Genomic DNA, 244,242 nt, shown 5'->3' with positions numbered 1-244,242 from the left:
TAGAGTAATGACTCAAATAAAAGTCAACAACGTAAAATATTCATGTTTGATTATGGATGAATAAAAATGCATTTTTTTTTTTTTTTTTAAATATCCAGTGTTTTGAGTTACCAGCATGACTAAAGAACAAATCAAACTCGCATCTGAAGGCATCTTTGTAACTGAAGGAAACTGTGACCACTTTAAGATGCTAACATGAAACGTTTCAAGCCTCACGGAATGACGTTAGCCACAACAAGCGCCTCTCTACTGCCATCTGGTGGTCGCTGATAGGTACTGTCACGTTTCACAGAGCATGAAGCCTTACTACCATCATATACTGGGGTATATGTATATGCATATATAATATGGAGGACCAAAACTGCCAAAATTAAAAAATTAATAAATGACTAAATAAATAAATAAAAGTGAAAATAAAAATGGATAAAAAATATAATTCGAAAATTATATCCAAAAATAAACATAAATGGAAATAAAGGGCATATATATATATATATATATATATATATATATATATATATATATATATATATATATAGAGAGAGAGAGAGAGAGAGAGAGAGAGAGAGAGAGAGAGAGAGAGAGAGAAAGAGAGAAAGAGAGAAAGAGAGAAAGAGAGAGAGAGAGAGAGAGAGAAAGAGAGAGAGAGAGAGAGAGAGAGAGGACCAAAACTGCCAAAATTCAAAATAAATAAATAATTAAATAAACTAATTAAATAAAATGATTCAATGTGAAAATAAAAATGGATATGAAAAAATATAATTAAAAAAGCTATATAAAATATAAATGGAATGAAAAAGAGCAATATATATATATATTTTCTTTTTCTTGTTTCTTGGATTTTCTGTGAAAAATATCTTCTGTTTCCTGTTTCATATATTCAATAACCAATTATTATTTTCATTTTTTACAGTATTATCTAAGAGCAGTGGCCAGCAACTTTGATTTAGGCAGAAAAAGAACTTCACCAGTGAATAGAAAAGCAATTCCTTCGTTTTTTTGTTTTGCCGAAAATGCGCAAAGTTAAACTTATGAAAACATTTAAACGTGACGTTTTAACATCAAACTTATCAAGTTTATCAAGGCGATCGACAGGACAAGGTCACGAGGTCAACGCCGAACGTCGTTCCAGGCATTCTGCGTTAACTCAATGAAAGACGAAAGCCGCTGCACTTTGGCCCATTTCCCTTTTTATTTGGCATTGTGGAAAAAATACATCTCATATGATATCAACTAACATTTGCATGTAAAAAGCAGTCAGAAAAAAGGGCACAAGCGAGTCCTGAATAAAAACAGCAACGTGACTCCCTCTAGTGGTACGCAAAAATAATGCTTCTTCATCTTCATCAACAGTTTTCAGCAGTGAAAAGTTCATATTTTGCCCAGAATGTTTTTGATAATCATTATTTTTCATGTACAATTAATACCTTAATAAAGTAATTTTTCTACTTGCTGTCAACTGATGATGACATCACCTGTGCTGAGGAAGTAGCTAACGGCCAATCAGGGTTCACCTGTTTTCTGGGTTTGGTCAGTAGAGCCGTGATTGGTCGTTACCTACTTCCTCAGCACAGATGATGTCATCAGTCAACAGCAAGTAGAAACATTTATGTTAAAAAGGTATTAATTGAATTAATAATACAATAAAATTTACAGTTGTTGTCTACTGATGATGACATCACCTGTGCTGAGGAGTAAATAACAGCCAATCATGGCTCAGTTTACTGACCAAACCCAGAAAACAGGTGAGCCATGATTGGCTGTTACCTACTTCCTCAGCACAGGTGATGTCATCATCATGGCTCACCTGTTTTCTGGGTTTGGTCAGAAAACTGAGCCATGATTGGTCTTAGCTACTTCCTCAGCACAGGTGATGTCATCATGAGTCGACAGAAAGTAGAAAAATGACTTTTTAAAGGTACTAATCGTACATGAAACCAATGAAGTTATGACATTAATTATAGACAAAACATGAACTTTTTACTCCTGAAAAAAGCTCAATGAGTTATGTGTAATACATTTAAATCAAATAGTTATTTGTGCAAATTAAAAAGAGAACGTTTGTATATCTAAGTGCAGTGTTAATGTTGAAAGTGTGAGTATTGTTAGAGTGGAATTCTAAAATGAAATCTACTTTTTGGCTGTACTTGAATTGTTTTATTTTTTGGTGGTGGTAAAAGTTAAAGACCCATTTTGTTCTCCAAAAATAAAAAAAACATGTCTTTGATTTTCAAAATTCTGCAGTCAAGTTGCAAGCAAGCAGACCGATTGCAGAAGTCGTGTCACGTTGCTAATAAGATATTACTTGCGTATGGAAAGTCAGCCATTACAAAAGCGTCCGACAGGACGTTCCAAAATGTTGAAACGCTCAAAATGGCCGCCAATTCACCTAGCCTGGTCAAATCAGGCACATGACGACAAACATGGCCGACAGCAACCACGGCCATGTCATCTTCGGTCTGGTGGCGTCCGCTCTAGTATCCGGGTCCCGGCACCCTCGGGCGTTGTTGCCCGGCTTGACGCTTTTGGGGTTTCCCTCGAAATGGACCGGCAGGCAGCGGTTTTCCAGAACCTCGCAGGCCAGGATCAGGTGTTTGCTTTCCCGGACCACGTTGCGGACTCCGCAGGTGCCCGGCTCGCTCCTCACCGTGACGAACGAGAAGGGCTCGCTGCTGATGCACAGGTTGTCCTCGAAGACTTTCCCGCCGTTGCTGGTGCACACCGCCCGGACCCGCTCAAGGTCCCGGGGGTCCAGGAAGGACTGGGTGGGCCTGTCGCAGCCGCCGTTGTTCTTGATGTAGCGCCCCCACTCGCCGGCATCCCGAGAGGCGGGAAACCCGGAGCGGATGTGCCGCTTGACGAACGTGTTGTAGCCGTTGTTCCATTTGGACGGCTGGCACGGGGCGTCGTTGCGCGCGCGCGTCTGACGGGCCGACGAGAGGACGCAGGCGGCCACGAGCAGCGTCAAGCCCGCGGCGGACATGACTCCCCTGGAGCAAAACAAACACTTTCACGTGGAGCCGCAAAAAAAAACGGATGCTTTTCACAGGCCTCCTGCAAACGCACCGACGGCAATCGCGCTCAGCTTGCTGCTCGTCTTCCCCCACAACATAAAAGCAAAAAAAAAAAAAAAAAAAAAAAAAAAGAGGATGTTAGAAACCGCTAAAATCTCCGTACCTTCTTTTTAGCAAGACAGGAAAAGCTTGTGGTTGTCTGCCAACCCAGAGTGAAAGTCACAGATGTGGAACCTTTCTGTCGTCAGGTCGTCGCTCGAGGTTGCACATTTTCCGGCTGGGAGTGTGAGGGCGAAGGGGAGGGGCTTGTCGGCTGTATTGCGTAACTGTCTAGCCGCATGGCAGAGGCAGGACGGGATCCCGTTACGCCCAAAAATAGCAACTAGGGTGGGGGTTCCAACGTGCTGTTTTGGAGGATTTTGTATGCTGCTGGTGAAAAGCGTGTTTGTTGACAGAAAGGTGTCAAACTCAAGGCAACCCCCCCCCCCCCCAAAAAAAAATAAATAAATAAATAAATAAAAATAAAATAAAATAAAATAAAATAAAATAAAATAAAATAAAATAAAATAAAGACAAAAACAAAAAAAGACAAAACAAAAAAACAAAAAAAACCCTGACAAAACAAAAAAAAGACAAAACAAAAATAAACAAAAAAAAGACAACAAAAAAGACAAAACAAAACAAAAAAAGACAAAAACAAAAAAAGACACAAAAAAGACAAAAAAAGACAAAAAAAACCCTGACAAATAAAAAAAGATAACAAACCCTAAAAAAAACAAAAAAAGATAAAACAAACGAAAAAAAAGAAAACAAACCCTAAAAAAACAAAAAAAAAGACAAAAACAAAAAAAACAAAAAGACAAGACAAAAAAAATAAAGAAAACAAAAATACCCCCCCCCCCCCCCCCCAAAAAAAACCCAACAACAACAAAAAACAAAAAAACTCACGGCCCAGATGTGATCAGGCTGCCAGATGGTATCGGGGTCGCCTAACAAACCCGCTACAGGATTGGGTACAAATAATCCAGTTGACGTCAAATATTGGAAAAGAATATATTAAAGATATAATTGAAATTTAAAAAAAAAATGTCCGGATCGAAATTGTAAAAATGTAAATAAACCCAAGAATATAAAATCAAAATATAGTCAATAAATAATAAAATAGATTGAATAAATGATAAATACACAAATTAATGGGGTATATGCCACGGAAGAGGCGGGACGTGATTTTGCACATCAATTTAGTACCAGTCTGGGTTGCGAACGCGCAACCGAGGGGCACAAAGTTGGAAGCACAAGTATTTTTGACGCAGTCTACACGTAGCAAACCAAACCAAACTGTTGTGCAAAAAAACAGTCCCGCCTCTTCCGTGGCATATACCCCATTGCCCGAGATGTGACAAATATTGTCAGTTTAGATTGTTATTGTTGTGTTTTTTTGTTTTTTTTTGAGAGCTCAGAATTTTTCTTTCGGCAGTCTTATGGATTCAACATATCATCATTATTGCTCTCTTTCTTTTTTATATATGAATTTATGCTCATTAATTCATCTGAAACCTAATCAAAAACCCATGTCCCTTCACCTTAACTGGATACTTCAGAGTCTTGCCAGAGTCATGAAATTCAGAAGGTCAGGAGACCAGAGGAAAGATCAAAGGAAAGAAAGATGAAGCAAAGTGAAATCCGGCACCAACCAACACCACCTGTTTGCGTGTACCTGTTTTATGTTTACCTTAGGAAGGTTGCATCACGTATGTGAAGGTTCACGGCCGCAATTCGCTTCTTCCGTTCTGTTCCGTCAAAAGCAAATCAGCTGTCTTGTACTTTACACGTTGCTCCTGATATTGTTGCATCATGTGATGATGAAATTGCACAGTTGTGGCAAAATCCAGCTTGACGGGGCACTATTAAAAAAAAGCAACACAAATAGAGCATCTCATATGCTGCAAATTTTCAGTCTTAAAGTGGCGTCTAATCTCAATTCACTCTCAAAATGGATACACATCATGTAAGTCTGAATTGACTATTTAGATTTCAGTACATTGATCGCATTTATTTACATTTACACAACCGACACTTTGAAAACACCCACAGAGGCCACATTGTCAACAAATTTGTGTCTTTCTGAAACACTACAGTCATGCAAGTCAGTCACATAGTCAATTGTTTCATTTTATAAACTGTGACAATTTTTTTTGTGTAACAGTGTAAAAGTAAATAAATAAAATTACTCAAATATTAAATCCAATTAAATTTATTCCTCAGAATTTGTGTGCTTCAAAAAATATGTTTTAAAATGTTAAAATTTAAGCTATAAGACACATTTTTCATAGAAACGTATGCAAAACTGGACAGAGAAACGTCTTCCACAAGTCAAAGTAAGCTCGCGAATCTTCTTCGCCTGAAGACTTGCGTCCATTTCACCGCCGCTCTTGTGGAGGTGCTCCCCCTAGTGGCCTGCCGAGGAATTCCTCAATAAGTCGTGAACAATGGGGCAGTTATAGTGGCTGTATATTAACTAGAAATATCGCCATACTATCGGGAGACAAAGTATCACAATTTATCGCGATATCGATATATCGTCACACTCCACTGACTGCTGTTGACCCCATTTCAAGATCTATGACCTATCGCCCAAGTTGTATTTCAAAAACATCCTCTGATATGTTGACTGGTTGCATTTTAAATAAATAAATAAATAAAAATCCACATTCACAACCTGAGTAGTAGTTCTTAACGGTTTCTCTTCTCCCACCTGGTGACACCCGATCTCCAAGCCACACGTTGCGGAGGGTCTCCCACCAGCGCTGCGGTCGTAAAATCAAATCACTTCCCTGCACAACAAAGAGACACATTTGTGATTGTTCTTTTGCAGCCAATGAAAGGAGGAGTTCAAGACCCGCCCCCCCATGTGGTTTGTGTGTAAACCTGATCACACACAAAAAAAAAGTTAGTCATTCATCCTTGCTTGCTGGAAATTGGGCCCGCTGGTTTCCTATGAGGCCAAAAGGCCGCCGATAACGACTTCCAGGAGTCGGCAGTATCGGCAGGGTCAAGTTCACATCTGGCTCGTTGGCTCGACTGCTTTGATTTGAGGTCAAAAAGTGAAGAATGTCCACTAAAAGTGCGAATTTAGTAGCGGCGAACGACTCGCATTTCCACGCGCGGGTCTTCTTCTTGACGACGAGGGCGGACGTGAAAGCGGGACCGCGATCGGAAACTTTCCGGTCATCGTTCCCTCATTGTGGGCCCCAGATAAGGACGAACGAGTTCACAGAGTTGTGTGAGGGTGAAATTAGTGTGACATCCCGCAGGAGGACAGGAAAAGGAAAACGGGACATTTCATCCCTGCCAGAGTTTCGATTGGAGCATCCGAAGTGCCCAACCGCCCCCCCCCCGTCTCACTTTGCAAAATGACCTCATGAGAACGTTCAAAAGGTTAAGCAAGCGCTGCAGCAAGCAATTTTCTGTGATCCTGGTGAGAACAGGCTCCTTTGTCATGGATAGCTTGAGACCCGCAATATAGAAAAATAAGGAGAAAACAAGCTTTTTTTTTGTCAAAAGATACATTTTCACCATAACAGTTATTTTGACACAAATATTTTTCATTTAGTGATGCTCTGTGAATTAGGTTTAATGTGACAAAGGCTTTGATCATTCACGTCATCCTTGAAAACGTTCCATTTCATCAGATTCCATCATGTTTCATTGTAAACCCATTGAAAAGAGATACAATGCTGCCATCTGCTGGTCATAGTTAGTGGGTGTTTTTGATTCCACAACCCCATTTGAACAGGAAGCGCTCCAGAAGAAAAACATTAGGACTGTGAATGTGATAGGCCAAGACTTTTGAGGTCGCAAGACCGCCATATTGCTCCTCCCAAGAAACGTTTCCCGGCATACGATCCTATAGATTTACAGTATCCAAACTGGAGAACATTTGAGACGGTACTTAGTAGAAACAGCATGATTTGGTGTTTTAAATGTGTTAAACATAAACAAGAGGACTTCAGACATTTTACAACTTTACAAATTATATGCTTAAAGGGATACTTCACTTATTTATCCCATTATAGCAATAAAAAGTTGACATTTTGTCTATAATCAATTTGATACTTTCATTATTTTTCACGTACAATTATTACCTTTCAAAACACATTTTGCAACTTGCTGTTGACTGAAAATGACATCACAAGGGCTCAAGTAACCAATCACAGCTCAGCTTGTGAATGTCACATGACCAAACCTAGAAAACAGGTGCATAGGCTATCGGCTATCCAGTCATATATACAGGTCAGTGATGTTCGCTCAACCAGGTTGATACGGACCACAATGCATTGCGAGTATGACGAAAAACACAAAGAGAGAATTTGGAGCTCCTTCCATAACTTTGATGACCTCTCTTCAACCTCTTGTCATCATCTGTTTGATCTTGTCCCTTTGCTGACTCACACACAATGGAGATGTTTCCCCCCCCCAAAAAAAGGGCCTAGTTTCCAATGCTCACTTTTTCATTTTCTCTCTTTCCCTTCTCATCATGCTTCAGGAATGCGTCGGAGCAACACAAAGGAACAAAAGCAAGCCGATGGGGGGGAAATGGAAAAGTTTTGAAGGAGGCGGCCGAGAGAAAGTTGCGGGAGGTAAAAGGAAAGGGCCAACGGAGGGATGAGAGAAAGGTTGAAGGGGCGCAGCTCATGGATGAGTGCACCTGAATGCCGAGCGGCCTTTTGTCATCACGTGCTGACATGCAGGAGCGCGCGCGCACACTTTGCAGACTTCTTCATCAAGTGCGCACGCACGAACATCAATCTTCCAACGCATAGAAACTTGGGAAAAAAAGATCAAGCCGCACTTTGGGAGCGGCGCCCGTGCGAGCGACCACCAGAGACGTAGAATGATACCGCATGAGCTGGATGAAAACGGGGCCATCCAAGCGCTAAATAGAAGCAAGCCGTTTCCAGCTGCTTAATTAAGCCCACCCTCAAGTTGAAACAAAACTGAAAAGTAAGAATTTTCCATTTCAAAACCAACTACGTTGTATTAAAAATGGCCCACTAGCTTAATGCTAACATCATGGAAAATCCCATTGACAAGCTAATGGTTAGCATCAATAATTGGGGATTTACAACCACAATATACAGGAAGTCATCAAGGTAAGGCGTTTCGAGTTTACAACTGTTACGCCCAGTCCGCCATTTTGGCCTCGTCTGCCATTTTGGCTCCTCGTCCGCCATTTTGGAGACTTGGCTTGACGCTGGGAGAGACTTGGCATGACGTGAGTAACTCACAGCAACTTGAAGATTGCGAGGGCAATGAGGCAGGAACGACGATAACATGATGAGCGGAGAACTTGACTGAAGACCAACGAACACGGGTCTTCCAAAACTTAACAGAAACACTTAACAGTACGACACAGCACAACACGTCAGTACAAGCCGCAACCAGATAGGACAAGACCAAACAACGCTCCCACACCGACTGAACACAACACAGACTAACTATACCACACTAACAAGACACAACTTTTATTAGCGCACTATTTTAGATTTGTCTTACGTCTGAGCCCCTCTCGTAGCGTTTGCGCGTGAAGGCGAAGCTTGCCTAGCTGACGTCAAAGTTCACAACCAGCAACCGATTACGGCGCAATAAAAGAAAAAGGTTGCGCAATTTTTGACGTATCTGCATGCGCGTAAAAGGCGCATGTCTTCAATTAGCCAATTCTGCATCCGTAACTTTTTTTTTTTTTTATGACTCCTTACGTGCGTGGACTGACACGACGGGGGCCATTATTTGTATTTGTAGCAAGGAACCACGACGCCCCCACACCACTTTTCCCTCCCCGAAGTCGCCCGGGTTACCGCGCGCTAATTCGCCGCGCAGTGTAGCGGATGGGATCATCCATCAAGAGTCAATAGTTAACGTCGGCTTTGTAAGCTTGCCATCCATCATGCATGTATGTGTGTGTGTTCGTGGTGCGACTACCTCCCACACGGCGGGCCCCTGACCCTGCTCCATAGGGCCGTCTCCTCCTCCCCCCTCCATCTCTTCCGTTCACGCAGTGGGAGGGGGGCAAAGCAAAGCCATCGCCGTTGACCCGCGCCAATCCCACTTCTTTTCTTTTTCATTTCCTCCTCCAGCAGAAAAAAAAAGTCCAACCCCACCAGTAGCGTGCGACGCAGCATTAAACGGGTATTCCAGCACGCAGGCCAGCAAGCTATGTATCCCATTACCAGCGCTTTTATTTTTATTTTGGCAGCATCAAGTTTGGGAGGTGTTTGTCTGCCTCCTGCTTACCTCATCATTGCACTGGCTTCAACTAATAACGTCAACTGTCGGTGCAGGTGTGATCTGGCTGCCAGATTGTATCGCGGTCGCCTGCAAATGACGTCGCGCTACAGGATGGTCGGGAGATCTGTCCGTTCACAATTAGTGTTCAAAATGACAAAATTTATGGACAAAAATTGTAAAAACGTAAATAAACCTAAAAATCTAAAAGCATGATACTTTAAGAGTGGGGGGGGGGGGGGGGGGGGGGGGAAATCCAAGTGCCTTCGTGCTTGCTGGTGACGTCAGTACAGCAATGCTAACGAAATTAGCTTCGGTTTAGTTTCTTTTTTTTAGCTGCTCACAAATCAATCACAATAACAAAAAAGTCTTAACGATAATAGGAACACATTAACAATCTAAACTGACAATATTTGTCACATCTGAGACAATTATTTTGTGTATTTATCATTTATTCAATATATTTTGAGTTTATATTTAGGTTTATAATTTCAGTCCGCATACATTTCGTTATTTAAATGACATATTTAATATTTTCTTTCCAATGTGTGACGTCAACTGGATCATTTCCAGCCAATCCTGTAAGCGGGACGTGTTCGTATCATATCTGACACCGACACCGGCACTTTTATTTTGCTTAGCTTATCATTGCACTGGCTTCAACTCATAACGTCCTAACCCTGCTAAGAACACAGAGAGAGGCTCAAAATGTTTCCATTTGGCTGAGTTTCCAAATGTAGACGATTGTTACCTGCTGCCTGGAGGGGGCGCGATTCCATTAACGCACCGTGGCTCCCTGGAGTCTGGTCGTGCACGGGGCGTGGCTGTATTAATAAGGGGGCGTGGTCATGCCTCTCGACCAGTATTGCCCTCGTCCCGCGGCGTAATTGGGTTTCATTTGCAGAGGCAAGCACACTCGTCAGTCGTTTGGGGGGGACATCACCCAAGTCCAGGCAAGAAGACGAGCGAGTCTCATCCGAGGTGCGCACGCAACAAGCGCTCCGGCAGGCAGACGAAGAGGACCAGACGACACAAAACGTTCCCTCATCCGAACCCAAAGAAAAAAAAAAAAAAATGGAGCGCAAAATCCCGGATTTTTCCGGCACTTGGGAGATGAAGAGTTCGGAGAACTTTGAGGAGCTCTTAAAAGTGTTGGGTAAGTGATGAAAGCTTTTTTTTATTTTTATTTTTTTAGGTCACATCTCCTCTTTGTGCAACCAGCCTCTTTTACGCACCGGGCAGGGGGTCTTTGTCATTCTGCAGACGCCCCAAAAAATTCAAGTGCCTTGGCCCCAGGCCAGCGTCACTAACCCCCCCGGTTGGCTGCCACAACACAATAGAGACAAACGGACGGCACATCTGTCTGCTGTGCGCAGCACTCCGATTGTGCGCGTGTGCAACGGGCGGTCTCGGCTCGGCTTGATCCAAAGCGACAGTCGGGAACTGGGAGGTGGGAGGAGAGAGAGAGAGAGGGAGGGGGGTGTCACCTGCTGCTGCTGGAAGCAAGCTTTGGGCAGCGTCGGTGAGCTGCAGTGCACGGACAGGCTTGCTATTTAAAAAAAACAACAACAAAACTAACGTGACGTCATAGGGAACTAACAGAAAGTGGGAAAGCCAGTCAAAAGATAATATTAAAAGGGAAAGCTAATAAGATTGGCTTCATAGTAGTGATATTCCTGTCTGGATTACATTATAAAAGTGGAAAAATGTGTTAAAAATGTAAATCTTTTCACTGTGATCTAAAATAAAAAATAAAAAAAAGTCAACTTGCTTGGGTTAAAAGGGGGTAAAACTGCTAACTTTGGCAAAAGGTACTCTACATTTTGATAAAAGTGGTCATTGTGCTTTAAAGAAAAAAAAAGTGCTAAATATGATTTATTAACTCATTGACTGGCAGCCATTTTGACTTAAGCAACCCCGTTCGCTCCTGGCTGTTTTGCTGGGTTTTGAATGATTTCGCAAGGCCCACATAATATTGTGTTCTATTGCTATAAAAACATGGAACCTAAGAAAGATTACAGTTTCTTCTTTCATCAGGAAACAAAAATAAAAACCTATTTCTGTTTCCGTTTTGCAGCAATTAGCAATGGAAAATTCGCATTACCATTTAAAACTGGGGAAAAGAGCTTGTTGCAACATGGCCCTGGTTAATCTCCTATACTCTGCTGCCACCTGCTGGCCGTTTTTTTTTTGTAATAACCAACATTGCTTTAAGCGACCTCTTCAGGTCATATATATATATATATATATATATATATATATATATATATATATATATATATATATATATATATATATATATATATATATATATATATATATATATATATATATATATATATATATATATATATTATTAATGTTTAACATTTATTTTAACATTTATATGTAACATATATATATATACATATAACACAATTTAACATTTATTTTATATATATATATATATATATATATATATATATATATATATATATATATATACACACACACACACCTTTTGTGTTGATATTGTGGGTAAAAAAATTTAAATGTGGTCAATGTGATTAAAATTATTTACATTTTGTGAAACTGTTTAAATTGGATGAAGTGGTTAAAACATGTAAACTTGGTAAAAATACTAAATTTGGCAAATGTTCTAAATTCCATAAAAGTGGTTAATGTAGTACAAAAAAAAAAAAAAAAGGTAAAATTGCCTAAATGTGATTAAAAACAAATTTCTGCAGTTTTATGTGTGTGGTTAATGTGTGATATATATATTTAAAAAAAGTAAATGTGCTAGTTGTAATTTAAAAAAAGTGAATGGTAGAGTATGTGATTCTAATGTAAACACATCTAAACACCAATTTGCCCATTTTGCCTGAAAATGTCAGCAATAATGAGCACGTACGTTGAGCCGCAGCTGGACGCGAGCTGTCAGCACCCGGCGTCCCAAACGCTCGCCCCTGACCCCGAGGCTTCCTCCGCCGCTTGACCTCTGACCCCGACCGACGCTTGGTCGGCGGGCGAGCTTGGCGTTCAAGCCTTTTTGGCTGCCTGAAACTCAGCTGGGATGCAATCCGGAGCCGTTACTTGAGAAGGCCTTCCCGACACAAAAAGGTCACGTCACGTCACGTCTGCAGCTCAGCTTTGCTGCTGGCAATAAAACGCACATGATTGTCATCTTAAACTACTTGGCAGGATGTCGAGCTGAAAACAACCACTTCATCATTTCATGGTGACATTTTTGCGCAGTTGCCGTAACTCGTCGATTCGTCACGTTGCTTTATTCGCACAATCACGCCACTGCACGCTTTTAGGCTACATGCACGCTGCAGCAAAGTAATTATAGTTTTGCAATTTTCATTTCATTTTGAGATTTCTCTTTTTTTTTTACGGTAGATTGAAGGTCACGGTACGATAATTATCACGATATTGCGGGGAGGTTGGCGATACGAAAAAAGCTCACAATATTGAAAAAAAAATGAGCTCATACTAAAAAAAGAAAAAAAAAAGAAGACAATTTTGAGGCACATATTGAGTTCCTCCACAAATCAATTCATATTATGTGCCCCTTCATCTGACCATTAGCATGGATTTTAAACATAGAAGGGCCAAAACATCCCTAATGAAAATTAAATTGCACTAAAAAAAACTAGCCACCAGAGGGTGCTAGAACTGTACAAATGGAAATCAATCTGACTTTTTTTTTTTTTTTTTTTTTACAGATATGCTGCTTTTAATATTGTGACAAGACGACGACGATATATTGGGGCAGTTCTAATATCTAGGGGTGTGCCAAAAATCGATTCATAAAAGAATCGAATTTCTCATTTATTAATCGAATTGAATCGATATCTAATATCTAAAAATCGATTTTATTTAAATTAGAAATGCAGAAGAAGGGGAAAAGGCAGTTGTAGCCCACATGCTGTTTTTGTGGAAAAAGGCACTTCGAATACAAAATTAATAATAATAAAAAAAAAAAAAAAGACACTTTAATGTCTCTATTTGTCATTTCGTCTTGCACAGCAGACTGGAGTAGATCATGACAATATTGTGCATTTCTGTAAATTGAAGCAGAAATCATTTGTCAATCAAATTTTGAATCGAAAATCGTTTGAATTGAGAATCGAAAATCGATTCTGAATCGAATCGTAGACCCAAAAATCGTAATCGAATCGAATCGTGAGACAGTCTTAGATTCCCAGCCCTATTAATATCACAATATTTCCGTTATCGTTTCATCCCTAACAATTATATGTTCTTTTTCATGTTAATCAGCGTTTTTGTTAAAGATTTGTTTCCGACATGCATTTCAATTTCCGTCACTTATACGCGGGTTTATACAATAAGTGCAGTGCCTAATTTAACACTGCTTGGAAAAGGTCTAAAGATAGGACGATGGCGTGACGGACTTTTTCCCAGCCTTGTTTGCCAAGCTGCCAACTTCTGAAGTGGATTTGTGGCTTGGATTTCCATTCACAAGTATTCAACCCGGAAATGAAAAAGGGAGAGTTTTTAAATCGAGTGTCGTGTTTCATGCTCAGGTGATAGACGCTGTTCAGCTGCTAGCACGTTGTGTGTTAGTATTAAGCTAAGCAGCTAGCAAAGCTTGTTTTAAAAGCACACTCATCTTATTATTATAATCGATGAAATAGATAAAAAAAAAAAATGGTATCACTTAGATTACTTCAAGTGAAAATCGAGGCGAGATAGCTACAAAATGCTAAAAATCTGGGTAAAAAAAACAAAACAAAATCAAGTTCCAAGTGTAAAAGCAACATACGCGAGCGAGCTCAAGAGGAGAAAAGCAGAAGCGAGAAAGGCGGCACTTGTACGTGCAGCGTTGACGTCCGGCTGCCCTGCCAATGACTGCACATTTCTTTGCCGTGTATATATTTACTCTTGTTGACAGGTGGGAATGCGCGAGTAGGTGGGAAACCCAACAGGGAGGCGGGCGCACGCACACACACACACACAATACTAAGATGACTTAAGTAGAAGTCAAAAGTAGACTTGGAAATTAAAAAAAAAAAAAAATCAATTGAAGAAAAAAAAAAAAAACTGACTCGTTTACTGAAATCAAATCATGAATATCAACTAGACCAAAATATAAAATGAGAATGTTCAATTCAGGTATTACCCAACAATATCACTTGAACTGAAAAAGAAAAAAAATTGGTCAAATGGAGTCAAAAGGTCACAAGTAGTTTCCAATTGATTGCTGTCATATTTTGAATCCACATGCAACATTATATATACCTTATTAGGGAATTTTCACATCCAAGTGTAAATTTGAAAAAATATGTACAATTGAAATCGTTTTTAATTGAAGCAGCTTACGTTAGGTGTCTGAAATGGATCATGATGAACAAAATGTGAAGCGTTGATGAATTTTCAGAGATTTTCAAACATGAATTGAATGAAATTGTGTCTTTTGCCTGTATCTTGATATTGTTGATAGCTCATGTTGGGCCAAACGGACTGACTTCATATTTATTGGCCAATTTCAAAGTCCTTGAAATGGAGGTTCTATACATACAAACATTTATAAACATGAGCATAATGCAGTTACAGTAAGTTAACATTAACTAATTTTCTCTAAAAAAACATGTATAAATATGTTCTATTTTAAATGTTTTGTGTCCCAAAGACGTATTTATACGTTTTTGTTTTTTATGCTAGAGCATACAGAAGGCTTTGATGCAGCCTCTCAACTGCAAAGAACGGTTGAAGAAATCGTAGTTATTACACAAACGGCCAGCAGGTTGCAGCGGAGTATAAGAGATCAACCAGGCCCATGTCAAAAAAAAAAAAGCTAAAATATTCACAATTCTAATTGGATTTGTGAATGATGATGAAACTTAGCTATATTGTAATGCTAATTGCTGCAAAACGGAAACAGGTAGAAATACACCTTCTTTTTTTTTTCCCCTAATGAAAGAAGAGACTTTAATCTTTCTTTTAGTAGGTTCCATGTTTTCATAGCAATAGAACACAAGATTCTGTGGGCCTTGCAAAATCAGTCTAAATCCAGTAAAACAGCCGGGAACGAAGGGGATTGCTTCTGTCACAGCACAAAGCGAGAAAATCCTTGCGGGTGGGAAGACGCTTGGATGATGTGCGTGCACAAACTGGATGCTTTTACGTGTGCAAAGACGACGATGCAGATGTGCTGGCAGCGGTTTGTCACATGAGCTCATTGTTTCCTCTGGCATGCCTCACGGACTCGACGTCGGAAAAGGTTCCCGCCCGCACACCGCGCAACATCACGGAGGTCGCTTTCACGCGCCCTCGTCCCCGTCTGACATACAAGTCATCGCTTCTTCTTGACCTCGGTGCACTCGTCGTCTCTCGTTTGGGAAAACGTCCGAATGGGAATATTCATTCAGTGGCTCGCTTCTCACTGCTTTGACAAGTATTTAGCTTTTCTGGTTTTGGACTTTGGACCGGAATTTGGAAATCAAGATGATTAAAGTGGTGGGGGAAAAGAAACACAAAACGTGTGCGGCGTTGCCATGATCCGCCATGTTTGTTTACCTCTGCTTGTGTATTTTGCGGGGTTGTGCAACAGAAGTGCCAATTTATATACACGATATGTACATGTGCATAGATTAGATTAAGTTAATATATATATATATATATATATATATATATATATATATATATATATATATATATATATATATATATATATATATATATATATATATATATATAGAGAGAGAGAGAGAGAGAGAGAGAGAGAGAAAGAGAGAGTTTTTTGTGTGGTAAGGAAAATTGCCTTTTTGTGGAATGTTAACTTGATTATCATTTCTCAACATATCTCCTGGGCTGTTTGTTTCATCTGCGACGAAACAAAGCCCTTCTCTGATTGGCTGACAAGTTTCAGTTGAAAATATCCATCAATAAGCATGTCAGGTTGAAATTGCATTTTTTTTTTCCAGGCTTATACTGTGCTCTCCTTTGTGAGCATGAATCAAGTCTGTTTTTTTCCACCCCTCGTCCTTCATTTTAGTGGTCAAAAGTTTTTAGAAGTTTTGGACACAAAGTCTAACTTTTTTTTTTGGTCGCCACGTGTGTCGCAGGCGTGAACGTGATGCTGCGCAAAATTGCGGTGAAGGCGGCGTCCAAGCCCTCGGTGGAGATCACGCAGGACGGCGAGACCCTGTCCATCCGGACCTCCACCACAGTGCGGACCACCCACATCACCTTCACCGTGGGACACGAGTTCAACGAGAGCACGGTGGACGGACGGCCCTGCACGGTACGCCCGCCGACATTCGCTGACGGACGGACGGACGTGCGTGTGGAGACGACAGCTGCGCAGACGTCAATGTGTTTGATTTGGCCCGATAGCGAACCTCCGCCCGTCCGTCCGTCCCTCCTGTCTCATTATGAAGCCTTTCAACTTGCCGCTGGCCCGCATCCCCCGCACAAAAACTGGTTCCCACCGTCCCCTTTCCAGTTTCTCATCGGTGGCCCGCGTGCGTTTGTCTCCAAGGCAAACACGCAATCGGTGTTTGCGTCGCTGTGGCAACAATGAGTGCATCCAAAGTTATCGGCTAACAGTTCCTCTTTTGTGTTTCACGAGGCAACAGTCATAATCCGCCTCCCTCATCTGACTCACTCGTGTACGCTTGCAGAATTGTCCGCAACGCCGTCGACAAGAAATATTTCCTGTCATTGAGATCAATTTTGTTTTGGGGAGAATTTAAGCCAGACAAGGTGCTGCTCTCATCAACATGTTGACGTTTCTAAAAGTCACAAAGCAGCTGACCAGACACCGGGTGCCCTTTTAGCCAAATAAGGAAAAGGGAAACGCTGAAGAAGCTTTAATGCTAAACTAGACTAAGTGCAATTTCTGGAGAAAAGCGTGGGAATGCTGAAAGCTGAATGGTAAGATTTGATTTGATTTGATTTGATTTATTTGTTCATTTTTCCTTTCGGACAGCATTGATGACAATCAAACATTACATCATACAGTTTAGACATATAATAACCGAAAAGAAAAAGGGCTGGCAGGAAGAAGCATAAAGCTTATAAATTCCCGCCCCCATACAAAACTAGGACGCAAAAGATCAAGCAATAAAAATAAAAATCAACAGAGATGATAAAATTTCACTCAGTTCATCAAGTCCATGAAGTTAGATATCCAGTTGATTACATTCGGAGACATTTGATTCAAGCAGGTGGATTATTGAAAGTTCACTCAGTTCATCAAGTCCATGTAGCAAGTTGTCGAGATGATTACTTTCGGAGACTTTTGATTAGGCAAATGGATTATTGAAAGTCAATCAGATCCTCTTCACCAGTGATTTGTTCGCATATCGATCATGACAAAAGATTATTTCCGGTAGTTCGTTGATCACTTGTTGATTAGTACCATGTGGATTATCACAGTCCAGCAGCTGTAGATAAATTTGGAATGCATGTGGAATGCTTATGAAGTAAATTGAGAGATAAATTATGACCTCCTGGTTACTGGACACTGCGCTTTACCAACTGTGCCACCGAGTAGTTTCAGACACCTGGTGATGATGATAAGTTATATGTATGGAAGCGGCCGTGAAAAGTGATACTTAGCTCATTCACTCTCAGCCATTTTCACAGAAGCAATCCCGTTCGCTCCCGGCTGTTTTACTGAATTTTGACTGATTTTGCAAGGCCCACAGAATATTGTGTTCAATTGCTATAAAAGCATGGAACGTATCAGAAGAAAGATTAAAGTCTCTTCTTTCATCAGGAAAAAAAAGTATGTTTCTATCTGTTTCCCTCTTGCAAGAATTAGCATTAGAAGAGAGCTAAGTTTCATCAGTTTTCACAAATCTATTTAAAATTCTAAGTAATTTAGCTTTTTTTTCTAGATGGCCCTGGTTGATCTCCTTTGCTCTGCTGCCACCTGCTGGCTGTTTGTTTAATAACTACCATTTCTGCAACCGTTCTTTGCAGTTGAAAGGCTGTATCAAAGCCTTCTGTATGCTCTAGCATAAAAAAAACAAACAAAAAAAACAAAAAACAAAAACGTAATTACACGTCTTTGGGACACTTAAAACATTAAAAAAAACGTAATTACACGTTATTGGGAGCAAATAAGTTAGAAAAAGTTCAATGTCTGTACCACTGAAAATTAATGCGGAAAAGTTGATATTAAACGTTAAATTGTGAAAATACCGTAAGCAACGTTAGGAGTTGAAAAATGAATTGACCGCTAACAAATGCTAGCTAACTTACTAGCTCGTATCATGGCGCCATAGTAGACATTTGTTGACAAACTAATTGTGTGTCAAGTTGTTTTCCATAAAAAAGATGAGAGAAAATTCTATGTGAAATAGTTTTCGATCCGAAATCATCTGCAGCTAACCCGACACTAAAACACTTACCAACTCTGGACTCAAGTACTTAGCGGAGGAAATGTGGTCTGGTGACCTATGCTAATCGGCTGGCATCAGATGCAAAAGGTCACATGAGTTTGAGTTTGCTCATCTCCCTGTTTTTGTCTCTTTGGCGGCGGCTCAGAGTTCTCCGCGTTGGGAGACGGACAGCAAGATCAGCTGCGAGCAGACCCTGCAGAAAGGGGAGGGGCCTAAAACCTCCTGGACCCGGGAGATAACCAACGACGGCAAGCTGATCCTGGTAAACAGAGCGAGAGGAGAATAAACACTTTCTGTTGGCAGGAGTTTCAGGACGGTTTTGTTTGCTTCTGAGTCCGACAAAAAAAACAAAAAAACTTTTTCATCTCTTTTTTCAGACCATGCGAGCGGACGAAGTGGTGTGCACCCGAGTCTACGAGCGCCAGTGAACGCGAGCACTTTCAGTCCAGTTTCACGTCTCCTGCGCCAACACACAAAATGCCACCGGCGGGAGACGGCAGCCTGTACATCCGATTGTTTTTTTTTTTCGATTCCACTACAGTGGTGCCTTCAGATGCAACTTTGGTTCCTTCCAAATCTCCTCCAATTATCTTTGCCTGTTGAAATGAATGGAAATGCCATAGAACCTATTTGGTCCCCACCATTTTTTTCCCAGTTTGTTTTTTTAGTTTTTTTTTTGGGTAAGTTTTTGTTTGAATTGATTGAGTCTCTTCCTACAAGCTGTTGAAAGAATCAGGCGAGCAAATACTAGGCACTTTTCATAAAGAACCTAATGAAGAATGTGTCTGATAGCATTAACATATTTTTCGTCTCTATGTGTTGTTTATCGAAGCTAACATTAGCACGTCAATAGCATTTTCTTAGCTTGCAGGCCGTTCTTCGGCTTCTTAAAGGGACACTTGACTAACTGAGCCATTTTCAGCAGTAAAAAAAAAGTGAATATTTTGTCTATAATTAATGTGGTAACTTCATTACTTTTCATTTACAATTAACACCTTTTAAAAAGTAAATTTTCAACTTGCTGTCGACTAATGATGACATCACCTGTGCTGAGGAAAAGTAGATAGCAGCCGATCATGGCTCAGTTTAACTGACCAAAACCCAGAAAACAGGTGAGCCATGATTGGCCGTGACCTACTTCCTCAGCACAGGTGATGTCATCATCAGTCGACAGTAGGGATGTAACGATAATGGCAATATGATGATATTAAAACTGCCACAATATATCGTCGTCGTCATGTCACGATTTTAAAAGCGTCACATCTGTTAAAAAATAAATAATAGAAAAATTTTGTTTGTGCATTTCTAGCACCCTCTGGTGGCTAGTTTTTTTTAGTGCAGTTTAATTTTACAAAGCATGTTTTGGCCCTTCTATGTTTAAAATCCACGCTAATGGTCAGATGAAGAGTTTTTTTTTTGTAGTATGAGTTGATTTTTTTCCAAAATTGTGACCTTTTTTATATCGTCAACCACATGATAATTATCGTATCGTGACCATATCGTGATATCGTATGGTGACGTTTGGCTATTGTTACATCCCTATAGTCGACGGCAAGTAGGAAAAAAACTTTTTAAAGGTATTAATTAATTGTACGTGAAAAATAATTCATTCTGGACAAAATATGAAATTTTCCACTGCTGAAAACGGTCCAATGAGTAAAAGTATCCCTTTAAACATCATTTGTTTGTCATTCTCTGTTTTATATTGGTATGCGAAGGCACCACTGTGTAATTTGTGTCATCCTCTTTCACCAATTTTAGTTCCCAATTTGAAATATGTAAATGGTTGTATGACTGATGTGTTTCCAATTGTATTCACAAACTTATTTTCTTTTAACGTTGTCCCTCGCTAACGTTTTCTATTTGGTTTGATATTTATTACCACGCGACAGAGTTGCCAAGTTTTTTTTGTTGTTGTTTTTTTTTGCTTTCTCTTCTCTGACTTGTGATCTTACGAAGCAATATTTTCTATGGGCAAACAATAAAGCAGCAACTTTTTGACTTAAGACTGAAGTCGTGTCAGAATTTGTGCGAGGACTTCCATCTTATTTTTGAGCTTTCGCTCTCAGCTGTCCGCCACGAGAATAACTTGCCTGCTTTTTACACTCTGTCAATCATCTCTTTGCCACATTCTTCCCTCAAAACTTCTCCCTTTCAAGTAGGCAAATATTTCCATTGCACTAGTCCCCGCCCACCCTGTCTTCCCTCTCATACAGACCTGCTCATCCGGCAGATCTCGCTCCATAGTGCCAGGAAAGAACATGACATTTCTCACTGGGAAGTATGCTTGCCTCAAAAAGGGAAGAAAAAATTATTTGTGCAGATCATGTGGCAATTAACACAGAGAAGCCAACATAAAGCTGAAAATACTGTGAAACTGCCAAAGATGAATCAATCAGCAATCAAAACCTAAAATTGAAAGGACTTTTTAAAAAAAACAATTTTTAAGGGGTGACTCGGCCAAGGCGGCGGAGCTAAAGTCCTGCCATTAAAGTTAGGGCTGGACAATAATATATATAGATCATGATATTAAAACTGCCACAATATATCGTCGTCGTCATGTCACGATATTAAAAGCAGCACATCTGCTAAAAAAAAAGAAAAAGTCGGGTTGATTTAAATTTTTGCAGTTCTAGCACCATCTGGTGGTTAGTTTTTCAGTGCAGTTTAATTTTCACAAGGCATGTTTTGGCTCTTCTATGCTTAAAATTCACGCTAATAGTCAGATTATGAACTAAGTCAATATGTAGAGGAAGTCAGTGTGTGCTTGTATTAGCAAGTGCCTCGATAATAATTCTGAAAGATTGTAGGTTGTTTATATCCATTGCTGTACTGTTCATAACATAAAGAGGAAGATCAACAAAGACTGTGAGGCTAAAGAGGAGCTAATAATACCTTTGCTTTAGTTTTACTGCGGTTCAAAATGATTTGGAATCAAATTAGACAAAAAATTGGAGCCTCGAGAGGGAGCACGAGAATACATTAGCATGCATACAATACCGAGAGAGATTGGATTGATCACAGACGTCATTGACACTTAAAAGAAAAAGTGGCCCTAAAACTGACCCCCTGCGATCCCCTTTTTGAATGTCTTGGGTCTCAACAACATCATCAGGCCTTTCCAGTCTGTGCGTGACCTATCCTGGTAAGTCGCTCCTAAAGCAAGCAGTCCCAATTAGGCAAAGCCCACCCTCAATTGGCTGCCTTACAGCTTGGAAAATTTGCAGTTTGAGCCAAAATGCTCAGTAAAATGATGCAGTATGTGAACGTCTCTTTTACGACATCATAAAAGCGTGACATCGGCATATTACACCAGCTGTCACTCCAATTTTCTTTTTTTTTTATTTCTTAAAGGTAAAAGAAGAACATAAAAGGTGGTGTCCGTGCAGTCCTTTTGTCTCAATGAATGTTTCAGTGTGCCGATAGTTTGAAATGATGGCAACAAGTCATGTGGACGACTGCGCATTTTGGCAGGCTTCTTCTTTCCTGTGTGTTTGTTCACATTCCTGTTGACTCGCGAGAACGCACGTTTTTGTCAACAACGGACTTTTTGAGTCGGATCTCCTGTGACTGAATGTCTTGTATTTGTGCCCAACTGGTTGTCATGTCGACACGGAGGGAAAACTTGAGTGAAGATGACGACCGGGTTCCTACGTTAGCGACAACAAGCTAGTCACTCGTGATCAAACAGTTGAGCGTCCGTTTTACGAGACATCAGTGGTCGGATTCGTGTTACACGGTGACAGTTGAAGCATGATTGAGGGGAGATAGTTCCTTGTAAAGTGAAAACTACCAGCAACAAGTCTTTCATATATAGTCTATATAATGCTTGTATATTTGTTATATAATAACAATTAAAAAAAATCTGAGTGTTTTTCTGGCAGTTCAGTCGACCAATATCTCAGAAAGAATTGTTTTGGACATTGGAAGTTCCACTGTAACAAAACCGAACTGATCATTTTGAATTCACACCAATTTTTTGAAGGAAAAAAAAAAAGCTTTAAAGAAAACTGAGGAATCTCTCGGTTGGGGAACACAAGTTGTGTAAGCTTCTAAGGATTTTGTGACCTCTCGTCCTTTTAAGTCGCCTTGTGAACATATCCAGATGGTCTGGACTGAAGATGGACTTAGGAGCAAGCAAACTCGACAGCCATTTAGCTAACACGATTCTTCTGTCTGTCAGTTTACTACCGAGTCAGACAAAGCAAAATTGTCCAAACAACCTCACAACTACTTGCAAGGAACCGAGGGCCTCTTAACTTGTGTGAATCCGAAACACGGCAACTGCCTCGTTAGAGAGGTGTGACGTTTCCCGACCTTTACTGAGGCCAAAGCACCTCATTCACATGAAATCTCAAGTCACTTCATCAAAGGTATGAAGACTGACATTTACTTGCAGACTGGACCTTTTTTTCATTGAAAACAAAGTGAGATATGTGCCGAAAGCCGCCATGACTTGTGGCAAGTGGTGGTAACCTTCTGCCATCTAAAGGAAGATTAATGACTTGTGTCCCTCACGTAGAAAAGGGTCATGAATAAATCATTTACTGACAAAATAAAAAAATAGTGCACAGGTGTGCCACACGGGTAGAATAGGAAAAAATTGTACTCAAGACTTCCGTTACTTTACAATAAGTCAATATGCAACTGATAAAGATTGAAAGTAGTTCTCCAAATAATGAATTAAAACGAGCCAAGTACCGAGTAACGACAAACTTCTGATTTATTTGAAAGCATGAACGTAAAATAGACCAAAATTATAAAATAGTTCAACTGAAACTTCAACTCGTGATGCACAAATTGTTTACATTCTATTTAATGATGATGTTACGCTACATTTTTATGGAGGACAATAATATAGAGAGATATTAGTCGCCATTAGCTCATTTGCTCCCAAAAACTTGTTAATACGTTCTATTTTAAATGTTTTAAGTGTCCCAAAGATGTATTTATACGTTTTTTGTTTTTTTGTTTATGCAAGAACATACAGAAGGATTTGAATTGAAGAGAACAGGTGAAAAAAATGGTAGCAATTACAAGAGCTCATTTACTCAAAATTAAACAGATTTGTGAATAATGATGATATATTGTAATGCTAATTGCTGCAAAATGTAAAGAGATAGAAATATACTTCTTTTTTTTCCTGATGAAAGAAGAGACTTCAATCAGTCTTTTGGTAGGTTAATATTTTTATCGCAATAGAACACAATATTCTGTGAGCCTTGCAAAAACAGTCAAAACCCAGTAAAACAGCCGGGAGCAAAGAGGGGTTGCTTCACTCAAAATGGCTGCAAGTGAATGAGTTAAAAAAACAAAACAAAAAACAACGAAAATGTTTCTGGCATTTGCCCCTTCATTGCAACGGGGAAAGATGATTGGTGAACCAAATGTTTTGCGTAACGAGTTCAACTCGTATCTCAATTTTGTGTTTGATGTAAAATTTGCACCTCGGAACGAAAAGGCGATTCAACTTGCATATGACATGACGATAAGTGAGATCGCTGACTTGATGGAAGCGGAAATCTTCATTTTTATTTATTTTATTTTTTTTTTGCGCGCGCGACCTTTCGGTCAAGTGGTCAACGGAGTCGAGATGGAGCGGGCGTGTCCCGAGTGGCAGGAAATGCCAAGAGGATTACAAAGTACAGCTGATTGACAGCAGATGTGCTTAACAAGGAGGGGGAACAAAAAAAAAAGAAAAAAAAAGAAGGGGGCCGGGGAAGAATGATGGATCACTCGGAGGTCTTATGACGGGCACTCGGAGGGGAGGGGGTTGTTAGACAGGAATTTAGTGATGCTAAAACCTTTCCCCTTACAAACTGCCTTATTCCTCCGGTTTTTGCCCTACAGCTGTGTGCAGTTGCAGTGCGACCTCAATAAAGCGCCTCCCTTCTACCTCCTGCCCTAATAAAAGGGATAAATAACTGACCCCTCCCCGAGCCGTTTATTACCCCCTGGGGCAGTAAAAGGCAGCTGTCACGTCTCGCTTGAAAACCGGACACGCAAAAGCAAAAAAAAAAAAAAAAAAAAAAAAAAAAAAGACATTCTGAGAACCCTTAACACGTCCAAACATCAAACAGCTTGTAAAACACCCGAGCGACTCAAGCCAGAAGGTGAGCAGAGAATGCACAGTTGCGCCAAAAAAATACTGGTTAAGAAAGTGTGCCAATGCAACAACAAAGTCAGTTGGGCACAAAAATGATGGAGAATCAAAACTGTTGCCCTCACAAAACCTGCACAGGATATTTGAAGGAAATAATAAATATATAAATATTTAAATAAATATACACACATTTAAACAACTCAAAATTGGTATTAATAATAATTAATAATAATGTCTCAGTTTGCTGACCATCCCAGAAAGCAGGTATTATAATTTACAATAATTTATTTACTAGTATTAGTTATTTTATAATTATTCATATTTATTTAAAAAAATTATATATATATATATATATATATATATATATATATATATATATATATATATATATATATAAATAATTAAATATGCATAATGCATATTTATTTATATTAATTATTATTTATATCATAATTACTTATATTTATAAAATAATTTATTATTAATATAATACCTTTTTGTTTATTATAAAAATATTATATAATTAAAAAATCATATTAAATTATGTTTACACGCATCGCATCCATCACTTACACCCGCGGAATTGTGTTCATGTATTTTTTTATGTTTATTTATTTTTAAATACTTTGGGTAGTTTCCATTTTTTCTGGGATTTTCTTTTTAATTTTAGAGTGTTTTTTTTTTAAGAATTGTGTTTGTAAAAAAAAAAAAGTAATTGTGAAATGTTTTTTTAATTTATTTTTATTTTAAATATTTGGGGTAGTTTCCCTTTTCTCTGAGATTTTCTTAATAATTTGTTGTTGTTTTTTTGAAGAATTTTGTGTTTGTAAAAATACTATTTGTTGTTTTCCATTTGTGAACCCGTGACGTGAAAACATTTTGACATCATGACTAATCTGTCATGAAGTCAATAACAGTACGTTTCTCTTGTTGAGGTGATTGAACAAATGTGGGATCATAAAATTGCACTTTGGTACAGACCAAGCAGCTTTTAATGTATTCAGTGTCTGGGAAGAAAAACCTCTTTACGAGAAAAAAAAAATAAAAACATGAACGCCGACGGCTGCGGGGACTTTGAGTCAGACTGAAAGAGGAGCTTTTTAAACTTCTTTACATGTTGACTCATCCGCTTAGACATCATCAAATGAGAGTATATCAAAAGTATATCACCGTCCTGGTATGAAAACAAACCCTGCCCCCTTCTTCTTCTTCTCGTGTGAGACAGTGCTCTTACAGTATGCTCGTCTTGAATGAACCCTTTGTCAGGATGAAGAATGTTAACGATGATCAACGTAATTACAGAGTGAGCAAGTGACAGACGTGATCCTCGAGAGAGCCGTCACGGGCGAATGAGTTTCCATATTCACCTTGATGACCCCCCCAACAATCCACCCCGCCCGCCCGTCGTGCATGACGTCCGATTCCCGCTTAACATGAGCTGCGGCTTGTCGGGCCCCGCCCACTCCTTGTCGTTTCCTCTTGGGACTAATTCCAGATGACGAGCTTGTCGGAGGCCAACGTACGCATCGCTGAGGTGTTACGGGATTGAAAGAAGACGGATGTGGCTGGAGGAAAGCACACCTTGTAAAAAAAATAAAGAAAAAAAAGTAAATGGCCACAGCGACACACACTTTGCTTGTGCCGCACCTCTAGCCAACGCTAGCCACAATAGCACAGTCATTTACGCGCTTCAAAAGTAACCAAACAGTCCTCGCACTCTAGCCGCTAGCAGCATTAGCATTAGCCTTAGCGACGCTGGACGCATTAGCGACGCTAGCCACAATAGCGCAGTCATTTACGCTTTTCAAAAGTAACCAAACAGTCCTCGCGCTCTTGGAGCTAGCTGCATTAGCATTAGCATTAGCCAGGCTGGAGGCATTAGCGGCGCTAGCCACAATAGCGCAGTCATTTACGCTTTTCAAAAGTAACAAAACAGTTCTAGCCACAATAGCACAGTCAGTTACGCTTTCAAAAATAACCAAACAGTCTTTGCACTTTAGGCGCTAGCTGCATTAGCATTAGCCTTAGCGACGCGTTTTTTGTTTTTAATAGTTGCTTTTACTGGATTTCATGTGTATGATGGATCTCAATGTGCAGCACTTTGGAAACACTTGTTTATAAAAATGCACTATAGAAATAAAGTAGATTGGATGATCAGTCAAACGCTCCCAAAAAGTTGCCCATATTTCTTCCTGCCAAGCGTTCTGTAAACGTTTGTAAGTCAACACGAGCAGATGTATTTGATTCCTCTCCCGCCATCACGTGTGCATGCGAGCGACGTGTATTTATTTTGGCAACAGCTCACGTCCGATCCGGCCCAAAGTGCCGACTCGGGAGAACCAGGTGATGCTCCCCGTCTTCTCGTCTGCTCGCACTCGACTGCCACCTAAACTTGACCTGCGCGCAGCCTCCGTTCGACACGGATATTTCACACGAAGGCGTTAGAGCGTCTTCTACAAAAACCCACTGCCAGCTCGCATGTTGATTTACTTAAGTATGAAAAATAAATATCCCACTGACATACCAATCCCCGGTGACCGCTTGGCACTCCGTTTGCAGCTCATCCCAAAAAGTTGTGCATCTTTTTTTTTTTTTTAAACTGACTGTTGACCTATGGTGGAAAGTGCACATTTGGGCAGCAATCTCCCATTTATTATGGAAGCTTCGTGCCAGACCACTGCTGTAACAATAATGGCAATATCGTGATATCGTGATATCAAAACTGCCACAATATGTCGTCATGTCACGATACTAATAAACACAAAAAAAAAACGTTATTGGTAGGGAAGGACAAAGTATGAAAAAAAAAACGTATTTATATGTTTTTGGGTTTGAATGAATTAAAAGCAGCACATCTGTTAAAAAAAAAAAAAGTCGAGTTGATTTGTGCACTTTGATGCAGCCTCTCAACTGCAAAGAACGGTTGCAGAAATGGTAGTCATTACACAAACAACCAGCAGGTGGCAGCAGAGCAAAGGAGATCAACCAGGACCATGTTGAAGAAAAGCTCAATGACTCACAATTCTAAATAGATTTATGAACATTGATTAAACATAGCTATATCCTAATGCTAATTGCTGCAACATGGAAACTGATAGAAATACACTTTTTCTCCTGATGAAAGAAGAGACTTTAATCTTTCTTTTGATAGGTTCCATGTTTTTATAGCAATAGAACACGATATTCTGTGAGCCTAGCAAAATCAGTAAATAGCCAGTAAAACAGCCGGGAGCAAACAGGATTGCTTCTGTGAAAATGGCTGGGAGCGAATGAGTATGTCACGAAGAGGATGTGTTAGTCACTCTTATTTTGTCTTGTCATTCTTGTTTTTTCCATATAGGCCTTTATTCTGTCATATAGAATCGTGCCTTGCCGTTTCACTGATGTTTTGGAGTGACACTTTTGCCCGTATGTCGAGCACGTAGAGGTTTCTTTCAGCGCATGATGAGCCTCCAGTCCTCCACCCGAAGACGTGCGTCGCAACAAATTGCGGGAAGAGAAAATGACGAATCGGACATCAGATGAGGATCATGAGGCAAATGGGGAAGAAACGAGCACTGGCGGATCTTTCCCCGGGGAGCTCAAAAGGGAGAAATAGAGGCTGGCTGACCTGCAGCTCAGGATCCAAGATAGGTTTGGGAAAAGCTGCAGCTCCCCCAAGTGGAGAAATGGTGAACTGATTTCTTTTCTTCTCATCTCTCCAGAAAGCAATGCCTCCATTTACATTCACTTCACAGACATATCAGGTCGACCAGGGGACGATTGTAGGGCCAAGCAAGATTAATGTCACATTTGAATGTAATTTCTATGAACACTTTTTGGGAACGTCTGCGAATAAACAATCAAATCTTATAAATCTTTTTGGAACTATTGAGCCACAGCAAAAGATTGGTTTTGCACTTATCACACATTTGTTTTGCATGTTCACAAATTTGCAGCATTTCTGTCTCGCATTCGTTAAGTCGTTTGTGTGCTTTTGGTATTTTTGCTTTGACTTAATTTTTTTATGATTGCAAGCACTTCTGTCTTAAAATGTTTTTTCTGTTATTGTTGGCACGTTTAATTTTTGCGTGTGGGTTTGCCCACCACAACCGCCGCAGTACAGACAGGTGGCCCAGGCAAAAACTTAAGAGAAAAAGCATCACCAATCGGCGATAACGTTACGGTCAAATTTAAAGCATGCTTTGATTAAAAAGCTCAAGGAGCATCATTGTAAAGTTTACTGGCTTTGCGCGTGTGGATCTTGGGTTTTCGTCACGTAGAACTGCTCGGCAGAATATCGCTGCCAAAAGTCACGTGACTTTTATCTGTAGTTGTAGAATTGCTTTTTATATACGCAGAACAGTTTTATGCACTTGAAAGTTTTTTTTTTTTTTTGTAATTGAAGATATGCTTCTTTGTGTGCCGAGATCACACGTTTTGGCATGATTCTAACTCCATATTTATTGGTATTTTATTCATTTGCTCCCAAAAGCGAATAAATACGTTCTATTTTAAATGTTTTAAATGTACCAAAGACGTATTTATACGTTTTTTTTTTTTTTTTTTTTTTTTTTAAATGCTACAGCACACAGAAGGTTTTGATCCTCAACTGCAAGGAACAGTCGAAAAGAAAAATTATTACACAAACAGCCAGCAGGTGGCAGCAGATCAACCAGGACCATGTTGGGGAAAAAAAAAAAAAAAAAAAGCTGAATTACTCACAATTCTAAATAGATTTGTGAATGATGAAACTTATCTATATTGTAATGCTAATTTCTGGAAAAACTCAAACACATAGAAATATTATTTTTTTTCCTGATGAAAGAAGAGACTTTAATCTTTCTTTTAGGTTCCATGTTTGCAAAATCAGTCCAAATCCAGGGAATTGCTTCTGTGAAAATTGTTGGGAGTGAATTAGTTAAAAAATATATATATATATATATATATATATATATATATATATATATATATATATATATATATATATATATATATATATGTGTGTGTGTATTGTGTCATTTTTGGGGGGACTTAAAACTATGCAAGTGTGTTACTAAATGCAGAAGCTGCATGACAACAACAACAAGAAGAAGCAGACCTCAGGTCAGCTAGTGCGTTCAATAAAAAACAACCTTTGCTCCCTTCCGGTTTATTGCATTCAGCTCGTCATATATTTTGCATTATCTTTATTTCCTGAATGTTAGAAGTTACAAACATGGGTTTACAGTTAAAAACGCAAAATGTAAATGTTAATTTTGGAAAAAAAATTGTCTAAATTTCTATAAGTCCATGGATGTTTGTGATGATGTAACGCAGATTGAACAGGTTTCACTTTCGCCACTTAACCGAGTATGCCGTCGTTCGTGCGGGGTTGACTGAATTCGCCTCTGAAGAGATGTCTTACAAAAAGTTGGCCATCGTCGACTCGCTGGAGAACTTGTCCAAGACGAACTACGACAAGTTCTGCATGGTTCTGGTGGACGGCCACGGCGGGCACAAGGTGTCGCGGGGCAAGGTGGAGGGCAAGAACGTCGTGGAGGTCACCAACGTGCTGGCGTCCACCTTCACCGAGAAGCGAGCCGTGGCCGTCACCTGCCGACTCTTGACGCTCATCGGCTGCGTCCAGGAGGCCAAAGAGCTTGGTAGTCCGTGTGCATGCTCTCACATTTTGTTTTATAATTATATTTTCCTTACATTTTTTTTAAGCCTCATATTTTCTTCTTTTCAAATTATGTTTTGGTATATGTCATTTTTAATGTCTCAGCAATGATGCAAGATGTTGAATGTTTGTTTTTACTATAAAATGACTGTTTTCAAAAATAGCAGTAGGTAAGCAAAAGAAAAAAAAATGCAATAATTGTATTTTTATTACATTTGCTGTAATTTCCTCGTAATATTTTAGTATTTTTGTCACCGTTTTTTTTTATTTTTTATTTATTTTAGTTTATTGAACATTTCTGTATTTTTAAAATAATTGAATATAATTAAGAATAATTAATTGTCCGAACCGCTTATCCTCAATTTTCAAGAAATATTTTTGTGGCGTAATATTTTGGTACTTCTCCCTTGTTTTTATTATTTGGGTTGCATTTTGAATTTTATTCATAAAATAGTTTAAAAATCTTTATTGTAATATTTGTCTATTCTTATACATAGTAAATGTTTATATTTTAGTAGTGTAGCATTTTATAAAATATTTATAATATTAAAATATTTCTGTTATAACGCAAGACTAGCTAGACTGTATTATCACATCGGTGTATTTCTTTCAGTTTTTAGTATACATTATTTCAGTTGCTTAATATTTTATATATATATATATATATATATATATATATATATATAGATATATATAAATATATATATATATATATAGTTATTTTTTTCATATTGTAGTTGGTTAATATTTGTGTCTACTTCATATAATACTTTGAACTGTTTTAAAATATTTGAGTCTAATTTTTATATAATATTTTGTATATATTTTTTGAAAATATCTTAGTCGCGGTGTCAGACGTGTTGCTCTCACTCACACATTTTGCTGGTGTTTTGGCAGATGCCAAGATTGCCAAAATGTCATCCAAGGCACCTAGAAGACAAGGTGGGTCGTTTGTTTTTTCCTTCACAATTTCATTTCTATGCTTTTCAAAAATCCAAGTGGCCCATCTGAGCTCCTGTACGTGACTTGTTATCGTTTCCGGCGGTGGCGACGACGGGCACAATTGGTGCTGCGGTTGTCACTTCACAGGTAAAACATCACAATCACCAATCATTTTCATTTCATTTCATTGATTTCATTGTCGTCAAGGATCCTTCTAATATTTTGGGGAATAAAATTCTTGGCATTTTGTTTTTTGGTTTTTTTAATTTGGTGTCCAGTTTTACAGCCAAAGGCTTACATTGTTCCGCTCTAAACACAATTTCAGAAGAAGATGACGAAGACTCGGATGAAGACGATAGCGATGACGGGAGGGCGCTTAAAGAAGTTGCAATCTGTGAAGAAAAGATGAAGAGAGTGTACGTCGCACGTATGTGTGAATCAGGTGAGGAAAAGTAAAAGTGCTTTTAATTCATTATTTCTTTTTCTATTGACTTGGGGGGTGGCGCACACACAGACTGTTTTACAGTGACAGACTGGATCACAAAAATATTACATGTGATGGTTCAGTTACTTATTCGTCATTGTTTGCATGCTATCCTCATTAAAATATGAAAACCTATAAATGTTTGGGTGGTTTTGGTTAAAGCAGACACGGTTGTTTCATCTGTGTGATTTTGACAAAGATCATATCACATTTGATTTTATGCAGAAATGTGAGAAATTCCAAAAAGGTTCAGATACTTTTTCATACCACTGTACAATTCTCCCCACAATTTCAGAAGATGAGGATGACGACGACGACGGGGAAAAGACAAAGAAAGTGCACGTCGCACGGCGACGCGACAAAAATGAGGAAAAGCCGATGAGGGTGTACATGGCACATATGTGTGAATCAGGTGAGGAAAAGTAGAAGTGTTTTTAATTAATTGTTTCTTTTTGTCACATGTTTTACTGTAACACACTGTATAACAAAAAATACTAAATATTATAGTTCAGTTTTACATTGCAGAAAAGGTGCCCGGTTTTACAGCGAAGGCCTGACAATGTACTTTTCTCACCACAATTTCACAAGATGAGGATGATGAAGAGGAAGACGACGGCAGGGAAAATTCAAAGAAAGTGCACGTCGCACGGCGGCGTAACAAAAGTGAGAAAACGCCGATGAGAGTGCACGTCGCAACTTTGTGTGAATCAGGTGACGTAAAAGTGCTTTTAATTCATTATTTCTTTTTCCTCTCTCCTAACCCCCCCCCACACACACACACACACACACACACACACGCGCACCCCCCCCTCCCACACACTGTTTTACAGAAACAGACTGAAACAAAAATATTAAACATTACAGTTAAAATTTTACAGAAAGGGTGCCTGGTTTTACAGCGAAGGCCTGACAATGTACTTTTCTCCCCACAATTTCAGAGGATGAGGATGATGAAGAGGAAGACGACGGCAGGGAAAATTCAAAGAAAGTGCACGTCGCACGGCGACGTGACAAAAGTGAGAAAACGCCGATGAGAGTGCACGTCGCAACTTTGTGTGAATCAGGTGACGTAAAAGTGCTTTTAATTCATTATTTCTTTTTCTTCTCTCCTTGGGGGGCGACCCCCCCCCCCCCCACACACACACACACACACACGCGCACCCCCACCTCCCACACACTGTTTTACAGAAACAGACTGAAACAAAAATATTAAACATTACAGTTAAAATTTTACAGAAAGGGTGCCTGGTTTTACAGCGAAGTCCTGACAATGTACTTTTCTCCCCACAATTTCAGAGGATGAGGATGATGAAGAGGAAGACGACGGCAGGGAAAATTCAAAGAAAGTGCACGTCGCACGGCGACGTGACAAAAGTGAGAAAACGCCGATGAGAGTGCACGTCGCAACTTTGTGTGAATCAGGTGACGTAAAAGTGCTTTTAATTCATTATTTCTTTTTCTTCTCTCCTTGGGGGGCGACCCCCCCCCCCCCCCCCACACACACACACACATGCACACGCGCACCCCCACCTCCCACACACTGTTTTACAGAAACAGACTGAAACAAAAATATTAAACATTAGTTAAAATTTTACAGAAAGGGTGCCTGGTTTTACAGCGAAGGCCTGACAATGTACTTTTCTCCCCACAATTTCAGAGGATGAGGATGACGACGGCAGGGAAAGGACAAAGCAAGTGCACGCCGCACGGCGACGTGACAAAAGTGAGGAAAAGCGGAAGAGAGTCCACCGTTATTGACTATGCACAAAGTCGGCGACTGGCTAGGACCCCCAAGCCACCAGGGGGCCCCCAAGCTCTGTGTAGTCTTACCTGAGGATGATTAAAATGTCCTGTCTTTATTCTGTCTCTAATATTTGTTTATTACATCCCATTTTTGATAAAAAAAGAAAAGAAAAGAAAACAAACAAACATAGGACAAAAATAAAACAGAGTGTTATGTTAAGCAGTGGCTGGTGTTGTTGTGTCAGTTTGTAACGCTACTTCAGTAACGTCACTGTGTGAGAATGATTGACAGCTACCCATCTACCCTTCCCGTTAGCCAAGGTACTATGAAATAAAACAGACACCGTAATGTCATCAAAAAGAAGCCATCTCAGCGGTGTGGAAAAACGGAAGAAAAGGAAAACTGAAGGTGAAAAACGGTCAAGGAGAAAGGTAAGGGACTTGTTGATGATGGATAGTTGAAGGTGAAACTCCATTTCATTTTATTTTTAGTAAGTTTATTTGTTTTGCTAGCCAGCTCGCTAGCCTCAGGCATTTATTTATAGTTATGGCTAGCTTTTCATTTTAACTATAAAACTATCATCTATAATAACCCTGCTGCAAACATGGTCAGATGAGAGCAAAGTTGAACTTTTTGGGCCTAAATGTAACACACTGCTCATCGCTCGCTGCGAATCATGTGACTGCATGGAGGTGACATCACCACCTGAGCTAGCAAATATGGAATACGTTCAAGGGCTCCAAATACTCGTTCAAGGCACTGTAGGTGTTTATTGGTATTTAATTCATTTGATCCCAAAAACATATAAAAATGTTTTATTTTAAATGTTTTAAGTGTACCAAAGACGTAGTTATACGTTTTATGATTTATTTATTTTTTAATGCTAGAAAGTTTTGATGCACCCTCTCAACTGTAAAGAATGGGTGAAGCAACGCTAGTAATTAAAAAAACGTCCAGCAGGTAGCAGCAGAGTATAAGAGCTCAACCAGGGCCATGTTGGGAAAAAAAAAGCTCCATTACAATTTTAAAAAGATTTGTGAATAATTATGACATTTAGCTAAATTGTAATGCTAATTGCTGGAAAAACGGAAACAGATAGAAGTATACTTTTTTTTCCTGGTGAAAGAAGAGACTAATCTTTCTTTTGGTAGGTTCCATGTTTTTATAGCAATAAAACACAATATTCTGTGGGCCTTTCAAAAGTTATTCAAAATCCAGGGGGTTGCTCCTGTGAAAATAGCTGGGAGTGAATGAGTTTAAAAAAAAACAAAAAAACGACAACCATGATATAATGTGTATTGTGTCATTTTCGGGGGTTAAAACAATGAAACTGTGTTACTAAATGCAGAACCTGAGTGACAACAACAAGCAGACCTCAGGTCAGCTAGTGGCTGCATACGTGCGTTCAATAAAAAACGACCTTTGCTCCCTTTCGGTTTATTGCATTCAGCTCGTCATATATTTTACATTATCTTTATTTCCTGAATGTTAGAAGTTACAACAAACATGGGTTTACAGTTAAAAACGCAAAATGTAAATGTTAATTTTGGAAACAAATTAGTCTAAATTTCTATAAGTCCATGGATGTTTGTGATGATGTAACGCAGATTGAACAGGTTTCACTTTCGCCACTTAACCGAGTATGCCGTCGTTCGTGCGGGGTTGATTGAATTCGCCTCTGAAGAGATGTCTTACAAAAAGTTGGCCATCGTCGACTCGCTGGAGAACTTGTCTAAGATGAACTACGACAAGTTCTGCATGGTTCTGATGGACGGCCACGGCGGGCACAAGGTGTCGCGGGGCAAGGTGGAGGGCAAGAACGTCGTGGAGGTCACCAACGTGCTGGCGTCCACCTTCACCGAGAAGCGAGCCGTGGCCGTCACCTGCCGACTCTTGACGCTCATCGGCTGCGTCCAGGAGGCCAAAGAGCTCGGTAAGTCACCTGCTATTTTGGTACTTCTCCCTTGTTTTTATTATTTTTATTCTGTTGTATTTTGCATTTTATTCATAAAATAGTTTAAAAATATTTGTAATATTAGTAAATTTTTTATATTTTAGTAGTATAGCATTCCTTAAAAATATTTCAAATTTTGAAAATACTTCTGTTTTATAATACGGGGGTGCAAGACTCGGTAGACTTATCACATGGGTGAAATTAGTGACAATACATGATCAAAGTATTTAGTATACAGTATTATATAGTGGCTTAATATTTACAAAATTCATAAATCATTTTAGTAGTCTGTTTATGTACAACGCAATTCATATATCAAGTTATTTTTCACATTGTAGTAGCGTAATATTTGTGTCTACGTCATAATACGGTTTTTAAAATATTTTAGTCTAATTATTTTTTATATAATATTATGTATTTATTTTTTGAAAATATTTTAGTTGTGGTGTGAGACATGTTGCACCCACTCATACATTTTGCTGGTGTTTTGGCAGATGCCAAGATTGCCAAAATGTCATCCAAGGCACATAGAAGACAAGGTGGGTTGTTTGTTTTTTCCTTCACAATTTCATTTCTATGCTTTTCAAAAATTCAAGTGGCCCATTTGAGCTCCTGTACGTGACTTGTTATCGTTTCCGGCAGCGACAGCGGCGACAGGCACAACTGTACTAAATGTCCTAAAATCGATTTTATTTAAATGATTTGATAAAGTCTTGCCCTTGTTTGTGTACTGGGAACGCTGTTGATGTTGTACCCGACTTGGCCACTTGGGGGCAGTGTGGTTCCATGCGTTCTGATACACAGTTAAGTTGTAGCCACAGAGAGTCGAAGGAAAAAAAGTCACCATCAAGTTATGCTTGAGGACAGTTGCAAATTTTACAGGAGTCCAGTTTACAGCCAAAGGCTTGCATTGTTCCACTCTCAACACAATTTCAGAGAAATATGACCAAGACTCGGATGAAGATGATAACGATGACAGGAGGATGCGTAAAGAAGTTGCAATCTGTGAAGAAAAGTTGAGGAGAATGCATGTCGCACGTAGACGTGACCAAAGTCGGGAAAAGCCAAAGAGTGGGCACTTCGCACATCCATTTGACCAAGGTGAGGAAAAGTAAAAGTGCTTTTTAATTCATTATTTGTTTGTGTATGGGACACTGTGTTTTACAGTAACACCCCGTGTTACAAAAAAACACTAAACATCACAGTTCAAATTTTGCAGAAAAGGCTGACAATGTACTGTTCTCACCACAGTTTCAGAGGATGACGAAGAGGATGATTATGACGGCGGAAGGGAAAGGTCAAAGAAAGGGCACGCCGCACGGCGACGTGACAAAAGTGAGAAAAAGCCGAAGAGAGACGACTTCGCACGTGGATTTTACCCAGGTGAGGAAAAGTAAAAGTGCTTTGAATTCAATTTTTATATATTTGCTCTCAGGGGGCACTGTATTTTACAGTAAAACACTGTTTAACTAATATACTGTATATTACAGCTCTAATTGTACACAATGACTTTGACGACGACAGGGCATGTAGAAGAGCTCTCATGGCACGTGGATGTGACCCAGGTGAGGAAAAATAAAAGTGCTTTTAATTTATTTTTTATCTATTTTTATTTTGTATTTTACAGTAAAACACTGTTTAAGATGTATATAAACAATATTTGTATATTACAGTTCAAATTATACAGAATGACAATGACGATGACAACCAGGTATTTAGAAGAGTGCACGTCGCACGTGGATGTGACCGCGGTGAGGAAAGTTAAAAGTGTAAAAGTGCTTTTATTATCATTATTATTATTTTGCTCTCAGGGGGCACTATATTTTACAGTAAAATAAGGTTAAACAAGTATACTGTGTATATTACGGTTCAAATTGTATGGAATGACGACAGGGCATTTAGAAGAGTGCACGTCGCACGTGGATGTGATGGTGAGGAAAAGTGTAAAAGCGCTTTTATTATTATTATTTTGCTCTCAGGGGCACTGTGTTCTACAGTAAAACACTAAGAAATATGTATATTACAAAATTACAATGACAATGATGACAATCGGGTGTTTAGAAGAGTGCACGTCGCACTTTGGATGTGACCGCGGTGAGGAAAAGTTAAAAGTGTAAAGGTGCTTTTATTATTATTATTATTATTATTGTTGTTGTTATTATTATTTTGCTCTCAGGGGGCACTATATTTTACAGCAAAACACGGTTTAACAAATATACTGTGTATATTACAGTTCAAATTGTACGGAATGACTACGACGACAGGGCATTTAGAAGAATGCACGTCCCACGTGAATGTGGCGGAGGTGAGGAAAAGTTAAATTTGTAAAGCTGCTTTTATTCTTATTATTATTTTGCTCTCAGGGGCACTGTATTTTACAGTAAAACACTAACAAAAATATTGCATTATTACAGTTCAAATTGTACGGAATGACTACGACGACAGGGCATTTAGAAGAATGCACGTCCCACGTGAATGTGGCGGAGGTGAGGAAAAGTTAAATGTGTAAAGCTGCTTTTATTCTTATTCTTATTTTGCTCTCACCGGGCACTGTATTTTACAGTAAAATACGGTTCAACAAATATACTGTGTATATTACAGTTCAAATTGTACGGAATGACTACGACGACAGGGCATTTAGAAGAATGCACGTCCCACGTGGATGTAGCGGAGGTGAGGAAAAGTTAAATGTGTAAAAGTGCTTTCATTATTATGATTATTTTGCCCTCAGGGGCACTGTATTTTACAGTAAAACACTAACAAAAATATTGCATTATTACAGTTCAAATTGTACAGTTTGACCAAGAAGACGACGACAGCGATGACGACAGCAATGACGACGGGGATTGCGTTGATGACGACGGCGTCAAAGGCGTACTGGAAGAAGCTGCTAGCGGTGTTTCCAAATGGCTGGACAAAGTGGGCACCAAGGCCGTATCTTGGCTGGAAAGCCATACAAAGTAGCAACTCACTTGGGAGTTACGATCGCCAGAGGAAATGTCGCATTTAAATGGCAGCCTATAGGAAGAATCTCAAGCTTTAGAACGTGTGAGGCGAACGTCGCATCCCACAAGAGGAAGCGTAAAAGAAAAGAAACCTCAAGTCTGCGTTTACCTGTTACGTGTCAATCACGTTCAGGCCCCGCGACTGAAATGCACGTACAACATGTTTTACGGTGCCGTTAAGTTGCCACTGAGGGCGTCAATATCTCGCCACTCATAGGCTCGTTTTCACCGAAAGAACTTCGGGTAAATTTACATTAAAAAAAAAAAAAAAAAAAAAAAAAAAAAAAAAGGCAACCGCCTTATCGTTTTCCTCTTTCCTCGTTCTGATGTTATTGACGCGCCGTGATTGGGTGACGTCACGGTAGAAATCGTCGCATGGCGATTCCGTGTCAATTGAAGACAGTCCTCCAATAAATACGTTTTGAAAAGGTGCCAAATTACGACCAAGTGTGAAGTATTTTAGTTTAGCGACCTCTAGCGCCCATGTTAAATAGCACAAAAATACTAAAGAGAGCTTCGAACCGGGTCCGTCCGGTCCAAAGATGAGCGCTTATATCACTGAGCTATTTGAACAATGATTGTTTTGATGTTGGCTACATGTTTTGTTAGTATTAACTACATGTTTTGTATTACCTCACTGTGCCTTTTCCTAATCTCAACCATGAGTGTCCCATGTAAAGACGTAACGTGTACTGTACAATCTCACTGAAAACCCCATCCTGTTATGTGCTGTAGGTTGGATCCCAAAGAGCAGATACAAATAAGGTTTTAACCATTTACATTGAGAGGCGTAGAACAAACTTGACTAGATGAGAAACAAAGAGTTGCACAGAGGGACAGAAAGCAATAATCCGGCAAACACAAACACTTCTCAGAACGCTAAAAATGAAAACAGACATTGTTACCGGACGTTTAGCTCAGTAAGTTAGATGTTTCTGTTTGGCACAGAAGATCCGGGTTCGAGTCTCACTTTTTTTTAATATGGCCAATAGAGGTCACTAAAGTCAACAAGCTCAAAGTCAACAATTAATTTAACACCTCAGTTATTTAAAATCCATTGCGGAGATGGAAGAAAAAATAAAAATAAATCAGGATCCGAATACGTTTGGACTGCACTGGTGACTATAAATAACTGCAGATGGCGCAATTGTCATACGTTTTTAACAATACTACAAGATTAGTCACACACAGGCAGTCAATAGATAGATTAGGGAGAAAGATGGAGAGACGGAGATACAGAGAATGCAGAGACAGAACAAGAGAGAAAGAGAGATAAGAGAGCGAGAGAGATAGAGATAGAGAGACAGCTAGAGACAGACAGAGATAGATAGATGGGTAGAGAGAGACAGACAGACAGATTGAATGAGAGACAGACAGAATGAGATCGATAGATATAGATCGAGAGATAGAGATAGCAAGAGATAGATAGAGAGAGATAGAGAGAGACAGACAGATAGATAGAAAGATGGAGATATAAGGAGAGAGACAGTCATAGAGACAGACAGATCCCATTTTTGTGCTGCCAAGTTGTTTTCAAATCCCTGATCCCTTCGTCAGTTTCCCAGGGGAAAAAAACTTTTTTTGACTCCTATATTTAAGCAAGCCACAAGTGACGAAAGCAAGGCAGACAAGTCTTCCAGCAGAGAGAGACAGAGACAGAGACAGAGAGAGAGAGAGAGAGAGAGAGAGAGAGAGAGAGAGAGAGAGAGAGAGAGAGAGAGAGAGAGAGAGAGAGAGAGAGAGAGAAAGTGAGAGAGCGCACGAGCGAGAGATTGCGTTTGCCCAACATGAATTGTCGTGCGCACACTGGACGAGCGCGCGCAGTCGATGGAAGGGCACTTCTCAATTTGCTCTTTCATTACCCCCCGAAAGTGAGAATTTGTGACGGGGGCTGCTTGTAAGTTGTAGCGCATGTGCGTTGGGCACTGTGCAAGGAGGAGCATGGCCCGGCGGACCTGTTGAGTTGGACAGACCAGCGCACAAGCCCGCCGTCGACGCGGATTGAGCGAGAGGACGCTCCGACGGAACTTTTTGTGAGCGTCTTTGGGGAGCAGTTTTTTGTGGTTTTAATGGCCATGACTGAACTTTTACCGGCTGACTCTCGCTGGAGACGAGCCTGCTTGGAGTTCAGCACGGGTCATCACTGAGGTGTACACGGGACACCGTCACCGTTTAGATGAAATCTCGCCCGAGATGCCACTGTAGCACATTTTTCACCGGCATTGACGCGTCTCTGCACTGAGAAGAACACTGACAAAGTGTGTTCTTCTGTTTTTTGTTTTTGGACCCCGCGGAACCGAGGGAGACAACTTTTCAAACACATCTTGGTGACATTGTTCTAAATGGAGTCGCGCACATATCTGCTGTGCATCATCATCCTTCTCAGAGGTAACCACATTCAACTTCTTTCATTCATGGTTCTCCTCAAATATTGATTAGGAGTGTGACGATATATTGATATCACGATAAATCGTGATACTTTGTCTCCCGATAGATTATCGATACTACGCACGTATCGTGTAGTGAATATACAGCCACTATCATAACCGCTCCATTGTTCATGATATTGAGCAATTATTTGGCGGGCCGCTAGGGGAGCGCTTCATTAGAGTGGCGGGGAATTGGACGCAAGTCTTCAGGCAAAGAAGAATCATGATGAACTTACTTTTACTTGTGAAAGACTTATCTGTCCAGCAACTGACTCAGTTTTTCATATGTTCCTCTGAAAAATGTGTATTTGTTTTAATAAAAAAATAAAAAATACACTAAAGTACTCACTGTGAAGGAGACAGCAGTGTGAATATTGTGTTTCAGTGAGGGTACACAAAATTTTTTTACTCATTGAAAAAAACAGTTTGTCTTGTGTAGTTTATTGTAGATTATCTTGGTGATCGTCTTCATATCGTGACATAATCGTTATTTTGTGCCTTGTATCGCATATCGTATCATGAGGTACCCAAAGGGTCCCACCCTTATTATTGATGGGCCATTGTCATAATAAATCCTGATCAAGACAACCCCTGAAACGGGACATTCCTGTAAATTTGTCACCAAGAAACGGCAGAACTGTAAATGAGCGCATGTGACGAAATGCGTTTCCTGAACGCGCACTTTGTAGATTTACAACAATTCAGCAGCAGCTGATGAACGAAGGACGATATGCTCAATTTTGCCATTTTGGCTTCAGCTCGCCTTTCAGCGCAATTTGAGTTGACACACGAACATGACGCTTTTGGCTTTCAAGCAGCCACACGCGCCTCGTTGGACCGCCCGCCCGCGTCGCCACCTCAAGCGGGACGGCAATGAAACAAACCATTGTTGTCTCCAAAAAGCCATGCAAGCTGATAAGCGCCAGGTAGTAAAGCTTGCATTTAATGAAGAAAAATAAATTAAATTAAAAAAAAAAGAAAAAAAAAAGAGGAAATTCTGTTGCACAAGGCGTGCATGCGCACTAAGGATGTAACTATTAGGGATAGACCGATTATCGGCTGGGCCAATTGTCGGCGCCGATATTCAGCATTTTGACAAATTTCGGCATCGGCCATTTTGAAAAAATCATATGGCCGATGAAAGATCCATTAAAAAAAACAAAAACAAAACAAAGACAGCTGGGATAGGCTCCAGCATTCCTGCGACCCGTGTGAGGACATTCTTACCCAAAAATGAGAATAGTTCAATTTAATCAAAACTTATTAGCACAAATCACTCATAAAATCATACAAAGTTACGCCAACTTCAAAAAGTTAGGTTAGTAGTAGTTTTTGTAAAATTTTCAGTATAGTATACTTCATGTATATGATTTTTTTAATGTTCGGGTTTGGAATGAATGAAGCGGGTGGGGGGGGTTGTTCGGGTGCACTCACGGGCAACGTTGAACCGTATTCGTCAAGGACAATCAGGCTAATTTCAATGTGTCAACCAAAAATCGCCCCCAGGATTCCGTTTCTGACGAGAGCAACTCCTACACTTGACGCTCAGTGACAACTCTTTTGACAGATTGTGTTTTCCCAACCTTTTAAGCGTTCTTGCATGCGTGTGTGTCATCCAGCAGCATGTAGGTGAGCAAGTATGCGTGTCACGTTATTAATGTGTTCAACAGCAGGCACGAGAGACGTCCTCCGTCCATTCACAAATTCCGCTTGTTTGAATGCAGCCGACGACTTTCATTCCCATGCATGACCCCGCCCCCTTTTCATCCTCCTCCTCCTCCTTTTTCCACCCCCATTCGCCCCCCGAGAGGGTGACAGATGAGAATGAAATGATCAAGATAATGAAGAGACAAGGTGCGTTCAGACGGGAAATGCACGTTTGTGTGTGAATAAAAAGGAAATCGGAAACCTCACCGGGGCTTCGATTAAAAAGACATCAAGAGACGGACGGGAAAGAGGCCAGCGTGAGAACTTGTAAAGACCCTCGGAGAAGGGCTGTGCAATTCATCAAAATTCAATTACAATTTTAATTATCACACTCCGCAATTACGAAATCAGCATAATCATAAAAAAAATTGATACAAAATTTTTCATTTGTTTAAATTTATACATTTGCACCTTTTTTTTTTTTTTAGATTTTAAAATAACTAATTTAATACATTTTGTTTCATCCAAAAGGAACTTGTATAATTTGCGTCTCAAAGAATTATGTCTTAAATTAATATATATATATATATATATATATATATATATATATATATAATTCCATTTAAACATTTTCTTGTTTTGTACAAAAAAAAAAAAAGGATCATCTAGTGCTGCACTCCAACTTAAAGTTTTTGCCAACATACAGGGTGTTCCAAAATGGGTGACCACATTCTAAATAGCCATATCTCAAACTACTTGATGGATCTTAATGAAACTAAATACACATTATGTTGAAGGTGTTAAGTTTTATTGGTTAAATTTACAAAGAAAAGTATAAATATTTGTTGGTTCTATGACAGATTTTCATAAATGTTCAATATGAGCGCCGCCTGTGACTTTTCACACGTCGAGTCGGTATTCGAGCTCGTGCCAAAAACGGCCCTTTTCTTGAAATTTTTGGTGCCAAGTCCTAATTTGTTTTGTAGTTGGTGCCTTCTTTGCAAAATTTGTGAAGAAGGCACGCCGCACTGTCTTTGGTGACTGAGTCTGAGCATACTCTAACACGCAAAATGCCTTTTCTCTTGAAGTGAACGTCATTTCTTCACCCGAAAAGATAGAAATGCCAAACGTTACGTGCAAAAACTTGAAATGTTTCTACGCAAGCTGTGAAAATTTGAGGTCATTCCAACGAAAATTGTCAAAATTATTGGCCTGTGAAATGGGGTCAAACATTTTGGAACACCCTGTAAATAAATAGTATGATATAAATATCCGACTTCCGACCATCCTCGAATGCAGCATATGACTTGATCCTGTTACACATACAACGTGTATGCCACCCTCAGCCAAAATTGCCAGCCCCCCCGATTTTTTTATTTATTTATTTTTGCTCCGGTGACATAGATTACGGTTTGAGACGGTTACGTTTTTTTGTCCACTTTTTTTTCCACTAAATATTGGACGCACTCCAAAGCGTTGGATTTTTGATTGGCCGCGCTCGGATGCTTCCAAACGCATTCATGTCAAGCTTCATGTACTCACGCACACGCACGCAGATTCAATTACACGCATACACACGAGCGCCATGCGGTTGCAAAGAATCTGGATCGCGCTTTGACTTGATAAATGTTTGCAGCCAGTCGTCATGGCGATGGGTGGTCAGACCGGGCTTGTGGTGCAGTGTCATATATAAACTCAAATTAAACCATGTTGGGGGTGGGGGGGGCGGGGGGTCTTGTGGTCTTGAGTGGGGAGACGGACAAAAAAAAAAAAAAGAAGAAGAGGCCATTTATAGTTTGGAAGAGGAGGATCAAGGACACAAGAAGGAATCCCATTGTGGATCGTTGGGTGTGGACGCAACCACAAGAAGAGTGCAGAGAGAATAACCTGCTCAAAATATAAACCAAAAGACCCATAAAGGGAAGATTGCGTGCTGGTGTTCCGACTGCTGGAACATCTGTGTGGAATCAGAAGGATGGCGGCGACATCGTCCAAGTCACTTGAGGTTTGGCCCCGGTGCGAGCCAGCGCAACTTGGAAGCGGTGCCGGGCTTTCGTCAAAACGCTGGATTGTACTCCACGCCGTCGTCAAAAAAAAAAAAAAAAAAAAAACGGGGCCCAAGAACACGGAAGGAAAACGGCCCGGCGGGTGATTAAAGTCCAATGAGCGGCTACGAGAAAGACGCACGCGGACAGACGGAGCGGGAGCGACGTATCCCGTTTCGAGGAGGGGGCGGGACAATTCCCGGTGGGCCGTCCTATATTTCGGGCGCTAATCGGCAGGCAGGAGCCCACACATAATCAGCCCACTGAGTATCCACAGTATCTTATGTTGTCTCATTGTCAATCAACTGTAACTCCAAATCACCCTTACAGGCCATTATATATCAGGGATGTGACGGAAAAAAAACTCCACACGCCTGTTTCTTGGAATGAAGAATTCAGGCACATGTTTTCGTGGCGTTTTCATGACTGACAAGCATGTTGCCGCACTCGGCGTGAATGAATGAAGGGCAGACTTGTGCTCTCTTCCCAACAGGGCGCTCACTGTATACTCCTCGGCGGCTTTTGCAAGCAACACACACCCTTGCTCTTTCCTTCCTCACCAGTCACCAGACTCAACGCCCCCCCCCCCCTTCATAGGCTGCGACTATTTACCCATCCTTTTCACTCTCTTCCTCGTTGCCAGCCCGCACCCCAGAGACAAAAAAAATAATAATAATAAATAAATAAATAAAAAAAAGTAATAATATACTGTACTACACTCTAGTTGTGCATTCAGAGCATCTAAGTGCACAATTTCGCACCAAAACTTAAAGGCAGCAAAGCATTTCGGAAGCTGTAGGGGAGGACACATATTCCCTTTTCTACAAACATGACATGTTTTTTGTTTCGTTTGGACACATATAAAGCCTCCAGTCACTTGTGGTGTATGTATTTAAAAAAAAGAAAAAAAAAGAAAAGTGCAGGTAAAGAAAACAGTTCTCTCTCTCTCTCTCATGTGTTATTTCTCTTACAATTTATTTTCCAATGGAAATTGCCAAGAAATGTTTTGACTTGATGTGTTAATTTTATCAGCCATTTTTAAATGCAGTCTCAGTTTTAGTTCAGTTTCAATCACGCTTGTTAGTTTTTTTTACATAGTTCGTCAACCTCGTCCCATTTTCATTTAGTCCATTTTTAGTCGACTATAAATCTGACATTTTAGTCTTTATTTTCGTCCAAGAAACCAATTGTAAAAAAACGTCGGACGTTTTAGTCTAGTTGTAGTTAGGACAATCATTTCACACCTGTATATATATTTTGTCAGCAGATAGTTTTAGATCGGAAATGTTTAAAATTATTTCACAAAAAAAATTCTCTCATCTTTTTGTTAAAAACAACTTGACACACATAGACAGTATTGTGGCTACTATGGTTACAAGCTAGCAAGTTAGCCACCATTAGTTCTACTTTTTTTTTTTTTTTTTTTTTTTTTTTTTAGCGGTTGGATTAATATTGTTGGAACGTTATAGCTGTTGGATTAATGTTACGTTACAAGTATAATTTACTTCTTTTTTATTTATTTATTTATTTATATTTTTTTATTAACCTTTCACCGTGAATCCACTTCCTGTTTGTCCCATGTGCTTGGGTCATGACCGTATGTCTGTTTTGACCTGATGTAACAGCATCTAGTTTCAACTAGTAATGCGCTATGTGACGTCAGAACCTATGTGATGTCAGGAATCCATGTTAGTCCTGTTACCCACGTCTAGCCACAATCAATCGGATCGATTCGCTGTCTATATAAGATGTCTGAGAAGTGTGTTTTTTTTTTGTCGGATTATTACCTCTGTTCCTCTGTGTAAGTCTCGTTCCTCGTATAGTCAAGTTTGTTTCACGCCTCTCGATATGAATAAATAGTTAAAATCTTACTTGTGTCTGCGCTTTTTGGGATCCAACCTCAGCACATAACAGTTTGTGCATGTTGCACTCGCTGCAGATTTGAAAGGGGTGCGTCACAGTGACAGATTAGCAGAGACAAGATTTGACAAAATCATATCATTTTCGTCTCATTTTTGTTCATGAACTAATATATCCAGATTTTAGTTCAGTTTTTATGAAGTGAAGTACATTTTCAGTCTCGTCTTCATTAGTCGACGAAAATGCATACGGATTTAGTCCCAGTTATTTAATAATGAGGGTTTTAGTTTAGTCTAGTTTTAGTCCGGTGAAAAAACTGTGTTGACGAAATTATCACTATTGACTTGCAATTTATCGTATCAGGTGAAATAACGCATTTCTACCTACCTACCCCTGGTCAACGCTGTGCTTGATTGTCGGCTTATGGCTTTGCGTTTGCTTCCCCAGGCTTGTGTCAGTGCTTCAACATCGACGTGACGCACCCGCGGATATTCAGTGGACCGGACGACGCCCTCTTCGGCTTCTCCGTGCTGCAGCATGAAACGGCGGGAGAGAAATCGTGAGCATGTTGTCGAGCGGGGCGTGGTGCTTTTTTTTTTTTTTTGAATTGCCGTCAACTGACATTCCCGATTGTCACCGTGTGTTCCACGCAGAATGCTGGTGGGCGCGCCTTGGGACGGGCGGCCCAACAACCGGAAAGGGGACGTGTACAAATGCAGCGTGGCAGAGGAGAGCAACGCCAACTGCAGCAAGTTGAATTTAGGTGAGCGCCGACATCTTTCACGTGAAGGAGAACGTTTTCGGTCTGAACTGTTTGTTGCTTGCGTTCATCGCAGGCGAGGCGGCCTTCCACAACATATCCAAAAACCTGAAAAACTCTCACCTGGGAATGACTCTCACGCCGGACTCACCCGATGGCCTTTTGGTATGTCTTTCCTCCTATTTTGGAAATAATGCAAATATGCGATATAGACAAAAATACATTTGTCTTCTAATCTAATAAACCCAACAAACATTATTATTCATCATTGCTCTCATTATTATTATTATTATTATTATTATTATTATTATTAGCGCGTGTGCATGAATTTGTACTCATTAGTTCACCTAAAACCAAATAAAAATAAATTACCCTTTAACTTAACCAGATACTTCAGAATCTCGCCAGAGTCGTAAAGTTCAGAAGTTCAGGTGACCAGAGGAAAGGTCAAAGGAAAGAGAGATGAATCAAAGTGAAATCTAAAACACCAAGCCACCCATATGTTTACAAAACCAGAATCTTACACCAACCCCAGAAACCTCTAAATTCCAACAAATTAGGGAGATGTCAGGAGACCAGAGGAAAAACTAAAGAGTCTCTCAGTCTGAAGAATGTCTTGGTCTCGGTTGGTGTGGTCATGACGACAACACTATTATCTGGTGTTGGATGTCGTCTTGACTACTACGGCCTGGTGATCCAAAAGTAACGGTTTGCGAAGTGGAAAAGTGTCTATTGAACATATGATGGTCGTAAAATTTTGTGTTTGAAATCTAGATTGAAAATCTGATGGCACGTATTGCAGATTTCAACCAAAATCAACCGATTGAGGATCTTGATTTTAAAACCCGCTTCCCAGACGTCCGACTCTGAACGCACGCGGGCGTGTAATTTTGCGTGTCAACGACTCTCGCTGGGTTTGAATCAGCGTGTGGTGTTTTTGTGTCTTCATGCGTCCGCCAACTTCTCACTGCGCCGCTGTCGGAGCGCGCTCATTTATAGCCCATGAAAAAAAAAAAACTGGCCTGGCGCAGTCCCACTCCAACGGCCGTGTGTGTGTTTTTCTTTGGGGCCGGCGGTCAGGTCTAAAAACGGGCTCGGAATGTGTCTCCGGCCTTTTTGTTAATGAAAGACCTGCGAAAAGCCAACGCACCTCTCTCTGTTGATTTTCTCCGTCTTTTACACTCGCCTTTCCATCGTCAACTGATCCACTTTCTGTAATAACAGGGCCAAACGCAAGACAGGATGTTTCTTTCTCTTCACCCCCAGTTTGGACTTTTGTCTGTGTGACTCGTCCTTCCTCCTCTCAGCTCAATTAGATCCAAATTGCCCGACTTGCTCTGGTTGTTCCGGCGCTGCCAAGATGACAACAACAATAGTCCTCCCCTCTATCTCCGCCTCCACGTTCTGTCCCCCCACAACCGCACTATTGTGATTTTTCCATGACTGACTCCCTCTCTTTACTGTTTTTGCTCACTTGCCTGCCCTTATTTAGTCACTTTTTTAGCGAAACGCCATATGTGCGCAACACTCGATCCTTCTGATTGCAAGCGAACAATCACCCGGGTAGCTTTGTGCAGAGATTCTCCAGGCCGAAGCCGCGCTATACCAACTTGCTACATCGGGGAGAGGCGGGTGGCGCCCTGCAACCACTTAGTGGTCCCTTGATTCATCTTCAAAGAGAAAATCAATGACAAAAAAAATAATTGTTTTCAACTCTTTGACTGCCAAAAACGTTTAATGACGTATGCTAAAATCCTAATGAATGCCGCCATAAGGTTAATTGACATTTACTATGTTGTTGTTTTTTTCCCCTCAATGGGCAGTGCAAGTGTCAAAGTCACTGTTGTGAACAAAATATATCTTTTCACAAAAAGCTCGTTTCTTCTTATTTTCTCAATTTTCGTTCAATGTCACTCAAATGACCTATTTTCAAATGGTGATTACTAAAAAAACAGAATAAGGTAAAAACATACTTTATTTTGCAATGAAAGAGTGGAATGCGATCTTTCATTTGGCACCCATATTATATATGTAGTAAAAACACACAATATTTTTGCCTTGAACGTTGAGTTAAAATGCTCAAAATCGACTGGCGCTGTCAGGGTTTTTTGGGGGGGGGATAACGTGTGGCAGTGAAAGAGTTAAAATAAGTAATTCTTTGAAAAATGCTGATAGACATTCAGTCTATAGTAGGAGTGTGACGATATATCGATAACGCAATAAATCTTGATTATCGATACACCTACACAAGTTGGCGATATTTGTAGCTAATATACAGCCACTATAATGGCTCCATTCTTTATGACTTATTGAGTAATTACTTGGCGGGCCACTAGGGGGAGTGCCTCATAAGAGGCTGTCCAGCAACTGACTCAGTCTTGCATACGTTTCTATGAAAATTGTGGGTTATATCTTCAACTTTTTGAAGCACACGTTTTCTGAGGAACATTAATATTGATTAAATTGGATTAAATATTTATGTAATTTTATTTATTTCCTTTTGCAATGCCACACAAAAAAATGTCAACATTTTTATTTGTTTAAAAAAAATTCATAAAATTTATGTTTTGAACATTTAAACAAGAGAGAAATGTGAGCAAATGTAAATGACTCAATGAGAAAAGTGTATAAACTGTGTAGCGATGGGTTCTAAAGCCTTAAAACATTTATAATAAATTTAAAACCTAAAGTTAACTACTTCGTGGATTTCATTTATTGCAGGTATTTATTTATTTATTTATTTTATCCTAACCGCGGTGGAAAATGAGGGAGCGCTATACATTAATTCCCCAAAAAAAAAAAAAATTAGGGAAATTATTCTGGAAAAGAATTACTGCAAAAATCCAAAATATAAAAAACAGATTGGGGGGAAAAAAAAAAAAAAAAAAAAAAAAAAGACTGTAGTTTATTGTTGCCATGGAAGGACTGTTTTGTTTTTTTTGTTTTTTATGTGGATTTGGAAGGATATGAAGGACAAAGATTCCTCAATAAATAAAATCTTGATTACGGTGACTTTGCTATTTCTGAAAAAATGTTGGTTTCTTGTTCAGCAGGTTTTTGCCGTCCTTGAATGGTAATTTTTTACGTGAGAGAGAAAATACATTGTTTATGTGGTTATTTTGTTTGCTTCAAATCCCTTATCATTCATATAAAGTTGAGAGATGAGAGCTTTTTTGTTCTTTTGTCAGGCGTGCGCACCTCTGTGGTCTCAGGAATGCGGCACGTCCATGTTCAGCACCGGCATCTGCGCCTCGGTCAGCGACGACCTCCGGCCCAGAGAGATCATCGCTCCGACGGCGCAACGTAATCACGCACACATTCAAAAAGGACGCAGCTGAGACCAAACGCATCCAAATGCGTTCGCTTTTTTGCAGGGTGCACAACGTACATGGACATTGTGATCGTGCTGGACGGCTCCAACAGCATCTACCCTTGGTTCGAGGTGCAGAGCTTCCTCAGCAACATCCTCAGCAAGTTCCACATCAGCCCAGACCAAATGCAGGTAAAAAGACGCAAAACGCAACTCTCTTCACAACACGCAAAGCGCGAAAATGTCATCAAAAAATTGGCTAGGGCTGCACAATATATCGAAAAAAATATTGCGATCTATTGCATATCGTAAAAACATGCAATAAGTTTCATGTGGAATTTGATGCTTTTATCTGAATTTGACCAGGAAGACACTAACTAAAATAACTAACCAATCGTTGAACATTCTCGAGAGGTCATTACAATTAATTAACTGAGAATGCACTGTGTTTGCTTATTTTGTCACATGAAAAAAAATATATAATTCTAATTTCAAATCCAATTTCTTAAGGTACATGTTAACTCATTCACTTGCAGCCGTTTTTGACTGATTTTGAACACTGGGGAAAAGAGCTTTTTGTTTTTTTGGCCCTGGTTGATCTCTTATACTCTGCTGCCACCTGCTGGCAGTTTTTGTAATAACTACCATTGCTTCAAGCATTCTCTTCAGTTCAGAGGCTGCATCAAAACCTTCTGTATGATACTGCATAAAAAAAAAATAAAAAAAAAAGAAAAAAAAAAAAAGACTCGAGCTAGCCTCAAGATACTTAAACGATACTCTGGTGGGGATGGATTAATGGTATTTTCATTGATTTTCTTGGGGAAAGGTAAATTGAGGTCCATATTGTATGATGTACGGCAAGCTGGACAGTTCTGCGTGTAGCGCTTGAGGTTGGTTGGACTTTGAAGGTTCTGCTGAACTATTATTTGAAACCTGGGCAATAAAGAGGAAACTGTGAGACAAGCCAATTGAGGCAAATTATGCGCGCGTACAGAGAAGTAATTTGGTCAATGTGGATTGCTGCTGTGACATGGAGGGGGCATTTGGAGGCCAACGTGACGCACGGGGGGGAGGAATGGAGGGAGTTTGGGGAGAGGTGGAGGGGGTGTAAGAGAAACAGGCAATGTGGGGTGAAAAGGAAATTCCTCTGGTTTCCTATTGAAGTCCAAAATTCCAACAACTTACTGTTTGCTTTAGATGGGTGGGCGGTTGTGGTTTTCTTTCGTTTTTTTTTTTTTTTTTTTTAAACTACTAGCGTACATTTTGTTATTACAATTACGGTGGTGCTTTGAGATACAACTTTCGACCATCTCAAATCATCTTTCATACTGTATGAATGGACTGCTTGTTTGTTAAAGCACCACAAGATAGATGCTATTTAGCTTTAGCATTGAGCGAGCAGATTGAAAGCTATGAAGTTGTTTTAAAATGGACACGTTTCTCTTTGTGTAACATTTTTTTGTGAGTGGCAAACAGTTCAGAGCTTCTTTTTTGATTACGTCTACACAAGTGGAGTCCCTCGTATCTCAGGGGCACCATTAGTCGTGATTTTTTTTAAGGTCAGTTGATATACATTTAAAGGCACGGTCTTCCGTTTTCACTCAGGAAAATGCACTTTTTAAATACAGGATGCACACACTTTGCCTTTAAAAATTCTAACAACGTAGTTTTCTCGTTTATAACATTTTCCAAAATTTCAAAATAACAGAAATGTTAAAGTTTTACTTACTATATCAGTTTTAGTTTCAAACAAAAACAAACGGTGCATAGGTCAGCAGAATCACTTGTGAAGTCAGCTCAAATGAGAAAAAATGCTTCTCTGAAGTGAACAGTTTGAAATCTTTGATCTCATATTGGCCTTCAGATTTTTAAATAAAGGCAGATGCCAATATTCGTCAAACTGCTGAATATCGGCGCCGATAATCGATCTATTCGCACTTTCAAGGTTTGGAATTACAAGAGCCAGTGCAAAGATACTAAGTTTGCACATGCATATGTGTGTGCGCACGTAGGTGGGAATCCTGCAGTACGGCGAGGTGGCGGTCCACGAATGGTCGCTGAAAGACTACCAGACCACACAGGACGTGGTGGAGGCCGCCAAGAACATCAGCCGCCAGGAAGGACGAGAGACGCGCACGGCTTACGCCATCAACATGGCCTGGTAGGCCTCTCGTTTACCACAACGACACTTTTGGATCTTTGCTAACAGTCCTCAAATGTTTTTGGTCTTCGTTTAACGTGTATGTTGGTAAACTGGGTCTTTGAAGGATGTTTCATCCTTCACATAATTTCCTCCAATTAAGAACCACGCAGTCGTCCCCGTAATGGCAAAACAAGCATGTTGAGTAATCGATGTTATTAGCAGACGTGTAACAGCAAGTCCGAGGCCAGCCGCGCACTTTCGGAGTTTTTCCTGGAAGATGACGACGACTACGGTCAAGGGGAATATTTCTGCCATGAAGGCAAACCCAGACTTGTTTTTCATATTGGGCGAGGAACCATATTTGGTCACTCAAGTGCATGTTCAAAGCGGACCCTTTACACCTCACGAGTAGAAAGAAGAACAAATGGCATATTTTATTTATTTTTGCCAACCAATAAATGAAGACAAATCACTCTAAACCCGAATTAGTCGTTTACTAGAAATTCACGAGGAGCCTTAAAATGCTTTAGTTTTTACGCATGGTAAAACTTAATAGATTAAGTAGTAAAAAAAAATTACATTCTAAACTCATAGACTGGCAGCCATTTTGACTGTAGCAACCCCCTTCACTCCCAGCTGATTTACTGGATTTTGACTGATTTTGCAAGGCCCACAGAATATTCTTTTCTATTGCTATAAAAATGTGGAACCTACCAAAAGAAAGATTAGAATCTCTTCTTTCATCAGGGAAAAAAAGGATATTTCTATCTTTTTCAAATTTGTAGATATTAGCATTAGAATATAGCCAAGTTTCATCACATTCCTGGTGAAAACGGTGTGGAAAAGAGCTCGTTGCAACATGGCCCTGGTTGATCTCATATACTCTGTTGACACCTGTTGGCCATTTTTGTAATAACTACAATTGCTCCAACTGTTCTCTGCAGTAGAGGCTGCATCAAAGCCTTCTGTATGCTCTAGGATTAAGAAAAACAAACAAACACGTATAAATACATCTTTGGGACACAAAACATTTAAAATAGAACGTATTTATACGTTTTTGGGAGCAAATTTTTGAATTACAGTATGAAATGCAAAAGAAATACAAATGTAACTTGGAAATGTTACAAATTAACAGAAATGATTTAAAGAAATGACAAAACATTATTTTGCTGTACTGTAAGCAATTAAGAATGTAATTTTTTTTACTTCTTAGCGTGTCAAGTTGCACCATATGTAATAGTAAATCAGTTTAAGGTTTCCTTGTGAATTTCTACGAAACTTAGTGTACAAGATTAAAATAATATCCACTGTTGAATATATAGGTAAGATGTGTCTAATTTTTTAGGGTGAGGATTATAAAATTTAGTATTTATAATATACATTAACATTATTTGAAAACTATAATAAAAATGACAATACAATGATTATAAAAACTATACAAAATGCGCACAAATGTGGTTATGAATGAATCCCGGGAAACAAAACCTCGACGACAGAATAATGACACGATAGTAAAAATGCTTTATGTTACGTATTATCATAATTTCATTTTCTTCGACTTGAAACGAAATCCACGAGTTGCCAACATAGGGTTAAAGTGTAAGTTGAGCCGTAGGGAAAGCCTCAGTGTCATGAAATATGTCACAGACAATATATGTGCAACACGCTGGCCTCTTTAATTTGCTCCAGATCCGTCAACGTGCTCGGTAAGAAAGATGCCAAAAAGGGGGCGGGGCCAGATGGGCTGCTAAGTAACAGCTCGCTACTCACTATAGGCTCAACAAACCACAAAGTCTTTAAAGTAAGCCTTTTTTTTCCCCACCCTCCATTCAAAATCAAAATTCCTGCGTTACTAAAGACCGGCTGCAGTCACCCGCACACACACACTAATTTGAGACTTCCTGTTTTGTGCTCCATCGCAATTACATTTGCAGGTCAGAGGTCGCGAGTGGCAAATGAAGGCAACAATAGACGCCAAATGCTGACACGTGTTCAAAATTGTCTCTCTGCACTTTTTTTTGGAGGGGGGGGGGGGGTCACTCGTGGGTGAGCAAAGGGACCCTCCCATGGCTGAGAGAAGAATTGCGCAGCTGCTGAGAGGCGGGCGGGCGGGTTGGCACGGGAGCAAGCAAACACCAGCGGCTGGCTGCTGGCTCAGCGTGGCCGCAGGTGAGGCGGCGCCCCCGGTCAGACCCGCTGCACGCCCGCGGCTGTCAAAACAGACACGCCCGCGTCTTCTCATCGAGTGCATTGACCTCTTTTCACCTCAAATCTCAAAACTGCAGGGCATCAGACTTCTTGTTCACGGAACTTACGTGCAACAAATTCAACGTATTTCAAGGCAGCGCCGCATACAACATATATCAGCTTGGTGGCATGCCTTGGGATTTTTTTTTCTCATATAAAAATATGTACCTTGGCTCAATAACGGCTGGAAAACACTGCCGTAATTGATGTGACAGACATTTGCTGCCTTTCAAACAGCTTCTGTCATTTCTTTCCCACACGGATTTGCAATGTCATCTGTGTGACAAGTCGCTCTGTCAGGAGATGGTGTGGAATAACTCTTTCAAGGAGGATGTAGTATTCAACTTAAGAACACTTCCCACGTACGGCAAAAACAAAACAAAAAACAAAACTATAAATACGGTCTATTTTAAATGCATTGTGTCCCAAAGACGTATTTATACGTTTATATATATATATTTTTTTATACTAGAGCATACAGAAGGCTTTGATGCAGCCTCTCAACTACAAAGAACAGTTGAAGAAATGGTAGTTATTACACAAACGGCCAGCAGGTAGCAGCAGTGTAAAGGAAATCAACCATGTTGGAAAAAAAAAGCTCAATTATTCACAATTCTAGATTTGTGAATAATGATGAAACCTAGCTATATTCTAATGTTAATTGCTACAAAACGGGACCCGATAGAAATTTACTTTTTTCCTGATGAAAGAAGAGACTTTAAACTTTCTTTTGGTAGGTTCCATGTTTTTTATAGCAATAGAACACAATATTCTGTGGGCCTTGCAAAAATCAGTCAAAATCCAGTAAAACAAAGTGAAGGGGATTGGTTCTGTGTAAAAGGCTGGGGGTGAATGAGTTAAAAAAAAATAATAGTAAAATAAAAACTATATATTTTGAGATTTATTGACAGGCAAAGAGAAAGATAATTTATATCTGGTCTGACCACCCCCACAGCGGCGAAGCCTCCCCTCTCCCAAACAACCAGCCTGCACTCGTCTGCGGAAATTACCAACATTGGGTCTAACCTGCCTCCATGCGGAGAGACGTCGTGCGCCATGCCTAAGGATGTACATAACCTGAACACATAGTACTTGCTGTAGCGAAATTTTGTTTTTGTTTGACTGGATTTATGCCAGTCAGGAAAACAGGGAACACTTTACAAGTTGTCATGAACCTTTAGTTTTGTTTTTTTTTGCTTCATTTTCTTTTGTTATTGTTGCTAATATAGCCGCACTATAGTAGTATAATTTTCCAGTAGTAGACAAAGTAGGGAAGAAAAGTTTGTGTGGAGATGGAAGATGACAAAGCCAAGCACAAACGTCAGACAGAAGCCTCCGATTGGATCAGTCACTCAATTTTTTTTTTTTTTTTGTCAGACTTTGATGCGCTGGTTTGGCCACGCAGACCGCACGGCCATGTGTCACCAGCACACAAGTGCGACTCCATAAAAACGACTTGTAAATGCTTGGCGGCCTGCAAATGAGCTCATCTCGTATCATTTTGGTTTTCATCACATTTTCCCCTTTTGCTTATTGTTTACCGTTTAGTTCACACGAGGACGACTTTTGCACTTTTCACTCAGGAAACCAGTCCATCATGTTTCTATACAAGGCAGAATGGTGGGCGTAGTGCTTTGCATGGCTGCCTCGCAGTTCTGAGATTGTGGGTGTTTGGCTGGCGAAACCAGTCCAAGGCAGGGGGTCAGTTCCAGCTGACCTTACTATTTTTGACCTACAAAAAAACCCCCAAAAACTAATTAACATGTTTTTATTTGACATCCTCAGTTTGGTGTTAATTTTTTCTCCCAGTTGCGCTGTAAGTGGCTCATCGGTCTGTCTGTTGGTCTTCCGCCGCCTCCTCGCATCCACACCCTATGTAATTTGCTCGCCGGGGGGAAGAAAATGCGTGTTTTTTAACTTTTGCACTTCGCCACTGGCGACCACAATGTTAAATTTAGCCCAGGGGTTGCTGGAGTGAGGCCTGAAAATGACTTGAGTGACGATGCTTCCCGCTCCACACTGCAGTGTGTGTGTGTGTGTGTGTGCATGTGTGGCTTACCAAGCATGAAGCAGGTCCCACCGAGTGCAGGTTTCATGCAGACAAACAGGGTGCGGCTTCTGGTCCCTTCCGCTTCATCATGCCACCATTGCGTCGGAATGCACAGATGCCCCGACACATGCACACACATTGACCACTTTGGAGTCAAACGGCGGCTCCGTTATTTGTGTCAAGTATGACTAATGTGCGGTCCACTCGGGATCCACGCCATTCCTTTCAATGGGGTCCGCTCGATTTCCATGTTCCATGATCCTTTTGAGAGGATGGGGAACTTGTGAAATAAAATCTGATGAAAACTGTCACACTAATGTTACATCTGTGGTTTGATATGAACGGGGGAACACTTATGAGTTTTTCGAGATATGAGGCATCACTTGGCTGATTTTTTGCCTTGACTTCCGAGGCCTCTTGTCAAGCTAAACAAAAAACAAACAAAAACACATTTTGTGTATGTAAATCAATCACATTTAGGCCTTTAGTAGACACAATATAACAATACACACCATTAGGGCCGCACAATATATCGAAAAAACATTGATATCGCGATATTGGCCTATGCAATCAGCATATCGTAAAGACGTGCAATAAGTATGATATGGAATTTTATGCTTTTATCTGAATCTGAGCAGACTGTCAGGTTTACCTGTCTGACATTTATTAAACATGACAAAAAAGGAGAAAAGACACGCAGTTCAAAGCTCGTGAGGAGAGAGAAGAGGAACTGGCTGATAGAATTCACTCGCTGAAAAAAAATAGTTGAACATTATCGAGTAGTAATTACAATGAATTAAGCATACATTGAGTTTGATTATTTTGCCGCATGAAAAAAAAATTAACTCTTTCATTAGATAATAAAAATGTCATTGCTTTAGGTATATGTTAAATATCGCAATATATCGCCTATCGCATGATTTTCCAATATCATGCAGACCTACTCACCGTCATATATTCTTTATCCTCTGTGCGGAGCTCAGAAGAGCCGAGCCTTCATATTTGCGTCAGTCTGGCTTGTAGTGCCCCCAAGTGGCCAACGTGCACGAGACGGAGCATCAAAAATTGGCCAGTGACTTGACGCAAACGGGTGACGTTTGATCGCATCCTCCAAAAACCTTGGGTTCTTGTGCGTACGCAGCACCGAGGCGTTCAGTGCCGAGCGCGGTGCGAGGGAAGGCGCCACCAAGGTGATGATCGTGGTGACGGACGGCGAGTCGCACGATGGCGAGGAGCTGCCCGACGCGCTGCTGGAGTGCGAGACCAGGAACATCACCAGATACGCCATCGCCGTGAGTACCTCAGCCACTTTTTGTGCCGCACTCTCCCCACTTGGCTGCACTCGCTAGTCAAAGTTTTCCATTGGCAAAAGCAGGAATGACAGTCGTGTTTCACTGCATTGTGGACCTTCACCTAATCGCAAAAGACAAAAAATGGTGAAGTGATGACTTGTATATGGGAAAACTTGTAAGTCAAAGCATTTGTATCTCAGGGTATTACTGTATAATAAAAAAGTGAAGCCATGAAAAGTGAACCACTATCTAGTGAGGGATGACACATACTTAACATTCCTCACAGGTTTGGCGCCACGCACCCTCAAGTAATCACACGACCCCCAAATTGCGCCTTCAAACTGCTAAATGAACACTTTGGTCGCACCAAAATAACCCAGCAGGGGTCAAATAAGCTTGTTTTCCGTAGCTCCGCCCGACAAGGAATTTTTTACATTGAGCTTTGGAACACAAATATTTGCACGAAGTCTGCCTAGCAACAAAATGAGCGTACAAATGTAACATGACAAGGGGAAAAAAAGAATACATTTAATTCCATGTTGGCATAAAAAAAATAAAATAAAAAAAAAGATTTAAAAATCACTTGTTAAAATGTTAAAAACAAGAATTAATGCGAGAATTGCCAGTCCTATTTAAGGTTTACATGAAACATAAACATAAAATAAATAGAATTGCTTAATCCTAACTAACTATGCAAAATACATAACTAGGTGTGCACCGATCACAATTTTCCGGCCGATCACCGATCTTTCAAAAAGTCTGACTTGCCGATCCCGATTTTTGCCGATACCGATTTTTTTCCATTACAAGCAGCATGTACTTTCAGCGTTCCAATCTTGTTTTATAGGAAAACATTGAACAATATCAGCGAAATAATACAGATGGGTTGTTTTAACTGCACATGAAGTTGTTCTCTAAAATAAAAATTAAAATCCTATTCGTCATCTCAGCAGATGAGGACAGTGGCTGACTTTTTCAGACCTCTGAGGGAGATGAGATTGGTGGAAAAGATCGGTTTATTTTTAAGGAGTCGGCCGATTACCGATCTTCCAAAATTAAGGAAATCGGGGTCGATAAATCGATCGGTGCGCCCCAATGATAACAGTTAGCATCGATTGTCGCGGTTCTCGAAGCAACAAATATTTGTACACAACTACACAAGAAATAAAACAATACTCACCGCCATATATTCTTTATCCTCTATGAAAAAAAAAAAAAGACTTGTATTACAACAACTTGCTGAGTTGTAAGTGCAGTAGGAGAAATGTACCGACTTGGCACCAAACACTCTTGCAGGTCTTGGGCCACTACCACCGAAGGCAGCAGGACCCCGACACCTTCATCAACGAAATCAAGTACATCGCCAGCGACCCAGACGACAAGTACTTCTTTAACGTGACCGATGAGGCGGCGCTAAACGACATCGTGGACGCGCTGGGAGACCGCATCTTTTCACTCGAAGGTGCGTGCGTGTGATTGGATGAGTCGAGCCAACAATGTTGTTAGGCCACTATTGGGAGGTTTGTGAAGAATGATGGAACGCAGCTATATTCTGTTCCTAATTGCTGCAAAACGGAAACATATAGAAATATACTTTTTTTTTCCTGATGAAAGAAGAGACTTTAATCTTTCTTTTGGTAGGTTCCATCTTTTTATAGCAATAGAAAAGAATTATTCTGTGGGCCTTGCCAAATCAGTCAAAAACCAGTAGGGGAAAAACAAAAACAAAAAAAAACCTGGAGCGAAGGGGATTGTTTTTGTGAAAATGGCCAGGAGTGAATGAGTTAAGGTTTCTTACCCCTGAACTACACTGAATATGATATTGACTGACACCAACATCAGATCATAAGAAAGGAGGATACAGGAGTATAGAATGACTTCAGAAGACTGGAAATCCGAAATGAGAAGCACAGCGGTGAGTCTACAAACGTGTATCCTGTGAATAAATGACTGGCCGGAGCAAAGTTTTAATGTCAGGAGAGGAAACCAGATTAAAAGGGACGCCAACAAAAATGTGGTAAGAAAACAACGAGCTTTGGAAACGTATGAAGCTTTTGTGGCACACGTGCAGTTTGAGGCAGAGTGCTTAAGGGGAGGGAAGAAGGAAGGAAGGAAGGGAGGACATGTCAAGTAACAAGAGGGCGACGAGCGCTGACCATACTCTTCCTCTGTGCTCTTCATCAACACTCAGGCACACTGGGCAACCAGAGCTCCTTCCACATGGAGATGTCGCAGATCGGCTTCTCCACACACATGCTGGATGTGAGTCCACGTTATTTCCTCACGCACACACACCCCTCGGGCGCGTCTTCATCACTTCCTCTTGCTGCCTGCTTCCAGGACGGGATTCTGTTTGGGATGGTGGGCGCTTACGACTGGGACGGTGGCGTGCTGAAGGAGGGCACCAACGGGAGGATCGTGCCAACCAGGGAGGCCTTCGAGAGCGAGTTTCCTCTGGAGCTGAAAAATCACGCTGCTTATCTCGGTACATTTCAGTTCTATAATGATGATGACATATGACACGAGGAGGAATTGCTTAAGGGCATGGGTGGGCAAACCCGGTCCTTGAGGGTCTAGAGTCCTGCAGGTTTTTGACATTTCCCTTCTGAAACATGCCCGATTCAAATGAACAGCTCATCGGCAAGATCTGCAGAAGCCTGATAACGATCGTGAATCCTGATCATTAGAATCAGGTGAGTTGGAGAAGGGAAATATCTAAAACCGGCAGGACTCCGTACCCTCAAGGACCAGCATTGCCCCAACTCTGCTTTAGTATGTTTTATTGGCTTGTCGGTCCCCATATAGTGCTATGCCCTAATCATGCATTTTGTTTAGGACCTAAACAATATGCATTGTTGGATGCTACCCTTATGGGGTAGGGGGGGTTGTCATCAAAAGCAAGAAATGAGTCCCATTTCAGAACGCGGTCATCAATACCAGCATGAAATCAGCTAAAACTGCAGGTCTTACATGGTGTCGCGGATCAAGATCAGGATCTCTCACATCCACGCTGAGATCATTATTCTCATCTTTCCAGTCAAGAGTTGACAGAAGAAATGGAAAGTGAGTTGAAATGCACGAGTTTTAAACAGATGTGTTTTGGTGCAGGCTACACAGTGTCATCTGTGCTCGTCGGTGACTGGAGGCGACTGTATGTGGCCGGTGCGCCGCGCTTCAGACACAAAGGCAAAGTTATCCTGTTTGAGCTCAGCGACGAGGGCCAAGTCAACATTGCGCAGGCCCTCAATGGAGAACAGGTGCACCATCCGGCTTCAAAGTGACAACAGCACTCACACACCCAGATGTCAGCAAACTGAAAGAGCGTGTCCGTCTCCCTAGATTGGATCTTACTACGGCAGCGAGCTGTGCGGTATGGATGTCGACCAGGACGGAATCACGGATGTTCTCCTGGTTGCGGCACCCATGTACCTTGGCTCCGGGAACAAGGAAGCTGGGAGAGTCTACATCTACACTCTCAGTGGGGTAAGAATCCACATGCATGATCATCCACCCATCCCTCAGTTTTCTATAGCGATGATCCTTATTAGAGTTGCAGATGAGCTGGAGCCTTTCCCAGCAGACATTGGGTGAGTCTTTAAGCCAAATTACAAATAATAAATATACCTGTGGCCTAAAAATATAAATGGGAGGTACAGAGACTTCTGATATGAAATCACAGCCAGCAAGCAATTAAGGCAAAAGACACTGAGTCTTCAAGGAAGCTAGCAATTACCCTGGGTGAGTATTCCACGATCTTTGCCCCTCTCTCTCTCCCTCTCTCAGGAGGAGGTGTTCGTCTCAAACGGTACGTTGAAATCAGACGAAAAGTCCCAAGACGCCAGGTTTGGCTACGCGATGGCTGTCACACCGGATCTCAACCAAGATGGATTCACTGACCTGCTGGTGGGCGCCCCGTTGGAAGATGACCACCGCGGAGCTGTATACGTGTACCATGGCCAAAATATTTACATCATCCACAATTACAAGCAGGTACTCTCCAGTCTTCATCACCTATGACCTCACAAAGCTACGCCAGAATCCAATGGTAGTGATTCTTTTTTGCAGCGTATTCCTGGAATGTCAGTGTCCCCGTCCTTGCAGTATTTTGGCCGCAGTGTTAGCGCCAGGTTGGACCTGGATGGAGATGGACTGATCGACTTGGCGGTGGGATCCCACGGCAGTGCTGTGCTGCTCAGGTGAGCCTAACGAACCGGGGACAACCCAAGCAAAACAATAATTGTTGTTTATTCGATCCTACTGGAGTCCTTCTGTTTTGCAGATCTCGAAGCATCGTGCAGATCAACGTCAGTCTGTCCTTCCAGCCGCACTCCATCAACGTCATCCAAAAGACGTGCCAGCGCGGCGGCCGAGAATCCGCCTGCCTCGACGCCACCGCCTGTTTCACAGCTGTGTCGCGCTCCCCTGGGCAGCGCAGCAATGACTTTGGTATGTCAACTTTGATTGACTGATTCATTTTTTTTAAATCTCTTCGCCATCCCTGTATTCCATTGGCCCTTTTACGCCGAGCTGGTGCCAGAGCTTGTTCAGTACTCCAGAGGGTCCTCGATTTTATTCCAACAGTGGCAACATAACTTTTATTTTCATGCCATGCTCTGTTGGTAACCTTGAAACGTCAAATGCCACCTCTGGTCATACCAGGTGTGTCAGAAAAGTTCCAGGACTGGCACTGATTGATGAATCTCTTCCGCAGACTTGTGGGTAGCAGCAATGCTGGACGACCGAAAATTGTCAGCCCGTGCACTGTTTGACGACAGCTCCCACAGGTTGACCCAGCTGGCAGTGCGAGCTCAGACAGGACAGACTCTGTGCTACAAACTGCCCTTCCACGTCTATGTAAGCATTTCAGGCCAGCGTGCACAAGCTGCGAACAACACGCCTTCTCCTTTTCATCCCGATCCTAATCCGTTTGCCTTTGATAGGACACGGCAGACTACATCCGCCCGATCAGCTTCTCGCTGCGCTTCAAGATCAACGACACCGAGAGTGGTCCTGTGTTGGACGAGGGCTGGCCCACATCCATCAAAAAATATGTGAGTGAAGAACGGTGGACTCGCAGTTCCTGTTTTCCCTCAGGCAAAACATAATGTTCTTTCCATGTGTCTCTGAGCAGATCCCCTTCTTTAAAGACTGCGGGGAGGACGATGTGTGCACCACCGATTTAGTGCTACAGGCCCAAATGGACATCTCTGGGACTAGGTAAGTTTGCTCAAAACATGACGATTCTTTCGGTCTAGTTCCAAAGATTGAAATTTCTCCCGTTTCCCCCACAGAAATAAACCGTATGTGATTCGCAGTCCTCGTAGGCGTATGTCAGTGGAAGTCCAACTGGAGAACAGACTGGAAAACGCCTACAACACAAGCCTGACGCTGCACTATTCACGCAACCTGCACTTTTCCAGCCTCAGCATTCGGGTACGACCCAGCATCACAGCTTGTAACAATTCAAGAATTTTACACAAAAATACTTATGTAGCAGTCATAGTCGAGGTTATTCTGCATCTATTCGAGCAAAATTAGGTTGCTTTCCTGCACTGTTGAACATGACTGTTTGCAGGAGGACGGCAACTTCAAGATGGAGTGTACAGGCCTGGGCTCCAACAGCCACTCATGTAACGTCAGCTATCCGGTCTTTCGCTCCCAGTCGAAGGTACTGGCGGAAATTACCACATCACCCGCCACCCTCAGCCCACGTGTAACTCCTCTCTTGTCTTCGTTATGACCATAAGGTGAACTTCATGCTGGAGTTTGAGTTCAGCTGTGCCACCCTGCACAGTCGGGTCCAAATGAAGTTGAATGTAGCCAGCGATAGTGTGGAGCGAGCGGACACTTTAGGGGACAACAGTGTTCAGCTGCAGAGTTTTGTCCAGTATGAGCCCGACCTGTTCGTCAGCAGGTAAAAGGATGCACCGTTACTCGGTTTCTGGCCTCTTCTTGAAGTCCTGTCATTGGGTCTTCACATGTATTTTTCTCCCCATGCAGCGACTCTAATTTAAACCGATATGAAGTGCACCCCACGCGGACGATGTCAGAAGCCATTGGACCAGAGTTCTACACGCACTTTAAGGTACACTCGCGGAACCTCAGAGGTGAAGGGGTAGGACCTGGAAAGCCTTCTCTGGTAGAAATCCTCAACACGTCCAGTTTCATGGCGTTCCGTGTGGGGGTGGGGAGGCCGCTCCTAATGTGGGCTACAGCGTGCTTAGCACACGACATGTAGCTTAGCCTAGCAGCATACAAGTCACCCGGATGTTAACCGTCCAGTTCGACTCGCCAGCAGCTGGATGTGCCAGTTTTATCCGTCGTTCGGTTGGAAACAAATTTTTAGCGTGTTCTCCATGGCTGTACTGCTTTTTAAGAAGTGCTTCTTTTTTGTAAGGCACAATTCAACTTTTGATGTCCGCCATGGGATGTGATAATTCTTCGTCTCTTTTTGTCATTCATTCCATGTCATTCAATGTGTATTTTACGCACGCGATACGTCACGATGATCACGTGACTGTCCAAAATGCCCAATACAGTACTTAACGCATAAATATTCATAAAAAGTGCTATAAAATCACAATTGCTCAACATAAATTGGCAATTTTTTCAGGGAAGAGTTTAAATTAACCATTTCACAGAATAGCTGGTTAGTTTTTCAGTCATGCGTTCCTTTTTAAGGAGGCGGTATCAGGAGATTCCAAGTAGGGCTGTCAGTATTGAGTCTTTTAAATCAATTATCCAAACAAATAATCGAGTAGTCCATGAATTTGCATTCAAGACCCTTTATACTAGATCAAAATTACAAGCCCCACACGCATCCCAAACCACAGAAAAGCTGACTGACTTATTTCACTCTGTAACTGAGGTATCAACATTCCACCAATAGCAAGTGCTAATAGACTGTGAAACATTCATGTGGCTGCACTTCACTGGGAGCAATTACACATCTGCTGTAATTGTCTGTGAAGATGCGTAACATGGTGCCGGTGCAGCTTCGGGACAAGCATTTATTCTCCTGTCTGCCTATTTTTTGATCGACTTATCCGAATGAATGGATTTGTTTCCTTGCCCTAGTTGCAAGTACTACCAATAAAAAAAAGAGTCCTGACTTTGTTAAGTAGAGGCAACCTGTTTGTTTTTGTCTTTGTAGCTCCAGAACCTGGGTTGCTACCCTGTAAGTAATCTGGAGTTGAGGCTGCTTCTGCCCTCAGCGGCTGCCGAGGACCGAGTCTTCATGACAGTCACAGACATCTCCTCGCAAAACGTAAGTTGTCCCCAAATTCGGCCGCCCTCCTTGTCCCCTTTCTGTTTGACACACTCAAGTCGTCTCCCAGGCGACGGCCGTCAATTGCAGCATCATGAGTGACCTGGACCAGCTGAAGGCCCGGCAGAGAGACGTGCGCCCCCTCCACCCCGAAGACATGCTGGAGAACGACATCCTGGTGAGGCCCTTGCGGCATAGCGGCCACCGAGCTCGTCGGTTGGGCAAGCCATCCTCAAAACTGCTTTTTGTGTTGGGATCTTACTAAAGAACTGCAGCAGGTCATGGTGCATAGAGATTACATGTCAAGTCCAGCAGCTCCTGAAGGGACAAGCTGAAGTCATTCGCCTTAGCCGCAGAGTCCATGATGACTTTTTCCGAAAGGTGAGCAGCTGTTTAACTAAAAAAATTCATTCAATTATACTTCTAGACACAGCAGCTTAGGAACCCAGGGCAGCGTGATCCGATTGCACATAAGTGGTCCTGACTGTTGACAGTGACTACATCTTTTGTGAATAAATTGAGACAAGATCATCACTGTTTCAGTATGCACTGTATACATTTTGCAACATTTTTTAATAGGTGCTGTGCAGTGATGATTCTCTAATGTAAAATATGTGCCTTGGCTCAATAAATGTTGGTTTAGAAGACTGATGAAGCAAATTTTTGAAAACATTTCTCCACGTGCAAAACAATTACACTAATAAACACAAGAAAAACGCATAAAAAAAAGCAAAATGTAGCTTGTCCACATGCATGAGTAAACACAACATTAATAGCAGAACACGTGGGTTGTTGGTGACCAACAAAGACAGGAAAAACCCGTAACTGAATTTGACAACCCAAATAAACGCTGTGGTAACAACAAAAACTCCACCAAGCAGTTTGCCTTTTTTTTTTTTTTTTTTTTTTTTACAGAATGACATCACCAACGGCTGGCTTGGTTTTTTTTCAAGGTTGTATGTTTACTGTGTGAAACGAAAACACGTTTTTAAGGATCCTTCGCATGCAAAGATGGCCAAGCAAGCCCAGGTTTAATATAAATAAAGTCAGTCAGTGGTTGTGCCAGGAAAGGTACCTGGTATGAAAAGTGTGCCAAACAAATTAAGTGACTCACAGTGGCAATTCATGACGGGACAAGTTGAAAATCAAATATAGGTAAATAATGGATGTCAGATTTAAGATCTTTTAGACAGTTTTGTTCAGTCGAACAATTGCTTCTTGACCAAGTGCTTATTAGAAAATCATATGCCTTTGCACTTATGTATTATTTCTAATCTTTTGCTATAGTGCAAGGATAAAGTAGACCTTGTTTTTCACTCTCTCTATTATTGCATTATCACTTTTCTCGACACTAACGCAAGATGATGATTGACTGATAATTCTCGGACCTGACCATTGTAAAAAAAAAAAATGAAAAAAAAAATGACAGTTGGCTACTCACCCTAGCACACTGGGGGATGGAGCAAAAGGACTCCTTGCAATGTGGACTGTGCGAGCTTGTATCGCATTCTGAGGCTCCTCGTCCAATATGTTGCACAGTATTTAGCTGATGGTTCACAACTTTCAATTAACTGTCCTTGTGTAAACACACCGTAAGAGCTACAATACAAAAAAAAACAGAAAATGTCATTAGTAACTTAAACTGTATGTTTTGTCCATCCTTTTACCTTATTTAAGCCATATACCATAAATGAATTACCTTAAATTAAGTTTCCGAGACATGACAATCTCTTGAGTAAAATTGACATTGCATTTTTAACCTTGCATCTTTCAAATTAACATAAAAAAAACATGGAGGAAATTCGCATTCACAGTAAACAATAAAAAATATTGAGCTATAGCGTTGCTAAATATTTACCAAGGTGCGAGCACACGTGAATGAAAACGGCAGTTTTACTAAGCAACATGAACAAATCACACAAACACCGTGAAATATAGCAACGTTCGTTGAACACTGAAGCATTTCTCTAATACGAACCTCGTTCCCTTCTCAAACAGGTGCTCAAGAACTGTTCACTGAAATACTTCTAAACTCAGTTTTCTCAGTTTTTACTGTGGCGCTCGCACACGTCTTGTCGTCTTCCGTACACTTCGAAAATGGCGCTACTTCTGGCGGTAAATTGCTTGCGACAGTTCCTGTCGATTGACGACACTTTGCCTGAATCCTTCAAAATAAAAGCATCGTGAACGTTTACAAACATTGCATGTTGCTTATAACCCGGAAATTGATGTTTTGTTTTTGTTTTTGGCTGTGAAAGCTTCCATGCAAATTTGCCGAATTTGAGTCGCCACAAAACCAGTGGTCGAGACTCAGCCACTTGATTTTATTTTATTTGCTTAATTCGCACATAGACAAAAAGACAATATAAAAACAATTGTGACATTAAAGTGTGCAGGAGAGATCAAGTAAACCCATATCGGGTTTATAAAAGGATCTCACCTCATACATAGTCTTCGTATTCAGTATACATATTCAACAACAGAAGCACATAAAAAACAGCACGTATAAAATACACTTAATACGCTAAGAACATTGAAAAAAAACAACTAAAAATTCAAAGAAAATAAGCTACAATATATTACAACAACTTTATTAGGGCAATGCACATAATGGTTTAGTGACTTTTGCTTAGTAAACATATTTTGAGTTTGATTTTGGAGTTATTTAATGAAGTTGAGTGGATATTAGGATATACTTATTCCATATCTGGTCACCCCTATATCTTATTGAAAACTGACAGAGCCATGTACGGCACAATGGATGATGTAACTGATTTGCATTGTATTGAGATTATGAATGTCTTTATTAAACTGAAAAAAAAAAAAAATCTAAAAAAGAAAGGTATCTGTTTAGGATGAATAAGAATTGTGTATATAAGAGTACAGAGTCTATATTCATTTATGTTAAAAACTGGTTAGAAATTTTTTTTAAAGAGAGGCGTGGAACGAGCTACAGAATTACTATAAGTAGCAATCCTACAGAATCTCTTTTGTATGGTAAAAAGTTTTTTGAAGGTGAGATGTACTTGCATTTTTTCTTGAAGTGACATTGCCATCTACTGGCCTGGCATGCATATTGCATCATTTTTCAGCTGGGTTTTTCTTTTTCACTATTATGTATTCTAAAATTGTACACTTGCACAATCATTTGCAGTCATGCTTTTTTGCGTCCTTTTCGTCTGCAGGCCAAATATAAGTCAGCGAGGATAGTCGGCATGTATCGGATCGCACCTCACGAGACCAACCTCATCACTCTGGCGACAGGAACCGCGTGGCGAGAGGTAACATTTGGCTCGTCGCACACCATCATCAGAATGCTGACAAACTGATTTTCTCAAAATGTCCTCTTGCCTCAAAGACTGTACTGGAGGTGCTGAAGGGACGAGCCATCCCCATCTCACTGTGGATTCTCATTGGCAGCATCATCGGTGGCTTGCTGCTACTGGCGCTCATCATCTTCATTTTATGGAAGGTACGCGTGTGCAGTCGTGACGTTTCCTTGAGTAAATTCGTGTCAGCGTAGTGATCAGAACGTTTATTTGCTGTCATTTTTTCCACAACACAGCTCGGCTTCTTCGCCCGCAAGCACAGAGAAGATGAGAACCAAGAGGACTGAAAGCAACACTTTGCAGGGAAAGCTCTCGGCTAATCAGGGTTGGGAGCGCTTGTGTAAATAGTCCTTTGTTTTTGTTTTGTTTTTTACAGTTGGAAGTGTATCATATCACATTTCTTCTATTTAATAAAACAGACACGGTCTCGGTTTCACATTTCAAACAATCACTGCTTTCCAAAAGTGTTGTTTTTTTGTTTTGTTTTCAATAAATTAAAACTGATGTAAAATAAATACTTTTTGTGTCCATTTTACATCCACCAAGCACAAAAGTGCCAGGATGGGAGATATTCTCAGGAAACTTTATGAAAGGGTACAAATCTGGTTTGAAATTCAGAGAGAGGGATTTATTTTTACTTTTTCCCAATATTATTATAAATAGAATTCCCCCTGCCTGGTCCCATCATCATGTTTGCAGCAAGTTCTAATTTGTTACGCTTGTGCTACCTTTTACAACAAGTCATTACTGGCATCTTCTGACTTACTAAATATAAATACTTTGATAACTGTACCCTAAAATGAACAGGAAGTGAGGTATGAGTATTTGAATGTCCAATTTTGCAAATTAAAAAAAAACAAAAACAACAAAAACTAAAACTAATAGTGAAACTAAATAAAACTAAACTAAAAGTAAGTATTTATTAAACAACTAAAACTAATAAAAACTAACAGAACCATCTTGAAAACTAAAACTGACTAAATTAAAAACAAAAACAAAAACTTACTAAAATGAAAAAAATCCAAAACTATAATAATAACCGTGCACATAAGACAAAGATAATAAGACACTGAAACAAACTGGCCCACTTTTGTTGATTTTTCTCTCTGTTTTGAAGTGAACAACAGTCAAATGTTCTGCCTGTAATTCATATCTTTATTGTTGTAAGTGTTAAAGGACAAAAAAAAAGAAACAGTTATTTCATTAAATTTTTTTAAAAAATTAATCACTTATTAGAATTTTATTCTGCCAAATATTAAATAAAATCAGCATGTATTCTTAACGGGGGGGCAATGTCATTCAAATTTTATTGGACAATCATGATTGCCAAGTGAGACCAAAATAAAACCATGATTGACATTTGGACACAGTCTGTAAATACTCTAAAGGTGTTTACTCAACTCGAGGAAGAGGCGGTGGTGTGGATGTAACATTCGAGCAGGAAGATGGTTTCATCCACTTGGTTCTCCGCCGAATCCAACCTGGTAAAGGAAACACGAAAAGGTAATCAAGGAGAATCCGACAAGCCGACGTGCTCCGGCGATCCTACTTGTTAATATGAAGGCGCAGAGAATCCAGCTGCTGCTTTTCGGGAGCCGTGATCATCTCCTCCACCTCCGTCAGCTGCTCCGGTTCGGCCCCGCTGGCCTGCAGGGACGCCAGGATGGCCTCGATGCGCTGAGACTTCTCCAGGAGACGCCTGTCGATCAAAGGACGACGACACCTTCAGGACCGTCGCCCGCACACCGTGCGACGGAATCGACAACCGCGACGCGCTCACTTGCTGTTGGATGTCTCAAAAAGACGTCTGTGGATGAGGTTTGCCACCGTCTGCACGCAAACAGTTCGAAAGTTTTCATTTCGACACGGAGACAAGTGCAGGTTTTGTACAGCTCTGGGGGGGGAAAAAAGAAAGGAAGAGACCACTGCAAAATCATCAGGTTCTCTGATTTTGCTACTTATTTATTAGTGATGTAACGATAACAGCAACATTGTGATATCACGATATTAAAACTGCCACGACATATCATTGTCATCATAACACAATATTAAAAGCAGCACATCTTCTAAAAAAAAAAAAGTTGGGTTGATTACCATTTGTGCAGTTCTAGCACCCACTGGTGGCTAGTTTTTTTAGTGCAGTTTAATTTTCGCAAGGCATGTTTTGGCCCTTCTATTTTTAAAATCCACTGTGATGGTCAGATGAAGGCACACATAATATGCTTTGTGAACCGAGTCAGTATGTGGAGGAACTCAATTATTACTCCTACTTGTGTAAGTGCCTCCCTCAATATTAATTGATATTAGAGATTTCAGGTTGTTTATATGCATTGTATGAACAAAATCACAATATTATGTTTTGTTTTTTGTTTTGTTTTTACAATAATGTGACCTTTTTTTGTATTGCCAACCTCCCCACAATATCGTGATAATTATCATATCGTGACCTTTATATCGTGATATCGTATCATGACGTTTGGAATGGATATCATTAAATCCCTATTATTTATGAGTAAAGTGAACATTTTTATTTTGGATTTACTAGACTGGATGGATGGATAATGTATAATAATGCTGGAATCAGAAGTTGGACCAATCTTTATAAACAGCTTGTTTACTTACTGAACTCCAAAGTTTGCGTATAATAGTCACACATTGAAATGCACTAGAGAAAAAAAAATATTACAATTAAACCCTAAAAAATATTATTTACATAAACATCCCTAAAAATTATTACTATTATTTCCCATATATTCATTTGCATAAAAGGTAAAATGTTTCAGTCTCTTGATTCCCCCCCGAGCTGTAAATCTATCAGGGCTGAGCAGTTTTACCTTGTAGCAGTTCTGAAGCAGCATCCTCGCAGTGGAGAGCTGGTTGACGGTGTAAAGATAAAAAGTGCGAGATGGCGCAAAGTCTGGAGTCTTTGGGATTTCCTGTGCGAGAACATGAAAGTTTGAAACATCTGGACAGATTTGGCACCACACGAGGGATGCACCTTCATTGCATTAGGAAACAAACCTCCCAATGAGAATAGTTTTGGGGGGTTTTCCTACAATAATATGCAGTTTTAAGTTATTTCACAAAACGGAGTTTCAAGACATTCTTATAGGTTAAAAAAAACACACAAAAAACACCTGCAAATATTTTTTGAATTGCAGCATTATAAGGTCCTATTTACTGAAATCAAAAGCTATTTGATGTACTGTATATAATATTTGATGCCACTTTTGCACAAAACATGTCATCATGTCCAGTTACACCCACATTGTCTTCTTTATGGTCTTTTTCATAAAAATATTTACAACAATTCTCTGTGTCAGTGATAGCGTGTGCGGGACGGGAAACTGCGTTGTTTACCTGCAGCTGGACCAGGTTCTGCGAGAGAAGCATGTAGAGCATGTCTTTCGCCTCCTTGGCGGGAATCATGGCAAAATCCTCCACCTGCTTCTGTTCCAGGTGTCTCTTCTTGAGCAACAGGCGGAAGATGCGCGCCGATCGGGATCCGAATCTGCCAAAAAAAAAAAATGGGATTCGAAGCACATTTTTGGATGGAAAGGATCTTTCAATCGCAAGTGGAGAATTCAAACAAGAGCTCACCTCTCCTGCACGACAGACTCCAGCGTGGCCCGTGCCAGATTAGAAAGTACTCGGTGCAAATCTGACACAGCAGTCAAGGAAATCATTCGCATCTTGTGTCAGTGGGGTGTATGCTACGGAAGAGGCGGGACTGTTTTTGCGAACGAGTGTTGATTCTGTTCGGAACCGGAATCAAACCTCATGTGCAAAAACACGGAAGTCCCGCCTCTTTCGTGGAATATACCCCATTAGACTAATCTATCTAGTTTCCATCCAGCTTCTCCCGCTCAGGGTTGTGGGTAAGCTTGAGCCTTTACCAGTTAATTTTGGGTGAAAGGCAGACTAAATAAATATATATCAATATCTATTCCGAATTGTCCCTAGGTGTGCTGGTGAGTGTGGATGGTTGTTTGTCTCTGTCTGCCCTGCGATTGGCTGGCAACCAGTTCAGGGTTTACCCCGACTACTGCCTCAAAGCCAGCTGAGATAGGCTCCAGCACCCCCTGCGACCCTTGTGAGGAGCAAGAGGTTAATGAAAATGGATGGATGGATAAATATATATTTTTTTTTCCCATGAAAAAGATACTGACAACGTACATCCCGCCTCCGCTCTCGCCAGCTTTGCCCACAAACTCCATCTAAAAAAAAACAAAAAAAACAAGGATTCTAACATTTCTCGTGAGTAAAAATCAGGACCGTAAAAACCGACAGGAAGAAGTCATACCGGGTCATCCACCAGCAGAGAGAGATACTGATCCAGCACTTGTCTGTGGATGTTGTAAGCAGCCGGCAGGGATCTGAAGATCTCGTTGGCCGAGAGGGGCTTGGTGGCGGCGGCGTCGGGCGAGGTGGTCACCTCGCTCATCCTCAGCATGGTCCTTACGATCTCACTGCTGGTCTGATACGAAAGCGCCAATATAAAACATTCCGATTGGCACACACGCAACTCGAGCGTCGGCGCGCCAAACGCCTGACCTGGTCCATCTTGTTCGCTACGGCGCCGATGATGGCTTGGTCTCGGAAGTGCAGATGGAATCGCTCGAGGTTGACTTGCCAGTAAATTCCCTCGTCGCCGTGAGTCTGAACACAAACGCAGCAGGCTTAACAATTAATGGCCAACGGCGAATATGCGGATCCACTAGAACAGAGATGAAGAATAAAAAGATGATGAAGAAGAAGATGATGAAGATAATGAAGAAGATGATGATGATGATGATGATGATGAAGATGAAGAAGACAATGATGATGATGAAGAAGACAATGATGATGATGATGACGATGAAGAAGAAAATTATGAAGAAGATGTAGAAGATGAAGAAGAAGAAGTAGTCGTAGCAGTAGTAGCAATCATGGCAACTAATGTGTGACATTGAGGCAAGTAAGCTTGATCTTTTTTACCTTACCAGGTAATAAATACATAAATAAATAAATGCCCATGTGAGGAAAAACCTTAGCGGCATGCTACATGAGTTGCACATTTTGTGATGTTTTTGGCTGCTGTTGTATGTTGGAGCATGTGATTATTTTTCGCCACTCTCCCAACATACTTCTTTACCCAACATATTTTTAAATTAATATTAGACAGATTTGTTTTTGTCATATTTTATGACTATTTTCTTATTTAGTCAAGCTTAATTCCCAGTAGAGTCGCAATAATTCTCATAGCCAAGAATCCACTCGAAGCACCCGGACAACATTTTGTCAATGAACAATCTAACTTGTGTATGCATACGAGTAATCATATTGAAGAGACAAAAAGTAGCGAGTGTCAGACCCACCGCCGAATCCATCCTGGCCTTCTTTGCGACACTCTGCTCCTCTGCATCCTCCAGCTGCCTCTTGCCTCGTCCCACCAGCGTCACGTGCGGCACCGTGTAGCAGTCGGGGAAACTCTCCGGGGCCGGCGGCTCGGCGCTCGCGGGACCTTCCGGCGAATCGGCGGCGGCTTTGCTCGCCGTCCGAGGGCAGCGCTGAAGAAAATGCGTCTCCACCAGTTTGGAAAAGGCCGACGACACTTCCGTGTAGTCCATGCTGTGGCCCTCTGTCACATGTGGGACAATGACACGCGCAGATTAGCAAACAAAAATAGGGCACGATGTAACGGCAATATCGTGACATCGCGATATTAATACTGCCACAATATATCGTCTATATTAAAAGCAGCACATCTGTTCTAAAAAAGTTGTTTTCTATTCATGCAGTTCTAGCACCATCTAGTGGCTAGTTTTTTAGTGCACTTTACTTTTCTCAGATGTCAAACCGTCAACTTTGACACAGTTACATTTGAAATTTATGTTTCAACTGATATGAGAGCTGATATGTTGGTCATCTTTGCTTTGAAAATTTTCCTCATAAACACGGAATCACCTCAAGAAAAGTGTGTCCATGTGTAAACGTTGAAACTTGGCTAAAACTTTCTGCGGGTTGCCCTTCTCATACGCGGGCGATTTAAGAATGTGACAATCCGTCAATATTTCAAGAAATATCCCATTGTAATCGTTAATCCGTCATTCATCATTCCTCAGAGAAATTGGCGTCATTGACAGTGTGACGGACCTTCCATCAATATTAATATATCGTCTGGAAATTAACATATGTATTTTAAAACGCCATCCAATGACCATTATTTTTGAAAAGGGCTAATATGAATGATGAATCAGTCGAGCCCTGAAAAAAAAAATGGCATTACTGACCCTCCATGGTCTGCGTGAGGCGATCCGCGACCGCTTTCACGATGTCGCTCATGGTGACGCGGCCCCTCTGCAGCATTTCCTCGACGATGAGCTCCCCGGTGTCGCCGTAGAGCGTCTTGGCGGTGTAGATGTAGCGCGGGTAGCGGAGGATCCGCAGGATGAGGCGGCAGCTGCCGCAATACTCGCTGGGGCTGCCGGGTCCTTTGCGACCCGGGCCGAACGTGCAAAATCCATGTTGCACCAGCACACACAGCGACTTTTTCACCTGCGTGACAAGCATTATTTCAAGAAATTAGGTTTAAAACCGTCATTTGAAGGTGTTTTTGGACTGGATTTTACACTACACAGGAACAGGAAAATAAAATGAAAATACAAGTCATGTTTTTACTGTCCTCATGGGGGCCCGTGTGCACTTCAGGCTTGAAGTATTTTGACTGAAGCGGCTCAAGATATTTTAATGACACCCGGGAAATTGCGAAAACAATTAATACATAATACATCACTGTTAACATGAAATAACAGTTCTTATGGCTTCATGGTCAACATGTCTGCATCACATTTTTGTAGTTCTGACTTTGAATATCTGTGCCTTCCTATGTGGAGGGGTTTAGGTCAAGAGATGTAATTAATATTTGTACAGTGAGGCCTGTGAAGCCATTTGAGACTCTTGTGATTAAGGTTATATGAATAGATTTGACATGAGGAGAAGAGCTGTAGATATGGGATACATTTTGCGTCATCGTCAACAAATCCAGTACCAAGTCCAGAGAGACCCCAGTTTCTTGAAGGATGCTCCTCAGATTTTGCGCTCCAGCTCTGAGCAGATTTGTGCCCACTTTCTCCACCACTTCTCCAAAGTGCTCCCGAAGCAGAAGCCCGCACAGGCGTACCTCCTGGGAAGTCATCTTGACGAGAAAAAGAAAAAAACGAAATTATGAACCTGCACACTAGTCGCACTTTCGTAATGTGATGTACAGTAAAGTTTTTTTTTTTTTAATTTATCAATATTAATATTCACAAACCTTGAGAGTAGGCAAGTGATTAAAGTTTAAAACGTGTCTCACGCGTGAAGAATGAACTCCGAGATGGCGCTAACACATTTTGCAACTGCGGCATGTCACCCTGGCAAGATACAGGAAGTAGTGCCACAGCTGCTCTCTTCCATTTCCGGGTACTTCCGCGTAGTGCATTGTGGGTATTGTAGTCATCAAACTGGGCGGCAAGTCGACTTTTTAAATCACAACAAAAAAAATAAATATATACTCATATTGCTGCTTTCAGTTCATTTTTCTATATTAAAAAGTTGCATATTGTGAGAACGCGTTGTTGTAGCCATGTTGTTATAAAAGTTGGGTCCGCAAAGGGTTAATAAACATTTTATTGCCCATTCATGAGGTTAAATTCGACACTCGACAGTTGGTCTGTCCAAAGCTCCACCATATTGTTGGTTGCGCACGTCTGTCTCCGACCAAAACAAGGTAAGTTCGTTAACATTTGGACAAGAAATTTGCAAACAAAACTGACATGTCGCCATTTGCTTCATATGGAACTTGTTCATGATGATGATGATGTGTGTTTTATGCGGCTGATTTAACACTAATAAAACACCGATTATTGTGATGTATTTAAGTTAATGGGAGCGTCGAAACACATCGGAAAGTTTTAATGATATGCGCAAAGGCCTTTTTATTATTTTTTAATGACGTGTTTTCTGTGTACAAACATGCAACCAGAGCGCAACTCCCGACTTCCGCCCAGTAAAAAAAAAATCTCTGATTTTGATTAGGAAATGGTGACTTTGCTCTACTTTGTGCTTTCAACAATCTACCATAAACAAGCTCTCTTTTGAGTCAGGGATTTTTTATTTTTTTTGTCGTCCCCATTTAGTAACGCGGAAGTGAAGTGGCAAATATTACGCAATTTTTACAATCAAAAATGAAGTCCGTCCTGGAAAAATAGTTACCCTTGATCCCCATTAGTCTTGAACACACCATATGGTCTCCATGTAACTAATGAAATCCTATTAGTTTTTTTGCTTTCCTTACGTATGAAATATCCACTCAATTGAATTATTAAAACGTGTATCATCCTCACCTAAAAAAATGAAAATAAAGTATTCACTTGTGAATAAATACAATTGTTTCATATCTACAGTATACATGTACTATGTTAGGGCTAAATTTAATGTTTTTGGTATTAAGTCTGTTTATATTGGTTGAAATACTTTTCGTACTTCTCATTTTTCATTTATGGGGAACTTGTAAATGGGGAAAAAAACAAAAAACAAAACCAAAATACTGGGCACCACCCGATAGTGATGATGTCTGCAAGGCCATGAAGACCAAGGCGATAAATATGGAACACAGAGAAAATTTACATACAAGTAAAATCTTTTTTTGTTGAAAGAATTGAACTAGTCAACTAGTCATCACTTTGCACAAGATTTTCCATGACATGACATGTGACCACAGTGCAAAATTTTTCTTTTACTTTCAAGAACACTTCCAGAAAAAAAAAAAAGCTCTGACAGACAAAATGTTAATTAACTATGTTGGGCTTTCAGGTGCAATTTTCAAAATGCGACTGATGTAATTGCCAATGGATGCCTCAAGGTGGCAGCAAAGCACTTTTTTTGTTATTAGACACGGTTACGAAATGAAATCTCCTTCCCTCACCTTAACGTAGTTCCTTGGCAGCAAGATGGTACAAAAGCAACATTTTTATATTAGACATTGCTTTGCCATGAGCACAAAAACAGTGAAAATGTGCAGCTAATAAGATTTGGATAGGTTTGCCACAAAAAACAAAACAAAAACAGAGATTGACTGTATTGTTGCTTGTCCTTCCAGACTTGAGGCAGGATGCCAATGACCATCACCCGAGCTCCCGGGGTCACCGTGCTGACGCTGACGTCGAACCCCAAAAGTCATTGGCCTCCCTTGTGCCAACTCATCAAGGACCTGTGCTACAGCCCCTCGTGCTGCGGAGCTTCGCGACAAATGGGGGCTGTCATGGGCTCTTCTCAAGCCCTACTGGGGGTGAGAGCTCACACTAATTGCACTAGTTAGTAGGGGTGGGAATGTTTTTGACTGTCTCATATTTTAGTTGTGGGAATGCTGAAAGCATCCTACACGTCATTCGTATTTTTATTCTCCTCACTTTTTTCACATAATTTATATTTCAATTTATTTCATAAGCATTCAGCTTAGCATTCAGTTCTTAGCATTCAACTTTCAGCATTCCCACGCAATTTCTCCAGAAATTGCACTTAGTCTAGTTAGCTTATATTTTAGTGCCAGTATCGATCCGGTATCGATAATGTCGATATTTGGATCGACCCGCCCACCACTAGTTGATGAGCCCAATCTCAATCACAAATTGTGATTTTAATGATTCACAATCATTTTTTGGAGGTAAAAACTGCAAATTTAATCAGCATAAAAATAGAGTCAATAGAAGGTTTGGTTTTTTTTGCTAATTGTTCTTCAGTGTCCTCGGGATGGGGTGTTTTATCAACATCATCCTGAAATGACAAATTGGTGTGATTTTTTTATTATTTTTTTCCCATGGTAGGCCCTGCAGATCGCGACGGGCTTGATCACCATCGCCCTCGGCGTCATTCCCATGTTCGGCATTTACGCAGACCCCTGGTGGAACATGAGTGTCAATTTGTTCTCCTTGTGGATGGGACCAGTGGTAAGTAAGCGCAACAAACGCCGACAAGCTGTCATGTCAAAAAAATCAAAAAGTTTACTTGACGTATTCAAATAATTTGGTGTTATTTCTTTCCAAGAGTGAGTGGTTTAAATACGTGCTCAGTATTGCTCATGTAGCAGCAGTGTTGCTCTTTGGTTATTGTGGGAATGCTTTTCAGCATTCCCACATATGTTATTGTGATTTTTATTCTCCACACTTTTTTGCCATGTAACAACTCCTACATAATTCTTCCGATTTACACTGTTCAAATTTCAACTTGCTTCAAAAGTTCACACCTTTCGGGGTATATATCATCTCTTTCCACATTACTTACAGTACTCACACAATTTAATGTTAAATATCAACTTTTCCCCATTCATTTTCAATGGGATAGAACATGAACTATTTCTAAGTGTCACTTTCCACACCCACTTCCATACATGTAACTTATCATCGTTACCAGGTGTTTGATACTGCTCGTTGGCATGATAAAGTCCATTGTCCAGTAACTAGGAGGTCATCATTTCATAATTTATCTCTCAATGTACTTCATAAGCATTCCACATGCATTCAAATCTTAGCATTCAGCTTTCAGCATTCCCACGCAATTTCTCCAGAAATTGCACTTAGTCTAGTTTACTGTAATTATACAGCAGATCAAATCGATCCGTGAATGTTTTTGGCGTACCAAAGTAAAAACAAGTTCAGGGAAGTGCTTGAAATTGTGATGAAAATGACTAATGCGTCTTCTTTTCTGCTTCTCCTGTAGTTTGTGCTTTTCGGCATCATCTGCATTTTGTCTCAGAAGTTCCCAAGTCGATGCCTGGTGAGGAGAATGTTTTTGTTTTTTTTAAGACAAATATTGTATGCAACGTACAGTGCTGTTGTATGCTCTGTTTTTATGCGTGGCTAATCGCCCCAAACTCTGTGCTCATTTACGTTTGTGCGCAACGTTGACATTATATAACAATCTCAAGGGCAAATTTCATCGATTCGACATCACAACGTCTGCTTGTGGATTTTGGCTTTCTTTGTGCCGCAGCCTTAAGTAGGGACTGCAAGCAAGTATTTGCTCCAAGTCGTAACCACGAATGACATCATTCCTTGGGAATGTAAACAGTCGTTAAGATCATGGCTTGCTTGTTAAAAAAAAAAAAAAAGGGGGGGGGGGGGGTGAAAGAGGATATTGGAAAAAATAATCTTATATTAAATCACAATTGCTACATAGCCTGGTAGGGGACATGGCAAAAATATTTCAGATTGCAATCCTATTGCAATACTATTGCATTATATTGCAATAACTATTGCGATATAACGTGAAATAACTATTGCGATATAACGCAAAACGACTGCGATTTCACGCAAAACTATTGCGATTTAATGCAAAACAACTGCACGCAAAACAATTGAGATTTAACGCAAAACTATTGACTTAACGCAAAACGATTGCGATTTAACGCAAAACGAATGTGAGTTAACGCAAAACGACTGCGATTTAACGCAAAACGATTTCAATTTAACGCAATAACTGTTGCAAAATATATTCAAAATTTACACAAATTGTGTGTGAGAGAACGAGAGATTCCACTTCCGGGTCATTAGCAACTATTAGCAAAACCAAGTTGGCTGTCACCAACCCCATATTTTGTTTCCTTGAAAAATGACATTTTTCAAAAAGTCTGAATTATGTTTTTAGGTGATAATCAGCACGATTCTGAACCTGTGCGGCGTGTTATTCGCCACGGCCAACCTGATCCTGTGCGCCATCAACATCGGCGTGATCGACATCTGGGACGTGTGCGAGCCCAGATACGACGACCGCTTCGACTGGACCACCGACAAGCCCACGCAGAGTCCCAACGAGAAGTACTTTGAAAAGCGATGCTGGGAGGGAATCAAACTGACGCTTGTAAGTATTCAAACGTATTCGTCACGTAAATTCAATTTCAGAGATTTGTTTGAGATCATTGCTGAAATCATGCAAAGATGGAAAACTATGCAGTAGGGCTTGACCGAAAGATTTTTTTTTTTTAAATTACAAGTAAATTCATAAAAAGTCCAGTTTTCAATTTGGCATCCGTTTTGTTTTCAGTAAAAAATGTTAGCATGTTAACTGAAAAATGTTTGATAGTTTACACAATTGAGCATACTCCTAATGTTCATCATTACTGGATGAGAGGTCATCGTGTGGCATTACATTTTGTTTTCTATTCATTCCGATAGGATTATTATTGTTATGATGATGATGATGACTATTATTATGATTATGATGATTATTATTAGGATTATGATGACTATTGTTATTATGATTATTATTATTAGGATTATGATGATGATTATTATTATGATTATGATGATGATTATTATTAGGATTATGATGATGATTAATATTAGGATTATGCTGATTATTAGGATTATGACGATTATGAGGATTATGAGGATAATAATCATCATCATCATCATCATCATCATCATCCACCCATTTTCTGGACCGCTTCTTCCTCACAAGGGTCGCGGGGGTGCTGGCGCCTATCTCAGCTGGCCCTGGACTGGTTGCCAGCCAATCGCAGGGCACACAGAGACGAACAACCATCCAAACTATCATCATCATCATCATTATCATTATCATTATCATCATTATCATTATTATTATTTATTACTTACTGTTCCTCCACCTTCTCCAAACACGCTTGCAGCCGTTTCCCCAAAATGTCCTCTTGATCCGAGCCCCTTTGATAAACGGTCCCTGTCCTGTTCGCATCTCCAGATGTTCCTGAGGGCCCTCAACGGCGTCCTGCTGCTGCTGGCCGTCATGCAGATGTGCCTGGCGCTCAGCTCCTCAATCTTGTACATCAAAGCTCTGAGGCGCAGCGACAAGGAATACCAGGTAATGGCGTCGTATCACGGTACCTGGGTCAGTCACACTGACCCCCTTGGAACAAAAACAACATAAACTGAATTGAAGCGTGTTCTGCAATTTACATGGTCTACGACCTCTCCTGTTACGTCAATTTTCAGGAACGCCAGTCATGAGCTCGAGTCAAACTGACTCGCTTTAAAGTTGAAAACTGACCGTTTTTTACAGCCAATTATTCACACGTACCTGAAGGTGGATCGAAATAGAGGAAGTTACAGAAAGATGGATGTTTAAAAAAAAAAAAAAAAAAAAAAAAAAAAAAAAAGTCAAAAATCAAAATGCTAACTTGAAAATTCCTAAAAAGCAAGACAGAAAAACAAAAAGTGTAGCGAAGACCTCACGTGACCTGAGACAAGCAATTAAGCAATGCAGGAAAGTACAAGCAAACTGACGAGACAACGAGGCACACCTGGACAAGTCACCAGTGGTTGGAGGGAGCCGATTGGTTCATGTAGGAAATGGGGCTGACAAGTATGGAGGACCAAAATTGCCAAAATTCTAAATAAATACATTTGACTAAATAAAAAAATGGTTTAAAGTGAAAATAAAAAGGGATATAAAAAAAAAATACAATCCGGAAATTATAGCCAGAAAAAAATAAATATAAATGGAAATAAAAAGAGCAAAATATATATATATATATATATATATATATATTTGCATTTAATTTTTGAAAATATATTTTTGTATGTCCGTTTTTATTTTTACTTTTAGTCATTTATTTATTTAATCATTTTATTTATTAAGTCATTATTTAGTCGTTTATTTATTTAGTCATTTATTTAGTTTAAATTTGGGCAGTTTTGGTCCTACATAGTCAAGAGCAGCTGGAAACAAAAAAAACAACAAAAAAACTGAAACTGAAGAGTAGTCAAGATATGAACATGAGGCATGGAAAAAACGACTCAAAACAAAATGAAATATATATTTTGAGAGAGAAAAAAAATACAGGGATCGCGACAGACTTTTTAAAAACATACATGTTAAGAATCAAAGAGTTTTGTATGTTTCAATTGAATGGACCTTATGCTGCTCCTGCTGGTTTGCGCACATCGGCCACCTGGTGGCAGCACACGACAGCCCTAACGGCAACACACGAAGAAGAGTTGCTCAATGAACTCAGTAAAATGTGTCATTTTTCGTAGAGGATGAAAAAAATATGTCTGTGAATATGGTTACACGTTTGTGTGTGTGTGCGGCTCTAAAACTTTTGTGCATGTTTTTTTTATTATCTATTTTAGAGTGTTAATGATCCAGAAGCGTACAAAGCAGTTATGGAAGAGGAGGAGGAAGTCATCACCAAACCTTCAGCATAAAACAGGAAACGACTTTCTTCTTTATATGCAAGAAAACACATTCATCATGTTGCAACTTTTTACTGCATCCCAAAGAGCACGTTTTATAATCATCATTTATAATCATCAACTCATGTCTGGAATTCATATAAAATGCTTACAAATTGAGCCGAATTTCTGCATTGATATTCTGCTTCCTTTTGCACTTGTTTTTTTTTTTATATATATACTCGCTGATTGTCTACTGGAGGTGAAAGAGAGCTTTTTGCACTTCAATAAAACATTCTTTCTAGAAGTGGTATGTTATGGAATAAATAAAATGTCACAACACTTGTTTGGATTGAATCTCGTAATATTACAATCTTTTAAAAAAATAATAATAATCTTGGAATAATTACCAATTGTTTTCTTTAAATATGGCAGTATTAGATAGTATTTTCCAAAGACATGAGACATGATTTTTTTTTTAAATATTGCAACTTTTTTCCTTAAGAAATGTTAATAATGACTTCCTTTTTTTTTTTTAAATAAAATTAAATTTCAGTTCTTGAATATGATTTTTTTTCTTTAAAAATATTACAAATAAATGTATAAAACATGTAAAATATTACTCCAATCTTGAAAGGAACACGTTAATAATATATTTTGATGTTAATCTTGTAATATTTAAAAAAAATACTAAGTAAATATCAGGTGAGGAGCCTAGAAGGTAATATTAAGGTGTGAAGACACCTGACTATCATATTCAGTAATTACGCTTATTCGTGTTTTGGGACTTTTTTGTGGGGTCCATTTAAAGCGGGGCCGTCCCGGTCCAGGTCCAGGAGGAGCGCCTTTACCCCCGGCTGGAAAATTTCAAGGTCTTCTTCACGACACAGCTACAAAACAAAGATAGCTAGCTTAGCCAAAATGTCAAACTGTATTCGCAATTGCCATACCTGCTTATTAACTGAAGAACACTTTCAACCTCATAATTCCAAACACTTTGTTTTACTTATAAATAATACAAATAAAAATATAAAATACATAATTTAAGAAAAAATGTATACAAAAAATACAAATTTAATCTGATTATATTACCCACTCTTCTTTTGAAAATACAACATTAATATTGCATTTTTTTCTTTAAAATCCAACTAATGTTAACAGGTGTGACAACTTTTTTGTAAGAGAAAATTATTCATTTTTATATGTATAATATATATGATTTAAAAACGTAAAATACAAATGAATAAAATAAAATATGATAATGTAAAATAGGGAGAGAAAATTATTCATTTTATTTTATACATATGTATGATACATGTGATTTAAAAACAAAATACAAATACATAAAATAAAATTTAGTAATATAAAAGAGGGAGAGAAAAATATTCATTTTATTTTATACATATGTATAATACATATGATTTAAAAACATAAAATAGAAATGAATAAAATAAAATATATTAAATTAAAATAGGGAGAGAAAAATATTCATTTTATTTTATATATATGTATAATACATATGATTTAAAAACTAAATACAAATGAATAAAATAAAATGTATTAAAATAGGGAGAGAAAAATATTCATTTTATTTTATATATATGTATAATACATATGATTTAAAAACACAATACAAATGAATAAAATAAAATGTAGTCATATAAAATAGGGTGAAAAATGACTTTGGAGGTTTTAATTGATGTACTTTTGTGGTGTATTGTCTGTGTAGTTTTGTGTACCTGTTGCCGTGGCGGCGGCTCGGCGGCGACGGCGAGTACGCTCATGCTGATGCTGACGCAAAGCACCAACACAGCCAAAACCAGCAGCGTGATGTCCATCCCTCGAGTCAACCTCTGATAACAAAAAGAAAAAAAGTTTTGTTACAATTAAAGACCTATTTTCAATCCCGCCCGACTGCGCGTATCATAACAAAATATATTACGTTTGTCGTTCTTTGCAGAGGACAAAGAATATACGCCTATGAGCATGTGTTCCTCCATCCTTTCTAAACTTTCTAAACGCGGGGAAGGCAAAGTCGACTCACGATGGCGTACAAGGCCACGTCTTGACATCCGCCGCCGTACCACGAATCGCCGTCGCCGCCGCAAAACAAATTCACCGACATGGCCGCTAGGTCCAACGCGTACAGAACCACGGCAGCCACGGAAAGGACGGCGCACAACACGTTCGCAGTCACCGTCAAGCTAGCCTGAAAACAAACACAAGAAAAAAAAAAAAAAAAAAGATTGATTAACTGATCGTATGCAGATTGCGTCACATTTATTTTGGGTGTGATTCTGTGTACTACTCGATGGCACTTGGTTCGAAAATGCTAATTTGCCAGAAGAATGAAAACAAAAACAAAAAAAAGGTTAACTAAGCATGTCAAATATTGTATTTTAATGATTTATGTTAGATTTTTGCTTTTTGGTCACTTTTTTAAAAATTGCTCCTTTCCATGCACTGAAATTTGATCAATTTTAGTAATGATAACTGCAATACTACTACTACTACTACCACTAATAATAATAATAATAATAATTAATAGACATTTTTTTGCCACCTTGGTTTTACATGTTTAAATGTTTCCCTTCCTGAAACCTCATTTAAAAAAGTTTTTGATTCATTATTGGAGCTGTCAAATGATTACATTTTTGAATCAGATTAATCACAAACTTAGAATTTTAATTAATCACGATTAATTGCTGAACAAGTTTTTTTGTCAACATTTTTTGCCCGCCAAATTTAAAGAGCACTTTTTTAACGTGTACATTTTTTTTTTAACATTTAATGTTAGGAGGATGTATTTAAAAAAAAAAAAAAAAAAGTATCCACAGCACATGCTCATCCGCCGCTTTTTTTTTTTTTTTATTGCTCAAAGAATAATAATAATAATAATAATAAAATAAAATAATAAATATTTTATATATATATATAAAATATATAAATACATTTTAAAAAATAAAATATAAAATAATAATAATAATAAAAAATGTGATTTAAACATTACAAAAAACAAAACAAAACCAAATAAAATCAATAAAACAAAGGTAAAAAAATTTTTTAAAAAGGTTTAAGGCTCAAATAGAACCTGTGCTACCTTTAACGCTGTCAGCTAACGGGTCATCTGCGTTCAAAATGAATCGTGTGATTAATCTGCGTTAATACATGTTTAATGCAATAATTTTTTGTGATTAATTAATTAGTTAAACATTTAATCCAACTTGCAAGTGAATAAAAGTTTCAAAACAAACCTCTCTTTAGGATAAAAATAACTTCAACGTGAAATAGGCAACAACTAAACAAGAGTTCTTGGGCAGTGGCTATTGTGCCCTACCACTAGAGGGAGCACACGCGGGTTCTACTCACAAAGCAACAGGATGGACACCGGCCTGACAAAATCGACAAAACTCCTGCCGTGACAAACTGCAAAAAAAAAAAAATGAAGGAAAAGTGAGTCATGATTTCGTCGCAACATGTTTGCTAGCTAACTTCCAATGTTGTCGTTACCACGGCGCCGATCCAGTAGGCGGCTCCCAGACTGGCAAAATCCCCGGGGCGTGTCTTTGTCCTGCCCGCCCCTAAGCCCATGTTGACCACGCCCACCAGTAGCTGAATGGTCTGCAAACGTAATCGTAGTAACACCCCAAATAGCATGTAGCTTAGCCTAGCATAGCATTACAAGATTAAAGTTTTTTTTGTTTTTTTTTTCAGAAATAAGAATTAATAGTATTTCAGTATACTGGAATATGAAGTGTGATTGTATAACAACAACAGAAATAGGCAAACAAAGCAAAAAAGTGATTTGAGTTACCCCGAGGGCAGCTTTGGTCCCGCCCATTATCACCCTACAAGGCGAGCAGCAGCGGCAACTTTGGATGGAGGCCAACGTGTGGGTCTGATTGGACGCCACTGTCGCCACGGCAACGCTTTTGTCTCCAATCACCGCCGCGGACATCCTGGAGGGATGACCACATCTCAATAGCTGCACTCGTGTCTGTTTGCGTTGCTGAAGATAACATTTTTTTTCTTTGTCTCCGTTGCTCTCAGCAATGTTTTCACAAAAAGTACAAGTATGCACGACGTTGGGCTCTTACAAACCCCGACAATTTATTTTTATTTTTTTTAACCTTACAAAGCTACAAAAAAACATTTAAAAAGTTGAATCTGTTTCACAAATGTTTTTTTTTTTACCTTACAAAAATGTAAAATTAAAAATAAAAGTTGTATCTGTTTCAATGTTTTTGGGAAAAACAAAACAAAACATATTTTCCGGGAAATTTATTTCTTGGGGAGGGGCGGTGGGGGTTCTAAAGAAAATATTGGATATCTTTGAGGGAAAACCACTTCACATAGATTAAAAAAAAAATAAAAAATAAAAAAATGTCTATAAGGGGGACAAAAAGGGGGGAAAAAAGATGTCGCTTTCTATACTTTTTGATATTATGTTTTTAGAAAATGCATTTATTTTAGTGAAAGAGTGACTAGAAAAGAAAGAAAAACATTTTTTTTTTTCTAGCAAAAGTGATGCCAAAGCGGTTTCCCAAGTTCACATAAAACCGAAGTTTTGCCACTTGCCAATTAATTTTTTGGTTTTGTTTATTGGACATTTATAAACATATAAACATAAACAAGTAGTAGCAGAAAATATATATATGTTCAAAATTTTGTGAGGTTGAAATGAGAAATCTTACCCGCTGGTTCTTCGCTGTCGGCCAGCCGTCCCCTGAGAGATTAGTGGACAAAGACAAATTGTCAACACAGAGCAGGGCCAAAGCACACTTCCTGTCTGCTCTTTCACCCTTTCACAATAAAAGCTCTCCGGCTTCCCCGTAGACAGCAAGAAGAAGAAGAGCCAAGAGAAGGTTGATGGATGTCGTGAGGGAAAAACAAGAGGGGGGCTATTATAAATTCCTCTCTAATCTTATCAGTGTGTCACTAATGTTAGTTGTTCTGCGCAGAAGATAAAGAAAATATGACCTATTTTTGATGTGTCTATCTACATGTTGCGTTCAGTAAGCTGCTGAAAGGGTTCAAGGAGGAGTGGGAACCTCTGGGTACCTCACGATACGATACGATATGCGATACAAAATATTTTAATTATTTTTTATGTACAATTACTACCTTTTATAAACCCTTTTGCAACTTGCTGTCGACTGAAAATGTCATCACAAGGGCTCAGGTAACCAATCACAGCTCAGCTTGTGAATGTCACATGACCAAACCGAGAAAACAGGTGCGCTGTGATTGGTTACTTGAGCCCTTGTGATGTCATTTTCAGTCGACAGCAAGTTTTTTTTCTTTTTCCAGTCGACAGCAAGTTGCAAAATGTGCTTTTAAAGGTGCTAAATTTATGAACTGTGACACCAATTTTTTATTTTTTTTGCTTAGCACCTTAAATCACTATTAATATTCCTCGGTGATTGTGTGCTTTAAAAAAGTCGAAACACAAAAATATGTTTTAAAATGTTAAAGTTGAAGATATAATAGACATTTTTCATTGAAACGAAGGCAACAGTGAGTCAGGTGCTGAGTCATGAGTCTTCTTCGCCTGAAGACTTGCGTCCATTTCCTTGCCACTCTTAGAGGCGCTCCCTCTAGTGGCCCACCAAGTAATTGCTCAATAAGTCATGAATAATGGAGCCGATACAGTGGCTGGTTATTAACTATAACTTTCACTAAACTTACGCAGGTGTATCAATGATCTCGACAAAGTATCACGATATCGATATGTCGTCACACTCTTAGTTTCAAGCACTGCAACGTAGATGCTAATTAGCGCTAGCATGATGCCAGTGGGCTCTTTCTGTTTCTAGGGTGTAAACAAAGCGGGGGACGTGCATACCTCTCGCCAGACGAGCGGAGCCTTGACGATCGCGGCGGCCAACTTGAGGTTGGCGCAGAGCTGAAGGACGGCCAGTGCCATCAAAGTCGCGTCCGTGAACGTCAGCAGCCTCTGACGGACCGACAAGATTATCCGATCGTGACAAAAAATAAATAAATAAAAAATAGCACCCACGCACGGTCACCCTGGCGGAGGGAGGTTTCACCTGCGCGATGAGGGCCACCGTTGCGCAGTCGGCATCCGGACGCGGTCCTCGACCATCTGATCCCGCTTGGCACATCCACAGGACGGACGCGTTTTCCGCATCGGCGGCGTACAGAACGAAAGCGGACAGCGAGAAAACGACGCAGGACACGTTCAGCAAGGCCGCGAAGCATTTCTGCAACACGACATCAACAAAACAGCAAAGTCGGAAACTCCATTTACTAAGGCTGTCATTTCCTCAATCGATTCAATTTCAAGAATAGCCTATGGTTCGATTCGATTTTTTTCCCCCGATTTGATTCAATTCAATCCAATATTGATGAATATACGTAACATCATTTCTTAAAAAACAAACACAGACATTACAAAAGAAACATTTAGGCATTGAAAAGTGTATTTTCTCATCAATTTATGGGAAAAAAGATAAATAATTGATTTATATTTTTGTGAATCAATATCGGACTATGAAAGGGAAAATTTATCCGATATTGATTAACTCAGCCTTTTTATGCAAACAAAGATTGTCAGACTTTTGGGAAAACACATCCTCTGTTATAGTACAATTGCATTTATTCATATATATATATATATATATATATATATATATATATATATATATATATATATATATATATATATATATATATATATATATATATATATATATATATACTTTCTTATTTATTTATGCCATTGGGTGGGCAAGGGACAACCTGGAAAATATTGTATATTCTTTCTTATTTAAAATAATAATAATAATAATATTTTTTTAAATTGTATTATAAGAAAGTAATATATTAGGGCAATAGTGTTTTTTTTTTTTTCTCGAAAAAAATAAAACCCAATAACAGTGTTTTTTTTGTGTGTAATAATCACAAAACTGGTCTTTTTTTTTTAAATGTACATTTATTGATGTAGTTATTTATTTATTTTAGAAAAATGAGAAAAGAGTCATTTAATTTTGTATTAATACATAGTTTTAGTGTTTTATGGTGTCGGCTGTGTTTCGTGTTATGAATGTATTGATACTTATTTCATGTACTTCTTTACTTATTCACTTACCTACTTCTTGTGTTACTTATTTAATACTTCTATTTCCTTAAAAATATTTATCAATTTTTCTGGTGTTATTTTATAGTTTTACCTTGTTTTGCATGATTGCATGACTGATTTTTCGTCCATGTAAAAAAAAAAATTGTATGCAGCGACGATTCTGGAAGTGTTTTTATAAATAAAGTTGAGGTGAGGTGACGTATCTCTTTGATGCACAACACAAAGTGTCAAATGAGATCAGAGATTAATAATAATAATAACTGTAAAAGTTTGTGAAACAAAATTGTTTGCGGCCGACGACTCACCAGGCCAGGCGGCGGCAAGCGTCCGGACAGAACCGACATGATTCCCGTCACCATAAACTATATGACGACAGAGCAAATATTCTCACGTCATTACAAGACATTGAATACATATTCTTTGCAAGTTATGACGACGCACCGCAGCCCCCAGCCAGTAAGCAGCACCCAAATCGGTCACATCTCCGGGTGACGTGCTGGTCCGCCCCGGCCCGAGGCCGATGTTGACCACGCCCACCAGGATCTGCGTCGTCTGCACCACAGACAAAACAAAATATGACGTCACTCTTGGAATATAGACAAATCATGAAAAAAAGACATTGGGTAACAATAAACAAAATACGACATCACTCTCGGAATAAAAACAAATCACGAAAAAAGACATTGGCTAACAATAACACAAAAATATGACGTCACACTTGGAATATAGACAAATCATGAAAAAAAAGACATTGGGTAACAATAAACAAAATACGACATCACTCTCGGAATAAAAACAAATCACGAAAAAAGACATTGGCTAACAATAACACAAAAATATGACGTCACTCTTGGAATATAGACAAATCATGAAAAAAAGACATTGGGTAACAATAAACAAAATACGACATCACTCTCGGAATAAAAACAAATCACGAAAAAAGACATTGGCTAACAATAACACAAAAATATGACGTCACACTCGGAACATAAACAAAAAAAAACACAAAAAAAAAGACTGGCTAACAATAACAAACAAAATATGACGTCACTCTCGGAATATAAACAAATCATTAAAAAAAAGAAGAAAAAAGACATTGGCTAGCAATAACACTAAAATATGACGTCACACTCGGAACATAAACAAAACAAAAAGAAGACTGGCTAACAATAACAAACAAAATATGACGTCACTCTCGGAATATAAACAAATCATAAAAAAAAAAAAGACATTGGCTAGCAATAAACAAAATTTGACTTCACTTTTAGGAATATAAACAAATCATGAAAAAAAAATGGCTAACAATAACAAAAAATATGACGTTACTCTCAGAATATAAACAAATCATAAATAAACTGGCTAACAATAACAAAATATATGACGTCACTCTCCGAATATAGACAAATTATAAAAAAAAAAAAAAAAAAGAATTGGCTAACAATAACAAAAAATATGACGTTACTCTCAGAATATAAACAAATCATTAAAAAAAAATGGCTAACTAACAAAAAATATGACGTTACTCTCAGAATATAAACAAATCATAAAAAATGGCTAACAATAACAAAAAAATATGACGTCACTCTCCGAATATAAACAAATCATTAAAAAAAAAAAAAAACACATTGGCTAATAATAACAAAAGATATGACGTCACTCTCGGGACATAAACAAATCATGAAATAAAGACATTGACCAACAATAACAAAATATGAAGTCAGTCTCAGAATATAAAAAATTATGGAAAAAAAATTGTCTAACAATAACAAAAAATATGACGTCACTCTCGGAATATAAACAAATTAAAAAAAACAAACATTGGCTAACAATAACAAAAAATATGACATCACGCTCAGAATATAAACAAACCATGAAATAAAGACATTGGCTAACAATAACGCAAACAAAACATGACATCACTCTTGGAATATAAAAAAAAAAATCATGAAAAAAAAAAAGAGATTGCTAACAATAAAAAAAAATATGACGTCACTCTCAGAATATATACACGTCCTAAAAAATAAAAATAAAAAAAATAAAAAAAGATTGTCTAACATGAAACGTTTGACATCTCCGACAAGCAAACAGAAAGCGTAACAGAAAGAAAATAAAAAAGCGCCATGCGTTTCTTTCTCACCCCGAAGGCCAAGATGAACCAATCGTCTACGTCGTCCGCTGACATCGTCGCCCCCAAGCCGAAGGGTCTCGCAGCCCCTAAGAACGATGAAACGATCGCACGCCAAGTGGAGGCGGAGCACGTGATTCTCCTGTTTTCGCACACCTGATCAAAAAACTAACATCGCTATCGAGTGGAAATATGCGCAGCAAAATCCTCCATTGTTCCTTTTATTTGCTCACGTTCTCTCCGGGCGCCTTTTGAAGCAGCTGGATCACAAAAGTGGGCTTGTTTAAATGCAACAACACACAAAACTAAGAGAAAAAAAATGAAGCATACAGAAAAGCTCATAATAAAGACATAACATATAAAAAGTCTTGACACCCCAGTTTCGAAGGCAGATTAAAGCCCCAGTGTGTAGCTCACGACCGCCATCTATCGGTCAAACAAGATAATGCAATGATTTTAAGCACACGAACTACGGCGTCCCAGAGAGACCCTACTTCAACAGCCTACCACCAATTTCACCGGAACAGAACGCAAACAACTTCTGGTATTCCCTCGAGTGATGACGTAAGTGAATTGCATTTGTTAGACATACTGTACAGATCCCTAATAATTGTGATTTAGTCATTTAATTTCAGAATTAATATTTTTGTCGGCATTGTTTGGAAATACTGTACGTCAGCTAATGATAATGGCTATCTATGTTCATATTTGTTAGTGTAACTAAACCATGCAACAGAGAACACACAGTTATGTTATACGTTTTATAGACATGTGGACCATCTCAAAGGGGGCGAGAGAGACGACGAGGAAGAGAACGCGGTGCCTCGTAACGTACAATTATGTCATCATGGAAAAATAATTCCATTCGAGCATGCATGTGAATGGCTCAAAACATACCTTTGCTTGGAATATGTGGTATTTAGATTACATAGTTTGCTGATATGTTTAGTATATCGTGCAAAAATAATGGTGTTAACTGAACGACACATCTGCAACTCAGACTCGTAACCCCCCCGTGTCTTGTTGCTACTAACCACTCAGAAAAGTGCTGCTTACAAAAACATTTGAAACCCTTTACTCAGATATCGATTTGTCACCATGTTGAACAATTTTACCTAATAAATATCACTAAGCAACTTAATTAGTTTTGATTGAAGATACAACAGCTTCCTTGTACTTCGATGTGCAGGAATTTACATGGCTTTCACAAATAGTCTTGCTCATGTAATAATGTACTTCATTGGCTCAGTGACTTTCAGTTCATTGTTTGGTACCTCATCTGACATACAATTGTTACCTTCTTGCAGAGACTCGTACAGGAAATGACCATGGAGGAACATGAAGATATCCAAGTCCAGCTGATAGACTGACACCAAGAAATACTTTTTGACACATCAGCACCACCATGATTTCCTGTACCTGGATCCCACATCAGCACCACCATGATTTCCTGTACCTGGATCCCACATCAGCACCACCATGATTTCCTGTACCTGGATCCCAGACTGCAGCACCTTGGTGGACTTGTAGCAAATAAGTGACACTTTCCCAGATCCTTGAGGACAATACAAAGGTTTTTTACCTGGCATATAATTAGTCCATGTCTGACACTTGTTGTTGTAGTTTGTATAACTTGTATATTGTTGTTGTGTGTTAATTTGTACATTTTGAATAACTAAAAAAATACTATTTCCTTTGGCGTCAACATGCAGTGTTCATTCGACACCTAACCTAACACTATTTTACATGACCAGAAATGTAAAACATCAAAAGCCTGGAGAATTATTATAAATGCTTGCAATGACAAGGAATTCTTCATTGGCCAATGAATGTAAGGTACAGTACATGAAAATGAATGAATAAAATAAAGTAAAATAAAAGTCTACATGAAATGAACATATTAACTAAAAAAAAAAAAAAAATGCTGTTAGAATATAATGAGCTACATGAATTGCAGTTGTTCCAGAATTTTACCAATACGCTGTGCATTTCAAAATATGGAAAATAGACATACAGGTTTGGGCCAAAAGTAGTGTTACAGAGCAGGTATGTGTTGTACACAGCTAAAATATCTGATTAACTCAATACCATGATGGTTTTTTGTGTGTGTGTGTGTGTGTGTGTGTGCTGACATTGCCCCCCATTAACATTGCAACATTCCTCAAACTCTCCCGAACACAGTATGATCTGTAACACTACTTTTCGCCTACTCTATGATGTTATTGGGGCAAAATTAAGGAAGGCTTGTCCATTGATTGTGTGAACAGACTGCAGTAAAAATGAAGTCACTTCAATGTTTGCTGGTTTTATTAAGTTTGACATGCTCCTTGACTGCACAAGTACATGTTATGGAGTGAGGGCATGTTCCCACCAACGATGATATCATATTCTTCAAAGGCTTGCTGAGGAAAGTGAGGGAGGAGTCACTCCATGGCTTCAGACACCTGGTCAGCAGGTCCTGTGTAAAACAAGTGGTGCTTGTACATGTGACCATTCCGTATTGCTTCACACAAAAAGTTCATGTAGTGTGCAATGCCGTCCATATGTAAATGACATACCAAGACGTCGGCTGACTTCAGTTTGTTGCAGCTCAGATATGGTAGGTGGAGATACTGGTGGTACAACACCGAAGCCTTCTGGGGTCCTCCATTCAAGTGTCCTCATTCGGGGCATTCCAATATGGCTGCTGACTCTCCCCTTGATATTTTTTTTTCTTGCAGGTCGGTGATGTATTTAAACGGTGCATGAATGCTTGTATACATCAGAATATGGTTCTGGAACCCCTCAAGTTTGGCTGTTGATCTAGTGTGACACAAACAAAAACACAATTATAAAATAAAATAGAATAATTGATGATACTACTATATGTCACCAACTTTCCAACAAAGCCCCCAAAATAGAGGTAAGATCTTTAGTTTTTGGGCCCAAAACATTGTATTAGCTAGATAAAAGTAACTTGACTGCATACTGCATAGAATATGCAAAGGCTGCTTGCTTGTCGAATTTCCGTGGAAAACGTGGCAGCCTGTAAATTCTTGTGCACCCAATTACACAATGGACCAGTACACACTTGAGTGAGAGAGTTCAGACTCTAGCAGTGCTTACGGTACAGCCAGCATTTAAGTCCAGAAAGTTATTCCCTGCCGAAAATTAATTTCGAGAACCCTATTTTCACCAACCACAACGAAAATAATTTTCAACTCCTCCACTAATACAGTATGCTTTAGATTCTCTATTGAAGTTATGGGCAAATATACCTCCGAAATCACAGTTACATTACATTACACAATAACTTGCGCATTTACTCTAAATATAACGTGCCAGCGGGAATCTTTTTTTTTTTTCAAAGCAAGTAGCTACATAACGAAATCGTTCGAGTGGTGCGGAGTTGCTAATCAACAGATACAGTGATCGTAAAACAAAGGTACGAACATCGTATTAATTAGTACGGAGTATACTTTTTCTCTCGCTCTCAAAACGTAAACACAAATGTACTCTTACTTACCGGTCAAGTAGAAAGCAGTCGAAGGCACCGGCACGTCCCAAACCTAGTCTGTTCCTCATTTCTCTCCATCTGGCAAATGCGGCTACAATATAAACTCTTGTTTTGTCGCGCTGAAATAAAATAAATTCCCAAAGTAAGTGTGATGCTTGATAATGCTCTCTTCGGGGACCGGAAACTCTTCTTCTTCGTGGACATGCGGTCGCCATACAAACCGGAAGTGCGTTCCAAAAACGCGTCAAGAAATGGAGCGCTGAAATTTGTCTTTGACGGCACCCGTAGCAGAAAGATGGCGGCGAAACATGGCAGACACTAGCAGGCGAGGCGCGGACATGTAAGATAATTTGCGATTTCTAGACTAACCGTTATATTTTAAAAAAGTACGTTTATGCGATACAACATATCTTTTTACATACTACTAACACAAACAATAGTTTTTTTTTTCCGAATGATTTATTATTTCACCACTAGATGCCACTGTATAATACTGAGTGTACCTTTAAAAAAAAAAAAAAAAAAAAAAAAAAAAGACGTGTTATTCCAAAACTTTTTTGTAACGCAAAAAGATGTCATCCGAAAGGGGGTGTGTAGACTTTTAATACATGTATATGTTCACATACTTATTTTCTCTGAAAGTGGTTTAATGAAATGTGTTAATTAAAAAAAATAATAATAATTAAATACATTTTGTATGTGTGGAATGGATTTACAATAGTTTTTTGTACTATGCAATCTGAATAATCTTTAATTTCATTTATTTGAATTATTTATTTTATGTGCAAATAATCCACATGGTCCAATGTGACATTTCTGTCTTCTTTTTCCAACTCAAAGCCTGTTTTGAACCTCATTCACTTTCGTGGAACTTATAGAGGATGATTGCAAGAACTTTTTTTTGTTTTTAATTTCTTTAATCCATTTTTTAAAAATAAACCGGGATATACATTTTGGAGGGAAAAAAATAGGCTTGCCCTCTGGGGGAAAAAAATTAAATAAAATAAATTATATTTTAATAAAATATTGGGGAAAAAATAGTGGGTGGGGGTGTCCAAAGAGCTGGGGAAAATAAAAATAAATAAATAAATGAGCAAAACCAATTCCCAAATGACTTTGTATCTTTATTTGTCAACACGTCTTAGTATTACAAAAGAGAGTAAAATCCAAAATGCATCAATGGGCAATTTCACCAAAGACGCACACACGCATATAAAAGCAATGAGCCAAACTCAACTCAAACCTGTTGTATCTCTAATCAAGTGCAAGAAAAGAAATTAAGACTTTTTTTTAAAAAACAAAACAAACAAAAAAAAGTTTACATTTGATATAAATTCCCGATATAGGAGTGCATACTGTATATCCGTATAAGGTGTACTTTGAGGAAGATGAATATGAAGAATGCGTGTTAAGCCTCGACGGCGTCCAGGAGCGGCTTGTATCCGCCTTCAGGCTCATCACGGCTCTAAAAAAAAATAAAAAATAAAAAATCCAAGAACAAGAAATGGCATCGTTTCATTTTTGGTGTCACAAAAAAACAAAACAAAAAAACGAGCATCCGTTGTTGTCATGTGAATTTAACAAGAAACATTTGTTGTGCTTTGAAGCTAGTTACCTGCTGCTGGTTGTCATGGGGCTCGCTGTTGTCGTGGCGACACAGAGTTTTGATGGCCAACACGCAGGAGCTGATAACCAGGCAGAGTTCCAAGACGCACAGTACGATGGCGATGCCGTTGATGGCTCTCAGCAACATCTACACAATCACCAAAAAAATAAAAAATAAAATAAAAAATAAAAAAAATTTAAAAAAATCAATCGACAATTACGGACGCTAAAAATACTTAATTACACGCCAACGCCTCTCATGCTATTGTGGCTAGCGTCGCTAATGCGCCACGCGTCGCTAAGGCTAACGCTAATGCAGTTAGCACCTAGAGTGAGAGGACTGTTTGGTTACATTTGAAAAGTGAAAATGTTGTGCTATTGTGGCTAGCGTCGCTAATGCGCCCAGTATTGCAAAGGCTAATGCTAATAATGTAGCTAGCGCCTCGAGTGCGAGGACTGTTTTGTTACTTTTGAAAAGCGTAAATGACTGTGCTATTGTTGCAAGTGTTGTTAATGCGCCTACCGTCGCTAATGCTAATGCAGCTAGTGCCTAGAGTGAGGACTGTTTGGTTACTTTTGAAAAGTGTAAATGACTGCGCTATTGTGGCTAGCGTCGCTTATGCGCCCAGTGTCGCAAAGGCTAATGCTAATGCAGCTAGGGTCTAGAGTGCGAGGACTGTTTGGTTACTTTTGAAAAGCGGAAATGACTGCGCTATTGTGGTTAGCATCGCTAATGCGCCAAGGTCGCTAAGGCTAATGCTAATGCAGCTTGCGCCTAGAATGCGGGGTACTCCCCTCGATAGATTGACCTGATTTATTCTGTGAATTCTTTTTTTGTCAAAAAATAAATAAAAATGCAACTGTCTTCTCATGGCATGACAATTTTCTACTGGTTTCGTATGAAAGTGTAGCGCGCACTCACGAGAATGAGGACTCTCCCCTCCGAGCAGCGCTCCAAGTACTCTTTTCCCGCAGGACTCAGGGTGGTGGTGACGTCGTTGCGCCTTCTGGACCAGTCATCATCATAGTCATAATCTCGGCACAAGCGTAAGTACACGTCACCCATGTTGATGGAGTAAAGGACGATGGCGGCGATGGCGAACCCGATTCCCAAAAAGTTCAGAATCGCGTTAAACAACACCTAAAAAAAAAATCACACACAAAAAAAAAGGTACCAATGAGTTATTATTCAAATAACAATGACAAAATCATTTTACCTTGAATTTAATATAGCATTTTACCTTTTGATTTTTTTTTTTTACTGTTCCCACACTATTTTTTTCATGCTCACGTTTTTTTTGTTTTTGTTTTTTTTTCTTAATAATTACTTTTTTAAGTCTAGAATAAAAAAATGTCATGATTCTTTGCCCCAACCCCCCCCATAAAAAAAAGAAAAGAAAATCTCACTATTGTCATATTCCAAATTGTTAATGTTCTTTTTCCTGGAAAAAATATGTAATTTTATAAGCATAATTAAATGCTTCTAAAGTTTTTTTTTCATTCATTTCTCAGTCTTTTTTTTTTCAAAAATTAACTAGTTACTTTTTCTTTTTTAATTTTTATTTATTTATTTATTTTTTAGAGCTCAGTATTATTCGACAGCCTTCCCGTGTCAAAATGTTGTTATCATCATCATCGCTCTTTATTTTATTTTTAATTTATTTTTTGTGTGTATTCGTGTTTGCATCAAAATTAACTTGAAATGACTCCTTCAGTGTGACTGGTCAGTTGATGGATGCAAAAACAAATATAAAAACATTAAAATCTTTGTAGCAATTTGCGACAAAGGCAATGCTTTCATATTTGTAGATATTAGATATAATATATTGAGATGAGTCAGTGGAGTCACTGCACGAGCAAACTACTCACCAGACACGGACTCGGGAACTTCTGGGACAAAATGGCAATAATGCCGAAGAGGATGAACTGTGGTAGACAAAAAAAAAAAAAAAAAAAACAACATTCAAATTTGCCCAGCCACTTCTTCCAACTCTATACTAGTAATATTAACACAAACGCCCATATAACAACATATTTATGAATTAAGTGTTAGGTTGAGCAAGAGGTGGAATTTATTAGGGTGTCATTCTTACCAGTGCCCCCAACCAGAAAGGAAAACCACTTGAGTCCATTTGCCACGAGGAGCCGGGCCCGCTGGACATGAGGATGGCCCCCAGGCCCATGACGAGCAAGCCCACCATGATGTGCAGAGCCCCAAGTACGCTCTGAGAGGTCCCCATGATGGCCCGCAGCTGCTGCGACACCGTGCAGCACAGGGGACTGTAGCACAGGCCCCCCAAGATTTGGCACAGGGGGGGCCAGCTACTTTTGGGGTCGGAGGTCAGCGTCAGCATCGTGACCCCACCCGCCTTGGTCATGGTTACAGACATCCTGCTTGGGAAAAAAACATCAACAAGATTTTAGTGGCGTGGATCACTGTTAACTACAATTTGGGCTTCCAATAATAATAATAATAATAATAATAATAATAATAATAATAATAATAATAATAATAATGTGTTGTTTTTTTTGTGCCGATTCCGAAATATAGAAGTGTGTCAGAATGGAAATCTTTGCAAATCTGTTCCCTCAGTTTACTTACAGGGCAGAGCTGCCCCATCCAATATGGCGCAGGCGCTGACGTATCGCTGTCACCGACAAACAAATCTATATGCGGATAGCAGCTCGAGCAGACGCAAAGCGAAAACAGAAACTAAACGAGACATTGTTAGCAAACGATTGTTAGTAAACCGAGACGTTTGCAACGTGTAAACTTACTTGTAAATACACGTCTTTTTCCTCGTGAAGTCCAAAGATTATTTTGACGGAAGTCATGAACTTTCTTCCACAACACATGTTGACATTGCAATTGTCCAAACAGAATTAGAGCCAAGATAATGTTTACATTCTTACAGGAACGGCAGTAGAATGTTATCAATGCAGAAGTCTAAACAAGAGTTAACCTTGACCATGTCAGCAAGTAGTCATATGCTGTGTTTACATTATTTACATCATAAACACAACTCCACTTTTGAGTTAAATTAATGTTACAATAATTTCACGTAACTTCAAAACATAATCCACAATTTAATGATGTGCTGTGTCAATGCTTTTGAAAAGGTTTAACACTCTTGAAGCTTCAACATATTGATACACCTAAAAGTTTAAAGCGTGACGCATTACAAATTAATAAAAAATAAAATAAAATAAATCAGTGTCTTACTCGATTACTTTTATTTCGAAAAACCTTTCGGAAGTCACGGTGGGCGTTTTTTGAAGAGTAAACTCACTCGGCGCTGCCACCAACGGTCATAACCTGTACTGCATGTGAAAATCCTGACTTGTTCGGAAATATTTTAGTTGACATATTTCAGTGTAAAACTTCGAATCTAATCTTGTATTATTTTCCAGTTCCGAGTAACACTCAACCTTCAACTGTCACCTAAACCATGTAACATCCCAGCGAAGTGAACCAGCAAGACAAAGACACGCTGCGTTTCATTTAATTTTGCTTCCGGATCCAACAATAAGTGACGTCAACAAGGACGATAGCTTGACATTATTCCATCTAAACAAAACGCAAATGGTTCTTAACTTCTTACTTGCCTCTTCGCGTAGGTTCAATGTCGATTGTCGATGGAATAAGTGGTGGATGGCGTCTGAGGATCACCGAGGAAGACTTTCCAAAATAAATCCACTTGTTCCGGGAACCAGGCACTCACTCACTGCGTTAACCTCTTAATTGCACTCACTACACTCCACGCCAATTTCATGCTGTCGTTGCAGGAAAAATATGTAAAATAGTGGCAGTACCGGGGGAAAAAATACAGACAAAAAAATAAAATAAAATAAAACTAAAAAACGACCTATTTGGCCATTTTGTAAATAAATCATGTTGTGTTCCCCTTTGCGTAAATACAATTTCATTCTTGAAATATGGAAACCTTTTCCTCATTTGAATTAAGCGTCCCATTACCCATTTGTCTTACTTCTAATTTTTATTTTTATTTTTTGGGGAGAGGGGGTTGGCGGGGGGATGGATTAGATTTGTTATGATTGCAGGGTTTTTTTTCTCTCGAAAAATACGACTTTTATCTTATAAAAGTGACTTTTTTTTTCCTCCTCAGAAAAAAAAAAGATAAATAAACCCGTTCTTCTCAAATCGTGAATGTATGTATATGTGAATGCAATTTTATTCTTGTGTATTATGACGAGTATGTACGTGGGTTGGCCACCCACACCAAAAGGAAAATATCGTATATCCTTGCTTATGAAAAAAATAATAATACTTAAATTAATATCTTTAATAAAAAATAAAAAATAAACTGTAAAAAGTGTCATTATGAATGTCTATCATTCACAGTTTATTCACAGTCCACTGTGCTGAAAAAAAAAAACAAGAAAAAAAACCCATCCCAAAATGTCTTTGTAACTTTATTAGCATGTCTTCACATGAAAAAGAGAGAATGTGCTGCAAAGAAAAAAGAAAAACGCATTTGAAACAATTGGTCACACACACACCATTTACACGTAAACACACGCACGCACGCATGAATTAAAATTAAACTCAAACCTGCTGCATCTTTATGAAAGTGCAAAAACAAGTCAAACGTCCTCCAAGATGTAAAGAATGCATACTGTATATTAAAAATACACTTTGAAGACGGCGGCACGTTATTAGGCCTCCTCCAGGAGCGACTTGTATCCACCTTCAGGCTCATCACGGCTCTAAAAAAAAAGCCAAAGAACAACAAAAACAGGCATCGTTTCATTCATGTAAATACAAAAATGAAAAAAAAAAAAGTAAATTTAACTGGAAACATTTGGAGTGTTTTGGAGCAGCAAATTTATGTTATATAAGGAAGTGCTCTTTACTTTTATATTTTGGAAACAAAAAATATGTCTAAAAAAACAAAGTATTAAAATAATTGAATAAATATTAGCTGAATTATTTGCTATAGATGTAGGTTTCTAATATTAAAAAGTATAACTTATGGGAAAAAACATTCTCACAAATTTCATGTACAAGTTCAATCAAAGTGGTCCAAGAATCGAACCCTGGGGGACGCCGCGTGTCATGGCGACCCGCTCAGATGTAAACAACAACAATGACGACGACGACAGCAGAGGAAAACAAAGTGGCGGCTCGTTATACCTGCTGCTGGTTGTCGTGGCGCTCGCAGTTGCCGTCGTCCTCGCTGTTGCCATGGCAACACAGGGACTTGATGGCCAATACGAAGGAGCTGATCACCACGCAGAGTTCCAAGACGCACAATACGATGGCAACGCCATTAATGGCTCTCGCCAGCACCTACAGAAACACACACACACACAAAAACAAAGTTATTCTTGTACAATTGTTTTAATGTTCTAAGACAATAAAAATAAAAAATACTACAGTGAACCTTGAGAAACGAGCTGACTCAGTTGATTTTTGCCTTGAGTTGCAAGCAAAGGTTAGGAGTGTAGATTGTGGCAGAACTTTATTCATTTCCTTTTTATAAAAACAAATCAGTAAACAATGCAACACTGCCCCTTAGTGGTTGGAGGTATCATGTTCAAACATGAACTACTTTACAAAGATTACACGTTTGTACTTAAGCTTATTATATTTCAATATTGTTAGAATTTCACAATTTAAAATCTTTAAAAATAAATTTAGTATAAGATTAGGACTTCAATTTTTAGGAACGAATTCATAATTGTAAGATTTTGACTTAAAAAAAAATGCAAAAATTGTATCAGAACATTTTTTTTTCTTAAGATTACTACATTTCATGTAGTATTTTTTCTTGCAAGCAATCTTGCAAGATTACACTTTTGTCTCTCTTAAAAAATACAACTTTATTCTGGTAAAAACACTGTTTTTTCACTTTAATATACAATTTTATTTTTTTTGAAAATTGCAAAAAAATATATATATATATATTTTTTTTTTTTTACACAATGAACTTCTCATTTTGGAAGTACAATTACTTTTTTTGTAGGATAGCAACCCTTCATTATAAGAACAGTTTATCCAAAAAAATAATAATAATTGTTTTTTGAATAGGCTTTTTTTTTTTTTTTAAATTAAGGTCGCCATGTCACACGGAGTCCCCCAGGGTTCGATTCTTGGACCACTTTGATTTAATCTGTACATGAAATTTGTGAGAATATTTTTTTCCCATGTTATACTTTTTTAATATTAGAAACCTACATCTACAGCAAATAATTCAGCTAATATATATTCATTATTGAATTAAAATTTTTTTTTTAAAGTGATTCCAACATTCCATTTGGTAAACACGACCTCTCATAGCAACATGACAATGTTCGTGTGGTTTTGTCTGAAAGTGAGCGCCCACTCACGGCGGCGAGGTCTAGCCCCTCCACGCAGAGTTTCATGTACTCCTTTCCTGCTGGAGTCAGGGTGCTGGTCGTGGTGGTCCGCCTTCTAGACCAGTAAGGACCATCACGATAGCCCCAATCGTTGCAACCGCCCCACGGCCTGTAAAATCCTCTAGACACGTTGTAGGCATAAAGGACGATGCCGGCGATGGCGAAGGCGATTCCCAAGAAATTCAGAAGCACGTTGACCAACACCTCAAACACAAAAAAAGGTACAAATTAGTTATTAATACTAAATGAAAAAAATGACCCACGAAAAGATGAATGAAAATATGTAAAAGAAAAAAATGTTGTTTTTTACTTTTTAATTTTTTGTAATTTTCCCTTTTAATTTTACCTTAAAAAGTGTTATTCAAAATTTACTTTAAATCTCTCCAAGGTCATCTACCGCTCACACAGGCACAAGATAACTTTATTGTTATTATTATTATTATTATTATTATTATTATTATTCATTCCAGCATTTTGTGAGAATAATTTGTCGGCTTTGCACGTTTCTGTTGTTGTTTGAAGCGCTGATGTTATGTTGCAGCAAAATCAATAGAAAATAAAATAAAAATATAATGATAGATATTCAAAATCAATAAGATGGGTCTCGCTACTCACCAGACACGGACTCGGGAACTTCTCCGACAAAATGCAGACGATGCCGAAGAGGATGAACTGCGGTAGACAAGAAATCAACAACACATCAACATTCAAGGGGAAATATTGTGCTTTAAAAAAATAAATAAATAAAAAATCATATATTATTCAATTATTTTTATTAAGTGTTCCTCTGCTGTCTTTGTAACTCATCAGTGACCAGTTAGCTTGGAAGATATAAACAGTACAAATAAAGTACTTTTCTCACAGAGCCATTTTAAGTCTAGGTTCAGATACAGCTGTATTTTATTTTATTTTTTCAGAAACGTCAAACAAATTAAAAAAAAAAAAAATCCCTTTTCGATCATCATACTTAAATTATACTTTTTCCTTACCAGTGCGCCCAACCAGTGAGGGAAACCAGTGTTGCGCATTTGCCAATAAACAGTCTCGGTGCCCATGAGGATGGCCCCCAGGCCGATGTTGAGCAAGCCCACCATGATGTGCAGAGCCCCCAGGACGGACTGAGAGGTCCCCATGATGGCCCTCAGGCGCCGCGACACCGAGCAGCATGTGGGGCTGCAGCACAGGCCCCCGAACATTTGGCACAGGAGGGGCCAGGTGCTTCTGGAGTTGGAGGTCAGCGTCAGCATCGTGACCTCGCCCGATTTGGTCATGGTGACCGACATCGCGCCTTGAAAAACAACAGCAACAACATGTTAATATGATCGACATCTGCCACATCGCAATGACATTGAACGTAAACAAAGTTTGTCCAGTGACTATCCTAAAAAAAAAAAAAAAACATAACTTGATGTAGGCGCTGTTTCCTAAATATATAAACATGTGATAATGGATAAAACCCAGCTGGTGACAGGGTATGAGCGGAAAAAAACTGCTAATCTTTACCCTCAGTTTACCTACAGACTTCAGGGCAGAGCTGCCCCATCCAATATGGCGGATGCGCTGACGTATCGCAGTAATGGACCTACACGCTGAATGACTGAATGAGGCATCGACATGTCAACAATGTCAACGGTCTATTAGCTCTAACAGTCAGACACACAACAAAACGGAAGCTAATCGAGACACCAAGCTTGTTCGTTGACATTACTTGTAAAATATTTAAATAATAATAATAATAATAAAACATAACCGTCGTTTTCGATGTGACGTCACAAGTTAGCTTCACGGAAGTCGCGCTGGGTGTCAGAACTGCAGAGTACCGAGTGCTGCCACCAAAGGCCATGAAGTGTACTGCATTTTTAGGAGCAAGGGTCTGAAAAATGTTTGACACGAAACTTTTACCTACTTCCGCTAGTCAAATGTTGACAGATTTCAAGTAAATAAAAATAAGTCAGTGGCTTGTCCATGGGACAAGGGTGGACATTCGGACACAGCCAGTCTTCTTTTGTGTTTTATTTTGAAAAAAAAGTTTCAGAAGTCAATGTCACCGCGGCCATCTTGCGCCATCTTGTGTCAGAGTCGTTGCATTTTCTGTTCCCTCCTAAAACATCTGCGACGACAAAAATGTACGAAATGTTCAAACGCACGTTTAGCACGGACTTATACATGAATTATTCAATGATGAAAATATTCATATATATATATATATATATATATATACATATATATATTAACTATATGACTTCGGCCACTAAGAGGCTACAAAATAAACAAACAAAAAAACGTTGGTGCCTGGGAATTGTCCTTCAACATATCTCTCTCTCTCTCTCTCTCTCTCTCTCTCTCTCTCTCTCTCTCTCTCTCTCTCTCTCTCTCTCTCTCTCTCTCTCTCATAAATTATGCATTTATTCATTTACTGATACATTTTTAAATGTATTGTAATTTGTTGGCCTGTTCTAATATTTTTGATGCGCAATAAAACATACCATTATTGGATTTTTATTTTGAATACAAAACTGCATGTTCTCAAAAAAAAATTTGTGAGTTGTGTTAAGTAAAATAAACAAAGAAATAATTTTTCAGGCTAAAACTTTTTTTTTTTTTTTTTTTTTAACACTATATGACTTAGGCCATTAAGAGGCTGACAACAAAAAAAAACATTTAAAAAAAAAAAAAAAAAAAAAAACGTTTTTGGGGAATTGTCCTTCCACATTTTTTGCCCTTTTCATTTTCAGTTCCTTATTCTACACCACAAAAACAAGCTAAGACAGCAGTTTTTTTTCTTTATTTTTTCCACTTCTTCTGAGCAATTTCTTGTTTGTAAATACTTCATTTACTTATATATATATATATATATATATATATATATTTTTTTTTTTTTATATATTAATTTATTGTAATTAGGCCTGCTCGAATATTGACGCACAGTAAAACGTTCGATTACCATTATCCATCCACCCATTTTTTTGACCGCTTATTCCTCACAAGGGTCACAGGGGGGTGCTGGAGCCTATCTCAGCTGGCTTTAAGCAGTAGGCAGGGTACACCCTAGACTGGTTGCCAGCCAGGGCACACAGAGACAAACAACCATCCACACTTGATTACCATGATTTGATTTTTATTTTTTTTAAATACAAAACTGCTTGTTCTCAAAAACATAATAGGCTATTCGTTACCAATTAAGTAAATTAAGTAAATCAAAATAAACGAACAAATAAAGAAGTTATTTTTTCAGGTTATAATGTAATAGTTTTACGTGCCAGCACATGTGCAAGCGGGTGTTGTTGAACAGCCTGAAGAAGCACAAGCACACCTTTAATGTCAGTCTTCTTTAACCGTCCGTCAACCGCTACTGGCTTCTTCGTAAACACAATCGGAACCCGCGTGACGTCAACAAGGACAAACTAAACTAAACAACTACGGCACAATGGTTACTTACCTCTTAATTGGCGTCGATTGAAAGTCGGTGCAGGAAGATGACTCGCCGGATCGAGTGTTGGATGACGTCTGAGGACCGAGGAGGAGAAAAACTTTCGACTTATCTTCTTGTTCCCGGCACAATCAAATAGCGCACGTTAACCCTTGAATTGCGCTCCCTCCATTGCACTCCACCACAAACAATCACGGTCGACTCTCCAAATTCCGACGTTGGAAAATATTTGCACAGCAGCCCATGGACACAAAAATGGAGCAAGAACACTGCTATTAGTTCGTACATGTGAAAATTCATGTCGACGGTGCAGTAAAAACATCGACAAATAGTGGCAGTATACAGGGGAAGAAAAATAATATTTGGGAAAAAAAATAATTTGGACATATATGTGTATATATAATTTAACACTTAAATCTTTATATATATATTTTTTTTCAAAATGGTCGTTATATTATCACTAGAATGCATTCCCCCTACCAGTGTTCGTCATCTCTTCTAATAAATCAACAAAATATTGTGTACAGTCTTCCCTCGCTATAACGCGGTTCACTTTTTCGCAGTCGCGCTGTATTGCGGATTTTTTTTTTAAGTGCAATTTTGCATATTTTTTTTACATTTATTGCGGGTATTTTTTGGAAACTAACCCCAGCGGAAAACGAGGGAACACTGTATACAGGGGAAGAAAAATACAATTTGGGAAAAAAATAATCTATTTGGACATATATCTTTATATATATTTTTTTCAAAACGGTAGTTATATTATCGACTAGAATGGATTCCCCCTACCAGTGTTCGTCATCACTTCTAATAAATCAACAAAATATTGTGTACCACGATCGCCACGATACTGCGGTCAGCCACTAGATGGCGACCAAACCAGGACACTGCATTTTGCTGGTAATTATTTGAATATTTGCTTTGTTTTGTGTTTTTCAGTTTCAACTTCTTACATTGACATTCATTTTATAAAATTTTTTTTTTTAATTATTATTTTAAGAACGTTGCTTGATTAACTCCAACTGTGTTTTATACTTGTTGCCTGGGGGGGGGGGGGGGGGGGGGGGGACGTGGATTTCCGGTTTTGTTGTCGAATTTGACGTGTTTGAGGTCGTCCCCCAAGCCCAATTTTCATTTCCTCATTCCGCATCCCTAAAGACGACTTGAAATCTCGTTGTCATGAAATGCGGTCTTCTTAATTTTCTTTTGTCTTGCTAGGTGAGCGTCAAGCAAGATGGGACACGTTTTAATTTTTTTTTTCAACTACTCTTAGGTGCTGTGACATGTTTGTGTGTATACACATTTAAATCTAGGCTACATATTATTATTTGTGTGTGTGTGTTCAACTTCTGAAAAACAAAATGTTTTCTTTTTGTCCATTTGGCAAGCCGTCCCACAGAGTATGACGTCATGTTTTCATTTTTCACTGACGTGATGAGAATGAATACCACTAGATGGCGACATTTTCCTCATTCTCACCAAGGCACTTCTTTTCGAAATACGACATTATTAAATCTATTGATAAGTAAAGATCAAATTCAAACATAATGCAATGGATTAATCAACAAACAATGTAACAATTTCAAGAAAATATGCACGTTTCAATTTCTGGTTTGAAATTCATTTAATTATAACAAATAAAAAATACATTGGTCCAATTAAATTAAATTAACTAATTAAATTATGCCTGCTCTTTTTCTTGATTCAAAATAAAAATATGAGATCACAATTGATTGTTGCTGTGGCTGCCCCCGCAATGATGGAGGCTCACCCTCTTGGCCCCCACCCTCTACAATCGGGCAGCTATTTTTTTTTTTTCTTAATTATTACTATTACAACAGGATGCGGGAAAATAAGAAAAAATCTATGCGACACTGTACATTAAATTTTATGCAATCTGTTTTTCTCTGAAAGTAGTTCAAAAGCACGGACCTAAAAAAATTAGTAAATTATTTTTGTACATGTTTGTATCTTTTATGAATGAAATCATCTTGATTTGATGTATTTGAATCACCCCAGTTTTATTGGTGGAAAAAAAAATAATAAAATGCAAACAACAATAAAAGTGGCCAGTCGATTACTAGTTTCATTTTATTTATTTTTGCAAAACTCATTTCTATTGTGTATTCTAAACAAAATATGTATTTATGAACAAATGGGAAAAGATCAGAGAAAATTTCCATTCATTTCAAGCAAATTTGAAATGGAATTTTTTTCTCTCTCTCTTCCCCTCTTCTTCTCTCTCTCTTCCCTCCCTCCCCCTTTTTCTCTCTCTTTTCTGCCCCTCTTTCTCTCTCCCCCCTCCCCCTCTTTCTCTCTCTCCCTCCCATCCCCGAGCCTCTCTCTCTCCCTCTCAACCTGAATTCAGTCATTCTTTCACAGACCACTAGAGGGAGACACTCCATACCACATTGTGAGAACTAATAAAGAGGACATCAACCTATTTACGCTATACATTCCAACATCACTCCAAAACGTCCTACGGAGTGCAAGGTCCCCTGGTTGCACTTAGCCCCGCCCTCACGCGAGGCAGCCAATCACGACCACCCACCAAAATGACAAAACGGTCCCGCCCATTGGCAGGCGAATGAGCCGAGTGGGAGGGTTCGGGCGAGTTGAAACTTAGCGGCGTCGGCACAATTGGCGTCCCGCGTTCGCCATCCTCGCGACTGCGCGTGATGATGTTTGTCCGCGTTCTTGCCGTCACCTGACGACTGACGCCGGCTCAATGCGCCGACTGTGAGCTCAAATGGAAAGCATCACGGCACCTATTCAACATTCCCAATGTCCACTTTGTCAGGGCCGAAGAAGAAGAGGAAAAAAAAAAAAAAAAAAAAAAGCCGAAGGGATAGAAAATATTTGCACCCGGCACGATACGTTTGAGCGTCACGAAATCTTGCACGAATGTTCGTTCATTATGACTGGACGCAGGAACATCTAAACAGAAGCTATGCTGTCAAACTGTGAAAGTTAATCAAACGTTTTAGTTTGAATTTGATCTTTTTCGCTACCTGAAGCGTGTGCAACATCGCAAAAAGGTGCTTTTTTTTTGCCAAATGTTCGAAAATAGTAGCGTGTAGCACAAGTGACCGATTGTTGTGTTCACCATAACAGGACGGCGAAAAAGTCAAACGATAACCTAAGCTGCGAAAATGTCGTAGCGGATTCAACAATTCGCAACAAATTTTGAACGCAATCCGAGTGAGGGTTAAAATTTGAAGTTTTCAACTCAACTCAGGGTGAGGGCGGAGCCTGAAGTTAAAACCAAATGAAACCAAATACACTCCCCTGAGCATTCTAAAATATTACTGATAGTCTAGACTGATATGGTTTTTTTCAAGGTGGATACCGATTATTAGTCGTCAAGGAGACAGATAACCGATATTTCAAGCCGATATTCATCTGCAGTAAAAGAGAAATTTTTAGCGTCAAAATAAAAAAAAATTAAATTAAAAACTAAGCAGGTAAATAGTTCCATAAAGTTTTCTACTGTAAATTAAGTTTTCCAAAATTTCAACATAATTTGATGATGATGATTCAACAGAAAGCACCAAATCTTTGAAGGAATTATTGGTTGATTTCTACCTGCTCTTATTTTCTCTTTTCAACACGGTGACGAGTGTACGTCTCGTACGTATTCGGAACGCAGACTACTTTGCCTTGTTTTCGCATTTTTGAAACATGACGAGTGTCTTTCTGTGACAAAGATAGAAAAGCTGCAACCACGTGATTATAGGGCAGCCGGGGTGTTTCCACGTTGGCTAAAATATCCTTTTCCTCCTCCTCCTCCTCGGAAATGCGAGCGGGACAAATTCTGTTTTATGGATTAACTCGCAGCCATTTTCATGGAAGCAACCCCCTTCTGTTTTACTGGATTTTGACTGATTTTGCAAGGCCCACAGAATATTGCGTTCTATTGCTATAAAAAATGGAACCTACCAAAAGAAAGATTAGGGTCTCTTTTTTTCATCAGGAAAAAAAGCATGTTTCTATCTGTTTCTTTTTTGCAGCAATTAAAATATATCTAAGTTTGCAACATGGCCCTGGTTGAGCTCTTATACTCTGCTGCCACCCGCTGGCCGTTGTTGTAATTCTACCATTGCTTCCTCCCTTCTCTGCAGTTGAGAGGCTGCATCAAAGCCTTTTGTATGCTCTAGCAGGGGGAAAAACAACAACAACAAAAAAAAAAAAAAAAAAACAAAACGTATAAATACGTCTTTCGGACACAAAACATTTAAAATAAAACATTTTTACATTTTTGGGAGCAAATGAGTTAAATCCACCACAACAGTGCAAAAACACACAAACATTATATAATTTTTTTTTACATTTATTCTGACAATACAATTGCACAAACTCCAACCAGCAAACACACGGTAATGAACTACGTGAGATAGATACTTTGAATAATGTTTGGTAAATATGAGGAAAATGTTGTTCAGATGATAAATTGTGTCAGTAATGTCTTGTTTGATCATAGTGGTTATAAAAATAAGAGCACATTCATTCTTAAGAACAAATCATAGCACTTGAGGATAAGCAACTATTTTTGAAGTCCTCTTGTTTACATTTCCATTTAAAACACCATAAATCATGTTATTTCTACCAAGTATTGTCTCAAATATTCTCCAGTTTGGATAATGTAAACGTATAGGATGGTATGGCGAGAAACGTTTCTTGGGAGGAGCAATATGGCGGCCTCGCCACCTCAAAAGTCTTGGCCTATCAGCTATCCAGGCATATAATCAGTGATAAAAACGGGTGCAGTTTTTGCAGCTTCACTAATATTCCACAAACGCAATAATCATCACATGACCGTGTTCAGTCTAATAGGGGCGCATCGAACATACTATCGTCAAGAAAACTTTTCACATGGGACTACTCATATCAGACTTTGCATCGAGTGTCATGCTGCAGAGAGAAACGGGCTTACCAGGGCAAACGATGCGTTTAAGGCACTCAAGGAGAAAGTTGCGGACGTCGCCGAGCCGTCACGCCGAGTGAAGGCACACGTGCAAGTTCTTGTGCTCCTCCCAGTAGTGGAGCTCGTCGGAGAAGCTCCAGGCGCAGGCCAGGTCCTTGCTGGTCTTGACGGTGTGGACGGCGCATTGGCCGGGCACCTGCTCGAACAGCATCTCGGCCACGGCCACCACGCTCAGCTTCTTCTGGCTCTGGATCAGCCGGCGCACGTGAGCGCGGTCCACCGGCTCGGGCGACGAGCTGTACGACACCACCACGTTGAGTTTGTCGTCCGACGTCGGCACCTGGAACCGAGGGATGTTATACCATTTTCATTTGAGTTAAGTTTTGAGTTTTGTTTTTTAAATTGAGTTAGTTTTAATTAGTTTTCAGGGTGTTAATAAATGCTTAGTTTTAGTTAGTTTCAGTCTTAGTATTTTTATGTGTATTACTTGTGCGCAGTATTTAAAAAACAGCATGGGAGCGACATCATCTTTTTGTGCTTTTCTACTGGCTGCTGCTAGATGATGTCACTTCTGTGTGACACACTTTCAAACGTCCTTATTCCGGTTAATATCAAATAAATCTACTTAAAATCACATTTAAAAATCATCCCCAAAGGCTCACGCATTAAATTAATTACCAAAGACTAAAACAAAGGACATTTTTGCTTTAATTATAGTTTTAGTTAGTTTTACGACGCTAATTTTTTTTTTTTTTGAATTTTAGTTTGTTAGTTTTAGTTAACTAAAATAACATTGGTTAGAATTCAAATCAGTTAATTTTGCAAGAAATTTTAATTTAGTTTTTGTGATAGTCTTTTGATGACAATTATAGTTTTAGTCATAATTCAGTCATCTGACTGTATTTTAGTTGACAAAAAAAAGAGAGCAATTTTAGTCAACTAAATTGACCGTTTAGTCGATATTTTTGAAAACATAATGTTTCAGTTATTGTTTCGATTTTTTAAAAAAGCATTTCCGTTTTTATTTTATTAACAAAATTGTTTGTTGGATTTTAGTTTGGGTTTTTTTCCCGTTAGTTTTAGTTAACTAAAATCACCTCGGTTAGAATTCAAACCAGTGTTAATTTTGACAAAAAATTTTTACTTTATTTTTACTTAGTCATTTGACTAAAATTAATGAAAGTTTTAGCCATAATTTAGTCATCTGATTGTATTTTAGTTTTAATCAAATTTTCGTCGACTAAATTGACCTTTTCGTCAATATTTTTGTAAACATAAAATGTAGTTTCAGTTAGTTTTTGTTTTTTAAAAAGCATTTCCATGTTTATTTTAATTCGTTTTTTGAATTTTAGTTTCAGTTAACTAAAATAACCTTGGTTAGAATTCAAACCAGTGTTAATTTTGACAACATTTTTTGACTTTATTTTTACTTAGTCATTTGACTAAAATTAATGAAAGTTTTAGTCATAATTGAGTCATCTGATTGTATTTTAGTTTTAATCAAATCTTAGTCGACGAAAATAAAGATTTTGTTTTTTAAAAAGCATTTCCGTTTTTATTTTATTTCGTTAACGAAATTGTTTTTTTTTTTATTTTAGTTTCAGTTAACTAAAATAACCTTGGTTAGAATTCAAATCAGTGTTAATTTTGTCAATACATTTTAATTTAGTTTTACTTAGTCTTTTGACTAAAATTAATTACAGTTTTAGTCATAATTTAGTCATCTGATTGTATTTTAGTTTTAATCCAATTTTAGTCGATGAAAATAAAGAGCAATTTTAGTCAAATAAATTCACCATTTAGTCGATATTTTTGTGAACATAAAATGTAGTTATGGTTAGTTTTCGTTTCTTAAAAAGCATTTCCATTTTTATTTTATTTCGTTAACAAATTTGTTTTTTAAATTTGAGTTGCTTTTGTTGTTATTTTTAGTTGACTAAAATAACCTTGCCTGGAAGCGGCTCCGCCCCGCAGGGCAGTGGAAGTTCTTGGGGGCGAAGAGGCCCGTGGGCGACTTGAAGACGCGCACCGACCAGCCCACCCAGTCGTACTTGTTCCTCAGCTTGGTGACGATGGCGTCGGCCACCTGCTGGTTGCTCCAGCCGGGGTTGTCCCTCAACAGCCGCCTGGCGTCTAGCTCGGCCTGCTTGGGGAAGCTGGCCACGCAGTCCTGGATGACGGCGTTCATCTTCTCCTGCACCGCCTTCATCTTCTCGCCCCAGTCCTGGAGGAGCGCGTCTTCCTCGTCGTAGCCCTTCAGGGCGGCGTGGCCCAGCAGGGCGATGATCCCCAGGCAGAAGAGCTTCTTCAGCCGGGCGCAGAAGTCCTCCAGGGGCCGGCGGCTTTTCTCCTCGTAGTTGAGGACGATCTCCAGCACCGAATCGCCGGAGAAGGTGTCGCCCGTCACGGCGTTGTAGAGGACGTGCAGGTTCTTGTCGCCGCCCGTCCTGTCGAAATGCTCCAGGAAGAGCTTCTTCTTGACTTCGCGGAACTTGGCCTTGGCGTTGAGGATGTCCATGTACTTCCGGAACTGGTTGGTGATGTTCTCCTCCACCGAGAAGTAGGTGGCATCCATGCCGCTCTTCTTGATCTCGTCGAGGATGCGCCGCATCTGGTCCGAGACGGCGTCCAGGCGGTCGCGCACCTTCTGGAACTGCTCCTTCATGAAGACCGCCTCCTTGCTCTCCACGTTGTCCAGCGCCAGCTTGACGATGGGCGCGGCGATGGAGAAGACCGGGAAGAGGTCGCCCACGATGCTGGCCACGACCTCGGCGCCCTGCTCGAAGGTCTCCATCACCGTCTCCACCATGTCCTTCTTCTCCGACACGAGCCTCTGCAGCTTATCGGCCATCTCGGGAGTCGCCGCGCTTCAAAACTAGATCAAAATATCAACTCAAGTCATTTCTCATACTGAAGTGACCTTAAAAATAAATACATAAATGTGTATAGATAGGTCTAATGCCACTGAACATTGTGCGTGGTTGAAATTGAAAAAAATATTCAGAAATGACCTAGTTAATCACATGGAAAAGCCATATTTTGGACAAAATCACAAGAATTTATTTTAATTAATAAATGATTAACAATTAAACTTTTCCAAGAATTATATCAGTTAATTTGAATAATTATTAATTAACCATTAATAAACAAATGAAATTATAAATTAAACTATAATTATAACCCTGGAATATATTGTAGCTCATAATATATATTTTTTTTACTGGGTGCAGGGTTCACCTGCACTTTCCATTCAGGATTGTTGTGTTGATTTTAAGTTCACAACAAACACGAGAGTGTCAAATTGATAGAAACAAAACCCAGTAGGTGGACTAAGTTAACGCCACAAAAACAACATATTAGCGAACGTGAGCATTGTTATCTGAGTGTCCCTAATGAATTGGCCACGTGTCATTCTTCGTGTTGTTTCTAAATGCAACTTGTGATGACATTCAACGCGTGTATCTTCCAAAAGAGGAGTGATAGTGCATATTACATGGTCCAAATGTCCATAGTGTGGTAAGGAAAAAAAACAAAAAACAATATCCGCTGGCACTTTAATGGAGAGCTGAGCAAACAGGCTGAAACCCCAACAGGCGGTTAATGAGTTCTCATAATGGAACAAGGAATCGATCGATCGACAAGCTGAGAGGCAAACAAAGCATGTTAACAAGATTGTTCAAACCGCACAACTACACGAGCAAAAAAAAACTTTCCGCACGCGCAAAATCAACACAAGACAAGCAGAGAAACGCGGAAGGTGATGACGTCATAACCCAACACTGAAGGGACCAACGCCCAGAAAAGTTAAGACGAAACACTTCTCATGTCATTCTACAACCAATATGCTGACTTTTAACAACTTATCGTTAGCAAACGAAGCCACTCTAACAAATTACTATCTTTTTTTTCCCTTCACAAGGCGTTCGAGAGCGCAACACCCATCGATCAAGTAACGAGATCGAAACGAAGTCGATAAAAGTCGTTTTTAAAACGTCGTCCAGCTTGGCAACGAGCCTAGACGGGGAAATATTTCTCTAATTAGTGATTTTGAAGTACTCACCTCCTTTAAAGGAAACCCAAAAAAAGTTTAGATGAATCAGAAGACGTCAAAATTGGTCCGCTACGGGTTGCTTCCGTGTTCCGGTCACGTGATCTAGGCCCACCTGTTTTGGGAGGTAACAGCAAGTGACGTCATTCCCACTCCAGCGGCCCTCCAGTCACCCACTTGGTGAACTAGCAGATTAAACATTTAAAATATGTTTGGCTAGAATTAACTAATATATTGTCCAGGTCAGGTTCATTTGTAAAATTCTGTTTAATTTATTTTAATTCAAAACTGAATACAGTAACCTTATCTGTAATGACATTCCACTTTTGCCGGGGGTCGCCTGCAGATGTCGTCACGTCATCTGCAGGAATGCCAGAAATTATCAGTTTACAATTGTTCAAAATAAAATTTATAGGCTAAAATTTTAAAAACATAAATAAACCTAAAAATATAAAAGCATGATATTTTCAGAGTGACAAAAAAAAAAAAAAAAAAAAAAAAAAAAGATTGAAGCGCTTTCGTGCGTGCCGGTGACGTCAGTAGGCAGCGCTAACGAAGTTAGCTTCGGTTTGGTTTCTTTTTTTTTTTTTTTTTTTTCCAGCTGTTCACAAATCAATCACAATAACAAAAACCACATTAACAATCTAAACTGACAATATTTGTCACATCTGAGACAATTATTTTGTGTATTTATCATTTACTCAATCTATTTTATTATTTGTTCAATATATTTTATTTTTATATTCTTAGGTTTATTTGTTTTTACATTTTCAGTCTGTACATTTTGTTATTTAAATTACATCTTTAGTAATTTATTTCAAATGTTTGACGTCGACTTTGCAGCCAATCCTGTAGCCTAGCGGGACGTGTTGGTGAGGCGACCGCGACCCCGATAACGATCTGGCAACCCGATCACATCTGACACTGACACGACACCTGCTGTTATATTTCCTAATAGTACATTCCACTGTAAATGTATGCTTCATACTGTAGAGGTGGGGTTTACATTCTTGGGCCCGGTTGTAAACCAACTCAGTTGTGTTTGTGCTACCAACCAAAGAATATTGTGGTAAATCGGGCCCTGCCCCCAACCCCCAAACTAGCCACCGAATTTCCCAAAACGGTAAATAATCAGGGTTTCAGTAGATGTCATACACCTTGAGGGTTTAGCAAGCGGCCCCTCCCAGTCTTATGGAACGTTCTCGTAAATAGAAACTCTATGCTTAAAAGGCCAACAATAGTAATGTTGACACAGTAAACGCAGTGGGTCGGCATGAAAGCACGACTGAATCCTGTACGACAGCTTGCCAAACTGACTCGGGGAAACTCAAATTGGAGTATTTCTGATATATGACTTGCAAGATGTAAAGTTCTACTGATCCAGCAAGTCTGTGTCCACGGAGTTGACTTCTTTTCAGGGAAGAAGAAGGAACCTGATAAAATTCACTAGCAAATATCAAACTAAGCGTTACTCAGCATTTAGATGTTAGTTCCTTTCTTTTCTACGGAGAAGCGTAGAGCTGCCAATGTGGAGTAAACATTTTTGGCTGGCGAGTATGTTCGAACATAGTCGCAAATACCTTCGAACATAGCCACAAATACCTTCGAACACACATGTCGGCTACATGCTACAAAGTTAGCATAACTTCCCATAATGCGACGGGGTATTTGCGCATGCGCGGGTGAAAAATAAAACCCAATTTTTTTAGGCATTTGGGCCACATTACCAATTCATTAGAAAATTAAGTAGACAAAAAACATTGTTTATTCGTACCTTTTACGATTTATTATGTCTGCTGTGCATGATTTAGGTTTTTCATTTTTTTTCACTCGCACATGCGCAAATAATACCCGGTGGCATTATGGGAACTTTGTAGCGTGTAGCCTTACAAGTACGTTCGAACATATTTGCGAGTATGTTCGTACATATGTTTGAACATACTCGCCAGCCAAAAGCGTTTACTCCACATTGGCAGCTCTACGCTTCCGTTCTTTTCTGCTCAAAAGTCACAATGGAAAATCATCCTGACGCTCGAAAGCTAATGACAATTCCCCGTTTACGTTACAAGTCAAAATGGCGGTCTTACTCGGTGAAATGGCTGCCCGAGTCCACGTCCGTCAAAAAGCATTGGACTCTGGATCTCTGTAATTTGACTTGTAAGGATTATTTTGATTTCAAAATGTGACGAAATGTCGCTTGAGTACTCGAACAATCTGCCTGGTTTGTGTATGCTAGCCACAGGCAAAAGCAATACAAATACGTCGTTTGTTTTCACCGTGTAATGCAAATATCAGAAAATGGCCGAACGTTAGTCCTGTTTTTTTCTAATGCTCTCCTTGAACAAAGAAGTTGTCTGCTTACTAACAAGGAGACCAAACTATACAAATGTCTGACAATGAAAAACAACAAAACAAAACTTGCTGACCATTTTTCTTGTAAATCAGATGACAAGTCAACTTGGTGTTTTTAAAAATCAGCATACTGTACATTTAATGGAATGACTTTTGTACATTACATTGTAAAAAAAAAAAAAAAGAAAGAAAATGTTTAAAAAAGAAAAAAAGGGCAGCGTTAAGAACACTGACAAGAAAACAAACATCACAGTGATTCAAGGGTGTCAGCTTGACCTTGAAAAATCAATCGGGGTGCTTGCTGTATGACAAGAAAAAAAAATAAAAAATCAGCAGGATATTGTCTTTGGTACAGTATCGTCTCTATCCTTAAGAATGCTGTGTTGTGATGTTTATGTAAACAGGAAGCCTGGCTCGCTGCCTCTCGGCTATTTCTGCTAAGCTAAAACATCAAGATGACTTTTTGTTGGCTTTTGAAACAACGGACTTGGCTCACGTAGACTTGATTTGGAAATATTGGACCACTAAAAAAAAAAAAAAAAGACATATTTTGGATGCTGTTTAGCGTTCTCACAAGTGTGACTGCACTATTTTTCACATTCCACAAACATGTCGCTAATGTATATAATTAACAGATTCACAGACACAAACACAAATACAGCTAACTAGCATTGCTAACGGAAGTGCGTTTCGGAGAATTGATTTACTATATTTTGATACCATAACAGTTACATTATTTATGTTTTCTTTTTTTAATATGTTTACTAATCTAACTACAGTATTGGTCAATGAGGGAAAAAAAAAAAAAAAAAAGTTGTTTTGTCTGGTATTGTGAAACCGCTATTGTGTATTTTTGTTCAGAGTTTGCCATCAGAATCAGATCCTGGTTCATACCAATTTGTAAAAAAAAATAATGTACAAAAATTTGAAAAAAAAAAAATGAAAAAAAAAAAAAATCCAGAAAAATATTTACAGAAAATCATTCATTCCGTCTGCCATAATTATTTTGATTACCCTAAAATAGAACATAGGACTTTTTAACATGCATTGGTTATTATTGTTTTAACCTCGTATAGTTTGTTCCTTTTTATTATGTTTTTAATGTGAAATGTGTTCAGATGCGAACGTGTTCGAGAGGCTGGTCAAAGAACAATTTCTGTCACTAATTGTGTCAGACCATAAAATATCTGATTTGATGGCAATTTTGGTGTAGATTTTCCTGCAAAATTGAAAAGAACAAATACATTTTGTAATCAACACCAAGTAGATACTTTTTCTTTTTTGCTCCATTCAGATGTTGAATTTGACCCCATGACTTTTCTGATTTCACACTATTTGTATACGAGCGAATAAAATGTGCATTTTCCATAGCATGTCCGCTTGAATCACTGACCTGTATATTTAAATGACTGGATAGCCCGTACACGCCAGTTCAAAGCCGTTGAAATCACAGGGCGGCCATCTTACGTTCTATTTTAAATATTACCATCCTCCCAAAGACGTATTTACACGTTTTTATGTTCGTTTTTTTTTTTAATGCTAGAGCATATAAAAGGCTTTGATGCAGCCTCTGAACTGAAGAGAATGCTTCAAGCAATGGTAGTTATTACAAAAACGGCCATCACACAGTAGCAGAGTATAAAAGATCAACCTGGGCCATGTTGCAAAAAATCTTGTTTCCCCACTGTTTTAATTGAACAGATTTGTGAATAATGATGAAACTTTGCTATATTCTAATGCTAATAGTTGCATAATGGAAGCAGTTTTTTTCCTGGTGAAAGAAGAGACTAATCTTTGTTTTGGTAAATTCTGTGTTTTGATAGCAATAAGACAATATTCTCTGGGCCTTGCAAAATCAGTCAAAATCCAGCGAAAAATGTTCTGGGAGTGAATGAGTTAATGCATTTAAAACACCATATATCTTGCAGTTTCTACTAAGTATACTGTCAAAGATATTGTCAAATTTGGATCCTGTGAATGTATATGATCGTACGTCGAGAAACGTTTCTTCGGAGGAGCAATATGGTGGCCTCGCGACTTCAAAAGTATTGGCCTATCGGCTATCCAGTCATCTAATATCCATCAGCGGCTTGAATTGAGATTCAGGGCTCTAAATTGCCTGAGATGAAATAAGGACCTTATAACAACACTTAAAAAGTGGATTGATTCCATTGAACATTCATCGTCGACGCCGTAGCGCGGCCACCGTTCTACTGCGGGTGTACGCAGACGAAGGCCCGCTTGTGCTTGCCATAGTAGTAGGACTCCACGGGGAAGTTGTTGGACTCCACCACCTCCTTGTAGTGGCTGACGGCGTGCACCAGGCAGTCGGGGAAGCAGCGGTTGAGCGTCAGCGCCACCGCCATCATGTCGCCCTTCAGCCGCTGCCGCTCGATCTGCTGGTAGACGCTCGGCTTGTCGATGGGCGGCGGGTCCACGCAGAAGGACACCAACACCTTGACCTTGTCGCCGGCCGCCGGCAGCTCGAACCAATTGGCGCCGCCGCTGCCGTGGAACTTGCGCCCCGCCAGCCAGTTGTAGAAGAAGACGCGCTCGCGGCTGTTGAAGGCGCGCACAGACCAGCTGACCCAGTCGTACTTCTTGGCCAGCGTCGACAGCAGCGAGCGCGTCAGGTCCTCGCTGACGGTGGCGCACGTCGCCTCCTCCTTCAGAAGCTCCTCCAGGTCCAGCTTGGCCTGGTCCGCGAAGGTCTCGGCGCAGTGGTCCACGGCCGCTTTCATGCGCTTCTCCACCGCCTCCATGCGCTCCTGCCACTTGGCCACCAGGCCCGTTTCCACCGCGCCCTCCTTGAGGGCGGCGTAGCCCATGACAGCGATGAGGCCCACCACGAAAAGCTTCTTGAGGCGGGCGCAGAAGTCCTCCACCGCCCGCCGGCTCCTCTGCTCCGTGGCGACCACCGTGTCCAGCATGGGGTCGCCCGCCGCCGTCTCCCCCACGACGGAGTTGTACAGCGCATCCAGGTTCAAGTCGGCCTCGGTGTTCTCGTAGTACTTGATGAACTTCTCCTTCTTCTTCTCCTTCATGCCCGCCTTGGCGTTGATGAACTCCTGGAACTTGTCGTACTGGCCCAGGATGTGCGCCTCCCGGTCCATGCTTTGCTTGTTCATCGAGGTCCTCTGCAGCTCCAGGGCGATTTGGTCGATCTCGCTCTGGATGCCCTCCAGCTTCTGGTTGACCTGCTCGATTTTCTGGCTCAGGTAGACGGCCTCCTTGCCCTCCGGGTTGCTGAGGATCTCGGCCGAGGCCAGGAAGACCGCCTCCAGGATGGGGTGCAGCTGGCCGACGGTGGCGGCCAGGACCTCCGACGCCTGCCCCATGATGTCCACTCCTTTCTCGATCTTGTCCCGGTTGTTCACCAGCCAGTCTGCCACGCTGTTCATGGTCGCGCCGGTTGACGGCCGCTAGCTAACGGCGACAGAAAATTTCCTGAAAGGAGACCAAAGAGGGACAGCCTTCAAGGAGACGTTTTAGGACGTTTTCCCACACAAATTCAAACCAAGTGGAAGTCAGGGTTCGCAAGTTGACAGCCGCTAGCTAACGGCAACAAAATGATTCAGCCGCACTTCAGTGGTAGTTCAGTTCAGTTTCAGTCTTAGTTTTCTTTTTTTAAATGTGTATTACTTGTGCGCAATATTTAATAAACATGGTAAAATGAGCCTGTCCACCGGCCAGTTTGCGACGCTGTTGATGGTTGCGCCAGTTGACGACTGCTAGCTAACGACGACAAAATGATTCCGCTGCATTTCAGTGTTCAGTTCAGTATTAGTTTTTTTGTGTGTGTTTATTACTTGTGGACAATATTTAATAAACATGGTAAAATGAAGAGTTCCCTAACCCTTTTCACCAGCCAGTTTGCGACACTGTTTATGGTTGCGCCAATTGACGGCCGCTAGCTAACGGCGACAAAATGATTCCGCCGCACTTCAGTGTTAGTTCAGTTTCACTATTAGTTTTCATTTTTTGTGTGTGTATTGCTTGTGCGCAATATTTAATAAACATGGTAAAATGAAAGGGTTAGCTTTCCCTAACCCTGTCCACCAGCCAGTTTGTGACGCTGTTCATGGTTGTTCATGGCCCATCCGATAATCGGCCTATCCCTAATAAAAATAAATCTACTTTACTTAAAATCACGTTTAAAATCATTCCCAAAGACTCATGTATAAAAATAATTTCCAAAGATTTTTGCTAGTTAGTTTTGTAAATCATTAAATTTAGTTCCACTTGTCGTTTTCTAAAAAGCATTTTTGTTTTATTGTATTTCGTGAACAAAATTTTGTTGAATTTTAGTTTTCGTTTTCTAAAAAGCGTTTGTATTTTATTTCGTTAATGAAATTGTTGAATTTTTGTTTTTTTCGTTAGTTTTCTGGTTGGTCTGGTCTGGGGGGCGGGGCTTCCCATCTCAGCCCGCCCCCTCGACTGCGAGGTGTATTGGGTGTTTGGAACTTTGGTAACTGCCAAGTCACATGGATGCAATTTTTCCTCAATTCCGAACACCTTACATCACGTTTTCTGACATGAGGCAACTGTCAAAAAAAATGTTCTACACGTTTGGTGGACAGACACCAAAATGTGCGCTCGCTTTTCCACCACGTGTCCCTCCCTCCCACCAAAGTCACTGGCAGGTACGTACTCCGAGAAGCGGACCTTGTCCCGACACGTAGAACCTATTCCGCGACGCGCCTGCACACGACGGCATCGGGCCGCACCCTCGCAGCAGAAAATACACACAAACACATACGGATAGCATCATGCTCTAACAAAATGGCGGCAGGCCAGCGCAAACACAGATGTTGGCTAGGTGGGGGATTTTACTGCGCCGACACGTCACTTATCGTGTCGGCTTCATGGGAGAAAGGACACCAGGGAGATGATCTAAGTTGCCTGCACTGGCCTGGCCGTATTATTATGTCGGCGGAGGGAAAGAGGCACACCCAAGCCCGGCTAATGAAAAGCCTTCGGCAAAAGCGCACTTGTGCAACTTTGTAATCACACACGTTTGTCTTTGTATCGTCGTGGGGACTTCTCATTGACATAATGCCTTACCCGAACCTCAACCATAAACCAATTCAAACCTAAAACCTCTAAAACCAAAGTCTTGACATTCAAAAAGAGGTCTGAACTTGTGGGGACCACCAAAATGCCCCCTCAATTCCACAGTTGGTCCCCACTATGGTAGTTAAACCTGGGAAAACACGGGTGTATGGGGCACCACAATGTAGCAAAAAAAAAAAAAAAAAAAAAGTATAATTATGTTGCGGGTCAAATTGACCCATTTGAATGTTGAAAATGCTTTAGAAATATTTTTAAACATAAAATAAATTAAGAGGCTCTTTTTTTGGGGGTTCTTTTTGGGGGGGGGTATTGATTTTATTTGTATTATTTTTTATTAAAATTATGCATAAAAATGACCCTTGTTATATATTTTTTAAATAAATATTCTTAAATTATTTTTTATACAATAAAATTAACGTCCACTGTAGTAAAATAATTATTTAACCTTTTTCTATTTTGTCATTTACAGGACATTATAAACTGAACCAATGTCCAATGTAGACATTCTATTTTTAATACACTCGAAATATTCTGACAATCCTCTCTTCTTAACATCACCTAAAAATTCCGAGCAAGAAGTCTGATCTTATGAGTAATTCCAGAACATTCTCTCTGAGCAAGGAATGGAGAGAAACTCTTTCTTATCTTGGTGAGGGAGGTGTGGCTTATCCCGTTGCTAGGGATGAGTCAGCATTTCTAAAGCTGTGATTGGTTGACCTTGAAAGCTCGGAAAAATATACACTTTTTTTTTGGTAATAATGGGCAAAAGATTGTCCGGAAATTCAATGAAATTAGAAGGGAAGTCAACCCCAACATTTTCTTTACAATAAAATGTTGTACGCGTCCCCATGAGTCCAAACAGAAACATGAATGAAGCAGCAAAATCGACCTGTTTTTCACTCGTATCAGGTGGCGGCCATTTTGCCACTTGTTATCAACTGAAAATGACATCATCACACTTGCTCAAGTAACCAATCAAGCTTCACCTGACGTCCGAGTATGGTCATGTGACATCTGCAAGCTCAGCCGCATTTGGTCCCGAGCCCGAAGCCACTATGATGTCGTTTTCATTTTTCAGGCTAGTGACAAAATGGCCGCCCCACCCAGCGATGGATACTTCATTTATTTGCTTGTATTAATTTCCATGCTGGTAATTTTCGACATTTCCAACTCAATTTTGGTATTAGCGAGGATAAAATAAATGGCTCATTCCATTGTTTGGACAATATCTGTTCCGTCCGCCATTTTGCCCTCTGCTTTCTTTCATTGAATAAAACTACTACTGATCATTTACATGAATTAAAATTTAATCTATACAATAAATTTAATCTATACAGTAACTAACACAAACTACTGTGATAGTGAAAGTTCAATAACTCTTATTAAACATTCACTCACACAAATGTGTAGCAAAAACATTTCATTTCTCATTTCAACCGACTTATAAAAATATACAAAATATTGCACAACGGTGTCATATAGGAGCAACATTTGTGTGCTCCCCCCCCCCCCCCCCCTCTCTCATTCATTTTTATTTTGATAGCCGACATAAAGCAGGTGCCATTTTGGATGGTGTTTTGCACACAAACATGACCGGGGGGGTTTATTTATTAAAGCTGCCATGACGCTGCAGTGATGAGGTCACTCCGTGTCATTTTACTTTCAGTTCATTTTCACGCGTTCGGAACACAAAATATGAGGAGTAATTTCCAATCAACAATTTGGCACAGGGAGAAAACACTGCTCTTTTTTTTGGAAAGGGCGGGGCCCTTCCAACTGAGTTCGACACCCCCCAACACATCAGATGGACCTCCCCCCCAACCAACCATGACGACGCAGATCCGCTCCTTTGCAAGGGCCGAGGCCCCCCCGACGATGACCATTTTCAACCAGCGAAAAGCCGCAAACAAGCCAAAAAAAAAAAAAGTGCACTTCTACTCCAACGCGTTCGACTCGAACGTTCCAGGCCACTTGACAAGTCATGAGTGACATCATCAAATGCCTTTAATTCTTTTGATTTCACTTTCTTTTCAGTTAAATCAAACAAATAAAAAGGGTGAATTAGACAGACAAGCGAAGCCAAGTTTCACCATCAAATCCGCACCTTGAAAGGCCGAAATGCGGTTGGATTTGCATGTTACAGCTTTAATTCTTTCCATTTCACATTCCTCCGTTCTCTCACTTTTTTTTTTTTTTACAAAACATTCCAGAATGCATCAATTGAGTAAGGAATCATTGAAAGCTCTCTTTCAAATCCTCAAATCAGAACAAGCGACTTTAATTCTTTCGATTTCCTTTTTTTTTTTTTTAATTGCAAAAGAGAATTGAAGCCAAGCTCACCTTCAAATCTTCAATTTGACCGATCAAGTCTATAGCAGGCTTTAGTTCTTTCCTTTTCACTTTCTTTAGTTGGAACCAAAAAGTGTTTTTGCATTCTTAGGAACTGAAAAAAAAAAAAAAAGGAATTAAAAGCGAGCTCACCTTCTCAGACTCACTCGAACTTGTTCCGTAATCCAGCTGGGAAGGCGAGCACCAGCCACTGGCGGATGGATTTTTTTTCTCTCTCTCTCTTTCTCGCCCTCCACCCGTCCGTCTCAACCCCCCGGCGCATCTCGTCCCCCCGCCCCCTGTGGAACTCCTCCGTCCTTTTCACAGCATTCCAGACGAATGGATGGAGCGTAAAAGCGCGCTGGGAAAGAGAAGAGACAACATCCTGTAAACAAACACTCCTCCCATGTGGAGGGGGTCATGCTGCCACAAAAACACCCAAACGTGAGAAGAAACAAAAGTATAACTTGATGACACCACTAAACGCAAACTTTTCAGGTATCTGGACTGTGTGTTAATTGTATCGGCCATTTTGAAATTTAGTCTAAGTTTTAGTCCAGTTATGTGACTGCTGCAGAGCAAAGCAGGCAACATATTACTATCCTAGAAAGCGGCGTTTAGGATTTTTCTTTATTTACCAGAATTTTTCGGGCAAAAATGTGGCCGGAACCGTTGAACGTACCAGCACAAATTAGGTATCAGAAGATGTGGCGCGATTTGACTCGGCGGGGAATTATTTTTTTCCGAATTCCGAGTTACCATGACGACGCAAATCCCCCCCCCCCCAAAAAAAAAAACAACTGCCAATAAGTCCCATAGGAATTAATGGAGAAATCAAGCACCTAGGGATTGACCTGATTTCAACAGGAAGTGACCCAGAAGTGGCCTAAAATCAACAGGAAGTGACCTGATTTCAACAGGAAGTGACTTGATTTCAATAGGAAGTGACCCGGAAGCGACCTGATTACAACAGGAAGTGACCTGGAAATGGCCTAAAATCAACAGGAAGTGACTTGATTTCAATAAGAAGTGACCTGATTTCAACAGGAAGAGACAATGACTTCAACAGGAAGTGACCCAGAAGTGGCCTAAAATCAACAGAAAGTGACCTGATTTCAACAGGAGCTGACCCAGAAGTGACCTGATTTCAAAAGGAAGTGACCCGGAAGTGGCTTAAAATCAACAGGAAGTGACTTGATTTCAATAGGAAGTGACCTGATTTCAACACGAAGAGAATGATTTCAACACGAAGTGACCCAGAAGGGAAATAATTTCAATGGGAAGTGATCTGGAAGTGGCCTAAAATCAACAGAAAGTGACCAGATTTCAACAGGAAGTGACCCAGAACTGATCTGATTTCAACAGGAAGTCTTTATTTTAGCCCAGGAAAATATTTTATTCGTCTAGTCGAGAAAAACTGTTTGAGTCTAGTTTTAGTCAGGACAATCATTTAAGCCCTGTATGTAAAAGGGGATTGTTGACCCAGTGGCAGCCCCCAAGACAAAACCGGCCTTGTTTGTGGCTGGGAGCTGGTCGTCACGGCAACCGCACCCACTCTCATCGCCAACGCTCGCCCCCGATTGCCCCAAAGGCGTCCATTAGCGACGGCAGGCCGGAAGAAATCGCTCGGTCACAGCGCCATGTCCGGATGAAAGGCCACGTTTGTCTCGGGCGGCCTGCACGCCGTGACAGGCGCTGCCGCGCGACGGCACGTCACGCAGCAAGACGAGTTTGGTGCATGATGAGGAATAAATACGTCACATGTTCTGTTTCTTTATACTGCAACTTTTCGCTAAGAAGGGTAACTGCTGTTGCTAATTTTGTCCACTGGAGGGCGCACTGACAATCACTTAAAACTCCTTCACTCCCAAAAACGTATAAATACGTTTTTTAATACTTTGTCCTTCACTTTATGTTAGTGCATACAGAAGGCTTTGATACAGCTTCTCAAGAAGCATCTCATGAAGAGGTGGCTTAAAGAAATGGTAGGTATTACAAAAAATGGCCAGCAGGTGACAGCAGAGTACAAGATATCTTCCTAATTAAATTTAGAACTAGTAGAACTAACTAGTTTGTCCAGTTTGTCCACTGGGGGGCGCGCTGACAAACACTTAATACTCCTTCAAACCTAAAAACGTATAAATACGTTTTTTTTAATACTTTGTCCTTCACTCCCAAAAACATAGTTATACATTTTTTATGCTACTGCATACAAAAGGCTTTCACACAGCTTCTGACATGAAGAAATGGCTGAAACCAATGGTAGCTATTACAAAAAAATATGGCCAGGAGGTGAAAGCAGAGTATAAGAGATCTTACTAATTAAATTTAGAACTAGTAGAACTAACTTTTAACTTTAAAATGACTTGATAATAAGATTATATTACTTTATTTTATTATTTGTATTGATTTATATGGAAATGTTGTGCCACCTTTCTACTAATTGCAGTTCTGAGAAATGCTATGCTAATTTGCTAATGCTAATTATTGTTAGCCCATCTATTGTCTTTCTCAATTATGTTAGCAGTAAATCAATTAGCAAACTTTTGGTCAATCAAAATATAATTTACGTACATTTTTGGATGTTTAATTATGAAATACTGTATAATGGGCTTTTATTGTTTGTCCTGTGAAGAACGATGAATACGACAACTACCACCAGATGCACAATATGGATTGAGTTGAAACATAAACTGCCACAACTCTTCCATCTTTTGTAAATTGATTATGTCATGACTATGTTTTTCTAAAGTATAATATAGCTAGATTTTTAATTATTAAAACAGATGACTTTCTTTTTTTATTTATTTTTTTTTTATTTGAGGAGTCCAGAACAAATTAATAGAATTTCTGTTCCTTTCAATGGTGAAAGATGACTTGGTTTGTGTTTTTTGTAAGCTTAAATGTGTTGAAAATGTAGGGGAGGGGCACGACTATGATTATTATTTATTTTATGATCTCTGTAGTGCAGAATTTCACCTTCAGTCAAACTCTTTTTGTGTGTGACTTGTCTAACAAGCGTCCTCAATCGCTTTTGCTTTGTTGAACGAGACACGGAGAATGTTTTTCTATTGACTGGCTTTTATCTCTTTGACCTTGGCCAGCATCTAATGTTTCCTGGCTGTCTGCCGCAAAATGTACTGCACCCCCCCCCCCCCCCCCATCCCCTCTGCCCCCCAAACAGAGCTCAACAAGTGCAAGCTGGAAATAAACATTCATGTGAAAATGATGCTGAATAAGACAAAGGTTTTTTTTGTGCAAAGCGGCAGTTATCGTGAATTACTTGGCCCATAATCATTCATTGTATGACAATGCAGTGGGTATAAAAAGTCTACACACCCATGTTCAATTCTGTGATATTAAAAAAAATAGACCATGATCAATTATTGAAAAACCTTTTACAATTAGTCACCTGTAATATACAACTTTTTTTTTTCTTTTCTTTTCAGATGAGACGTAAACATAAACAAGTGAGATGTGGTTTCACAAGTGTGCACACTTTCTTAAACCAAGGATTTTGAACGCTTCAGATTTCCCTTTACCACGACTAAGACGTATGCTGATTTTGACACTCTTTTTTTTGTTTCTTCAAATTTATTAAATTATTTCTAGCTGTGTTCATTTGAAATGTGTAAATTGTCATCAGCGCTTTTTGGATATCGCCTGTGGGATTAGATGTGCAAACAAGCCACATGAGGCAAGTATGAAGCTTTCAAAAGACAAATATTATTTTACTATTATTAATACCGGACAAACCGGTTTGCAGCTTCAATCGGGGGGGAAAAAAAAAAAAAAAAAAAAAAGGAGTATTTCCTTGTTCTTATGCGCTAGAATAACTGGATTAACATTATTAACAACAACAACAACAGTGAGGGAGATTGAAATGTTTTTCATTAGGACAAGAAAACTTTCTTGTTTAATCAAACGAAAAACTTTCCCATCATAATGCGAAACACATTTTCCTTTTTTTTTTAAATTTTTTTTTTTTTTTTTTTATAAATGTGTTTGTGTGGACTCCACACTGTGGAGACTTTCCCCTGCGACGGCACCGTCATCTAAAATCAACATTTCAACAAAAAACGTTTTGCTGAAAAAGGGAGGATGTCCCCGCAGATGTTTCCGGGACAGGACGTGCAGTGACACATTCGGCCCGTAGGGGTCAACAGAGGGCGAGAGGGAGGAGGACGAGAGGGGGGAGGAGGAGGAGGAAGAAGCTTCCTTTGCCCACTCCGATCATTCGTCACTTTCTCGGGTCAATACGAAGCGACAGGAGAGGAAAGAGATAAAAAAATAAATAAATGAAATAAAGGCCAGGAGGGAAGCGCAATCGATTGCCTGCGCAATCCAATTATTCGTTTTGGCCCGCTAGCAACTTAAATTACATTCCACGTTAGGATCTTTATTTTCCACTGCCTTCTTTTACTTCAACAAGATGCTGAGATATTTGCGCTTATCAGCAAAATGTCACTATTTGTCTAATTAGGGCCCGACTGGAAATCACTGAGAAGAAAGTCACAAAATTATCAGCTGAGAATTTAAATTTCCAGAGAAATGTATATTTTTTTTTTTCATAATATTACAGGAATAAAATTGGTGTTTAGAGAATAATAATTTTTTTAAAAAAACAGCTTAATGACAGTAAAAAGTAGGGCTAGGCAAGTAAGTACCAAATCATATTGGGCCGATACCCTGCCTTATTTCAACGTATCGGTGAGCTGCCCTCTTGTGGCCATTTTACACTCAGGAACTACAAATTAGAAGAATAGGAAATTGCAAATTCATTTTATACAATTTTAAGGGAAAAATAAAATTAAATTTTATATATATATGAAAAAAGTTTTGAGTTGAAATCTTTTTGAAAACAAAACAAAACAAAAAAACAGCTATAATATTAACGATTATCTCACAGTGATTTAATTTTCAAAATTTTACGTTACTTTTATGAATGATGGTATTCTCAGGAAAATTAAACTTAAATTTTGTAATTTATTACTGGAAGAAAAACGATTTTTTTTTTTCTTTTAATATGATTTGTTCATGCAACCTTAGGTATTCTTATGTTGTTTTTTTTCCACTCTTTGTCATTTCATAAATAAAATTGACAACTCCATGAAAATGTGTTTAAAAAAACAGACACGTGCACACTTCGTTAAAAATAAATATAAATAAATAAAAATAAAAAAAATACACTGACTAAAAATGATCAAAAATCATGCGAACTTCATCACAGTGCATTTTGGTTTCTACATTAACGTAGATCTTTATTCATGCTAAACTTTCAATAGTTTGATTTTTCCGGTTAGAAAATGCACTAGAAGGGCGTCATGATCACTATTTGTGTCTAAATAGCATTCGACAGCTTTTTGCCGTTATTTTTTTCGTGCACTTGCTGTGTCCTAAATAGGATATCAGGCAAATGAATGTGTTTGCATAGCCAACGGCGATCGTTTGCTTTATTACACTTTTATCAACTGACACTCCAGCTGGCGAGCAATAAAGCCCTAAACTTTATTGCCTGCTTGCTCTCCTTCACTTCCTGTTTCCCACGAAATTTGCAGTAACCTGACTGCACAAAAGTAATCAGATTACTGATCATTTCATGGACTAAATATTAGGAATGTTCCAGTCAGAGTACGCAACTCCAGTAGTCACCGATAGATACATAATTGTACGTTGGTTGGTCGCCAGCAGGGGGCTCCCTCCACGTACTACTTTCTTATCGTCTCCCTTTCAAGAAGACGCCATCATGGCTTGAAGGCTTTTTATCCAATTGGATCAAATCAAAGAGCAGGATGGATGCCTTAATAACATCATCGTGAGCCGGGAGGAGCCCTAACATCGATCCGCTCTTTCATTTTGCTTATGAAATATTGATATTGGCTTCTATCTGCTTCTGCAGAAGAAGACACTCTCTCTGTTATCTTTTTTTTTTTTTTTTTTTTTTTCAAATGAGGGCTGACTAATCTGCCTGTTCTCAGATCAAAAAAATCAACGTTTGCTACGTGAAGCTGTCGCGTCATAATCACACGTTGTGGAACTGCTAAGTTTATAGCGCCCTCTGCCGGCCAAATACTTAAGCTACACTTTCACCCCGAGTTGACATGATCACGATTAGTTAATCAATTCCATCAAAATTGGCGGAAACATATTCATATGATCTAAAAAAAATTATATAAATATCAAAAATGATATAAAAATGGTGGTAACAAGAGGTCAGACTATGTTTTTTTGTTTTTGTTTTCGCCTTTCCAGACAGTTGGAGCTGTACAGTTGGTCAGGATGTTGCCACAGTGAGGCTTTTTAACGAGCGCGAGGAAAGGAAAGAGCACACACGTCTCCGATCAATATTTGTTACCTTTGGCCGAAGGCAGTGCAGCCACTAATCAATATGTTGCCACTATCACGCTGGCTGCACACCGCATTAGACACACCTGAACATATAGCGCAATAAAAGATAACAACGCTCCCTTTGGAATGATGCTGGTTGTTGGAAAGCTGGTTCGAAGTCGGGGCGTGTCGCGTAATATGCAAACGTTAATATTTCTTACCAGTCACAAATCCTTCGGCGTTCTCCTCCATGTTGAAAGTTGAAAAGTTCTCTCAGCTCGGAAACTCGAGTGTCAAAATAAATTCCGATAGTTCTCCAGTGGTAAACACGACGTCGGCTTGGCGTGTGGTATTTATTTACCATCATTTCCGTACCACATAAATCGATAAATCCAAGCAAACTGACGTGGCAACGAGTCACACCTGGTTCAAGACGTCACGTGAGTAGCTGGAGGGAGCTGATTGGCTGACACGAGAAGCTAAGAAATGAAAACCGAACAACGTAAGCAAAACGTGAAGGCAAACAAAATAGAAATCAAAATAAAGTCAAGCAAAACACAGATGACGATTACCAAGTGGGATTTCTCGTCTTTCTGCCACATGCTAGCTTCATTGAGGACTCTTAATTGGTGTCTTTAAAGGAAAACACGACTTGTGAAAAACTAAACAACTATTCTGTGAAATGGTTAATTTCAACTCTCCCCTGAAAAAAATTGCCAATTTATGTTGAGAGATTATGATTTTATAGCACTTTTTATGAATATTTTTGCGTTACAGTATCCGCCATTTTGGACAGTCATGTGATCGTCGTGACATGTCATTCCCCCCTTTGACAAGAACGAACACGAAATTTTCATCCGTAGCCGTGATTGGTTAACACAAACGTGTAGAATGCCGCATCGTCCAATCAGCTCGAATTATCATACAGAATGTCCCGCCTTTCCTGACCAAAATACTGTGAGGAGGTACCAGATGGATATTGCGGAGAACTCACTTGAGTGAAGCGCATATCCAGCCGGCTATTGCCAGGTTACTAAACTACATGTCGTCTGCTAAGCACGCTTTAGCCCACATTAGGAGAGGACACACACGGAATGACATGAAACCGGACGTGCTGAGAATTTTACTCTGAACAGAACTGTCGCAGTATTTGGGATCGAAGATGCCTTTTTTTTTTCTTTTTTTTTTGTCCATTACGTCAGCAAAATAAACTCTCATTGAAATGAGCGAAGACGGCTTCCGGTTACGCACGGGATACGTCGTCACGATCACGTGACCACGAACATGGCGTTCACTACGCTATGTTCTCATTGTGATATTTAAATCGGTTTAAAATAAAATTCAGGGAATAAGATGCCAAATATATTGCAGTTATATTCTTTATACACAATGCCTCATCCGTCTTGTGTTGCTTTAATGTGGACACTCGTTTGTCTATATATGGTCTGCGATTGGGAAAAGTCCAGGTATCAGCTGGGACAGGCTCCAGCTCAACCACGACAAACTACAGGAAATGCATGGATAGAATATTTCAACCCATAAACAACAAAAGTGGACACTGGTTCAATAAGCTGATTGAAACGGAAAGCATCCGTATTAAAGCACTGCATCATTCGCCCGTGTCTGTTTTACAGCCCGCCTAAGACTGCAGCCAGCGTCTGGGTAATAATGAACGGCTACGCATGCTAAGCTAAGCACTTTGCGACTGGCCTGCGGTCTGACAAAACGCTGACTCGGGTGCGAAGGGGGAATTCAATTAGCGGCCGCAGATGCTAACGGTTGCGGCGTCAATCACGTTTGTGCCGCGGGGAAGCGGGCAGGCCGATGAGATTAAACACTTGCCCACATCCATAAACGACTTGTCCGCTGGCAGGAAGCAAAACGCGTTCAATGCTCACTTTATTGACACAAATCAATCCAGACACATTTTCTTAGCATAGCAAATAATATTTGGACATAAACGTGTGCACTCAAATGTCCCTTCTGCTCTCAAATATGTCGACATGGTGTGAGGTTATGGCTTGAAAAGTCGTCTGTTCTTAAAAGTGCAACTCTCACGAGAGAGTTTGATTTGGGGGTTTGGGGCGGGGTCACATTTAGGTTTATGATTAGAGGATAAAAACAGTCCTAATTTGGGTCAAAAAAAAAAAAAAAGAAAAGTTTGCTTTTGACAACCCATCAATCGCTTACAGTGGGTTTATGTTTAGGGTTTGGGAGACACTGTTAAGGTTTGGCTTATGCAAACTATGATTAGTAAACATGAATTATCGAGATTAGGGATTAAGATTTAGGTTTATGGTAAAGGGATTACAGTCTGCAGATTTACATTGAGTGGGTGTTTGGTTTAGGATCAAGGTTTTAGTTATTCTGGATTAGATTTAGGATTAGGGGTAGGGTTTACCCTACAGGGACTGAATGTAAATTCCACCGCCTATAATTCAACCCCGGTTCCAAATACTGCCTGATCTGGCCCCAGGAGTTAAAAACCCAAATTCTAATTCAGGGAGGTCCGGTAAGCTCGAACCCGTGCTTTCGAGCGCTTGCGTTTCAGTCGGCGTGCACGCACACGGCGACGTTCTTGTGCCTCTCCCAGTAGTGACAATCTTCGGGGAAACTCCAAGCGGCCGCCGACTCCTTGTGGCGGCTGACGGCGTGCACCACAAAGCCGCTCATCTGCTTCTCCAGGACCTCCACCACGGCGGGGGCGTTGCCCTTGCGGGCGGCGCCCTCCATCATCGCCGCCACTATGGCGTCCCTGGGCACCGGCCGAGGCTGGCGACTGAAGGACACCACCAGGTTGACGTCGTTGACCTGCAGGACCTCGAAGCAGTTGCGACCCGCCAGGTGGTGGAAGCGCTCGCCGGCCCGCCAGTTGCGGTACGAGCTCCCCGAGTGGTTGATGAGGCGCAGCGACCAGCTCACCCAGTCGTACTTCTTGACCAGGAAGTCCAGCAGCTGCCGGGCGGTCTCCTGGAGGTCGTCGCTCGGATTCTCCTGGAGCAGGCGCTCGGCGTCCAGTTTGGCCTGCTCGGGGAAGGCGTCCACGCACGACTGGATGGCGGTCTTCATCCGGAGATCCATCTCATCCATTTTGCGGCTCCAGTCGGCCATTTTGTCCTGTTCGTCCTGCGGGTTTTGCGTCAAGGCCGTGTGGCCCATCAGGGCGATGAGACCCAAGCACAGGAGCTCCTTCATGCGCACGCAAAAGTCCTCCAGCAGGCGGCGGCTCCTGGAGACGTACCTGACAACACATCACGTCGGGAGAATCGTTTCACATCGTTGTCTAGTTTTCATTAAACTCATTTGCTCCCAAAAACGTATATATACACGTTCTATTTTAAATATTACCAGTGTGCCAAAGACGTATTTATACGTTTTTCTTTTTTTGATAGAGCATACGGAAGGCTTTGATGCAGCCTCTGAACTGAAGAGAATGGTTGAAGCAATGGTAGTTATTACAAAAACGGCCAGCAGGTGGCAGCAGAGTATAAGAGATCAACCTGGCCCATATTGCAACAAGCTGTTTTCTCCAGTTTTCAACAGGTGTGAATAATGGTGAAACAGCAAAAAAAAAAAAAAAAAATGCAATTATATAAAAATATATATAATAAATAAAAAATGGTATTCATGTCAGCAGTTTTACAATGGCACCTAAACCCTCAACTCAAATCTTATTTGTAAACTATACTAAGGCCCAAACGAATACAATGCTGCCATCTGCTGGCCATAGTTAGTGGGTGTTTTGATTCCACAACCCTTTGACCAGGTAGTGCTGCACTTAATGTTGCACTGCCTATTGATATTAAAAAAAAATAAAATAAATAAAGAAAAACAAACAAACGTAGTTGACGTCATTTGACGTTTATGGCGCCATACATCGTGATTTTACACATTGTGATTCAACGTTTTTGGCAGTCAAAGAGTGAAAAGAGCCAATATCGGCCAATTATTCATTAAAACCGAGCCTACCTTTCCACAACATCCAGAACGGACTCTCCAAAGCTGCTGTCTCCCAGGAGCGCATGGTAGAGTACAAACAAATTCTTCTCGCCGCCACTGGCGGCGAAATGCTCCAGGAACAATTTGGTCTTGACCTCCCGGAACTGCGGCTTGGCGTCGATGACGTCCATGTACTTCCTGAAGTGATTGCGGAGGTTCTCCTCCACGGCAAAGTAGCGCGAGTCCAGTCGGGCCTTCTTGATCTCGCAGTCGATGTCGTCCAGCTGGCCCGACAGGAGGTCCAGACTGTTGCGCACCGTCAGGAACTGCTCCTTGACGTAGAAGACCTCCTTGCTGTGGACGTTGTCCAGCGCCAGGCGCAGGACGGGCGCGGCGGCCTCGCACAGCGGGAAGAGTTGCCCCACCGCGCTGGCCACCACCTCGGCGCCGCGCTCCAGCACGTCCATTGCCGCCTCGATGGCCTCCTTCTTCTGGGCCACCGCCTTCTCCAGGGGGCTGCTCATGGCGGTCTGTGTGACAGGACAATCCTACTTGTCAATATTCCAAACATAATAGGACAAGTAAAGATTTTTAAACTTAGGCCATTAGGAGTGTGAATTGCCTAGTGTACTTTGGCGATTCGATCTATATTATGATTCGATTCTAAAGGGATATGAATATGTCGTTTAATCCTAGATAGCTTAAAAAAATTGTATAATCCTGCTACTGGCTTGGTTTATACATAAAAAATGCTTTATTATAATAAAGATGAAGTGTGAAAATGAAGTGTAAAAAGTGCGGTTTGTAAAGTCCAGGTTGGAGTTTCTGTGCAGGTTACAGGAAACATCTGCTGGAAACAACAGTTGCTGCAGAACGATGCTTCACACCAAAAACCACAAACGTCTGACACCAACGTCAAGCCACCAATCTTCTGCATAGCAACGGCACGGCGATGGACCCTGGACCAACCAGATGAGGACAACTTAAATTGATAATTGCAATTTTTTAATTGTATTATTATTATTTATTTTATATTAATTAAAATTTGTTTTTATTTATTATTTTTTACTTTAAATTATTTATTTCTATGCATTTATTTCATGTATTTAATATTGTATTATTATTATTATTATTATTATTATTATTATTATATTATATATATTAGACTTTTAAACATAGGCCATTAGGAGGGTGAATTGCCTAGTGTATCTGGCGATTCGATCTGGATCACGATTCAATTCTATACAGATTAATCCCGATATAATTTATAAGTCGATAATTGCAAAAAATTTTTTTTTATTATTACTATTAATCTTATATTTATATGCATGTAATTTTTTTAGTTTATTTTTTAATTACTTTTATATTTATTTTTAATGATTTGATTTATTTTATTATTATTAATACTACTATTATTATTAGGGGTGTTAAAAAAAATCGATTCGGCGATATATCGCGATACTACATCGCGCGATTCTCGAATCGATTCAATAATCGGCAAAATCGTTTTTTTGTTTTTTTTTAGGATTCACACCTTAAGCATGGAAGAATGTTATATGAACGGAACATTAAGCCTTAATATTTTATTTCAATGCTGTTCAAACATGAAACAAATTACAACCTCTATAAGACTGAAATTTCAGATAAATAAATAATACATTTTCATATAAATCTTACACTCTACAAGCTTACTGATTAGTATTTTCTAAATTTGAATGAAAAAAAATCGCAACAATCGACTTATAAATTCGTATCGGGATTAATCGGTATCGAATCGAATCGTGACCTGTGAATCGTGATACGAATCGAATCGTCAGGTACTAGGCAATTCACACCCCTAATTATTATTAATTTATTTTTTAATTCAAAACATATCGCACAAGTACAGATTTGTAAAGCCAGCCCGTTGTCGTGACAACAGCCTAGCTATCGTCAGAGCGGCTGAAGCTAAGTCTGCAAAGCCAAAGAAACAAGGTAAAAACAAAAAACAAAAAACAAGTAGTGCAGGAGACGGAGCGTCTTGTTACGTGGTTGTTGTTCCACTTTGCCAACAGCCTTTCCTGCACTCCGCATAAATTATTGATGTCAGCAGCAAAATTCCATAAGCAGCCTCCGTGGATTGAAAAAGTCATTGATTGCTGTCAGCCAATCAGAATGTTGCTGGGGGGGGGGGGGAACAAACAAAAACAAAACAAAAACAAAAAAACACTTCAAAATCTAAAATTTGAAACTGACTACAGAGTGGGTTTTGCATAGTGGACTGGACTCTCCAGTTCCCTATACCAAATCACGACGTCATTTTATTTTATTTTTTATAATGGACTGTATACAGGGAGCCCTCGAGCTACATCCTACGCTAGCGATGTCATTAAAAATCTAAAACACATTAAAATATAAAAAAAAATAACAGGCTGTGCGACTGAAGCCCAAGTCTTTGCCGATGTTCGTCGGTCTCTCTCCTTTCTGCAATCTATAATGTCGAGCTTCATTTCCATGGTAACTGATTTTCTTTTAGCTCGACCAACATTGATAGAAAACATCGCTTTCTTCTTTGGGGCCATGACGTGGGAAAACAAAGAGGGCAAAAAAGCCAAAGATACGCCCACACGTGCACAAGTGCTAGTTAGCACCAGCTAAGGGCTCAAATAGTGGACGAGGGGACAACACTGCGGCCAAAATTCATTCAAGGACGCATCTGTTGAGGAAGGACGCATCTGTACTTGCTCCTGCACTCGCTCGTGAATCTAACTACTTGTTGATTTTTGCATTGGGATTTTTAACTACATTGTTGCAGAATGCCTGGCGGAAAAAGAGCTGACGAGATTGAGGAGATAAAATCTTCTCTTAAAAAACTCAGTGGAATGGTTGCCGAATTACTTGAAATGAAGAAGAGCATTGAGCCACTTCTTCAGGAAATACAGCAACTGAAGAAAGAGACACAGGAAAAAGATCGACGCATTGTTGCCTTGGAACAAAAAGTGGATGATTTGGAACAAAATCTTCGTATCAACGATGTGATAGTCACCGGTATCAAGATCAAGCCGCGCCGTGGCCCTTTGAAAGCTGCGGCTAGCACGAGCACGGAAGATTCTGACCAATCTTCAGGGAACGAGACTGTGGAACAGCAAGTGACACTTCAACTCAGAGATTTGGGATTAACTGTTGATCCTGCGCACATTCAGATGTGCTTTTCGCTTCCAACTGGAGGGACACGACCACCGGCAGTTCTGATCAGGTTTGTTGACAGAAAGAAAAAGATTGCTCTTCTGAGAGACCGTCACAAGCTTCGTGGGAAACATGTCTACATCAACGAAAACCTCACCAAACGAAATGCTGACATCGCCAAAAAGGCTCGACAAATGAGAAAGAATGGACTTATCGAAAGCACGGGGACAAAAGACTGCCGAATTTTTATTCAAACTAAAGATAACTCTGGTCAACTAAAAACACGAATCGTGAAAGGAGCTGAGGAATTGGCAGCGCTTGAGAGACAACAGTAATTCACAATATCACAACAACAACAACAACAACATCACTAATTACCCAAAGCTGGAGTTGTATATGATTATTTGCTGACTTTGCCAAGGCTAACTCTTGTTTATACACCTGCATTGATAACATGTATTGCTGTTCCCGTTTGAATCTAAATATTGTCTGTCTCGAATTCCGTTTGGACATTTGTTGTAACAGTCAAGGCTACATGATAAGGCTGTATTGTGGCTCCAATGAATCTGCTGTCAATACGCAAAATGGGGGTTGGTGGTCTGGTTCCTAGAATGCAGCTGGCGTGCGCCGCTCTGCTGGGTGAGCGAGGCTGGGCAGCGCACAGGAGTCATCAGATCCACAACATGCTAGCAACCAGTGGTGCTACCTGACCAGAATCGAGTGCTGAAATTGCTTGAAAGCAATGGGCTGAATGCAAGCCGATCTACTCTTCTGGAAAGCACAACATGTGTGAAAGCTGATCCGAGGTCAGCGAAGACCCTACTGGTGAATGAGAAGAATTGCGCTTGCCTTGGCTGCTCGCCTGGCGGGGTGGGCTTGCTGGTGGCGTCTGGGGACCGACTCACCAGTGCCAAATGACTGGGACTAGCCACAATCTACACACGGACATTCAAGATGAACTGAGCGAGCAGTGTTTGGGATAGTATGGGATGGATAACGATAAAAATTAATGACTATTCTAAATAATGTATATGATTGATGCGTTATAGTAATGGGTCGATGGGGACGGGTCTCGAATAAGCTTCGGCTTCGACCCGTCAGCCCTTCTTTCGGATGTCAACGTTGCAAATGATGTGATGTGATTGATGTAAACTGTAATGTGTCCGAAAGGAAAAAAATGAATAAACAAAATGGCGGACGAGGAGCCAAAATGGCGAGCTGGGTGTAACCATTGTAAATTCGAAACACCTTGGGTGGAGTGCGCCTTAACTCGAGGACTCACAGTAGTTGAATCACAGCTAATATAGCCATCGGAGTTTCACACCAGCATTTTTTTTTTTTTTGGTACCATTTACAACACTTTAATTTCTTAAAGCTTAAATGCAGATATTAAAACACGTTTAAGATAGTGAGAAAGAGAGAGCAAGAAAGCAAGCACATTGGTAACAAAAAATAAATAAATAAAAATACATGTACAAACAACGAAACAGTGTAATGATCCTCTGTGTTTATCCCAAACTACCAAACTTACCATCTCACAATAAACATCAATGAATCCCAAAGATGCACCTTGTAAAATGAACCGACAGCCATAAAAAGTAGATTTGACGGGGAGTGACCTTCAATAACGTCAGCAAAAGCCAGTACGAGCTGAAAATGCTTCGTTTTCGTTCTTCTTCTGTCAAATTTATAGCATCGAAATAAATGGTGCGCCGCCATCTAGTGGTCAACAATAGAATGACACCCCACCCACCAAAAAAGAAGCAAGACACGATAACTGTAAAAATAAATAAATAAATAAATCTGTGAAATGGTTGGATGACAAAGGTGAAACCCGAAATATGCAGGAAGTAGAAGTAAAACGTCCTCAAGAAAATATTCAAGTAAATTACGAGTAACTTTTCTTTTTATTGACTGTTAGCTTGCGAGCTAACTCGTGACTAGCACGTGATATAATCCCAGCCATAGCAGACTGGAAGAGGAAATCGATTTTACCGCTCCATCATCAAGTAAGCTACACTGAAAAAATAGTTTTTATTTCATCATCTGTTGCACATGATTAAAATGTAGCCAACTGATATAAATATCACATTTCCCCCCCTAAATAAATACGTCAATTGACCACATTTTATGTGCAACTCGATGTACATCATATTCAAATCAAATCCATTCAAATTACTTTTTTTTACGGTGTTAGAACTAATTTTCCCATTTTCACACAATTTAGAAGCCATTTCGTTACACTTAAAAGAGACCTGAAGTAGTCAGCAAGTACTATTTATACTTGTTTACGTTTTCCCACCGATTGTGAATGCACGAAATTTGAACCACCACCGTCGACACAATTCCCAAAGGCGTCTCCTGTTTTCGTAAATAAAAATCATAAATAAAACACAACACCGATGCCGGTGATGTCATGCAACACAAAATGGAGGCTGTATGTGCGTGTGTCCTTGACTGGATGGATGTGATTCATTCGAGAAAAAAAAAAAACAAACTCCTTGATATCCACATAAATCATCACAAATAATCAAATACGAAGCTGATTTTGGTTTGAAAAAAAAAAAAATAAAGTAAGAAAAAAAAAACTAAGTGCTTGGCGGATGTGCGCCGTTACGCACATGAAGTGGCCCCCATGCAGGTGACGTCACGTTGATTTTTTCAGCATTTTCAGTCCGGATAAGAACATTCAGCACATTCTTACTTACCTCCGCTTATTCTTCCTCTTTTTTTTCACGTCGGACAAGTTGAGTGGAAGATTCCCCGCATGTGCTGCTTGTATGTGAAGAAAGCTGCATGGGGAGGGGTCCAAAAAAGAAAAGCGAGGAAAAAAAAGCGGAAGGAAGGAGTGATGCGCAAGAAAGGGAGGGAGGGAAGGAGGTAAAGGAGAGACGCCACATCTTGCTGTCGTTTTTCGTCGACAAGGTTCTTTTTTTCTTTCTTTATTTTTATTTTTGTGTGCTTTTTGGTCCACCTTGGGGAGCATCTTGAAGGTGAACAACACGACGACTTAAAGGTAAGATGATGTCATTTATATTGAACATATGTAAGGTGAAAAAGGAACATTTGAAAGGAAAGCAAACATTAATGAGGTTTGATTGGATTTCTTTTGTTCCACAAAGTGGAGTTAGAAGACGGTTTGGTATGTGTGCAGGTGATTGCGCAAATGCCACTTGCGCAAAAAAAAAAAAAAAAAAAAAAAAAAAAAAAAAAAAAAAAAAAAAAAAGGTAAATGAACGCCTCAACCCACCCTCAACCTGCGCCAAAAATAAATCACGACGATGATGACGCAAATCCGACCAGACACGCAACCTGAAGTTAAAATTGTTGCTTATATATGTTTTATTGTATTTATTTGATGAGATGTGATGCCCGTGACCTCATGCAGAATTGTGCGAGTCAAAATCAGCATTTTTTTTCTTCTGGATTTCACACATGTGGAGTCATTTTATCCGACATGATACAGGCTTCGACACTCTCTACACCTTCTTTAATTCACAAATAAATAAATAAAAACAATAAAATAACTACCCCACTGCTCTAGATGACAGACAGCAAATAAAGCACAAGTTAAGTCGAATGTCGACTATTTATAGCGCTTAATCACAAAAGAGTGTCAAGAGGCCTCACGGGTCCACATCAGAAAAATATTAACATTTGAACATGATCTGACTGATCTGAACCCCTCCGGGGTGCAAAGGAGGAATAATAATTAAAAAAAAAAAAAAAACGCGTGGGAAAGCGAGGAAATGTATGTTTGCGATGGACAGTATAGTGGAAAACAGGTGAAGAGTTTGGCGTTGAGACGGAGAAATAGCAACATCTGCTGGACATATTGAGAAATTGCACCCCGGTGTTGCTCTCAATTCAATCATTTTATGGTTACTGAATCACATCGCTCGTTTCAGGTACGTCGTTTTTTTTTTTTTTTTTGGGTGGTGGTGGTGGTGGGGGGGGGGGGGGGGCTGTTGCGGCTCCCCTGGGACTGGTGGGCTTGCCACGGACGTTCTAAATTCATACGAAATCATAATACGCAAGTCCGTGGAGATTGCCCACTGATCTGTACTGGGTAGCCGCCATATTGCCACTCCCAAATAACGCGAACATTTGAGACAGTACTTAGTAGAAATAGCATGATTTATGCTGTTTAAATTTATTGAACAAAATGACTTAAAAAATAAATAAAATTATATATATATATATATATACACACACGTGTGTGTGTGTATACATACTCATGTTTTTTGCTGTGATGCGTAGAAACGTGCAAAAAATAGTAAAAACAGCCAATATGACAGGCGTTCAGTATATAACCTTTATTTTCTTTTTACACTGCATAATATGCTTATAACATAGTAACAACAGAGGATGTGTCACAATATAGTAAAAAAAAAAGGGAAAAAAAAAGAGCGAGAAGAATATAAACATTGAGGCACTGCTGGCTGCAAAAAAAAAAAAAAAAAAAAAAAAAATTCAACCCAAAGTTGTTTTGCTTTTGGGATAAAGTGCACATAGAACACAAAGTGAGCAAGTTGGCACGAGCTTCAATGCCCGTTTTCAAAGTCATTCGCAAAGACAATGTGCAACGAAGCGCTGAAGAAAGAAAAAAAAAATAGTGTCATGAATACGTGTGAAACCACTTTTAGTGTTCATGTAAGAACTTGCGATGACATCACCACAAAGCATAAGGAATTGGTTTTTGGGGGGTTATCTAATTTCAGATGTTGGGATTTGAATGAGTGCAACAAAAACAAAACAAAAAACAAAAAAACAAAAAACAAAAACAAAACAACAACAGTCCCATATTAGTCTTATGTGACTCAGAAAAGTAAAGGGAACATTTTACTAATTCAAATTTCATGATATGAATTAATTTTTTCATTGCAATTTGAGAGAATTGACGTATTGATATCCTCCTGCCGCGATTGCAGGATTTCACCATGCGGGCTGGCGGAGACGTTACGAATGATTTCGTATCCTCTCCTAGCTTGGATCGTCTCACTATTTCGGCTTTGATGCACTTGGCTAGCTAAGGTACCGTTGGTCATACCAACTGCTAGCTTATGACGGCACAAACGTCTACTTCCGTGTCGTTAGGGCCGCTGTGTGATGCGCTTCGCCCCCGAACGGAATCGGCCGCTATCAATGCGCAGGGTTTCGCTTTATTCCGTTAACGACACGAAAATAGCAGCACTTGCCATGGCGGCGCCTTTCGTTTTAGTCAAATCAGTCATGATGTCACAGAACATCATTTAAAAAAAAGATTTTTATGTTTTAATATTAGATGACCGTTTACTGACCCAACACCGTCAAAAATTGAGAACGTTGAAATTGAGAATTGCGTCTGAATCTCACAGGACATCTGCGACTATCTTAGTAACAATTTTTTTTTGTAACATGGCTTTGTTTTTATGTAATCATGTTTTGTCAGCGTGGCTTTGATCCTTTTTTTTTTTTTTTTTTTTTTTTGACGTCCTTGTGGCTCATTTTGCCGGATTATTAAACGATCTCCGACATGAACGTCATCGGTTACTTTGCATGCGACCTAACTTGTAACAAAGCGCATGAAGCAATTGCATGGGTGGGTGTGGTCCCAGAGTTATCATGATATTATTATTATTAATAATAATAATAATAATAATAATAATAATAATAACAATGAATTGATAAGAGGCGCTAAAAAAAGCAAGTGTGGTCCCAGCGTTTTTCTGCAAACAAAAAAATCTCGATGGACTTTTCAAATGGAAACATTTACTGCTCGTTACTAAAGAATGGAAATATAAATCTACACATTATTTTTTTCCCCAACTTTGTTTTGGTGCAGACGCTGCTGCTGAACATAACCTTGGAAAGAGGGAAAAAAAGAAAAAAAAAAAAATCAGTCAAAATGCTCGCAAACAATTAGCAGTCAATCAGTTGATTCAAAGGCAGGCATCATTTTTGCTTATGTTATTCAATTTAAATAAATCACTTGAAAAATATATGAAAGAAAAATACCAACAACCAATTTAAGGAAGGAATGTAATTTTTGTGGATGCTTGATCGTTTAAAGTGGCCTGTAGTGGAACTAATGTCAAAGGTCAAGTAGTGCGCTTGTGTTTTTGCCCGCCACTGTGGTCGTCTTGGCAAAATGAAGCATTCGAAGCATCGTGAACCACTTGACACATTTTAGCACCCTCTGGTGGCTATTTTTTTAGTGCAGTTTAATTTTCTTTAGGGATATTTTGGCCCTTCTGTTTTAACATCTAAGCTAATCGTCAGATCGTCGTAATATGTTTGTGAAGCAAGTCAATATGTGGAGGAACTAAATTATAAGTGCCTCATTATAAGGTGTTATTAGAGATGGTAGGTTGTTTATATGCATTGCTGTTGTGTACAAAAGCGCAATAGTATGTTTATTTATGTATCAACTTTTTTTTTTTTTTTTTTTTTTTTTAATATCGCCACCCTCTCCACAATATCGTGATAATTATCGTATGGTGAGCTTCATATTGTTATAATATCAAATCGTGATGTTTGGATATCGTTACATCCCTATAATTAATAATATATATGTATTAATATATTATTGCAGCGGACATTGAGTCCATTTGCACTGCAGCTTGAAAAATAAATAAATAAATCTGGCAAATGGTTCACGATGCTTGATGATAATGATGGTGTTGAAGATGCACATACGCGCGCATACCCGCGTTTCAGCGGCACATGCGCAGGGCCTGCTGCATCCTGTCCTGCACGTTCTCCATCTTTTCGGCCCACTCCTCGCTCAGGCCGGCGTCGTCGTCGCCGATGACAGCGGCGTAGCCCATCAGGGCGATGAGGCCGATGCAGAACAGGTATGTGAGGCGCGTGCACAGGCGCTCCATGGTGCGACGGTCGCCGCCCGAGTGCTTCAGGAACACCTCCAAACACAAAAGCACGACCGCGATTAGCAATGACAATTTCGGGTTGATTAGCTGCGAGCATATTTAATCCATCAGATCGAGTTGACCTTTTCCTGCTCAAGCTTTGGTTTGTCTCATGTGACAAAAGAATTTGTCACACTTTGTATCAAATTTAGATACATTTCAACTTCCTTGAATTTTATTTGAAAACACAAAGCTCTAATTGTTTGGTAGATTTATTTTAGATTGTCACAGCACTTTTCCAACATGGTGTGTCTCTCTTCTTCGCATTTAAAATGCAAGCTTCTGCTTCGGAGCTTCTTGTAAGGCAGGAAATGCTCCCATCTGCTGGTCGGAATTAGACATTGCCCCCTATTCCACCATAATATTTTCCTCCATTTGTAACGTTATATAAAAAATGTATGAACATTTTTCTATTTTCATAATTTTTTTATATGCAGCAATTCATATGTTAATCTAAGTTAATTTTCAGTAGATACTTTATGATATATTTATAATTTCAATATGTAATATTTATATAGAATTATTTTATAATACCTCTAGCTATCTAGATCTATCTAGCCATCTACCTACCTAGATCTATCCATCTATCAATCTATCTACCTACCTAGTTCATGCGAATGTGACTCGCTTGTGCTAAATAGTTCAAACTATTGAATTGAGTGATTTATGGAACATGGGTTGATGATTGTGTAAAACTGTAGATGGATAGAAATATCTATAAAAGTATGATGGCATTTTGAGCACAGTATTTCAACATCTGATGAAAACGAGCATAGAGCAGCGGGCGTACGTACGCTGGTTGACGTTTACGTTCCGTTTTGTCGACTCACCTCCAGGATGGGCCGGCTGAAGAGTTTGGGCTTGCCCACCACGCCGTCGTAGAGCGTGTGCAGGTTCTGGTCGCCCAGGTCGTCGGCGTAGCTGCGCGCAAAGTCGTCCTTCTTGCGTTCGCGGTGCTCGGGCCGCGCCTCCACCAAGTCCATGAACTTGCGGAACTGGTTCTTGAGGTTCTCCTCCACGGCGGCGTACTGGCTGTCCAGCGTCTCCTTCTGGATGGCCGCCAGCGCCTGGCGGTTCTTGCGCGACAGCTCGTCCAGCGCACGGTTGACCGAGCCGAACTCGCGCTTGAGCGTGCGGATGTCCTCGTCGTCGATGTGGTGCAGGACCACCCGCATCAGCGAGCCCGCCACGCCGAAGATGGGGTTGACCACCGCCGCCGCCGACGAGATGGTGGCCACGCACTGCAGCACCTTCACCACGCCCTGCTTCACCTTGGTGTGCTCCTCCACGATCTCCTCTTCCATCGCCGCTGCGGGGCGGAAACGCGGACAATCAACAAATTGAAAACTGATGTCAACTTCCAACTCCCCCCAAAAAAGTTCGACTTGCTTTAAACTCGTGTTAATTTCATCATCGTCAACACATTTTTTTATCGGACTAAAACTAGACTAGACTAAAACCCTCATTAACTCTTTTGATTAAGAAAGAGTTAAGCATGAGCCTCTCACTTTGCGCTGCAGCTTGTGTTGTGCATGTGTTACTATACATGTCCACCAGAGGGGAGCAAAAAGTGCCACCACTCTCTCTTCATTTCAGCACCACAAGCAGTGGACTGAAAAGGCACATGCGGCCAGTTTAGAACTTGACTGCCTTCATTTCAATCAAAACAATTGCTTTTGAGAGTTCTTTTTTTATCAGTTATCTTGACATTTTACTCAAATGGCATTTATATTATGAACTGTTCTTTTGTTTACACAGATGAGGAGGAGGTTGTTGTGGTCCAGTCAAGTGACGCAACCATTTCAGACGGTTTGACCGAAAAGGAAGAGCCGCAGAATCCAAAATGACCGCCATTTCATGTGGTTTGACACAAATGAGGTAAGCAGAATTGCAAATGACAGCAGGGGGTGGAAAAAAAAAAAAAAAACAACTCAAGATGATCAAATTGATTGTGAGTGAACTAAATATAAACAGAAGAAAAATACAAGGTTAAGAACATTTACAGTGAGTTTTTGAAAGATGTGTTTTTTAAATTAATGTTTTTTGGGGGGGTGGGGTGAATTTATTAATTGAGGCTGATGGTGAGGGGTGAGCACTAGCTAGCTCAAAGTGCATATCAAATTGAAGACAAGGGTTATTTAAGACACTATGACAGAGTAAATTCAAATAAAATCAAACTCTCATTTAAGACTGACACAGAGGAGGCGAGCAGAAGTCAAGCCATTTAGGAGTTTAATTTTTAATTAAAAGTTAAATTCAGAATTCAAGATCGCCAGCATTTAAAAAGAAAAAAGAAAAAAGAAAAAAAAAGGAAAAAAAAAAAGGGGTGCCCTAAATTCCAAATTTGTTCAATTCAATCAGCTCTGACACAGAGCCCATGTAGTTTTCTATGAAATTGGTAGTCGTAAGTGAATAAATTAGGCATATTGGTTCAATTAAATGGCCCCAAAACATAAATGTCATCCTTTAATTGACTTGAAAGGAGATTAGTTTTCTAGCAGGTGTGTTTTTTCTCACCATCACACGTATAAAAACTGCTTTCATTTCATTGACTTGTTTACTAAATATATAAATGAACATATTTACAGTTCAAGTTGACGTTTGTCTCAAATCCAAACAAGGAAGTGAGCAGCAGCATCCTGACGTCACCTGTTACCAGTTCGTCAGCCATCTTGAGCGCTCCCTAAATAAGCATAGCAACAAGCTAAGCTAATAAAAAAAAAAAAACTCACTTTTCACCGTTAAAGCTCCTCATTTATACTTCAATTGACATTTTTCTTCAAATATTAACATGTATGAAGCTAGTTTGCTGTCAGTCAGGTGGAAAAACTTGAGCACCATTAAGAGGCTTTTGAAGCCAAACAAGCGCACACCCTTCAGACTCACCAACTTCAACTAACGACGACGACTGACGCCAAAATACAACAATAAAATGTCTTCCGGACTAGTTGAACGTTTTGTGGATGTTAAAACGAGGCACAAACATCCGCTGTGGCGAACAATGGAGGCTCCATGTCTCCTTCCTGCCTTGCTTTGGCTCCCCCTAGCCGCGCCTCCATGTTTGCTTCTTTAGCGCACAGCCGCCGTGGCCTTGCGGAGCCGCTTGGAAAATGCGGCAAACACGGCCAAATTGCCCCTAAAAATGGGTCCTTCTCGGCTTCAACGCGGACTACACTCGGTCCACTCGAGATCCCAAGAAATATTGGCCATCGTTGGCCACATAAGGTTGCTTCTTGCTTACCTTTTTACTGGCTGATTTTCCACCTTTTGGAACGCCTTGTCCGACGGCCCAACCTCGACTGGCTCCGTCTTCTTCCCAGCAAGCCCTGCAAAAAAATGGACACGTCCATGTACGTTCAACGTGTAGGGGTGAACACGTTGGGATAAATCATCATTTAAGGGTCTACAGGAGTCACCAAACGCGTAAAATGGTCATTTGGAGCTGGATAGAGCCATTCTTCCAAGTGAAGCTTGAAAACGCCACATTAAATGGCTGAAATTTTAAAAGCAAACCCCTCACATTAACAGTCATCTCCCCCCCTTTGATTTTGAAAATATTCTGGTCCATCCCCACATTCAAATAGTCGAAACCAAGCCTGGAATTGTCAGTCTGCGCGCAACCAAACTCCAAAAAGAAGACTTTTGAGCGCCTTGCCAAACCCCGCGGCATCTTCCAGATACTAACAAACACTCCATTCATGATATTTATAAGTCCGAAAGACTCTTTTGGCATTTCAAAACTGCTTTGCGACAACTTCCAAGCCCGTAAAAGTGCAGAGAAATGACGGTTAAGGGAAGAAACGTCTCCAAAAGGGGAACAGGTGCGCACTGAAGCCAATTGGACTTTTCCATTGGCTCCAAGTAAGTACAAAAACTAACACGGGATTAAAAATACTCCAAATGTACAAGTTTTGCCGTGAAAAATGGCGAATTCCGCTGGAGAAATTGAATATCCGTTTTGCCGCACAGTCCTGCAAGAAGCGCACCAACGAGGCGCACATGAAAACACGCTCGATTTGGCTCCTCGAAGCCTTCCAAATGTTCCAATAAACGTGGAAAATAAAGTATTAGTGGTGCTTGCGAAGCGTTTAACTAGCTCACAGGCGAATAATGTGAAACAATTGAGGCTTTGAACGCCCCCCCCCTAGTCAGGCTGCGCGCGCATGCAGCAGCCTGGCAGCTGCTCCTTCGTCTTCTTGTGCTTTGTTCCGCGACCGCTCTAAAAAAACGGTCCGATAATAAATCTTGTGCTGCAAAAGCTCCACAATCTTACGACCGAAGCAACTCCTGTGGCGGTTGGAGCTGTTTTGCCCCAAAACAAACGCCCCTCGGGTCCTCTTAAGGAAATTAGGTGCGCCGCCTTCACACTATCGCAAATTACGGCGTCCCTGAAAAAAAACAAAACAAACTGAACATTCGCTTCATATTTGCGTGTTCAAACCTAAGAGGTTGGATTCAGGTTTGAAAATGAAGATCCCTCGCATCTATAACTCCCACCTCCTCCTTCACTGCGACTGCGCTCATGACGAAAAAAAAACGAGCGCACCTGTTCCGTTTGAGCAGCTGTCGAGCCGGATCCGATTGCGCGTGCGCGAGGACACCAAACTGGCCAAACGGCAGCATGATGGCCAACATCAGATCAAGCTACCACAGTCATTTCAATACCAAAAGTAGCAAAAACGAAATTAATAAACGACGGTATGCCTGAAAAAAATAAAAATAAATGAATAAAGACATTAAAGAGGAATAACAGTCACAAATTATTCCTCGTAACGGCAACAAAGCATGATGGGAAAAAGCCTCCTACGGTGATCGCTGCTGTCATCAAGTTGGCGTCAGTCAGCTAAGTAGTGCACCAGAAGTGCTGTGACTAGCTTTCAAAATAAGAGTTGATAATAGGAAGTAGCGTGTTACCCGCCTTAATGTAGTCGATTTAGCAGCGTTTCTATCTAAAGTTTTATTTATTTTTTATTAAGTTTTTGTACGTCGTCCTACTCCTTTTTAATCATGTAAATTATACTATTGATTGTCATTTTTTTCTTTTCTCCATTTTTTAAACTTCAACTTGTATTTTATACTTGTCACGTGTTCATGTGTATATAAATCTGTCTGTCTATCCCATCTTCCATCTATCTGTCTATCCCATCTTACCCATCACATCTATTTTTATTATAATGTACAATGCACAACATAGAAAATTTACAATTCATTATCAAATATCTTCTCATGAGAAATGGGCTTTAAATGTATTATTTTCAATTATTTAGCAAATGTATACAAACTTACATTTGATTTTATTGTCAATTTCTTTTAAAGAGCTTTAAAAAATGTTTTATGCACATGAATTAACTGTTACTATTTTTTTTTCAGGAAAACTGCGTCATTGTAGTGTATAATACACACCTTTTTATTTATCTATATTTACACATGATTAAATTTCATTCTGAGAAAAAAAAAAGTTTTAAATCTTGTGTCTGTATGTAGCATTAAAACAAAGAATGAAAGAAAAGAAAAAAAAAGACGTATTTTTGTGTGTTTTTTTAGTATTTGAAATGTGAACCTAAAGAAAATGTTCAAGAATTAAAAAAAAAAATGAATGAAATAACTTTCATTAAACACATTCAGGATAAATGCAAAAAAAAAATAGAGTGGCTTTTTTAAAAAGGTATTATTATATTTACCATATTTCTTTCTTAGGTGCTATTTAATGACACCTGGCACAGTCATTTCTGGAACATTCTGAAAGGGAGGGAAAAAAATTCAGTGGAAAGATTTTCCTTCACATTCACACTGCCTGCAGATTAAAGAAAAAAAAAGTTCACAAAATAAAAGTTGAGCATTATGGTTTTATCACCAGTATCACAGTAGATGCGAAAGTCGTCTTTTGTTAGTGTTCATGACTGCGTTGTACTGCCACCGGTGGCCAAGTTGCACACATCAGGATTTGCAATGAATTATTCATGATGCACAAATTGTTTAAATCTTCTCATTCCTCTTTGTTGATGCTATTTGTTTTATAAATAACAGTATAACGCACAATTTTTTTCTTATTAAAATATGTAAAAATGTTTTGTGATTTTTTTTTTGGAACGGATTAATGGCATTTCCATTCATTTCAATGGCAAAAGTTGATTTGAGGATGAATTGCTTGTGGAAGTGATGATTGCTAAAAATAAATAAATAACTAAAAAGTAATAAATAAATAAATAAATAAATAACACCAAACAAATCTTTTTTTTTTTTTTAATTAAGAAAAAAAACACGCACCAAACAATGTTTTTTTTTTTTTTTTTTTTTTTTTTTTTTTTTTTTTTTTTAAACTTGTCTGTGGCCCGTGGTTGGAGGACGGCTGATGTCAAAAACGAGCCAGCGATGGATTCCCAAACACAGCCTCGGCGTTCTTTATCATCAATGACACAAAATTCCCTCCAGTCTGTCATCTCCCGCCGACTCGGGGCGGCGGTACGTCGGGGGTCCGTTGTGGTTCTGCCGGTGCGCCATTTTTCTGGTATAGTACCTCCTGGAGGAGGCTCGCCACGCCTCCCTCTGCTGGGCCTGCGAGTCGCGAGGTGGAGACGGGCGTCGGCGGCCCGTGTTGGAAGTGGGCGGGGCGTGACGGGGGTCCGGCCTGCTGGCGCGCCACCTTGCGGGCGTAGTAGCGGCGGGAGGCGGCGCGCCAGGCCGCGCGCTTTTGCTGCTGGGCCTCGTCGGGCAGCTTCGCCGTGCGGACTCGCTTCTTCTTGTTCCTGGCGGCGGACGGATGACAGCACGACCGGCGATCGATTAGTCATGTCTGCCACTTCTTCTAGATTTGACACGGGTAAGTCGGATTTCTTTAGCTGAGTTCTGTGACTTCATTGTTTTTGAAAAGCGAAACGTGAAAAGTGAGGCACGTCTCAAACTAGGGCTCTCTCGATTATAGAAAAATAATAATCACGATTATTCAAATAATTATTTATTTTTGGTATAAAACAAGAAAATATTTAAGCATTTAAAAACATCAAGCCCAATTTAAAAAATAGAAACAATTAATTATAAATAATAATAATAATAATAATAAATAATTATCTAAGTTCCTTTTGGACCAAACAATTTATAATAATACAATTTATGTTGGCAGCAGGGCGATTTATTTTATTTTTTTGGTACAAAACAAGAAAATGTTTAAACGTAAAAATAAATAAATAAATAAAATAAAATAAAAATATTAAGGCAAATAAAAATGATTTGAAACACTAATTATGCAAGTTCCTTTTGGATGAAAGAAATTTATAAAATTAATTATTTAACAATTAAAAAAAAGGTGCAAATCTATAAATTCAAACAACTTAAAAATTAGCATTAATAATTCTTTTTACGATTTTTTTTGTCATTAAAAATAAGCAATTAGTTGAATTCTGCTTCATTCAAAATGCTTCTAAAATAGTCTGCAATACAACCATGGAAGACATTTTGTTTTAGGGCTGGGTCTTGATTCAGATTTCCAAAATCGATTCGATTCAGAAGGGCCCGATTCGATTCACGATTCAAATTGATTTTCCATTCATTTGAAGGATTTCACGCAGTACCAATTTGACTTTTATATGGAAGACATTTCTAGAAATAGCAATTCTGCAAAATAGTCGAAACTTCTTTCTCTTACTTGGTGGAATTACTAAAAATATAAATATTGACATTTATAATGGAATCCAATACAGGAACATGAATCATGTCTCATTTTTTTTTACGCTGTAAGGATTGCAGGTTTTAACCTGAGTTGCTCCGCCTCCGTGACGTGCGCCAATCCGTCCGCTTCGTCGTAGTTCATCCCTTCTCTCACCTCCGTTTCTTCAAACAAAAAAACCCAAAACAAGACATTGAAAGAAATTAGCACCAGGAACAAACAATGCTACATAAAAATCCATCAACTGTATAGTATGCCATATAAAATAACCCAATAGTCATTAAGGAGAAGGAAATTTTGATTTAGAATGCAGCAACTGCGTTTTTCGTCAACTTAGTCGACCATAACATTATTGAAGTTCCCCATTAAGCTAGCTAATATTATTGATGAACGACATGTGGAGCTGGTCTGTTTAAAAAATAAAATAAAATACGGAATTGTCATTTATGTAACATGGATTCATGATTGTGTACTATGGAGGACCAAAAGTACCAAAATTCAATAAATGCACAATTAAATGCCATGATATAAAAAAGTGCCATTTATTAAATAAATATGGAATTAAATAAACCAATAAATAAATGTGTCATGAAATAATTAAATGTGTCATTTATTAATTAAATATTGGATTAACTACATAATTAAATGAACGTTATGAAATAATTAAATGTGCCCTTTATTAATTAAATAAGGTTAAACAAATCAATAATTACATAAATGTGTTATGAACTAATCAAATGTGCCATTTATTAGTTAAATATGGAATTAAATAAACCAATAATTAAATAAATGTGTCATGAAACAATTGTCATTTATTATTTAAATATGAAATTAAACCAATAATTAAATGTGTCATGAAATAATTAAATGTCCCATTTATTAATTAAATATGGAATTAAATAAACCAATAAATAAATGTGTCATGACATAATTAAATGTGTCATTTATTAATTACATATGGAATTAAATAAACCACTAATTACATACGTGTCATTCAATATGTGTCAATAATAAATGACACGTTTAATTATTGGTTTATTTAATTCCATATTTAATTAATGGCAAATTTATTTCATGACACATTTAATAATTGATTTATTTAATTCCTTATTTAATTAATAAATGGCACATTTCATTATTTCATGACCAATAAATAAATGTGTCATGAAACAATTACACGTGTCATTTATTAATTACATATGGAATTAAATAAACCAATAAATAAATAGGTGTCATTCATTAATGAAATTACCTATATACATATAATTATTATATATTTAATTAATAAATGACGCATTTAATTATTGGTTCATTTAATTCCATATTTAATAAATGACATTTATTTCACGACACATTTAATTATTGATTTAATTCCATATTTAATTAAGAAATGGCACATTTAATTATTTTATGACATTGAATTATTTAAAGGTGTATTATTTCTTTAATTTTGGCACTTTTGGTCCTCAATAGTGCTAGAAGATGCATGGAGTTGATTCTTTGAGATCCTCTCTGGCTTTAAATGCTTTGCTGCCACCTTGTGGCATCTCCAAGCAATTACCACCCAACCCTTTTCAATAACAAATCACTAAACGGGCGTTACCTGCATCCCAACAACAAGAAGTGGCGCTTTGCTCCCGCTGCTCCCGCAACCTGTCGTCGTCGCTCAGCTCCCATTTGACGAGGACGGCGTCCACGTTGCACGGCTCCTCTTTGACAGCGACCGCTTCCGAAGCGCCAGCGGGGTCCGTTTGGCTGCGGGGAGGCGAGGGCAGTGCCACGGAGGGGACGTGGGACGGAGGGCTGTCAAACAATCCCACTGTGTGGATGATGGACCAAAACAGCGGGGTTATTAATCAGTGATTCAACGTTAGGAATTTTTATCTGTCCACTTACGTACAGTAGAAACTGAGTTGACACTGCGGCTGTTGCCCGGCGTCCATCTCCGCGTCCCCGCCGCCGCCAACGTCCCGGTGCTCCCCGGAGTCCGTGGACCGGTCGGGGGTCCTCCCCCGGTCGAGCAGCGCGCACGAGGCGCATCCCCGCCGGCGCAGCGCGTGCACCTCCCGCTGCAGCCTCGCGATCTCTTTGTCCCTGTCGGCCACCATCCGCTGGTACTCGCGACTGCGGCCGCTGTTGACGCCGAACAGCACGTTGACCACGGAGTCGATCGCCAGCCGGATGGCGTTCTCCACCATCAGAGCCTCGTCCGGACGCAGGCTGGCGTTCTGACACAAATTCATCGTCGTTTTTTTTTTTTTTTTTTGGGTGGGGGTGGGGGGGGGGGGGTTTGTTTGGCGCTAGCGGCTACCAATATGAGGATGCTACCTTGCGGGCAAGAGCCGACGCTGGCGCTAAATGTTACATTTAACTCGCCAAACCGACGCTTGTCATCGACGGGAAAACATCAAAGCTTGGTTAATCCAACGCAAACACATGAAATCGTTTGAAAACACGAACTTTTCGTCCACGTTCGCTTGCCTCCTGCCACTGTCTTGTTGTCTTGTTGACACTTGCTTGTTCGGCTGTCGATTGGGTGCGGCGTCGCTGGCCGGGGCGCCACAGCGCCACCAGGAGGCCCGGGTGAGCGAATAGAAAGTCAACGATGACGACGATGGTTGAGATTAGATTTCAGGTTACAGTACAATGAGAAGAATAAAACTTGATTTAAGGGCAAAATAGTAATTAAAATAAAAAAAGTAAAACAAATTATTAAGTCCCTGGGGTGTTTTTGTCTAGCAGAACATTATGAACTTAAAATCACTGATAAAAATAACTAAAAAGGCACCTTAATTTTTGATTAAAAATAAAATATGAAATATATTAAACAACTATTTTAAAGGGGGCGGGGGCGCAACAGGATAGGCCAAAACAAAGCAAAACAAACATAATTATGAAAACAGACAAAATACAAAAAAAGGCATCCTGCTGTTTAGATTAAAGGGACAAAATTAAATTATTTTAACAAAATAAAAAAAGGCGGTGTCATTGACCAGTTTATTTAAAGAGATACTTGCTTGACTCATTGAACAATTCAATATTTTGTCTATAATTAATGTGGCATCTTCATTATTTTTCATGTACAATTAATACCTTTTAAAAAGTAATTTTTCTACTTGCTGTCGACCGATGATGACATCTGTGCTGAGGAAGTAGGTAACGACTAATCATGGCTCAGGTGAGCCATGATTGGTCGTTATCTACTTCCTCAGCACAGGTGATATCATCAGTCGACAGCAAGTAGAAAAATTACTCTTTAAAGGTATTAATTGTACATGAAAAATAATGAAGTTATCACATTAATTATAAATAAAATATGACATTTTTACTGCTGAAAATGGCCCAAGTCAAGTATCCCTTTAAAGTGACAACATAAATACAAAAAAAGGTATCCTGCTGTTTGAATTGACGGGAAAAAAAATTACATTATTTAACATTTAAAAAGTGGTGTCATTGACCCTTTTATTTAAATGGACAATACCCCCCCCCCCCAAAAAAAAAAAAAAAAAAAAATATACATGAAATCCGGTGGATTGTTTGGATGGAAGAGAGAAAAATTATGTACAAAAAAACCCCAATCCAGATTCTAACAACAACAAAGTCATCAGTAAGATAAAGTTACTTTCTAGCAAACTATGCAAAATATATTTTGCATTCTGCGGCACATCTAAAATCCATGAAAACAAAACAGTTCAAACTGTTCACTGCAGAACATTTCTGGACTCTTCGCCAGCCATCATCCACTGCTTGACGTAGTTGGAGTGCGAGGTTAGCGACTCTGCTAGCAAATCTCCGGCGGTCTCTCGCGAGCCCGAGTGGGCGGGGCTGGCGCACTCCCCGAAGCCGCTGTCCACCGTGTCCAAGTCCACGCGCGGGTAGCCGTCGTCCGACGGCCGGTTGGAGGCCAGCGAAGCCCTCTCCTCCGCCTCTTGCGGCCAATCGTCTTCGTCTCGCCCTTCGCCCGCTTCCACCTCCTCCAGGTCAGAGTCCGCGAGCGGCGGCTCCCCGTACGGACCCAACGCATCCAGCCCGTCCTCGCCGCCGCCGCACACGATCACCGTGTGAATGGACACGTGTCCCAATTGCGCCAGTGGGGTGGGGACGTGGAAACGGAACTGCTGCTTCTTATTAGTCGTCTCCTCGACGTGCGACGTGTTGCCCAACAAGTCGTGCTCGCTGAACACGGGCTTCACCCACTCCTGAGAACCAACATTTGCAGGATAGCAAAAAGAGACGTTTCGTGCAAGTATTACTACCAAAAGAAAGATTAGAGTCTATTCTTTCATCAAGAAAAACAAATGTGTATTTCCATTTGTTACTGTTTTGCAGCAATTAGCGTTAGAATATAGCTAAGTTTCGTCATTATTCACATTCTTGACAAAAAACACAGAAAAAGAGCTTTGTTGCAGCATGGCCTTGGCTGATCTCTTATACTCTGCTGCTACCTGATGGCCGTGGTTTTTTTCTTTTTGTCATAATTACCATTGTTCTTAACCACCTCTTCATGTCAGAAGCTGTATTAAAGCCTTCTGTATGCTCTTGCAAAACCCAACAACGTGTAAAAACGTTTTTGGGAGGTGAGGACTAAGTATTTAAAAACGTTTTTACACGTTTTTGGGATTGAATAAGTTAAAACACAATTTTTCAGTCAAATTGACCACAGTTACTTATTTTGTCCAGCGGACGATCACTTACTACAGTATTTAACTCATTGACTGGCAGCTATTTTGACTGAAGCAACCCCCTTTGTTGTTTTACTGGATTTTGCAAGGCCCACAGAATATTGTGTTCTATTGCTATAAAAACATGGAACCTATCAAAAGAAAGATTAGTCTCTTCTTTCATCAGGAAAAAAATTTATATTTCTATCTGCTTCTGTTTTGCAGCAATTAGAATATAGTTAAGTTTGCAACATGGCCTTGGTTGATCTCTTACACTCTGCTGCCACTTGCTGGCCTTTTGTGTAATTACTACCATTGCTTTGCAGTTGAGAGGCTGCGTCAAAGCCTTCTATATGCTCTCGCATAAAAAAAATGTATAAACACGTCGTTTCTAGTGCAGTTGAATTTTCACAAGACATGTTTTGGCCGTTCTGTTTAAAATCAACGCCATTAGTCAGATGAAGCGGAACGTAAATTTTGTCTTTGACACAGCTTTCAATATTAGATTGTCGGGGTGTACCCGATATGGTCACACATATTAAAAATACTTTTCTACTTGAATACTGTTTGTGACTTGGGGGAAAAAAAAATTCAAATGTCACGAATATTTATAGTACATTTGAGAGGGAAACATTCAAGCGACATTTGCATCAACCGTCTTGGTAATTTTTCCATCGAGCTGCAACACAAACAACACATAGATCATCATCACACACACAAAAAAAAAAAAAAAAACCTGCAAGCCCCGACATGTAAAATATTCACACCAGCCAGGCGGGCCCCTCAGTGTGACTTTGAGGGAAATTCCCAGGCAGTGAGCAGGTGCAGAAAAGCCCCCCCCCTCCCCCCCCCACCCCCCCCTTCCCCACCTTTGCGTAATGCCGCCTGCTGGCCACTAGTGGCAAGGCGACCTCTCACCTTGAAGTTGCCTCCGTAGTCGCGGTATAGCGGCTTGAAAAAGTCGTGCGGCCCGGACACGTACGTGCTCAGCTGGAATCTTTTCAGCAAGAACCTGACAAGAATCCAAAAAAAAAACAAAAAAACAAAAAAAAAAACATGTCAAAGTGGAGCGTGCAGGTGGAACTGACTCATGTATCATCAATGAAAATAATAATTCAATCTCAATTTAATTTGATTTCTAATTCATGTGCTTTTGACTCACGACAATAAATTGTAATTGCACATCCGTTACAGCAGGTGGCAGGTGCACATTCATGATAGACAAATGGTACTATTTATTGTTGAATCAGACAGTTAGGCAGGGCATGAAATATTGTATTCTTTGGGGGTACCACAACAAATAATTGAGAAGCACGGATTTAAGGGCAATAGAAATAAACTGGACTTAACTTGAAATATGTCAAATTGTTGAAATTAACAATTGTTGTTATCTAACGATCTATAATACTTTCATTAACCAATTATATAATAAATGTAACAATTTAAAATACGCAAACTAGTTAAAAAAAAAAATGTTGACCCTCGTGAGGGTTAAAAAATAAATAAAAATTGTTGAAGCTCGTGAGGATCTAAAAAAAAATAAAAATTGTTGACCCTCGTGAGGATTAAAAAAACAACAACAAATTGTTGACCCTTGTGAGGATTAAAAAATAAAATAAATTGTTGACCCTCGAGGATTCAAAAAAAAAGAAAGAAAAATTGTTGACTCTCGTGAAGATTAAAAAAAATAAAAACATTAAGAATATGCAATTTGTTTGGTACTGAACTGCGAGTATGAGGGGGTTCAACTGCGTATAAAAATTTTTATACTCCCCAAATTCACCTAATTATTGAGACTAAATTGCAGACATTTTCAACAGCGCAGAGACGAACGATCGACACCCGCATGCACGACGTCAAGTCAGCCAAGTGTCCCGCTACATCGTCATTCCTCTCCAATACATTGATGAACCACTTATCAAATAGACACGATGTTTGTTTGAGCTCTTTTTTTTCAAGTGCTCTATAAATAAATTTGTGTTGCATTTGCAGAGTTGCGGCTCGTGACTTCCTGTTTTAAGTTGCAGCGCGCTCGCCGTCTGAGCGCCGTGTGTGCGTGCGCATATGCGGTTTCTCGCGCTGCGGGAGGCGTTGGCAGGAAAGGCGAAGCGGTGAGAAGAAATATCGTCATCATCATCTGCCGTGTACGGGAAGTGAGTCGGCGGCGGCGGCGATGATTCATGCCGTGTCCGAATCGGCTTTCACTTTGCTGTTGTGTTTTCAAAGCGCCGATATGAAATCAAATCAAATGGAGTAAATGCCTCGGTTGGCGTTCGTACTCACGGTTTTCGAGAGTAAGCCAGCAGCAGCCCGGCGACGGCGAAGAGGACGGCCAGGAGGATGTAGAGCCAGAAGCCTTTCACTGCACACAAGGGAAAATCATCAGTCATGCCCAGGGATATCATAAAGTTTTGGAATTTCTCATTTGAGTTAGTTTTGATTTCATTTTGAGCTTTGTTTTTTTTTTTTAATTTAGTTAGTTTTAATGAGTTTTCAGGGTGGTTCTGTTAATTTTTATTAGTTTTAGTTCTTTAACAAATGCTTAGTTTTAGCATTAGTTTCATTTTATTTTTTTTTAAATGTGTATTACTTGTGTGGAATATTTTAAAAAACAGCATGGGAGCGACGTCATCTGAAGGTGCTTTTTTATTGGCTGTTGCGAGATGACGTCACTTCTGCGTGACACACTTTCAAACGTCCTTAGCCCGGTTAATATCAAAATAAATCGACTTTAAATCACATTTAAAATCACCCCCAAAGGCTCACGTATTAAATGAATTACCAAAGACAAAAACGATGTAATTATAGTTAGTTTTAGTTAGTTTTGCTACTGTAACTTTGACTTTTTAAATATAATACCCAGGGTTTTTCCTGTGTACAAAATTCAGGGGCGGCCACCTCCACTTTATTTGCTCACCACCTCCAGCCTAAGTGACTGATAATGAGTGAATGCTTGAACATGATAATAGTCATATTCTTATTGGAACAATTATTCTTATTGTTGAAATTATTATTATTGTTATTATATGTTGCCTCTAAAAAAATGAAAGTCTGTTGAATTGACAGAATATATGCACGTCATGGTGCATGGTCAGGATTAGGGATGTTCGATACCACTTTTTTTCCCATCTGATATGCAACTCTTGAGTAGTCACCTCTATTAATGCCAAATGACACTAGTAAATATAATTCCTCACCCATAAATGACAGATGATTTGAAAGAAATTTTCCTTGAAATTCCATGAAGTTAATGGCAACTTTGTATTCACATCATTTCTCATTTCTTGTCCCTGATCGCACTTTGCTGACGTAGACGATGATCTTCCTGCCTGCCTGCTTGCTAGCTTACCTGCGACGTCTGCAGATTCTGCGGGCGTGTTAGTCCACTTGACGACCGAGCTCCACTCGCTCCACGGGCCCTGAGACGGATTACTGGGGCACAACTTGGCCCGTACAGCCACGCTACACTTGGCGCGGGGCGGAAGCTCTTTGTGGTCCACCAGCAGGAACTGCTCGTCCACTGAGAAAGAACGCGATGCATCCTGACAAAAGGCAAAAAAAACAAAATTTCTCAATAAAAAAAAAATCTTACAGGAGACATTTGTTAGTCTTAAAGGGATACTTGACTCATTCAACCATTTTCAGTCTTGAAAAGTTCATATTTTGTACAGAATTAATTTGATAACATAATTTTTCATGTACAATTAATAGCTTTTAAAAAGTAATTTTTCGACTTGCTGTCGACTGATGATGACATCACCATCATGGCTTAGTTTACCAACCAAAGCCAGAAAACAGGTGAGCCATGATTGGCCGTTACCTACTTCCTCAGCACAGGTGATGTCATCATCATTCGACAGCAAGTAGAAAAAAAAACACTTTTTAAATGGTATTAATTGTACATGAAAAAATAATGAAGCTATCATATTCATTCTGGACAAAACATTATTTTTTTTACTGCTGAAAATTGTTGAATGAGTCAAGTATCCCTACAAAATCAATTTTTTCCTCTTGCTGTCGCCTGATGATTACATCACCTGTGCTGAGGAAAACAGGGGAGCCATGATTGGCCGTTACCTACTTCCTCAGCACAGGTGATGTCATCATCAGTCGACAACAAGTAGAAAAATTATATTAATTTTACAATGAACAATAATAAAGTTATCTAATTCATTCTGGACAAAATATGAACTTTTTCACTGCTAAAATTGTTCAATGAGTCCCTTTAATACCTTAAAAATATATTTTTTTCTACTTGCTGTCAATTGAAGAAGTAAAGAAATAAAAACATAGCTTCCAAGTTCCATGTTTTTATAGCAATAGAACAAAATATTCTGTGGGCCTTGCAAAATAAGTCAAAATCCAGTAAAACAGCCGGGAGCGAAGGGGGTTGCTTCCGTCAAAATGTCTGCCAGTCAATGAGTTTCATCGTTAAGTATGGGGAAAACAGCATTGTTGTGAAGCTGGATTGAAAAGCATTATGTTTGAAATCTTTATTCCTGATAATGGATGATTTTGGGGGAGGGGCTTTAGTGTGCGATTCTGAGCACAGCCCATAGGGAAAAAAAAAAAGTATTGAATTTGCTTTTACCTGCAAGAGACCTCCGGGGCTGGTGCGGATGCGCAGTCTGTACGTTAGGCAATCGTCGTCGTGGTTGGCGAGCTCCCACGTGATGTTGTAGAATTCGTCGGCACTCGTCACTCGCACATTGAAAGGCGGCGGAGGTTTTACTGGCATTCATACAAATGAAATGGAATATTTAGAAGCTACATGACAAATTCAGATTTTGTTTAGTCTCAGTTTGAAGCTGGATATACTTAAATGTAGCTTTTATTTTTGCACTTTTTAAAATATTTTTTATTTTATTTTATTTATTTATTATTAATATTATTATTGTTGTCATCATCATTATTATTATTATTATATAATTTTATTTTACAATTATATATAATTTTATTTATTTTACTTTATATATAATTTTATTTTATATTTTAATATAAAATAAAATGATATATTATAATAATAATATAAAATATAAAATAATACTAGTATATAATATAATAATAATAATAATAATAAGATTATGAATAATAATATGGTATGAAATAAAATATAAAATTATATATAATAATATTTTATATCGTATTATTTTTTATTTTATATTATAATATTTTAGAAGAAGCTGTCCATAATTTCTATAATTTATAATGTGAAATCTTTAGAAGGAAAAAAAAAAAAAAAAAAAAAAAAAGTGTGTACATAGTCCTTGGGTGTCGGAAGTTATTCATTCAAAACATATTCAATCCAGAAGGCACAAATTGATTAAAGACTTTTACATCTTCAGATGCACATCTTAATATCCTCATTTGTTACGTTCATGTCGGATGGAAAAAAAACACATAAAAAATAAAAAATAAAAGGCTCTGGATGCAACTGGAAACATGCCAGCTTCTCCCTTGGCAGAGGTCTTTTTATTTGTATTTTTTCTTTTCCCGCCGTCTACCACAAGTCTGCAATTTGAACTCACCGGCGTCGTACAGCGCCCAGCTGGACAACTCGCTATCCGGGCCACCCCGCGGGCCGACCGTCGCCGTGCATTCGGTCCCGACGGCGGCGATGAGGAAGAGCTCCGGCGGGTACATGGCGCACCAGGACTGAGGAGGCGTCACCTGGCAGCTGTCGGCCACGTGGTGCTCGCCGTCGCTACACGAGGGAGTAAGGCATAATCAGTACTTACCTGATCGCTTGACAAAAACATAGAAAAATGTCGGGAAAATACATCATCCTTCCCCACCAGAGATGACGATTATTTCAACATATTCATGTGTGCAGATAGCACCGACATTTTTGCTGTTCAAATAGTTTTGCTATGACCAACCAAGCAATCAGAGGATGATAAAATGCTGCCGTCATCGCCGTGATGACTAATTTAAAACTGACTAGTTAAAGAAACATCCCCTTTGCTAACCTAGTTGAAGTTACCGGTACATGTGAAGGATGTGCGCAGATTACGTTGACGTGACAACACAAAAGGAGGCTGAAATCTAACACGGACGACGTTCCAAGATGGCGCCCTCAGGTGAGGTTTACCTGCAGTTGACGTCAAGGCGCAGCGGCTGCGCCGGGACGGAAGCGCACGAGCAGTTGATGAGGACGTTGTAGTCGGTGGAGCAGGCGACGCGGCAGGTGGAGGAGCCGACTGCAGCCAGATAAAGGAACGTTAACGTTTGAGTACATAAACTAACATAGTTTGTGGGACATCAACGTTTACATTCGGACGGGAGATAACCACAAGGAAAAATATCAGCGTATTCAAATTTCAGCTTTAAAATCTCCCCCCCCCCCCCCCCCCCTTTAATATTTGGGTATATAATATAATATAATATAATATAATATAATATGATACAATACAGTATAATATAGCATATATGATATGATATAATATGATAAATGATATAACTTTAATATTTTAATGTTCATATAAAAATATGACTGCTTCTCAATTATTTGATTATATTGATTTGATATACATCATATATCATATATGATATATGATACAATATAATACTCTATTATTTTTATATTTATGTAAAAATATGACACTACTTCTCAATTATTTGATTATATTGATATCCTATAATATGATATATATCATATGATATAATATGATATAATATGATACGATATATTATAATATAATATTACTCTATTTTAATATTTATATAAAAAATATGACACTGCTTCTCAAGTATTTGATTATACTGATATATACGTAATATGATATATAATGTGATATAATATAATGATATAATATAATCTGATATAATATATAATAATAATAATATTATTTATATAAAAAATATGACACTGCTTCTCAATTATTTCCTGTCACAGCCATGTGCCCATCTTTTTTTAACCACTTCAATTTTTTTGTATTTGTTTATTTGAAAACATTGTTTCATAACTAGCTTGTATTTCACCTAATATAGTTACTAGACTTTTATTAATTTTCAATCCTAACAAAAACAGCAGATTCAGTCCATTTTTAATTCACAAAAAAAAACTCAGCAATGTTCAACATTACACATTTCCGACGGTGGAAAATTAATGAGTTGACCCTCCCGTTTTCATTGCCCATCAACACCATTCATGCAGAACACGGCGAGAAAACAAACCAAAAAAACCTGTCAACTTTTACATACAGTAACTGACAAATAACATACCGTCTTGGATGAGCATTGCGAGGTTCCACAGCATCAGCGAGAGGACGGCAGCCATGAAGGTGCTCGGAAAAGCAAGGAACGCAGCCGCTGAATCCAAATATAGCCCAAAAAAAAAAAAAAAGGTTAGCATGTTAATTTTGTCTGCCATTTTGAAATTTAGCCTCAGTTTTAGTCCAATTCCAGTCACACTTGTTAGTTTTTCATCACAGTTTGTCAACCTCATTTCATTTTTATTTAGTTGACTATAAATTTAGCATTTTAGTCTTTAATTTTAGTCCAAGAAAACATCATTTTATTCGTCTGGTTTTAGTCAACAAAGACTGTCAACGTCTTACTCTAGTTTTAGTCAGGACAACCATTTTTACCCCTTATGTTGTTTTGTCAGCAGATTATATTGAACCTAAAACTATTTCACATCCAATTTTCTCATCTTTTTGATGAAAAACAACTTGACACACACAATTACAGTGGCTACTATGGCTCCATTCTAATGAGCTAGTAAGTTAGCCAGCATTAGTTAGCAGTCGAAATAACTCCTTCACTCCCAGCAGCCATTTTGACTGGAGCAACGCCGTTCGCTCCCGGCTGTTTTACTGGATTTGGACTGAATTTGCAAGGCCAACAGAATATTATGTTCTAAAGCTATAAAAACATGGAACCTACCAAAAGAAAGATTAAAGTCTCTTCTTTCATTAGAAAGAAAAAACATATTTCTATCCATTTTAGTTTTGCAGCAATTAGCGTTAGAATATAGCTAAGTTTAATCTTTATTCACATTCCTGGTGAAAACGCTGGCAAAAAGAGCTTGTTGCAACATGGCCCTGGTTGATCTCTTATACTCTGCTGCCACCTGCTTTCGTAGGTGTGATAACTACCATTTTTTTCAACCATTCTTTGCAGTTGAGAGGCTTCATCAAAGACTTCTGTATGCTCAAGCATAAAAAACAAACAAACAAAAAAACATAAAAAAAACGTATAAATACGTCGTTGGGACATTTAAAACATTTAAAATACAACGTATTTATACGTTTTTGGGAACAAATGAGTTGTTGTTGGAACATTATACCCGTTACATTGTTACATTATAATTACAATTTACTTTTTTTTTTTTTTTTTTTTTAAACCTTTCACTGTGAATCCACCTATCTGTCCAATGTGTTTGTGCTTTGCGTCACATTACAGTGTCACAAGACATAACAGATTAGCAGAGACAATATTTTACAAAATCATATTTTCGTCTCGATTTTTTTCATGAACTAAAATGTCGTCTTTATTAGTCGACGAAATGCATACTGATTTATTCCCACTTATTGTTTATTAATGAGGGCTTTAATCTGGCGGAAAATATGTGTTGACGAAAGTATTTTTGTTGACGAAATTAATCACTATAGCGTGCCACACAAAAAACACAGTTTAAAAAGAAACATGATTCAAAATGACAAATAAGAAGGAGAAGAAATCCATTTATGGGTACATTATTTTTAGTTTTCAAAGCAGTCCTTCAAAAGTCTTGAAATCAACACAAAAAGGAAAAACTTACCTTTTTAATTTTGGACGCTAAAGACATGAAAAAGCCGATGATGTGCGAGTGCGAAAAAATTGGTCACCACGGTGGCGTCGTGATGTCAAATGTGGTTACACCGCCTGTTGCGACGCGGCTTCCTCGCCTCGCCGCTTGCACAAGAAAACTTAGAGCATCCTTTTCTTTTGTCGTTTCTTCTTTTCTGAAGAAGTCAAAGAGGCGCCAGCCTCGCAGAACCTCGCAGCACACAGAGACACAAACTTGTGACAGTCCCGTACGTTTTTTCACACGGCATGTAAATTTTGCCCTATGACTCAAAACAAAACCAGTGCAGTTTCACTATCGAGATGATCAAAAACAATTAAAAAACAAAAAGACCCTTATGTCAAGCGTGCGTGCCTGCAACAAGCATTTAATAAGGGGGTTTCAGTGTGCGTAAAACCCCTCACTTCAATATTTAACTCAACTTAATAGCTTCAAAACAGTTTAGAGATGGCCATCCATCCATTGTGAAAAAAAAAAAATACATTTGACACTCACTATAAGTGCATTATTAACTCATTCACTCCCAACCATTTTCACTGAAGCAATACTTGTTTTACTAAGCAATAATGTTTTACTGGATTTTGGCTGATTTTGGAAGGCCCACAGACTATTGGGTTCGATTGCTATAAAAACATAGAACCTACCAAAAGAAAGATTAGTCTCTTCTTTCCTCGTGAATAATAATAAAAGCAATAATAATAATAATAAAAAGAAAGAAAGAAAAATAATTTTCAAAAAATATATATTTTTAAAAATTGTACAAAAGTGAATCTGCGGGTAACAGTGAGTATGCATTAGGGATAGATCCATTATCGGAACCGATATTCAGCATTTTGACGAATATCAGCATCAGCCATTTTGAAGAATTTATGGCCGATAATAGACCCCCCCCCCCAGGAAAAAATGCAAACTTCAGGGAACTAATTAATTTTTTATTTTTTTAATTTTTTTTAATGTAAATTGAGATGTTCTCTTTTTGTTTGAAATTAAAACTAAGAAGTCCAAATTTAATACACCAGATATTTTGAAATACTTTAGTTTAGAAAACAATTGTTTTGGCAAAAAAATAAAAAAATAAAACATGCTTTAAAAAAATAAATAAATAAATAAATAAATAAATTAACAGCTGGAGTTTGCATTTTTTTCCCCCTAATTTTGATGCCAATATTTTCCCTTTTTAGTTAAAATGATTATCGGCTCCAAATATCAGTTATTGGCATCCTTGACTACTAATAATCGGTATTGGCCTTGGAAGAAAAATAAAATAAAATAAAAATAAAAATCAGTTATTGGAGTCCTTGACTACTAAGAATCAGTATTGGCTCTGGAAAAACAAAACAAAACGGTCTATCTCTTGAATGCATGTGTCCACTGTAAATTCTTCAAGCCTAATGCATAATATAGAAGACAAATTTTGCAGGTATACTTTTTGTATTCCTGGGGTCACCATCCTCACATTCTACACTGTAGTATCTGTGACTTACAGTGAATGCGTGTGGCTTTACAAGGCAGGTCTTGGCCTCGTGAGTGACGGGGTGGGAGTCAAGGAATGAGTCGGCTGGCTGTTAACCGTTACTGGCACCAATTAGTTTGTGTGTTGATGAATGCGTTTATGACGTGCTAAACTGCTAATGACGTTTGATTTCCATGTGTGTAAATATTACATGAAAAGCGGCAAAGTGATACAGGCCTCGTCATAGATTTCCCCAAAATTGTGGATCGCACTTCCTCTTGAGCAAAGATCTGCCTCTGTAATGGAAAAAAACACATTTGTTTATATACAGTAAAACTTTTGTTTCTTTTTCCTTAATAGATGTATTTTGATTTGTACCTGTGAAAGTGCAATATAAGGAAAACACTGCTTTTCATTTGTTTATGCTATCTTTCAGAACAGTAGTCCACTATTATCGTAGTTACACTCTTGCGCCACTAGATGTCACTGCCGCAGCGTTGTTGATTGCTCCATGCTCATCTGAGCCTGGTAAATCTCAGTTTTTTTGTTTTGTTTTGCCTTAATTTGACAATTAAGTCATTTGTTACTCTTCCTTCTTTTCTCCAAGACTTACACTTACGTTTAAAGACAGTGCAAACGTACAAACACCGCGACCGCCATTTTGGTCTGGTCTATTTTTGAAATAGAACAGGCCAACGTAGTGTATTCTTCAAAATTTAAATTAAATACCGTACACACCATTATACGAAATAAACACGCACAAGCAAATAAACGTACCTGCGAGTCGTGAGAGTACGACAGGCATCGAGTCCATTTGGGGCAAAGAAAATAAATATGACAAACTCGGGCAATAATATGTTGCTTGACGACGTGCCATAAAGTGAACGCAAGTGTTGTTTTTATAAAAAAAAAAAAAAAAAAAAAAAAAAAAAAAAAAAAAAAAACTCAACTCACCTCAAGTTTATTTATATATAAGCAAAGAAACAAACAAACTGGACTAAAGTAACAAATCTATCAGTATTTGAGGAAGGAAAACATGACACGTAATCTCGTTGTTTACATTTTAATTAATTTTACACGGTGGCAAGACCCACCCATTTTTTTTTCACATTTTTATAATTATTCAAATTATTCTCATTATTATTTCTATATTACTTTTAATTTTATATACCTTGTCTAATGTATTACACGTCGTACATTGTACATGTGCAAAAACTGTTGCACATTATGTAAATATTGGTATTTATTATTATTATGATTTTGAAGATGAGAATGATGACCATATACCCAATAACCATGGTCAATCATTGTTATTATTAATTTATAATTAATAATAATAATAAAAAAAAAACGTTTACATGTTGTTAACCATGGTAAATGGCAATGCATGGTTAAATGTTGTGGATTTGTACAGATTTTGCAATATTTATATTTTCAAAGAGTTTCAATTTATTTAATTGCATTTATTGAAGTAATTATAATCCCTCAAAAGGAAATTCAACTACTCCTGTTATGAGTATATGATCATCATATGTGAGTATGGTATATGTCTAGGAATTAATTAATCATGTACATATGTTGCTGGCAAATGTGAGCATGTCCAAGTGCACTTGTATACATGACCAGGTTTATACTTTTTTTTTTTTTTTTTAAATACTAACCTATTATTGTATCAATAATGAAATCAGTCTAAACATAGTGCAAATAATGGGTGGAACTAGATATGTTTTCAACTTCTTCCTACTCCCTTTTGAGCATGTAAACTGTGACTTAATGATTGTATAAGGTTCTTCTTTTCTTTTCTTTTAAATTTGTATTTTTTTTCTACTACTTGTTTATATGTTCTATAAACAAAACCATCTCAAATCAAATAATAATCATCATTATCAATATTATTATTTTTATACAGGAAGCTACATGCAGTGATTTATTATTTGAGATTATGCAGGAATCTACACTTTGTGGTACACACAACACAAGACGGTAAGAATTGCTCGTGTGTGTGCACGTACACGCATGTGTGCAAAAATATGTTTTGTCTGTGACCTTTCTGTCATTTCTCAGGAGGTGTCTCCACGGGTGTGAGCATTGGCGAGTGCTGGCGGGGAGGGCGGGCGGGGGGCTATTTTATCCCACTGGGGGGTTGTTGTGTGAAGTGACCCGCACACGGCCAAGCAAAGTGCTGGAGGTGTCTGTGCTGTGAGACGGGTGAGGCCGGCACCGTTTACACACACACACACGCACCCACCCACGCACACCCCCGCAAAAGTGGTGTTGGGGGTGTGTGTGCGTGGATGTGTGTTGATGGCAGTGGTGGTAAGTAACCATGCACAAACAATTTTCAGGTTTCTGTTCTACGAAACACTCATAAACAAATACAGTTTGTGATCAAAAGCCATATAGAAGCAAACGTTGACTTACTTGCTCATGAAATGCTCTCACATATGCTGATTTAAAGGCCCACAGAATATTGTGTTCCATTGCTGTCAAAATATGGAACCTACCAAAAGAAAGATTAGTCTCGTCTTTCATCATGGAAAAAAAAAAAAAAGTATATTTCTATCTGTTTCCGTTTTGCAGCAATTAGTATTAGAATATAGCTCAATTTCATTATTATTCACAAATCTGTTTATAACTGTGGGGGGAAAACAGCTTTTTGCAACAGCTTTTTGCCCTGGTTGCTCTCTTATACTCTGCTGCCACCTGCGGGCCGTTTTTGTAATAACTACCATTGCTTCAATCATTCTCTTCAGTTCAGAGGCTGCATCAAAGTCTTCTGTATGGTCCAGCATAAAAACAAAACAACCAACAAAGCAAAAACGTATAAATACGTCTTTTGGACACTGGTAATATTTAAAATACAACGTATTAAGTTTTTGGGATGAGTTAATGAAACACTCCCATACACGCGTGTGGTCAAAAGTGCTATTTAAGCAAACGTTTAACTTACTCCTGAAATGCTCTCACGGTTACTATTGAAATGGACTCACACATACCACTGTTTTTCTTTTTCTTTCTTTTTTTCTTTTTACCACAAACACATCTGAAACTCGCACACTACTGAAAAGCTGGTATTCAAAACAGATGAAGTGCTGGAAAAGCAAGATTCAGGAAGGAGTAAGATTTAAGTTAATTTGTTAAAATACATATTTACTTATACATTTGTGTTTCTAGAATTATTATTTGCACATTTATATATTTTGGAATGAGTTTTAAGAACCAAAATAAAAAACAATTTACCACTCTCCGTCATTTTGGTTGTTTACTTTCGCCTCGAACGCTTCCAGGTCGGAACTGGGAAAAACCCACTCCGATATATTCGACCATCCTCAAATGCAGCATGAAGTTAGCTAGCTCCTGATTGGTTAGGGTTGGTCAGCTGACGAGTGTTCCAGGCAGTGTGGTAGTTGTAGCTACATATGTGATGAGTACACAGCGTACAGCGTACAGTACTGTACGTACTTTTATAATGCGCTCACGTGAACTGCTAAAATGTTTTGTTTCACTCACATACAACAGAAATGCTCATTACTGAAACATGCGTGTTTCTCTGTGTGTGTGTGTGTGTGTGTGTGTGTGTGTGTGTGTGTGTGTGTGTGTGTGTGTGTGTGTGTGGACACAGTGGGTTGCAGCTGTGCGCGTGCTTGAGTGCGTGTATGTGTGCAAATAAGGGGTGCAAGGTCCAGAGAGCGAGTAGGGAGGCGGTAAATACAGGTTGGGAAGTGTTGAAGCGTAACATTTCTCTGCCCGTCCGTCCGCCCGAGCGCTCGGCCGCCCGTCTGTTGCCGGGCCAGACGCAGAAGCGACGGCAATTTGTGCGATTTCACAGCTCAGCGGATCCCAAAAAACTCTTGACAGCCGTGCGGGCTCTAATGGGGGGGGCAGTCAGTGGTGCTTGTAGCGAGCTGCTGGGTGAGGAAGGAGTGACAAGACTGAAGAGGGAGCAACAGTTGGGTTGCTTTCTTTTCTGTGTAAAAAAGATTTCTCAACTGAATGTCACTTTTTGACACTTCTTATGATCCAAGCACGGGTGAGAATGGCAATCAACAAAACGTCAACCATACAACAGTGTTTCTCAATTGTTTTCTTTTACTCCCCGCCTCACAAGAAAACATTTCGTAAATGCATTAATTGTATAGATGCAACAAAGAATAACTTTAGTCTCTTAATTTTCTTTACCACACGTCGTACTTCCTGAAAAAACAAACAAACAAACAAAACACTGCAACTGAGAGCTCGTAGTCTCTAAGACTGACAGACTGACAACTGCCACCTACTGTAGTGGATGAATAATTACACTTGATAATAGCATGGCAAAAATACATGTACCTTGGGGTCACACATGCCTCCACTTCCCCACCTCCTTCCCCACCTGTTGATTTTAGGTCACTGCTGGGTCACTTCCTGTTGAAATCGGGTCACACCCTGTTGATTTTAGGCCACTTCCGGGTCACTTCCTGTTGAAATCAGGTAATTTCCTATTATAGTCCATATTTATATAGATTTCTCCTAACATTGGAAACATGTATTATTTGGTATAATTGAATCTGATAAGAATGTCTTCAATACAGTTTTATTTGATAAATCTTATTAGTATTCTAGTGAAGTTTTACATTCATAAGCCTATATTTACACATAAGAAACCAACTTTTTTTTTTTCAAAAGCATTCCCCTTCATCTGACCATTAGTGTAGATTTTAAACATAGAAGGGCCAAAACATGGCATGTGAAAATTAAACTGCATTTAAAAAACAACAACAACAAAACTAGCCACCAGAGCGAGCTAGAACTGCACAAATGGAAATTAACCAGACTTTTTTTTTTTTTTTTTACATATGTGCTGCTTTTAATATCGGGACATGACGACGACGATATATTGTGGCAGTTTTAATATTGCGATATCGCGATATTGCACTTATCGTTACATCCCTTGTATTAACAAGTGCCTCAATATTAAGTGTTATTAGCATTTGTAGGTTGTTTATATGCATTACTGTCATGTGCATAGCACAATTTTGTTTTTATAGTAGAGCTTTTTTTTTTTTTACTATATATTTTTTTTACAATATTGTGACCTTTTTTTGTATCGCCAACCTCCCCGCAATATCGTATCGTGACCTTCATACCGTGATGTATCGTGATGTTTGGATATTGTTACATCTTTAACGCTAAGTCACGTGACGGCGCAAGTCTGCCCTGTGGCTACTGTGACATGCCCGTTATCTGTTTGACTATACTGACTTGGTATCGATAATATCGATATTTGGATCGCTCCGCCCACAACTACGAACTGGAGGGTTTGGGAGGGTCGGGGGGACATTTGTCGATGCGCTACAAAGCGGCTGAGATTAGCGGCAGATAGTCCCCCGTCCAAGGGTTCCTGTGATAAGGCATGTCACCTGAGTGCTCTGTTTTGAGTGTCGGGGTCAAGAGAGGGTTCGAGAGTGTCAGTGGTGGCGGGCTGGGGGAGGCGGAATCAGGACATCTGTTGGGGCTATGGAGAGGTCAGCCACGGGACAGGAACCAGTCTTAATCCTCCCAGCTGGGCCCGCGGGAGAGGATTTGGACCCGTGCTGTCTCGCAAGCAGCCAAAAGCCACAACACAAGCTAATTGAGCTGCGCTGCTATCGCGCCGCTTCCTTGTAAAGCCCTGCGCCGGGTCGCCACCGCCGCAGCGGGGAACCTCTTTAATGTCTCACCAAGAGCGTCACGGATAACCTGGATTGGACGGGAAGCCTTCCGACTTCGTCACTTCCTCATGGAAGTCCAAACTTTTTTTGCATCTCAAACTGCCACGGATGCAAAAATGCACGCAGCAACTTTCACTTTTTTGTAAAGGTTGCAGGGTTAGGTTTAGTTGAGCTTGGATTTGTTGAGTTAAGGTCAGTTGGAAATTGCAGTCGTGTCTCGTTTAGCTGCAAATAACAATTCTTTTGATATGCAATTTCATCTGATATTTTTTCTCAATTTGTAGATGACTGATAAAAATAATATTTTTTATTAATTTCCATCCATCCCAAATAATGCATGAATCAAAGTTCAAATACATAAACTAACATAAGTAAATACAAACATTTTTAAAATAATAAAAAAGGCTGTACTTGGAATATTTGTCCTTTTGAAAAAGAAAATACATACCACTGTAATGCCATATGATTATGCCTTTTTTTCTCAAGAAAATAAAAACTTTAAATGTATACTATTTCTAAAACTTCTTTTTATTTTTAAAATTTATCCCATTACAAGTACTAATTTAATATTTTTGTCAATGCTGTCACTACTGTGGTAAATAATGATTTCTTAGCAAATATGTTATTTTTCTTTAATATTATTTTTCTCATTTCCCAGTGAATAGTGCATAAATGTTGATGCCATACTATCTTTGAAAGGTTATGCTTGTTTCCACCTTGGCGAAGGTCCATTCTCACACGGATACGGGACCGCTTAGCCACACACGCACACGCACATGCCAAACATTACCATGCGGGGGGGTCAAGTGAAGGTTCTCTTCCTGATCGGCCAACTGGAAAACTCCCAGGTTCGAAGGTCACGGATAAGCCGCCCTATTGGCCCGACCGATCGGACAGGTCAAATTAACCAGCAGCCACCCCGCAGCTGATTCGCTCTCAGTTGGCCACCCATGAAGCATCAGATGTGTGCGCATGTCGTCGTTAGCGCGCGTCATCAAGTCGGCTTGGCCGGGGAGCGCAAAAACCTTCCCCGTTCTGTTCCGTTTCAGTCCGTCCGCCCGCCGCGACCTCACACTGATTTGTCCGCCAAATACATTTCTCCAGCGCCATCGGAATGCGCTCAAGGTGCGGGCTTGTCTGCTAGGCCAAAATGGCAGCTCGTAAATTGGAACCGCAAAAAAAAAAATGAAAAAAAGAATGAAGGAGTGGAGGGAGGGTGACGACAACGTTTAAGAAGGCTCGTATATCAAATCAATCTTCTCCATTAAAATGAATTGAAATGCCATCAATCCGTTCCAGCCTCCTAAAAACACCAACATTTTTTTGTTTTAAACAGCAATAGCAGCCAACCAATATGGATTTTTTGTACGCTAATGCTGATTTCGATGTTTTGCAGAAAATCACCATATTTTTCCAAACTATAAGTCACACTTATTTTTCATTAACTGGTCCTCCAACTTATTTAGGTTTTGTTCTTCTTTGGGCACCAGAGGTGGCACTAATGCACCAAAAGAATTTGGCAATCGCCAAAAGGAAGTAGAAGAAGAAATACAAGATGAGTAAGAAGTACGTCGTCATGTGATGTGAGTCCATAAACTACTTTTGCCGCAAAGTCGGTTTATGGCGTTAATGCGAGAACCTGAAAAACCAGGCGACGGACTTTGTTGTTTTGAAAAGTGATTGAAAATCATGTGCATAATCCTCCAAGGAGGGCAAAGCAAGAGTTAAAAAAACAAAAAAAAAACAAAAAAAAAACAGCCCGCCACCACATGCTGCATCCGTTCACCAAATTTTTCTTTCAGTCTAATCCTGCAAACAGACCAAACAACTCTTTGGTGGAATTATGGAATTAACAAATAGCGCTCCGAGTTATCCGCTTCGGACTTTGTGCTTTTATGATACTGAGATTTCTGGCCATAAATTGCACCAGTGTGGCTCATTTATCTCCTTTTCAAAAAGGTTTTTGTAGCATGATGGGAGGCTCAGACTATTTTAAAAGCAGGGCTTGAGTTACAAAAACACTTTTTCATGGGACAGTAAAAATGATGAACGCTTGCCCGTTTTTATTCTAAACACATTGGGTCATGTTTTCCTAGTGAAACAGTTTTTCACAGGAGATAGTTTCACCTGCAATGGGTGAAAATACACAATATGGAGAGACCTTGAGATAAAAATGTAAAAAATATATTGTACTCCGCCCCCCCAGGCAGCACACAAGTGGAAATTCAGACTCTTGTGAACACCCATCGAAAAGGATCACGATTTCACGGGGTGCAAAACAATTAACCGCGATATAGCTGTGATTCTGTTGAATGGGATCAATACTTGATCTGACGAACGTCCACGCTTGCTTTGCTTTCATTTTCAATGCTGCCTGCCTTGCAAATAATATCTTGCCAATCTAAGCACACAGCCAACATTGATGCAGTGTGGCATCTTATATGTAGATAGAAATCGATAGTAACACGTTTGTCTTTTCACTTTTTGGAAACAACTGAACTTTCAGCATGCTAACGATCGACTGTACAACAACATAACAGTCTTAAGTTCTTAACTGTTATACAAGTGTCAAAATAAACTGGTCTTAAAATGTGTAAACAAAAAAAAATGATATAGTTTTCATAGCAAGTAATTAAACAAGTAGCTAAAAAATTATTTAGCTCAGTAGCTAACAGACATTTGCATCATTCTTCTTAACTGCCATACAGGTGTAAAAATAAATTGTGCTAAAAATATACAGTATAAACAAGTTTCAAATCTTTATAGAAATAGTTTGCATAGTAACCAACTAGCCACATAGTTAACAAGGTACCTAGCTAACTTCCATTTGTATGTTGTGTATCCATACATTTGGCTAACTAGCTAGCTAGCTCACTGCCATTTGCATATTTTGTAACCATACATTTGGCTATAAAGATGACTTGACTAGACTAACTATTAGCTTGCTAGCTAAGTGCTATTTGCATGTTGTGTAACCATACATTTGGCTAACCTGCTAGCTAGCTAGCTAGCTAACTGCCATTTGCATGTTGTGTAATCATACATTTGGCTAACTAGCTAGCTAACTGCCATTTGTGTGTTGAGTAACAATTCATTTGGCTAACTAGCTAGCTAACTGCCATTTGCATGTTGTGTAACCATACATTTGGCTAACTAACTAACTAACTAACTAGCCAACTTTTTTTTTTTTTTACTTGTAACCAACTAAGCAACTACGTTTAATAGCAGCACTTTTCCCACCGGGATTGCAGGCGGAGGAGCCAAAAAATGCGAGCGTGTGTAAGCCGACTGTTGCGCGTAACACGCTCAGTCACCAAAGAACTAAAGTAAAAGCTTACTAGTGACATTTGGACAAACGCTTATGCAACGGCCGTTCAAAGCTTGGACGCCACATAAAAGGCTGACGTGAGGCTTTTTTTGGCCCGAGTTGGTAAACCAATTAGCCTTTGTTTGCGCTAATTTGCCACCGGCGGTGCGCCGGTACCAGGGGTCCCCGTCACGAAAGCTGACCCTTGACCGGGACCCTCCAGATCAGAGCGAGCAGATGGGAGCCGGGAAAGCTTACATTAAAGATGCCTAATCGTGACAAGTGAGCGGCGTGAGATTTACTGTATGAGGCCCGCAGCTCTAATCACATTCAAATCATTAGCGATTTGCTCATGATAATGTCACAAAAAAAGGACAGAAACTTAAAGAACTATATCCATCCATCCATTTTCTTGACCGCTTATTCCTCACAAGGGTCGCGGGGGCTGCTGGCGCCTATCTCAGCTGGCCCTGGGCAGTAGGCGGGGGACACCCTGGACTGGTTGCCAACCAATCGCAGGGCACACAGAGACGAACAACCATCAACACTCACACGCACACCTAGGGACAATTCGGAGCGCCCAATTAACCTGCCATGCATGTCTTTGGAATGTGGGAGGAGACCGGAGTACCCGGAGAAGACCCACGCGGGCACGGGGAGAACATGCAAACTCCACCCAGGAAGGTCCGAGCCTGGACTCGAACCGGAGACCTCAGAACTGGGAAGCGGACGTGCTAACCACTCGACTACCGTGCCGCCCTAAAGAACTATATTCGTCTGACAAATATAAACTATTACCATCAGAGTGGCGATACACTAATGCCCAGGCGCAGAACAAAACGATGTAGAAACTCATTTATTCCAGCCTCTATTACTTTTAAAAATAGGTCTTAACATTGTGTACTGTGTCAGCGTGTGTATTGTTGTTTTTGTTGTTTTTTTTTTTTCTCAGGTTGACTGCTGGCTGTAAAAGGAATTGCCCCTTGGCGATAATAAAGTTGACCTTGAACTTGAGAAGGAATATCAAACAAACTAACCATTGATTTCTTTACGAGCTAAGTACCGGTAGCTCAATAACTTCCTTGCTCACTAACTAGCTGACTAGTTGTGGGAATGCTGAAAGCATCTCACATTTGTTATCCGGATTTTTATTCTCCTCACTTTTTTGCCGAAAAACAACTCCCACATAATACTTCCGATTTACACTGTTCAAATTTCAACTTGCTTCAAAAGTTCACACATTCCGGGGACTTTTCCCCATTCATTTTCAATGGGACTGACATAGAACTTTTTCGAAGTCCCACTTTCCACGCCCACTTCCCATACATACAACGGATCAGCATGACCTGCTCACTTCTTTTTATTAATTTGTCTTTCAACTTCAATTAAAACTTTGTACTTTTCACATAATTTATTTTTCAATAAACTTCATAAGCATTCAGCTTTCAGCATTCCCACACAATTTCTCCAGAAATTGCGCTTAGTCTAGTTAATAATTATCCTCTCATTCTACATCCATCGCTAATGTACATCCAACTACGGTAACTAAATATAACTTAGCTAGCCATAATTTTTCCATTTTGTGTCATCCTGCAAATCGCCAACGAACGAACAAACCTCAGTAAATTCGAAAACTGACTTTTTCGTTTTGCTGACTGACGATGAAGTAGCTGCCATTTTGATTTTGTGCGTTCCTGCTAATTTAACTATCATTTTGCTTCATGGTACGAAGAAGAATCAAAGCAAGGCTTCCCCCATTGTTGTCTTTGGGTTGAGTCATGGGGGCTGTGGAGGAGGTTGAGTAGGCGGGTCGGTTATACATGAACTGTACATGACCCGGGGTAGGGGGGGTCAATCTGAGTGTTTGTTTGGGTTGGAGCGAGTTTGCGAGGATGATGCATTCAAGGAAATCAAGAGCGCGGAGAAAAAGGAGGAGGCGAACAGATGGGGGGTTGGGGAGGGCAGTGTTGGAGGCGCAAGACGGATTGTGTTGGCTAACGGGCAGATGTTTATGGGCCATTATTTACAAGCTCTTTAATCTGGGCTATTTCCTTGCCCTTGGCAATGGATGGCTCGCTAGCTTGCACTGCCTGAACCTCAACCTACCAACAACGCTCTCAACTAATCCATCATTTCCCCAACACGGGCGAGGAAGTGGACGGAGGGAAGTTACGCTTGTTACCAAAATGAAAGGATTGACGCTTTTTTCCCCCCCCCTCCACGTTTGAATGATGAAAATGTCAACCTACTGTGGGACGGGGGCCACAAACACCTTTTTTTCTTCAACACCAGCACTCGTCTACATTTACAACTAAATTGTAATATTGGTGCCATGGAATTATCTTCCCAATCCCAACAGTCTGTGTTTCTCTTGGCTGTCCTGCTTCCAGTGCATGGATGTGGATGCTACAGATTATTACATATTTTTTTCTGGTCCAATCAGTTTTCAGCCTCAATGTGTTGCCATGTCATCTAATCTGCCCACAGTGTTTATCATCTGTAATGATGGCCCGTTTTTAACCTAAAACCTACAGTATAAACAATAGTTTTAAATCTTCATAGAAATAGTTTGTACAGTAATTAACTGGCCACATAGCGAACAAGGTACCTAGCTAACTGCTATTTGCATGTTGTGTAACCATACATTTGGCTAAAACTTTTCATTCGCTGGCCCTCAATGACAGCATTTTTCCGTACACGAAGCAGCTAACTGTCAGTCAGTCAGTCAGTCAGTCAGTTACTTAGTTAGCGAGTTGGTGATAAGATGAAAGCAGGATTACACAATGAAAAATGACAGTAGCCGTTAGACTAAACAGTTATTTAGCTACGTTGTTCATCTTAATCCTACTAAATTAGCTAACTAGCTGCCACCAGCTAATCATCAACTAACTTACAGGGTGATTCACAAAGAATGACCCGATTTCATGATCAAATATTTGGTAAGTAAATGTATGAATCAGAATGTGGGAGTGGGTGTTTGAAAGATCAGATTTGGCACTTTTCTATAAATTGTCATGTGACACTGACATACTTATGCATCTGGCAACAACAGCAAAAAAAATACAAAATAAATAAATACTGTTCGTGCTTGGCCTCCTAGATCTCCTGACCTCACAGTTTGTCATTTTTTTTTTCCTATGGGGGTTTGTAAACTGCAAGGGGAGGCCATATTGAGCACTTGTAACATGGGAAATAAAACTTGACTGTTAGTAGAATACTTTTATTATAAGCGTTATTTTTTGCTATTTTTCCTTCATTGGCTCATGAAATAAGGTCATTCTTTTTTAATCACCCTGTATTTTCATTTTGTCCAATCCTAACTGACCAACCAGCTTTGATTTTGATTTTGTCAAATTGTGCAAAACACTAAGAGTAATTTCCTTTTTCCGTGATCCTGCTTGCTAGCCAACTAACCGACTGATGGTGAACTTGTCTTTTTTTTCCCCCTACGCACGTTAAGCGACGTGAGCACTTAACCCTGCGGAGAGGTCGGCCCAGAGGAGGATGAGGAGGCCATGTAATGCACACATGGGGAGATGAAGAGGCCGCTCAAGAGTTTCATTCTCCCGTCCGCCTTTACCTCACAATTCCACTTTTTTTTTTTTTTTTTTTTTTTTAAATCCACTGTGCGGTGGCGTACATGCGTTCGGGCCCTTCATGGCACTTGTAAGGCGCACTTCTCCAATCTGCTTGGTGAATATTAGCCCACTTGACGTGGAGATCGATCGGAGGTTAAAAGCTTGTGAGACCTTGGCTTGAGGGGAGGGTTGCTAGGCAACTGCCGTATCCCCCCAGCCATGGCAAGTATAGAGGTGTCCACATGTCGCGCAATCAGTTAATTGACCATGTCAGCACAAGTGCATTTAAAAAAAGAAAGAAAAAAAGTGCAATATCAAAGTTATAAAATGTGCGTTCTAATGAATGAAATATTTAATTTGGTCCACTAACATTCAAACACTATCCTACAATTAACTCCCACAAATTGTATAATTCAGAGAGCCCCCCCCACCCCCTTTTTTCTCCTCTCAATAGAAGAATGTTATTTGGTGACAAAAAAATAAAAAAATAAATACATAAATAAATAAATAAATAAAAAGCACCTACCTGCTAAGTGCTAACTTATGGAGGACCAAAACTGTCAAAATTCAAAATAAATAAATGACTGAATAAATAAATACAAAATAAATAAATAGATAAATAAATAAATAGATACATAAATAAATAAATAAATAAATGCCGAAGTGAAAATAAAAATGGATATAAAAAAATATTATAAAAAAATTAAATGCATATGTATTTATATATGTTTTTTGCTCTTTTTATTACCATTTATATTCATTTTTTGGATATATTTTTTGAATTATATTTTTTATATCCATTTTTATTTTTACTTGTAGTCATTTATTTATTTATTTAGTCATTTATTTATTTTGAATTTTGGCAGTTTTGGTCCTCCATACTAACTTTTCATTTAACGTCATCTTGCTAATTACAACTTTCTAATTTGTTAGCTATAGGTAACTATCATTTTCATTTTTATTTTTTTTTATTTCCCACAAGTTGAAACAAATATACACACAAAACAAACAAACAAACAAATAAATAAACAAACAAACAAACAAACAACATAAGGTCACACTTCTCAACATTCAACACAAACATTATTTTTATTATCATTATCATTTTAAACATCTCATCAAGCCAAAAACATGACGACAATTGACAACAGAAAAAAACTAAACAAAAAACAAAAACAAAACAACAACCAATAAACACTCCAAAAAAGTGTAAAGAAAATATCGTAAAAGGGGCAAACATTCTCACTTCCTGTAATCCCGCTACTTGCCTACTAGCTAATTTGCTAACCCACTAGCTAACTGCCACTTCTATTTTGCTTCATCCTGCTAATCACTGTCTAGCCAACTTGCTAATTAAGTAGATCATTCCCATTTCTTCTATTCCTGCTAATCACCAACTGAATAACCTGCTAGCATCTAGCCAACTTGCTACCTCTAAGTTGACCGTTCCCATTTTTTCTATTCCTGCTAATCGCCAACTGAGTAACCTGCTATCTAACTAGCTAACTGCTGTTTTTAATCCTTGTAATCCCACACCCGTTCTCTCGTCTATTGTTGGTAAACGGCAGTGAGGTTTGTGAGGTGATTGTGGGGCACATGGCCACCAGCCCCAGCCTTGATTTCCATCCATCCAGTGATTTAAAAAAACTCCCCCCACTGCCTTCACTCTTTCTCACTGACACGGTGACCTCAACCCCCGGACCTCCGCACGGCGGGGTCACTTAACCTTGAACCCAATTACAAGATAAGGTTACTTAAGTGTGACCCTCCATTTAATGGCAGACGCTTCGAGGGACGAGGGGTTGGTGGGGGCGAAGAAAAAAGCTGATACGCGTCTCGGTTAATTCACCTCAGTCATAAAGAACGTGACCGTCGCCACCGCCGCTTCGATTTCTCATGCAAAGTGCAACTCAGCAATACGCCGTCCTGATAAGATGGTCGCCAGGCAGGTTACTTGAACCCGCATGGATTTGTTTTTATGAAGTACCCGACTCATTATCAATACCCGCATGAAAAGGTTGCATTAAATTGGACCGATGTCAGTTGGCGTTTAGGACATTCGTTGCTTACCTGAGTCCTGAAATATGCCGTTTGAAATATCGTAGCATGAGTAAGATCTGAACCGAGCAACAAAAACTGGGCAGACATGTCTATTGTTACTGGATGACCAAAATTGCCAAAATTCAAGATAAATAAATGACTAAATAAACAAATAAATGAATGACTAAAAGTGAAAATAAAAAAAAATATATAAAAAAATATATAATTTGAAAAGGATATCCAAAAAATTAAATATAAATGGAAACAAAAAAATATCAAAAAATATATATAATTAAAGATGTAAATTTGTATTTCATTTTTGAATTATATTTTTTTATATTCGTTTTTTATTTTCACTTTTAGTCATTTATTTATTTGGTCCTCCATATACTCCTACTCCTTGAACATGTAAATTATGGATGTTTTTGTTGACAGTTTTTCCCTTTCGTCCTTTAAATTTTTTATTTTATTTCAACTTTTTTTTTTTCTTTTTTTTTTTTTTTAAACACTCGTAATGTGTTTATATGTTCAAAACCAATAAACCAAATTGAACAGGAAGTTAAAACATTCTGGTTTGAAGCAGCAGCGATTTTGACAGATCGGAAATTAAATCGCAAAATTTCGATGGTTTCTTGACTATTTATTTATTTATTTTTGCCTATGCCATCTAATGTGGATGTTGCAAACAAACAAACAAACAAATAAATACAACATTAAATTATGAAAATGTTTAATTTTTTGGGGAAATTTCTTAGTTTTATGTACAGTAGTTTCCCCCCCCCCCATCCATCCATAGAAACATTTGCTGCGCTCACCTTTCACACAGGTAATTTAAAGTCTTAAATGATACAAATTTTCCCCATTTATTCCCATGAATAGGCTGAGATGAGTGTTCGTCCTTTTCCACTAGAGATCTTTTGTTGTCAAAATGTAATTAAAAAAAAAAAAGAATTTCAAAAGCTAATTTGAGGAGGAAACAATGACATCCTTCGTGTTAGAGGCCGGCTTCAACTAAAGTGCCGATTCTTGCCAAAAAACACAAGTGGAGAGTTTATTCTCTCCTCATTTTTGGACAAGCAGCTCCGTCCTGTCAGCTCGCTCCCAAGACACGCACACACAAAATCAAAACTAAATATTTACTTGCATCTTCATCACTTTTTTCCGTATGCAATACTAAACTCCATAGGAATGCAAATCCTTGGGGGAGTAATTTTATATTTCCTATGTTGTTGTTTTTTTGTTTTTTGTTTTTTTTTAAAAGACGCTTTGACTGACACTTATAAACTCATACAATCATACATACTATATATTCCTGTATGAAACAATTATATTGTAGGTGTTTAGTTGGGGACCTTCTCTGCATTTCATCTAGTAGACTGCTGTGCTAAACATCCATGCGGGTAAGAACGGTATAGCTGGGGGCTCATTTGCTCAAACTTGCTATCATTTGTTGATCAAACCTTGATATATTTTCTATATAATGGAACCAGAAATGACCCCCCCTCCCCAAATAGATATCAATAACTAACTTTCCATATAATCTGCACGTTTCTGTCTACTCCTGAAATAAAAAAATAAAAAAAAAAAACAGATGAGCAAGATGAAAGACTGAAGCAAACATTCAGTGCTCAGCGCTCTTACCACTGTGTTTCTATGCCATTGCCTTGACAACAGAACAAAACATATACAAAAAAAAGAAGTTGGGCTCAGAAGAGGCTAAAAATAAATGCCGAGTTTTAATACAGTCACCAGATTCCGCCGCAACCCGGGTCAAACCGGAGACAAAAAGATCAACTGAGTGCTAAAAGGAGATGGGAGGCATGAGGGTGCAGAGAGTGTGCGTGTGCGTGACGTGCGTGTGCAAGAGAATGAATCCGCTCCGGCCGTGGCCCGCTGACCGCCCGTTGAACCTCCTTGAACTCAAGATGAACCCGAAACTTCACCATCCACGCTCGCACGGCTCCCAGCGAGCCCAGAAACGCCGTAGAAAGCCTACAGAGTGACACGCACGCACGCGTATTTACAGTCAATACACCTGTATTAATATCATTTTTTGGATGTCGATTTCTAAATGTGTCCCAAGACTTTTGCTTAGTACGATGGATAATCCGCGTTTGTCACATTCCAGACTGGCAACATGTGACAATTTGCAATATTGCCAGACTATAAAACTTTTGAAATAATTTGACCACTCCCGTGCACTTTTAAAAACATTTAAGCGTATTAGAACATACTTAACCTAATCAAATCAATTTTGTATATTTAAATGATAGGGCTGGGTATCGATTCAGATTTCCAAAATCTATTCGATTCGATTCAGAAGGGGCCCGATTCGATTTGTTAGTCGATGCTAATTTCCTGTTAGCATTTGCTAACTTCCTGTTTGCGCTAGGCTAGCGATGTTTTAAAAACGAAGCATGACCAAAGCTGTTAAATGCCCGATTTTTTTTTTTTATCTTTATGTGTGGCATCTGACAAAGATAAACAATCTTTTAAGATTTGAAAAATCCTGATATGTGTCCCAGGCTTTAAGACGTTTGTATTTGTTTAAAATAAAAAAAATACACAAAAGTCTTGTGAAGACGACGACAGTTTGAATATTGTGTTTTAGTGATGGTACAAAAAGTAACGATTTTCTCGTTGAAAAAACAGTCTATGTCCATCATATTGTGATATAATTGGTATCGTGAGCCTTGTATTGCATTTCGTATCATATCGTGAGGTACCCAGAGCGCCCCCCACCACCAGTCGGGAGCATCACCCGCACCTGCCCACCTGTCAATCAACCGTGTCCGAGCTCCCTGCCCATCAGTTTGACCCAAAAATTGTGTTCTCGTAGTCTCTCCTGTCATACAGGGACCAGAGACATGATTACTCCAGATGGAAACTCATCTTTTTTTACATGAGAGTAACAGACCTTTCTCCACCCCCCCGACGCGGATATTGACAAACGTTCGACCCTAAAATTTGCTCTAATTGACCGTCACGAAAGTTCAGATGGCGGTCACAGACATCGACGCACCAGCTACGAGTTTTGATGGGACTTGCATGTAGTCCAGATCATTTATTTATTTTTTTATATTTATTTTTTAGAAATTAAAGCTAACATGTTCAACATCACCATAGGACTATTTTTTCCAAGTACAGTATAAACATACAATATCACCGTATACCTTCTTTTATGATCATTGTCAAATAAAGATGTCAATGAGAAAAGACTGGAAAACGGAATAACCGGAAACTGAATGTCATTTTTAGAACGTCTTACGTTACCAAGTCGAGTGATTCAGGAATCATCCACTCACTCCATAATGACTACAAAGGGATTTTCAGTGGATATTTTAGGGACGTCCAATCAAACCAAACATTTTGGAAAATCTTGTCATGTTGCTTAATTACTCATTTGCTCCCAAAGACGTATTTATATGTTTTTCTTTTTTTATGTTTTTTTTTTTTATGCTAGAGCAAACAGAAGGCTTTGATGCAGCCTCTGAACTGAAGAAAATGCTTGAAGCAATGGTAGTTATTACAAAAAGGGCCAGCAGGTGGCAGCAGAGTATAAGAGATCAGCCAGGGCCATGTTGCAGAAAAAACCTCTTTCTCCACTTTTTTTTTAAAACAGATTTGTGATGAAACTTAGCTATATTCTAATGATAATTGCTACAAAACGGAAACAGATAGAAATCTACTTCCCCCCCCCCCCCCCCCCCCCCCGATGAAAGAAGAGACACTAATCTTTCTTTTGTATTCTGAGGACCTTGCAAAAGCAGTCAAAATCCAGTAAAGGTGGTCGCTTCAGTGAAAATGGCTGGGAATGAATGCGTTAAAAATCTAATTCAGTCCTGTGGCCCGGTTTTCCATTTTGAATTTCTGATTGGAGCCAAAAATATAAACAATGAAAACATTAATCTGTTTTTGTTTTTTTGTTTTTTTGTTTTTTAATGCAAGACTGCACATTGATGACTGCCCTGCAGCGGCATCAGGAAAAATGCGAGTCAAACTGCTGCAATTTGGAACATCCCTCTCGTCATCACAACCCCCCTCCACACACATTTAATCCATCTGTCTGTCAGCTCAACACCAGACAGAACCCGACCCATTGCACTCGGCGCTGACCTGTCCGTGACCCATCCCATGCACTCTGCCTTCCCTCATCGCTCGCTGCTGGGGGGGGGAGGAAAGGGAGAGCAGATAAAACGCTAACGCTAAACTACTGTTGCTGCGGTAAAGGGGTGGGATTGTGTTGTGTGTTGTGTACACGTGTGTATTCAGTGACTCTTTGAACTGATTGTGGATAGAACTAGCTGGCCAAAAGGGCGGCGCCGTACGTAGCCAGACACATTTGAAAGTAAAGGCCAGTCCATTAGGGACGATGCAAGTCGTGCAGCAAACGGGAGAAAGCGTTTTATATTTGTGGATGATCGCTTTGCGCAGTGCTCGTTTTTGTCCACGGAGTTCATTTTAGGGTTGATTTGGTCCTTCTCAAGGGCACATTAAAACATAGCATTGATTTTTCCATTTGGAAAATTCAGCCCCTGAAGCCACTTTCATTTGGCAGCATGAAAATTTGCTCTATCGTTAGTAGACCCAACAAAAAAGTCCCAATATTCCATGTTTAATTAAGATGACAAATGAAGTCTACTCTTTCTGTTTGAAGCGACCATTTTACGGTCAATTTGGCCCATTTTCAGGAGTCTTTCTAAGAATCAAGTTGTTTTATTTGGAAAACCCCCGAAACCAGTTTGACTTAGGCCACATGTGCACCGAAGCAAAGCTGGCTTCGTTCCTCAATCAAATCTTGTGCAGACAGAACCGTCTCAAGACTTGTGAGTGTCCAAAAGAAGATGCCGAGAACGTTTATCGGCTGTAATATATATGCCAAGCCTGGAGTGGGCGCTGTAGCGCTGCCATAGGGAGTTAACGGAAAGCGTAGAAGAAGAATCAGCAAAGAAGACGAACCACTGATCTGGTGAGCCGGTTTTGAAGCCGCGAGGCCGCCATATTACTCCTCCCAAGAAACGTTTCTCGTCATACGAGCCTATACGTTTACAGGATCCAAATTAGAGAACATTTGCGACAGTACTTAGTAGAAACAGCATGATTTATCACCTTTTAAATTTGTTAAACAAAAGGACTTCAGACATTTTACAATTTGCCTTAAATACATGTAGAAATTATATGCTTAAATGATGTTTACAGGTGGAAACGTATATATTTTTTTTAATTCTAGAATTATAACTGTAATTCAACAAAAGATGACTCTGCCAAATCTAATATTTGGGTCTAAGGAACTGAGCCATAAAAGAGAAGGGTCAAAAGTAGTTTAAACAGTAGTCTGCTGGCGAGATGGGAGGAGTAAGATGGCCGCCCTGGGGCTTCAACAGTGAAAAACTAAGCAAAATATCAATCCAAAAGGATGTGCAAAGTGCTGTTTTTTCATTAGAACTTAGTGACAGTCATCAACATTAACAACTTGGCAATAAAAAAAAAAAGAGAATTCAACTTACATTGTACTGCAACTGTGCTTTAGTGATAAATAATTGTATGCTCCAAAGTTTTACTGCGGTCAAGCCAGCCGCCACTCGAAAAGACGAAGTCAAGCCAGCCGCCCCAACGATTGTTAATACTGTGCATTACGGTAACATGCCGACGTGCCCCTGCGCTGGCCACCTTCAAAATAAAAGCTAATCAACACCTGGTTTAGGGTTTAAAATAAAGAATCATAAAAAAATAACGGTTTGTTATTCCAGAACCAGACCAGTTCTAAGGGACACTACACCACCCCAGGTATCCAGCCAAAGTACTTTCAACAAAATCTGATGTTGCATTTCAAAATAAAACTCATTTGAACATTGCAATCTCGACTATAATCCCTGATTTCAAAAAATCATTAAAAATTCATGGTTTGTTATCCCAGGACCAGACCAGTTCTAGGGGACACTACACCACCCCAGGTATCCAACCAAAGTACTTTGAACAAAATCTGATGTTGCATTTCAAAATAAAACTCATTTGAAAAGTTACATCTCGACTATAATCCCTGATTTAAAAAAATCATTACAAATTCATGGTTTGTTATCCCAGGCCCAGACCAGTTCTAAGGGACACGACACCATCCCAGGTATCCAGCCAAAGTACTTTGAACAAAATCTGATGTTGCATTTCAAAATAAAACTCATTTGAAAAATAAAATATAGACTATTATTGCTGATTTAAAAAAATCATTAAAAATTCATGGTTTGTTATCCCAGGACCAGACCAGTTCTGATGGACACTACAGCACCCCAGGTATCCAGCCAAACTACTTTGAGCAAAATCTGATGTTGCATTTCAAAATAAAACTCATTTGAAAATTTTAATCTCAACTATAATCCCAGATTTCAAAAAATCATTAAAAATTCATGGTTTGTTATCCCAGGACCAGACCAGTTCTGATGGACACTACAGCACCCCAGGTATCCAGCCAAACTACTTTGAGCAAAATCTGATGTTGCATTTCAAAATAAAACTCATTTGAAAATTTTAATCTCAACTATAATCCCAGATTTCAAAAAATCATTAAAAATTCATGGTTTGTTATCCCAGGACCAGACCAGTTCTGATGGACACTACAGCACCCCAGGTATCCAGCCAAACTACTTTGAACAAAATCTGATGTTGCATTTCAAAATAAAACCCATTTGAAAATTTAAATCTCGACTATTATTGTTGATTTCAAAAAATCTTTAAAAATTCATGGTTTGTTATCCCAGGAACAAACCAGTTCTAAGGGACACTACACCATCCCAGGTATCCCGCCAAAGTACTTTGAACAAAATCTGATGTTGCATTTCAAAATAAAACTCATTTGAAAATTTAAATCTCGACTATTATTGCTGATTTCAAAAAATCATTAAAAATTCATGGTTTGTTATCCCAGGACCAGACCAGTTCTGAGGGACACTACACCACCCCAGGTATCCAACCAAAGTACTTTGAACAAAATCTGATGTTGCATTTCAAAATTTTTGAATCAGCAATAATAGTCGAGATTTAAATTTTCAAATGAGTTTTATTTTGAAATGCAACATCAGATTTTGTTCAAAGTAGTTTGGTTGGATACTTGGGGTGGTGTAGTGTCCCTCAGAACTGGTCTGGTCCTGGGATAACAAACCATGAATTTTTAATGATTTTTTGAAATCAGGGATTATAGTCGAGATGTAACTTTTCAAATGAGTTTTATTTTTAAATGCAACATCAGATTTTGTTCAAAGTTGTTTGGTTGGATACCTGGGGTGGTGTAGTGTCCCTCAGAACTGGTCTGGTTCTGGAATAACAAACCGTTGTTTTTTTATGATTCTTTATTTTAAACCATAAACCAGGTGTTGCTCAGCTTTTATTTTGAAGGTGGCCAACGCAGGGGCACGTCGGCACGTTACCGTAATGCACAGTATTAACAATCGTTGGGGCGGCTGGCTTGACTTCGTCTTTTCGAGTGGCGGCTGGCCTGACCGCAGTAAAGTTTTTGTTGTGTTTGTGTGACTGCGTGGGTCTGTTAACCGCATAGTGTGTATTGCTACAATTCGTCCGTGCTGTGTGGCTTGACTAATCAAAACAAAAGTTTGCCACTCACTTGTAAACGTTGTTTAGTGGACCAGTGGCGGCAGGATTCCCAGCAAAGTCAACTGTGTCATCCTGGATTGAGGTTTGGCATCTGGTGGTCCTTGTGTCAACGCCGGTGTCGGTACCATATGTATTCGGCCTGCCAGATCCATTCGGGGTCCTTCGCCTACAGATGACGTTCCGCTACAGGATTGGCTGAGACGTTTTACGCTACAGGGTTGGCTGAGATGTCGACGATTGTGATTGGTGAGGCAACTTTCCAGTCGTTGAAGGGAAAACATTGACGCTTTTTACGAAGAAATTTATTATTATTTATCTAATGGGACTTATCACAGCCGCACTACTGGATCAAACTGTTCGGCGACCCAAAAGGCAAGGATTCGTAACGCGTCAAAATCATTCATCAATCATCATCAATCAATTACATCTCACCGTGGCTATTCTAATGTATTGATCTCTCGTCTTCCCTTGTCTAGGATTAAAGGTTTGCCGTGAAACCCTTTCAGACTTGTTTGTTGTTGTTGTTTTGTGGAAGGAAAAAAATACTGAACATATAAAGAAAAGTTGTGCATTCATTCATTCATTCATTCATTCATTGATTTGTTAATGCATTTGACATCTTTAAAGAAAAAGTAAAATGTGCTACTGTAGTTGATGAAGTTAACTTATGAGTTTCGACTTTACGGTAGTAGGCCATTACCTTTGATTAATATTTATATCAATAGTCCATGAGACACACATGCACACACATGAAGGTTACAAATAAATTCGTAGTTACCTAATAACCTGAGGCTGAGTACAGAACATATTGGTGAGGAAATGTCACATCTCAGGCAATAATTCCATCATTTTATTATCATCATCATGGTAATTATTTTCTGCAATACGCACGACCCTCCGCAACTCATAGTGCAGTGTCACCTCTGAGGTGACATTGGCAAGAAAATATTAAAGATGTCATTTAAATAACAAAATGTATGGGCTGAGATTGCAAAACGTAAATAAACGTAAGTATAAAAGCAGGATACTTTAAGATTGACTAAATAATGAAATAGATTGAAAAAATACATTAAATAAAATAAATATAAAAAATGGAGGTATAATAGCACATAAATGCAAAAAAGTAAAACTGCGATGGGACGAAATATTGTCAGTTGACGTGCTAATGTGTTCCTATAATCATTACGACTGCAAAATTCGGACACCAAACCAACGTGAACACATTTGACACTGCTCGCTTGCTGTACTGACGTCATCAGCAAGCGCCGACCAGACGCGAAGGCCCCCGAATGGATCTGGCAGGCCGAACACATATGGTACCGACACCGGCCGGCCGGCGATAGCTCACTACTTTCTAACCCGGAAGTAAATTTGGCTCATGCACGTCTCGAGCGCGTACGTCTCCCCCCCCACCTCATCCTCCCAATCTCGAATGTCATTGGGTAGCCGTAGTTGTCAATCAAAGCTACATCTGAAAGGAGGTATGTGGTTGGCTGGCCATGCTTTACTTGAAACAGAAGGAGCAAGTTTACGTGACTGACAAAGGATTAAAAAAAAAAAAACAAAAAAAAAAACTTCTCCTCTCCCTGTCGCCCCTTTTACTCACGAGCGCCCCTAGCATTTGCCTAATCCGCCTAATGGCAGGAGTGCCACTGATTTACAGGGTACCAAATAAATAAATAACTTTTAAAACACAATTACATAATGCATTTTTTTTTTTTTTTTTTTTACTAAGTCCTTTTTTTTTTACTAAGTCCTTCTTGGCAGTATTTAGCGCTAACTACAGAAGGAAAGAAAGTTCTTTGTTCACAATTGTTGGGCATTGTGTTAAATAATTTTTTTATCTATCCAAAAAGGTAGCAATAATGTTTTGGCCATCGAATCTGAATGTTGAGTTGAGTACCTTCAGGGCGGCCATCTTGTGTGTGAAGACGTTTAATTACATAAAGCAACAATAAAAGACAGCTCACATTGTTCATACTCAGCTGTGTGCACAGATTTCATGGACAACAATGGTGCACACACTGTACACTTCATCATCATCATCATCATCATCAGCGCCAATTAGCGCAGCTGTGACCTCACACGTCCGGGTCAGCGCTTCGCAGCGGAATGGAACAAAAAGAAAGAAAAAAAAAAAAAGTTGTCCCGGAATCCGCGCTCCCAATTAGCGAGGGCGGCGAGCGGCGCGGCGCACAATGGCGCAGGTGAGAAGTTGGACGGGTCCGGGCGTCGCGCTTGGGGACCGCCACAATGGGAGGACAACGCATCGCCTGTGAAGCCGCTAACACTCGACGTGTCGAACGGCTCGCAGGCGATGCCATGTGGGACGCTTGCCCACCTTTCAGGGCCTTCCGACGTGACGTAACATCCGGCAAATTAGGCTTGTTTTTTTTTTTGTGTGTGCACATTCCATATTCATTCATTCATTCATTCATTCATTCATTCATTCATTCATCATTCAGGGCCATGGGACCAATCTGTACTTCAAGTCAGTGAATCCCAAGTAGGATGCCGTGTCCGAACGTTATTTTTGTTTATTTTGTTCATTCGTCTATACCAGTGACGTATATTGACAGGCGGAACAATGAGACAATCTTCCGCTAGATGGCAGAACTGCCAATAAAGCTTCCCAACAAACCTCTGAATTTAAACAAAACAAACAAACAAACAAAACAAACCTACTAAAACCTAATCCCAACGTTTAATAATCGCAACCCAAGTTAACTCAAGCCCTAACTCTCAAACCCTAACAACAATCTTGCCATAAACCCCTCAACCCTTGTCCCTTACTACAACCCGAGCCTTAATTTTTGGTGACATTCTGTCACTGGCGTTTGTTGATGAAAGATGTGAGCGCGCTAGCTTCTCATGCTCGCGAGGATTCTTCTTCATGTTCCCATCTGAAGGTTAATAAATGACTCCATGTGGTATATGTTGCAAGTTGAGGCAGCCAATCTCATGACTAGGGTCATGCAAGGATTATGTTTACTGTCGTGACGAGGGTCATGCAAGGGTTATACTTACTGTCATGATTAGGGTCATGCAAGGGTTATGTTTACTGTCGTGACTAGGGTCATGCAAGGGTTATGCTGACTGTCATGACTAGGGTCATGTAAGGGTTATGTTTAAACCTAGGGGTCCTCCAGGAGGCGTCCTTTGAGGTGTGTTACTGTCATGACTAGGGTCATGCAAGGGTTATGCTTACTGTTGTGACTAGGGTCATGTAAGGGTTATGTTTACTGTCATAACTGGGGTCATGCAAGGGTTTATGTTTGGGTCATGACCGTGAGGTCAAGCGGCTGTTTTGAACTGATGTAACCAGCATCTAGTTTCAACTGGTAAGACGCTATGTGATGTCAGGAACCTTTAATCTCTTCATCTGGTCAACAGCCAATCAGATAATTCCATATCAGTCCCGTTACCCACATGTCTAGCCACAACCAATCAGATCGATTCTCTGTCTTTATAAGTCTGACCGAGAAGTGCGCGTTTGTCGGATTATTACCTCTGCTCCTCCGTGCACCTCCACAGCCCAAGTTAGCTTAGCGTCTCATGATTCTTGATTATTTTATTTTTTTCATGGTGCCACTCCATAATGCACAATTTCCGCTGTATAGATTTGTTTTCTAAAACAAATATCAGTGGGATGCATCAACGGGTGTAAATCAAAGCATACATTTTGGGATTTTTTATTTTTTTTCCTCGTGAAGAAAGAACAACGTCATGTGTAAGTTGTGGCATTTGTTTGTTATTTGCCGACTTGTTACGACACTTTGCTTCCAAAGCAAAAACGCTCAATAAAGCCCGGGGGGGCCGTGTGAACACGACTTAGTGGGTCAAACGCGGCCTGCGGACAACACGGATGCATTAGTGCGTGCGTGTGCGTGCGCGCGCGCGTGTGCAGAAGGCACTAAAAATAAACCATCTGAAATATTTAACTTAGTGACCCAGAAAGGCGCCCCAGCGTAATCGTATGTTTGCACAAGCCGAGCGCGACAGAAAATGATCTGATGAGGACAGGACGCTCTGTCGCCGTCGTCTTGCCAAGAAGGCCACAAATCCAGCAGCAAAGCAAAACATCCGTTTGGGACTCCACGAAAATACAAACTCAATCATCACAATCAGCGCCGATTTACATCATATCATTCATTTGTGTTATCTTATTCCACTGGTGTCCAAACTATGACCTGGGGGCCAATTGTGGCACCCCCCATCCCAACATTACACGGCCCGCGGCATAAAAATAACTACTATTGCATTTGTTTTATATAAGGGATGCACGATAACGCTATTTCCAACCGATACCGATAAACCAATAATTTAGAAGTGGCGATGTCGATAACTGATAAGTAAGCCGATAATTGTTTGCAAAATTAACTTGAATAAAAATATACTTTCGAGTCCTACGATAAGTCTAACAAATATGCCGATAATTATCAGCCACCGATATTATCGTGCATTCCTATTTTAAATACTATTGAGCTTTTCGAAATATGTAAATTAACCATTTACTGTTCAACAAGAAACATTTCTCTTCATAACATTGCGGTTAATGATGGTAATGAATTTTTTTGAAAGCAAAAATTCTTTCCTCCAGTTTTACGCTCTGTCACGGTCCACATTTGGAAAATATCACATGAATTTAGTCATTCCAAGTAAGTAACTTGACGTAACCCAACGTGATTTTGACCAGAACAAAAAAACTAATTTATTGAAATTGTTTACATTCATCCAACGTTTTGAGGTCGGAACTGGAAGAACCCAAACGGGATCAAGTTCGACTTCCTCGAACGCAAATCGTCAAATTGAAGCCAATACTTTTGAACGAACCTTCTTCCAAAAGTTCATTCGGATGTGTTGATTTACTTGCGAACAAGTTTCGAAGGCCTTTTTGGCAAACTGGCTGCGCGTCCGTCCAACGCTAACATGCTAACGAGCGCGGAGTCGGGTGGTCCCGAGTGCTCCCAAAAGCAACAGCGGCGCTTCCAGCGTCAACAGGCGCCCATCCGTCATCCTATGAAACATTCATTCCTTACAACCGCCATCATCATCCGACGAGGGAATCGCATCGGCCGGCGAACCCCCCTGGCCCCCCTCTCGCTTCTGTGGAATTTGCTGTGCAGGAAAAAACGTACATCAGCCATCTTATAAATCCTTCAAGAGGGCCGGACTGCAATGTATGGCAATGGCATCAATATTCATGCGTGACAAAAGTTGCCGCCAAGCCGCCTGCCTGGCCGGCCATCAATATTGATGCGTCCCTAAACCCCGAATGCTGATGCCGTCTGCTGCGCGGGGGTGTGGGAGTTAGCGCCCCCTTGACATGCTGAAGAAGGACGCCGACGCTTTCGCACAAAGCGACAGGATGGGACAGGGACATTTTGACTGAAGCAACCCCTTCGCTGCCGGCTGTTTTACTGGATTTGGACTGGTTTTGAAAGCCCCACAGAATGTTGTGTTCTATTGCCTTAAAAACAAACTACCAAAAGAAAGATTAGAGTCTCTTCTTTCATCTGGAAAAAAAGCACATTTATATCTGTATCCATTTTGCAGCAATTAGCATTAGAATATTGCTGAGTTTCATCATTATTCACATTCCTGATGAAAACAGTGGGGAAAACAGCTTGTTGCAACATGTCCCTGGTTGATCTCTTATACTCTGCTGCCTCCTGCAGGCCGTTTTTTGTAACAACTCCCATTGCTTCAAGCGTTCTCTTCAGTTCAGAGGCTGCGTCAAAGCCTTCTGTATGCTCCAGCATAAAAAAAAAAAACACATATAAATACGTCTTTGGGAGGTAATATTTAAAATAGAACGTTTTTATACGTTTTTGGGAGCAAACGAACTCATGAAACACTCCCATACATGCATGTGGTCAACTACTACTACTTAACTCAAATCTACTTTATATATATTTGAAACCCTAAATGTTTTAAACCTCTAATTTGAAACTCTGCTTAAAAACCCTAACACTTTTGAAACGCTAAATCTAGATTAAAAACTGAACCCCACTTGTTTGAAAGCCTAATTTGAAATATTACCCTATCAAAAAAAATTGCTTATTTGAAATCTTGATTTTAAACCTAAACTGTGTCTTTGAACCCTAATTTCAAACCCTTCCTCTAATCTGAACCCCTGCTTGAAAACCCTAACACTTTTTTTTTTAGAAGCCTTTGAAACCCTAAATCAGTCTTAAAACCTTCATGTAAAACACAGAGCCTTTCTTAAAACCTTAATTTCAAAATCTGTCTTAATTAAAACCCTAATTCAAAACCCTAACCCTATTTTAAAAGCCTGATTTGGTATCTTGACCCTGCTGCAAAACCCCAAATTGAAATCTTGAGCCTTGAAACCCGAATTTTGAAAACCCGCCACTTTGCAAGCCTTGGGGACACGAGTGACAACGAGGCACATTCAGTGTGAGCAACCACATTTTTATTTGAATCCTTTCCAACGTTTGCGTGACGAGCGCGACGTCGTTCGACGTCACAAGTAAGTCCGAGCGGGAGGAGAAAACGCTAACAAACCAGTCGGGGTTTTTTTTTCCGAGGTTATCGCAACATTTCTCCACATTTTTTTTTTTTTTTGTAAATCCCTGTTATAACAGGTAACGACAGATTATGGCACAGTCATAAGATAAATGTGACAAAGTTTTTTTTTTGTTCTAAGGCAAGTTCAGCTAGTTGCAGAAAACAAAACACCCCCACAATAAACAACCCCCCCCCCCCCCCCAAAAAAAAAAAAAAACAACAACAACAAAAAACAGGTTGAATGGTGGTGTAGAAAAAGGATTGATTTGGAGAAGGCATGAGCGGGGAAGTGCTGCGCTTGTCAAGTCAACTTTTTTTTTTTATTGGGGGTCCGAGTGACCCCACCCACTGAATACTTGAATCATGCCCACTGTCAAGCTTTCAATAACCGATAATACTGTCACCAGTGATGACGTCGAAGCCGGGCTGCTTGCATGGCTGAAGTTAATTGACTTGATTATTATTATTATTTTTTTTTTTATGGGGGAGGCAGCAAGATGACAGGCACTGCAAACACAATCCTTTTTTTTTCTTGCCCTGATTAATGTGCATTGTCGGAAAAGATAAAAAAAATAAAATAAAAAAGATGGCGGTGGGTACTAGTTTACCCCAAGAACAACATGAGTAGCACACAGGTCTGTTCTAAAAATAGCTTGCTGAACCAATTCAGGGTTTCCCCCCCAGTGCTTTATAGGCCTTTTCTTTGACTCACTAATTGAGTAAAATATTTTCCAGGGCAAAATTTCGTTCAACTTTTTGACACATTTCTTCGGTTCCGAAATATTGTTCATTTTATTAGTACAATAACGGTGGCCGATAATTATTTGTAATTATCGAGCTATTAGAAGTCAAACAGATAAACCAGATAATAGAGAAACCCACAGATAATTATCAATAATTATCCACCAATTATATTTTATACAGATAAAGCAGATCATTGAGAAATCTGCTAATTATCAGCAATTATTGACCAATTTGACGTCAAACAGATAAACCAGATAATGAAGAAATTCACCGAAAATTTTCGGCAATTATCGACCAATTAGATATCATACAGATGAACCAAATACAGAAATTCATTCACCGAAAATTTTCGACATGCCATTGGTCCATCTGTTGTGGCTCGTATCAATACAATTCAGGTTTTCATACATTGAAACATTGCGTAACGTTTACACAATGTTTCAATGTATTTGTTATACTTATAGTAGGACTTCTGCAAACAATTATCGGCTTATCGGTTATCAACATCGGCACTTCTAAATTATTGGTTTATCGGTTGAAAATAGCATTATTGTGCATCTCTAGTGATAATTAATATGGTAACTTCATTATTTTTCATGTACTAATTGCTTTAAAAATTCATTTTTCTACTTGCTGTCGACTGATGATGACATCACGTGCTGAGGAAGTAGGTCCAATCATGGCTCAGTTTGCTGACCAACCCCAGAAAACAGGTGAGCCGTGATTGGTCGTTGCCTACTTCCTCAGCACAGGTGATGTCATCATCATGGCTCTCCTGTTTTCTCGGTTTGGTCAGTAAACTGAGCCACGATTGGTCGTTAGCTACTTCCTCAGCACAGGTGATGTCATCATCGGTTGACAACAAGTAGAAAAATGGCTTTTTAAACCTATTAATAGAAAAAAAATAAGTAAAAAATAGTGAAGTTCAAAAATTTAATTCTGGACAAAATACCAACTTTTCACTGCCAAAAGTTGTTCAATGAGTCAAGTATCCCTTTAACTCATTGACTGGCGGCCATTTTGACTGAAGCAACCCCCTTTCACTCCCAGCTGTTTTACTGGATTTTGACTGATTTTGCAAGGCCCACAGAATATTGTGTTCTATTGCTATAAAAGCATGGAACCTACCAAAAGAAAGATTAGAACTTCTTCTTTCATCAGGGGAAAAAAAAAAAAAAAAAAAGTATATTTCTGTTTCCGTTTTGCAGCAATTAGCATTAGAATATTGCTAAGTTTCACCATTATTCACAAATCTGTTTCGAATTGTGGGGAAAGAGCTTGTTTTCAACATGGTCCTGGTTGATCTCTTATACTCTGCTGCCAACTGCTGGCCGTTTTTGTGATTACAACCATTGCTTCACCCGTTCTCTGAAGTTGAGAGGATGCATCAAAGCCTTCTATATGCTCTAGCATAAAAAAAAAAAAACAAAAAACGTTTAAATACGTCTTAAAACATTTAAAATAGAACGTATTTATACGTTTTTGGGAGCAAATGAGTTAATATCGGTGCTTAGGAACCTGAGCATTGGCAGCAGAACCCCGCCATGCGGCGGGTGCGTATGAACGGACACGAGCGCCACTTTTCTCTCTGTATAAACAACACAATCAAACTTTTTGCAAAAAAAAAAAAAAAAAAGGTCCCCAAAAACCACAAAGACGTTTTTGGCGTTTGTCCTTTGTCACGTAATGGCTTGCGTGGGTCCAGTGTTTTTGTTTTTTGTTGGCCAGCGAGCGGGTCAGGGCCCGCCGTCGTTGTAGTGCAGCGCGACGGGGCGCTCGCGCTGCACGGCAGAGGCGGCGGGCACGTAGGGCCAGTTGTATCCGGATCCCGACAGCAGCATGTCGCGCAGCAGCGTCTCGATGGGCGTCTTGCCCACCAGCCGCACGAAGAAGAGCTGCTCGATGACGGGCGACGACACGATGCGCAGCGACGGCAGCCGCAGCAGCAGGCGGCCGAAGCGGTTGGGCTGGCTCGGGTACTGGTTGCGCACGTACTCCTCCAGCGCGCACTGAGACTTCTCCTGGATGCTCTCCACGTGGCCCGCGTCCGACAGGCCCATCGCGTCTAAACCACAACGACGACGACAACAACGGGAAACTCACGTTAGCTTGAAGCATTTTACTGTTATGTTAAAAAAAAAAAAAAAAAAAAAAAAAAAAAAAAAAAAAAAAAAAAAAAAAGGAGAAGTATCGACTTGGAAAAAATATAAATATATAATAATATAAAGTTGTATTTCTCTCAGAAATAAAAAAATAATTAATATAAATAAAAATAATAAAAAAATAATAAAAATAAATAAATAAATAAATAAATAAATAAATAAATAATCCACTTGGAAAAAAACTAGGAAGGTTTTTTCACTCAGAAATTCTAAGTACATGTTGCCATTTTATTAAAATAAATAAATAAATAAATAAATAAATAAATAAAAAATAGTATAGTATCTACTTGGAAAAAAATAGTAAAGTTTTTTCACTCAGAAATTCTAAGTACCGGTACATTTTACAGTTTATTAAAAATAAATAAATAAATAAATAAATAAATAAATAAATAAATAAATAAAGAATAGTATAGTATCTACTTGGAAAAAAAATAGGAAGGTTTTTTTTTCACTCAGAAATTCCAAGTACATTTTACAAAGAAAGTTTTGCCAGTTTATTAAAAAAAGAAAAAAGAAAAAGAAAAAAGAAAAAAAAAGTACTATAGTATTTACTTGGAAAAAAAAACTAGTAAGGTTTTTTTCCACTCACTAATAATAATAAAATATTAATAATTAGCATTAGACTATAACTAAGTTTCATCATTCACAAATCTGCTTAGAATTGTGGGGAAATCAGCTAATTTTCAACATTGTCCTGGTTAATCTCTTATACTCTGCTGCCACCTGCTGGCTGTTTTTTGTCGCTAGTACCATTTTTCACCCCTTCTCTGCAGTTGAGGAGCTGCATCAAAGCCTTCTGTATGGTCTAGCACAAAAAAACAAAACAAAAACAACAACGTATAAATACGTCTCTGGGAGACATAATACATTTAAAATAGAACGTATTTATACGTTTTTGGGAGCAAATGAGTTAACAGCACATCTTTTGCACATTTCTTTTTTTCTTTTTTTGTCCATATTTAAAGTAGCATTTTTTGTCATCCATCTAGTTGGCAAATGTGTGGCCCCCACGTGCCCGAGGGCCACCAGTTGCCCATAACTGGGTTATCATCTTCATGTGGTTGGGGGTGGGGTTTGTGTGCAAGTTAGCGTGTAGCGGTTGCGGGTTCTACTACAAGTATGATTCCTAAATTGCACTCCGGCCTCCACATGTGACTTCCATCCTCCAGTCTGCCCCTCCCCCATGCGCCGCACAGCTGAGCGAGACTGGGAGTTGGGGGGGTTACGTTGCGCGCTACACTTTTCACACCCTGCGTGTCAGAGGGGGGGAAAGCACGAGGGATTTGGCGCTGGCTGTGTGAAGTCCAAACAAAGACGCTTTTTTTTGGGGGGGGGATTTTTCCCCGTGACCCCCGCATGAACTCTCGTGTTGCTTGGTTTGAACCTGTCAGCTTGCATCGGGGCTCGTTTTTGTCACAGCGGGCTTTGATGTAACAAAAAAAAATAAAAAATATATAGCGTGTCAAGCTGTGTGAATCACTGCTTTACTTCTTTGTCGCTCCGAGGACAGCTGGACTGATTTTTTTTTGTGTGTGTGCGTGTCAGGCGGTCGTGTTCGTGACAAAGCGGCGGAGATTAGTCAAGCTGTCCTCCGCTGGCCAAAAAAAAAAAAAAAAAAAAAAAAAGCCGCTTCGCGTGCCCAAGCGGCAACTCTGCGGCCACTCGCGCCTTTCCGTGCCAAGCGGCGCAGACCAGGCGGGCGTGGTGAGGTGCACCGGGGAGGCCCATTCGCCAAACGCGGCGTCAGGAATTTCCCATCGCAGCAAACTTTAATCAACTGTTGCTTCACTTTAAAATAGGATGTTATCATAGCTGATTTTTTTTTTTTTTGTCTTTACATTTGGCATTTTGTGATGCAAATCAGTTGACGGCGTCCATCTTTTTTTTTTTTTTTTTTTAACTCATTCACTCCCCAAAACGTATTTATACGTTTTTGTTGTTGTTGTTTTTTTAATGCAAGAGCATACAGAAGGCTTTGGTGCAGCTTCTGACATGAAGAGGTGGCTTAAAACAATGGTAGTTACTACCAAAAATGGCCAGCAGGTGGCGGCAGAGTGAGATCAGCCACGGCTATGTTGCCACAAGCTCTTTTTGATAGTGTTTTCACCAGGAATGTAAATATCAATGAAATGAATCTGTATTCTAATTGCTACAAAACGGAAACAGGCACAAATATAATTTTTTTTCCTGATGAAAGAAAAGACTCGAATGTTCCTTTTTGTAGGTTCCATGTTTTGATAGCAATAGAACTCAATATTCTTTGGGGCTTTTAAAATCAGTCAAAATCCAGTAAAACAGCTGGGAGCAAAAGGGGATTGCTTCAGTGAAAATGGCCGGGAGTGAATGAGTTAACTGCTTTTGAACACCTGTAGACGATATCAAGTCTTCAAGTCAGCCTCACATGTACGCACGCTTTCAGCAAGGGAAGCATGAGCGGTCGCCGGCCAATCAGAGGAGGCATTTGATTGTGTGCGTGTCACATGGCGAGCTGAGGGCTACGGGCAGGGTGGGGGGTTAGCATGTAGGTCACGGGCGCGCTGTGGCCAATCCGGCGTTTATACATAATTTAACTTGCGAGATGAGGAGGGGATGATGGGATCATGGAGGAAGGAAAAGATTCACATTGCAATTTGGGGGGGGGGGGGGGCTCTGTTGTGCTAACTTGTTGACATCATGATGTCCCAGCGAGGTGTCCGGGTTATGACAGCACGTTTGGGGGGGAGGCGACGCCCAGCAAAGTGACGGCCGGCGGCGATCAGCGTCAAAAAGCGTCACAACAACAAAAACGCGGACGGCAGAAAACGTCGCAGAACGCGTACTACTATTAATTTCCTCAACAAAAACTAAACAAAAATAATTTTGTTCACACACATTTTTCACTGAACTAAAACTAGACTAGTCTAGACTAAAACTTTCATTAATAAACAATAACTGACAAGACAAAAATAAAAACTGGACTAAAAGCTATGGAAATTTTAGTTCATGAACAAAAACGAGACAAAAATGATATGATTTTGTGTAAAAAAAAAAATAAAAAAATTAAAAGCAAAAAAAAAGCCAATGGCTATAATTTTCCAACAATAAAGTTAATCCGACCGCTAACTAATGCTTGCTCACTTACTAGCTTGTAGCATGGAACCATAGTAGACACTTGTTGATATACTGGAATTATTTTACATCAAAATGTTGAGAGAAAATTTGATGTGAAATAGTTTTAGATACAAAATGTTCAACATATCTGCTGACAAAAAAAAAAAAAAAAATGTACAGGGGTAAAATGATTGTCCTGACTAAAACTAGACTAAAATGTTGACAGTTTTTGTTGACTAAAACGAGATGAATAAATGTTTTCTTGCACTAAAACAAAGACTAAAATGCTAGATTTATTGTCGACTAAAAATGGACTAAATAAAATGGGGTGAGGTTGACTAACTGTGATAAAAACGAACAAGCATGACTGAAATTGGACTAAAACCGAGACTAAATTTCAAAATGGCGCATAAAATTAACACTAAATTGAAATAAAATGATGTTTTGTTGGACTTAAATAAAGACTAAAATGGGAGATTTATAGTCAGCTAAAAATAGCCTCAATAAAAACGGGATGGGGTTGATATAAAAACGAACGAGCGTTAGTGAAATTGGACTAAAACAGACTAAATTTCAAAATGGTGGATAAAATTAACACTAAATTGAAATAAATTTAAGTTTTCTTGGACTAAAATAAAGACTAGCTAGATGCTAGCTTTATAGTCGGCTAAAAATAGACTCAATAAAAACGGGATGGGGTTGACGAACTGTGATAAAAACAAACAAGCGAAACTGGACTAAACCTGAAACTACATTTAAAAATGGCAGACAAAACTAACACTAAATTGAAATAAAATTATGTTTTCTTGGACTAAAATAAAGACGAAAATGTGAGATTTGTAGTCGACTAAAAATAGACTGAATAAAAACAGGATGTGGTTGACTATGATAAAAACGAACAAGCGTGACTGAAATTGGACTAAAAAATGGCGGATAAAACTAACGCTAAATTGAAATATTGGACTAAAATGTTGGCTTTCTAGTGGACTAAATGTCTCACCGGACGTGAAGAGCACGATGGACTTGAGGCAGGAGTACTCGGCGGTGTCGACCTGCAGCGCCTTGAGCTTCTCCACCTGCTCCTGGAAGACGCGGATGTGGTCCATGAAGGCCACCACGCGCTCGGCCGACATGGGCGAGGCGTGCAGGCCGGCCGCCGCCAGCAGGGGCGCCACGTGCAGCGGCATGGAGCACTGCGCCGCGTTCAGCACAAACAGTTCGCTCCACGACATGCGCAGCAGCGCCACCTACGGGCAGGGAGACGGCAGTTGACAGTCACAGACGCGTAGACTCGTGAAATTGTACATTTTTCGTTTTAGTTATAGTCTTTTCAATAAGGCTATGGGGACCAAAACTGGCAAAATTCTAAATGAATAAATGACTAACTAAATAAATAAATGACTAAAAGTGAAAATAAAAATGGATATAAAAAATATCATTTGAAAATCATATCTAAAAATTTTTTTTTTTAATTGGCAATATAAAGAGCAATGTATATACATAAATAAATACATTTGTATTTCATTTTTGAATTTTATTTTTTACATGTTTTTATTTTCACTTTTAGTCATTTCGTTAATTATTTAGTCCTTTATTTATTCAGTTATTTATCCATCCAACCCAAGACACGCTTAGGACCGCCCCCTCATTTGAAAAATTAATAAATAATAAGAATAATTCCAACTTGGCAGTATGGCCCAAAATAAAAATAAATAAATGACTAAATAAATGACTACATAAATAAATGAATGACTAAAAGTGAAAAGAAAAAAATATATAAAAATATATAATTCAAAAATTAAATATATATATGCTCTTTTTATTTTCATTTCTATTTTTTTTATATCCATTTTTGTTTTCACTTTTAGTCATTTATGTATTTATTTCTTTATTTATTTTGAAAGTGAAGAAACTTCACTTATTTAGCCCATTATGGCAATAAAAAGTCCATATTTTGTCTATAATTAATGTGATACTTTCATTATTTTCACGTACAAATAGTACCTTTAAAAAGACATTTTGCAACTTGCTGTCGACTGAAAATGACATCACAAGGGCTCAAGTAACCAATCACAGCTCACCTGTTTAGGTTTGGTCATGTGACATTCACAAGCTGAGCTGTGATTGGTTACCTGCGCCCTTGTGATGTCATTTTCAGTCGACAGCAAGTTGCAAAATGTGTTTTTCAAGGTACTAATTGCACATGAAAAATAATGAAAATATCAAATTTATTTTAAGCAAAATATTCATGTTTGACTGAATTGTGACGCGATCTAGGAATCGTCAACCGAGCGAAGGTCGCTGGCGACCTGGCGGGCGTCCGCACCTGATCCATGAGCTGCAGGTCGGGGAAGAAGGGGATGTTCTTGGCCCACTCGACGGCGCTGAAGAGCAGGCGGGCGGCCAGCTCGCAGATGTTCTCGATGCCCATCAGGTTGTTGCCCTGCATGCACTGGGCGCCGTAGCGCGAGGTGGGGTAGGGCTCGGCGCGCAGCAGCAGCGAGATGAAGCCCGACAGGTACGGCTGGCCGTTGTACGGCTCGCCGCCGCCGCCGCCGCCGCCGCCGTTGCTCAGGTACTGGCCCGGGCTGCTCTGAGAGTTGGACGTGCGTCCTCGTTGGACGGCTGCGGAGGAACAAAACAAAAAAAAAAAAAAAAAAGATCACAATTTCACATTGTTGCAATTTAAACAAAAAAATATATACTGTGCTGTATACTGTAAGAAGTCAATTTACAAAAAAAACAACATATTTTTAATGGAAAAAATTACTGTAAATGAAAAAAGAAAAATCAAAAAGCATTCATAATAAACAAACAATCATACCAAAACAAAAAAATATGTAATAAATGAAAAAATATATACTGTGCATTATAAGTAAATAAAACAACAACATACTTTTAATGGGAAAAAATGACTGTAGATGAAAAAAATAAACAAATAATGAATGAAAAAGCATTCATAATAAACTAAAAATATATATAAATATATATATATATATAATATATCTATAATAAAATATATAATAAATGAAAAATATGCTGTGCTGTATACTGTAAGAAGTAAATAAAAAGAAAACATACTTTTAATGGAAAAAATGACTGTAAATGGAAAAAAATAATGAATGAAAAAGCATTAATAATATAATCATACCAAAACATAAAAAATATATACAGTGCTGTATACTGTAAGTAAATAAAAAAAAACATACTTTTAATGGGGAAAAAATGACTAAATAAAAAAACTAATAATGAATGAAAAAACATTTATATATATATATACATTTATACTCAAAATATATATAAAAAATATTTTTTTTTAAATATATATAATAAAATATAAAATAAATGCAAAAATATGTTGTGCTGTATACTGTAATAAGTAAATAAAAAAAAACATACTTTTAATGGAAAAAATGAATGTAAATGAAAAAAGAACATATGTTGACTGAAATTTTTTTTTATAATAAATTAAAAATCACACCAAAATGGGGAAAAAAAAACAACGAAGAAATATATATAGCTCACAGTTTTTTTGTTTTTTTGTTTTTTAATTATCGCAGGTATTTTTTGTAACGCAACACCCGCGATAAACGAGGGAACGCTATATTTTACGTCGCAAGTCCGTTTTTAATTTCTACTTCGTCGAGTGTTCACGTTCGACGCGGATGATGGCGAGCGCTTGGAAAACACCTGTTCGCTGCTCGTCTTACACACTTGGGCGACTTTGCGGCGGGGGGGTCATCGGTGGGTAAGCGCAGCTGCGCAAAGTGAGGGCAAGGCGACCATGCTCTTTAAACTTCTTGGAAGGAGAAGTTTCCTGGTGGTGGTGCCGCCTCGGTCAGCCGACACCTTCCAGGAAACGAAGGGCACCTGCGGTCCAAACGAGGACACGGCCGTGTTAAGGCGCCACCCGATGCGACCTTCAATTCACAACTTGAAAGTCATCAAGATAGTTTGGCTTGCAAGACCATCAACAACATGGATGGCCTCATCTTGTCATTGCTGGACCATCCAGGACAACTACAAAAAAAAAAAAAAAATATATATATATATATATATATATATATATATATATATACACACCGCCAAAAACGTTTAATAACGTTTAGTAAAATCACGACGTATGATGCCATAAAGGTTACGTGAGGTCAACTACTTTTTTATATATATATATATATATATATATATATATATATATATATATATATATATATCAGTGGCAAGTGCAACATCCAAATGCAGCGCAGCCGGGTCAATGAGTTGTGAAATCAAAAACACCCACTAACTATGGGCAGCAGATGGCAGCATTGTATCTCTTTTCAATGGGCTGCCGGTGTATGGAAGTACTCAACTCAACTCAAGTTTATTTAACTTCGCAGCGCTAGCTGCTCGGGCCCTAACTAGAGCTGCGAATTACAATGAAACATGACACAATCTGATGAAATAGAATGTTCTCAAGGCTGATGTGAATGATCAAAGCCTTTGTAACATTAAACCTAATTTGATTTTCAAAAAATGAGTTAAAATGCTTGAAATCCGCTGGCATTGGGGGTTGTTTTTTGATAACGTGTGGCAGTAAAAGAGTTAAAAATAATTTAAAAATTACTAATAATAAAATCAAATAATAATAATAAAAATAATCATTAAAAAACTAATTGAAAATTATTTGATTGATTGATGGACACGCCAGGATCCCTCAAACTCGTGTTCCCAAGTGTGTGCCTAACACATCAAATGACAATTTAAAAAAAAAAATCAAATAAAGCAACTATATGTAACAGTCGGGGGATGGGAACCTCTGGGTACCTCGTAAAAAAAAAAAAAAAAAGAGGGCAGCAAGCAGGAGGTTGCACGGGGACACCTTCCAGCTGCCACTTCCAACGAACGGCAGCTGGCAGAGAGCACCGTCGCACGCCCGGCCTGACCGCCCCGGATTAGCCGGCGTGTCAGACTAGCTGGCGGAATTACAGCTATCCAGTCATATACAGGTCAGTGAAAGACACGCAAGTGATTGGGGCAAGAGGAAGTGCTGTTTCTTAAAGTTAAAGGGGCTGTCTGCCGGATTCACTCAGGAAAATGCACTTTTTAAATACAGGATGTACACACTTTAACTTTCTCTCAGTCTACACATCTGTGTTTTTGTTCATCTTTTGTGGTAATTTCGTCCTAAACTCCCACCCTCCCCAGCCTGTATTTTGCCATTTTGTGGTTGTTTTGTAAACAGCGGGACGTTTCAGTGGAAAGACAGTGTTTACAACCATCCAGCCAATCGCAGAGCGGGGGGGTGGCGTGTCGCAAACGGAGCCGGGCGAACGTGTCGGCTGAGTGACGTCACTCCCGCTGCAATTTGAAAGCACACACGGAATTATTTTTTTTTTTCACTCACTCACTCACAGAAGCTTAGGTGTGTGAATGAGTGAGTGAAGAAGTCAAACAAACAAAAAAACTCAGAAAAAGGTAGTGCTTTGGTTTTGAAATATTTTTTTCCTGTTTTTTTTTTAAAGAATGTTTAATCCCGTTTTTCTGAATATTTTTATGACAAAAAAATACTCATCCATCCATCCATTTTCTTGACCGCTTATTCCTCACAAGGGTCGCGGGGGGTGCTGGCGCCTATCTCAGCTGGCTCTGGGCAGTAGGCGGGGTACACCCAGGACTGGTTGCCAGCCAATCACAGGGCACACAGAGACGAACAATCATCCACACGCACAAGCACACCTCGGCACAATTTGGAGCACCCAATTAACCTGCCATGCATGTCTTTGGAATGTGGGAGGAGACCGGAGTACCCGGAGAAGACCCACGATTATTTATATTTTGGTACAAAACAAGAAAATTTTAAACATAGTTAAAAAATATATATATATATATTAAGACAAATACAATTATTTGAAACACTATAATTATGCAAGTTCCCATTGGATGAAACAAAATGTATTAAATTACTTTAAAATAAAATAAAAAAAAGTGCAAATGTATTCATTTAAACAACTCAAAAAATAGTATTCATCTTTTTTTTTTTAACAATTATGCTGATATTGTAATTGTGGAGTGTAATAATTGAAATAAGAATTGAATTTCGATTAATTGCACAGCCCTACTAAGCGATGTCCTGGCTGGTCCACTGATGTTGCAAATTAAACAATTGGTAAGCTAAAGTCAGCTGAACGTCAACATGACTTCAAAACTGTTCAATTAAAGCCAATTTGTCGCATATTGTTGCTTTAAATGACTTTTCCAGAATCTTTCACCCTAAAATGAAAACTGGTCATGACCGCATCGGCTCACGTGACACGCATTCAGTCAAGATTTGTGGAACCCAAACAAAGAAGAAGAAGAAGAATTTGGGGTCAATTATGAGTCAGGAGGGGGCGCCGTGACACACGCGAGAGAAAGCATGGCGTGAGCAACTTTTTTTTGTTGTTTTGCTGCGAGGATGTCGTTTGCCGGCGTCTGTCAGCCACTTCCTGAATTAATTAGTAAAAGCGAGCGGCTGGCTGCGATTCACGGGACGCTCACGCACGCACGCACGCACGCACTCGCTCGTTGCGAGTCGTTTGACGGGAAGCACACAAAACGCGTGCAGCTATTTTTAAACGCGCTCGTCAGCTTGCAGGAGTGCTGCCAGTCGGTCGTTTGGTCGGGCGGTCACGGTCGTTTGACCTTCCCGAACAAACGACAGCAAGCGCAAACTGAGTGAAAAACACTCAAGCAAAGCATAAAAACATGTAAAGTCCCGAGAAAAAAATAAATAAATAAAAAGGTCAGAAAAGGACAAATCGGAAGATTGACGATCCAAAACTTTGAAATGATTCCTCGCCAGGGCTGGACTGGCCATCTGGCGTACAGGGCAGACGCCCGGTGGGCCGGTCTTTTACATGCTTTTAATTATGATTTTCCTCAATTTTAACCCAAGAGACTAGCGAACAATTTAGAGGGATCGACCTGCTAATAATCCATTTCAAATATCGATAGCAAAGTGAAACATCTAAACGTGAATATGAGAATTGTTTTTTTTTTTTGCTTTTTTGGCAAACCAGGAAGTTGAAACTGAAAAGCGAATTTGATTTTGGCTACGCGGGGGTCAAGTGTCGTGATTTGTCACATGCTAAATGAGCATGCTAACGTAACAACTGTTAGCGTCACAGCGGTGGGATGTGGTGGAGATCCCACGATAACCCCCCCCCCCCCCCCCCCGTCCAATTTGGACTTTGGACCTGGCTGTGTCTGCTATGAATGTTTTAGTTTTGCTTGACCTACATTGGGCACCGCTGTTGGCTCAATATGGGTCACGCACGGGAGGCGACGGGCGCGGATCCCGCTGCTCGCGCGCACACCGCTTCAATTTGGGGACGCAATCGTTCCTTTTCATCTATTTGATTTTTCTCACATTTGAAACGAGCGTCCAAACGGCTAAAGATTAACTTCCTTGTACAAACAATGGAGGGAGGGGGGGAAGAAAAAAAAAAAGAGAGCAGAAAGACAGAGCTCAACAGCAGCGGAAGCGCACAAAAAAAAAAGAAAAAAAAAAAAGAAAAAAAAAAAAGCCCGAGGCTCCGAGCTCAATCTCGTCACATTTAAATGTCAAGTGTGACCAAATCAAACAAAAGGCGAGCAGCCTGCTGACTCTTGTTGGGGAAGGAAACGCAGGCAAGTAGTGACAAGCCGGATATGAGAAGCGCGCAACACGCTAACTTTTAGCACGCTTGGGGAACCTCGCTCCATCCACCGGACGTGTCCAGTAGGGTCTAAAATATCGATATCGAATCGATAGTCCTTTTCATAGCCCAATATCAATTCATAAAACCATCAATCGATACTTTTAATACAGTTTTTTTTAACTCGTAAATTAATGTGCCAAATAGGGCCCAACCGATCGAATCGGCCGATTATTGGCTTTCAAATATCAGCCCAAAACAATCGGCCAATTGAGCTAAATGGCTGATCATTTTCCCCCTTAAAACGTTATCAAGGAAAGCCGAAGTTTCCGATGCAATGAAAGTACCCTGGATTCACCATTTTGCTTTGCGTAGCATTAGCAACTAGCAAGTGTGTAGCATATGTTATTCTGTTGCCCCCAATCGATCTTTTTAGTTGTTTAATGACAACCGCAGTTGGAGTTAACTGTAAAATTAAATACACGTTAAAGAATGACATCCACTCTATATTTAAATACAGAGCACGCATCATTTTTAAAACATCGCTAGCCTAGTGCAAACAGGAGGTTAGCATATGCTACTGGGAAGTTAGCATCGACTTCGGGGAGTGTTTTCCTTAGCCTCACATGTTTGGTGTAATTAATTAGCACTTTCTGGTAACTTTACGATTATGGCAACATTACGAATCGTGATGTTGTGTTCTAAAATGTCGATTTGTTTCCTTCGCTTCCCGTTTAGTCATCAAGAGTGTGAGTTCATTATTGACAACAACACAAAAACGACAATGTCACAACGAGGTCAACGTTTCAAATCTTGACAGTGGTTGTTCTTAAAATGTGTTTTGTTTGTCACTTTTTGGCTTCCCATCTCGTCATCGTGTCATCTTTTGGTTTTGTAGCTTCGTAGATGTGATTGAATATGCAGGACCAAAACTGCCAAAATTCAAAATAAATAAATGATTAAATAAATAAATAAAAAACAAATGACTAAATAAATGACTAAAAGTACAAATAAAAATGGATATAAAAAAAATGTACTAATTTGAAAATTTTATCCCAAAAAATAAATATAAATGGAAATAAAAAGAATATATATAAATATATACATACATAAATAAATACATTTGTATTTTTTTTTAAATTATACTGTATTTTTTATTTCCGTTTTTATTTCCACTTTTATCTATTTATCTATTTATTTATCTATTTAGTCATTTACTTATTTAGTCATTTATTTTTCAAATTGGCAGTTTTGGTCCGTACTGAAAGTCGAAATGTTATTCAAATAAGAGGGGCAGTCCTGTCTTGGGTTAGAAAATAACATCCATCCATCCATCCATCCATTTTCTTGACCGCTTATTCCTCACAAGGGTCGCGGGGGCTGCTGGCGCCTATCTCAGCTGGCTCTGGGCAGTAGGCAGGGGACACCCTGGACTGGTTGCCAGCCAATCGCAGGGCACACAGAGACGAACAACCATCCACACTCACAAGCACACCTAGGGACAATTCGGAGCGCCCAATTAACCTGCCATGCATGTCTTTGAAATGTGGGAGGAGACCGGAGTACCCGGAGAAGACCCACGCGGGCACGGGGAGAACATGCAAACTCCACCCAGGAAGGTCCGAGCCTGGACTCGAACCGGAGACCTCAGAAGAAAATAACATAATTCAAAAATTAAATAGAAATGTATTTATTTATGTATATATTTATTGTTCTTTTTATTTTCATATAATTTTTTTTATATCATTTTCGAATTATATATATATTTTCTAACCATTTTTATTTTCACTTTTAGTCATTTATTTATTGATTTAGTCATTTATTTATTTATTTACTTAGAATTTCGTCAGTTTTGGTCCTCCATAATTGAATACATCGTAATGATACAGCAACAGAAATGCAAACATTTTCAATCCTGACATTTTTAAAATGTTTTGTTACTTCTGCACCCCATCGAGTCGTCATGCCATTTTTTTTTTGTTTTTTTTTGTTTCCTAGCCTCGTGTGGTTTATATAAGTCGTTTGTAAGGCATATTAACTAAAACAAATAAATAAATTAATTATCTTACTAGATTTCAAAGCTTATCACAAGGTTGTTGTTTTTTTTTCTTCCCATCTAGTCGTCACGCCAATTTGTTTTGTTTCCTAGCCTCCTGCGATTTAATAAATTGATCTGCCGTAGCATAGCAACTCAGACGTTAGCATCAAGGCAACATTTTGACGCCTAGAATAAGCATTAGCATTAGCGGTTTTGTTTGTTACTTTGGCTTCCCGTCCAGTCATCACGGCAACTTTTTTGTTTCCTATCATGGCATCTTTTTTTTTCCAGTTCTTGCGGGCAAATGCAAAACATTGGAGGAAAACAAGCGGCGGTTGTGCGAGGTTAGACGAGGACCGCCCGCCCGCAGACACGCCCGCCGTTGCCCCCGATTCTCCATGTCATCCTTTCTCGATATGAGGAGGTCAGACGTGCCCCTCGGGGCGGGTGGGAAGCCAACGCGGAATCTTCTCCATGCGAAGAGGTCATTAAACTTTTAGCGTGTCGACTGGAAATGTCAAAGCGATATCAAAGCAAACACACTCGAACACGCTCATTATTTAACAGACAAAATCCGTCGCACTGTTTGCGGCTGACGAATGGCGTCTTTATCCCGGTTGCCTTGGGGGAGGTTCTGGTCAACACGCGGCTTGACGGCTTTCCAAACCAATAAAACATTCCTGGAAGATCACTGGTGGAAAAGAACAAGTACAAATACTTGACATTTCTACTTGGGTACATTTTTTCCAGGAACTTTACTTGAGTACATATTTAATTGAAGCAATCCCCTTCGCTCACGGCTGTTTTACTGGTTTTAGACTGATTTCGCAAGGCCCACAGAATATTTTGTTCTATTGCTATGAAAACATGGAACCTACCAAAAGAAAGATTAAAGTCTTTTCTTCTTCTGTTTCCGTTTTGCAGCAATTAGCATTAGAATAAAACAGCTTGTTTTGCAACATGGCCCGGGTTGATCTCTTATACTCTGCTGCCACCTGTTGGCCGTTTTTGTAATTACTGCCATTGCTTCACCCGTTGTCTGCAGTAGAGAGGCTGCATCAAAGCCTTCTGTATGTTCTAGCATAAAAACAAAAACAAAAAACAAACAAAACGTATAAATACGTCTTTGGGACACTTAACCATTTAAAATAGAACGCATTTATACGTTTTTGGGAGCAAATGAGTTAAAGAAATAAATATTTGTTTTGTCCCTACATATAACGACGAGTTAGGTGTTTTGATTCATCGTTTCAGCTCTACATAAAAATCACTACATAAAGATGAGGAAGTATTTGATTAATTGTTCCATAAATTGTACTAAAACTAAAATACAACCAGATGACTAAATGATGAGTAAAATTTGAATTAATTTTAGTCAAAAGACGATAACTAAAACGAAATTTTAATTTCTTGTCAAAACTAGTTACAAATAGGTGTTATCATTTTCTATATAAAAGTTGAGATGAAGTTCAATATCGACTAAACTGTCAATTTAGTCGACTAAAATGGCTCTTTATTTCCGTTGACTATAATTGGATTAAAAGTAAAATAAAATCAGATGACTAAATTATGACTAAACTGTCAATTTAGTCAACTAAAATTGCTCTTTTTTTGTTGAATAAAATGTCTCTTTATTTTCGTCAACTGAAATTGGACAAACTAAAAATAAAATCAGATGACTAAATTATGACTAAACTATCAATTTCGTCGAGTAAAATTGCTCTGTTTTTGTCGACTAAAATGGCTCTTTATGTTCGTCTAATAAAATTGGACTGAAACTAAAATAAAAATCAGATGACTAAATTATGACTAAACTGTCAATTTCGTCGAATAAAAGTGCTCTTTTTTGTCAACTAAAATTCATCTAAAACAACAACAACAACAAAATCAGATGACTACATTACGACTAAATTGTCAATTTAGTCGACTAAAATTGCTCTTTTTTTTGTCGACTAAAATGGCTATTTTCGTCGACTATAATTGGATTAAAACTAAAAATCAGATGACTAAATGATGACTAAAACGATTATTAATTTTAGTCTAAACTAAAACTAAATAAAAATTTGTCAAAATGAACATTGCTTGCCGGCTCATTTCAGCAAGACAACGCCAAGTTGAATTCCGCACATAAAACTTTCAAAAGCGCAAACCACGACTGACTGAAGTGGATTACCAACGTCATCGATGAATCGACTCGATTGGATTCTTGTCGACTCGAGTCCAAAACATCTCGAGTCGTCTGCCGTCCGTCCGTCAGAGCTTCAACCGAGCGTGGATGTCGCCATAAAATAATGATGGCACCGCCGCGCTCAAATATTCATGCGGACATTGTTTATTTTATTTTTTCCACGGAAGCCGTTTAAAAGACGAGACCGCTTCCTGTTCAGCAACACGTCCATTTGTCCCCGGGGCCCCCCGACACTGCCAGTGTTGATAAACACCAGGCGGGACGGCAAAGAGGATTTCGGGACGCTCGTTAATCCCGATGACCTCAAATGCACCAGCACACACACACACACACAAATTAAAAAAAAAAAAAAAAAGGAAAATGGTTCCGCTTTATTCAAATGAAGCGCTTCTCATGTTTCCATCAATTCCGAATATTTATTTATTTATTTATTTTGTCGTTTCATGTGCTTTTTGTTTACTGGCCAGTGAGCAAAAAACGCGACCTCAATCAACACTCACAACTTTATTTATTTTTATTTTTTTTAATGCTCGGGAAAAAAAATTCTTCAAAGAAGATACAGTGTTAAATAGAAATAAAAAGATATTGTATCGTGATATGTAGTCACATCCCTACAAATGACCAGTAAAAATCAGCTGAAAATGTATTTTTGAAAAAAAAAAAAACATCTCTATTTTTATGACATTAGTAAAATTTGACAAGCTGGTAACGCTTGTAACTCACACCACTGCCACCAGGGGCAGCAGCTGCAAGTGAAAACAGCAGAGGGCCCAGCATTGAACCCTGCGGAACATTTTCGCCCGACCAATTTCTTTTTTTCTACTCGACACAGTATGAAAAAAAGAAATCACACGACATACCATCACAACAACTATTGTCACAATATATATATATTTTTTTCATTCCTGTCATGTGTTCAAGCAGATTATTGGACATATTAAAAATAATATGTTTGAATAATTGGACTTTCTTTGAGTGCTGCCATTCATTTTTTTTTTTTTTTGATCACATGACCAGATTGTGTTGCTGACGCTTTATTATTTCTCTTTTTTTTTCTCCAGCAGTGGTAAGAGCGCAGCTCATCAGGAGATTTCCTCGGGGACGAGCATGACCGAGTTCGTGTGGCTTGTGGGCGACCGACGAGGCACGCACGCACACACGCGCAACGCGTGACCTGGAAAGCAGGCGGGAGCATCTCAGGTGACGCCTCGCTTCCTTTTCAATGGAGAGAGAGAGAGGGGGGGGAAGCGAACAAAAAAAACAAAAAAAAACGAGGCTGCTATCCCTTTAAGAAAACTTCCGAGGTGTCCTTGAGTGACCCCCGTGAACACTCACTTGCAAACTGGCGGCCCCGGGGCCAATTATGGCCCCTAAATGGCGGAACGGACTAATTTTGTGGCGCTTACGTGAAAAAGTGCAAGTATACCCGAAGCAAAGCCACGTTTTTCTGCGGGTACTGCCGGCCAACACGCAAGCGGGAAGCAAAGCGAGGAATTGGTGCCAAGGAAGTACGATGAAGTGATATGTCGGGGGAGGAGCCAAGTTGAGCCGGAAGGTTTGACGTTTTTTTCTTTTTTTTCTTTTTTTTTTTGAGTTTGAAGTGATCTTAAAGTTTTCAAAATATTGATCATGAGCTGAGAAATATTTTTGAGGCGGGGTCAATTGTTTTGTTTGAATGTACATAACACAGTAATACGATGAGGTGATTATGAGTGTAAATCAATTCTGATTTTGCATCTGGATGTGAGCCACCCTCACAAAAAAAAAAAAAAAAAGTTGAAAAGAGTGCCAATTAATAATAATGACCAATTAAGGGGGGCAAATCCCCCCCCCCCTTTTTCACCGACCAACACGTTTGCTGCTACTCTGCTTTTGGCGCCGAGTGACCCGTTGTTAATGCAACACAAGAGTAGCCATGTTGCCACAAAACGGATCGAAACAACGTTTTGGGCAAAACAAAAAAATAAATAAAAATTAATGGAATTGGGAGGGGCTGGATGGCTTCTTGTCATTATTCGATTCGATTCAAAACCGATTAATCCCAATATGAATTTATAAGTCAATTTTTGCGATTTTTTAACTCAAATTTAGAAAATTCTAATCAGTAAACCTGTACATGTACACTGTGAGATTTGTATGAAAATGTGTTATTTATCTGAAATTTCAGTCTTATAACTGTGTTTGAACAGCATTGAAATAAAATCTGAAGTTTTAATGTTCTATTAATAAAACATTCTTCCATGCTTAACGTTTTATGAATATTTTTCCATCAAAAATGGACGTTTAAAAATCGATTTGGCCGCCTATTGAATCGATTCGAGAATTGCGCGGTGTAAAATTACGATATATTGCCAAATCGATTTTTATTTTATTTTTTTTATTTATTTTTATTTTATTTTATTTTATTTTATTTAACACCACTAGTCATTATCTTTTTTTTGGATAAATAAAAAGTGCTGCTACTTATCGCTATGGCAACCAGGTTAAAATATATTCATAGTGAGTTAAAGCGACAATTTTTACCCTTTAAAAAGTTTCACAAGTGTAATGAAGCCTGATATTGATATTAACTTAGGACAGTTTCAACAAAAATCTGCATTTTTCATAAATAAATATTAGCTTTAATCTTTAATGGTTGAGTTGTCACTTGGTAAAAAAAATTACAAAGTTCAAATGTCAGCTGCATGTTTATTATTTCATTGCTCATGCCCCCCCCCCCCAAAAAAAGCATGTTATTTGGGTAAAAAAAAAAAAAAAAAAAAAAAAGTTTTATATATATTTTTTAAATATTTTTTTATATGATTATATTATATAATTATTATTTATATGATTATTATTTATTTTTATTTATGTATTTAATGGTTGAGCTGTCACTTGATGGTTAAAAATGAAAAAAAAACGCACGTATAAACTTAATAATTACAAAGTTCAAAGGTCAGCAGCATGTTTATTTCACTGCTTATGTTTTCCCCCCAAAAGCATGTTATTGTTATTTTTGGGTTTTACAACACGAAAAAAGTTTAGATATATTTTTTATTTTATATCTTTATTGTTATTTATTATTATTTATTTCATTTGTATGTATTTATTTTGTTTTCTTGATGTGCTCAAGCGGTCCCGGTGATCGTTTTTGTTTTTTTGTTTTTTTTGCGGTTAAGAAGAAGAAGCTGAAAACGAAGCTACCTAACCAAGCAAGCAAGCAACCAACCAACCCAAACGCGCAGCTGCCACGCCACGCGCTTGCTTACCTTCCCTCCTCATGCCGACCTTGAGGCACTTCTTGAGGCGGCAGTACTGGCACTGGTTGCGGTGGTGCTGGTCGATGGGGCAGTCGCGGCCGCCGCGGCAGCTGTACGACAAGTTCCGGCGCACGGAGCGCTTGAAGAAGCTCTTGCAGCCCTCGCACGTGAACTGGCCGTAGTGCTTGCCGCTCGACTTGTCCCCGCACACCATGCAGTCCACGTTGGGCACCTTGTCCCCGGACAGCGCCTCGTTGCCCGGCGTCATGGAGCCGGCGGCGGGCGTCCCGGGCGCGCCGACACCGACGACGACGCTCGGGTCCTGGCCGCCGCAAAGCTGCAGCTGCGAGCCCGGCTCGGCGGAAATGCTCTCTGGCCACTGGTTTACTACCATTGCCATGCTAACCTGCGCGGACACTTTTTGGGGAAAAAAAAAAAAAAAAAAAAAGAAGCTGGCGAGTGAGGAAACGCTGCGCGGTTCTTTTTTTTGTGGGTGGGGGGGGGTCAAAGTTCACAAGTCAGTCATGACCGCGCGAGGAGTGTCGACGGATGATGATGATGATGATGTCCCGGTGCTGGCCGGCCGCCTCGCACCGATCCATAAACACGTCCGAACCCGCGTCCCGGGAAAAACGAGGAGTCCAAAAGATTCCAGCACGTTTGTCGTCCAGTAGTTAGTCCCGAGTCCGATCCACATCCACGTCCACGTCGCGCTGCTTGTGCACTCCTCGATGCTGACTGACTGACTGACTGAAGTGGCTGACTGAGTGGCTGTGCGCTCCCTAGCGTGCGTTCAAATAAAACCGGCCCGAAAACGCGCACGAGCTCCCGCAACAAACGCGCGTCGCCTCCCACAGTCCAAAAAAAAAAAAAGAAAAAAGCGCACATTAGGAAGGAGGGAGGGAGGGGGCGTGGCGTCACCCCGCCCCCTCCAGTAGAGGGAGCCATATAAAGGTATGAGTGCCATATAAGGGCAGGCTTCAAGACCCCGCCCCCTCCCACTTTTGGTAAAGGGGGTCGGCCCAGGATTGGATTGGGGGGGGGGCATTTGGGGGTCTCCAGTGGAGCCCCGAGTTCATTTAGAAGGAGGAGAAATTTGGATTGGAAGATTTAAAAAAAAATAAAATAAATTCTATTTTCAACTTTAAAAAAAAAAAAATAAATCATCATCATTATTATTGTACAGCTTCTAAAGTGGGTTAATACTTCAACAATTTACATATAAATGAAAATATCGCCTAACTTTTTTTTTTTTAATTTTATTTGTGCCGTTTTTGGAGCAAGTTTGCATAAGAGAGTTATACCGTTAATTGTAAAAGTTGAATAATGACGATTCTTACAGTTTTCAAAGACGCTTAATTCATTTAATTAAAAAAATTATAAATATATATTTTTGTTTTCGCAAAGTTTCAACCAATGAAAAGAAACAAAAATAATACACAAAGGCTTTTTATTTCAAATTATATATATATATATATATGTATATATATATATATATATATATATATATATATATATATATATATATATATATATATTATATACATATATAATATGACATATATTATATATATGTCACATAAGTTATGGTGATTTTTATTCTAATAAGTTATCATCATTACCAGGTGTCTGATACTGCTCGGTGGTACAGTTGATAAAGTGCATGGTCCAGTAACCAGGAAGTCATCATTTCATATCTCTCTCTCAATTTACTTCATAAACATTCGACATGCATTCAAATCTTAGCATTCAGCTATTAGCATTCCGATTTCAGCATTCCCACGCAATTTCCCCTGAAATTGCACTTAGTCTAGTTCAACCAAAATGTATGGTAAAAAAAAAATAAAAAAATACACAAATGACTAGCATTTGTTCACTTTTTTATTTATTTATGTTTAAAGTCTTAAGTCCTCGTTAAAGAAGCCACTTTTGGACAAAAGAGACAAAAATATTGCAACAAGAAGCGCAAACAACAAAAGGTGGCTTCACCAAATTGTCGGCCATTTGAGAAAGTGTTGCCTTTAGGGGACTTTTGAATTTGTCTGTAAATGTCATTAACAAGAAGAAGCGGATCGTTTTCACACATTTGTCAAGTGGAGGTGAGTGAGCTGCTCAATTTTGCTCTTGTCTCAAAATGACACCAAGCGGGAGAAAGTCCTCACATGCATTTTGCTCGACTGATTTGGAACTTGGGGTGTCAAAATTGGCGGGTTAATTTTGAGTTCATCAAAAGTTCCTTTAACGCCACAAATTTTATTCATGCGCAAATTATTACTTGGAAAGCCTGTCATGCGGGGGAATTCCAGTCGCAACGTAGCAGGCACGTCCATGTCAAAATTTAGCAGTAATAAATTTAACAGTCATGCATATATTTGTGGAGACTGGAGTCAAGTTGTATTTTACAATTTTAAAAACGTGTATAATTTCAAAATAAAAACAGTTAATTCGTGTTGAAGATTATAATCCAACATATGAGAGCTATCTATGGATAGCTCTTAATATGAAAAGAAAAATGCACTGAGCTGTCGCCATCTTACAAATTTCATTTAATTATTATTATTATACTTTATTTTTCAAGAATTATATATTTATTATAATTATATTATTATACTATATATTTTTTAATATATATTTATATATATATATATATATAAAATTCATATTTTATTTTATCATTATTATTATTATATTTATTTATATTATTTATATTCATGTTTTTTCACTTATGTAAACAAGAAGTATGAAAACTTTTGTACAATTGTACATTTAAAACAGATATAAAAATTAGCGATTAATTGTGAGTAAACTATTGAATGTGAATTAATTTCAATTAAAAATTTTAATTGCCTGACACCACTAGTTGGAACATTTGGTTATGCAATTATGATGGTTAACATGTTGGAAATGCCTGATATGTCTCAGGTTGGGACACAGAAAGCGGCGCACAAACTCATTAAAACATTTAGGCGAAGTTTTAAAAAACAACACACCTAGAAATGCTTCATTTATGTAAAAAATATTAAATAGTCCAATTCAAAGCCCCTCCTTAACATGATGTCGTTTAGTTGGCCGCCTCCCTGTTGACATTTCTGAGACTTTTTTTTTTTTTTTTTGGTGCATCCTGTTATGATTGACATGCTCACCATATTTCATACGGACTCATCTAATTATTTTTAGCATCAACATGTCAAAGGGCAAGCCTTGGAATTCACCCAAAACTGCTTGATGTGAGCCAAAACGACAAAACTTCCTGTTCAATCCCAAAAGGGTCTTTGAGACTTTCCGTGTATCTCAGACACGTTCACCCCATTTTGTGTCCATTGGTGAAATTATGCTGCATTCGAGGATAGTCGGAAGTCGGACTTCTCCGAGTTCAAACCAGGAAGTGTTGTCTTGAACTCGGAAATTTTGGTTGTTTACTTTCGCCTCGAATGCTTTCAGGTCAGAAGTGGGAAAAACCAACTCGGTTATATCCAACTTACGAGCGTCCTCGAATGCAACATAAATGGTGATCAGTGTTTATTTACCTTAAAAGGTCATCGCTAGCTAGCGCTCAAATGCTCATCACGTTTGCTAAAAGTTTAGCATCGGCTAATTTTGTTGTTGTCCAATAATGTATATGTACAGAAGATATTAACTAATGAGTAGTTATCCGCCATTTTTAGTTGTTTACTTTCGCCTCAAACACATTCAGGTTGGCACTGGGACAAAACAATTCGGTTATATCCGACTTCCCACCATCCTTGAATGCAACATAAATGGTGGTCATTGTTTACCTTAAATGGTCATCGCTAGCTACCGCACAAATGCTAATGTGAAATTGGTGTTGGGGGAAAAGTGTTTTTAGTGTCAAAGTACAAACTTTAGAATTGACCCAAAATGGCTGCTTCAAGCCCAAATGGCGGACTTCCTGTTGAATTTCTAGTACAGGTCCTTGAGAATTTTTTTTTGGTATAATGAAAGACATATCTGCCCAGTTTCACGTCCATCGGTAAAGTTGAGTTCAAAAACAATAAAAAAAAATTTAAAAAAAAAAATCAATTAAAAGTCCTGGGATTTGCCCGAAATGTCTGCTTTGAGCCAAAATGGTGGCCTTCATGTTCAATTTCTAATACAGGTTCTTGTGATTTTTTTTTTGTCCAATAATTAAAGACACATCTGCCCAATTTCACATCTATTGGTGAAAGTGGTGTTGGGGGCAAACTATTTTTAAGTACAAACATTGGAATTCACCCAAAATGGCTGGTTTGAGCCCAAAATGGTGGACTTTTTGTTCAATTTCTAGTACAGGTCCTTGTGATATTTTTTTGTTTGTCCAATAATAATAATAATAATAATAATAATAAAAAAGACGTCTGCCAAAATGGTGGACTTCCTGTTCAATTCCGGTTACAGGTCTTTGAAACTTTTTTTGTGCGTCCTGTTCTGATAGATGCGTCCGGCCAATTTGGTTGCAAGTGATGTGGGGGGCTGATATTTGAAATATTTTTCTATCCCTAGTCTTATACTTGTCGTTATTATATGGGATGGATTGCACATTAAGATTGTGTTGCTGGAGAACCTCCATGAGCAGCAAAAAAAAAAAGGCCATAAAGGCCACTTTGGGTGAAGCTGCCCAGAGGCGCTCGGCTTTAATTGCTGTCACATGTAACCTTACCTGCCGGCCAATTAGCCCCCCGACTCACTATTTAGGGGGATTCCACCGCGGCCCTCTGACCAAGTGGGCCTCTTGAGAGGGCTTTGCGAGGGCCAATAATTAAAGTGAAACTCGATACGCGCTGGAGGCTTCTGATCAAGTCGGGCAGGAGAAGCAACTTATGAAATCGGTTTGTTTAGTTGTGTTTCTTCTGTAAAGCGCTTTGCGGCAGCATACGGCTATTTTAAAGCTCTATATAAATAAAGATGACTTGACTTGACTTGACCCAACTAATCCTAACCCATATTACTTGGTGTTCACTGGAAAAAAATATTTAAGTAGCGTACTTAGACTTTTTTTTTTCCGTTTTTGTTTGTTTTGTAAAGCACTTTGAGTTGTTTCTTTATGTGATAAAATGCTATATAAATAAAGCTGACTTGACTTGACTTGAGTAGCTGGTAAGTGTGGGAGGGTTTCAGTTTAAGTATTGCATTTTCAGTATTTTTTTTCTCTCTCTCAAAATGATGGCTTTATTTTGCTTTTCAGCACACCTGCATTTTGTTATGTATTGATTGCAATAACATATTTTCAAAACTTCATTTTGACCGTAGCAACCGTATTGTTATTGTACTGTGCAGAACTTCTTGCAGACGACACACAATTACAGTGGCTACTATGGCTTCATGCTAACAGCTAGCAAGTTAGCCAGCAGTCACATTTAACATTATTGTTGGAATGTTATAGCCGTTGGATTAATATAAGTATAAATAAATAATATTTTTTTTTCTTTTTAGCCTTTCACCATTAGTCAGTGAAAAATGGATCATGATTTAGTCCCAGTTATTGTTTATTAATGAGGGTTTTCGTCGAGTCTCGTCTAGTTTTAGTCCAGTGACAAATGTATGTTGTTTTGTTTTCGTTGACGAAATTAACACTACCTCGATCTTTATTTTTTCGAAGACGCTCGCTAATGATATAGGTCCAGCTGGCCGACATTGACGTTGGCGGCGTTTCCTCGGCACGCGCAAGCCCCCCCCCCCCCCCGTTTCGAGGGCCCTCCGCGTTTCCTGACGGCCGATTGGGGTTGATTAAGAGGTTAGCGGCAAGCGTGGCGCAGCGAAGATTTATCTGTTCCTGCTCTGACCCCCTCCAGGTGGGGGGGGGGGGGGGGGGGTGTGGGGGGGTGTGGGAGGGCCCCACCCCCAGCATCTCGGTGTCCCCAAGATTTATTTGGTTATTTTGTTTATCCGCCGCCGGCCGGTCCCATCTGCCGAGTCAGCGCCGAGGATGCTATCTGAAGGCCCCGGCCAGTCTCCTGACCTGTGACACTTGGCAGCAGATTCCCCCAAACACACACACAATGCTTGTTTTCATATGACTTTTCTTTTTTTTTTTTTTTTTTTTTGGGGGGGGGGGGGGGGGGGGGGTGATGGTGTTTTTTCTAATTACTTGCTGACACTTTAGATTTATCACTGTACATGGCATGAACAGTCGTTCACTCGATTATCGCGGGGGTTACATTCCAAGGACAGACAGACAAGAAGTGGAATCCGCAACAGAAATATCCAATTGTACGACGGCGTATTAGGGACACGTAGAAATATTTATTTTTTTCCCCAGATGGGGGGGTAGCATTCCGAGAAAATTCCGACTTTATAACGTGGCAAATTTAACACGACTTTGTAAAGTGGCAAATTTGTGAGAAAAAAACTCAGAAACTTGCGACAAATACACGTAGCGGAACGTCGGTGGTTAAGGGGAAACTATAAAATGAAAAGGCGGGATGGAGACGGATTCATTCTTAATATAAAAGGGATACTTGACTCATTGATCCATTTTCAGCAGTAAAAAGTGAATATTTTGTCTATAATTAATGTGGTAACTTCATTATTTTCCATGTACAATTAGTACCTTTAAAAAGTCGTTTTTCTACTTGCTGTCGCCTGATGATGACATCACCTGTGCTGAGGAAGTAAGTAGCGACCAATCACGGCTCAGTTTAATGAACAAACCCAGAAAGTAGGTAAGCCATGAGTGGCCGTTACCTACATCCTCAGCACAGGTGATCTCATCATCAGTTGTCAGGAAGTAGAACGTTTACTTTTTAAAGATATTCATTGTACATCAAAAATAATGAAGTTACCACATTCATTGTGGACGAAATCTGAACTTTTAACTGCTGAAAATGGGTCAATGAATCAAGTATCACTTTAAACTTTACTCGTCATACACGGCGCGACAACAATTCCTGATTCCTGATCAGCTGACTAACACTAACCAATCAGAAGGCTAGCATAGGTTAGGTAAATGCAAGTGAATGACGGAGAGGACACAATAGAATGATAATGATCTAAAAATCGATTTAAAATAGCAGGATGTGCAATGGAGGGGGTGATAATTATCATATCGTGATAATTATCATATCGTGATGTTTTGGATATTGTTGCATCCCTACTGTACGTGGAGTTACGGCTGTATTTGGTCCTAATCGTGGTACGGTTTGACATTTCTACTTTCTTTTTCCCGTCGACGTTTTGACGACGGATGCGCTGCTTGATCGAACCGAAGGTCAGCTCGCCGTCTGCAGGATCCATTTTGTCGTTTCTGGCCAGCGGGGACCCGGTCCACAACTGCCGACTCAGCGCCGAGGATGCTATCCGAAGGCCCCGGCCAGTCTCCTGACCTGTGACACTTGGCAGCAGATACGCCACCCCCCCCCACACCCAAAAAAATTGCTTGTTTTCATATGACAAGTCTTTTCTCGGACGACTGATGGCGTTTTTGTCCTAATTGCTTCCTGACACGTTTGGATTTATCGCTGTTTATTTCCTGGTTTTTCCCGCGAAAGGCTTTCAGTTAAATCATCCCACGTAGAGGAACCGGCTGATGTTTTCTTTCAGTCCGCCGCGATCAATTTATGACGCCACCCGGTAGTCTGTTTTGATTGGTACCGGCGCCGTCGCAACATCCATCTTATTTGGCTCTATTTACTCGTCTAATTTGGGATTCTCCCGCCCTTGCTTGAGAATTCTTCTTGTGAGTTTTGAAACCGTCTTTGGGAAAACCGTCCTTCAAAGACGCTTTCACTGCAAAAAAACAAAGTGTTAACTAAAATATAATTTCCTAAATTGAACCTAAATTTGCTTATTTTGCCTTGACCGGTTATTTTTACTTCAAATGAATTTGTCAGACAAGATCATTGTGCTTATTTTTAGATACTTTTTACTTGATGATCTTATTTGATCAAACAGTCTTAGACTTCCTTTCGTGTTCATTTTTGGTAGTTTCTGTGAGGGGGTCCTTCAATAGCAAATTCGCCAAATGATTTTGACGGATTACTTCAATACCCAGACAAAAACATCGACCAAAAATGTTGGTCATTCCGTTTGTCTCTAAATTCGTCTTTGTTGGTGTTTCGGGGTCATTTTGGTCATTTCAAAGGATCATTCGAAAGCAAACTCATTCTCATGATTTTGTCAGAACTTGTCCATGAGATTTATCTTTTGGTTTGTCTATTGTAAGTAGAATCAAAAAAAAAAAAAAAAAAAAAAATCAACACCACAAAACACACAAAGTCCGCCATTTTGTTTCGAAGTGGTTGTTTCAAAGTCATTTTGTTTAACTCATTTGCTCCCAAAAACATATAAATACGTTCTATTTTAAATTTTGTAAGTGTCCCAAAGACGTATTTATACAGTTTTTTTTTTTTTTTTTATTCTAGAGCATACGGAAGGCTTTGATCCAGCCCCTCCACTGCAGAGAACGTTTGAGGCAATGATAAATTATTACTAAAACGACCAGCAGGTGGCAGCTGAGTATAAGAGATCAACCAGGGGCCATGTCAAAACAAGCTCAGTTCCCCCGAAGCTCTTAACAGATTTGTGAATAATGATGAAACTTAGCTATATTCTAATGCTAATTTATGCAAAATGGAAACAGATACAAATACACTTTTTTTTTTTTTCCTGATGAGGAAGAGACTAGAATCTTTGTTTTGGTAGGTTTCATGTTTTTTGTAGCAATAGAACACAATATTCTGTGCGCCTTGTAAAATCAGTCAAAATCCAGTAAAACAGAACCCACAAAAAGTATGAGTGCCACAAAACTACACAGAATGTCTGCCATTTAAATCAGAAGTCTTGATGACGCTCGGCAAAACTCGACCAAGTCAGCACGCTCCGGAATGCTTTTGAGTCCCAAATTCCAAGTGTCTTTGAAGGCGTCACACGCTGGCCGGCTAGGCCGTGTGTGCGTGCGTGCGCGCGCGCTCTCACACCTCGTGTGGAAGACGAGTTTGTCAGCAGTGTGGCATGAATGGGGAAGGCTATACAGGGAAAGCTATGCGGCTTGCATGACCTGACATGTTTCTGAAGCTGGAGGAGGTCTCGACCTTTCACCCCTCGGGCTCCAAAACGAGAAAGATGAAAAAAGCAGGGGGGTGGGCAGAGCGCCGGGGGGGGTTCACCTTTAAACAAGGGCTTCTGTTTCTACCACTCCAGGAATGTCACTTCAATTAAAAAAAAAAAAAAAAAAAAAATCTATCTATCTATATAGATATCGATCTATATAGATATCTACGGTATTTATATCTACGGTATCTATCTACCTGTAGATTATCTATCTATCTATCTAGATATCTATCTGTAAACCTATCTATTGATCTATCTCGCTATCTACGTATATCGATATCGTATTCCTTGTCTCTTAATTAACAGCAGCCAATCATATTGCAGTGGGATTCATAATGTCTCAGCCCCTCTCTAAGTTCATCAATACGGCACTAATAGTAGTTGTTCTATGCAGAGGATAAAGACTACATAACCGAGTACTGTTATATTTTCTGTCAAAATGTGCTTAAAGAGTTAAAGTATGATAACATAAATGCTAATTAGCATGCGTATTAAGGTTAGCTAGGCCTCTCTTTAGGCAGCTGTTTGTCTCTTTCAAGTCTACACGGTGACAGTTTCTCTGTTTTATGTCTCCAAATGTATTTCAAGTGATTTATTTATTGTTAGTAATACTAATAATTGGTCAGGAATATGGTGATTGCCACACACGATGCTTGCTAACTATTGCGGCTGTTGTTCACATTCAGCTCTCGATTCACTTTCACAGACGATATTACTCGTTTCGACTCCGTACTTGACCTGTGAGTGAGATTCAAACTTGCACCTCAAGCCAAGTGCGCTTCCGTCCCATCCGTTAAGCCCCGCCCCCATTAGGACGTTGATGTGAACGGAAAGGTCTTACACGTCCTATTTGTGGAAATCCCGGATGGATGACCGCGCCACCGACTAATCGGCGGGGTTTTCGGACGGCGACTTCAGATTGGATCGGCGCTAATCCCCGTCGGCTGTGACGCCCGTGAGGCCGCGATTACCCGCAGAGCGGGCCGAGCGAGGACAGCTGAGGTCGTCCCGAGTGCCCGCGTTGGCCGAGTATCGTCTTTTGGATTGTTGTGAACATTCAGACACGAGACGGCAGTTTGACTGAGCAATGTGGAATTTGGTCGGCGTGTCTGTTATGACAAGACCCACAAAAACATGGCAAGAAGACATGTCCGAAAAGACACGGGAAGTCGGCCATTTTGGTTTGTACGCAGTCAATTCTGTAGCGTCAATTTGACTGTTTAGGTAGGGACTAGGGCTGCACAATACAATCGAAAATGTATCGATATCGGCCCATACAATGTGCATATCGCAAAGACAAATGAGGTTGAAAGCTGTCTGAGCGAGCGCCTCGTTGTTGCCCGAGGTGGCGGCCGGCTGGGGGTGGGCGGGGGCGTGACTTCACTTAACTCCTCGCCACTTAAACATAAGCGCCGCCAGCCAGCGCCCAGGTCGACTCGTCTCACCTCTAAATGTGTGCAAGGGGGCGAGAGAAAAGACCACATTCCCCTCCCCCGCAGTTAAAAACTCCGACGGTGGTCTTTAACACGTTGGCCCGCCCAATAAAAAAAAAAAAAAAAAAAAAAAAAAAAAAAAAAAAAAAAAAACTGACCAAGCGTTGACCTTTTTTTTTTTTTTGCGCTGGTCTTCTTTAGCGTAGCATCGCGACGGCGGCCGGCAGCTGTCGGCGGCTCGGCTGCTGGAGGGGGGTTGGGTGTGGGGGGGGGCTTCAGGGTCAAAGGGGGTCAAAGTACTGGTAAAGTCATCGCAGGGGCTCCGCACCGCTTCCCCCCTTCAAAGGCTGCGCGCTGACGTCCGTACACCCTTTGGACACGCCCCCACCACCCCCATCCTCCTTTTGGGCTCTGCTGTTCCCTGCCTCTCAGGGGTCACAACAGGCGAGGGTTAATAAAGTGATACCAGGTGTTGGCCACAGAAGAATGCCCCCCCGAGCAAGCCGAAGCCACCCCCCCCTCCCTTCTTCTGGACCCCATTTCACCCCTCCCACTTCAGATGGGACGTGCCTAATCGCAGGAATTGGCGTTAATGTTACGACAATTCAAACAACTTTGACGTTACACACACAAACATAGCGAGCTTGTACTCTGCAGGAAACTATGACGGGTTTGATTGGGGACCTTCTCTGCCTCTTCTTCTTGCTGTTAACTCATTCACCTGTCGGTTTTAGTGAGCCGTTCGTCTGCGCTGTTGCCAAACACGATTGGCGGTTCACCAAACTCGATCCACAACAATCATTGCAGGGTGATTAAAAAGTTGAGTTGTTGATTCATCGTTTCAATCTCTTGTAAAAAGCCCACAAAACGATGATGGCTTCAAAACTTGTGACAAATTCTTTATGGCAGCACACTGCCCCTAACGACTCGATTAATCGTTTCTGCCCCTATAAAGTCCACTCTATAAAAATCCATATCTCCATATCCATATCATAAGGAAATAACAGTTATTTTGTCTGACTGTGTTGGCTTTTGAGCTGTTGACCGATTAATCGTTTCATCTTTAGGCTCAACTATATAGTCCATGAAATAAAAATCTCTCTGCAGTGATGAGGGAATAGGGAACACGTCAAATATATCGTCTAGTAAATCGAAATCCTGTTGTCGTGATTGTGTTTGGAATCGTTTGTCACTCCCTGCTTCCCAATCAACCCTTTGGTGTGGACTTTCAACATGGCAACCTTGTCGAGAGTAACGTTCTTCCTATTGAGCGCGAGGGTGCTAAATGAAGGCCTCCTAATTAACGCTAATTAACATCACTGACAAGTCGGTAGGGCGGGGCATTAGTCCGGCTAATCCCCCGTTTACGTTTTCTCCCTTTCGCGCCCGGAACCCCCGCTGGCTCGTTTCTCGCACCGTGGCAGAAAGGCGGCATTGTCCGTGGCCGGGGACTTGGCATCAAACGATACAAACGAGCCCCCTCTTGGCAAATGAGTGGCCTCCATTATGCGCTGATCCCGACACTCCAAACAGCCCAAAAGACTTCGGGGGGCGGGGGGGGGGGGGGGGTTGACGGGGTCAAGTCCCACATTTTACACGGCTCGGGGGCGATCCATCAATGACCCGTTTGCACTCTTGTGCGATCGGCGGGCGGGCGGGATAACAACAAATGACTTGTTGTCGTTTGTGTGCAATGAAATTAAAAATCCGACGAAATGCTGAAAAGACGCGTTTTGATTTGGAACTGCAGCTGAAAGAAGTGCATCTGCTCGATGATTTTGATTTCATTCGGGTGGCAACATATTGAAAACATAACTCCAATTTTGGCTAAAAAAAAAATGCGGTCAACTGAAAGGGTGAAAATCATTTTTGAGATTATATTTCAATGAATGAGCAACTGCTCACGTTTTCTGCAATGAGCTTCAACTTTGACACGAGAATCCGCAAAGAGATGACGCAAAATTGCATTGACATTTTTTTAACCCCAAAAAATGCTTGTATAAATGTTGTATGCCACCAAAAAGTCCCTCCACAAAAAAATAATAGTTGACTCAAAAAAGTAATTAAATATTGAAAAATATTTGAAAAAATAGTGAAACTATCCATTAACACATGACTGGAAAAAAGTATTTAAATATGGAAAAAATATTTGAATAAGTAGTAAAAATATCCATGAACAGCTGACTCAAAAAAAGTATTTAAATATTGAAAAATAATAGTGAAAATATCCATGAACGGTGATCCAAAAAATATTTAAATTGAAAAATAGTTGAAAAAAATAGTAAAAATATCCATGAACAGGTGATTCAAAAAAAGTATTTAAATTGAAAAATATTTGGAAAAAATAGTGAAAATATCCATGAACAGGTGACTAAAAAAGTATTTAAATATTGAAAAATATTAAAATAAAAAAAAACAAAAAAAAAACAGTGAAAGTATCTATGACCAGGTGACTAAAAAAGTATTTAAATATTGAAAAATATTTGAAAAAAATAGAAAAACTATACATGAACAGGTGACTTAAAAAATAATTAAATATTGGAAAAAAATATTGAAAATATCCATGAACAGGTGATTCAAAAAAAGTATTTAAATTGAAAAATATTTGAAAGAGTAGTAAAAATATCCATGGACAGGTGACTTAAAAAAGTATTTAAATCTTGAAAAATACTTAAAAAATAAATAAATAGTGAAAATATCCAACGACAGGTGAATCAGCAAAATTTTGGCACCTCTGCCGATACCAGTATCGGTATCGGAACAACACTAATGGAAACACACGACTGTGACATGCCAGTTATCTGTTAGACCAAACTAGATCGATATTTTAGAGCCCGTATAGATCCGATATCGATACTGACATTTGGATTGATCTGGCCACCTCTACCACTTTCACTTTTCACAACATTTTTTTTTTTTCGCCTCCATAATACTTTTTGTGAAAAACAAATGCTTGTGAAAGTGAAGAAATGTTCCGATTTCAGAAGCATTTTTTTTTCCCCAAAAAGAGCAAATTGCTTGTTTGGGCCACATCGTCGGATGTACTGGGGCCGGGCCTGGCCCGCGGGCCGTCAGTTTGAGAACATTTTCCTCCTTCTTGTGCGGCAAAGGCGGACACAGGAAGTGGACTGTTGCGTCGGCAGCAGCGTGGAGAACAAAAACGCTTTTCTCTCTCTCGGGAGGTCAAAGAGTGAACCGAGGCGCACACAAGCGTTTTTGTGCGCCTGACGTTTGACTGTATGCAAATCAAGCGGCAGCCCACATGCAACCTTTTCCACCACAAAACCGCTCAATGACAACGACGATTATTTTCAACCGTTTCAATTCAGGGCAAACAGATTTCAAAGATTCCATTTTTAATTTGTATTTTTACACTAATTAGTTTTATGACCTTCATTTTGACTTTAAAACTTAAAATAGCACAACGTTATTTTTATTAGAGTCAAATGTTTGATTCCATTGCAGGGCATTTTTACTAAATATGACCCATGTTAGATTTGTTTACACTTTTAATGATAATGATTAAAACAAAGTCAAAAATTAACATTACATTTTTTTTCTTACAATATATGTATTTTTTTTATTTTTTTATTAAAAAGACGCAGCTCACAGCTACATGTGTCTGATGACCACCTGCTTTTTTTTTTTTTTTTTTTTTCAACGTTGATGTCTGGTGGCAAAAATTGATTTGATTGATTTTTTTTATTTGACTGAGTTTATTAAACGCATAAACAAAAACACAAATATAAAATAAAGTTGTAGTTAAAAAGAGAAAAATAAAATAAAATAAATATGTCAATGGATTTCCACCAAAAGTTAGTTCGTGTTTGTGACAATGTTCTTTTGCAACAATACTTAACCAATTGTATAATTCATAATTTCGTGTGGATAGTGAAGCTTGTCTTTTCAAAAAAAAAAATCAATGTGATCAATGATGTATGATGTCATTTATAGTTGACAGCAAGTGAGCAAAATGTGCTTTTAAAGGTATTAATTGTAAATGACAAATGAAGTTAAATTAATTAAAAACTAAATGTTCACTTTTTAATACTGAATATAGAAAAGTATCCCTTTAAAAAATAAACTTACAAGATAAAAGTTTTTTTTTTTACCCCCCCAAAAAATCTTGAATATACGTGCGTGTGGATAGTGAAGCTTGTGTTAGAAAAAAACACAAACTTTATTATTGTTTTTATATTATATATATATATATATATATATATATATATATATATATATATATATATATGTATGTATATTATTTTTTGCAAAAAATAAAAATAAATAAATAAATATCACAAAGTGTTTCCTTTATTATTTTGCAAAAAAATAAATAAATAAAAGTCATGAACTATTTCCTTTTTTATTTTTGAAAAAATATAAATAAATGACACAAACTGTTTTCTTTTTTATTATGTTTGAAAAAATAAATAAATGAATAAATAAATAAATACACGAACTGTTTCTTTTTTTTTATTATTATTTTTTTAAATAAAAATAAAAATAAATGAATAAATAAATATAAAACACACAAACGAACATGAGCGAGCGTCGCCTTTCCCCGTTGTTCCGTCCTTTATTATTTATTTGTCTTAATTTGTATTTGCTATTTGTTTATGTTTATATGTTATGTTTACATGTTCAATAAACTTCATACTTATTACTGCCCATGTCCTCTTTCTGTCTCCCTTGATAGACATTCCATCTTTTTATGGATTCAAATCAATGATATGATACAACATATTGTATGAGGAGCCTCAGAACGTGATAGAGGCGAGCATAGTTCACATTGCAAAGAGTCCTGACGTTAAATGTCCCGACATGTGCGAGGGTTGAGAGGTCAACTGTCATTTTTTTTGCCATAGTCACGTTTGGAAGAATCACGCAAACGTGCGCAACGTCCCGAATGTTGATTACGAGGCAAGAAGAAAAAAGTGGCCCGGCGGCGTTTTAAGTACGACGAATGGATCTGAAGCATGTTTGGAAGCCGCCGTGGGCAAACAATGCCGCCGAGGTCACCGGGCACGAGGTGTCGCGCTTCCGAAAAAACATCAAGAGAAAGTTCCAAATGCTGCGAGAGCTGACGCATGCCACATGAAAGAAAACAAAAAACAAAAATGGCTGTCACATGTGCACGCACGCACACACGCACAGAGAGCACCTATCCCTCGGGGGGCCCTCGGGGGCCCTCCCCCACCCCTTGAAACCTGATCTGTCGGCATGCAGCGCGGAATTCTCCCAATCGCCCTGACTTTTCACCTTTGACCTTTTTGGCAGTGTAGAGGAGAAGATGAAGTGCCACCGCACAAAAAAAAAATCTCCTGTTGTAGACACTCGAACACACGCACGCACATGCACATTTGGGAAGCAGAAAAAAAGTTGCAAAATTAGCAGAAATTTTTTTTCACCAAAAAGTCTTTTTTTTTTTTTGTGAGATTGGGGCAATGAAGTCACATTTTTACAAGAAATTAGTTTGTTAGTTCATTTTTTTTAATGAAAGAATATAATGTTTGCAGAAAAAAATATTTTATTTTATTTTATTTATTTTTATTTTATTTATTTATTTTTTTCACCAAATTCAAAATGTTCTTTTTTTTTTTATGAGAAAATGTTGCAATTTGAGCAGAAAAAAAGTTTTTTTTTTTGTGAGATTGAGGCAATTAAGTCATATTTTTACTCTGCAGGTGGGTCAGCTAGGAGTGTCACAATATGTATCGATATCATGAAAAATCGTGATACGTTGTCTCTCGATAGATTATCGATACGCCTACGCAAGTATCGCGATATTTGTAGTTAAAATACAGCGACTATAATTGCTCCATTGTTCATGATTTATTGAGCAATGACTTGGCGGGCCACTAGGGGGAGCGCCTCAAAAGAGTGGCGGGGAAATGGACGCAAGTCTTGAGGCGAAGAAGACTCATCAGCTTCTTCTAGTTTTTCCTATGAAAAATGTGTATTAGATCGTCAATATTAACATTTTAAAACAGATGGTTTTAACTTTTTGATTTCTGATGAATATTAATTGAATTGAATTGAATATTTAAGTCATTTTATTTATTTACTTTTAGAATGTTACGCAAAAAAAATGTCACAGTTTATAAAATGAAACAATTGACTATGTAACTGACTGACATGTTGCATGACAATAGTGTTTAAGAAAGACAAATTTGTTGACGTTTGTTAAAAAATAAAATAAAATAAAAATACACTAAAGTACTCAGTGTGAAGAAGACACCAGTTGTAATATTGTGTTTCAGTGATGGTACAAAAAGAAACAATTTTCTCATTGAAAAAAACAAACATCAGTGTATGTCGAGTAGTTTTATCGTAGATTTATGACCTGAGCAATATATCGATAATCGCGGTACCATCATATTGTGAGATAATCGTTATTATGAGTCTTGTATCGAATTTTGTATTGTATCACGAGGTACCCAGATGTTCCCACCACTGGTCAGCCCCCCCGCCATAAAGTGAGTTTGACCGTTCACGTGTCGGCAGCAGCGCCCCCCGAGGGCAAACCTAACTGGGCCCAACGCGAGTTTCCCAGCCTGCCTAAAGTTTTGCACGTTTGCGAAATTGTGTGTGTGTGGCAACTCGCGTCATGCTAAAACCTTTGATTGTCGCGGGCACAATGTGTTCAGTGTTGCAGTTGTGTGAAAAGGCCCGTTATGGCGGCGGCGGCGATGCCCGCCGCTTCTGTCCGTCCGTCCGTCCGTCCGTCCGCTTTCGGGCTTCCATTCATGCGCGCTGACAAACGGCAGAGTGTCCGCGCGGCGAGTACGTGTCACGACCTCTCGATGGACTTCTTTGTCGGGGCTTTGCCTGTGAACGTCACCTCCAGTCCTCTGTGGCCTGCCGGCGGGTAATTGGCGTGGCCATAAGCTTGAAATTCTAATGTACAGACGCGGGCAAAAAGAATGGCGGCAGTGTGCGCGCCGCCACGGGCAACAATAGGTCGCTTTATCCCAGTTTTTTTTTTTTTTTTTTTTTTTTTTTTTTTTTTTTTTTAAGTTGTTTGGGGGGAACAAGAAGGATGCTAATAGACTGAGTTGATCCGTCTGATTCATCTCACAGGCTCAAGTGCGCAAAACCAAAGTAGGGATGTAACGATAACGACAATATCGTGATATCTCGATATTAAAACCGCCACGATATATCGTCGTCATCATGTCACGATATTAAAAGCAACATATCTGTTAAAAAAAAATAGGTTGATTTCCATTTGTGCAGTTCTAACACCCTCTGGTGGCTACTTTTTTAGTGCAGTTAAATTTTCATTAGGTATGTTTTGGCCTTTCTATTTATTTATTTTTTTTAAATCGACGCTAATTGTCAGATAAAGGGCAACCAAATATGCTTGTGAACCGAGTCAATATGTGGAGGAACTGAGTGAGGGCCGATGTCATGTGCTTGCAGTTATATTGTTAGCAGGCGACGTGTGAGCCCCAAAGTGGAGCCAATCCATTACAGCAAAGCGCTCTTGATCCCTTCGCTTCGACGCGCAAGCGTGGCTGATTAAATGGAAGCCCATTTTTCACGCCCGTGCCGGCCGACCGGGAGGCCTGAATGGGTCCGACACGGTCGCGACAGCAACACATGGTCGCGGAATAGGAAACTCTTTCATCGCAAAAAAGTACTTTCAACACTAGGGCTGGGTCTAAAATATCCATATATAGATATGGAATCGATATTCCTTTTCATAGCACACTATCGATTCATAAAAGCATGAATCAATACTTTTAATCAGGCTTTTTTTCCCCCCCCGTCCACGTAAATTAATGTGCCAAATGCACCCACCCAAATAAAAAAAAGTAAAGTAATAATTAGACAGAAAACCACAAAATGTGGATGAATAATTATACATGTGTCGGTTAAAATACAGGTAAATTTGTTTTTGTTTATTTATTAACCACCGGAACCTTCGCATAAAATCGGTCACAGGAATGTAACAGATACGGAAGCATAGAGCTGCCAATGTGGAGTAAACATTTTTGGCTGGTGAGTATGTTCAAACATACTCGCAAATATGTTCGAACGTATTGAAATCTGTTTGAACATACTTGCAAATATGTTTGAACGTATTGAAATATGTTCCAACATACTCGCAAATACGTTCGAACATACTCGCAAATATGTTTGAACGTACTTGTAGGCTACATGCTACAAAGTTAGCATACCTTCCCATAATGCCACGGGGTAATATTTGCGCATGCGCGAGTGAAAACAAAACCCAATTTTTTTAGGCATTTGGGCCACATTACCAATTCATTAGAAAATTAAGTAGACAAAAAACAGTGTTCATTTGTAACTTTTATGATTTATAATGTCTGCCGTGCATGATTTAGGTTCGTCATTTTTCGCTCCATAATGCAACTGGGTATTGAAATCTGATGAAACGTTTTTAAGGATGCCGTGAATGATCTTTGTCACATTAAACCAAATTCACAGAACGTCACTAAACAACAAAAAAAAATTTTTTTTGTCAAAGTCACTGTTGTGAAGAAAATGTATCTTCACAAAAAGCTTGTTTTCTCATCTTTTCAATTTTCGATCAATGGCACTCAAATTACATATTTTCAAATGGTGATATTATTAAAAAATGAAAAAAAAAAAAATCGGATATACGTACATTTGTTGGCAGTTTGACGTGGCCACACTAGGGGGAACCTGGGAGCAGAATTTTGTCAACGATGATCGTTGCCGACTTTTGCACGTCAACATCATCATCAGAAAGCGCCGCGCTCGCGTCTTCCTGTCGCCTTTTTAACGGATCGGGCCTGGCGAGCCGCGGGCTTGCTTGGCACTGTCTTGTCTGGCGAGATAACTCCGGAGCCTTGATGAAGTGCCGTGACATTTGCCGCTGCCCGGAAGGGAAACCGTAACCCTGACTTCTTTTTTTTTGTTGTGGTTTGTCTCGCGTCATCAGAAGGTCAAATTGTACAACGTTTTACTTCATGTCCAAACAGCCATGAAAGACAGAAGAGGACAAAAGAACAAAACGTTTTCCGATTCATTCCTTATCCGTTATTAGAGTGTTGTGACCCAGCTGGACATTTTCTACAGCTTACACGTAGTCGTGCTCACAAAGCATCTTGTTTACAAAACTACCTAGCGAAAATGTGCTTGGTTTTAGTCTTTAGCAGTTAATTTTATGCATGAGCCTTTGGGGCTGATTTGAAATGTGATTTGAAGTCGATTCATTTTGATATGAACCGGAATAAGGACATTTGAAAGTGTGTCACACAGAGGTGACATCGTCTCGCACCAAAAGATGGCGTCGCTACCATGTTGTTTTTTTAAATATTGCGCGCAAGTGATACACAATTCTTTAAAAAAAAAAAAAAGGGAAAAAAATGAAAACTAATACTAATACTGAAACTAACTAAAAGTAAACTAAAACTAAGCATTTATTAAAGAACTAAATATAATAAAAACTAACATAACCACTCTGAAAAATAATTAAAACTAACTAAAACAAAACTCAAAATGAAATAAAAACTAAAATGAAAAATTACAAAACTATAATAACTCTGGTACACTTTCATACATTATAAAATATGCAGACCAAAGCTTTTGCAACCGAATCTATACAAATGTATCATAGATCATTAAATGCAAATAAACTTTTGCCATAATATGCCATTTTTTTTTCTTACAGACCGACACATTTTAAGAATTTTCAAAACATTTTACATGATGCTTTAGACACCCAAATACTCAAGTACTAGCGTATTAAAATATATATATTTTTGAAATATATTTTAATTTTTAGGGGTGGAAGTTTTGTGTTTTTTAAAGAATTTTGGAGGTTTAAACTATTTGCTTATTAAAAAATATATATTTTTGGGAAATATATTTAAATTGTTTTAGGGTGGAAGTTTGGTGTTTTTTGAAGAATTGTGGAGGTTTCAGCTATTTGCGTATTAAAAAAAAATATATATATTTTTTGGAAATCTATATACATTTTTGGGGTTGGAAATGTGTTTTTTGAAAATTTTTTGAGGTTTAAACCATTTGCATATTAAAAAATAAATTTTTTTTGGAAATATATGTTAATTGTTTTGGGTGAAAGTTTTTTTTGAGAATTTTGGAGGTTTCAACTATTTGCGTATTTCATATATATATATATATATATATATATATATATATATATATATATATATATATATATATATATATATATATATATATATATATATATATATATATATTAGGGGTGTTAAAAAAATCGATTCGGCGATATATCGCGATACTACATCGCGCGATTCTCGAATCGATTCAATAATCGGCAGAATCGATTTATTTTTTTTATTTTATTTTTTTTTTAAGGATTCACACCTTGAGCATGGAAGAATGTTATATGAACGGAACATTAAACCTTAATATTTTATTTTAATGCTGTTCAAACATGAAACAGATTACAACCTCTATAAGACTGAAATTTCAGATAAATAAATAATACATTTTCATATAAATCTTACACTCTACAAGCTTACTGATTAGTATTTTCTAAATTTGAATGAAAAAAAATCGCAACAATCGACTTATAAATTCGTATCGGGATTAATCGGTATCGAATCGAATCGTGACCTGTGAATCGTGATACGAATCGAATCGTCAGGTACGAGGCAATTCATACCCCTAATAAATATATATATATATATATATATATATATATATATATATATATATATATATATATTTTTTTTTTTTTTTTTTTTTTTTTTTTTGGGGGGGGGGGGGGGAATATTAACATTATTTTGGGGTGGAAGTTTTGTATTTTTTGAAGAATTTTGGAGGTTTCAATATTTTTTCCATGCAATGAATTTCAATGGACATCAATTACAGTCCTTATCACCCACTAATAACCGGGGTCATTGTATTACAATATTTTGAGTCAATACAAAACAATCCTGCAGCTTACACAAACACATATCATAATGAACAAAATACAATATCGCATAAGTAATAATGTAACTCTTCCCATGATGCATTGCCTTTTCTTTTCATTGACCATTTCAAAAGGGACTAACCTAATTACAGGCCCATCCAGTAAATTCCTTCCCCCAGATCCGTCCAAACAAAGCATGACTTATGCATCACTTGACCGGCAATACGTGACCCCCGCTCGGACAACAAGCCCCACCCCCCACAAACCCCGACCGATCCTCCTGGAGGGTGTTAAGACCTGTCGCTGGCCTCCCCGGGGAATGCTGGGAAAGGAAGGCCTCCACATCTGTCCTCCGCCTCGGGCCCCCGGGGAGACCGCGGGAAACGTGACATTCCTCCATTAAGCGGACACCGCCGAGCGAGACGAGCACAAGGACGGCGATGACGAGGAGGGAGTGCAAACACCAAACAAATAAAAAACAAAAATAAAAGTCATTACGTGGGGAACTGATGACTTCATTTAAGATCATAAAAGATTTAGTGTTTGTTTTTTGTTTTTTTAAACGAGTCAACATACGCTGCAAAAAACGGGCTTGAAAAAATGCTCAAGTATTGAAATGAGGAATAGATGACCTCAATCATGCAAAATAGTCTACCAACTGAAGAGGAACATTTAACTTCTTAACTGCGGTTTCTTTTTACTTTTTTGTAGCCTGCCCCAAAGCTCAAAACTGAAAACCAATGTCTAATAACTAGTACACTTATAGGGGGACAAAAAGTAGTTCTGCACTAATAAGGAAACTATTGAAGAATTATTATTTTTTAAATATGTAAGAAAACCTAATGGTTCTATTGGCATGTGATTTTGCTGAAATAGCATAACACCTTCCTCATTTTATGACTATTCTTTTTTTTTAAATTCATTTGCTCCCAAAAACGTATAAATACGTTTTTTATGCTAGAGCATACAGAAGGCTTTGAGCAGCCTCTGAACTGCAAAGAAGGGTTGAAGAAATGTAAGTATTACACAAATGGCCAGCAGGTGGCAGCAGCGTATAAGAGATCAACCAGGGCCATGTTGTAAAACAAAAAAACAAAAAAAAAACAAAAAAAAACTTTTACTCACATTTCGAAATAGATTTGTGAATAATGTTGAAACTTAGCTATATTCGAATGCTAATTGCTGCTAATAAACTGAGTCATACGTATGTTTGCTCATCTTCCTGACCTTTTTTTGTTTGTTTAAACAATTTGTTTTAGAAAATTTCATCTCATCAAATGTTCCTGTTCTACTGGCAGACAAGTTTTCTTAAACAAAAGTATATTTGTAGAATTGTATTCCTTTTTTCTCGTGAGCAGTTGTTGACATCTGTTTACTTGTGAAAAGTCACATTTTTCTTGTAATATACTGTATACGTTGTGACAGATTCCTCATTTCAGTTGATTTTTTCTTTCTTTTGGTTGACTTTTCTGCAGTGGGAGTGGTTTTATTTGTCATCAGCGGAGTTTGTTGGGATGGATGTCGTTTTTTTTCCCTTTCTCCTCTTGTTGTTGTTGTTGTTGTTGTGAAGTTATCCCTCAGCTTTGAAAAGCCCCGAAGGAGGGAAGAAGGCAACCCTCCATCAAAAGTGGAGGAGGAGGTGGCTGGTGGAGCTGTGATCTTTAGCGCACACCCCAAGCCCCGCCCCCTGAACGCCCTAAAGCGAGGGCAGGCAGCAGGGAAAGTGATTAGAAGGAATACTCCCCTCCCTCCTTCCTCCGCCCATTTTCACATCCACTTGTGACACTTTTTTTCTGGCCCTGCGTGAGTGGGGCGAGATGCTCATTCCCTCGCCATACTCGGTAAATACGCCTTTTGATTTGTCACACTCTTGATTGGGTATTACCAAAACCGCCGGCGAGGGTTTATTTTACTGCAAGAAATGAAAAGTGTCTAATGGTGGTCGAGTGTGATAATTATGCATAATGGACTTTTTTTTTTTTACCTTTATTTGTAAACGAGGAGGTGTGCGCCATCCGTGGGGTGGAAGTGGGGGGGGGGGGGGGGGGGGGGGGGGGGGCTAAAACTGATGTCAGCGTGTGCGTATATATTCTTTATCTGTCGGACAGCTGGAGAGTTTACGTGTGTCAACGAGAAGACAAGCAGTGTCACACGTTCACACGGTGGCGGGTAGTGGCCGGGTGCGAGGTGGTGACCCCTTGTGTGTAAAGCGCCCCCCCCGACCCCACTCAGCCCAAGCAGCCCTGCTGTCCCCGTGCGTTTAAGATCTTTATTGGCCCTCTAAAGTCATCAGCGCTCTGCCGCCTCCTTCTAATGGACTCGGTAATTGGTCACGATGAGCTGCGGGGAAAAGCAGCTTGGGCGGCTAACTAAGTGGCATTGTGTCATTAGCATGCTAATGCTAATGCGTACCTCATTTGCACACCAATGAACACAAATCAGTCGTCGTTTGCCGCAATGTTGACTTTGCGTCATGAAGGGGCGTTTGATGACACTTTTATTTCGCTGCGCTGTTGAAAAATGACGGCCATCTTCATCATTTAAATTGCCCTGGGATTAGATGAGAGGAGAGATGAGATTGGAAGAGATGAGATGAGGAGAGATGATATGAGAGATGAAATGAGAGATGAAATGAGAGCTGAAACGAGAGATGAAACGAGAAATGAAATGAGAGATGAGATGAGTTGAGATGAGAGGAGAAATGAAATGAGATATGAAATGAGATATGAAACGAGAGATGAGATGAGATGAGTTGAGATGAGACATGAGATGAGAGATGAAACGAGAGATGAAATGAGAGATGAAATGATAGATGATACGAGAGATGAGAGACAATGAGACCATATGAGAGATGAGCTATTATATGAGAGATGAGAAATGAGAGAGTAGAATGATGTGAGATGAGGGACGAGAGTTAATATGAGAGATGAGATGTGAGAGATGAGACACACGAGATGAGAGACGAGACAAGATAAGAGATGAGATAAGAGAGACATGAGAGATGATAAATCAGAGATGAAAAATGAGCGATGACATATTTGTTTGACGTTAACGAGTTTGACGTTATTGCATGTGTTTTTGTTCAAAATCCACTAAAAACTCAATCAGAACTCCTTTGGGTGGCAAATGGATGTATTGACGAGTGCTGTCAATCATCTTGAGCCTGAATTGACCAAGGAAGTGCTTGGCGGTGCGTTCACGAGCCACAGTAAAAAAATAAAAATAAAAAATAAAAATAAAAAACGGGAAACTTTTGCTCTTTCTTTTTTCCCTCTCTCAGCTGTGTGACCCAAAAGGTCCGAAAGGTGCTGACTGGACACGCCGTCATTGACGGAGGCCAACCCCCCACGCGATCTTTTCTTTTCTTTCCCGCAAGATGCTCTTGCTGGACGAACAAGTGGCACCTCCTTGTTCTGGATGAGAGGAGGACAACAACTGTATAAAAGCCCCCCCCCCCCAACCTCCTCTTTCTCTTGCTGACCACTACTCAAGAAATACCCCCCTCCATCATCCCCCCGTGACCCCCCCCGCCATCGGGCCCTTTCACTGGGCACACAATGGCCGCCTGGAGTCGTGTTATTTGAGGCACTAAAGAGACGCCCGCCCCCGAGACAAAACCAACCCCACCCCCCCGCCGAGAGATTTCTAGCCGGCAACTCTGCTAATGACAGGTTTCATGCAACCATTGCCACCAACACAACACTGAGTGGGGGGTGGAAGGGGGCGCACTGGCACAACACTGTGCTCACCTGCTACAACCGCAAAAGTTGCCTCCCTCAAACTCATCAGCACACCTGGAGACACTGACACCAGTATTACACACACACACACTTTCACGACCCACTGACCTGTATATATGAATGGATAGCCCTGTACAAGCCCGTGCAAGCCGTTGAAGTCACAGGGCGGCCATCTTGTTACTCCCACCTCACGAGCAGACTACTGTATCAACTAGACAAAGTGAAATTTCTGTAGAAATTCCGTGGGAATGCAGAAAGCTGAATGCCAATAAAATATTTCCCAAGCGAGATTTGAACCAACGCACTTGCAGGTCTGCAGAACGCCAGGCGAGTATTTAACATGTGAGCCAACTTGGCTTGTTGAAAATCATGGCTAATGGCCTATATTATATGTACAAGTGTTTTGTATACTGT

General features: G+C 39.3%; 15 protein-coding genes across 38 annotated transcripts; 3 read left to right on the top strand and 12 right to left on the bottom strand.

The window, feature by feature from the left end:
• Positions 1-1,168: 1,168 nt before the first annotated feature.
• LOC144021756 (uncharacterized) lies at positions 1,169-9,379 on the bottom strand. Its single transcript, XM_077525862.1, has 4 exons — positions 8,997-9,379; positions 5,770-5,848; positions 3,067-3,097; positions 1,169-2,990 (listed from the first exon to the last, which is right to left on the bottom strand). Exons 1-4 carry the CDS (start codon positions 9,054-9,056, stop codon positions 2,399-2,401), a joined length of 762 nt encoding a protein of 253 aa, XP_077381988.1. The 5' UTR covers positions 9,057-9,379; the 3' UTR covers positions 1,169-2,398.
• Positions 8,269-20,661, top strand: crabp2a (cellular retinoic acid binding protein 2, a). Its single transcript, XM_077525863.1, has 5 exons — positions 8,269-8,289; positions 10,204-10,455; positions 16,370-16,548; positions 18,801-18,917; positions 19,033-20,661. The coding sequence occupies exons 2-5, from the start codon at positions 10,374-10,376 to the stop codon at positions 19,081-19,083; spliced, it is 429 nt and encodes a 142-aa protein (XP_077381989.1). The 5' UTR covers positions 8,269-8,289; positions 10,204-10,373; the 3' UTR covers positions 19,084-20,661.
• Positions 20,662-35,191: 14,530 nt separating this feature from the next.
• On the top strand, positions 35,192-38,704 carry LOC144023037 (uncharacterized). Its single transcript, XM_077528296.1, has 8 exons — positions 35,192-35,502; positions 36,018-36,062; positions 36,460-36,624; positions 36,775-36,906; positions 37,014-37,088; positions 37,938-38,009; positions 38,125-38,196; positions 38,306-38,704. The coding sequence occupies exons 1-8, from the start codon at positions 35,256-35,258 to the stop codon at positions 38,485-38,487; spliced, it is 990 nt and encodes a 329-aa protein (XP_077384422.1). The 5' UTR covers positions 35,192-35,255; the 3' UTR covers positions 38,488-38,704.
• Positions 38,705-41,751: 3,047 nt separating this feature from the next.
• Positions 41,752-69,416, top strand: itga10 (integrin, alpha 10). Its single transcript, XM_077527074.1, has 30 exons — positions 41,752-41,883; positions 42,682-42,811; positions 46,957-47,068; positions 47,163-47,272; positions 47,346-47,434; positions 50,458-50,572; positions 50,644-50,771; positions 52,592-52,740; positions 58,161-58,311; positions 59,608-59,773; positions 60,503-60,573; positions 60,652-60,796; positions 61,420-61,568; positions 61,651-61,794; positions 62,095-62,301; positions 62,377-62,507; positions 62,591-62,757; positions 63,023-63,165; positions 63,252-63,362; positions 63,443-63,528; positions 63,603-63,744; positions 63,887-63,979; positions 64,059-64,225; positions 64,312-64,396; positions 65,465-65,578; positions 65,649-65,756; positions 65,846-65,959; positions 68,764-68,859; positions 68,937-69,050; positions 69,144-69,416. Exons 1-30 carry the CDS (start codon positions 41,752-41,754, stop codon positions 69,192-69,194), a joined length of 3,720 nt encoding a protein of 1,239 aa, XP_077383200.1. The 3' UTR covers positions 69,195-69,416.
• A 625-nt stretch (positions 69,417-70,041) lies between these two features.
• On the bottom strand, positions 70,042-82,038 carry polr3c (polymerase (RNA) III (DNA directed) polypeptide C). 4 transcript variants are annotated; one of them, XM_077525857.1, is made up of 14 exons: positions 81,979-82,038; positions 81,540-81,807; positions 75,938-76,084; positions 75,180-75,444; positions 74,265-74,527; positions 73,462-73,566; positions 73,211-73,384; positions 73,073-73,124; positions 72,508-72,568; positions 72,268-72,418; positions 71,742-71,843; positions 70,688-70,737; positions 70,457-70,606; positions 70,042-70,388 (listed from the first exon to the last, which is right to left on the bottom strand). In XM_077525857.1, exons 2-14 carry the CDS (start codon positions 81,726-81,728, stop codon positions 70,304-70,306), a joined length of 1,794 nt encoding a protein of 597 aa, XP_077381983.1. In that variant the 5' UTR covers positions 81,729-81,807; positions 81,979-82,038; the 3' UTR covers positions 70,042-70,303. The 4 variants fall into 4 exon arrangements, with proteins under 4 accessions (XP_077381983.1, XP_077381984.1, XP_077381985.1 ...); XM_077525858.1 differs by having other exon boundaries at positions 81,540-82,028; XM_077525859.1 differs by lacking the exons at positions 81,540-81,807; positions 81,979-82,038 and adding an exon at positions 76,202-76,364.
• Positions 82,039-83,152: 1,114 nt separating this feature from the next.
• LOC144021755 (uncharacterized) lies at positions 83,153-96,224 on the bottom strand. The gene is made up of 15 exons (XM_077525861.1): positions 95,808-96,224; positions 94,861-95,104; positions 92,536-94,760; positions 92,315-92,458; positions 90,619-90,729; positions 90,483-90,539; positions 89,126-89,299; positions 88,921-89,031; positions 87,770-87,801; positions 86,890-87,034; positions 86,586-86,696; positions 86,445-86,501; positions 85,120-85,284; positions 84,815-84,928; positions 83,153-83,965 (listed from the first exon to the last, which is right to left on the bottom strand). The coding sequence occupies exons 4-15, from the start codon at positions 92,357-92,359 to the stop codon at positions 83,846-83,848; spliced, it is 1,242 nt and encodes a 413-aa protein (XP_077381987.1). The 5' UTR covers positions 92,360-92,458; positions 92,536-94,760; positions 94,861-95,104; positions 95,808-96,224; the 3' UTR covers positions 83,153-83,845.
• A 677-nt stretch (positions 96,225-96,901) lies between these two features.
• Positions 96,902-101,165, bottom strand: LOC144022869 (uncharacterized). Of its 3 annotated transcripts, none has more exons than XM_077528029.1 (6): positions 101,010-101,165; positions 99,497-99,794; positions 99,273-99,329; positions 98,326-98,544; positions 97,414-97,551; positions 96,902-97,263 (listed from the first exon to the last, which is right to left on the bottom strand). In XM_077528029.1, exons 2-6 carry the CDS (start codon positions 99,791-99,793, stop codon positions 97,207-97,209), a joined length of 768 nt encoding a protein of 255 aa, XP_077384155.1. In that variant the 5' UTR covers position 99,794; positions 101,010-101,165; the 3' UTR covers positions 96,902-97,206. The 3 variants fall into 3 exon arrangements, with proteins under 3 accessions (XP_077384155.1, XP_077384156.1, XP_077384157.1); XM_077528030.1 differs by having other exon boundaries at positions 99,497-99,797; positions 101,006-101,155; XM_077528031.1 differs by having other exon boundaries at positions 101,006-101,147.
• A 659-nt stretch (positions 101,166-101,824) lies between these two features.
• On the bottom strand, positions 101,825-107,371 carry LOC144022587 (membrane-spanning 4-domains subfamily A member 8-like). Of its 3 annotated transcripts, none has more exons than XM_077527507.1 (6): positions 107,224-107,371; positions 104,774-105,072; positions 104,400-104,456; positions 103,755-103,988; positions 102,559-102,714; positions 101,825-102,131 (listed from the first exon to the last, which is right to left on the bottom strand). In XM_077527507.1, exons 2-6 carry the CDS (start codon positions 105,065-105,067, stop codon positions 102,081-102,083), a joined length of 792 nt encoding a protein of 263 aa, XP_077383633.1. In that variant the 5' UTR covers positions 105,068-105,072; positions 107,224-107,371; the 3' UTR covers positions 101,825-102,080. The 3 variants fall into 3 exon arrangements, with proteins under 3 accessions (XP_077383633.1, XP_077383635.1, XP_077383634.1); XM_077527509.1 differs by lacking the exon at positions 107,224-107,371 and adding an exon at positions 105,535-105,648; XM_077527508.1 differs by lacking the exon at positions 107,224-107,371 and adding an exon at positions 105,299-105,497.
• A 4,139-nt stretch (positions 107,372-111,510) lies between these two features.
• On the bottom strand, positions 111,511-116,347 carry rpz4 (rapunzel 4). The gene is made up of 3 exons (XM_077528206.1): positions 116,199-116,347; positions 114,090-115,013; positions 111,511-112,478 (listed from the first exon to the last, which is right to left on the bottom strand). Exons 2-3 carry the CDS (start codon positions 114,987-114,989, stop codon positions 112,206-112,208), a joined length of 1,173 nt encoding a protein of 390 aa, XP_077384332.1. The 5' UTR covers positions 114,990-115,013; positions 116,199-116,347; the 3' UTR covers positions 111,511-112,205.
• A 2,301-nt stretch (positions 116,348-118,648) lies between these two features.
• Positions 118,649-126,220, bottom strand: rpz5 (rapunzel 5). 3 transcript variants are annotated; one of them, XM_077528253.1, is made up of 2 exons: positions 126,093-126,220; positions 118,649-121,985 (listed from the first exon to the last, which is right to left on the bottom strand). In XM_077528253.1, exon 2 carries the CDS (start codon positions 121,937-121,939, stop codon positions 120,749-120,751), a length of 1,191 nt encoding a protein of 396 aa, XP_077384379.1. In that variant the 5' UTR covers positions 121,940-121,985; positions 126,093-126,220; the 3' UTR covers positions 118,649-120,748. The 3 variants fall into 3 exon arrangements, with proteins under 3 accessions (XP_077384379.1, XP_077384381.1, XP_077384380.1); XM_077528255.1 differs by having other exon boundaries at positions 118,649-121,964; positions 126,093-126,167; XM_077528254.1 differs by lacking the exon at positions 126,093-126,220 and adding an exon at positions 125,952-126,067.
• Positions 126,221-134,148: 7,928 nt separating this feature from the next.
• On the bottom strand, positions 134,149-142,205 carry LOC144022856 (protein rapunzel-like). 2 transcript variants are annotated; one of them, XM_077528013.1, is made up of 3 exons: positions 142,079-142,205; positions 136,236-136,735; positions 134,149-135,507 (listed from the first exon to the last, which is right to left on the bottom strand). In XM_077528013.1, the coding sequence occupies exons 2-3, from the start codon at positions 136,727-136,729 to the stop codon at positions 134,814-134,816; spliced, it is 1,188 nt and encodes a 395-aa protein (XP_077384139.1). In that variant the 5' UTR covers positions 136,730-136,735; positions 142,079-142,205; the 3' UTR covers positions 134,149-134,813. The 2 variants fall into 2 exon arrangements, with proteins under 2 accessions (XP_077384139.1, XP_077384138.1); XM_077528012.1 differs by lacking the exon at positions 142,079-142,205 and adding an exon at positions 140,902-141,066.
• Positions 142,206-143,671: 1,466 nt separating this feature from the next.
• On the bottom strand, positions 143,672-150,776 carry rpz (rapunzel). Of its 2 annotated transcripts, none has more exons than XM_077528016.1 (4): positions 150,720-150,776; positions 149,520-149,604; positions 147,109-147,587; positions 143,672-146,272 (listed from the first exon to the last, which is right to left on the bottom strand). In XM_077528016.1, the coding sequence occupies exons 3-4, from the start codon at positions 147,580-147,582 to the stop codon at positions 146,066-146,068; spliced, it is 681 nt and encodes a 226-aa protein (XP_077384142.1). In that variant the 5' UTR covers positions 147,583-147,587; positions 149,520-149,604; positions 150,720-150,776; the 3' UTR covers positions 143,672-146,065. The 2 variants fall into 2 exon arrangements, with proteins under 2 accessions (XP_077384142.1, XP_077384143.1); XM_077528017.1 differs by having other exon boundaries at positions 143,672-145,214; positions 146,059-146,272; positions 149,520-150,724.
• A 1,805-nt stretch (positions 150,777-152,581) lies between these two features.
• On the bottom strand, positions 152,582-156,571 carry LOC144022857 (uncharacterized). Its single transcript, XM_077528014.1, has 5 exons — positions 156,402-156,571; positions 155,842-156,169; positions 155,545-155,760; positions 154,030-154,105; positions 152,582-153,024 (listed from the first exon to the last, which is right to left on the bottom strand). Exons 2-5 carry the CDS (start codon positions 156,137-156,139, stop codon positions 152,715-152,717), a joined length of 900 nt encoding a protein of 299 aa, XP_077384140.1. The 5' UTR covers positions 156,140-156,169; positions 156,402-156,571; the 3' UTR covers positions 152,582-152,714.
• An 872-nt stretch (positions 156,572-157,443) lies between these two features.
• Positions 157,444-191,179, bottom strand: LOC144022853 (interleukin-21 receptor-like). Of its 13 annotated transcripts, none has more exons than XM_077528006.1 (13): positions 191,074-191,179; positions 173,219-173,303; positions 171,268-171,346; positions 168,878-169,142; positions 167,367-167,585; positions 165,827-165,913; positions 164,694-164,802; positions 164,131-164,306; positions 163,194-163,333; positions 161,952-162,144; positions 160,886-160,964; positions 159,521-159,614; positions 157,444-158,140 (listed from the first exon to the last, which is right to left on the bottom strand). In XM_077528006.1, the coding sequence occupies exons 6-13, from the start codon at positions 165,879-165,881 to the stop codon at positions 157,643-157,645; spliced, it is 1,344 nt and encodes a 447-aa protein (XP_077384132.1). In that variant the 5' UTR covers positions 165,882-165,913; positions 167,367-167,585; positions 168,878-169,142; positions 171,268-171,346; positions 173,219-173,303; positions 191,074-191,179; the 3' UTR covers positions 157,444-157,642. The 13 variants fall into 13 exon arrangements, with proteins under 13 accessions (XP_077384132.1, XP_077384133.1, XP_077384128.1 ...); XM_077528007.1 differs by having other exon boundaries at positions 169,058-169,142; XM_077528002.1 differs by lacking the exon at positions 173,219-173,303 and having other exon boundaries at positions 167,367-169,142; positions 191,074-191,173.
• Positions 191,180-197,834: 6,655 nt separating this feature from the next.
• On the bottom strand, positions 197,835-219,576 carry nr2f5 (nuclear receptor subfamily 2, group F, member 5). Its single transcript, XM_077528011.1, has 4 exons — positions 218,723-219,576; positions 205,917-206,215; positions 204,591-204,837; positions 197,835-200,403 (listed from the first exon to the last, which is right to left on the bottom strand). The coding sequence occupies exons 1-4, from the start codon at positions 219,111-219,113 to the stop codon at positions 200,075-200,077; spliced, it is 1,266 nt and encodes a 421-aa protein (XP_077384137.1). The 5' UTR covers positions 219,114-219,576; the 3' UTR covers positions 197,835-200,074.
• Positions 219,577-244,242: the final 24,666 nt, after the last annotated feature.

Source organism: Festucalex cinctus, chromosome 7 (genome assembly GCF_051991245.1).
Source record: "Festucalex cinctus isolate MCC-2025b chromosome 7, RoL_Fcin_1.0, whole genome shotgun sequence".
Lineage (NCBI taxonomy): Eukaryota > Metazoa > Chordata > Actinopteri > Syngnathiformes > Syngnathidae > Festucalex > Festucalex cinctus.
Note: the sequence above shows the minus strand (reverse complement) of the source record. Positions and strands in the feature narration are given on the sequence as shown.

Excerpts from the sequence above, each read along its gene's own strand:
- itga10 (XM_077527074.1), top strand. The coding sequence starts at position 41,752 with ATGACGCTTTTGGCTTTCAAGCAGCCACACGCGCCTCGTTGGACCGCC. Across the intron at positions 65,579-65,648 it reads CAGACATCTCCTCGCAAAAC|GCGACGGCCGTCAATTGCAG; the intron begins GTAAGTTGTCCC and ends GTCGTCTCCCAG. Across the intron at positions 69,051-69,143 it reads TCATCTTCATTTTATGGAAG|CTCGGCTTCTTCGCCCGCAA; the intron begins GTACGCGTGTGC and ends TCCACAACACAG.
- LOC144023037 (XM_077528296.1), top strand. The coding sequence starts at position 35,256 with ATGTCTTACAAAAAGTTGGCCATCGTCGACTCGCTGGAGAACTTGTCT. Across the intron at positions 37,089-37,937 it reads GGCACGTGGATGTGACCCAG|TTCAAATTGTACGGAATGAC; the intron begins GTGAGGAAAAAT and ends GCATTATTACAG. Across the intron at positions 38,197-38,305 it reads CCCACGTGGATGTAGCGGAG|TTCAAATTGTACAGTTTGAC; the intron begins GTGAGGAAAAGT and ends GCATTATTACAG.
- LOC144022853 (XM_077527998.1), bottom strand. The coding sequence starts at position 166,049 with ATGAGGTTGACAAACTGTGATGAAAAACTAACAAGTGTGACTGGAATT. Across the intron at positions 164,803-165,826 it reads CGCAATGCTCATCCAAGACG|TCGGCTCCTCCACCTGCCGC; the intron begins GTATGTTATTTG and ends ATCTGGCTGCAG. Across the intron at positions 159,615-160,885 it reads CTGGCTTACTCTCGAAAACC|GTTCTTGCTGAAAAGATTCC; the intron begins GTGAGTACGAAC and ends GATTCTTGTCAG.
- nr2f5 (XM_077528011.1), bottom strand. The coding sequence starts at position 219,113 with ATGGCAATGGTAGTAAACCAGTGGCCAGAGAGCATTTCCGCCGAGCCG. Across the intron at positions 204,838-205,916 it reads ACCTGCAGCTCATGGATCAG|GTGGCGCTGCTGCGCATGTC; the intron begins GTGCGGACGCCC and ends CCCTGCCCGTAG. Across the intron at positions 200,404-204,590 it reads CATCGTGCTCTTCACGTCCG|ACGCGATGGGCCTGTCGGAC; the intron begins GTGAGACATTTA and ends GTTGTGGTTTAG.
- rpz (XM_077528016.1), bottom strand. The coding sequence starts at position 147,582 with ATGGAAGAGGAGATCGTGGAGGAGCACACCAAGGTGAAGCAGGGCGTG. Across the intron at positions 146,273-147,108 it reads TCAGCCGGCCCATCCTGGAG|GTGTTCCTGAAGCACTCGGG; the intron begins GTGAGTCGACAA and ends TTGTGTTTGGAG.
- rpz5 (XM_077528253.1), bottom strand. The coding sequence starts at position 121,939 with ATGAACAGCGTGGCAGACTGGCTGGTGAACAACCGGGACAAGATCGAG.
- LOC144022857 (XM_077528014.1), bottom strand. The coding sequence starts at position 156,139 with ATGGTGGAGAACGCCATCCGGCTGGCGATCGACTCCGTGGTCAACGTG. Across the intron at positions 155,761-155,841 it reads GTGTCAACTCAGTTTCTACT|TGGGATTGTTTGACAGCCCT; the intron begins GTACGTAAGTGG and ends TCATCCACACAG. Across the intron at positions 153,025-154,029 it reads ACGGAGGCGGAGCAACTCAG|GAACAAGAAGAAGCGAGTCC; the intron begins GTTAAAACCTGC and ends GTCCGCCGCCAG.
- crabp2a (XM_077525863.1), top strand. The coding sequence starts at position 10,374 with ATGGAGCGCAAAATCCCGGATTTTTCCGGCACTTGGGAGATGAAGAGT. Across the intron at positions 10,456-16,369 it reads GGAGCTCTTAAAAGTGTTGG|GCGTGAACGTGATGCTGCGC; the intron begins GTAAGTGATGAA and ends CGTGTGTCGCAG. Across the intron at positions 18,918-19,032 it reads ACGACGGCAAGCTGATCCTG|ACCATGCGAGCGGACGAAGT; the intron begins GTAAACAGAGCG and ends CTCTTTTTTCAG.
- LOC144021756 (XM_077525862.1), bottom strand. The coding sequence starts at position 9,056 with ATGGAGGGGGGAGGAGGAGACGGCCCTATGGAGCAGGGTCAGGGGCCC. Across the intron at positions 5,849-8,996 it reads AGGGGCCCGCCGTGTGGGAG|GGAAGTGATTTGATTTTACG; the intron begins GTAGTCGCACCA and ends TTTGTTGTGCAG. Across the intron at positions 2,991-3,066 it reads GCTGAGCGCGATTGCCGTCG|GGGAGTCATGTCCGCCGCGG; the intron begins GTGCGTTTGCAG and ends GTTTTGCTCCAG.
- LOC144021755 (XM_077525861.1), bottom strand. The coding sequence starts at position 92,359 with ATGTCAGCGGACGACGTAGACGATTGGTTCATCTTGGCCTTCGGG. Across the intron at positions 90,730-92,314 it reads GGTTCATCTTGGCCTTCGGG|ACGACGCAGATCCTGGTGGG; the intron begins GTGAGAAAGAAA and ends TCTGTGGTGCAG. Across the intron at positions 86,697-86,889 it reads GGACCAAAGCTGCCCTCGGG|ACCATTCAGCTACTGGTGGG; the intron begins GTAACTCAAATC and ends TTACGTTTGCAG.
- LOC144022856 (XM_077528012.1), bottom strand. Across the intron at positions 135,508-136,235 it reads GTTCTGGATGTTGTGGAAAG|GTACGTCTCCAGGAGCCGCC; the intron begins GTAGGCTCGGTT and ends ATGTGTTGTCAG.
- LOC144022869 (XM_077528029.1), bottom strand. The coding sequence starts at position 99,793 with ATGTCTGTAACCATGACCAAGGCGGGTGGGGTCACGATGCTGACGCTG. Across the intron at positions 99,330-99,496 it reads CTTTCTGGTTGGGGGCACTG|TTCATCCTCTTCGGCATTAT; the intron begins GTAAGAATGACA and ends TGTCTACCACAG. Across the intron at positions 97,264-97,413 it reads CCCATGACAACCAGCAGCAG|AGCCGTGATGAGCCTGAAGG; the intron begins GTAACTAGCTTC and ends ATTTTTTTTTAG.
- rpz4 (XM_077528206.1), bottom strand. The coding sequence starts at position 114,989 with ATGGCCGATAAGCTGCAGAGGCTCGTGTCGGAGAAGAAGGACATGGTG. Across the intron at positions 112,479-114,089 it reads CGGGGCGGAGCCGCTTCCAG|GTGCCGACGTCGGACGACAA; the intron begins GCAAGGTTATTT and ends CCTCGGTTCCAG.
- polr3c (XM_077525857.1), bottom strand. The coding sequence starts at position 81,728 with ATGTACAAGATTGAGGAGCTGAGCGCCAGGCACATCTGCATGACGGCC. Across the intron at positions 73,385-73,461 it reads TAGCGAACAAGATGGACCAG|ACCAGCAGTGAGATCGTAAG; the intron begins GTCAGGCGTTTG and ends CTTTCGTATCAG. Across the intron at positions 71,844-72,267 it reads AGAACCTGGTCCAGCTGCAG|GAAATCCCAAAGACTCCAGA; the intron begins GTAAACAACGCA and ends GTTCTCGCACAG.
- LOC144022587 (XM_077527507.1), bottom strand. The coding sequence starts at position 105,067 with ATGTCGGTCACCATGACCAAATCGGGCGAGGTCACGATGCTGACGCTG. Across the intron at positions 102,715-103,754 it reads AGGGGCTAGACCTCGCCGCC|GTGCTGGCGAGAGCCATTAA; the intron begins GTGAGTGGGCGC and ends GTGTTTCTGTAG. Across the intron at positions 102,132-102,558 it reads GCCACGACAACCAGCAGCAG|AGCCGTGATGAGCCTGAAGG; the intron begins GTATAACGAGCC and ends CTTTTTTTTTAG.